Here is a 288,358-nt window from a genome sequence, read left to right as displayed (position 1 = left end):
GTCTCTGTCTATACCAAGCCTTGATATTGTGTTTTTTTTCCCCGGGTTTGACTTTGCTCTCGTTTACTACCTTGTTTTGACTGTTTGCCTGACCTCTGCCTGTTTAAAGTTGTGGATTGTTGCATTACCCTTTGGACTTGTTGTTTTCTTATTAAACTACCTAATCTGCACTTGCTTCTTTCCGCGCCTCCTTTACGTGACAAAATACCTCGCTGTATATGGAAGCAGCAGGTACACCGGAGTGGCAACAAGTCATTGACGCTCACGGATGGCTCATGAATGAACACCGCCAACAGCTCGCCTATCTGACCGAGCAGATCACTCGTCTTTACCAAAGCACGCCGGTCGTCATGCAGACTCACACCCCGTTTCCTCCGATACCAGCACCGGAGAAATACGCAGGTGATCCAGCACGATGCAAGGGTTTTCTCTTGCAATGCCCATTGTTCTTTGCCAGCTATGCAGGCATGCCGGAAGCATGCAAGACCACCTACTTTATCGAAATCTTAACCAGCAAAGCTCTCACCTGGGTGGTGCGGGAGCAAGTCGGTGAGCCCACCGACTCCTATGAGCAGTTTATGGAGCTATTCCGGCCTGTCTTTGATCACACTCCCGACGGCAAGGAAACGGGAGAGAGAGAGATGTGCCGTCGAGAGTTTCGCTGCTTTTACTGCGGACAAGACAACATCTCATCCGGCAGCGCCCTCTCAACCTTTGTTTGGGACAAAGGTGCATTTCAGTTACTCTCTCACCAAGCCTTCGTTCAACCAGTTATGGCCAAATACTCAGGGGTGTCTTCTGTTCTCACAGCACTAATCGTCTCTGGAGCGGCAGGGAACTACCTTGATCAAGACACAGTGAACCAGTTCAACATCCATGTTCATCCTTTACTGCAGCCATGAAAATTCAAGCCATTGATGGAGCTCTAATCTGGGGAGGGATCATCTCGCACTGCACAGAGCCCCTCTCCCTCCAGATCAGCACACGCCATAAGGAATGTCACAGTCTCTGCTAGACATCCCGTCATCCTAGGTCTCCCATGGTTGGAACTACGCAATCTTTGTATTTCATAGACTGACAAACAACTCACACACTAGTATCCTTACTGCCATACACATTGTCTTCAGTCTCCAGTCATCCCAAATCAATAGTCCCAACCAACCTGTTCCAATTCAAGTTCCACCCGAATATCATGACTTCGTAGAGGTAATCAGTAAGGAGAAAGCCAGCAGACTACCACCACACTGCCCGTATGACTGCATGATTGAGCAGCTGGCTGAAACCAGTCCACCTCAGGGATGGGGGTATCCACTCTCACAGACAGAACAGCGAGACATGGAGGCCTATATTCAGGAGGCAGTGCAACAAGGGTACATCCGACCCTCTACATCCCCTGCTTCAGCTGGTTTCTTTTTTTTTGTGGAGAAGAAGCGAGGCAGCCTCAGGCCATGCATAAATTACTGCCAATGTTCTGTCAAGTACTGCTATCCTCTGCCACTGGTGCCTGCATCCCTTGAACAACTCAGAGCAGCAACCATCTTCACAAAACTGGACCTTCGCAGTGCTTACAATCTGGACAATATCCGAGAGGGAGATGAGTGGAAAACGGTCTTCACTACCACCTCGGGCCACTATGAATACTTGATTATGCAATATGGGCTCTCTAGCACCCCTTCAGTGTTCCAGTGTCTCATTAACAATGTCCTAAGGGACCTGCTGGAGAGAAGTGTCATCATCTCCATGGACAGCATCTTGATATACTCCAAATCCCCTGAGGAACCTGCACCTCAAGTATTACAAAGACTCCTTCAGCACCAGCTCTATGTCAAAATAGAGTCCCATCAGCACACCATCTCATTCTTGGGCTACATCATCAGCTCTGAGGGACTCAACATGAATCAAGGCAAGGTGCAGGTGGTGGTGGATTGGCCCACTTCATGAACAGTCAAGGATTTACAGTGTTTTCTGTGCTTTTCCAACTTCAACCTATGTTTTATAAGAGGGTTCAGCTCCATAGCACACCCCTTAACATCCCTGCTATGAGGCAAGCCAAAGCAGCTAACCTAGACCCCAGCTGCCCAAGAAGCACTAAATCACCTCAAGAAAGCATTCACAACCTTTCCCTTCCTAAAGCACCCTGATCCTCCCAAGCCCTTTGTCGTGGAGGTAGATAGCTTGGAGACAGGAGTGGGAGCCATCCTGTCACAGAGGTTCAGAGACAAGCCAAAGCTTCACCCCGTGGCCTTTTTCTCCAATAAATTGTCCCCAGCAGAATGTGGGTAACAGAGAACATGTCGCCCTATGATGCGGGTAACAAAGAACTCTTGGCAGTCAAACTAGCCCAGGAGGAATGGCGACATTGGCTGGAGGGAGCTATGTACCCCTTCATCATTTTCACAGACTATAAGAACCTTGAGTATCTACATACAGCCAAGCGTCTGACAACTCGTCAAGCCTGGTGGTCCCTCTTCTTCTCACGATTCCAGTGCACCTTGTCCTACAGACCCAGTGCCAAGAATACCAAAGCCGATGCTCTCTCCGTTCTACACAGCACAGGAGTTCGAGACACCCACTATGAATACATTCTACCGCCTTCCTGTGTAGTCAGCTCTATAGAATGTGAATTGGATCAAACACTTGCGTGCATACCGAAAGCACAAATCCCAGAGGCATGTCCGCCTGCTGCAAGAGAAGTACTGGTGGCTCAACATACTAAAGGATATGCATCATGTAGTGTCCTCCTGCTCAATGTGTGACCAGTCAAAGGTTCCTCGAACACTGCCTGCGGGCAAGCTCCAGCCTCTACCCATACCAGAACACCCATGGTCCCATCTCTCCATTGATTTTATCACAGTCCCAAGGTAACATAACCATCCTTGTGGCTGCTGATCGATTCTCCAATTCACTGCATCTCATTCCACTGCCAACAATCCCGTCTGCATTCGCAATGGCTGAATTGCTGTTCCAGCACATATTAAGATGCTTGGGGATACCGGAGGAGATCGTCAGTGATCGGGAGCCTAAATTCATGCCGACTAGGGCACGGACCCATCTTCTTGGTGGCAGCTCGTGAAAGGCACAGTGGCATGCTCCTTCCCTCCGTAGTGCTAGGGTCTTCTCCTTGGGCAAGAGAGAATAATCCTTGAGCCCCCCTTACGAGGGTTACAACTTTAAATATTATACCTTTTGCACATGCCTTTTCCATCTAGATTTGCTACTACCATCATTCATCTCTCTGTAAGGATCTAGAGTAAAATAGATCCTCAGTATCCCAATACTATTAGCAAAGAGCGATAAAAGGGGTGACTTGTTTGCTGTAAGTTGTGACCCGTGTCTTTGGAGGAAGAGATCCTGGTGTCTGAGAATTATGGTTTTTGCGACCGCCACTGTTTCAACACCGTACTAGACGGGAGGTTGGAATGACCCACTCCAATCAATCAGCTAGTCAAGACATGCTCTGAGAGTTCTGGGATAGCTTAACAATTAGCTTAACAAACAACTTTACAGAATCCCCAGTAAGCATTGGCTAAGGGCCAATCGAATGGATAGAGCAGGTTATAATCTGCTTTACCTGCTCAAGCATATCATTCTTATAGCCCTGATGCATAATCTGCTGGAATTTATTGGCTCTACTGGAATCTGCGGCACTGTGCATCCCTGTTTTTTTGGACTTCAAGGTGGGTAGGGAATGAGGATGATGAAACAAAAAGCTTAAAATATGGCGCCAAAACACACTTCCAAAAAGCAGTTTCTAGACATGGACACAGACTGCATCTTAGAGAATAAATGTGTACTTATGCCAAATAGTGAAGAGTGGACAACGTTTGTAATCCTTGAGGCAGTATCACCAGATATGCCAATCACTAAACTTTCTCCATTTGCTATACATAAGGGTATCACAGGAATAGCAGGAACAGTGAAAGAAGTGAAAAAATTATGATCTGGACAAATACTAGTGGAATGCTGTAAAAAGGCAAATGCAGAGAACTTACTACGAGTCACACTACTCGCTGGAGTTAAAGACATCACCGTGTCCAACATTAAACTACAGCAAAGGAGTGATCTGCACTAAAGAACTGGATGATGTAGATGAAGGTGAAATTATCTGTGAGATCAAACCCCAAGGAGTAAATGAAAAGGATAATAATCAAGAGAGAGGAACGAGTTATCAAAACTGGTACATACATCCTCAGTTTTAATAAGCCCCTTCCCCCTGAAAGAATCCAAATCGGAAATTTGAGTGTCACAGTGGATTTTTTTGTGCCCAACCCACTGCGATGTTTTAAATGTCAAAAATATGGACATGGGTCAAATAATTGCAAAAATCATCTGTTTCACACGTGGTGAAGTAGACCACAACATCGAGAGCTGCCAAAAACACCCAAATGCTGTAATTGTACAGGAGACCATTCGGCTGCATCAAAGGAATGTCCTACATAGATTAAGGAGAGGGAAATGCAGAGAATCTGATGCACAAAGAAGATCACTTACCCTGAGGCAAGGAGAATGGTAGACATTGTCCCTCCTCCTACACTGAATAAAACATATGCCTCCATTGTCAAGAAATCTATGAAGTCCATGGAATGCCAGACAGACTTCACCTGGATGCACAAAGATAAACCTCAATATGTTAACAACAGTAAATCTCTCCCAGGGACCAAGAATACAGGAACCCAAAGTGAATCTATCACAATCGACTCTCAGCCTAATCCGACCTCAACAGAAAACCAAACTTCAAACAGAAATACAAGAAGATATAGTTGTTCGCAAGCAAAAGACGAAATAGCAAAGACAAAACAAACTAAAGAGGTTGATATGAAAGAAAGGGATAGTCGGAGTAGAAGCTCATCCTCAAAAGGAAAAATCTGGGGAAGTATTCCTATTTTCCCTACATGAGAACTGAAAATATTTTTATCCAAAGAAACTGTCATGGACAAATTTTGCAGAGTTGCAATGCTTAGTTACAGTTCTCAACCCCCTTGGGCTTTGTCTTCAGGAGATAAAACTACCACCAGATTTTACCTTCTCTTTTAAAAGGTTTACAATTTTAAATACTTTTGGTCCTACTAATAGACAGATGTTTGGTGGCACAGCCAATATAATCAGAAACAGTGTGATTCATAGTCGCATCAATATGAACAGTAATTTACAGGTAACAGCAGTGCTTTTAACCCTGCAGAGAACCATTACAGTATGTTCCATATACATCCCACCGAACCTTATTGTTACACACAAGGACCTGGATGGCCTAGAAGCCCAACTTCCTTCTCCATATGTACACATGGGAGACTTTAATAGTCACAATACTTTATGGGGAAATACCCATTGTGACACCAAAGGAAAGAGGATAGAAGAATTCCTAGACAATCCTGCCTTGGATCCAGCACTTAACTACATCCAGGGCATGGAATATACTCGGCAATTGACCTAACAATTTGCAAACCTGAATTATTTTTTAGACCTTTCATGGAAAGTATAGCATGATCTTTGTGGTAGTGACCACTTTACATTAACACTAACTCTAAAAGGAAGAGAAGAAGCTCTACAAATACCAAGATGGCAGTTTAAAAAAGTTAACTGTTATCATTTTCAAACGCTTTGCTACGAAAGGTTTAATGAAGCCAGTGAGGATGATCCAGATGCTATTAATCATTTTACCAAAACACTTATCTCCATAGCAAATTATCCCATTTCAAAAATATATCCAAACACAAAATGCAAATGGATGCCATGGGTTGATAATTGCAAGATGGCCATAAAAGAATGGAAGAAGGCTGAAAGATTTTTCTAGTGTTTTTCTAGTGAAAATCTTGTTAAGGTTAAAATAAGTAGGGCACAAGTTCTGTCGATCACCTCATCAGCCTTGAAAGCTACATACGAGAAGTTTTCATCAGAAAGAACATGCAGTGGCCATCTTTTTCAATTTGGAGAAAGCTTATGACACCACGCGGAAGTTTGGTATTTTAAAGGATTTATATAATTTAGTTTTTAACCCTAGTTTTATTTATTTATTTATTTTTTATCAAAAAGACATTTAAAGTCAGAGTAGGTAATACCCTATCTGACCCACATAAACAAGAACTAGGAGTACCTCAAGGAAGCATTTTATCAGTTACACTTTTTAGTATCAAAACCAACACTGTCGCAAAAGCCATCAGGCCAGATATCCATTGCAGACTTTATATGGATGACATTGGCATTTGCTACAGAGGCAAATACATGAATAACATTAAACATAGAATCCAGCTGACAATTAACAGAATGTAATCCTGGTAAGTATCAAATGGATTTAAATTTTCAAAGACCAAAACTCTTTGTATGCATTTTTTGCCAGTTACGCTCTCTCCATCTCGATCCAGAGATATTCATGGATGGTGAACACAGCAGAGTGGTTAAGGAAACCAAATTCCTTGGAATAACTCTGGATAGTAAACTGAGTTTTAGGCCTCACATAAAGATTTTAAAAGATAAATGTCTTAAAACCATGAACATTTTAAAGGTTTTAGCTAAAACAAAATGGGGTGCAGAAAGTCTTTTAAAACTCTACAGAACACTAATTCGATCATGCCTGGATTATGGATGTATAGTGTATCAGCTAGGAAATCATACCTCCGACTCTTGGACACAGTACATCATCAAGGCATACAACTGGCTTTAGGAGCCTTTAGGACATCACAAACTCAAAGTTTGTATGTAGAACCAAATGAACATTCTCTGGAGAACAGACACCTCAAACTAGCCCTACAATACACAGCAAAGCTGAAGACTAACAAAGAAAACCCAGCGTACCATCCTGTTTTCTCAACCCCTTCTTCAAGCCTATATGAACAAAAACCAAAACATATCCGACCTTTTGGAATACGGATCAAACCCCATTCACAAAATCTCAAAGTAGATCTGAGCATACTGGAACAGATACACTTCTGTATAACACCCCCTGGAACTTTAAAAAAAGACCTAACAAGAAACAAAAACTCCAAAACTCACCCAAATGACTTTCAACAACAACTCCTCTACATTAGAGAAATATATCCATCACATACCCCTATATATAAAGATGGATCAAAATCTGAAGACCATTTATCATCTGCATTCGTGATCAATCACCAAAAAAAAGGAATGTCCATCCCCAACCACAGCTCAATTTTTACAGCAGAGGCAAACGTTATCGTCTTAGTGCTGGACTTCATAAAGACTATGCAACAGAAAAACTTTCTGATAATTACAGATTCAAAATCATGTCTTCAAAGCAATGTCATCCCTAAAACCTGATCACCCAACGCTTGCAAAGATTCTTTGCAAATTGCTGGAGCTAGAGGCCCAAAATTTTAATATCTACTTCTGTTGGGTACCGGGACACTGTGGTATCCCAGGAGCTGAAGAAGCAGACACTGCTGTAAAAGAAGCATTATCAGTGTATTTCAAAAAGTGTTCAATACCTCCCACTGCCCTAAAACCCATAATAAACTCATACATTAACAATAAATGACAAACTGAGTGAGACCAATGCACCATGAACAAACTCCATGAAATCAGCCCTATTGTTGGCAAAAGAAATGTTTCTCTGTTTTCAAATTGCTGGGACCAGATCATCTACACCCACTGTCGAATAGGTCACTCCAGGATGACACACAAGTTTTTAATATTAGGAAAAGACTCACCAACATGTACGTTTTGTCAGAATCCTTTATCCTTGAAACATGTTTTATTAAACTATACTTATCTTAAACCCTTGAGAAACCATTTTTATTCAGTCAACACTCCGGAATAAATTTTTAATAAAGTTAAACCTAATTCAATTTTAGAGTTTTTAAGAAAAATAGATTTTAGAAACCTTATATAAAGTCCCTTAGACATTTCTCACCATGAAATAGCCGTAGAAGCTTGCATGGCATTAAGACACAAAACAAACAAAGAAACAAGCCTCAATTCACATCTAGAGTCTGGTCTAGTTTCATGTAGAAGATGGGTATCACAGTCAATCTAACATAAGGCTACCACCCACAAGCTAATGGTCATGTGGAACAAGCCAGTCAGGAGATAGGAAGGTTTCTCCGAATATTCTGTGTGTCTAACCCAAAGAACTGGTCCAGATTTCTCCCCTGGGCAGAGTATGCTAAGAACTCCCTACATCACTCAGCGACACACCTCACCCCATTCCAGTGTGTATTGGGCTACCAGCCACCTCTTTTCCCATGGAACGCCAACACCAACGACTCCCCGTCCGTCAACCCGTTATTCCGAAGGAGTGAACAAGTTTGGGAGAGCACACCCATCAACGTCTAGTACAAGCTACGCGCACCTACAAGCAAAAGGCTCTGTCATATCACATCCATTTCCCAGAATGCACCACCAATTACAAACAAGATCAGGGTCAAGGTCGAAGATGACTACACTTCCCACACACACACATTCACCTGTTGCCAATCTCACACATACTCTCTCCACACTATATAAGAGACTATTTGAACACTATGTATTTTTGAAGTATACACTCAGTTGACTAGTTTTCTGTCTATACCAAGCCTTGATATTGTGTTTGTTCTCCTGGTTTTGACTTTGCTCTCATTTCCTACCTTGCTTCTCTGCCTAGCCTTGTTTTCACTGTTTGCTTGATCACCTGACCTCTGCCTGTTTAAAGTTGTGGATTTTTGCATTACCCTTTGGACTTCTTGTTTTTGTATTAAACTCCCTAACCTGCACTTGCTTCTCTCCACACCTCATTTATGTGAAAGGTGTCATGTGAGTGTGTCATGTGACAGCTCCAGAGTCTCTGGATAGATTCTGTCTGTGTGGAGTTTCTCATGTTCTTCCTGTGTTTTTTTGGGTTTCATTCCATTTCCTGAAACCATGCTGTTATGTGGATTGGCTATGCTAAATTTCCCCTAGGTGGGAATGATTGTGTGAATGTGTGTCCACAGTGTCTTGCAATGGAGTGGCACTGCATTCAGGATGTAGTCCCACCTTGCACCATGTTACTGGTGTAGGCTTTGGATCCACCCTGGCCTTGACCAGATTAAAGTAGGTACTGAAGATGTATGAATGAACACTTTATCTTAGTTTTTGTGAAAATTAATGAATGGTGCCAGAGGTTCCCAGAATTTACTGCATTAAATAAACAAAATGCAGAGCTGATTGAAATTAAAAGACAATATTTAGGATAGATTTCCTTTCCAGTGTTAATGTCTTATTCAATAAACACCCTGTGCTGTGTATTGATAAGTATAAGCTGGTCTCCAAATGAAATGTCTTACTGCTGAGTAGGTGTTGTGCTCATTTACTCTGATTAATGAGAGTCAAGAGGGTGACTCTGCTATAGGTTCTTCATCTCCTGATCCAAAAGTTATTTCTATGCAAATTATTGGACTTTTAGAAGGTTTGGGATGAATTACCATCAGCCAGTAAGGAAGGCTTGTACATGCCGGTTACACTCTACAAACAAATCTAGACTTGCTTTTGGCACATTTCCTCACCATTTCCATTTTATCATCACTTATCATGCTAGGTGTTCATCTGGTTTCTTCATGTGATTTAAGATAACTGATTGTTGCATTTTAAGTGAAATACTTTTATTGCAATGTTTTCCATTCGACATAAAACAGACTCAGACATAAATGTTAATATCAACAATATAAGAGATACACTCATGGTGCATGTTGAGACCAGCCTGGTACTTCAAGTAAACTATGATTTTATTTATGACTTCAAAAGTAACTGAGAAAACCTATACTGTTGCCTGTGGATGTTTATACATTGAAAACATGCCTGTCATAAAATTACTTTGATCAGCACATTAATGTTAAATTTTCAGATCATCAAATCAGCAGTCTGCCACATAGAATAGATAGATGTTCTTAAACACACTAGCAATGTGTTTGGACAGCCTAATTTTCATAAATAATTGGCAAGTAAAAATCCTGGATTCTGAATATTGGTTGGACAACACAATTATTTTTTAGGCTCTGATAAATAAAAAACATACAACTGAAGTATTTTTTGGTAATTCCTGAACTGACAGGGGGAAAAAAAAAACCAAGCCATTTTTTTTCACGTAAAGATATCAAAGACAATTGTGTTCTCACAAACTCCTGACCACAAATGACTGCTGGGACAAAAACCTCTCACTAAGAAATAGTGCTGTATTTGACCTGAGGTCGCAACTTGTAATTCTCAACCTCCAACCAGGAAAAGCCAAAGAAAACGCCTCCTCAAGTTGAAATTCTTACTCATCAACAAGGGGTGGACTTCTCAACACTGAGTTCCTTCCAGTTTACAGAGTGATGTCAAATCAACATGGCTGCACACTGCATCAGAAGTAAACAAAGCAGTGCTTCTTAACTTTTATTGAGTTATACTGTATATACAAGTATACAAGTATTTGTTTTAGATCAACATACAAACATATTTGCATGCTAAATCTATAACATTGACTAGACAATTCAATGTTTGGGGAGGAAAATATACTTGCATGGAGGTGTCCATGTTTTCTTCCAGTTTGTATGTCAAATGGGTTGAGGTTGAAAATGATGTCACTCCAACGTATGAATTACCACTTATGGGGTAAATTGATTGCAATGTAAGTGTGACTAATCCCAGTGAAAACGCTCAGATGAGAGTCAGAAGAATGTCATTAACAGGATTTTAAGTGACAGATGTATACTTTACTAAACAGTTAAAAGTTTAAATGAATAGTTAAAAGTTTCCATTTGTGTTCTTGTAGGTTATTCAAAGAGCAGGAAAAATACTGAAATATGCAGGACAGAGGGTTCTCCAGGACCTGAGTTGGGGAACTGTGCTCCAAACCTACTTGGAAAATTTTGGTTGTCCCTCTGAGAAAACCCGTGATGAGAGCACCCTTATGAAGAGCAATAGAACAGAGTGTTCCAAGTAGAATCTTTTAGGTAGCTAAGAACCGTTAGTTATCAAATAAACCCTTAAAGAACCATTGAGGAACATTTTTCCATAAATGTACTCATGTACACAGAATGTGGAAGAAGAAGAAGAACCACTGGGTGGTGTCAAGGCAAGTTAAGTCATGTCTAGGGGGGTTTTATTGTCATTCATCTACATAGCTTGTATACATTGAAATAAAATGTAATTTCTCCAGGACCATGGTGCAACACATCATAGTAGGCAACAGTGTCTGTTACAACCCGGTCTAGGTCGGGCCGCAGCATACAATTAAAAAAAGAATAAAAAAGAAAAGGGTTGGCGAGACCAAGATTGCGTTTGTTTTGTTTTTATTCTCCAAACGGAGCACCTTTTATATATACAGTGGTTTACATCTTCAGAAGGTGGCCAGGCCATAAAATAAACAAAAATTCCCTCTAACTTTACCAAAGAAAACTAACTAAACTACAAGAAAATAAAATACAAATACACCGTCTTCCCTCACTCCCTAGCTAACCCAAAAACAGGAGAAAAGAAGAAACACAAATGGCGCCGACTTCCTACAAACCACTCTTAACCATGCACTATTTACAGGGGTGACTATTAGTGTGTTAATTAACAAAGTAATATATACATATATATACACGGGTATCACATGAATTGTAACGGGGCAGAGCATAAACTAAGTCAAAACCGGCATAGGGTCATACACAGGCGAAAAGCACTTCTATCTACACACAATGCAATGGCAATGATAGGCCCTGGGATGGAGACTGACGAGGCTTAAGTACACTTCCAGAAACGTGCAGGCAACCAATCCTGTCGCACAAGGCCATAGCAGGCGTGGACAAGATGTGATCATGGAGTAGTAAGCCGGAACGTATGCATGCAGTGGGCGTGGCCTAGAGAAGGGGGAGGAGACAAAAGAAACCCATCCCACCACCGACATAGACACACAAATGGCACATAGAGCAAACAGAAATATGTTGGATAACGTAACAGTGTCAGACACAACTTGAGACACAACAGTGTCAGACAGTATTTACCTTTCCAGCTTTTCGTATCAACTCATAATGACAGGAGCTTTAATTACGTTCAAGTTCCTGATGTACACTAGGCTCTTATTAGAAGCCTAAACCCAGTAGGGAAGAGTGTGTTTTGGAAGTATAGGGAGTGTAAAAACATTGAGAGTTAAAAGATAGTAGGCTTGCATAGTGAGACTAATCAATGCTGGAGCTATATTAAATTATTGAGCAGTAATATACACTATATATCACACAATACTATATTTTAAGCAGTGGCTTGGGAGCATGGTGGCTTAGTGGTTAGCACATTTGCCCTCTCAACTCTGGGGTTGGGGATTCGAATCGTGCCTCCACCCTGTGTGCACAGAGTTTGCATGTTCTTCCCGTGCCTCTGGGGTTTTCTCTGCATCCTCTGGTTTCCTCCTCCAGTCCAAAAACATATGTTGTAGGCTGATTGGCATCTCTAAATTGTCCGTAGTGTGTGAAACAATGTGCGAGTGTGTGTGCAGTTGAGCCTTCCGATGGCTAACCCTAACCTTAGCCCCAACCCTGACCAAGGTGTCCCCCATCTTGTGCCCCGAGTTCCCTGGGATAGACTCCAGGCTTCTCGAGACCCAATGTAGGATAAGCAGTACAGAAAATGGATGGATGAATGGATGGAAGCAATGGATTCCCTGGTGGACTAGTGGTTAGCATGCGGCATCCTCATTGTAGCTGCCCGCGTTTGATGCCTGGTCAGGAAACCAAGCCCAGCCACTGGACAGTTGCACGAGTCAGTGCACTCTCAGTGCCGATCCCAAGCCTGGAAAATGAGGAGGATTGCGTCAGGAAGGGCATCCAGCGTGAAACCTGAGCCAGAACCAATACAGTGTGTGGACGGGTGATTCGTTGTGGCGACCCCTAAATGGGAGCAGCCAAAAGAGAAAAAAACCCCAGTATATTAAGCAATATGTATCCAACATTGTGGAAAGGTATGAGCAAGACCAGCCTGTACATTCCACCACATAGGTACTGGTGGACAATAATGTGGATGCAAATTTCAGCTAGTACTTGATATAAAAAAAGCCAATTAATGTATGGAAAAAATCTGCCAGTTCAGCAATTCAAGATTTTGTAAAAAAAAACAGCAGATTCTCTATTGTGGCTGATCCTATGCAGTTACTGTATGTAAATAATCTAACTGGAGGAAATTTATTGGACCACATTTAATCAGAAAGAGGAGGGTTCACTGTCATTTGTAGATGTGCTTAATTTTATTTACCCTCACTGGTCTGATTAGCAAACTGACAACGTGGCTTTTTTAAAAAAAAGTTGAGAGTAAAAACTGAATGTTTAAAGATTAATGGACACTGAAGTATGTGCTTATTCTAACAAACTAAAATTCAAAACAGCTCTGTCTACTGAGCCCATGGCAGTAGTCAAAATGTTAACAAGTGCCACTATTACACAAAACATAATCACATGGAATTGTCTTATTTATAGATTTAAACAAATATTAATAGGCAACTGTTTTCACCATTTTGTCAAGTTAGTTGTTTATCCAGAATATTATCTTACTGGACTGTTAGAAATTTTAATTGAATACCCATGCACTAATACAACTGTAACTGTAATGCAACTTAGCTGTAGCTATGTTATTTTACACAAGTGAATGGTTTTTATGTTTTTAAGTTAATTATTTTAAGTTAGCTAGTTGTTGTTTTCTGTCAGACTTGCTGGCTCTATGTTTATTCAGTTATCTAGCTGGCATTTTCTCAAATTCTGTTGAAATGAGCATTTTATTGGTCCACTGAACTGATCAACATACTATATATATTAATTTATATTTTATAACATATACTACTTTCATGTTATTCCAATAGCCTAAATTAAACATAAGTTTAACCTAAAGTAGGCCTATTATTTAAAAATATGAAGTATTTATTTTAATGGTTATTTTTTGCTACTAAGATACTAAGAATGCACAAGCAATTCAATGTTGTAACACCTGACATACTTACACTTTTTTTTATCATGTTAAATTACACACATGAAAATCACGACTTCCTCAAACCTGATGCAGTTTATTGTAGTAGACATAGGTACATGGGTTCTTTTTGCTGAAACTTCACAGCTGTCTAGGCGATTTGGTAAATAACAAAAAGTGTTACAACAGTGCCAGATCTCCCCTCATGACAGAAGTGTGTGCTGTAAGCCTCTAGGAAAATGAGGGGAAATGGGGGCACTGTGTGTTAGATGTGTTAGGAATCTGTTTTTTGTCAGGTTACTTTCCCGTTTTAATGTAGCATTACAATGTCGTGTGAGGTTCACAGTTATTAGTGAAGACAGCATCCCAAACAGTAACTGTATGAATTTAGTATGTGTTAAAGATAAGAAACTTCTTCTAAACCAATTAGCCATGCTACTATAACAACCTAGTCTTAACTAGCACTAGTGTTTCCTTTATAATCCAGAGTAAGTTTACAGAATTGCAGTAGCTACCAGCCTGACAATGTCTTACAGCTTACCTTGGTTTTAAGCAATCTTCTCATTCACAGATCTCCACTAACACAGTCTGCCACATTAAAATGACATAAAAGAGGTTGCCAGCTGTAGCTTTTTCATGTGCAAAGACAAAAATACATGACGGACATTTATTAATTGAAATAATTGTTGTTAAAAAATATAAATGGAAATATAAATGAATTCATTATTCTTTAATCCATTAAACTGCTTTTTGTGGTTAGGGTTAAAAAACTTATATGAATTTTAAAAATAGTTTTCAGCCACATTTAAAAACCAAACACAGTATATTAAAAGTTAAAACACTATGATGCATGTACATTGATCATACCTTCCTTTTTCATATTTTTTTTTACTTTCCTTTAAAAGTAAATGTACTATTTGGACAATACTCTTCTTTTAGTTTTAAAATATAAATATGCTTGCACCTACGAACTATTTAATGACTTTAATAAAATATAAGACATAATGAAACTATGCTTGCACATAGCATAGAGATGTTTTTGGATCCAGACAGGGGGTAAAATTAAGTTGTGGGGTCTATTTTCATGAATTTGCTTAATGCAGACATATGAGCTAACTCTGCACATGTCAAGAAATAAATTCTGCTAATTCAAACAATCAAATATAATTTAAACAGTAATTTGAATGAAGTGCAATGTTAATCTACTGCACTGGAATTCTGTTGGGATAGATAGTGTGCATTAGCATTCAGTAGCATTACTATTCAATAGGCAAGTACCATTATATTGATATTAATCATGCATTGCATTGGTGAATGCAAGTCTTTTGGAATAAATAAATTAATAAAGTATCCACAAAGACACACTGTTGCACACCTCAGTGATACTAGTACTTGCTTCTACTTTTATGTTTTTTTTATCTTCATATTTTCTTCATCATACTCAATTGATTGTCAAAGTATCAAAGTACATTTAATCTTACTTGAGTAAATTCTTAGATGAAAACCTTTGCTTCTGCACAAAACATTCTCTACAAAGCATTATAACAGCATCGCTGTTATACGTCAACGTTTTGGTCAACGTTTTGAATAGTCCCAGAGGAAAATGCTTTTATTTTGCAAAGGGGTCAGAATGCAAACTGTGCTTCCTTCATATTATCATGTTATGACAAATCATTTGTTAAGCAATCTTCACCAGTAGATGTCATGAATTTATCAATGAGCTCTCTGTTAGAAATAATCTTACTGTGGTGAACTAGGTGACTCTGTAAGTGAAGGAGTGGTGTGTGAAAATGGTGTGTTTTTCATGAAAGTTATTTCATAGAAGAGCCCAGTTTTTATTCAAATAACAAAATCAAATAATGAGACCGACCTAATACAGTTATAACATTTAATAATGGAAGTATGATTATATTGAAAACGCATTCATCATGTCTATAGTATGTTGTTGTTTGCATGTACCCATAGGCTCATGATGAGTTGGCTAAGTACGTTCTAAAGCTTCTGTGACATACTTTTCTGCAAGAAGCTGGAAATCATTCAAAAGACTTTAATGAGTTATTCAGAGTGCAGAAGAAGGGAAATCTCTCATTTTGATATATGCAAGAGTGATGTTGAAGACATCAGCCAAAATTTCAGGATGATCTGTTAATCAGTGTTTATGTACTGTCCTGAGCATCCACATTAAACGTTTGAAGTATATGTGTAAGAATCACACACGTTTCACTTTAGTATTAAATATATATAAAATTGTTTCTTGGATTTCTATGGGGAAATGACATGTCTCTTTGTGTGGTTTTTTATTCTAGAATTTACTAGAAGAAAATGAATGACATATTTGAAACATGCTCTCCTTTTCCAAATGGGAGGGCTGGTGTAGCATCAAAGCTGTGTGAGCAGCCATGTGGTGTGTGGGGAGATGGATGAGGTTGCTGCTTCAGCTAGGCGCTCAAGGCAGGTGGGATGAAAGTGAGTGATCATGCTGTGCTAGTGAGAACCAGTGATTAGTCTTTTCAGTAAAGCCTGAAGGAAATGTACTGTGATCATCGAAGCTGCTTGATGTACAGACCTATGCAGTGTTTAACACATATCCTAGTAAGCACTCAAGTGACATTATCAGCTACATGGCCACATTGTAAATGTTTCGTACACTCAGGATCTTCCAGTTTCCTCACACCTCATAAAAACATGCTATTCCTACCTTGCACTCAGTGATACCAGGATAGGTTCTGGGTTTGCTTCAACCCTAACCAGAATAAAATGGTTACCTAAGATGGTTGAATGAATACACATATACATGCACACAAACACAATTCAACAATATTATCATCTGAAATTGTATATAAAATCTATTCATTCCCCCCAAAATTTCTGAAATTCCCACAGAATTCTCAAGTAATTTAGTTTCCAAAATGACCTCATACATCTCATATACCAAAATTATTTACCTAATGAAAACTTAATGAGATTTCCCAAATCTTAGTAGAATATTTCTTATCGTTGCAAAGTTTTTATTTTAAAAAATGTAATAAACAGGTAATGTACTGTCAGCCATTAAAAAAACAAAACATTATTGAATAGTTATTTCATAAATATACAGTGAGAGAAAACTGTTATGAAAAATATTTTACATGTCATCTATTCCTATCTCTTTACAGTTCTATTGCCTGAATGACTGATGAGGATGGCGCTGACTGAGATATTTTAAAGACAAAACTTGTGACTGAGCTCTCGATATATAATTTGATGAAAATGTAAATACTTTCTAGTATAATCTTTTCAAACAACCCCAAGTCTCTCCTAGCTTCACTACAGCCCATCTCCTTCCCTTCCAATGTTCCATGTTCGCTGGATGTCCCTGATGGCCTCACACTTGCAAATTCATAAAAATTTACAGTACTTAATTGGGATGTTATGAAGATTAAGGGTAGAGTTCGGATGTGCTAGCATCTTTTTCTCACTCACTCTCTCATTCACTTTCAATAACAAATTTATCATGGTGGATTTGGGGCCTGTTTCGGGAACACTGGGCTTGAGGTAGGAATACACCCTGGGCAGGATACAATGCACACACCCGTTCACACACACGTTCACACCTGGGGGCAATTTATAGCATCAAATCCACCTACCAACATGTTTTTGGGAGATTGGAGGAAACCAGAGAACCTAGAGGAAACCCACGGAAAGAACATGCACAGAAACTGCACACAGACAGTAACTCAAGCTCAGGATCAAACCAAATATCCTAGAGCTGTGAGGCAGCAAAGCTACCACACAGCACAACCTTGCATCTTTTCCTACATCTTAGATGAAATCCAATGAAATCCAGACAATTCATACAAAATTTGTGATGAGAACAGGTCTATGATGCCTTTCCTCCTGCTGTAAATTTTCAATCCTCTATGCTATTTCAACTAGTTTTTCAACTAGTTTTTACCATCCATCCATTTTCCATTCCGCTTATCCTACACAGGTTTGTGGAGAGGCTGCACCTACGCCTACCTCATTAAAAAAAATAAATCTGAGGTAATTTAAAGGCTGTATGTCACACAGGTAGCTAGCTAGATTGCTACTGATTTTACTTTTCATTTCCAAATGAAATTGCCAATACTGAGCTTGGTAACTAAATCAAATATGTATTTATATAAATTCTGTACATTTCACATCAGTAGCTGTTTATAACATTTGATTTACCAATAGACAGCTGCAGAAAGCACTGGAATGTATAATTGCAACCGAAATAATTATAGCAATTTTTTTTTTTGTAGAATAAACTTGCTATTTTCAGAAAAGGATGCTTGTGTACATTTAGGCAGTTTAAAGGCTTTACACTTGCCTGTAAAAGTATCTGAGTATATTTTTGATACCTAAACCTGACAAACAAAGGAAAACTAAGAACTAAGGTTAGTTCAATTATTCTTTGCTGTTCCGTAATTTATAGATAGCTAGCTATTAACTATGTAGAAAGGACATATTTATCCTACAGAACTACTAGCTACAGTACTTGTTCTTTTATAACAACTACTGATTAATTACTGATCACGTTGTCTTTAATTCCCAACTGGTAAGAATGACATTGCTACTGTGTCTAAAATGTAAATGTCTGTTTATTTTGTTAGAGTCATCTCCGCAGACGAGCGCAGGGTCTGTGTGTTGTTGTTTTTATTTAGCCAGTAAAGGTCTAAAGGGAGAGAATGGACAACAATAACCTACAAAAGTACAAGGTTGTAATGTAGCAATGAGTAATAAATATTCCCCACCTATTAATTATGGATCAGTATTATCAAATGTAACCAAGTTAACAGATAACAAATAAGATAAGATAAGATGAGATAGCACTTTATTGATCCCAAGGGGAAGTTAGAGTGTTTCTGCAGCATTCATAAAAGACAAGGCACAAATAAACATAAGAAATGAAGTAATAATAAACTAAAGATAAAATATGATAAAACAAAATAACTATTGAGAATATTGAAAAATATTTAAAGGTAAAAAGTTCAAGGTAAAAATATGAAAATCTATGCATAGCAGATTAGTATAATCTATTAGTATAGATTAGTATAAACCTATATAGAATGTATTGTATATTGTACATCTATAGCTACGCTAAGTTGCAAGAAATACAGTATATTGTGTTGCAGTTCTATACAGAGTGTCACGTCTGTTACGGATTTCCTCTCCCGAAACCAACAACGCATGCTTATGGGTTTTTCAGTGACAAAGACCTTGTTTACTTTTTGACACGTGTGTTTTGTTTCACAGCTGTTAATGTTTTACCTTTGGTTTTGTTCAACTATATAAACCCCTCGTGTGTCTTTGTTCAGTGCAAAGTATTATGAGTGTTTCTGTGTTTCTTTCCAGACCCATACTAAGCCTTTAGATCCTCAGTTTTTTCATTTATGGTTTTGACCGTGTTTGACTTGTTCTTGTGTCTCGATTCTTGTGCTAGCCCAGTTAATGCCCATTTGCTGATCGCCTGAGTCCACGCTTGTTTTTGACCATGATTTTGCCTATCGATTTAGATTTGTCTGCCTGTCTCTTGAGTAAAGCTATTAACGTCATTAACATAAAACCTGACACATGACACAGTGTAACAGTATTATCCACAGATGATTTTTTATCTACCAATGAGGTAGGTACGGTTGATGTATTGTCCAGTGCAGATAAAGCATGAAAAAAGTAGGTACCCAAAATAAAAGTTAGGTAACTAAAACAGGAACAAACAGTGTATATAGATGACTTGGTTTAATTACATTTTCATTATGGTTTTCATAATGATTTTTACTCATATGATTTTCATGTGGTTCAGAGCCACATCAATAAAATTATATTGTTCCCAAACTGTATGCATGAAAGGAAGTAGGACACCCCCACCTCCTAAATCCTAATTTAACCCCTTGATTAGACTCTCCTTTTTAGGACTCAGAGCCATGACTCAGTATTTTTAGTATATGTGAGCATAGCAAATTAACTCAGACCCCTCTAAAGTGACCACAAGTGAACTGTACTCAGACCGCCTACAGAGGTGGTCTGAGTACAGTTTGATTGTGGTTCATTGTGTGGTCCACTTGATTTGTACAGAGTGAAAACAATGTTTTGCTTTATAGATAAATAACTCGACAGTTGCTGTACATACATAGCTCCAGGATTTGTGTGGGGTCATGTGGCCCACAATAAGGTCAGCAGTGTTAAGTAGCAACATGACTGATTAACTAATAGAGCCACTGTGGCACTAGCAATTATGCTATAGAGATTAAGATGTTAGGCAGAAGTAATAATAGTATTGCATCAGTGACAGAAACAATAGTTACTCTATAATATTATTTGTATACAGTACATGTGTAATATACGCAGTGTATGCATGTATTCAGTGTTACACTGCTGTTACACTCTGGTTATGGTGTGAACAACAAGTGGTCTGAGATTTCATCAATGCTAAAATGTCCAGAAAGAGACCTGAGTCCCCTACTGAGACCACTTGTATTGTGAACAGCAAAAGCACTGAGGCATTTGGCCTTCATGTATGAAAGACAACAAATATAAGTATGCCTGAGAAATTAACCTCGTCAAACTCTTCAAGAGTGGGGGTGTTCACGTTTCCCCAGCTCTCTTCAATTACACAAGTGTTCTCTTAATGCATTGGGAGCTAATGGAATTGTTTGGATGATGATGATGAATGGTGGTACATGAGGAAGGACAGATGGGTATGTAATTACCAGTGTTCTGGGATTCACTCGAAAAAGCGGCTTCAAGAAACCATAGCAACACCATCCGTCACATGGCAGACCGCCAATAGAAATTGGATCCCTTTCCATTCTAATCTCTCATCTGGTGCACTTTCATACTGAAGACATATTTATCTGCAATGTTGCTGCAAAAGGCATATATTAACTCTACTTGACTGATCCAGTTTTATTAATCCACTTACTATGAACTGCAATGCAAAATTTACATCCTGAATATTGCTGTAATCCTTGAACGCTCTTTGTTCAATATAATTTCTTCAGCTAAGGCTGTGGACAGTAATGAATTGGGGAGGTTAGTGAGAAGGTTGACGTTAAGTGGAGAGGACAGCTCATCGTTGCTCTGATCTGTGCAAGTATGCAGATGCTCTCTTCTCTCATTAGTGCTGCTGCAGCCCACAGATGCTACTGCTCACTCACCCAAGAGCTGTACATCAATACAGGAGCTGACCGACAGTGTGACCTAATCCACCAAACCTAATGCCAAACTGCCCAGTTGAATGATAATATTTAAGCAAATCTGACTCCATATTATGAAGCTTGGCAAATCTTTCAAATGGAAAAAAAAAACAAAACCTTGGTTTGTAAGAGTCATCATGTAACAGACATAACATTATCTCACAGTTTAGCCTTACTCACTTTCTCTCACTGTTTTGAGAACAACTCATGGAAAATCTATTAAATGGACAATTCAGTGACCAAAATAATGTTCTAAAGTAATTTTCAAAAAGCCAAATTGACATGATACAACCCAGGATATAGCATGAAACAGGTTAACCATCACCTTTCTTAATAAACATACCATCATTAAGATTAACAAATAATTAGGCTTGTCACAAATTAGTAAACAGTACACAGTAAAGACAATTAATTCATTAATCACAATTATGTTTAACATTTAATCATCAGCCAACATTTAATAAACATGATGTGTCTACAAATAAATCAGCTCCTTAAAGTTCCAATTTATTAGTCAGTTATTTATTTTTAGTTTCGGATTTGAATTATTACAGTAACTATGGTTTAACTAACAAGAAAGATGTGTAGTTACAAAAGTGAGGACCATAAGTCTGGCTTCTTCAAACAGGACCTGGGAGTATAAAGGGTTTAAATGAATAAATTTAAGTCAAATAACTTCCTCCTTTTATCCTATGAATTGAAAGGACTAAGTCTCAAGAATACACTGTTGCATGTCCAGAACAGTGTGTATACATTCTCTCCATTATTCAGGAACATTTTAAGGATAGTAATGTGCTCCTTAATGTCAGCTACCCACCTCACACACACACACACACACACACACACACACACACACACACACACACACACACACACACACACACACACACACACACACACACACACACACACACACACACACACACACACACACTTCTGGAGTACTTGAGTTTTAGGGAAAGAAGTGACAGGATCAGTGCAAACAGTCAGAGAAAACCCAGACATAAAACTCCAGTCTCCGCTCCGCTCTGGAAATAAGGAAAGGAATCTTTTTTCACTCAGACTCTGTGCTCATTGCTACCAGCCATTCATGTTTTACTCCATCTGCCAGAAATCCACAGAATCTGAAGCCTTTCCTGCCTAAAACGCAGCACTGTATTTCAAATATCTTGCGATTAACGTCAGGGAGTCTTTTTGTTTATTACAACTAACACCTTTCATATTTTTGGACAGGGGCAGATTTATGTCAGTTGAGGGTAACAGTTGTTTTTGTAACTACACTAAAACAAAGCTGACATTCAGCATGCAGATAATAGTGGGTAAAGCAGTTTTAATTCACAACCTCAGACTCCGTTTTGAGAGATTTGTGTATGTTTGCATATTTAAGGGATTTGTAGATTTACATATTCATCTTAGTGTAGGTGTGATCTCCGAATCCATTTTAAATACAAACAGATTAAATAAATAAAATAAAAACCTGAAACAAACACCAAAAAATATAAAAATGATAAGCAAATGAAATTAGCTTTTGGCAATATCTTATCTTATTATTTCGACAACATAGCCTTAAGAAAACTTCACATAAAAAGCACAGGTATTCCTGTAAAATGTTTTTAAAAATCGTATTCATTGACATTCTTCTGTATTTATTAAAGTCCCGTTATATATTAATTATGGTGGAGAGATAATCAGGGCAACATGGGGTAAAAGAAATTAAACTTTATTTAAATATTAATATTTGAAGAGAGTAATGTAACATCCATTCATTCATTTATATTGAGCAGGGATATAAACTGGAAAGGATGCTAGTACATTGCAGCTGGATGTGAAGGAAGAAAGGAAGGAAGGAAGTAATTTAAGGAAGAAAGGAAGAAACAAAAAGGAAGAAAGAAAGTAGATCTAAAGGTCAATTTTTAGTGTAACAGACAAGCAAGGGCTGTCTTACCATCATGTATAAATGTTGGTGTCTGATCCACGATCTATCTTTTAGCTCTGCATTCTCTTTCTTAAGTTAAATAATCTCCTTTTCACCTCAGTGTTCTCTTTCTTCAGACATCAGAAAAAAAGACACTGTGGTCTTTTTTTCTGCAGCTCAGCATATTGCCTCTCAAATTAATCCAAAAGTTCCAGTCAGGAGTTCTCCAGCTGTTCCTTTGTGTATAAAGATTTTCACACTTGGACTCTCTGGTTATAGATTGGTATATTTCTGTTTATTCTGTCAATATGGTATTGAAAATTAAAAATTTCAGGATCGCATATCTCCTTCACAGAGCAAAAGTGAACAGTCATGAAATACTAATGATTTATGATACAAATATGTTGTAACAATCTTATAATATTGCAAGAACCTCAAATTATAATTAGAAATGCAGTAGCTGGTACCTGCAAATGTGACTGAGCCCTCAGATACGAGTCAGTCTCTTGCTGGCTCCCTCCAGTTACAGCTGAGAGAAAATGTTTCTGCAGTGTAATTGCTCCCTAACACAAGTCTCACAGAACACGGCAGCGCAAGTGAGACAGAACTTCACAGCTTTCAGCTTCCTGTGAAAGTAGAGGTCACACGTAATCTCATCAGGAGCAGCAGAAGCAGCAAGAACATACAGTGCTGTGCAAAAGTCAGTAAAGATGTCTTCAAAATAATGAAATTAAATGTTTTTAATAAAAAAAATGTAAAGAGCAGTAAACAGTAGTAAATGAAACAAAGTCAATGTTTGGTGTGACAAAATTTTTTTGAATAAAAATAGTAGTCTCAGGTATAATTACTGCAGTTTTATTTTTAATTTAATTTTATTTTTATTTTTAATTTTATTTTTTTTTATAAGGAAATGAGTGGTAAGTTTTATTGAGCATCTTGCAGAACCAGCCACGGTTCTTCTGGAGACTTTGACTGTTGCACTTGCTTCCAATTTTTGCAGCAAAACCCAGCAGCCTTCACCATGTTTTTTTTTTTTGTCTGAAAAGGGGTCTCTTACATAATATGCTCCTTTCTTTAATGACATACAAACATTTTTCTGTAACATTTCATTTTGTGCTGGAAAAATAATGTTTGGAAATCTAACATGTTTTTGTATTGACTTGATAATGTAGAAGTCATTAAAAAATCAATAACAATGTTTGTTCTAAACAATAAATAGGGTGCCTAAAACTTTTGTACAGTACTGTAGCTCTCACACTGCAATTTCTGGATCACCCCTACTAGCACTGAGTTAGTGTTAATCTCTGGATAGTCCGTAAACTACATTCTGCACTGTGGACAGCAGGAGCTTCCACCAGGCTCCACATTTGGTCACTGGCTGGTTATGAAAAACTTCCAAAAACTGTGTCCAAAGGTTATTGTGTCACATCATGCCAAACATACTGGATCTTTAATTTATAGTAATTTATAGCACAAAGTTACTGATCACTCGTGCACCTTATATTTTGTTTACGACACACTGTAGTTTTCCCATAATGACACATGTAGGTGGAATGATGACAGAATAATGAAGAATGTGTGTTCTGGATCATTGTGCTAGCTCTAATAATTTTTATCTTCTTTATCTTTAGTCAAGTTCATTTGTCATTAGCTATCTATTGTAATACCTGAATGTTATTACAATGCTTGCTTGTTATATTATGATATTAAATTCAGTATTAAGTATTTACAAACTTATCACAGAATTATTGACAGAATCAGTTGATTAATTTTACTGTATCAGCAACTCTGTAAAGCAAACCACAAATTTATGTTTATGCACTCATTCTAATTCTTTAGTTTGTTTCTATTGTTACCACTCATTCACAAAGATTTTGCTGTGTATTTAACAAATAATAAACACATAACCACCAATAAGGTGAAGCTTCTCTAAGGAGACTTTAATTTAACACACTGTTAGTGTTGTGATACTTAGAGGTACACCTGTTCCTTTATGTTTTCCACCACAGGAAAGTCTTCAGGAGGGAGGACTTTAGGTTTTGTGGTTTCTTTGAGAAAGAGAGAAAGAGAGAGAGAGAGAGAGAGAGAGAGAGAGAGAGAGAGAGAGAGAGAGAGAGAGAGAGAGAGAGAGAACAGGGGCTGTTGATGGAATGTAAGTGATAATAGATACTTGTTTCTTGGACTTTACACATTATTAAATGTTAAAATATATGACATTCATAATAAAAAATGCAATTGTTGCCAAGCTGTTTCTTATGATTGGAATCAAAAATGGAGTTACTGTACATATGGGTGGTGCTGTTATTGGAAAATAATCCTGCATGAAATGTTACAGCCTCTGTGTGGTTAACTCCTTTAAAATTAAGTCTGCCATACTATTCTAATCCAGAAGCAGGATAGGGTAATGAAACTATCCTGACAGCCTACCTTCATGTTCAGTAATAATGCATTCACCAAATGTGATGGACAGTTGCTGATTTGGAATATTTTTCCACAGCACATGCAATACTTATTGTAATGGCTCAGGTACTGTGCTTTACTCAACATAAATGACCTGAAAGTCAACATGGAAGCAAAGAAGGCAGATCAGAGTTTACTTTCACTTTACTTTCTTTTTTGTTGCAAACAGCACCATGTATCAGTAAGTGGTAGAGTTTTTCCATCAATGGTAATAAGTGTTTAGCAAATTAATTATAACATATATGACATATGTTTGCATATCTCTACTGTGATAAAAATCTTGAAACCTATACATTAATCGTCACTGTCAGAAGTAAAGGAACTGTTCAGGTATGTTTTGTTCACCATGGAATAATGTAAATGTGCCATTTGAATGTTTATTAGGACAAATTTTTAGTTCACTGGATAAAAAACTAAAAACAATAGGTATATTGGGAGGAAATCACCAACATTGCTGATCCAGAATGACATAAAATCAAAAGCAGTATAAACGATGGAATTGCCCAAAAATATAAAACTAACACTTCTTATTGGGCAATGTGCACATTTGGGATCTGTGATTTAACACTGTGGGTGTTAAATCAACGGTGGTGATTTGGCTGTGTACAATAGAAATAGAAACACATTATCTGACTGAAATTAAATCAGACAGACAAATAAAGTACACATACTGTAGATTTAATAAATAAAAAAAAAGAAAAAAGCTCAGTGGCCACACATTAAAACATGCAAATACCTGTCTCTGCATAAATTTAACTTCTTTTCAGTTGGACAGATTGATCCCTGGAGTCAGTTTTTCAGGTGGACAGAAGACTGTGACTTAATGCACAAGCCAACATACGATATAATACTAAATAATAAATACCTGTTTAAGTATGTAATTTTAAAATGTATGTATAGGTCTTGAGAATTCTTTGAAAAGTAATGCTGATACTCTGGGTGTGGGTATGGCATTCTGTGATACTTAATGTTTGTTGCTTGGGAAAGAGCTGTTTTGAGTGGCCTTTGGCCTCAGCAATGCCAGTCAGTTTTAAGAGGGAGATTGCTACAGCAAGGGCTGATGGGATTGTTTGTCCTGCTGTGCTTTGACCCTGAGACTGAGGATAGTAGCTCTGCAGCACTGCTTCATTTATCTCTGCCACTTCTTTCCTGTCTGATCAAGCCTCTGTGCTCATGCTGCTGTCAGGATGGAATCTCTCTCTTCAATCTTTAAACCTACAGTTTCTTTATCCCACATCTTGACTGGGTTAGGCAAATGTTAGCATGTTGTTACTCTATAGCCAGATTTTAAAATGAACAGTAAATTGTGAGGTTCACTTCCAGTTTTTATTAAATTAAATTTTATTTTCTTAGCCTCAAATGTCAAATCAATGAGGAGAAATTAACAACGGACAACTAATGACAAAAATGTTTGTCTCCTAGCTCTGTTATTATGCCATAAAAATAAGCCATAATTTTGTAGCATTATTTATGCTCAGTATTTTCATGAAAAATGTGTTGGTCTAGAAAGAATAAGATTATTAAGTGGTGTGTTTAGGTCTGCCACTGTGGTATTCAATCAAATCAGTACTTCATTTTATTTAAAAATGAATGAGTGTCTTCCATTTCTTACTTCAGGGCAAGTAAGCTTGCTGACATATATTAATAATTGCAGTAGGTGAGTAATGTAATCTTGAGAACAAACACAAAAATGGATTAGTTTTTTTACCACCTCTATTTTGACAGATCCCACCTCCACATTCTTGCAATCAGACCGTCAAAAAATCTTTTACGTCACTGTAGCAATCATAGAAAACCAGTGGACTATGTGAGGCATTGGATATTTCTTCTCCTACTGTATTTCGATATTTGACTCAGTTTTCCAAAGTTTTCTTCAACATGGCTTATTTACTATCCAGTTGACAGACTGCTGCTGAGTACTAGCCAATCATAGTGCAGTATGCAGGTTCCTAGATACAGATAGGCTTTGTCAGGGTATGGGTTTGATAAAAAATACAGTAAGGGCACCTTGCATCTCTTCATCTTCATCAGGGACATGCAGAAGGGGGTCTCTGGGGGTTCGAGCCCCTGCCCCTTTTCTAAATTATTTAAAAGTGCCCCTCTTAGCAGCTTTTATATGCTTAAGGAAGTTTTCAAATTGATTGATAGGGAATGTGTTGTAAGTGTAAGTACTAGCTACTCAAGTTTGTTACATTTCCAGACATGCAAGTAACCTTGTTATAATATATGTATGTTATATAGTCTATAAAGGAACGGTGCCAAACAGACAGAGACGGCAGAAAATTAAAGAAAAACTGAAGGAGGCAGCGAAAGGGACAGCTTCCTTATCAACATGGGTGAAAAAAGGTGAGCTAATATGAAACAAAGTTGCAAAGATATTTGCAAAAAAGGCATCATATGTTTACAAAGAGTGATAGTTGGTGTTACACGGTGTTCTGTTCGGCCATACACCCTTGCCCCCCGTGGCACTGCCCTGTCTGTCGTTTTGCTTTTTAAAAAAAATATAAATAAAAACCATTTCGTTCAGTTGGAGAACGTTCAGCAGATGCTACGAACTGAAATTGCCTGTTCTATTCAGCATGAACTACACAGCACACAATATTAATGAACCCACTTTTCAAGATTGCAAATCTAGTTATACTATATACATATAATAACTTGCCCCTTGTTAACTAATATGGCAAGTTTAGTCTTGTAGCCTAAGTGATATGAAAAAATTGTGATGTAAGATCATTAAAATCTCAATTTATCTTTCTAAAATGAAATTTAGAAGGCAAAAATGACAAGCTTTGAGACTAAAAAGCCAGTTCAACAAGTAGTGCTACAGTTTTGTGGAAATCAAAGTGCTGCTGCCAAATGTAAATTTAATTGTGAAATTAATAGTTTTACTGACTTTTACAGTAAGTGACATACAGTGGGTGTGCCACTACATTTGTGGATGGTAATACTGTAGTTTTTTTTTTTTTCACAATATTTAAATTTTCTTTTAAATATTCGTTGGATTCATCTCTCCACTAAAAGTTCCTGTTTTGTTGTAATTATTTCTATAAATGAAAAAATAAAACACCATTAGGTTATAGTAGTAGTGTCGTTGTCATATTCATTATTGTGACCAGACACATTCTGTTTACAGTGTCAACTAGAGTGATAAGACTATGTAGTTAATTTAAAGTTAGTAAAGTAGTTAAAGTAGTAAAGTAGAAAAATTTGTTCTTTAGTGATACAGCCCTTTTTTAAAATTTTTTTTATTTATTTAAAATTTTTTTTTTTACATTTGAGCCCCTGCCCTTGAGAAAATCTCTGCACATCCCTGATCTCCATGGATACTGATGGATGGTTTTAAACTCATTTTAAAATAGAAGCAGTAATTGCATTGCGTGCATTACACTCCCAAGTTAATTAGTGTAATTCTTAAAACACAAAAGGCTTCAAAGCTATTAAAAGGCTATGCTACTTTTCATAAATTATAAAATAAATAAATCAAATATATTTCCAGAATCCTGTATTCAAAACCACAAAGACTTTCCAAATATAATAAATCGATGCCAAACTAGTATAAAAATAAGCATAAGACAAAATGCTGAGATGTAACCAACCAGTACCATTAGTACATCCTGACTGAAGGTAATCAGCATGTAGAAGTTAAGAGAGATTGAAGGTAATATCCACTGCCCTGCAAAATGATATATTTTTTATATAATCCACCCACTAACAGGGTACAGTGTAGAGCAGGCAAGTCAGGGAGGTAAGAAGAAGTGAAGAAGATTTCCTATATAAAAAAAGTGAAAGTATTTTCTCTTTGACTGTCTTGGAAGGGATTCTTCGGCCAGCTTTGGACCAAACTGTAACAAACATCCTTTGAGAATGATTTACCCACAGAATTGATAGTTTGAAGTCAGGAAACTTGTAATATGCTTAATGACATACAATATGTGTAATATATCTATGACCATACATGTCTGTGGTACCTAGATACTGTATGTGTGTATGAATATTCATGATAATGTACAATATATAAGTGAACATATAACTGGCATACAGGTCATTCTTGCCAGTAACAAAAAGTGGTGGGTTTAAGTGTGGGGCTTGCAGGCTGCACTATGGCTAAACCATTAAAGTGCATCCATCCATCCTGTGTGCTGCAGACTGAGGGGAGGAGTGCTAGATTCAAAGTGGTGTCATCCATCTCCTAACCCACTGCTGGATAAATGCAGTGTGTATGATGAATTAGAAACATGTCCTTGTTGAAAATAAGAGCCAGTACAATGAGAGAATGATGGGAGAGGACATTATGTACCAGAGCTAAAGTGGTAGATCATGAGAAATTGGAATGCCACTGTGGTGTGTAAAATACTGAGCTTGTGTTTTGAAAAGTGTCTGTCAGAATTGATCACAAAAGGGAAGCAATGTATTTTTTATTCTAAAGAGTGATCACTCCTAAGGAGTGGTTGAAGGTAACATTTAACTCTTCACCATTATAAAAAAATGAAGATGAAACACACATCATCTGTTTCGAAACCCATGTTTGTTTACATTAGTGACATTAAGTCATCATTTTTAAAAAGCAAAAAACTCCAGATTCTGTGAGCTTATCTTTGCGTGTGTGGTGGATAGCACAGTTTTGGTTTGTTGTGTTTTATTACATGCTTAGATTGTCAGAGCTTTCAGTGTCTGTCTAAGCTTCTCATATCACTTATCATAGTGACCAGCCAGTGTGATCTTAAGCCCTATATTACTATCACAACATCATGCTAGTGGAAAATTGTGAATCTGTAGCTCAAAGTTGAAGGGCCTTTTTGCTTCAGTGTGTGGAATTGCTTTTTGCTTCTTTTGGTCCAAGTTGTGTTTACCCAAAAACATCAAAGCCCATAAAAGGCAAGCTAATTCATTTGAGGAGAAAAAAAACCTGACATCAAAATGCAGGCAAAGTGAGAGAAAAAAAAAAAAAACTTGGGAGATGACACTAACTGAAAATAGATGAAACGCTTCCTCTATCAAAGTTCTGGCACGTCGTTCAGCCAAGAGCTTAATGAAAATCCATTTGGCATAGAGGCAGAAGACTCTAGCCCCTCAGACCAGAATTAAGGCTCTTTGGACTGCCCTGACTTAAGGCCACACATGCTGATGCCAGAACAACAGATGTGCGGCTTAGACTAAACACATGAAGTGGCTAGGCAATGGATTACCCAATGACTTGTCAATGTGGCATGGCAGGATGGCAGACATCCATTGATTAGTTGAACTGTGCATTTCTGTTTTGGAGCATGTGTTTGTTTCATCATCTCGATGCTCATTAATTCACTAATCAAATGCATGGGCTCCAGTCCTACAATCAGAGATGTGTTTTATCACATTCATTTATTCACTATTAGTCTTGTACTCCTTGGCCTGAGTGAACAACAATGCTGAATGCATAATGAGCAGAACTGAATTAATGCCAATCCAAGAGGTTGAAATGAAAGTTGTTTCAAAATGACGAGCAAGACTCGTCATTAATTTATCTATTTTTTTGCTCTATAATATGCTCCCTTCTAAAAATCTATTTAAAAAACAACAAAGTAATAGCAAATATTACTTGACACATGAGACATCTAATTTAACACAAAAAACACAATAGGATATTTTTAGCACTGTGTGCCTGAACAGTGACTCATGTACATAATCATGAACTATGTATGGACTTGTGAACTTATGAACTATGTACATAATTATTTTTTATTGTTATATTTTTTTCATGACAGAATATGAACAATCAGAACAAACTTGAGGCATGGCACGATTCACACACATTCACATACTCATTCACACCTGAGGCAAATTATGTGCATGGACAGTGTGATGAAACCAGAGACCCTAGAAGAAACCCATTCAAACATGGGGGAAACATTTAAAACTCAGCACAGGCAGTAACTCAAGTTCATTGAACTGGGGACCCCAGAGCTGTGAGGTGGTAATGCTACCCATTGAACCACCATGCTCCCAAACAAACAACTAATCACCTCGGTATTGATCATGTTCAAAATGATCAAATTTCTGCAATAGCAAGTTAATTTCTTCCATTAGTCATATTTAAATGACATTTTAGATATTTTATTAAGGACGGCAGGTCATAATACATCAGTCACTGACAAGACTACAGTGCTGTCCACTAATATTGGCACCCATGGTAAATATGAGCAAAGAAGTCTGTGAAAAACGGCATGGTTATCACAACGATAGAAGGTCAGCAGCTTAATCAATGCAAGAAATGGGTGTCGAGGATTTAGTTGAATCTTACTTCAGGATTGTACAGAAGCCCTAAGCGGCCATGCATTTTTTATTTTTTATTTCTTCTTTTCTCATGACCTTCACTTAATTTTTAACTTGTAGGTTTATCAGTTTATAGTATTTTCCAATTATAGTGTTTAAAAAAAAAAAAAAGATAGAAAGAATCAGAAGCATAGTGGTGGTCACTTTGAAGTCATGTGACCGTCATGTAGTTCGTTTATAGCCTAACATTAGCTTTTTACTTCTGGCGATTGTATTTAGGCTTCAAAATTCATAAAGGTTGTGTTCATTTGTGAAGATATTTTGATGAACAAAAATGTAAGAATCATAAACTTTTGTTGGTCACAGAGCTTATTTTCTGCAATAATCTAAAAACCAATGGAAAAATCCAATTGGATTATTGGGAACCTGGGTGATGCTAACTTCTGAGGTGGCCTACAAAAATACGTCATCATAGGATTGACAACTTCTGCATTAGTGTCTGACACTTGAGAAGGGGACACCCCTATCTCTTAAGTCTCTACAGTGGGCAATTATTACATTTATGATGGCGAAGATGTCCTGAAAACCATGACTCATTGAAGTTCCATGATGGAGAAGAAATTGAACAAGCAGATAACTTCTGCTACCTTGGATCTATTGTGGAGAAAAATGGAACGACCCGACAAGAGGTCAACCACAGGATCCAAGCAGGTTGGGCCAGCTGGAGAAGAGCTACTGGAGTCATGTGCGACAAAAGAGTGCCGGCTAAAATGAAAGGAACCATCTACAACAAAGTGGTTTGACCAGCCGTGCTGTATGGTCTGGAAACAGTGGCAACCACAAAAAGACTTACTGCTGCGCTGGAAGTAGCAGAGATGCGAATGCTCAGATTTTCGTTAGGCCACACTGGGCTAGACAAAATCTAGTCTGACCATAGTCAAAATGAGCAAATCCAAAAATACAAAATACAAAATGAGCAAATCAGGAAAACGGCCCATTTTTCATTACAAAACATTTTTCACTCGAGTTTGTTTTTGGATGAGAGTAGAGGCTTTTTTCTTGAAACCCTTCCAAACGATTTGTGGTGATGTACGTGACTTCAGATTGTAGTTTTGGAGATTTTCTGACCCCAAGACACAACTAACTTCTGCAGTTCTCCAGCTGTGATCCCTGGAGATTCTTTGGCCACTCAAACCATCCTCTTCAGAGTGCGTTGAGACAATATAGACACACGTCCAATTCCAGGTTTATTCATAACATTTCCAGTTGACTGGAACGTCTTAATTATTGCCCTGATGATGGAAATGGGCATTTTCAATGCTTGTGATATTTTCTTATAGCCATTCCCATTTTGTGAAGCTCAACAACCTTTTGCCGCACATCACAGCTGTATTCCTTAGTCTTACACATTGTTATGAATGACTAAGAGAATTTGGCCTATGCGATACCTTATATTTATATCCCTGTGAAACATGAAGTCATGGTTGAGCAATTTCCTGTTCCTAATCACCCAGGTGTACTAAAAAACAAAACAAAAATATCAATGGGAGTATACTTCAAATATATTTTCTCATATGAATTTATAGGGGTGCTAATGATTGTTGCACACTTATATTTAACAAAGATATTTTTTGATAAACCTGTGTTGTGTTTGAAATTGTTTGATATCCATGAGAGCAGGGTATTTTTTGTAAATTCTCTGAACAAAAGATCAAAATGTTAAACAATAAAGACAATTTTTCACAGCCTTTGCTCACATTTACCAAGGGTGCCAATATTAGTAGAGGGCACTGTACTTACTGACTCACTAAACCTTATTTTCAGCAAGACATGGTTGTAACTATAAGGTAATATTATGTCATAGCTAACCTTTTCATGGATATCAGTGTTTGTTTCTGTCCAGCAAACTGGCTAGCATCTGTGAAGAGCATCAAAGGAGTAGCAAGAGAGACAGAATCAATGATAAGTACATTTGATTGAGCTTGATAGCAAAACATCTGTGCACATGCACAAAAAAGGAATTCATACATTATAAAAATGAGGTTTTATGAGATTGATGTGCTGCAGCAGCACTCTTGCTTATCCGAGCATTTTCTTTTTGGCAAATGTCCTGTTCCCAGCTGAATTAGAAGCTTTAATTTGATCTGTTTCTGAGTTCAATTATCTGGGAAGGAAGAATTTTTTTTTCTCTTCGTCAATAATTATTTTGAAAGGCATTGAGCATGATCACTATCTGACAGTGTCAGGGTCTCAATCAGTACTTCTGGCAAAACTGCATCATTGTTTACTTTCATTTAATTTAATGCCTGCATAATATGGAAGGTGGAAGAATGGGGTTTCAATGCAATTTTATAGAGTTAAATTGAGAAAGAGAAAAAACAACAACAAAGCAAATGCAACAGAGCATGTGGGCTTGCACATGTTTAACAAAGTCCCATAGGATGAAATGCTATTTAAAATAAATATGCTGTGTGTAACCCATATCTAAAACACTTCAGAAATATGTCTGGTACTAAATCTCAAATTCTCAGGGATCAAAAGTAATTAATTAAGTAACTAAGTAAGTCCGTCCGTCCGTCTCTTTGATATAAAGATGGACTCTAAATGTCAAAATGCAACAACCAGTTAAGCACCCTACATTGTTAAAAAAAAAAAAAAAGAAGTAGAACAAAAGGTTGAGCAAAGGCAAACCTGTATGACTTAATTTTTACTGTTATTGCAAAGAAGTAGTGTTATGAATGAAAAAATTTTGTCATCATTATAAAACAACAAAAAAGACTGAAATAAATAGCCTTACTTTGAAATTGAGTTTGACACCCTGATATAATCCTAAAGTTCTTACACTGATTGTTACAAATTGCCAGAGGTGCCACTGCACCTCTGCGTCACGGTCACACGACCACCCGCAATTGACTCCCATTCTGTTAATGAGCAGCTGTGTGAATTTAGTCACTGTTTGCACCTCACTCTTGGTCTGGCTTTGTTTGTCTCAGGTTGTTACGTTTTGCTCCCCTGTCTCCTAGGTCTTGATTTATGTTGGTTTTACTTGTTCATGTAAGCTTAGTGTCTTTTTTGGGTTTTATTTGAACTTCCATTAAACTTTATGCATGCGAATCTGCCTCCGCCTCCAGAATCATTACACTGATAAACCAGTAATGTCTGCACAACATGAGAACAAAAGACAATTTTACAGTAACTAGCAAAATGAACACGTATTTATTATTATAAATTGTTTTGATTTTTAGGAAACATACTTGTTGTGCTTTTTCTCGATTGAAAACCATTTATAAATTCATTTGCTGATTACAATGCAGCATCACACCATATTATGAGCTCTCTAATTTCAATTTGTTGCTGTAGCTCAACAGGCATTAAGCAGCATCTGCCGTCTTTAATGTTCAAGAATGAATGCACTTAATCCACCTGTCAACCCCTTGCTGTGTCACCATGGAAACTGACTCTCATCTCAGAGCCTAGCAACTATAGCAGCTTGAGACAGTATGAACCGAAGGACTGAGCTGTGGACTTAAAGGAACAGGAGCGGCAGATCAGAGAACATTGTCCAAATCCATCAGTCTGCCACTGTGAACAAAGTGAATTTAAATGTGACATTAGAATCGGGGACCTCTGGCCACACTCTTTTTTCCAAAGAGTTCAAAGTGACCTGCTTTCGGAAGCGCATGCAATATGGCTTGTAGGATGAAAAGCTCAGAACTTTAAGTGAGTTATACTTGATCAGTTATGCTCAGAGCTGGACAGACTTATGAGCAGTGTAGACTTCATAGCAGAGGTTTCATAACTGCATGTGACATGATAAGCAACATCAACTACCAAGCTGCCAAGGTTAGAAAGAGCAGATTTCAGACAGCTCATACTTTTGGGAAGCTTGGGGTCATGTTTGAAACAAACTTATTTCAAAGAAATGCTCAAGAGTCAGTAATGATGCATTTTTTTTGTATGTTCCTCTGTTCTGTAGCTGAAGGGTTGAGAAAAATGTAATACACAGACAACTGTGTGCCATTAAAAAAGACAAGTAGCACTTTATTTGAAGGTTATCGTGCATAAACAAACAACGTTTTATGAGTATTTCATAACACATGCATAAGCACTTAATAACATTTATATAATAAAGGATATGAATAGTTTCTATCAGTATTCTGAGATGAGATGACATGTTTTATAAAGTAATTGGATCTATATCAATGTAAGAGAAAATAAGCACTTCATAAATCTTGAAAAAATAATGCATTGCTGATTTTCTAACTAATGCCCTCCTTACCTAGTTTCTTTTGGTGGACATATTCCTCTAGACACAGCTGTGGATGCTCTATATTCTTTTCATTTTTAATCATTGATTTAATGGTGCTTCACAGGATGATCAAGGTTTGTGGAATTTTTTATTTTTTTTTGACAGCTCTTTGGTTTTCATGGACTTCCAGGAACAGGTATATTTAGTATACTGAGGACATACTGTAATTGCACAGAGGTGGACAGAAGCTCAAGGGGGTGAGTACTTATTCGGAGCTTGTGGGACACTTCTATGAATACTTCTGGTGTCCTCAAATATGCTATTCAGTGCTAATGAATGTAACATAAAGTATGACCACAATATATTAGTTGCAGTTTGATGTTTTGTGTCTATGTTTGGCTACTCAGGACTTGGGGTTTGGCATTTTGTTCTCCGTTTCTTGATTAGGATTGGGTCAAATGTCAGAGGTTTGCTTCAGTAATTCTGTTTTTATACCTCAATACATCTTATATTTTCATTTAATTTGTTACATGATTTATTTTTTTGTTCATCTCTTTATTGCTCTATAGAGACAATAATAACCCTGCACACAAACACAGACACATCAGTTTCGCCAGCATAAAATAAAACCATTTAGAATGGCTAAAAAGCCTTTAATTAAAATTTGAACTGAAAGTAAAAAAAAAGAAAATTATGTACTGTTGGGGCACAACATTCTTCATCTCTTCAATGTCACGGTTAAGTGTCAGATATCTTGAAACACAATGCCATCCATCATCATTATAGAAAAAGATAGTAATTACTTGAAACACTTACCCTCCATTTATTTGGTTAAAGCGCATGACAGTGTCAGCCATTACGACGTGAGAACAAATCACTGTGAGCAATCAGCCTGCCTGAAAGTTATGGCCTGAAAAGGGTCAAAGTAATAAAGTTTTGAAAATGGAAAAGCTGAAAAAAAATAAATGAGTAGCAATGTGCATTAATTTTGCCTCATTTTTTACACCAGACGTGTTTTTTTGACAAACATCATACAAAGCATAATCAAGTAAGTAATAGAAACTAATTTTGTTTGCACATTATGAATACATCATCTCTCTCCCAAATGTCATGAAGCAATGAAATAGCATTCCTCTGATGGGCAACTGAACATTTTTTGTGTTTTCATATTCATTTAAATTAATTCATGCATATCAGTCCATTCATATTAATTCATTTCATTTTACACAAGATTTCCTCTGCTCCTGCATGTTACAGAACAGCTATTGTTCTCAGACATGAGAAAGAGAAACCTTAATGGTCATCAGAGGACAAACCTGTAACCCAATTTCACAATGATGCCTTGTAGTGCTATATTTATGATAATGATGGGCTTCCCAGTGTTGGATCTCACTGACTGTAGGGATATTGGGTGGCACATTATGATTATATGGAAACTATTCCTTTATTGTCAGAGGCTATTTGTATATCAATTCTGGCTGTGGGACACAAATCTATGCCATATGGGGTGCTTTCCTAGAATTGCATTTGTCATTGCACATCACAATATACCCAGAGAACAAAACAGCCACAGCTTTGCTTCTTTGTTTCTTTGTTGATACTGAAAAGTCATTTGAGTTTTACCTTTCAAGAATTGGCAGTAATCAGTAAACACAGAGCCCTTAGCTTTCTGCTGCCTTTACCAGCTAAGCAAAAGGGAGTTTGCCCTTTTTAATTTGTTTGTGGAGTCAATGTCCTGACTCCTTTCCAGTGAGATTATTGTTACTGTTTCACCAGTTTACACTTCTATTCCCCACATAAACATTAGCTGAAATTGGTCTGTGGGGAAATAAGCTATGAATGTATAAATGGAGGATTACTAGAGAGGTGGGGAAAAAATCAATTATGCTAAATTTTCTCATTAACAATAAGTGTGTGAATTTAGTTAGATTTAAAGATTAAGCTAAAAGCTAAATTCACCAACCACTGCAATATGGCTTATGCTTAAGCATTGATTAGAATGGCTGTTTCTGTTGTGAAATCTGATGAAAAAGACATGTTTTGCTTTTTGTCAGAATGAAAATGAGCTTGGCCATTATGTCTTTGAGGAAAAGCTATTTAAAATGTCTAAATAAAATAGCAGTTCTTTAAACTATAAAAACAGTGTTGCTATAATAATGAAAAAAAAAAGCTGTGAAAGTCACTGTTGATACCAGATTATGACTAATAACACAGCTAATGATCAAAGTCAGGGTGATGTGAGTGAACTACATCAGTTTGTCTGGCCTCTATCTCTTGCTGTCTCTTGTGAGGTATGTAAAGATACAGGATGTCAGCAGTAGCAGCTGGAGCGGCACTGGCAGTTTTCAGCAGGGCAACTACTCAGACCAGCTACATGCAGAAACAGCTGGTGCCGTCCATCGGGTCCAGGTGGTCCTGCCATCTCCGACTGCTCCATCATCCCTGACCTGGCCTCCACCATTAAGCCCATGCCAAGACCACATCACTCCCCAAACCTGAAATAAAATTGGGATATTGGACGTGATGCTTTTTTCCAGGCCTATACCACTGCACTGAATCCTGAGCAGATGCTTTCTAAAGGTTTTGATAAACACACAGGAGCCCAGGGTGTTCATTCAGCTGAGACATTTAGAAATTACCTTAAAGGGCAGACAGATTTTTAGAAGAAGAAAAAAAAAAAAAGTTGTTGACTCTCACTGGCACTATGCTTGAAATTTATTTATAGCTTTATATAAGAGTTTTATGGTTATACATTAGGTTTACTTTATAATAGACAAATGTGTTATTTAATAATTAATCTCATATACAAATTACAAACTAAAACATTTTTGTAACTTGGAGTTAGAAAGTTGCTGATATTGGGGTCTTCTAAAAACCCATCAAAATCTTTCGAAATTTATCTCGTGTTTAAAATGGTACTTTAGATTATTTCTCTACTAAACTGTAACTGTTGCTTACTCACTGCAAAAAAAAACAAAACTTTGGCACCGGCTACATTTTTTTTTTTTTTTTTAATACAAACATCAATTTCCACAACATTCTTTCCACTGATACTGCTATTAACTTTCCCTTCCAGAGCCAACCAGCCTCAGGCCAGATTACTGACCTTGAGATATTCAATTCATTGCTGGTTTAGTTTAGGAAAACAAAACAAACACACAAAAACATTTTAGCACAATCTTGATGTACACACATTATTTCAGCTAGATATTTCTTTAGAGACTAAAGCTACTCATAAGTTGAATGAAAATATTGGATTGTGTTTAAAATAAAGCATATTTCAACTAACCAGATAATAAAGACAGGCTTGTCTGGCATCTGTTTTCCTGAACTAGGAAAACTAGCCTAAAACATCGGCACTATAGCAAGTTGCAAAATAGATTTGCTGCGTAGTTCGTTTTAAAATCTATGCAATGATATAGAAGCGGTATGGCTACTGCTTCTAGTTCTAAATTAGTTCAAAATGTAGGTTAGATATTCATCAGTCAATCATAAGACTATTAGTGAACCCCCCCCAGGGCTTCAGACAAAATGCATTTTTGCTTATTATTATTATTATTATTATTATTATTATTATTATTATTATTATTATTATTATTATTATTATTATTATAGTTGCATTTGCTAGAAAAAAATACAAGGGGGAAAAAAACATAATTAACTGTAAAATTTTCTAGCTTTCAGACACAACACAGCCACAATACAATCGTCAGCAATTCTGTAAAATTACCTCTAATTTTGTACTTTTCACATGGACTAGAGTTTAATGCACTTACTCTGTTCAAATTGCACTTGAATGACTCTCAGTCAGATCACCAGGCCTTAAAAATCTTAAATGGCTAAAAGCAATAAATCTATGGTACAATATCAGGCTACATCTTTTATTTTTTTCTATAACAGAAAATTCTGTATAAATCTTGAATGGGTTCAGTCTACATTTGCTCACCCTTTCTTAGTTGACTATCATTCTTCACAGCAGAAGGGACTGGGTTTACAATTAGGGGCAACTGAGAGATGGGGGAAGAATGTTTGGCTAGAGTTCAGTGAAATAACAGTGATCATTTCTGACAGGATCATAAGTGACCAAGCACCTTTCATTTGTCATTGGCCACCTCACTCTGTTCTGCCTGCCCAAGAGGGACACACTGTCCTCTTTTAAAGATTTCCACCATATTATTAGAAGACAAAAGGCAAAGACAACTTGACAGGGGCCAGTTTCTCAAAAACATAGTGGCTCTACAATTATTTAATGTGCTGTGTGATTTTCTCTCCCTTTTCACTCATAAAAATTATAGGCTGTTTGGAACTGCAATGCTTGACATGAAGACTATAGACCACCAAAAAAAAAAAAAAAAAAAAAAAAAAAAAAATTCAAATGCACACAATATTCCCTTTGGCCAAAACATAAAAGTATGCTGGACAAAACTAACAGTTTGAAGGAGTAGTAGCTGCCAGCTGAATTAGAAATTACAGTCTTTTTACCTATAGACTCAGAATCAGAGCCCTCATCTGTGTTGACATTAGTAACACAACAACAGTACAGCTGCCACTCAGACCTTTAATGCAGAAGTGAATAGGTGTTGGTAATGTAACTGCAACTTAATTTGTATATTTTAAATATTTATTTTTAGACCATCCACGGAGTGTTTCCACCCCATGACCAGTGATCGATCCACCAGATCCACCATGATCCTGACCGGGATAAAATGGTTACTGAAGATGAATGAATGAAAATATTTGTTCTTAATACAGACTTATTCTTCATGTACAAATTGTATTATTTAGTTAAACAACATATTTTGACACAAGTGATTATTAACAGTAGTTTGCCTGATGGCTAACTGGAGGGTATAAACTTTCCTTGTTTATTAGCTCCATTAACATTGTAGCTCCAGTGCAAAATTAATGAAACCAACTTCAGACACCATACATGTCTTGGCTAATTGACTAATTCTGCAGATAAAATGCATTTTTATAGGTTCTCTTTTGTTCTGGGTCATCCTTCTGTTCTCAAACCACGCTAAAAGTTTTAACCAATCTTTCAAACTATCCTCATGTGTAAGAATCCTGACAAATGATACTGAATTTTGGAACCTGGGATCTCAGAATTTCTTTGAGAAAAGGACTTAATGGTGGACGGTAGTTCAGCTAGGCTATTGATCCTTCATTCATGATAAATTCATGAAAAATTCATATAAATATTGAACATGTTCAATACTTATGAATATGAGTAGATTAGAGGGGTTAAGATCGGATTTTACACACAACAGTATTGGAAAATAATACTTTAAAACCAGACTAAAATCTGTTTTCATTTAAATGCTAAATGCTTAAATCTGGCAATATGTGAAAGTATGCAGCTTTTAAAGCAAAATAAATAAATAAATAAATAAATAAATAAATAAATAAATAAAAAGGCTTAATGAAATACAGATATTTTTGTCCAGACATCTTTCAAAGCCCTTCTTTGTTAGAATTGACACAGAAGCATATTGACGTTTAAAATATTTCATGGTGAATGCATCACCCCATTCATTAACACTGTCTCAAAACCATTTCAAACACTTGTTTTGAATCCCTCATACAAGTGAGAGAAAAAAAGCTTCTCTGAGTCTTCTGGCTAAAGTTATGTTAAATGTCAAGGCTTTGAAGATTCAACACTTCAGTGGCATCTCATATCAGTCAGACACTATAGCCACTACTGTGTTGGAGCTTGAGGCAATTCCCAGTGCTCAAGCTTGTAATCTGAAACACACTTTCCATCACACAGAGGCATAACTCATGGAATCAAAGCTGACATGCTCACAGATTCATATATACACACACATGCTCAGATTCAGAGTACCCTCTGTTCATCCTAATTCTTAGCTCAGCCCTTGCATGAGTGAAGTGATTTTAATCAACTACTGTACATGAATGAGATAGCCCTGGGCTACTTACTGCTGGGAGTAGGAATGGAGCAAGCATATAATGAACCTGTAATCATGGTGTCTCTCTGGCGGAATTGAGGACAGAGTCTCAGGGAAGGCTGGCATATCTCACCAGCGATTAGTGCTGTGGAGAGGTGCCTGGGGGGATTAGAGAGGAGCGGTCTGCAGGTACAGCTCTCAGCAGCATGGAAATCGCCTCCCTCAGGCTCCACAGTTAAATACTTATTTATCATTCACAAAAAGCTTGGTGTTTACTGAAAATATTACATTTAATCAAACATCTCAGCAGTACTTGTAAAATCCAACAATATCTTAGAGTTTGCAAGTGAAATTGGCCATAATAGATAAAATGTGGCCACTAGTAACAACAGAATATTTTTCTGTTCTTACTATTAATTTCTCAGACTATGTCTGAGAAAACTAATTTCAGAATTTGAAATGTATTTCTTTAAATGCTACAAAATTATACACAGGGAGCTTCACATAGAGTAAAAGAACAGAGTTTTTTTTTCTCACTGCACCCTTCACAGATCAAGCACAACTTGTTCCTTTACTCCTCCACTATTATCAATGTGCTGGGTGAACATCAATAGTAGTGTGTTTGTTAGAAATCTCAGACAATAGAAAAAGGCTGAAATCTGCACTGTGAAACACATCTAACCTCAGCAAAGGCCTCATTTATTTGATTTATCTACTGCGTGCTATGGAAAATGAAAACGACAGAGTCAGCCAAGCAATTACCAGGCTCAGGAGAGCGCTGCCTCATCGAGTGTCCAGAATATGAGGAACCATCCCAGCACCATGAAACAGCAGGAAACATTTTAAGCTATTGATACTAGCTTGGCCAGAGGACCCATATTACTACTAGAGCCAGAATTTATATGCAACCATGTAAGTTGCATATAAAACTGAACTGGTGGCATGCAAATGGTAGACATATAGAAAGTGCTGTGTCATTTAATATGTGCCTACACTTGACAGTAGATCAAGAAAAGTACATTTTTTTGTACTCAAAAAGTATGCAGTCCTACATTCAGTAATTTGAGGCTAATCAAAAACTGCAATTAGAGTGCTAAACTCTGATGAGTATGCACATTGCAATCTAACTGCTTATTTATTTTTATTTTCCTGCCCAAAGGCTGTGTTTTTCCCTCCCAAATGTTTTGGGTCATTTTACACAATTCTAGATGGTTTTTGTTCAACTCAGCTGCAGGGTTTGTGGCTGGGTCAATCTCAATGACAGTGGACACAATGCAGATATCATCACTTCTCTCACCATCTTTCACTACGACCAGATTAGATACCCAGCGGCTAGGTCACTATAACCCAGCTACTGATTTATCTTCAGTATTGAAGCCTCATTTTTCCAAGAAGTCATCTTCTTTTTTTTTTTTTTTTTTTTTTTTTTACCTACATGCCGTGCAGTGACAAAGGGTGAAATCAAACAAGCCTTCATCAAATAAAGCCTTGTATCTACCAAGTAATTTATTTAGAGACAACAAATCCCAAAATATGGTTTCACAAGCTAAGTTTTTAAAAAAAAGATTTTTCTTCATTAAATGTGTTAAATATATAATATATTTATTTGTGTGTATTATTTTTATTATCAAATGTTAAAATGTAGTTAGGAGAAAATACATTTTAAAAATCTTATTCATTAATACTTAAGCTTGATTAATTAATATAGGTAATGTAATCCTTACTATCATTAGGTAGTGTTTAATCAACACGAACCACACTTTAGTAAGTCTTTTTACTGCATTAATGAATGTTATTAATGTGCCACTCTTAACAGTTAAAATAACAATACTTCATTAATAATACAGGAAATAATATTAACTATCATTAGAATAATAAGTAATAGTTAATTGACACAACAGTTTATTAATGCTTACTAATGTATTAAATAATGACTATGTATGTACCTTTTTCGTAAAGTGTCACCATTATGTTTTATAAAGTACTAATTAATTACACTGCAGAAACTGAATTGGAAACAATGTACTATGATATAAACAGTGTACTAAAATATAGTTTCAAGCAGTTAAATAGCATGTACAATATAACCTACTAACCAATTATTAAATTAATACAATTTACTGCTTGTAGCAATAAAACAGTGATAATTTTCCCCCATTCTGGTGTTTGATGTGAATATTACCTGAAGCTCTTGACCTGTATCTGATTGATTTTTTTGCACTGCACTGCTGCCACATGATTGGCTAATTAGATAACTGCATGAATGTGTGTTTGTTCCTAATAAGGTGGACGGTGAGTGTATATTAATTAGATAACTATATGCTATGTGATTAGAAATAGTTTGTTACCAAACCTTAATTTAAACTTAAATATAAAATGAAATTAAATTTAAAGCATTAACAAATCATCTCTTCATTCTAGTAAATTTGGGTTGAATGTTTAACTTAGCTTCCTAGGTAACTCAAAAAACATATCCTGTTGGTTTATATTAATCCAGTATGTGCTCTTTTCACAAGTTATCCAGCTATGTGATTGAAAACAAGCCAGCCATTTTTAGACTGTGTCTATCACATATCAAAAACTCATTTGAAGCTATTGACAGTACAATTATGCAAGCATATACACACTGTTTATATCTGGCCTACTGATGAAGACAACATGTGTTTCCTAATCACAACATGATCGCAGCTCAGGCAGCCTACATTATTGCTCATTTCCCACAACATCAGTTAGCGTGTGACTGCATGACATAGCTGCAATCAGATCTAATTAACATATGCTGAATCCTTAATTAAAAATAGGCAGCCATTAATGAGCTGTTGTATTCCTGATAACAGCACCCTGGAACATCCGTGAAGTAGGACAACCTCTGAATAACCGGAGCAGTATGGCTCGTGCTAACAGCAAGCATCCATCAGCAGTGGAGCACCCCCCCCCAGCTCCTGCACCACAGCTACTTCTGCACTAAGGTCATTGGTGTGACAGAAAGACTCTCAAGCCAACAAATAGTGTGACTGTTGAAGAAGTTTTAAAAAATCATTTGATTTTCATATATTTCTGTGAAATTAATAAAATCAGCCATAATGCATGTTTGTGGACTTGAAAATCAAGACAGCATATTTTATAATCTAGCAATGAATCAATCTAAACTTAGTGTCAGAAGGAATTTGCCTTAATATTTCCTGTTGTAGAGTGCCAAAAACAAATTTATAGTTGTTCATTTCACCATATGCACACTAGTAAAAGGGCATGGAATTAATCAGTAATAAAAAATAACTGCAGATTAATTATGAAAGCACTGATACACTGATGTCAGTTCCCTGTAGAGATATAAACAGGGGTATATATGTATTTCTTCATGTGATCTGGCACATTTCTGTTTCTCTGTTCATATACCATATATTTTCATAAACACTGATATCTACCATAAGGTTATTATCCATAAATGTCAGCACATAATTAATTTTGCCTGTCTATTGGTTGCTCCCTTTCCTCATTAGCACAGCATGGCTGACGGACTCTATTTATATTCATCCCCAAAATATACAGCCCCATTCCTTCAATGTCAGAGTCTATCCACGTCCTCTACAACTGAAGGGCAAATGTGGGTCTGATCTTTCTACTGGGCGCTCAGTTTTCTTCTTAAGCTGTCCAAATATGCTACTCGGTGGCTTGGGATGCTTTAATATTTGAGTATGTGGTATGTGTAAATTGCCTAATAAAGGCTGTCATAGGTTTCATAGGTTTTCAAGTCCAAAAGCAGTATCTGTGCTGCATCTGAATGACTTGTCGATCAGAAGGTAAATTGGCAGTCTTTAGAAAATTGATTGCCTTAACCCACCCTGGGGCTGCTCCATTAGGACCTGCTTGTGTTGGTCCTTCTCTTTAAACCATGCTAATAAAAAATCCAATCCACAGTTGTGCATGCAGCGTGCAACATTACAAATGCAAGACAAATATACTGTCAACACTTGTATCTAGTGTGGTAAAAGAATGATTGAGAATGCCCTTGTGACATCTATGGAAAATCCATTATAATGCTTCATTGCTGATTCTGATGTTTGGCTGCAACAAATGCAACAGCATTTGATTAGTCCTTATCATTAATGAAATCACATAAAGCAGCTCAAGCTTTCAACTAAAAGGTTATCTCAAGCATACATTACATCAATCCTTGCACTTTCACCTTAACTAAGTCATGGTGTGTGACACAGAGAGAAAATGAGTGTGAAGGACAGTGAAAGAGTGAAGAAAGAAGCATTGAGGTTGTTAGGTACCTAAGCAGTATAAGCAGTAGCTGAACAGAGCTATTTTTCTGTAATTATAACCTATTTACCTGAGTCTGTCTCATAGGCATGCCATATCACAGGTAAAGAGGTGCTCCAAATAGCTCATGGTATCATGGGAGATTCTGAGAGCAGCCAGATTATGGAGGAGGAGAACCTGCTGATAGGCTTACAGCAGGATTTTCCTTGTGTGAGATCTGCAAGAAGCCTGAAGATGCCTCTCTTGGTTTTTCATTTTTATTATTGTATTGGTGTGTGCTGAGGTGTAAATGTATGTAGGTAAAATGTAAAAACATTGTGAGTTCAAGCAGCTGTGAGGTTTGTTATGATTTACTGCTTACTGGTTTGTCCCTTAAAACGCGAACTTTGAAAAACTCATGTGTGCTTTTAAAGGTGTTACTCCATTATCGTATATGGGAGGGACTGAATGGTGGTTGACTTCATAGCAAGATTCGGTCGCTGTGCAGATTACAGCTGAGCGACTTCAACCTACAGGCTTTAAGGCGGATTTGCTCATTGAGCATGGAGTTTAAGTCTAGCATAAAACTTCTGAGAATTCTCTGCCAGCATGTGTATATTTGGTGACTTTTTATTTATTTATTTATTTTACATTTTATGATCTTCCTTATAAAAAAAGCACAAGATCTAACTATTGCTGTTTAATCAAATACATGCCCAAGTAATCATTTGAGGAAATTAATCTCACCATCTACACTGTATAATGCATGACGTTATACATTAGTATGGATGAAAACAAAATGGTTTCACAGATTTGGCAGTCGAGTCATGTGAAAAGTTTAAAAATAAACTACAGCATTTCCATTCACAGCTTTCAACACAGCTGCTGTCAACAACTTCAATCTTTCAATCATTAGCACATTGTGAACAAGTTTGTAAATTTTGCCATTCTACTGCTTCACTTAATTAATTGGCTACACATTCAATTATTTCAGTGCACTTAGGGGATGCTACAACCTATCCCACTGTCATCCTAATGCATCCTTTCCATCATTCTATTCTCTAAGCAGTGCTTCCGTACTTCCAATTGAAAGTTAACAATTTTAATCACCACCTACACAGGTGTGATCATTGCAATTAACTGTTTACACAATCTGCATTTCCTTAATGACGGTAAACAGTTATAAATGCAGCTACACTGTAAACAGTTACAGATATCAGTTAATGCTTGTATAGCTAATTACAGCTAGCAAAGGTTTATTTTAGGCAGATGTAAACACATTTAAACCATATGTAAACTGTGAATGTCACATGATATTTTCTCAGTGCGATCATATTAGACAGCTCCAATAAAGACATCTAATTGAGCTACTTATTAATTCTGATAAGTAGACATTTAGAAAAAAGAATAATGTTTAACTCACTTACAGTGGTTGCTTGAAAGTTTGTGAACCATTTCTACAACCCCAATTCCAAAAAAGTTGGGGCTCTGTGTAAAATGTAAATAAAAACAGAATGCAAGGATTTGCAAATCTCATAAACCCATATGCTATTCACAACACAAAGAACATAGAAAACATATCAAATGTTAAACGGAGGAAATATACCATTTTAAGAAAAAAAGAAAGGTAATTTTGAATTTGATGGCCGCAACACGTCTCAAAAGAGTTGGTACAGGGGCAACAAAAGGCTAGAAAAGTAAGTGCTACTACAGAAAGAAACAGTTGCAGGTTAACTGGCAACAGGTCAGTAACATGATTGGGTATAAAAAGAGTATCTTAGAGAGGCAGAATCTTTCAGAAGTAAAGATGGGCAGAGGTTCACCAATCTGTGAAAAACTGTGTCTACAATTTGTGGAGCTATTTCAGAATAATGTTCCTCAACGTAAAATTGGGAAGACTATGAATATCTCATCATCTACAGTACATAATATCATCAAACGATTCAGAGAATCTGCAGAAATCTCTGTGCGCAATGGCGAAAATCAATATTGCATGCCCATGATCTTCGGGCCCTCAGTTGGCACTGCATTAAAAACAGGCATGATTCTATAAAGGAAATCCCTGCATGGGCTCAGAAACACCTCCAGAACTCACTGTCTGTGAACATAGTTCACCATGCCATCTACAAATGCTGGTTAAAGCTCTATCATGCAAAGAGGAAGCCATATGTGAACATGATCCAGAAACGCTGCTCATTTAAAATGGACTGAGGCAAAGTGGAAAACTGTTCTATGGTCAGATGAATCGTAATTTTAAATTCTCTCTGGAAACCATGGGTGCCGCATTCTCTAAACTAAAGAGAACTAAAGCGGAGAGGGACCATCCGGCTTTTTATCAGCACTCAGTTCAAAGGCCTGCATCTCTGATGGTATGGGGGTGCATTAGTGCCTATGGAATAGGCAGCTTGCACATTTGGAAAGGCACCATCAATGCTGAAAGGTGCTTACTGGGTGCAATGTCCTCTGACAATTATGTTTGACAGATGGCTAAGTATTTGGAACTATTAAATAATCACCTTTATTGGGATTAAATATTAATATCCATCTATCAAATGCAGTTGAGCCTAGTTTCACATTAACATTTTTGGTGAGATTTTTAAGTCCCCATTATAAAACAATGGAGCAGAAATGGATTTAGGATAAATAACATTCAGCCAGTAGTATAGGTAATAAATACATCCTTCTTGGTTTTGCAAATGACAGTAATGTAAGTAATTGCTGGCTATGTTGTTTTATCCTTTGTCTTGTCTTGCAATTAATAATAAATGAACTGAATATAAAGAAAGGCAATTAAATAATAGTACAGTATTTTTACAGTAACAAAAAAAAAGAGAAATATTTTGGTACTTAAGTATGTTTTGGAAATATTACTACTCAAATTAAGTACCCCTGCATTAAGTTTTAAAAAGCTTTAAGAAGCCACACCAGTGCTCAGGCCTTGTCATATTTCTTGCTTGGTGTCTTTTTATCTGGATGCTTTCTTTTCCAATGCACATTAGAGTCAAGACCAAGACCATAACCAATGGAGTCCGAGTAAAGACCGAGTATGACAGAGGGGCAAGACCAAGACAAGACCGACACCACACATGGCTGAGTCTAGGTTAAGACTGAGACTAGATGCTCAGATGTGATGATTTGCTGGTTGCAGTATCTTCCTAACCTGCCATGAAATTTCTCTTCAATTAACTAAAATAATCCATCAACTTTGTGGGGCATGGTGGCTTAGTGTTTAGCACATTTGGCTCACACATCCAGGGTGGGGGTTTGATTACTGCCTCCACTCTGTATGCGCGGAGTTTGCATGTTCTTTGCCCTGTGCTTTGGGGGTTTCCTCTGGGCACTCCGGTTTCCTCCCCCAGTCCAAAAACATGCGTTGCAGGCTGATTGGCATTTCCAAACTGTCCGTGGTATCTGAGTGTGTGTGAGGTTGTGCTCTGTGAGTGTGTGCCTCTTTGTGTGAAAATGTTTGTTGGAATATACAGTGTTAGCTGGTATTGTAAGTTAAAAATGTAAGAGGTTTGAAATGATTAATCTCGATTACTGTTCCCCAAAATAGACCACAAGATTAGTTTCCCTCAACTGGTAAACTCTGACTCTTCATATGCTATGAAAAGGGACACGAAATGGTATTTATCAGACTACTTACATGTTCCCTCTGAGTTTGTTATTTTCCCTTTACTCTCTTTCACCTAGGGCTTGCTTGGACTTTGTCTGTATTTGTGTCCTTTCCATTATGTTCTCCCTCATTCAACCTCCTCTGCTTTGTTTTTTCACTCTCTCAAGCAAACAGACAGACTTTTACTTTCACATTTAAATATAAAGGATTTTTTTTAAGATACAGGATAATGAATTAGTTTAAACTAACTTTTTAAAACATCCACATACTGCATACCAATAATCATTGTATTCTGAAATGTTTATCCTGTTAAACGAGTAGACTATATCTGTCTTCAAGGCAAGTGACTGGATGGTAATAAAGGAATAAAACTATTTTTGGATAAACTCTAATCTCACTAGCTTTAGCTTCCTAGCTAAAGGTAAAGCTAATGGTGAAATGAAAGTAATGAAAATGGTAGCCAAGTCGCATGATGATCTAGATGACCAACATCTGCTTGATGTTTGGGAGATCTGACTTGCTGCAATACTATAGCCTTAGAACACAGTCTCTCAAGCAAACAGACAGACTTTTACTTTCACATTTAAATATAAAGGATTTTTTTTTAAGATACAGGGTAATGAATTAGTTTAAACTAACTTTTAAAAACATCCACATACTGCATACCAATAATCATTGTATTCTGAAATGTTTATCCTGTTAAACGAGTAGACTATATCTGTCTTCAAGGCAAGTGACAGGATGGTAATAAAGGAATAAAACTATTTTTGGATAAACTCTAATCTCATTAGCTTTAGCTTCCTAGCTAAAGGTAAAGCTAATGGTGAAATGAAAGTAATGAAAATGGTAGCCAAGTCGCATGATGATCTAGATGACCAACATTTGCTTGTTGTTTGGGAGATCTGACTTGCTGCAATACTATAGCCTTAGAACACAGTGTTATCCGTCAACAATTATTACTTTAGTGAATGACTATGGTGATGTTTGCTGGTTACCTATTTTAGTAAGACATCCATGTAACTACACTTTACCTGTAATTCTGATTTCTGACAAAGTTCATCTGGCTTACTGTGCAGCATCAAAAGTTCAGTGAAGCTCAAATGAACACAAATGAGTATGGCCAATGCATTACTTTTTAGCCAATCAGATTAGGGCTTGATGAAGAGGAAGACTTTTAATTAGCCATTGCCAAATCTATGTAAATGATATTGAAACAGAGAGCACAGAGGGAAGATAAATCGTGCAGCAGCATGTATGATTCAGTTCGGTTTAACCCAAGCAAGTGCACAATGGAAAAATCCTAAATAGGATCTAGAAGCATTCAGAGAATACTACATTTCTATACACACATTAATTCACTCAGTAAACTATTTTGCTAAATTAAGTTGGAGCTATATCTACTATCACATTTAAATATACTGTAAACAAAAAACAAACAAACAAATAAATGAATGAATAAATAAATAAGGAGAAATTCACACTTTCAGTAAAAAAAAGTTTCAAACGTGTGACTTGTCTCCCCCTCAACATTACATTACATTTATGGCATTTGGCATTCATTACATTTTGTACTGATTATTTCAAATTGTTCAAATAGAAAATATACAAGAAATAACAGAAAATTGCATGAACAATGCTGTTACACAATATGAGAGTTAAGAGATAAGGAGGTCTATGATAAAATTCCTTACCAATGAGAATGATAACACTGTGCTTTAAAAACAAATATTTTAAACCTTTCAAATGTATGCAGTCTATTAAGTATATTTATACCACAACGCTGCTGAATTTTCAAATCTGCAAGAGTGTTGATTAATTTTCTGCATGGAAATACACAGGTATATTGCATTTGTTCTAAGACATTATGGTTTCTATTATAACAAATAATTCATACCACCTTGCATGACAGATGCTCACATCTAACAATAAGTATAATATTTTAAAACATTGTTTTTTAACAAAGAAAATATATAATTGTGCCCTGCAATGGGTTGTCACCCTGTCCAGGGTATCCTCTGCCTCATGCCCCATGTCCCCTGGGATAGGCCCCAGGCTCCCCGCCTAGCATAATCGGTACAGAAAATGGATACTGTAGATGGATGTAAAAATGCTAATATGGTCAGGTTTTCTGTAAGGAGACTTTTATCTAACATTTTTTAAAAAGTAAATTGCTATAGCACTTTGAGGTAAAGCTGTTCCATTAAGTTTTCTACTTGAGAATGTAGTCAAGGTTGAGGGATTTGTGGCTAATTTTTGGAGGGGTCTCACCTCACGAGATGAGTTGCTCAAAAATGAGTGAGCGGAAGTGAGTGAGTGAAGTGCCTCAAACCTAAACATCAGGAACTCCATACAGTCATAACACTCAGTGAAGTGACTGCATCAAGGCTTAGTCATGGCACATTAAGCGCAAACCCACAGAACTAATGACTCGACTGATGTCTGTCCCTTTGACAAACCCTGCTTTGTTTGCTGCTAGTTAAAATAGATTCTTAAGCTCTGTCTAATTCCTTCCTACACAGAGCTAGAATACACCATTAAAGACACCTTTGCCATTAAACAAGCAGTTTACATGCATGCCAAGGCTTTGTGCATGTTTATGATCTGCCTAATATAACTGTACCATGCAGGTGGAGGAGTTTTTGTGCAGGATGTCCTTGAAATGGGTTTATTGAGGATATGAGAATTGTAAAAGATGTCTATGATTGGGAATCAAAACACAAGCTAATCCATAATCAGAAATCCACCAGAGAAAACATGAAAAACTAATTAACACAGAAAAGGACCACAGTCGCTTAAAAAAAAGACATGGAAAAATAAAACTGAAACACAGAGGGTTTATATAAACAAATTATACAGGGGTATAAAGCAACAGGTGGGATTAATTAACTACCATGGCAACAGGAAACAAGAACAGGAAACATTAACCACATAAGGAAAGTAGAACGAAAAAGGGACACACAATATGCTGAAAAGAGACATTATCTGGGCAGAGCTCATTCATCTATTTGCCAAGCAGCTCCTGAGATTAGTCACGAAAACAAAGAGAGAAGAAAAAAACTTGGCCTGAGATATACTACATTAATTGATTTTCATATATAAAAAACCATTAAATTAAATTGTAATAGTTTAACAACAAATTTGTTTAGCATTTTTAACAATAATCACTGTCACAAAACAGCTTTACTTAAATCTGGATTGAGACTAAGATTCCTCATATTAGTCTCCTTAAAGCCAGTACATAAAACATACCATGATAGATTTACCACCAGTGTTTAAAAAACTGCTGTTAGAATTTAAATAATTATGTAGAAACATAGGTGAATTTAGTGTTAATGTAAACCTAAGGAGACTAACACAATTAGTATAATGTAGAATAATGATTCACATCATGTCAGAATTACCACAGCTCTGAATAAGCTTGTAAAAGGTTGTTCACATCTTTATTAGACTTTTTATTAACAGTTGGGAATTTTGCTGTTATTGTCATCACTTCGGGTTTACAGAAATAATATGACAATAAAAGCTTTTGATTAATTTGCCTGATATAACTGAGTCTGAAATGCATAAATAACTGACAAACAGGAAATGAACACTGTTAGCTACTAGCCAGCTAAGGGGTATGTCTAAACCAGCTCCCTAGTTCAGTACCCAGATAGCTTCCAGATGCAGGCCACCTCAGGCAGTGATGTGGCACTGTTGGCCTTCTTTTGGCCCAGGCAGAATGGATATGAGCCTGAAGTGGCCCACATGTAAAATAGCAAATATGGCTCAAATATCCCAAATCACAAGTGGGCCTTTATAGGCAAAGATGCAGTGCTCATGGCAATGTGTAATCTGGATGTGACCCTAAAGTGGCAAATGTGGTAAATAGTGAATATGGCCCAAATATCACAAAACAATTGTGGGCCACCTTTGGCAAAAATGTGGTACAGTTGACGAAGGCTAATCTGGGTGTAAACCAAAAGCGGCCCACATATGTTGCAACAAATGTTTCTCAGTTATCTTAAAACATACTTTGGCCAATTTTGGCAAAGATATGGCACGGTAAGCACTGGCTAATGTGTAATAAAGCCTAAAGTGGCCCACATTTGACATGGCAAATATGGCCCAAATTTTGTTGAACAGTATTAGGCCACTTTAGGTAAAAATGTGGCACAACTGGTACTGGGTAATGTGGGTGTGAGCCTAAATTGGCCCAAATTCAATACAATTCAATTTTATTTGTATAGCACTTTTTACAATGGACATTGTCTCAAAGAAGCTTTACAGAAACATAAACACAGGATACAGATTTTAAATGTGTGAATTTATCCCTAATGAGCAAGCCGGTGGCAACAGTGGCAAGGAAAAACTCTCTAAGATGATATGAGGAAGAAACCTTGAGAGGAACCAGACTCAAAAAGGAGCCCATCCTCATCTGGGTAACAGTGGATAGTGTGAAAGTAAAGGGAAGTTCATTATAGTTTTTATATGAAGTCTGTTTTGTTGAACCAATGTACTGTTCACTAAAGGAGACTTGAGTACAAAATTGTATGTGGTAATTGCAGGCCTAAGGCCATAGCAGCAACCGTAGTTCCAGCACCACAACACAACTGTTCATGTGAAATTGAGGTCCAAAACCATTTCCATGGTACTTCAAGCGGCACCATCCTCAGCAAACTCAGCAATCTCCAGGCTGCACTGCTTGGGGCCATCCTCAGTAGCAGAATGTAGCCTCCAGTTGATGAGAACTCCAACCAGAAGTAGGGCATCGGGATGGATCATTCAGGTCCAGAGAGCAGAAACGGTCAGGATCACAGGCATCTCTGAAATATCATGTTTAGCTTAACAGAAGGAGAGAGGCAGAGGGAGGAAAAGAGAGGGAGAGATTGTTAGGTATGCTTATTATGCGATAATGGACAGGACTGTGTACGTTGCATTAAAAAGTGTATTCATGGTAAGCTTGAGTAAACAACAAATAGGTACCAACAAATAGCCTCCACCTTTTGATCGAAGTAGGCATGGCGGATCGTAAAAGACCAAAATTTCACTCAGGTACTGTGGAACAAGACCATTCAGTGCTTTACAGGTCAATTGTAGTATTTTATAATCAATGCGAAATTTTACTGGGAGCCAATGCAGTGTGGATAAGATAGGGGTGTGTGGTCATATCTTCTGGTTCTGGTAAGGACTCTAGCAGCTGCATTCTGGACTAACTGGAACTTGTTTATGCACCTACTGGAACATCCAGACAGTAAGGCATTACAATAATCCAACCTAGAGATGATGGAAGCTTTAACAAATTTTTCTGCATTGTGTAGTAACATTACATTATTTATCTTAACGATATTTCTGTGATGAAAGAAGGCTATCCTAGTAATATTATCTACATAAGCATCAAATGAAAGACCGGAGTCAGTAATCACACTAAGGTCTTTTACTACAACAAATGATGAAACAGAAAGGCCATTCAGAGTTACTATGTAATCAGAAAGCTTACTTCTAGCTGCACGTGGTCCTAATAGAAGTACTTCTGTCTTGTCAGAATTTAGTACAAGGAAGTTACTAAGCATCCAGTGTCTAATGTCCTTTACACATTCCTCAACTTTATTAAGCTGCTGTCTGCCTTCTGGCTTCGCAGAAACATACAACTTTGTGTCATCAGCATAACAGTGGAAGCTAATTCCATGTTTACAAATAATTTGACCCAGAGGTAGCGTATATAAAGTAAAAAGCAATGGGCCTAAAACAGAACCTTGTGGAACACCAAACTTTATCTTGGTATGCGTGGAGAAGTCTCCATTTACATCTATGCAATTAGTCAAATAAGACCTGAGCCAGGAGAGGGCAGTTCCCTTAATGCCAACAACACTTTCTAGTCTATCAAGGAGAATAGTATGATCAATGGTATCAAAAGCTGCACTAAGGTCAAGTAACACAAGCAAGGAGACACAACCCTGATCAGAGGCCAGTAGTAGGTCATTTACTATTTTAACCAGTGCTGTCTCGGTGCTATGATGAGGCCTAAATCCTGACTGATACATGAATATTATTGAATATAATATATTGAATATTATTCCTATACAGGTACGAGCATAGCTGCTGTGCTACAACCTTTTCCAATATCTTGGAGATAAAGGGCAGATTTGATATAGGTCTATAGCTGGACAACTGGCAGGGGTCGAGGTCAGGTTTTTTAATCAATGGTTTAATAACTGCTAGTTTAAATGATTTAGGTACATAACCAGTGCTAAGGGAAGAATTGATTATTTTTAGAAGAAGTTCAATTACCTCTGGAATGATCTGTTTAAAGAAACATGTAGGTAAGGGATCAAGTATGCAAGTTGATGATATTGATGACTAGATTAATGAAATTAGCTAGAAGTGAAACATTCTAATCGTTGATCTGATATTGCTATATTATAATCTACAAGGTTAATTATAAGACTGCCTGATTTTAAATTAATAGTCTGAATTTCATGTCTAAAATTGTCAATTTTTCTATGAAAAAAATTCATGAAATCATCGCTACTATATAATGATTGTGTGCCTGTTTCTGTGGTAGATTTATTCCTAGTTATCTTTGCTACTTTATTGAATAGATATCTAGGATTGTTTCTTCTATTAGGGTGGAGACATTGACTGATCTAGCGGTACTAAGAGATTCTCTATAGTTCAAGAGACTCTCCTTTCAATTCAATTCAATTCAATTTTATTTGTATAGCACATTTTACAACAGTCATTGTCTCAAAGCAGCTTTACAGAAATATATAAACACAGGATACAGATTTTAAATGTGTGAATTTATCCCAATTGAGCAAGCTGGTGGCGACAGTGGCAAGGAAAAACTCCCTAAGATGTTAAGAGGAAGAAACCTTGAGAGGAACCAGACCCAGAACCTTTCAAGCTGTTTGAAATGCTACCAATTACCGAGCCAAGGCATACCCAAAGTAAAATTAAAGCTGTTCTTGAACCATTTGGAGTACATGCATGGTTTTGATCTCTTTTGAAAGGTGGACTAAATATTTTTAAATAATTGGATTGTTTGGACCTTTGCCATTGTAGGAAGACTGTTTTTGTCAGAACGTTATGAATCAGTGGACTACTATGAGACTTCATATGAGGTGAGTTGTCTCCGTTTCGTGTTTGTTTGTATATCAGTGGTCTGACAAAGACATTGATTGTAGCTGCTCTTGTAACTGTATCTCAAAATGGTTTTATTAATCAAATCTTAGCTTTCCAAAGATATGCGTACCTTTGTACACACAGAAGCTGTGTAGATAGTATAGATTTGCTTATAACGTGGTGCTGGTGGGCGGACTGAATTTTAACAGGCTAAAGTATATGACGGCAAGATGGTTGATATTCTCTAAAATTATTGATATTAGTATATGTTTCATCATAAAATTTTGAGCAATGTCTTCTATATTAGCCTCCTCACTTATGTTCTGCTTGGGTTCAAATTGAAAAGGCTGAAGACATGTTTATATTGCTGTAGGGTCGCTGGAGAATCAAGATCTCTACCCAGTCACTACCCAGAATTCATTGTGATGTAAACAGCAATAGCGGCCTACGAGTGCAAGGATTTTTATTATTTAAAACAAAACTGACATCTAGAGTGTTTTTGTATAATGGATTTATATAGCGGATGTCAGTGTTAATCTAATATGCCATACAAGTTTTCATAGTCGGGGTTCCCTGTAAAGAAACTGTTCATCCATACAGACTTTGCGAAGTATAGGCTCATTTACCATTGTCTCTGTCTAAACCAAACCAGTTTCTGTTTTTGTTTCTCTGGTTTTGATTCTGTTTTGCCCTCGACTTTAATGATCTGCTTAACCTGTTCCTGTCTATTTGCATTTACCTGACCTTTGCGTGTCTTCATTTTTGATCTTTGCCCTGAGTTTTCGATTGTTGTTTTCTCATTAAAGCTGCCATACCTGCAATTGCTTCCGTCTCAGCCTCCATTATATGACAATGCAACACAGCTGGTACATGTGACATATCAGTTGTGGATTGGCCTGGATAAGAATTCTATTCAGGAAAATTCTCGTGCTAAAAGGAGAATTGTTACAATCATTTTTTATTATTATTCTTTTGAGCATTTCTGCTTTAGACAGGCACAGTGGAGAGAAACAGAAGATACTATGTGTTGAATGCTGTTGATGCAGAATTCACTTACTTACAGTGTCATTGATATTCAGTCCATGAGTCACCAAAGTTTTAATGGCACAGCACACACACACACACACACACACACACACACACACACATTATGCACATGCCTCCATGATTTCATATAAGGCTGAGATTACTATATATATATATATATATATATATATATATATATATATATATATATATATATATATATATATACATTTTGTGGCCCAGATAAGGTGCAGTTATGGATTATTTGGTTTGTTCTTGGCTGACATGTGGCCATGCTGCGACCTGCTTGTGGCTCAGATCGGGTAAACATGACCAGACCGTCAAAGTGCTATAATTCCATGTGCCCTGACTACTGAACTAGGGAGCTGGTTGAGACATACCCAGGGTTAGATGTTAGCGTGCTAACTAAACAGCAGCAAATGAAAATTCTCTGATTGCCTTTATCTCACCCAATGTAACCTAGATTTAAATGCTTACTATACAGAAACTCTCTTTCTCTCTCTCTCTCTCTCTCTCTCTCTCTCTCTCTCTCTCTCTCTCTCTCTCTCCATATTGGTTTTTCTTCCTGTCAGGCACAGCATAGTTCTTTCACAGTTCTTTCAACTGGGAAGGGGGTGTATGTGTGTGTGTGTGTGTGTGTGTGTGTGTGTGTGTGTGTGTGTGTGTGTGTGTGTGTGGTGACATTTTTCGTATCTGAGTTGGTGTATGATGTGTATGTACAAAATTCCTGCCAAATCCAACTGACACAAAGCTGACTATAAATTACTTTTTATAGAATTGTCAGTGTGACTCACACAGCAGCTCAAGAACATGATACATATTTTATCTGTCTTTTCTTCCCTGACTCAGGTCCCCCCCCCCCCCCATACACTGTAGTTTTAAGAAAACTTCTAGTTTGGAGGCCTTTCAGCCATAGTATACTATATGTCCAACATTTATTAAAAATAAGGTAAAAATAAATAAAAGCACAAAATAAAATACAGGGTATCCCATACATAGGGGAACTTTTAGCTAAATGTCTTCCAAATTTTTTTATACTTAGTTTATATAGTATATATATATATATTCCTTTGACAAAAGAAGAACGTATTGAAATCATTCTCATGGCTGGATTGGGAAGCGGTCACAAGGTTGTGATGACAAGCACATCACACACGGCACTGTTCCCATACTTATTAACAAATTCATAAAGATTGGAGGTCTTGCAGACCAACTGAGAAGTGGACGTCCACAAACAACCGACTGGTGCTGGCAAACATTGTTCACTATGTATGGAGACTTTTGGGACAGCCTGTAGAATTCCATATATATACTTGCTGTATTCTCCCCTAACCCCTTAATGAAGCTTGGCACAGATGAGTACTGATTAAGCATACTGACGCATATTAAGTTTTGTCAAAATTATAACAATAAAAATCATGCCATTAAAATATTTTGTCCATACTACCCTTTCATATAAATGAATGCATGCTGTATACTAGAAATCGGAGGGTACTGTTAAATTGGTTATATCTCTGATAATAATGATGCCTTTCATATTTTTGATCCTGCTAGCACACTGATTTTCTAATAGTGTTACACCTTCCTTTATCTTTAGTCTATGGATTTTTATATACTCCTTGACCTTTTAAGCTTGACCTCACCAAAGTTTAAATCCTAGTTATCTATGCTGACAAGATCCTTTGTAAATGTTACACTTTGAATCCCCTGCTGTTTATGGACTTAACCTTGAGGTGTGGTGAGAGCTGATAGCTCATAAAGGAGACACATTATTATTTTTTTTAATATCAGGACACTTTTATTTACAGCTGAAAATTACACTGGATTACAAGAGCTCCACAAGTATGGTTGGGTTTATGGATGATCCCACCCCACCCCCCTTCCCCGAGTAGCAGACAAGCTGAAAGTAAACAAACAACTTTTCAGTACTTTTATTTGGGCTGATACTGAGGAGGTTGTAATACTGCAGCACAGGTGTAACTCAGAACACTGTGTGGCCTTCAGAGAACGCATCTGGATGAATGAAACATGACACTGTCTGATTAAGATTCAGCAAAAAGTGATTTCAAAAGGCCTAATAAGAATTTTAACTGGTAGACTGTGACCAGCTTACACATTCCAAACATTTTATGGGTGGAGATATTAACCTAAGATCACTGAGTGGAACTCGGGGCCAGTTGCACCAAGTGAATATAGGTTTGATTAGTAAGTTAGGGTGTAAAATGAGTCCTAAATCATAGGTTGAAAGTAGCATGGGGATGTAGATTTGTTTACTGGATCTGTGAATACCTGGGTATATGATGTTTCTCAGTCCTCATTACTCCTCAGTTACATATTTCAAATGACATATGATGGACATACTGTCATTCTGGACTCTATAGAGCTGCATGTATATTTATCTTTCATGTTTGTTTATTTGTAGACTGTCCCGCCTAATGAGACATGAGTCAGAATCTGGTAAAGCTTGTTTAAGGATTTATGGAGAAACACTGCAAATCATAAGGAACAGATTATGCACATACAGTACAGTAGCCAGCAATGAAGAAAGGACCCAGGGCTGCAGGAAATAATACCTGTCTTTCTGTCAAACTGTCACAGTCAAGCCCTATTATGAAAATATTAACAAGGAATGCCAACAAGCAATGCAGGTGTTATGCAAATAGTTCAAAGACTATGTTACACAAATACATGTCATGAATGGTGCCTTTGTTCCCATCATCTGTAAACGTAATATTATGTATTTACACTGAAATGCATGTGCAGATCATATTTTCATCACCTTCATATGTTCACTAAATCTATACTCTCAAACTGACATACTTTACATACTTAAAGTGTTTGCAATTCATATTCATCCTTTATACTTTCTCTTTTATTTGACATTTTTCACACTGTACCACAACATACTGCCACAAGGTCATTCACTTCCACATACAGTTCTGCTCATGTGTGCGTGCTCACACACACACACACACACACACACACACACACACACACACACACACACACATATATACACATTCAGAAATGACAGGCAATACGAAATAACAAAAATGATACCTCAACAATACAGAAATAGGTGATTTCTATTTTCTGTGCTGGGATCCATTTCACACAGATCGCAGTTTGAAATACTGTCTTTTTCGAATGGAAATGGATAAAGTTTTCATTTCAGTGCAAGAGTATGGACATGGGGAAGTGTGGACAAAGCCAGTGAATGCTATAAAGGGAGTCTCAAGTTCGTGTCTCTCTAATGTCACAGCTGTAACGTTCTAATAAACACTACTGTTCGAGGTTGATGCTGCACAGTGGCCAAAAGGCAAGAACAGAAATACACTAATTACCCAATACCACAACACACATATAAGCCCACACAGAGGTCAGACTGTGACATGATACAATCTATTCCTTTGTGGATGAATAGCGTGTTTGTGCATATGAACTCTCTCTGGAAAACAGAAGTGCTTGTGGTTTCGAGCTTGGGGTGAGAGAAAGAGTAGGGAAAAAAACACATATCAAACCGCTTCCGGTAACAGAGAATCACACGCAAAGCTTCAGCCTTTAAAAGAAAGAACAACAATCACAGATAAACAAAAGCCTTTCTGTAGAGAGGCCTCCTCTGAAAGATGTATCACAAAACAACTGCTGTGTAGCGTTTCCTTTTTTCATATGTACACAGTTTCTTTGTGGATCCCTCTGACAATCAGTCTCTAGCAAGGGACTTGTTCAGCCATGTTCTTGTTTGTTTTCTCATTAGCTTGCTGGGTTTTTGCTGTTTTGGTGTCTGGGTAGCTTGTGCCAATCCCCGAAGTGCTCAGCAGCTGCTCCATTACGCTTTGCTGTCATCCGGCGTCGTGTGTAGGCTGTTGTCACCATGAACTTTAATCTCAATCGTATCCGGTTTAAGGGAATCTTTGCCATTCTCCTCTTTTAGTGGCAGCTTCCTGGAGAGAGAGAACAAAGGTACCGCACATGCCACAGGTCAATTTCAACTAAAACAATAATCCTTAATATGGACATAATCAGACAGATTTGTTATTGTATGTATATTGTACTTGGTTACTGTACTTAACACTGGTTTGTACTTTACCTCAGTTTTTCTTTGGCCTAATACTTTAGACTTACTTAAGTAACATCTAAAGATAAACTTTGCATAAAGGAAAAAGAAAAAAAATTCTAGTTCCTACTCATGACTTTTTCCAGCACTACATCACTACATTTGTCTATAATCATATATTCATAAGATCATAAGGTGGCCTTTCAGCATCAGACAGCTTTAAGGTTGCAATCTAAATTCCTAACAAATCTAAACTTGAACAGATGTGAAAGCAAGAGTCAGATAAAATACGCATTTTTCAAATAACCATTACTGTAATCTATCTTTTGCTTGGTATTTATCAAGGCAACCTTTTAGCATTAATTAGTTTTTACGATCAAGATTCATTATAATGCTAACTAATAAGTATATAACCTAACACATGATTCAGATTGAACAGATAATGCATTTAAAACAAATACAAATACAGATATGAATAGGAAGCACACAATTCCTTTTATTTATTTATTCATTCATTTATTTATCCCCAGAAATCTTCATGTTGAGAAAAGATGTGTGCAATGGAGAAAGGATTCTGAAAGACAAAACTAAAAACTAATGTTTTCCCATGGTCTCAAGTTCTTTGGTGAAAGAGGCATAATTTACCATCCGTAAGTAAAATCAGTGTGTGGTGTGCAGCAAATGTCTTTTTTAATTTTTAAATCTGTCTTGTACTTTTACGATCATACTATGTACTTTTCAGAGTTTATACTTTTCTACTTACACTTGACTGATGAAACATTTAGCAGAGTATTACATTACATGAGTAACTGCACTCTTACTTGATTAAAGAATTTGTGAAATATGTCTGCACATGACACTAAATTGATTTCAGGGTAATTATGTTGAGACGTGGGACATGTAGTGTTTTCGCATTTGTATGCTGTATGGTGATATTCTGAGGAAGTGTGTGGCCTTATGGATTGCAGAGAATGAAGTGCGACAGTTTTATCACATTCTGTTTTTTTTTTTTTCTGTCTGGAAGCCAGCCTTTCTGTTCACAAGGAGCATCTCAGTTCTAACAAGGTTATTAGAGGGAAGCTTTAGGACAGTGAAGAATCAGAAGGGGCCTATCTAGCCATCCCACAGTCTGTGTTAGAGAGTATCAAAGAAGTCTTTTAAAGCCCTGCTACTTGTTATTGGAACTGAAGGCAATCTTGCCCCCTAATCCTTCTGAACTCATAGCCAAGCAAACGTGACAGGATTTGATTCTCAGCTGCTAGAGGACGTCTCACAGACACATTACATGACTGAAGAACAGACACTTCTTCAGCAGCAGACATGAAGAAGTTAGATAAAGCACCTCCACAAAAGGTCAGAGTCTCGCTAGAATGAACATATTTCCTCTGGGCCATCCCATAGATACACAGCTTATGTCATATCATGGAACAAAATGTGACTTGTGTAAGGAAGATCCTGCTGTTTTGTTCCACATTGTTGCTTGCAGTTTATAATAAACATATTACTTGTTTGTGAGGAAGATCCTGCTGTTATGTTCCACATTGTGGCTAGCGGCATGTAATAAATGTTTTACTTACTTTCCATCAGACAGTAGTGCAGAGCATGAAAATGAGAATGAAGTAAATTGAATAGAACAATGGAGACAGTGTAACGTAAAAAAGAAGTTAAGGCAAATAAACACATAAATAATAAATCACCTACTTGAAGAGCTGAAAAAAACACCCCAGCAAGTGAATAGATGAGTGAGCAGAGACAAAGCACAAATCATTCAATACAAAACACAAATCCTTCAGGGACACTCACAGATAGGCAGCCTTGCCTTCCTCCATGTCTTTGCTCTTGCCACTGGTGGCAGTCTTCTTGCTGCACAGCTTACGGGTGATGCACATGAGCAGTCCACACTGGCGCAGGAAGAAACAGCTGATGTCCACCAGCACGAGCAACAGTAGCAGTCCTGCCATGCCCAATCCCACTACTGCACCCAAACCGAGGCTGCTGAACAGGGAGTCTGCTGAGACAGGAGACACACAACACCATCAGCTACACATGCACTCACACCCAACACCACACTGAACAGATCTTAGAGTGAAGCCAGCTTAAAGCTCATAACCAAAGCAATGGACACATTACGGTCATCAGTGCATAAATGAATCAATATGGAATGATTGTGTCCTACCAGTGGTTGGTATTAACTAACAACTGACAAGTACACTCGCCGACCACTTTATTAGGAACACATGTACATCTGCGCATTCATGCAGTTATCTAATCAGCCAATCATGTGGCAGAAACACAATACGAAATAATTTTGCAGATACAGGTCAAGAGCTTCAGTTAATGTTCACATCAAACTTGTTTTTTTTGATGTGACATTGTGTTTTCTTTTTGACTTTGATAATGGGATGGATGTTGGTAGCAGAAGGGCTGGTTTGAATATTTTAGATACTACTGATTCAGATATTGCTGAAGACTAGAAAAAGACCAGGTGATTTTTTTTGTCCAGTTTTGGTGAGGCTATGTCCAGGCCTCAGATTCTTGTTCTTGACTTACAGGAGTGGAACCCAATGTGTTCTTCTACTTTTGTAGCTCATCCACCTCAAGGTTTAATGTTTTGTGCATGCTGAGATGCTTTTATGCTCACCACAGTGATTATTTGCAGGTCCTGGCAGGTCGAACCAATCTGGCCATTTCACTTTGACCTCTCTTATCAACAAGGCATTTCCACCCACAGAACCATTTTGTGTAAACTCTTAAGACCGCTGTGTGTGAAATTCCCAGGAGATCAACAGTTTCTGAAACACTCAAACCAGCCCTTCGGGTACCAACATCCATGCCGCGATGAAAGTCACATAGATCACATTCTTTCTTTATTTTGATGTTTGATGTGAACATTACCCGAAGCTCTTGAAATGTATGTGCATTATATTTTGCACTCAGTCGCTGCCATATGATTGGTTGATTAGATAACTGCATGAATGTGCAGTTGTGCATATGTTCCTAATAAAGTGGACAGTGAGTATATACCAACTATCTTTTGAACTTAACTCTTAGCAGATTCCCATTAAACACACTAAGTATAACCCAGTGCTAGACAATCTCATTATTAATGACGAAAAATAATGCTTGTAATGCTAGCTCTGTTTTTGAAGATAGGGTAATATAGGGCTAGAGGCACTAAGAACAAGAAACAAGGTTTGCCATTGCCCAAAGCCTGCACTTACTGTTTCATCTGTATTAATTACGAAGAAAACAAGAGAAATAATTGAGTAAATAATTAATAATGGAGTAAGTATCAGTGTAGCTGTGCCATGAAGGGATATTTAATAGTGTTGGATCGTGGGAAACCTACACCACTTTATATAAATGCAATGTACATGTTTACATAATTGCTTATGAGACATGCCTAAACTGCATTTATCATTAATTTTAAGCTGCACAATGTTAAAAAATGAACCATGCTACATTATATTGAGTTTGAATATAAAATCTCAAAGTCATGCAGATTGACTGGCATGAAAAGGCTGACAGGTAAAAGGCTGATGCTACATAGGAGCCTCATGGGAATTGAGGTAATGTTTGTAAAGGCATTCAAAGATAGAAATCCATCTCAAAATAACATTTTGAGGCCATTCTCTGGGCCTAAACATATCAATCACCCAGGCTGCTGAGAGCTGTGCTGCCATTAACTTAATATTCCATCCATCTATAGGCAGACATACTATCCAGAAATAATGATGGTGAATTTGATAAAGAGAGAGATTTAGAAGAAGAAAGAGTGTTAGGTGAGTGGAGTGGAGTGCTTCAGAAGAAACCTGGCGTACATCAACACTTAAGGATGCACATGGTCTTGAGGTAAAATGGTATAAAAATGTAAAGAAAATGATAGGCATATCCACAGTTAATCAGTAATAATAATAAAAAAAGTGTTTTTACAGGATGTGTTTTTTGTCTAGTCTAGTTCTTCAGTATGAGCTTAAATGCGGCTACCCAGCACTGCATTGTAAATAATGGGAGTATATTGCATGCCCAGGCTTGGGGAGTAACGGAATACATGTAATGGCATTACGTAATCAGGATACAAAAACTGGTAACTGAAAATCCGTTGCAGTTACCTCAAAAAGCAAAGTAACCAGATTTCAGGAACATTTAGTAAAAAAGGGAACACTATCAGGATGAATTTTTTTCATTTAAAACCAAAGAAATTAATATTTTGACATAACACAGCTGCTTGATTATAGTTCTGGTTCTCACTTGCCAGTCTTGGCTCATGTGAGCAACCTCCTGTTGCATGCATGAATCAATTTTGTGCAAAGGTAATTTGGTAGAAATTAGCACACATTGTTCTCTGAAATGCTTTTTTTAGGGTGACCATACGTCCTCCTTTTCTCGGACCTTAAAAAAGCATCCGGGCCAGGATCTCTAAATTTCAGAAAACATCTGGGATTCAGCTTTAGTTTCATTATGACGTGCTTATGGTCTAATACTGCAACACATGTGCGCATCTTTGCTTTGCTTTAACCCCTCTCTGTAATTCTCACCTTCTCGCACACCAATTGGTCGATTATGAAAGGCTTGCAGCAACTATTGGGCAAATTCTTACTTCTCAACCATTAGCCTATTCTCAATGAACATGCAAAGATGAAGCACTGTTGTGTATGGCATCAAACAGTTGCTTGACAATAGCAGCAAATGAAGCTGTCCTGTGTCGAAACAATGCCCGTGGCCATGTAAGGTCAATTTTAATATCATGTTGTCACATTGCTTCACATTACATGGCCATTCAAATGTATGAATGATGGCAGAAGGTACACCCGTGGCATCTAATATTTTATTTTATTCCATGGACGTTCAAAAGAATGTAGGAATTTATATATATTTATGTGATCCTAATAGTGCTAATAGTGTGTCATTTCCAGTGTGTTAAAATCTACATTCATACTAACAGATTTTGAACACTGTTAAGACATGAAAAAGATTATGGTCACCCTAACTTTTGTGATGTAATGTTACTCACATCAGAGACAGTGATCTTTTATTTATTTATTTATTTATTTATTTATTTATTTATTTAAAACAAATCCAAACTTTGAACATCTTTTTCAGCTCTAAATAAAAATATTTTAGATCATATTGCTTTTCTCTTGACTTTATTTACATATGTGACCTTGAAGTAATCCAAAAATAATCTGATTACATTACCTACATATTGTGATACTTGGATTACGTTACTGACAACATTTTTTATGAAGTAATTTGTAACTGTAATGGAATACATTTTTAAAGTAACCCTTCCAACCCTGTGCACGCACTCGGACACTTCAGATCTTAGACAGGTTTTCATATTTGATGTATGATGTAACCATCTCCTCAGTGCCTTACAGGGCAGTGCATTCATTTTTCTACATCTTTTCCCCTCTGAAGAATGTGTCCCTGTTCTTTAAACTGATTTGTTGTTGATTTATAATGTCATTAGCGGCTCAATATAGCATCTCGTTAATATTACTTATCCTGAAGTTCCACAAATGGGTGTGATTCGTCTGCATCTGGGTTCAACGCACTCAATTAATTAACTCTGAGTGGTAATTGAGTCTTAGCGATGAGCAGCAATAATTCAGGCTCGATTGATCGTGCCTGGCTGGAACCTTCACACTAAGCGGAGGTCTTTGGGTGGGCACGTAGTTTCTGATTGACAGACTAATGATCCATATAATCATGCATAAGGCTTAATGACTGTTACAGTGACACATTACTATGGAGGATGTAAAAAAAAAGAAGTTTGGAGCTTTGGAAACACTGACACTTCTTAATGCTGATAAAAAAAGGTTAGTGATCTCAAGCTGACCTCAATCATAAGTTTACTCTTATATTCTTTGTGATACTAAAATGTCAGTTAATAAACATTTTATTTGTTCGTTCTTTTATTCATTAATTCATCTCCAGTAACAGCTTTATCCTCGTGGATCCTGAGCCAATCCCAGGAACACTGGGTGTGAGGTGGAATTCACCCCGGAGGGGATATCAGTCCATGCACACACGTTTACACACACAGACACCTACAGACAGTTTAGGGTAGCTAATCCATCTACCAGCATGATTTCTGGAAGCAAGTGGAAATGGAAAAGCTGGAGGTAACCCATGCAGATACAGAGAGAACATGCAAAACTCCACGCAGGCAAAAACCTGACCTCAGGATTGAACCAGGGACCCTGGAGCTGTGAGGCAGCCCTGCTATCTACTATGCCAGCACACCACTCTGAGTATATTCATGTGCATATTATTAACTGCCATTTAATTATAGTTAAAAGCTATCTATTTTCTGCCTAATAAGAACAAGGCGGGCATGTCAGAGTGGTATCTCTCTGGCAATGTAAACAACTCAACATTGCTACAAATGAAAGTAGGAACATTTCCACATTTCAACATTTTTGTTGATGTACAGTACATATTTAAAAGGGCATGCCTCTCGCAAACACCAGCAAATAGGGTGTGATTGTGGTCTGTGTGCTGTACTATGCCACTAGTAACTAGTTTAAAAAGCCACACTGATTAGCATAGAAATATATGGCAATAGTGCTGAAGAAGAATGAATTATATTGCACATAGCCAGCTATATGATAGATACAGGGGAAAATATACCCTCCTTCAGTTCTATGTTTTTATTTATCAGGGCCTAAATAACAATTGAGTGGTCCTCACCACCAAACAAAAAATATATACAGTACTCAGCGTAAATGAGTGCACCCCCTTTGAAAATTAAGATTTTTAGCTATTTCTCAGTGAACACCAGCTAAATTTAGCTTAATTTTGACAAAACAGTTTTATTAAACATTTGTTTTTATTAAGAACATAAAAGGTTGGTCACCAACATCATTAGGATAAGAATATCCCACTCCCATTGCAATATTTGCACATTCCTGCATTGACTGTGTTGCATTTATTGCTGCAATTTACTGTATTGCGTTTTTTGCTGCTACCGTACTTTTTTTACTACGTACTTTGGCTCCTATTGTTTGTACTTCCTGTAATATTGGACACTTCCACACTGAAACTGTGTACTGGTCGGCGCTACACTGTCACTTACTGTGCCTATTGTCCTATTTTAGTAGTATTGTACTGTCCTGTGTAGATTGCAAACGTTTGCACATGCACTTTATGTAAAAAAGTGTAGATCTTATTTAGTTCTGTGTTGTCTCATGTAGTTAGTGTGTTGTTTTATGTAGCACCATGGTCTTGGAGGAATGTTGTTTCGTTTCACTGTGTACTCTACCAACTGTATCCATATGGTTGAAATGACAATAAAGCCACTTGAATTTGAACTTGAAAATATTACATTTTATTCATTATTATGAAGTGTAGCAAAAATCAATAAACCCTCTTCTAAATTCTACCAAATCTAATATTTTGTATGGCCTCCATGATTTTTCTTCTGGACATAGAGTGAACAAGTTGGTGACATACTGCCACGTCTATCTTTTTCCATTTTTGGAGAACGAGCTCTTTCAGCACTTGGATGCTGGAGGGAGAATGATGCTCGACCCGTCTTTTCAGAACTCCTCATAGGCATTCTATTGGGTTGAGGTCGGGTGACATACTTGGCCACTGAATCTCTTTCTTCCTCAGAAATGCAGCAGTCTCCTTGAATGTATGTTTAGGGTCATTATCATGTTGAAAAGAGTGCCTGGCGACCCAGGGTGCGGAGAGATGGTTGCATCTTTCAGTATTTCGCACTACATCTGTGAATTCATGATGCCATCAATGAAGTGCAATTCCATGACACATGCAGCACTCATACAACCCCACAGAAGAACACTGCTACCGCCATGCTTTACTGTGGGTTCCATGAATTTTTCATTGTACTCTTCCCTCTTGCGACGCTATACAGTTTGGATGCCATCAGTTCTAAAAAGATTGACCTTTGTCTCATCAGACCAAAGTATGGAGTCCCAGTATTCTTCACCTTTGTCAACATGGGCCCTGGCAAATGATAAAAGGGCTTTTTTGTGCATGGGCTTTTTTGTGCATGGGCTTTAGCAGTGGCTTCCTGGTGGACAACACCCTTGCATGCCACAATACAGCATACGTTGTATCATGTCACACGAAAGAGTCACCCAAGTTTGGCTCTCTACAGCTTTAGCTAACTGTGATGAACTTGCATGGTGATTTTCCTCATCTCAACGTCTTAGCTTCCGTCGATGGCCTGGACATTTCGGAATGCTTGCCACAAGTCCATCCTTTTTGAATTTGTGAATCACTTTCGCTACTGTATTCCAACTGATTAGCAATGCTTTACTAATTTTCTTGTAGCCCTGACCTTTTTTTTGTAAAGAAATTACTTTCTTTCTCAAGACTTGTGACATTTCTCTTACATGTGGTGCCATAATTGTCAGCATTGATGGGAGGATATTTTATGGGTTAAATACCACCCGTGTCAGTTATCTGGCAGCCACCTGTGTGATGACTGATTAGACTCATCTGCTGTTGAATTCCAGTTAACTAACATTTTTCAAGTTTCATTCCTAAAAGCTTCAATAGGATGTACTAATTTGCACCATGGTCTTAAATCACTTTGTTAAAAAAAATTCAATTTAGTTTTGCAACCAATAAACCAGAGTTGCTGGAATATTTTATTGTAAAGGATCCCATAGAAAGTATGATTTTCTGATACATCTGTTGGGGTGTTCTCATTTATGCTGAGCACTGTATATTCTATATAAATAAAATTGAATTGATATGGATTAATTAACCAGAGGCTACACTAGAACTTGCAAACGTCTAGTTCAAAATTTTGTGATTATCTTATCGTAGTCCAGCTACTGTGCCTTTCAACAGGTGAATTACAATGCAAAATGCAGAGTCTGAGTGAGTGAGGAAGAGTTCACATACATTTCTGTAACTGGGATAAAACAGGTAATCTTCAAAAGCATATTACTAAATCTGATTCATACATGTTGCATAATGTTGATATATCTACAAGAAAACAACACATAAAAGAATTCAGAAATCTCTCAACTGAAACCCCCCCCCCCAACAATGCAGATTGAACAAGCACAGAAATTACGCTCTGATTTATAAACAGTTACTGTTAAAAGACAAAGAAAACGTCAGAATCTGTGGCCATAACCTTTACTCTCCCCTGAAGGAAGGTACTGAAGTCAGGCTGCAATTTAGAGATCTGCTCATAATATAAATATGAGTCCTGCTCAAGCACTGTCCATGCTGAGGGAACAAGTGAGGCATAGCTCTGTAACGATCCTTTAAAGACCCAGAAGCCCATTAAGACATTATGCTCACCAAGCAGAGGTGACCCTCCACTCATTACAGGTTTAACAGAGTCATTGCCCCTGGGATGGCCATTATCCAAAGGCAAGATAGCTCTGCTTAAGGGATGGGCTCATGGCTCAGAAACCATTATGTGGATGTAAAGTTGTACCTAAGAATGTGAAAAAATACCCCCTGGAGTCCATGGGGAAAAAAATATTAATTTTCAGCAGACCATTTCTGATGGACAGGTGGTTTCCAAGGCTTTCATGTGCAGAAGTCTGTGCACATGCATGTATTAAAAGCAGAACCAAAGCAGAGCATGGTTTCAATGGAAATGTAAGTTCCTTAGGCAGTTGCAAACAAAGAAAATCTGAAAACACTTCCTTTTCATTCAGCTGTCACAATTTCATCTGATGTAATACACATTTTCTTAATAGATAAAAAAATTGAGAGCTGCTCTTCAAATCAGGCATTACATTTTGAAGCATAGTTTTTTCATCATCATAGCTGATGTGGCACATTTCTTTCAGAATTGCTTCAGAATGCCATTGTGTATAGTGCTTCTAACCCCCCCCCCCCCAAAAAAAAAAAAAAAAAAAAACTTGATGAACATACATTTATCCAAGCGGCTATAGCTTTTTGTAGTTTCATAAAATATTAAAGTCACTCAATGGGAAAATGTCTAAAATGGTTGCTTTGCAAGACCAAAGTCTTTGGAAATCTCTGTTATTCAATATAAGATTGCATATGGCATTTGTACTCTTGAAAATGGTTAATACGCGCAGTGATTTATGACTGAATGCATCAAGCTTTAAGATGAATGACTGCATACAGCCTGTTTGGACTGATTTATTTTATTTCTTTCCCTGAAAAAGAAAAGTTTATTTATGAGTAGTGTGATCAGTTGTAATGGGTAACAATAAAACAACAGACCCATTTCATTTGCTGGAATCAATTCCAGTTGGAACAGTCAACAAAAAGCCATTGCACTCTTGTAGAGAATTAAGTGTCATTCAGACTGGAAGGCTTTTGTCAGTATCATTAAAGTAATGCAATTTTGACGAGTAATGCAAGTTGTGACGCTGCCTAAAAATCTGTGGTTCAAAATGAGATCTCCATTTCTCTGAGCTCTACAAAAAATCATTTTCAGCTTTTAGTATGTTATTGGAAATAAATATCTAGATTGAAAACATTTTTGAGTTCAACTGTACTTTAGCTTAAAATTAGTGATTAAGATAGTTACAGTCCAGAAATATTTCCCAGACCCAATCTAGGCTATTGTAATACGTAGGTGCTTTCTTTTCATAAAAGTTTATCATTCAGTATTGACAAAAATAGTTTGGGTTGTGCCTGTATGTTTTGTCAAGAAAATTATAAGAGGTAAGTGCAGAACCCAATTGCAGTCTTTATTATGACAATAAATAAGGCACATTTTGTTGAGTTTTAGGCCCTATTATTTACCCATCAAACCTAGATACATTTCAGTTTATTTTCACTCTTTCACAGATAAACATATGCACAGTTACACACACTTTCATTTGAGTAAGAAACTATGGTTAGCTTATTCTCTTTTTCCTCACACCATTAAAATGCACTATTCAAAACATTTTCTCATCCATGTAAAACAGGTAGTTTCAATTCATCAGCAAAGAACACTCTCTTCTTCTAATGCTAATGCTATGTGCAGGAAATGAAATGTGATTTGTACATCATTATTGTGGTGTACTGTTGTGGTGTACTGTGATCATTTAAAAGGGACAGATTCTGGTTAATGTAAAACTCGTCAAGGGCCAGTGCATTAATGTTTGATGTGCTTGAAATCCTTTTAGACATTATTTAATGAGTACTGTGTGGTACTGGCGTATGTAAATGTAGTCACTCAAGTGGTAGAATGACCAATATTTTACACAGTAATAAAAATCTATACAAACTAAAGAGCCACAACTTGAACTCAGATGCATATCATGTGTATCTCTATGCGTATGAATAACACATACAGGTGCATCTCAATAAAATTTGAATATCGTGGAGAAGTTAATTTTTTTCCATAATTTTATTCAAAAAGAGGAACTTTAATATAATCTATATTCATTACACAGTGAAATATTGCAGGCCTTTATTTGTTTTAATCTTGATGATTACGGGTTACGGCTCATGGAAATCAAAAATCCAGTATCTCAAAATATTAAAATAAAGAATTTATAATACAGAAATGTGTACCTTCTGAAAAGTATGTTAATTTATGCACTCAATACTTGGTCGGGGCTCCTTTTGCATGAATTACTGCATCAATGCAGCGTGGCATGGAGGCAATCAGCCTGTGGCACTGCTGAGGTGTTATGGAAGCCCAGCTTGCTTTGATAGCAGCCTTCAGCTGGTCTGTATTGTTGGTCTGGTGTCTCTCATAGATTCTCTAAGAGGTTCAGGCCAGGTGAGTTGGCTGGCCAATCAAGCACAGTAATACCACAGTCAGCAATCCAGTTACTAGTAGTTTTGGCACTGTGGGGAGGTGCCAAGTCCTGCTGGAAAAGGAAATCAACATCTCCATAAAGCTTGTCAGCAGATGGAAGCATGAAGTGCTCTAAAATCTCCTGGTAGACACTGCACTGACTCTTGACTTCAGAAAACACAGTGGACCAACACCAGCAGATGACCTGGCAAATCATCACGGACTGTGGAAGCTTCACACTGGACTTCAAGAAACTTGGATTTTGTGCCTCTCCACTCTTCCTCCCGACTCTGGGACCTTAATCTCCAAATACAATGGAAATTTACTTTAATCTTCCCCATGATTGTGGTTGTGTGTACTGAAGCAGACTGAGAGATTAAAGGCTCAGGAAACCTTTGCAGTTGTTTTGAGTTAATTACGTGATTAGAGCTCTTCTCAGGTTGACATTTCTACATTATAAATTCTTTATTCTAATATTTTGAGAGACTCGATTTTTTTCTTTCCATGAGCTGTAAGCCATAATCATCAATATTTCACTTTATGAGTAATGAATCTAGAATATATGAACGTTCCACTTTTTAAATTAAATTACAGAAAAAAATGAACTTTTCCACAATATTAAAATTTTTTGAGATACACCTGTACAATCTCGGAGATTTAATAAAAAATTTAACAATGGGAGTACCACAATTACAGAAAAAGTGCTCAATGTGGTCTGTTTCAGGATAATAGACTACCCTTCTGTTTAAAGAAGGGTCAGTAATGCCGAAGTGGAGACATGGGAATGAAACATTAGCCATCAGCTCAGAGCTGCAGGTGAGTGCTATCACATGCACCAGTGCAATCAGCTGGCATTGCTAAGAATCAGTAATCTCCCCAAGAGGCTAGGCTCATTTGTGGAAAAAGTGGAGGCAAGTCCTTGGCTCAGTCTTCGAATCAGTTCCCAGTGGCAGGGTGAAGATGGAATGACATCAACAGAGACACAAATGCAGAGTGAGTGACAGTGTAGCTCCGATGAGTGCCGCTGCTCCAGCAGAGTGAAGTGTGGGATTTCCATGTCCAGTTGGTGGTAGATGGGCTGCTCAAAAACAGGATTTATTTAAAGCGGGTTTGGCATAAGTGGAAAGGGAAGCATTGCAATCAGGAAGTGTTTTTTATTTATTGTTAAGGAAGGAGTATATATAGGAGTGAAGAGAAGGGATTTTAGTGCCAGTTCGTAGCAAAACAAAGAGCCCAGCGATTTGTGTTGTGGTCCCGAGCACATTGCATTATGCATTAGGTGGGAATAGGAGAGAAGGATTGTTTAGAGGGAACCAGAAAAGAGGCAGCACAATAGAATTATAAATAAGAGCGCATGGAAGCAGGGATGGCGGTAGAATAAGAAAAAAAGGAAAGACGGAGAAAGAGGGAGAAAACATGTCTGATTAACAGTGACATCAACCCTACTGATAACACATACACACAAATATCCATATATAGTTACTGTCACAAATAACAAATCATTATACTGACTGGTATTGGGATTACTATCTGGTAGGTGCCTATATTGAGATGCTCAGGCTGTCTTGTTGGCATATTACAGTACCTGTTTGAGCAGAGTTCAACAACAATAAACTGTTAGTAATGATCCCAACATCTTTCATTAGTGTTGGAAATCAGCAACATTTAACTCATAGAACCTTATTGAGAACTTTAATTCTCCACTTCTCAAAGTGCTGTTTCTTGTTGACACATGTTATAGATTATAGAATAATTTTTAACTGAAGATGGAGAACATGGATATAAAAATCTTGAAAAACAGGAAAGTCTGGCGCCTAAAGATATATAAATATATTCTATAATATAATATTGAGGATACAGGATTAAGGATAAGGAATAAGGAGTTACTGGTTTTGGGTAATGTTTACGTTGTTTTTGATGTTGATGTCTTTTTTTCCAAAAGGAGAAACCAATTCTGTGACAGTAGTTATCTAAAATAAGTACTGTGATCTAAAAAAAGGTATAGAATATTAAATTACTTTTCTGAGAGAAATTTGTGACAAATATAGTCTGATATTTGAAGACTTTGTGGCCCTATATTTCTTTGCAGTTTATCAGTCCCATTTGACACTGAATTACATTCTGCTTAATAATAGTATGGTAGATGGACACCTCTATTGGGGATAATCACTGATCATGCTCTTGTATATCCCTCATACCACTATGCTAATATTAATTTTGAAAATGTCATTCTTATTTTGGCAACAACCATTTTCCAACACTGAAAAGAAAGAACTCTTTTGTCTCTTAAAGAAAACAATGGGTAATTGTTTCACGTTGTATAACAGAGCACTTTGTTGACCTAAAACAGCCAAATAGCCCTTATCCATATCGTCCAATATAACCCTAATTTTTAGGAAGGGTAAAGAAGATGATCCCTCCTGATATTTGCTTATTACCTGATATAGACCCATTTCTTTAAGATGCCCAGATCTTAGCTAAGATTCTGGCCAGCCCAGTCAGACTGTCGAGTATTATCCAACCACACCATACTTTGTGTATTAAAGGTTGGTACATTGCTTATAATATCATCATTGTGATAAGCATTATATATTGCAATCTGAAAACCTAACAAAATGCAGTTATTTGGATCTGTGCTGAAAGGTTTTTTGATTTGGTGGAACAGGGTCACAATTTTTGGCATGGTACTACTGTATTATTTAAAGCTCAAGCACATAGGATTTTTTTTTTTTTTTTTTGTTAAAATGAAACAACTGAGACAGGGGACAAATATATGAGCAGCTATGAGTTCTGACTTGTTGTGAGTTGCCCAGGGAGGCATGTTGAACTTTAGCTAAAGACCTCATTATAGCCAGCTAGTGACTAAGGAGACCCGTTCATGTAATTTTCTGTATTTTCGTATTCCAAACATGGTTGTATTGGGTGAAACTGAGAGTGTATATTTTTCACTGATCTGTTTTTGTTAATCCTCTACTCTGTATTTCAGTTAACATGATAATGCTATGAGGCTTGTTGCTGAAAGTGTTGACAGGCTGGTGAACAAAACAAACCACACACACTGAAAGTGACCAGATGTGATAGCTTGGTGCTCTACGGTGCATTTTAGCAAGATAACTACAGCCAATATAACAGAGTGCTATGAGATTACAGCGGTGTATCTGAGAGGCTTTGCTCTTTTATCTGGTACTCAGTAAATGTCACCGTCACATTAAAAAAAATTTATTCTCATAATGCTACTATTGTGGGGATAGTTGAGAACAGCAGTTACATTCTATTTGTTATTGGTATTTTGACATACTACTAAGTGCATAGTATAGTTTGGGCCTCAGACTTGACTTCTCTCTGAATTTATATTCTCTCTGCACTCACAGCCTTGAGAATAATATGCACAGTGGAGAAGGATGTGTGCAGCACAACCCACATTAGGAAATGTTCTTCTTTAAGTAAAATTCCAAATTTGTATATCCAGAAGCTTTAAGAACCCTAGTACCCATGTTATTAGCAATAGTCAGAACTGATTACAGTGAGCAGAGGTACAAGACAGGGTTTTCTCTTTACCATCATGTTTAGCACTTATATTAAACCTCTTGTTGAGGCCATTAGTGTGAACTCTGGAATTCACTCACTTTAAGGCCCGTTCACAACGGTCAGTTTAACACCCCAATGGCTGTCAATGAGTGTTCACACCCATGTGTAAAATGTGTGGCGTCAAAGCATCACATTTTTTAACGTTCAGGGGTTCGGGTTTTTTTTTGTTCATGTGCCTGGAGCCTCTGAAGTTACATAAAAAGAAGACTTGATGGCGCTCAAATACAAAACTGTCTTGCTGATGACGAAGAAGCTGAAAAAGAAGATGAAGAAGATCCAAGCACCCAGTATTTAGTGAGAGTGCATAAGTGACATACCCGAAATAAAATGCTCGCTGCTAATATATCCTTCTGCCTACAAACATAAACAAGGTATCCTTTGAAAGAACCAGATTCAAAATTACCCACTAAATATAAATATAAATATACTGTATATATAGATGTCTCTGTGTGTGTGTGTGTGTGTGTGTGTGTGTGTGTGTGTGTTTATTATGTTGTGGCTATCTATATTACATTTTTTTGATCACACTGAAATATATTCTAAGTGATCCATTTACTTTTTTCAGTGTTGCTTTCTACACTAAATAGCACTGTTTCTTTCTTTGTCTTTTCCCTGCAAATGATAATACGCTGATTGATAGTCCATTGTAATTATTTTGAACCTGGCATATATATGCATATATGTATTCTTGACCTCTTATTCAAATAGCTAAGTGCCCCATTATTGCATCGTTGCATTATCGTATTGACCACAAAAAAAACCTTCATATTCAACTTGTCATCAGTTTAAAGGAACATTAACATTTTTGGACATAATAGTTGCCTTATACCCACCCACTTCAAAAAAATTAGATAAAAAAAATATGTGAATGCTGTTACTGTGTCTTTAATATAATTCAAATCATTACTTATTAAAACAGAGTATACTGTTTAAAATAAAAACTTTAATGGTTTAGCTTTTAAGAAGTATTTGGTGCAGCCAAATCACCAAATACCTTACATTTTGCAAAAGTGCATACATGCTTTAGCCAGTTCACAAATAGTGTGTGAATGGCTTTTTGCAAAGATGCAAATACTGGCTTCTTCTCAGTGATGAGCAGGTGTCAGAAATGGAAATTTGTGAGGCGCTACATTGTGTACCGGGCTATTTCTGCTTTTCAATAAGCGCCATCTACTGTCAGGGAATGAATACGTGCCATCTACTGTCAGGGAATGAATATGCACTTTCATTCAGCACGTCGCCCGCGTGGGTGTGAACACAAAAAAACGCTACGGAAAACGTCCCGGTGTGAACAGGCCCTTACACTGGTGACATAATTTATTATAAAATGTCACACCACACTGCCCCAATCGATTAAGGTTGATTATATTGTAAAATCAACTACTCCAAATCCCTAATAATGCACCCTAATGCAGGTCAAGATAATCTAATGCCATTATTCCCTTTTGATTGGGACCCTAAAATATTTGATACAGGTATATGGATGTAAGAGTATATCAAGGGTGTCAAACTGATTTTTGTCCAATATCAAGTGGGTGGACAAAAAAGCGGTTTAGTACACCACTAACACATCAACAATTCTTCTTAAATGTGTTAATCTATCAACTATTTCTCTATATCTCTGAAATGTACATTCTGAATGTGTCACGTAATGGAGGGTTGAGAAGGATGCAAGTGCAGATAAGCGCTTTAATGAAGAGAGGCAGGAAGACAAATCCAATACGTGAATCAAACGACTAGTCAAAAACAGGCAAAAGGTCAGTCGATTGGCAAACGGGCATAAACTAGGCTAAACAAGAATCGAACAATGAGGGTAAGAACAAGATCAAAACTATGAAACATGAAACGAGGAACAACGGCTCGGAGTATGGAAAACACATGTAATACTTTGCGTCGAACAATGAGATATGAGGGGTTTAAATGACAAATGTAATCAAGGGTGAACACGAAACAGCTAAGACTAATGATGACACATAAGGGACACAACCAATAACAATACAGTGGCGGAGACAGGACATAAACCATAACAAAACACACGTGCCAAGTAAACAAAGTCAATGTTACTAAAAAACCCGGAAGTGCGCGCTCGCGCACTTTTTTATTATTATTTTTTAAATCCCACTGGTTTCTCCTGATTTATAATTTTGTTAAACATTTACAAAAAGGCCATCAAATTCTGCATTATTCTAAGGTGTACTTGATATAGCAAAAAAAGAAAGAAACCTAAGGGGAAAAAAATATAATCATTTCTGAAGCATCATGGAAAAAGGCCTATATTAATTGTAATTTTGCTGAGAGGACTCAACGCATGTTTGGTTGAACAAAAGCTAATTGAAAGAGACTAACTCATCTATGTGATAGTCATTGTCATGAATAAAGTGGTTATAATTTCGGTGTAATTTTGAGGTGTGAATAAAGACAAGGACCAACTTGTTGATAGCACTCCTGGGTTTTTGCCTTCGATAAGCATGCAAAATGAGAGCGGACAGCCAATCAAACAGCCTCCTTTTTCATCAACCTCACTCTGCTTCTCTACAGCAGTGCTTCCAATACTACTGACATTTTTTGCTTCAATCAACACTACGCTCTTCCACTTCCACTGACAGAACTTACTGAACCGTTTCACATCTATCAAATAGCAGGAGCACAGATATTCAGTCGCTAGCTATTCAGAGCCACTGAATAGTTCATCAGTGCTGCTGATTTCATAACAATGAGCTCTTGAGACTAAATGACTCAAACTTTTAATGCTTTTAAATGTCATTAAGTGTGACCTTATGTGTGTTAAGTGAAAAGTATTGTTTCTGTGGGCTGAAAGTCTGACAGTGATGGTGATGGCTGGCTAAGTATTAGTGGGTAGAATGTAGAACCTTGCATGTAATTATAATCAGAGGATAATTTTTGCATAAGAAAACATTTATGTTTCTATAAGAATATGCCACTAGCTAGAACATACAACTCACAATATTCAACCAACAGTTTTATGTTCCGTATTGGAAATTTTATATTGATGAACAATAGTCATTTAATCCATTTATATGTCTTTAGGTATGACTTATACGGCGTATAAGTAGATAAACTGTAGTTGGATAAATATATACTGTGTGTGTGTCTGTATACATTTGGGGAATTAAGTATTGGACGCGTCAACATTCTTCTCAGTAAATACATTTCCAATGAGGCTGTTCACATGAAATGTTCACCACATATCAGTGTTAACTCAAGAAATCCGCAAATATAAAGAATAACAATAAGATACCGAAGGTCTTGGGAGAGCTGTTTGCTTTTACCCATCATGAGTTGTTTCTTGTGTGACACCTTGGTAACTAAAAGCCTTTTTATAAACCATCAATTTACTATCCCAGCTGATATTAATTTGCACAGATCGGAGGTATAATTAATTAAGGAACTTATGGTTCCTTGCCTTACCTTGCCTTGGAGAATTGCTTTTTCTTAGCATGTTCAATACTTTTTCCCTGTGTCATTCCACTTTATTATTTATTATACATAACTTTATTTATGGACTTTAATGTTGTGAATTCTTTATATTTCCGGATTTCTTGAGTTAATACTGATGTCTGGTGAAAATTACATGTGAATAGCCTCACTGGAAAGATATTTGCTGGAAAAAATGTTGACTCGTACAATACTTATTTCCCCCACTGAACATATCAATACTTTTCACTGCAAGTGAGTAGGTACACTTCCTGTGGAAAATATTGAATTAATGTGCTCTGGAGGTGAATGTACCTGTAATATCCGGTTTCTGTGGCATGGAGAACTTCACAAAGGTGGGCTCAGACAGGCCTTTGACATTGCGGGCAGTGATCTCCACTTCATACCGCATGTTCCATTGGAGAGGCTGCAGCAGCACAAAGTCACTCAAACCAGGAACCACTTTGGTCATCCACTGGTCCTCTTTATCCTAAACACACATCAAACACACACAAACACATGCACTCTGTAAATATGTTAATCCAAGATTTAGTTTTTTATTAAAATTTAAGCTGCAAGTTGGACTCATTGTATGGGTGAGGATGTTGTATTGATGGATGGAGCATTTGCTCCAGAAAACATGTCTAACTTCATCACACACAACAGAGGATGATTAACTGACTTGCAGATTTATGAAGTAAACTCCTCTGGCCATGTACTCTCCTTTAGAGACATTCGCTCCTCGTCTGTATAATCTCACAAAACATTCCCACGCAATCACATGACAAAAATATTCCAAAAAACCTTTCCCGTTTCCATTGTTTATATCTGTGTATATATGTGCATGTGTTTATGGTATTATACTGCCTGCTGTACTGCAATAAAACTCCAGCCTACACTCTACTTCTCAAAATCATCATCCTTTTCATATTTTGACATTTTCAGACTGCCAGATCTCTTTAAAAGCTAAACGGTTGAATATGCATTTCACACGCCTGACAGGCCTCAGGCACTATGTCTCTTCATCTCCATTTCCCATGTTCTTACCTCTGCATACATAAAACGAAGATATCACAGAAAGGATTGTGTGTGTGTGTGTGTGTGTGTGTGTGTGTGTGTGTGTGTGTGTGTGTGTGTGTGTGTGTGTGTGTATGTGAGAGATAGAGAGAGAGAGAGAGAGAGAAAGAGAGAGAGACGATGTGGATGCAGGACCCATGTGGGTCACAGAAGAGGGAAGGATTTGAGATGAGACTGAGTAAATTAGGAGCAACAGCAGAGATATGGAGGGAGAGAGGGACAAAGCAGATGTCCTCTAGGGTTAAATGATCTGTAAACACAGATTCACAGATTTCTCAACAGCAGCTCATAATCCCATAAACAAACCAAACACCAATATCAGGGCAACTTCCTAATGAGCACACACACAAACACAAGTACACTTGCACACACACACACACACACACACACACACACACACACACACCTCTGCTGGTTTAATTAGCATTTCTTAGGGGAACGATGTCCTTATCTTTGTTTGGAAAAAATCAAAGATCTTGTGTGCTGCTGATAAGACTCTAAACGCTGTTGATATGGAAATATACACTTACTATAGTGCTCCCAAGAAATGTGAGATTTAAACATATTTTCATATATTAGTATAATTAAGTGTACATATTTTCATGTTTGATGGACTACTCCATTGCAGAGTTGAGTGATATTGTGGCGGCTGTGTGAGGACATGGGCCTTTTCTGAATCTGATAAATGATGTGGTATATGGGGATGACTGAAAGTGACAGCCACTTCTGCACCACTTTAATGACTGACAGTGAGGAACAGCTCACCTTTTGGGGACTAATTGGTGAGTAATCGAGAGTTGTACGGATGAAGAAGCACATACACACACCCCACCTCAAGCAATTCTACTGCAGACTGAACACTTCTAAAAACAAGTCCCCGATCTGTACTAGCAGCTCAGGCATTTCCTTCTACCTTCAATTGTTTATATATAAAAACACAAGCGCCTCTAAGAATCTATTTTTGCAACCCACTCTTATGTCTGGAAGAAAAAGTCACTGCACTGACAAGGTGCGACTTTAATCAGTCTTATCTAAAGCAGAAACACTTGCACACAGGTTGACTTTTATAGCAACTCTAGCAGACTTAATCATTGGCTAAATGACAATTTTCAGTGCACATCAACTATTAACTAAAAATGGCAACAGCTTAATTGGTTCTACATTTGCTACCAGGGTGACTGAGTAATTAATTAATAAAGTCAAGAATGTATGAAAAGAAAAGCGGTGAAAGATCATCACTCACTGTTTTGTATTTGACAATATACTCCAGGATAGGCATGCCACCATCGTCCTGTTTAACCAGGCCCAGTCTGTAGGCCTTTCCCATGCCTCTCTGACCCTGCACTGATGGGGGACTTGGTTCTCCTGCAGCACAGATGAGAATGCTTAACCCTTGGTGTTTGTTCTCTTGATCTAGTAATAAATAATATAGATGACTGATAGATTCATCTTACAGCATCTATAGTTGAATTCTTGATTCTGATAGGTAAGAAGATGTTGATTAAATTTCTATAATAAAAGTAGTTCTGGCTACATGGTTTCATATTCATGTGCTCATTCTAATATGTTATCATTTCTGTAGGTACTTACTTAGGTATAGGAACTTACACAGGGTCCATACACATTACAATATTAAAAATGCGTGCGAATGTTGATATGGTGAAGCTTTCTGTGAAGATTTTATTTAATACTTTTAGAAGGCTTCAGTGTCAGTGTACCAATCAGAGGTAAAGCTATCATTTAAAGTTTTCTGACACAGTAAAATATTCAGGGTGAAGGGCTTCAAGGTTTCTCTGTAACATGGCGAGCTACATTTTTTTGTCTTATTAACCTGCTGAGAGAACAACTGGTTATACCTGCAGAAATGTAAGCAATAACATGAACTTATTTTGCAGACTTTAAATCTAACTGTAAGTGGACAGAAGGTATGATATGTCATTCTTTAATAAATAAAAATGTCTTAGTACTAGTAAACTGCTGTGGCATAAGAGGAATAAAACACTTTGGGACATGCTGTTATAGGAAAATTATCAACACTGAAGTGGTAACAGCACCACACCACCCCAACCGATTATTTTTCTATAAGTGAAAACCCAGTCGTATTGTATTTATTACTTAATTATCATCAGCATAAAACAATATCTAGTAAAGTTGGATATAAACATTGACATGTTTGGGATCCTCCTGATGGCAGGCATGCGTGTACACATGGAGTGTAAATAAGGGACTGACAGAATGTGACAGTGACTAAACTTGGTATGACACTTGACTTTACCAATTTACATTTTTACTCTCTGGGTAAGTTTAATTGAAAAACAAATCTTGTTTTAAAACATTCTTTCTTGGTGATAAATTACATAAACTTTCATGTTGGATTAACAGTAAAAAGTTAAAATGGGTGTTTTTGGCCTGGCAGAACATAAGAGAAAAAATACCATCACTTCAATACATCAAGATAACATAAAGATTAACTGTGTGTTCTATGCAGCAATTCAGTTTCTTTTAAGCTAAATGAACATATCATGCAATGAGAGGATTTGCATTGTTGAGTGGAATATACTTACGGATGGGCAATGTCTGAAAGCTCTCTGTGCGACTAAACTCTCCTTGGCCTTTACCATTCACAGCTGCCACTCGGACCTCATAAGTAGTGTTGGGCTCAAGGTTAGTCAGCAGCACTATTGCTGAAAAATGTAAGACAGTGAAGGAGTGAGGGCAGGAGAGAAGTGAGACCGAGAGAAGAGAAAAAGCAAGAGAATGAATTTAACTGACACTTGGGATAAATGTAGATTGCAGTCCTATATCAAAATTCCAGTTGCTTTCCTCAGTCATGACCAAAGTTTGCAAGTCCAATTATTCTTTTGCTCAATCATGCCTCTTTGGCACAACTCTTCTCAGCATTATGGATATTAGCTTTGGGCCTTTCAAGTAGTTGAGGTTGCTTATCTGCCTGTCTGATTTGTCCTTTATGTTCCCGTAAGCCCTTCTGAGTCGTGTGCAGGAAAAATCAATTTGCGATCCAGAAACATTGCAATCTTGGCCAACACTGAGGAAGACTCGCTAACTCAGACCCTCTGTATTTGTGTGTTTGTGGAATCAGTTTATTTATCTCCACAAGTGTAACCGACTTTATCAGAATGTTGGAACTTTGGTAGCACAGTGATATAATAAATAAATTAATATTGTAGCACATCACATATTTAAATACTAGTTACACACTGTACCTAGAGATGATTCTGAGATCAAGAGAGTCACTCACTTTGTGTTCCATGTGACTTGACATCTCTCCAGTCATTTGAACTGATGTCTTTGTATCTGACCAGGTAATGGCCAATAGGAACTCCACCATGAGAGTCTGGCTTCATAAACGTCACTGTAGCTGTACGCTGGGCCACAGAGCTAAGATGCACTGAGTATGGGTTAGATGGAACGTCTGAAACAAACAGCAACAAGGAGAACATAAACAGAAAACCTGATCGTAGGCATATAATGGATTGCATAATCATGACTTCTGGTCAAACAAAACAAAAAAACTTGCTTACAAACAAGAAACATCTTGAATTTTCTTAAAATTTTTGGAATGGTCATATGCACATTAGCATGTCAGCACATATTCCAAACAAACACATATACATCTGTCAGAGGGGGACTCCTAGGTTTTAAAATGGTTTAAAATAATTTGTTGCAGTGTACATTGTGAGTTACATAAAGAAGGGTGACTGAGACAAGGAAAAACCAACATAAAGTGTTTTAGTAAGTTGCTGAGCCACTATGAGCTGCAAGAATAGCTTCAATGTACCTCGGCACAGATAGTAGAAATCTCTGGCACTGCATAGGCACAGAATATTTTAGCCCCAACAGTAAAGTGGTTTTGTTTGCTCACTGAAACCTTGGAATAATAATAATAAAAAAAAAACCTTTCTACCACTGTGAAATCTTCACCATTTAGTTTGTATCATATCCTTTCAAAGTAATCACAATTGTAGTAAACTGTCCCACACACAGAGACAGTGAAAGGTTTCATTCAGGTACGTGTGCCAGTCGCAATCGCCTTTAGGATCTCTCCTTTCATTTTTCCTTGCTGAGCATGAGGGGACATCCTGAGCTGAATTACAAGCACCTACCTCTATCAAGGGAGAGAAAGAAAGAGGAAGAGAGAGAGCGCGAGAGAGCGACAGGGACAAATGATGGAGAAGGAGATAAGTAACAGAATGGTAGGAGAGAAAAATTAAATGGGTGTTAGGAAAAGTAAGAGTTAGTTAGTTTGTGTGTTTCTTATTTAGTGAGGTAGAAGTACAGGGAATAGATACATATGCATTTGACTGGGGACTATAGGCCAATTTCACAAGAAGTGTAAATACACCATTGACATGTACTTCCTCTATGGTTATGGTCAACACGATTTCTATGCTGAGGAAAACAGGAAAGATACTTCATTGCGTCTCTCTCCACCCTGCCACAAATCAGATTCGATGATGTTAGCCGAATGTTTGTGAGTGTTTCTGATTTAGTGTCGTAGAAGTGAGGGGGAGAAATATGTATGCATTTGACTGGGGACTATTATTCAAGAATTCTAATGCTCTGGCTTTTCAGATTCTCTGCTTGTGTGTTGTACCACCGGGGAGAATCTCTGAGAGTTTCTGAGAAAATACACACAGTGCCCTCTGCTTGTTTCCCCTGAAATAGTAAATGTGTGCGTGTATGTGTGTGTGTGTTTTAAATTCACGATGTCTATGAAGTGAATGTAATGAATCATTCCTCCTTATATAGCAATAACATATATTTAAAATCAAATGTGCTTTTAAAGAATTACGAATTGCTGTCTATAAGCTAAATCTATTTAGAGGAAAGAAAGTGGTAGTATAACGAGATGGAAAAGGAGACATGTATAGCACATATTTGCATCTTAATAAATGTGAAGTCTGAAATGTGATAAATGTGTGTGCAAGTCTAAGGAACTGAGGACTACGGTGGCACTTTGACTAATGATGATGATTACAATCAATAGGTAAAGATCAAAACATTTCAAGAGGCATTTCCATAATCACATAACAGAAGCTGTAAGTTCTCCTAAGCATCCCTACAATTAAGAATTGACTAACAAATTCCACTCATAAAACAGAGAGATAGGTACCTCTGGGTTTTGGAGAGGGGCGGTTTACTAACCTGCCTGAGCCAAGATAAACTCCTGGAACCGCATGCCAATGTTGTTTCTGGCTGTGCAGTTGTATCGGCCAAAATCACGGTCTGACATGGGAGTGACCTGGATAAATGAGAGTGGAATAAGAAAAACTGGTGACTCAATTTATCAGAGGCCTGAATGAATTGGATCTGAGCTGTACCTTGAAACAAATGTGCTTTGAGCACAGAAGCAGATAAGGCTAACAGTTTAGACAATCAGAGTTACTGGGTATATCAGTTACCTTCAGTAAATGGTTCAATGTGTACAGATGTGGCTGTGTGTAAGTACCTCCAGTAGGGATTTGCCAGGAGCGCCGTGTACTCGCATGTTGGCCGTGCCTTCAGTAGGGATGGTCAGCTTGTCTCGCCGCCACAGCATAGTGGCCACAGGGTTGGACATCACCTCACAGCTGATGTTTACTGGATTTCCCTCCCATGAGAAAAAGATGGTGTGATTGGTTTGGAACTTGGGTGCATCTGGTAACAAAAAAAAAGCCATTACCTAGTTGAAACATTAAAAAGCCTGGCTAGAGATTAGCATGGAAAACAGAACTGAAATTTAATTCTGAGCAGAAATGGAAATATAAGCTAACAGCTCACTGGCACAGGTAGAACCACTGGAAGAGAGTAACAGACTAAGCTCTGTGACTGTCACAGATGTAAGTGAGTCTGTAGATACACATGTGCTAACCAAAAAGTGCATCTGGGAGCATACTTGCAGCTGGGTATACAGGCACGTGATCAATCTGAATATGTGGCACTGCAATTTACTACAACAACCTGCCCAATCTAGACTCACTGCCCATCATTTTCACATTCTCTGTGTTTTTTGCTATCATTATATCTTTCTCTGCCTTTCCTTTTCTCTGTCTCTCTGGCAGGCATGTACACTCTCTCACTGACACACACGCTTTTTCCATAATAGAGATTGATGCTGTCCCTTGTGTCACTATAGGCAGGTGACTGAATAGGTGAGTTAATGAGTGCTACTGTCGGATTGTTCACTCCATTGAGCCCCATTTAGAAGACATTCCCAGTTCCCGTTAAACCACACACCTCCCAGTGATCTCCCCATATACCAATGTCACCCTGCTGGCTAATCTGTTCTGTACTGTGCCCACAGTAGAGAGGAGATAGATATTCAACATTATCTATGGAGATTTTCTGTCACCTGGGTCATTTTTGAATAGCTAGTAGCAATAATTCAGGACGACGAGACTTGTGTTATAATTTTAAAGATTTTTCACTGATCACCCATAAAACTGATGAAGCCCTTCAGAACGGATGAAGCCCCAGTGATTGGGTAAATGTCTTCAATCCTTCAAATGCATTATAGACTCACTAAAAACACTCCAATTTGAAAAGGGTAGCACATGGTACTTTTTACAACAGCATGGGCTGGAGGAGGGATGGGAATATTTCCCAGATTCTCATATCCTGCTGGTGTGATTAAGAGTTGTCATTTGTGTACATGTGTCTGGCATACACATTTGTGGCAGTGTGTGTTTTGTTGTGGGGTTTCTGTGAGTAATATACACTCACACTCGATATCCAAATACATGCTCTTCTGATGTCCTCCAATTCTGCTGAGAGCTTCACAGTCAAAACGGCCCCAGTCAGACAGGCCCACTCCCACAATGGTCAGCATGGACTCACCATGACGCCCACGCACCTCCACACGCTCGTCTGGACTCTGAAACCACAAACACACGGCCCTTTATATTAGATGAATATTTAACTGAGTTTGAACACTGAATATTGAATACAAAATGGTGTGCAGTATCATAAAAATGGAAAGCAGCATTTAGCCACAGCATCTCTAAATACTCAATTTTAACACAAAAAAAGAGGCTGCTACTCAAAAAAGAGAGTACTACTACCATACATTAATTACCCTGACAAAAAAAGGAAGATGTGGTCAGTTAGATCTAAGAAAAACATTATGTGTGGTTTACATAAAAATATTAAGTTTCTCATCAAAATGTGATTTCATTGCCTATGCTAAACTTAATTTAAACAACTTTCTAATTAATTAGATAGAATTATGCAAAGTGAGCATGATCAGTTCACATAGTATTAACATAAATTAATTACATTAAGAAATCTTGTGGTACTAGTGCAGCGGTAATGTCGCAGTTGCAGAATTCCAGTTCCTGTAACACGGGTTCGATCCTCAGGTGAGAGCGCAGAGTTCAGTTTTATTCAGACAATTGAAAATACATGGTCAAATCATGTTGGATATACGAAAACAAATTATTTTAATGTAACTCAGTTCAATCACGTGGAACTGTACGCATTTGAACTCAGTAATGAAGTACTCCTTTATTTCCATCCAGTCACTTGCCTTGCAGACAGATATAGAATACTTGTTTAACAGGATTAACATTTCAGAATACAATGATTTGTATGCAGGCATACAAATTAGTACATTTGCCTCACACCTCCAGGGTTGGGGGTTCGATTCCCGCTACAGCCCTGTGTGTACGGAGTTTGCATGTTCTCCCCGTGCTGCGGTGGTTTCCTCTGTGCACTCCGGTTTCCTCCCCTAGTCCAAAGACATTCATAGTAGGCAGATTGGCATGTCCAAAGTGTCCATCTGTATGAATGGGTGTGTGAATGTGTATGTGATTGTGCCCTGCAATGGACTGGCACCCCGTCTAGGGTGTACCCCGCCTTATGCCCCATGCTCCCTGTGATAGGCTCCAGGTTCCCCACAACCTAGTAGGATAAGCGATATAGAAAATGGATGGATGGTTGGTATGCAGTATGTGGGTATTTTAAAAAAATCTGTTTAATCTAATTTATTATCCTTTATCTTTAAAAAATCTCCTTTACACTTAAATGTGAAGGTAAAAGTATGTCTGTTTGATTGAGATAGTGAAAAAACAGAGCAGAGGAGGTGGAATGAGACAGAACATAATGGAAAGGCCACAAATATAGAGAAAGGCCGAGTAAGCACTAGGTGAGAAAGAGTAAAGGCAAAATAACTGACACTCAGAGGGAACATGTAAGTAGTCTGATAAAATACCATTTCGACTCCCTTTTAATATCATATGAAGAATCAGAGTTTACCAGTTGAGGGAAACTAATCTTGTGGTCTGTTTTGGGGAACACTAATCGAGATTAATCACTTCAAACCCCTTACATTTTTAACTTACAATACCAGCTAACATTTTATATTCAAACGAATATTTTCACACAAACAGGTACATATACACACACACTAGGTACACTTCAAGTTAACATTATTTCGTTCTTACTTCTGTAACACATTTATAATGCATATATCATGCTTATGTCATGTCACTGTAAATCCATGGTAACGGCAAACATAAATAACTTGTCTTTCAGCATTAACTTTTACAACTAACATATCTTACTTCATAATAAATGTATTATCCATTTGGTTAGCGGGCCCAGCTCGGTTTCATCCCAGCAACAGTTTGATTAGCACGTTTTGTGTTCTTTGACTACATTTTGAAATACATGATGAAATAAAATAAAAATGCAATAAATAAATAAATAACATAACATAATAAATAACCTTTTAAATAACATGAAAAAAAAATAAGCATGGTTGACAGAGTAGCAGAGTATGTTTTCGTATTATTTTTTCATTCGAGTACATTGTTCTAATAAGCTTTGAAAATAATAATAACATGAAATCAGTCACTGCTGATTTTTTATTTGACAAAATAACAAAAATAATATATTAATGTTAAACTTTTATTACTATTAATTTATTCTGTTATTTGATCTTCCCCTCATTTTGAAAAACTTTGCGCCACCTGGTGGTGAATTTGCGAATGATTTTCACGTGATAATATTGACAATAAGTCTTTATTGATCACATAACCATTACAGCATAGTGAAATTCTTTTCCAACATGTCAAGAAGGTGGGGTCAGAGCACAGGGTCAGCCATGATACAGCACCCCTGGAGCAGATAGGGTCAAGGGCCTTGCTCAAGGGTCCAACAGTGGCACCTTGGCAGTGCTGGGGCTTGAACCCCCGACATTCCATTCAGTAAACCCTTAACTGCAAAACCACCACTAACTGGTTTGTATTTACCGCCTTGGCCTTTCGGTGGTACACGCAACAGTAATAGACATTCTGGTTGACTGTAGTTTTTACATTTATTTATTGAGCAAAATTATCCTAAATATCTTTGTTGGAAAATGTATGTACACCTCTAGGAGTATGATTTAATTTAAAGGGGTAATTGAAGTCAGGTGTTTCAATCAAGAGAATGGCAATGAGGTGTGAATTTAACAGGTCCTCCCATGTTTCAAGAACATAAACTTGGGACTTCACTATCAAAGGCTGTGTTCACCACACATTATGGAAGTGTGCCATGCCCCAATCAAAGGAGATCCCTGATGACCTCAGAAAAAGAGTTCTTGATGCTCACCAGGCAGGAAAAGGTTACAAAACAATAAGAGTTTTGCCTCTACCAATCCACTGTTAGGCAGATGATATACAAATGGAAGAACTTCAGCACCACAGTTACTCTCCTAAAGAGTGGTCATTCAGCAAAAATTACTCCAAGGGTGCAATGAATGATATTACGGGAAGCCAGAAAGAATCCCAGGTTAACATCTAAGGACCTACAGCTACTCTTGTATTGCCTCAATGCAAGAGTTAATATCAGTGTTCGTGAGTCCACCATCACACAAACACTGAACAAGCAAAAACCAAACACTGCATTCCAACATAAGATCCTCATCCCAACCATGAAGCATGGGGGTGGAAGTATCTTGGTTTGGGGCTGCTTTGCTGCTTTGGGTCCAGGATGGCTTGCCATTATTGATGGACCTATGCATTCTGGATTATACCAGCAAATTCTCCAGGGGAATGTCAGACTATCTGTCCATGCACTGAAGCCTAACCATAAGTGCAGCAAGATCATTTTAGATAGTTTTGTTCAACAAATAAATATAAAAACTACAACGTGTTTGCATCATTTGTTTAATTGGGTTCTCTTTATCTAGTGTTATGACTTAGATGAAGATCTGATCACAACAGGACAAATGTATGCAGAAATACAGAAAATTGTAAAGAGTTCAAACGGCACTATAAGTATACAGCATATTGCTGCTTAATAAGCAGAATTTTGTACTTAGCACATCTAAAAATGAGTTTGCTAAGCTTCAGATGGGTAAGAACACGAACGTATTTAAACATTAATTAAATCTTGAGGTCAAGTCAAAAAGTTTGAGCCAGTGAGGTGATTTAAGTGATTGTGCAGGATGTTCCCTCATTCTTAGGACAGTGGGAATGTTATTCCTAACTCATACATTTGTAATACAGTTCTTTCATAAGTTCTAACAGTATAGTGCAAAAGAGCCCTATAGCAATCCAGGCTACTTTACACAAAAGCATTTGCAAGCTTTTAAATGTCACAGAGATATTACTGTTACTCTACCATTTTTTAGCCATGTATTATGGGTTATATTTGGTGATACAACTTGTACATGGTGGTGTTTTGTTTGATTAGAGAGAATGAGTTATTTTGTTCATTATGAGAGGTTACATAGAGAGAGCAGCTTTCTGTCACTCACACCTTTTAATATATGTTATTTTGTGCTTACATAATGTATTAAAGCTCTCAATCATTTCAGTCACACTTGAGCACCTTTCATATGTGTGTTACAAAAAATGTCAGTTTGCGTCACTACTAAACACTGGTAAAATGAAAGACCATTCACATAAGTGTTTAGGCCTTGAACACCTGAATTAGGAAGAGGGCAGTGCATCATTATAGTAGTTCTCCTCTCCTAACTGGACTATTTCTACACAGTGAATTCTGCTATACTAATACTGAGTAATTGGAGGTACCTTCTTCTTTGCTACACATCCCTCCTTGCTTACTCTTTACCTTTCCCATCAGACAGGACATTTAAATTGCTTGCTGAGCAGTCGTGGCTAGATTAAGCATGGTGGCAATGTCTTTCATAAAGCTCCTGTCAAAGACCCACAGACTGCTTCACCGAAGAGCAACTCCATTTACCTCCATTGTTGCTGCCTAACAACTGTGCTTTTATAGTATTCTAATGCTCTTTGACAGCTCCTCTTCTTTTCATGTTACCGGACTGGGTGTCCCTGTTGAATTAACTATTGTGCAGCAAGCATTTTTATTCAGTACAGGCTCAGAACATGGAGGAAGACACTGAAGTTTATCTCACAGACGCGCCATGTGGCACTGGTGGCTTCATAAAGGCATGCCAGCTTCTGAGCAGCTCTGACCATGGTTGGTGCATTTCAAATACTGAAGCTCACACAGCAGACAATGAGTGGATCAATTAATTGCCATACTTTTTTCATAGAATTGAAAGATACAAAACGTGTCGAACATTGGAGAGCTATATTTAAATATGCACAGACAGTGGGTGGGTACACAGCAAACATATTCTGGTGCAATGAATACATCATGATTACTCATGTTTGTATTTCACATATTTATATCAGGATAGCTTACATCAGTTTTTTGGTGGTCTCGTAGTTCTCATCATAGAAACACATCACATTACAGTGCTTATTCAAAACTAATTACTGCTTACCAAGTGGCAAGTCCAGCTGTACCTGTCTAGAGTTGTACCTTTTGTCCATAAGAGAAGCTCTGTCCATCACTGGCTCTCCTCCAGGAGATCTCGGGCAGGGGTTCACCTTCAGCTTTACAGGAGATCATAGCAGCACTGCCCTCCACAGCTGTCACATTCCTCAGCTTAGTTATGTGTGGCTGAACTGTAAGCAGAGTTATTTACACAAGAATGAGCCGTCAAAATGTTATAAAACATACGTATGATACTACCAAAATATAGACTGTTGGGGTGTCAACTGGAATGCAGGCACACAAGCACACAAGCACAATTACTTATCCTTATTTTATATATTTTGAGATAATTTGCTTTTTTGTTCAGGATTGATAAGCCTTTGAGTAACACCTTCGTGCTCCAGGTGAAATAGTGTAATAAATAAATAAACAAATAAACTGCACTCCTGTGCTTACTTCAATAAATATACATAAGAGTTTTTGTTTCACAGGTCACATATGAATATTATAAACCAACAGATTTAGATCGGTGACCCCTGACAGTGCATCACTGCATACAAACAGTCTTACTGAGCAGTTCTGTGTTTAATATATCTCCTGACATGTTCAAAATGAATTACCCAAACAAAGCAATCCTGCTATTGAGATTGCAAAGGTAAATCACTGAAACTATGTATGTTTGCAATTTAGACTTGGTTCATTAGTGTACAAAACTAGTTACATGATGAGATGCGCTCATTTGATACTTGTATATTTCAGGTTCTGTGAGACTAGATAGATAGAGCATGTCCAGAGAATTGAAACCGAAGACTTTGACATGGACTTTATTGGAATGAAAAATAGGTCTTATTAGTATGGAGAAGTAAGACAGATTTGGTAAGTTAAAACTACATTTCCCATCATCCTTTGCAAACTAACCTCCCATGGAATAACTAGGCATCATTGAAATGAACTCTCTGAAGAATGCCCTTTGCTTGCACAGAAAGGATTCTGATGACTACAGAATAAATCTCCATACATTTACATGAGCTGACAAGGTGCTATCTGAATAATCTGAGTGGATGCTGGCAGCTTTATGAAAATCTAAATTGAAACTCTTGGCCATAAAGAGTGTGTCACACATTTTCTTAAATTATTTTATGAACCTGTTTATGGAAGGAATACTGGAGGGCTGGACGTGGGAGGCTGATGGCAAAAAAGAAGAAAAAAAGTCACATCCCTTTTTTTTAACATCAGAATATTCTCTTCTGTATAAATTCTCTGGACCCATAGAAGTTCATTGCCCACATTATGTTATATACACATATATGCATGTGTTATATTACACATTTAAGTGCACAATCAGATGTACAACCATGTGTACCAGCCAAACATAAGCTCTGCCGGAGCCTAATTTGAATGTAAATTGGCACTATGTTGAGTGTAAAAAACTACCAAAAAAATTATGTGTTGCACCAAGTGAAACAGTTTCAATGTAGCACCAACCCCCTAGTAGGTACAACATACACCGTAAATAAAGCTAGTGATTCTTTTCAAACAATTTAAACAATGCTGCCATGCGCAGAGTAAGAAGCGCAGGGAGGTCTATAAATCCATTTTGTTTTTTGTATTTCCTTCATATAGATAGTTATAGGATATTACACTGGACATAGAAAACTCACAGAAATACAGTTTCTTTAATGGAACCTGTAAACAAAAGGGATTAAGACTATTTTTATTTCAGCCAGTGTAGCGGGCTTTTCCCTCAGGCAGCCAAATGTCATCAAACAGAGATACTGACATAATATTTTAAAGTTGACTATAAATGTAATACTACATTGTTGTTTGTTGTATTCAGATGTGGATTAAGTTTGTATAGTGTATATTAAACTAAAAAAAAGATAGACAGTAATATCATGTATTGATCATGTAGTATTTCCTGTTTAATATTTAATATTTCCTGTCACATTGTTTCTGATTGGCTGGTAGAGGTGAAATATGTCACTCTGTGCGACACAATTTTGATCTATGATCACTATATGTACCAGTAATTATGATGTACCTTAATTGTCAGTGGTGAAATTGAAATCCAGCACCACTGAAACTAACCACTCTCAACAGTTGTTTTTTTACATATCCTGACTTATGATGGTGCTTATGCTCAGCTTGCCCCTGATATGAAAGATCAAACTGACATTTAACTAATGTGATGTTTTTCAACCAAATGTCTTTTTATTCTTTCAAATGTAAATTTATGCAGCTTTATATATATTTACAAATGCTTGAGCGCTTATATTAATCTACTGATAAATGATCTCATTATAAAAAATAAACTCTCTTAGCAGATACATGAGTTACGAATCCTCACCAAATACTTTGAGAAAAATCTCCCGTTGCACATCGCCAGCCTTGTTGGAGGCCTTGCAGGTGTAGGAGCCACCATCGTCCTGCTTAATGTTGCGAATAGTGAGTGTTGTGCCGCGGCCTCGCATTGCATACTGCTCTGACTCCTGGAGTTCAACTCCCTTCCTACCAGACATAACATGACAAACACGTCTCAGCCTGTTACAAACATTACCGCTCAAAATGCAAAAGCACAAACAAAAACATAACTGAAAAGAAATATAAAGCTGCAAGGATACAAAATAAGTAGCGCAAGTAAAAACATAGAAAAACACAGACAAAACAAACTATGTTACAAAATATCACAGTTACATTCAGTCATTTCTCTGCACACTGGAAAAAATAAACATATAACTCAAGCGCTACAAATAAAGGTGTGTAGTGGCAATTAAGAAGTTGAGTAATTCAATATTTTTAGAGGAGATCATGGCAGGAGCTTAGACTGTGATAATGCTTGGTGTGGATTGAGTGGAAATGTAATCTGTTTAAATCAGAGGGGCATATGTGTCAACAGAAAATTAACAAAAAAAAACAAAATACTGTGAAAATACAGAGTCATGCATAATAGACACATTGGTCATGTGTGCTAACAGTGCTGCTATAGGACTGGATGATACTGCATTGTGAGTGGTATGATATATGACTGAACTAGTCTTGATCAGATATAGATAGGCAGTCACATATACTAATTAGTAGTTATATTTCATCCTGTTTTAGAAATTTCAAGAATGACATATATAAGGTCATATCTGAGGGATTATGGTGAAACAGTGCAGTCATGATACTAACATGGCTTGAACAATCAAATCAAACAGCATAACAAAAACAAATTACTCACTCTTTATTCAACTCCCATTTATAAGCAAAAATAAATAAAAAATTGCAACTTGAAATACAATTAAAGTGCAAGTTTTAGCAGGCGTACTTCAATTGGCAGTGTATTCTCAGTGTCTCCTTTAGTGTTTGGTTAGACTCATTCATAAAAGGTCAGCATGGACTCATCTCCTTCTCTTGCCAATCTCAGTAGAGGTAATTACAGTGATTGAAGGCCTGTAATCAACATGTAGGGTCACCTGTCACTCATAGAGTTTGTCACACATTAGAGGTGAAAAGTGTCCACTCAAAATCAAAATGTGTAATTATGGACCTTTTCCTGCGACTCCTCAATTCTTTTCTGAGACTTCCTGTCTGAGAGAAAAATGTTTAAATGCAGAAAACCTTTTGGTGGAAATCCATCTGTTTCATTTTGGACTGGAAAGAAGAGTGAAATGTTCATTTCTTGGTTCGTTTTCACTAGTTACTAGTTCACTAGTTGGTTAGTTGTCTATTTTATAGGCCACAAACCTAAAATCCTGATGAATAAGGTGAATTTGTGAATTTGAACTTGTTTACTGCTAATCGTTACTGTTTGCTGATTGTAATGAATATGATTTACAGGGTGTTGGATGAAATAACTTGGTGTGCGTCATGATGCAGTGTATTATACCTGTGCCAGGTAACATTAGGTTCAGGAGAGCCATAAGCCCTGCATGTGAATGTCACAGATTCACCGTAGTCAGCTGTTGCATTGAAGGATTGCTGTGGTACAGACAAGACTGGTGGAACTGTTGGGGAAAGAATACACTTTGCTGTTATTCCTGAATAACTTACTAACTATTATGATTGTATGATGTTTTGTTGTTGTATTTTTTTTTGTAAATTGTAACTGTACAGTGTCCTTGGATACCATGAAAGGCACTTAGAAATACAATGTTATCGTTGTTATTATTATTTTATTATTATAAAACCTCCTGTGGTTCCTCCGAGTAAAATTATAATTCCTAGCAAGCCACTTTTGAGTTGACACCCAGATACACATGTAAAACAGCTGCTTACTCACAAGTCATCATATTCCCTGCATGCATTACCAGCCTTGACGTGACTGCACTTTGAAATAACACTGACAGAATAAATAAACAAAAGCACTTTCCGGCTTTAAATCAATATTTCCTATCCAGTTCAGTTTATTATATTGTGAAAGGTTAATGAGGAGAACAAAAAGTCAAGTGGTTGGTCAGCCAGATGACCTAAGAGAATCTACATCGACATTCTGATAAATTAGCTACATGTTCATTTATTCACAGTGATCTGTGCATAAGCAATTCTTACAATGACTTTAGATTTCTTTTCTTTTGATCAACATTTACACATCTCAACACTTGCTTAAAATAATGTAACTATTTTTTTTATTCCATGAGATTATTACTTATTAAAGGTACACTATATTGGCAAAATTATGTGGACACCTGACCAATACCCATACTGTATGTGCTGTTGAACATACCATTATAGATTTAGTCCTCCTTTGCTGTTATCAGAGCCTCCACTCTTCTGGGAAGGCTTTCCACTAGATTTTGGAATGTGGCTATGAGAATTTTTGCTTATTCAGCCACAAGAGTGCAAGAGTTTGGGCACTGATGTCAGGCAAGGAGGCCTGGTGTGCAGCAATTCCAATTCATTGGTGTTCAGTGGGGTTGAGGCCAGGGTTTTGTGCAGGCAACTTGAGTTCTTCCACACTCACCTTCGTAAAACCATGTCTTTATGGACCTCGTTTTGTGTGGGAAAAATGTTTAGGCACCTTAGTTTCAGTGAAAGGAAATCTTAATGCTACAGCATACAAAGACACTTTTTGGCAACAGTTTGGGGAAGAACCACACACGGGTGTGATGGTCGGGTGTCCACATACATTTGACCATATAGAGTAATAATATATGGGGGCTTGACATTTGTGCAGAGGAAAAATGCAATGTATAACAACCACATAACTGTAAAAATAGTTTAAATCTGTCCTAACTTGTATTTCAGTAGAACACTTATATTTTCTTAGTAAAGTAAAATTTTCAGCCCATTCATTTATTTGACAATATACATACTTACCTGCTTTGTTTCCTTACTCCAGCTGTTTTGGACTGATCAATGGATGGGACTCTGCCATCTAAAATGGGTGTCATTTTGAATTATGCTCCATTTAAGGCATACAATAATTTAATGGCGTATGAGCTAGGGTAAAAAGATTAAATTAAGGGGATGTTTTATTCATGGTCAGTTTCAGGCTGGCTTGGCAGCATATTAGATCAACTAAAACATCGCTCTCCCTCTCTATTAGACACCATAAATGCACACACTATTTGTTAAACAGAACACACATAATGGGTCATTCTTTAGAAATGTCCAAACTACTGACGGTCTGGTTCCAATTAATTCACCAATCTTCCTGCAGTTATTATGTGATAGAGAATGCAATCAGTTGGTGATGTATGATTGTGGGGGGGAAGTTTCGAAGGAAATTGTGGGAGGTAGGCCACAGGATGATAAGAAGTATTTCTGTGACAGGGCTCTTTGAAAGAGCAGTGATTGCAGATTAGCTGACTGCAATGGAGGCTGTGATGGGGGACGTCACATTATTCCTCTTATAATCAAATCTGTCTTCTCAGGAGAACAAACACTGCACACTGCTTTGGTTCTGTGCTTGTATACTGTTTATGTCACCCCACTTCAATATTAATAGACTACTGCACTAAATGTAAATCAGGCAGTTGATATTCCATTACACACACACGCATGCACACACACACACACACACACACACACACACACACACACACACACACAGATGTTTTAACATAATACAAACTATACAGCGATATAGTTATATATGAACAATACAGCAATATGCCCTTACAGACATGAGGAATTAGTGAAATGTTATGTGCTAGAGGGTCACACTGGTTAGCATCAACAAAAAAATATATCTGAAGACAGAAAACACATCTGGTGTGAAGAAAATGGTCTATTTCTTTTTTACTTGCATAAAATTTTAATTGTAATAACTATAAGAATCTATTCAAATCCACTATATTTTACATCATAATATACATAGCGTGTGTATTCTGTACTTGCAGAGCAATAGTTTTTGTACAATAATAATTCTCAAGTCAATTAGTTATCTGAAACCTTGGCCACACATTCCATTCCCATTTACTCGTTTTTGCCTGTGTGCTACACTGATATTGGTAGCTTTGACTGCCTGCCTCCCCTTTTTAAAAAAATTATTATTCCTTTTATTTTTTTTTTTTGTACAAAATTATGTTTTTTATAATGATGACATTCAAAATACAAACTATCCCATGTTTTTGCATTTGTGATACTACCATAAATATACTGATATTAAAAATCACTATGAGCTACCAAGAGACAGAATACACTTTTGGTGCATCAGTTTTTTATTCCATCAGTAATCTGATTATTATTGCTGTGCCATGAATGTGAAATCTGTAAGTCAACTTTAATTGTATATCATGCTGAAAATGCCATTGCACTGCACACACATTTTTAAAGATAATAAAATAAACAGACTTAATTGGATATCCTTGCAGCATGTCTAAACACAACTGAATACACACCTGTCTTAATTTCGATCCTTAAAAACAGAAACTTTATTGTTATCAGTGTTCATTTGTTGCATTTCAGATCATAGAGAGTGAAGGACCATGGCAACCACAGCCTTTGTTTTGGACCATAAAAATTCAACCATTTAGAAGGTCTAAGGAAAACTAACATGTCTAAGTACTAAAATATTGACTTAGAATTTTTAATAGTTTCTTACTGTATAATGTTATATGTAGCATAGGCACACATAGGCACAGATAGGAAATGCTGAGACATGTAAATAAACACACTATACACTTGGTTTGGTAGTCAAGCATAGAAACAAAGTCTAACCAGATTATCATTGACTTTCTTGCCGATCCATAGCCATTTTCCAAAGGTTATAATCTAATTTAACTTATTTCCAGATTAAGGGACCCAACTGGAACAACACTGCTAATATGAGACATAATTGGGTATAAAGACTTCAAACCAGGCCTATGAAGCATCTGGCTGAAGCTTAAAACCACCCAGCAAGTCTGGACATTTAGCACTGACCAGCATGCCATAAAAACTGGTCATTTTACAGTTCTGTCTTTAGTTTTTTTTTTTTTTAATATAAGGGGAAAAACCCAAACTTTAAATTTATTTGACATATATTGAACAAAGAAACAAAGAGGGAATAGTCTTTGTGTTTTTTGTGAGTATATTTTTTATGTCTCAAACTGATTCAAATTGAAAACCAGACGCTAATATGTTTATACGGAGTTCAGTGGTGGTGTTGTGTGTGTGCTTGCTTCATTTGTTTTAGGTTAGCCTCTGATGTGTGTTGTCATGTCTGCCAGATTATCAGCCACACCTCATTGAGCAACCTTATTAGATCAGTGGGAGAGATTTCAGCAGGGTGCTATAGAGACTCTGGCCTATGTTCACCCTCATCAAATCAGACATAAAATATCATGGTTAATCTCTCCATATCATCGCTGCTCATCTTCAGCCAAAACTTATCATTATCATGATGTCTAATAGCTTGGAGGCTCTATACAGATCTTCTATACAGGGCAATTTTAATAGAGGAAAGAAAAATCAGAACTGAGTAACTGATTTAAGCATTGATTTCAGGGACATTGTGCATTGAATCATTCATCTGAAATTAAAATTATATTTACAATGTTTTTAACCACTTTCAAGAAGGAATTGTACATCTGTCCACTGTACTGTACATAGGGTGCAGGGTATGCCCATTGTTCAAAAAAAGTACTGAATATAGCAAACACCAAGACTGACACTTTAACATGGTCTGAAAGAAAACTACATTTGTTTGCTTTTTGTACTCTAGGCACACCTAAAACTATTACTTTAGCTGATTCTCTTCTGCCAGGCATCACTATGAGCTTTCACTGCACACCCATTATAGCATTTTGTCTATAATGGAAAAACTCACCATTGACAACCAGGATGATATCTCTGAAGTCAATCTCACCCCTGGCCTCCACTCTGGCTTCGCAGCGGAACACACCCTCATCTGCTTTAGTCACTCTCTGAACTTGTAGGTTGTTGTTTGGTAGGAGCTGAAACTCTGAAAAGGAAGGCATGGCAAATTAATTTTAAAAAAATACTAATTAAAAGATCAAAAGAGCTATATTTACAGCTGAGAATGGCATTTGATTACACTATAGTCATGTCAAAGGCACAATTTCTAAAACCACATGATAAAACATTCCATCAATCCCCTTTAATTTTACAATCTAAAAATAGGCTGCTTTGAATTTGGAGTCAGTCCTAATAGCAGAATAATAAAACTTGTCTTGAGTCTTGATTTCTGTCTTTTTTTCTATAATACACTACTTTTTGAACTTTGAAAACTTAATTATTCCACTGCAGAAATTGCTTTCCTCTAAAAAGTTCTTTTTCCCAGCTGCTGTAAAAGGCACTCATGGCAAACCGTTAAACAGCGACTCACTGTCAGTGTCTTCAGTGATCTCCATATTGTTGTAATACCATGCGACCACAGGCACAGGGGAGCTGGTGACATCACACACCACCTCCGCTACATCGCCCTGCCGGAACTCCTGAGGTGATGGTACCTCCCTGAATGTTAGTTTTTCTGGGAGGAAAGGACAGCACAGACCACTATGTCATAGGAATAATATATGACATTCTAACAGAAAAAAATGTGCTCTTTTACTGCAAAGAGTGACAAATGGTTAAATGTGTTGGACTGCTGGGGTGTGTGGGGAGTATCTATGCTACTCCTTTCACACATGTACAGGGTGCTACCCCATCCATATCATATTAACTTTGTCCATATAAAATGAAAGATGATGATTGTTGACATCAGGAGGACATGTGGTGATCACTCTCCACTGCACATCAAAAGCGAAAAGGTAAAGAGAGTAAAAAGCTATACACAAATACCTTGGTGTTCACATAACGGATGACCCAACCTGGACCCTCAATCCATCTGTTTATCTAAAAAGAAGAAAGTCCTAAGCATCCTCACTTTCTGTAAAGGAGCAAAACTCCCTACTTCCATCCTCACCACCTTTTACAGATAGACAATAATAAGCATCCTGACCAGTTGGCTCACTGTTTGGTATGGCAACTTCAGCATATCAGACTACAAGACCCTACAGCAGATTGGACAGCTGAGAAGATTATTATCATCTCTATTCCCACCACTGAGACCTTCTATCACATGTGCTGGATCTGCAAGGCCACGAGGCCACTCACACACCTCTCATGAACTGTTCACCCTGCTGCCATCTGGCATACGGTATGGGCGAATCTGTGCCACCACCACTAGACTCTGCAACAGCTTCGTCCCTGAGGAGATCAGGCACACTTCTGCCCCCCCAACACTCAACTGGATTATTCAAGACCCTTCCCAATACACACCCTTGAATGTTCACACAACCAGTTGATGATCACTGCACTCCTGCACATTACAAGTATACATCTGCACTATATTTGTGTATTTATTGTACATTACTTGTAGTCCTATGTACCATGCTCTTGTATTATTGCGCCATCGTTCCTAAGAAACATTACCATCCAGTGTATACAAGTTACAGTATATAGAGGGTTGACTTGATCTTATTCGAGGAACACTGGATGTCGGGTGGAAATACAGCCTGGATGAGACACCAGTAGGACACCAGCTAAAACATTTCATCTTAATGAGTTCATCAAAAGAAGCATGCTGGGTCTTTCATATCTGAACAATCCCTGACTTTGATCCATATTAATAAATAAATAATAATACAAATATGAGCAGGAGACATGTCTTCTTCTGCTGTTGGAATAGTTCCAGCAAAGATGACTGAGTCTAGTTAGCACTTTGTCTATGATTATTCACAGTTACACAAGTGAGAATTAGTTGAGATATTCCATTAAATCAGTTTTTCACACACTATCAAGTGGAGCACTCAGTTTGCGTGGGAAACCGTAGCACATAGCAGCGTCTCTCCCTCAGAAAAAAGAAATGTTTAAAGAGAATGAAAAACTTCATCAGTCCCACGTCAGAACATCAGCTCTGAGTATTGATCTGTGAATCACGCCTGTTTACACATTTTGGCTGCTCAAAATATATCTTACTGAAAAGCTCTCAGTAACTGCCAAGCCTGCTACAAAATCAAAAACACAGAAATGAAAGAGGAACTTACACATTATTTCTGGAGGTTTCATAGGAACCTATTCATTATATGCAGTAAAGATGAACACAATCACCTAAAATAAAGAATCTTTAACATGATGACTTTATCTTCCCTTCTAAGATCTTCTGTGACTTTCCGTTTAGCATATTTATTTTACAATACCTTTAAATCAATTTTTTTTGTCTCTTGAACTAAAACTTTTCCTATTTTCTTCATATCTTGCACATTTCTTGCATTATCCCTGTTTTTATTTCTCTTTACCTACATTTACCTTGAATTTACCATCAATTTCATACAAATGTAAATGAAAATTGAGCTGGATAACAGTCATCTTGCTTAAAGTATTCTGTAGCCACTGAGAAAATGTCATTCTGCCATGGCTTCCATGTAATGACACCTCATTTCAGTCCCATTTCTTCAGTGTCATTTCTCTCCCCTTCCTTGTCTCTTTTTTCTCTTTGTTTCATTTATCCTTTCTCACTCCCTGCACTTGTCATGTGCCTCAGTTGTCTCATTTCTGGAAGAATTAAATTTAGGTTTACACCAACCGCTTTGTCAAACATCATCATATGAAATGCATTCATATAGGTCTGATTGGGAAGCTGTTTTTTTAATGGCTTTGGATGACAACTATTCATTATGAAAACAGTTCCTTCAAAAGAAAGCTTAAAAGGGTTGCATTTAGTGGAGGAATCATACATAACATACACGCATATTTCTGCCAATTACAACACCTGTACACCTGCACATTTATGCAATTATCAGACAATCATGTGGCAGCAGCACAATGCATAAAATCATCCAGTCAAAAAATCAGCTTGAGGTGAATCAGCTAAAACAACAACAGAAGACCACATAAGGTTCCACTCCTGTCAGCCAAGAACAGGTGTTGTCCAAACCCCTAATATTCAACTGTACAATTTAGGTCAGTGTGTGCCCATGGCATTATGAAAAAAAAATACCTGGTTGCATAAGTTGCATAAGTGTTCATACCCTTTTATAACTGTATTCTTCGCATGTCTGGGCTATGGGGTATTGTGGCTAGATATAAGCACTTCCTCACAAAAAATATCCAAACCCAACTAAATCATCCCAAACCATGGGGCCAAATGTGTTATGGTCTGATGAAACCAATTCCAAAGGTACAAAAAAGGACACCACCAAAAGAACAGCATACCCAAGATGAAGCATTGGTGTCAGTATCATGCTTTAGGTTTGCTTTTCTTCAGCTGGAACTGGGGCTTTAATCAGGGTGGAGGCAATAATGAATAGCTCCAAATACCAGTCAATTTTGACGCAAAACCTTAAGGCTTCTGCTAAAATGCTTAAGATGAAGAGGAATTTCACATTTCAGCATGACAATGACCTGAAGCACACCTCCAAATGAACAAATGAATGGCTTCATCAAAACAAGATCAAGGTTACGGAATGGCCCAGCTAGAGTAAGGATATAAAGCAAATCGAAAATCTGTGGGGTGACATGAAGAGGGCTGTGCACAGGAGATGCCCAGACAGTCTGACAAAGTTAGAATGCTTTTACAAGGAATAATGGCAAAATATTGCTATGTCAAGATGTGCCAAACTTATAGACTCTACCCAAAAAGATTGAATGTCATGATAAAATCTAAAGGTGATTCAACTAAGTATTAGTTTTTGGTGTGCACACTTATTTTTCATATTTTCCCTTAAAGGTTTCTCAATGATTTTCACTTTAATTTATAGGTTGCAATTTCACAATAAAGTTAGAAAAGGTTCTGACATGATTAATCTTGGTTTCATTCTTTTCACAGAGGTATGTAGACTTTTATATCCACTGTGTGTGTGTGTGTGTGTGTGTGTGTGTAGTAGTAGTAGTAGTAGTAGTAATAGAAATTGATAAATTTATATATTATATTTATGTATAAATTTTGTATACATTTATATATCATATACATATCAAGTGTATAAAAATTGTGAAAATTACTACAAAATGTAAATTTTATGTGTTAGTTGCTAGAGTGTATAAAATGTATTAATAGGTACTGTTTCAAAGAGGATCAAATGTTTGCTTGTCCAAATATGTCAAAAAAGCCAACAATTTCCATGGGGGGTACTTATTTTTTCACATGACTATATATATATATATATATATATATATATATATATATATATATATATATATATATATATATATATATATATATATATATATATATATATACACACACACACATATACACATATATGCTCAACTAGACATGTACATGAGTTCATGAGAGTTGTGCCTGCAATCACTGGATATTTTATAAGGTACAATTTTATTTTACCATGTTCCATATATGTGCATTTTGTAAGTATATAATTACTGTAGCTCATATATTTCACTGGTTAATTTGTCAGCCCCTCTGTACCCTATTTATTATGGAAAGACCCACCACTGAGCAAATGGATGGTGGACTATTCTCAGAGTAACAACGACAATGACAATGACAATGGTAGTGGGTGTAATGGTGGTATGAGTGTGTCATTACTGGGTTTAGAATAGACCAACAACCAAAAATATCCAAGAGCCATGATTTGGTCAGAAACTGACAGTGATAAAGGGTTAGAGGATGACACACACACATTGCGCAAACGCTATAGAGCTGTATTTAGAGTTAAGCATGCATAGTGAGGATTCAGTACCAAAATTGTGCACACTGGCATTCAGACCTCAGATGTTACTACAGACTTAGACACTATTCAGACTATTCAGAATACATAAAGTTCTTAAAATACCAGTGAAGTGGAAGCGATGATAACTGAGTTACAAAGTGTACAAAATACAACTATTAACCTATCACAGGTCTGGCCATTTCTCCAGATAAATTGTAACAACGATAAAGAAAAGCCTGTTTTAAAAGACACACACATCTCTTGTCCTTGTTGTAATAACAGGGACAAGGGACAATATGCACATTAGGTTGTATGTGGCAAATGGTAAAAGCCTAGAATTCCAAATGTTAAGAACTTCTGGCAATAAATTTGTGAGAGTAAAGCTGTCATTTATCAGTGGATAGAATGTTTTCAGAGTGGCCTGGAGTCAAACATGATCCATATTCAAGGAGACCAGCAACACCGTCCACTTGTGAAATCGCAGCTAAGATGAAAGATTTTTTTTTTAAAAGTGACTGACAGCTAGGAAATGGCTCACAAACTGGAAGATTCTGAATTCAGTTTGTCATGAGTCTGCAAAATGTGTTCCAACACTGCTAAATCCTCCTAAAAATTCTGTTTTCTGAAACCCTACTCCTAGTTTCATCAGCTTTATTAATACGGGTATTGGGTGTGTGGTTATAATGCTGGAAAAAACTCCAAAATCAGAAACATCATCACTGACAAAGACAATACAAATGTGAAGATAATACTGTTCAAGGTTTAAGGTGATCTTTGAGAAATTTGTAGCTGCTGGCAAGATATTTAATCAGGCCTTATAAAACGTAATTCATATGAAGGAGAAAATAGCATGAGCAGTGCATCATGTGCATCATGCACATACATACAACAGTCCTTTGCACACAACTCCTTCCTGAAAATCAAAATGAAGCTGAAAAAACCCATCTAATGTCACCCACGATAATATAAAGGCGAAACTGAGTTACATCACAGCTGCAGGCATCCCACTTTGCTCCTAAAAGTGTGTATATGCTGGAGGGCATTATTTTGTAAAAGCTACAATAATGATGAATGTACCTTATTAATTAATGTGAAACCTTTTTGATCAGGCCTCATGTGGCTGCCATTAGTGAAGCCACACATCTTCCTTGTAAAACAATACCTAATATATTCAGCATCAGCACAGCCTGGATATTTATGTGTTTTTATTATGTTGTCGCTAAAAGGGAACGTGAGTAAACCGTTTTGAAAGCTTTCTCACTAGGAAGTTTTGTACCTCAGAAGACCACTCTGCATGCAGAGAGTGTGCGTGACAGTATAAAAAACCCCCCTTTTTTCCACAGAAGCCCAGTCTGACATGTCACAGAGTTATACCGAGCTCCTACCCACTGGATTTAACCAGGATTTTGCTCGTATCATTTTAGTTTATAATAGCATGGTAATCATACTCAAAAAAATCCAAAATAGGGCTCGGTCTTTTCTGACCTATCAATTTTTGACAGTAGAGCATGGGCGTAAATTTGGTTTGAACATTAGGGGGTTGGGGGGGTGAGGGGTGGGGGGGTGGATTGAAGTGTGAATGGGTATGCGCCCCGATTTATTTTTAAAAAAATTAAATAAATAAATAAATAAATAAATCAGGAAAAAACCCTTTTTTGTTGTATATGCATTGTCATTGCATAATTTCCCTCTGCTTATTTATTTATTTATTTATTTTATCTATCTACCCCTCCATCTATCTGTCTAATCTGTCGATCTATCATCCACAAGCATTTATGATCAAATGATTGTTTCAATAATATGAATGACACAGGGCATAACAGTCCAAATGAATGCACACTGTAACTGAGTAAAATTTATACATATCGTTTATTGTAAGATTTTAACATACCATTATAGTGCACATTGTGAACGCGACGTCCAGTATGAACAACCTTGTTGATAATAATAGGTACTATAAAAATACAATGTAGCTAACATAACACTATGCTAACTTGTAATGTTGACAGTTATGGCTATATTGCAATGAATTAGCTAGCTAGCTACACTATATGTGGAATGTTGTTAGCTAGATTACACCACATTATCCTACTTCCTTCAGAGTACATGTTTTATTTTTTACTGTCCCTCTCTGTCCAGCAATGCAAAATAGTCTGCTGGGCAGCACTTTTCTTCATCTTCAAATGTGATCTCCCAGTCAGAGTAATGAAGTGTTGTGTTGCGAAGCAATATTTGGGCATTAACAATTTGTGCGACAGAGGGGGGCTCTTAATATTTTTTATCTGATTTACTATTACAAACTTACAATCGATTCGGAACATCAATAAAGGGTATGCATCGGCGTCACTTTCCTGCCAGAACACGCCTCCCTCAGCCGGACTGAGTGGCAAAACATCCAGTAAAATGGCTGGTTTTAATATGGGAAGCTGTGAAAAACGCTAGTATAACTAACGATTATCGGCTTAAATTAAAGGCAGTTGGACTTGACAGTGACCCTTAAAACTTGCCCAAGAACCTGTGGTCCATGGACATTGGCATGTGGCCAGAAATCAGTTTTCCCGACATTTAAATGTACCTGATTTCAATGCCGGGGGAATACAGTAAGCAATACAGTTGGAGAAATTAAAGTGACAAGAACACCAATAAACATTCTGGTTGTATGTGGACAGGTATGTACAAATATTTTTATTTTATGATATCATTTTATCTGGTAAACTGTAAGCTAGCTAGTCCTAGTTTGTTTGTAGCGAACACTGCTTCCACTTACTAACGTTATATATTTTTGAAGGTAAACACAGTCAGAGAATGAACGAGCCCCAGTTATTCTTCAATGGAAATAGGCAGCATTTAGAAAGAAATATGTAGCAAATTATTCATCATTGTACATGAATACTACATGCCAAAAGAACTTATATTTACACTGCTCGACTGAAAAATGACTGAATTTGTGTTTTGGCACTCTGTAAAAATATAGCTCAGAATTTTGTTGAATCTGTTAGCACAGTTGATCGCATAACAGCTTTTTCCCATTTTGGTTGCGTTTTTTTTCTGTGTTTTCGTGGAATTCATGCTGTACACTAATGCTGCCGCTCAGTCTTTTTGCCACTCAGTGTCTTCAGCGAGTTCCGACTACCGTGATGTCACGTGCATACCCTCTATAATGTTAGAAAATATATTGCTTCTACATATATTTCAGTTGATCATGGAATACACGTTATTCGGTCATCTACTGGTCATTTACAATTTGCAAACATTGAAGGATCCACTCCTTCAACCTCTGTTTTTAAGTCAGATCACCAAACATTTAAGATACGAAAATGAAAGTTTCTGAAATTTTATTTCGTTTTCGTTTGTATTGCAGGTGGCCATTATAGTTGCAGTTTAGTTTAAAATTATTTGGAAACTCACATTTTAATTTTTTTTTAGTTAATGGAAATATTTTTTCACTGATTTCACATTTTAGTTTTCGTAAAAATTTTCATTAACGATAATTAATGAAATGTTGGTGTGTGTGTGTGTGTGTGTGTGTGTGTGTGTGTGTGTGTGTGCGTGCATATTTGTCTGAACTCACGGTAAATCTCCAACACCACTGTGGCCTCTCGTGTTTCTCCCTGTGAGTCAGTGGCTTGGCAGCGGTAGATGCCTGCGTCCTCTATGTTGGCGTTGTAGAGGGTGAGTCTGGAGCGCACTCCCTCATTGTGCAGAGCAACGCGCGGGGAGGGCACCATACGCTCACCTTGAGGATTATACCACTCCAGGCTGATAGATTCTCCAATCACTGCATACACATACCCACAGAACCACATACTTAGGAAAATGCTGTCCCATCCAATTGGTCATGTGACTACATATCCTAGTGCTGAAGTGAATGAAAATCCATATATCAAAAATGCAGAAAGTTGGAAACCAATTAATGACCAGTAAGGTTTTTGCACTGCCAGTTTATATCTACAGGAAACAAAAGACACTCGGGAGGTGCATTTTGAACCAAGTTCATAAGTCAGAGGTATCACAAAGTCTGGTAGCAATGAAAAACCAAACCACCCAGTAGATGATGCCCTGCAGGAAATAATGAGGAGAGCCAACATATGGCACCAAGGTGCTCTCTGCTATTAATCTTGCTGTACAGGAAGGTCATAAAAAGCATCAGTGTGGGGCAGCATTTCCAGCTGTGGATATCAATCCAGGCATCCCAGACAGAAAAGAGAGAGGTAGGGGGGAGGCAACCTAAGTACTTACTGGACTCTATGAGCTTATCATGGCTCAGACAGCGAGGACACAGATGTCTATAGATAATTTTTTGTTTCCCAAAATGACAGCTGTATAGTTATACAAACGATATCCGAAAAGTGGTGGAGATCTTTGATGTCTGATAAAAGTCCTAAATTGTATATTGAATCTTTAGAACACAGCACTCTAAGCTTTAAGTTGCTGAGAAATTGGGTTTACAAACTTAAACTGTGAAACTACCACAGCTTTTGTTTGTATTACAATGTTGAATTATTAGCTTAATAAAAAAGCCTGTATTGCATTTTGCCTCTTTTGTCTCAAGATAACAATTTTTGTGCATGTTTTAGTGTGCACAGGACCAGTGAGGAACATTTTATAAAATGAACTTTAAGAAACAGAGATATAAAAACAAGTCTGATAGGATACACATGCTAATATACTGATTTTATTATTTGTTATGCACAAGGCTGATTAAACCTTGCTAAAATAAGCCACCACCATTGTGCCATGGAAACATTAGCCATGTATGAGAGTGTGACAGAAATCAGAGCAAAGAACATATGAAAATATGGTAATATTAGATCTGTGTGTACTGCGTATTGAGCTCTCACGGTATAAGTCACTTGAAATGAATACTATAGCTGCAGAAAACTCAATTTGACAACATGAAACCTCCTCGGCATGCTTTAACAAAGGCATTAACGACCGATTACACTTCACACTCTTAGCCAAGATGTTTCATGAATAAAAGTAAGCACTGGCATACAGGTCACGAGAGTTCATTCAACCTGTATTCCTGATGTCTGTTTTTGCTAAATCTATATTCATTTTTACTGAAAAAGTTATGTAAAAGAGTAATCTATAACTGGAACATTATATATATGTAGAACATTATCTATATTATATATATGTAGCCTGTAAGGGCATCATTGCTTTTCTTTGGGTCCCTCTTAAAGCTTAGAATTTTTTCCACCTCAAGAGGTTGACATGCATGTTTCAAGGGCATGTGGGTAGATACGGTACTGCAGACATCCAACCAGGCGAACTAATGAGTTGTCACATGGAGGATGACCAACATGGGTCTGCATGCCTCACCCTGTTAGGGTAGGCCTGTTAGAGAGCCTGGAGCTCAAAAAACCATGCAGCAGTTCAGCTTAGTGGAAACACACACACACACACACATACACACACACACACACACACACACACACACACATGCACACACACGCACACACTGGGTCTTACCCCAGTTCCCTTCTTCACAAGTGGTCATCCATACTGATTTAACCCTGCGAGTTGTAGACTGAATGCTCCCATAAAGAAGCTAATAAAAAGAACATAACCCTAACATGATCATGATTACTAGCAAAGTACTCAAGATGTTACATACTGTATACCTTCACCACTTTTATTATATACACACAATTTATTATATTCAGTCTTTGTCTAATATTTTAGACTGCATGCTTCATAATTACTGTACAATAACCTTAGATCTTGGCTGCTTGTTAACATTTGCATATTTCTATTAATAAACCGAGGGATTACAGTGGGGGGACTGACCTGTGCATGTGAAAAACTTTGACTCCCCGACGCTCAGTTCTACCTTCTTCAGAGAGATGGAGACCTGGAGAACACCTGACAGAGAGGAAGATAAGAGAAGAGGTCATAAGAAATTCATCACATTCATTTCCTATGAGAAAATCACACCAAGCCACTGGCAGCATGTAAAAATGCTGTATATCAACCTGGAAAGATGAGAAGCAAATGATAAGGAGCAGTACAAAAGATGGAGAACCTGATGAGCAGAAAAGAAAAAGGAAGAGATGACGTGATAAAGCTATAATCTTTAAAAAGGTTTAAAGGGTTAAAGAGAACAACAGAGTGATAATCTGCTCTAGCTGGTATAGCTGAGGGGGGTGGGGGTGGTTGGGTTAAGGAATATGGCATCCTTCATTACAGAGTGTGGGCTGCTCAGGTGCGTTGGTGTATAGGAGAACGTCAAAGTCTGCATATGAAATAGAAGTGTAATCTATGCATTGGCCAAAGTCATGAATGTGTGAGCTGGTGCAATGGAAATTGGAGTCTTTCAGCTCAGTGAAATGAAATGGAGAGAAAATTTCTGCAGTTTCAGGTCAGCTAGCTCCTTCCATCAGAAAATGAATGACTAGTGTTCTTCTAGATCTCCTTTGCACCAGAGCAAAGGTTGAACTGGACAAACATTTCTGCACATCATTCATATGATTACATATACACAAAGATATAAGCACACACACACACACACACACACACACACACACACACACACACACACACACACACACACAAGGACTGCTAGGCTTGTCAATCAATACAGTTGACAAAATGATTAATTACAGCAAAGTCAGGCAAGAGGCAGTCATCTGGTTAGAGACGTGAATGAGGATATCCATGAGCTGCTGCCCATAGCAACCGATTTATGGTTACAATCAGCAATACTGAAATTGTACCCATTCATTGTACACTCGCTGAACATCCCCATAAGCCATCCAAGATAGCCATTCTCAGGCGCGACTGAACATAGGAGCTGTTATTAAGTGATGTTATAACTGTTATTACTACGGTGACAGCTTGAGTTCTCTAAGTACACATACTAGTGTTGTATAGATGCTGTGTTTGTACTGCCTCTAGTTATAATATCATTATGGTGATTTAAAACCAATGCAACCAATTCTGTTGAATCACTTTACAGGAATATATATATATATATATATATATATATATATATATATATATATATATATATATATAGTATCTCACAAAAGTGAGTACACCCCTCACATTTTTGTAAATATTTGATTATATGTTTTCATGTGAGAACTTTGCTACAATGTAAAGTAGTGAGTGTACAGCTTGTGTAACAGTGTAAATTTGCTGTCCCCTCAAAATAACTCAGCACACAGCCATTAATGTCTAAACCACTGGCAGCAAAAGTGAGTATACCCCTAAGTGAAAATGACACATTGGGCCCAAAGTGTCAATATTTTGTGTGGCCACCATTATTTTCCAGAACTGAACATGACACTCCCACCACTATGCTTGACTGTAGGCAAGACACACTTGTCTTTGTACTCCTCACCTGGTTGCCACCACACACGCTTGACACCATCTGAACCAAATAATTTTACCTTGGTCTCATCAGATGAGATATGACCTCTGGATATGACGCTGAGCACGTGCACTCAACTTCTTTGGTCGAGCATGGCGAGGCCTGTTCTGAGTGGAACCTGTCCTGTTAAACCTCTGTATGGTCTTGGCCACCGTGCTGCAGCTCAGTGTCAGGGTCTTGGCAATCTTCTTATATCCTAGGCCATCTTTATGTAGAGCAACAATTCTTTTTTTCAGATCCTCAGAGAGTTCTTTGCCATGAGGTGCCATGTTGAACTTCCAGTAACCAGTATGAGGGAGTGTGAGAGAGATGACACCAAATTTAACACACCTGCTCCCCATTCACACCTGAGACCTTGTAACACTAACAAGTCAAATGACACCGGGGAGGGAAAATGGCTAATTGGGCCCAATTTGAACATTTTCACTTCGGGTGTACTCACTTTTGTTGCCAGAGGTTTAGACATTAATGGTAGTGTGTTGAGTTATTTTGAGGGTACATCAAATTTACACTGTTACACAAGCTGTACACTCACTACTTTACATTGTAGCAAGGTGTCATTTCTTCAGTTTTGTCACATGAAAAGTTATAATCAAATATTTACAAAAATGTGACGGGTGTACTCACTTTTGTGAGATACTGTATATAAAAAAGTTTATGTTATATATTACCAGTTTGATGTTCAATGATGAAGTAGAAATGCTTTTGTTTGTGGTGAGTGAATGTGAGACTAACAGGAGGTTTTTTAGAATTCAGTCAATGTTAATATGAATTAATAACATTCAATAAATTAAGAAATTTTACTTTAATCTTCACAATTTAGTTAATGTGTTAATGTTAATTAGAGCAATGTTTTTTATGTTTATGAGACCAGTTACTGAGAAACAACTTGTTGAAATGGAGATAATAATATCTTTATTTGTATTTCATTCAGAATTGTGGAATTAATTATTATTCATTTAAAAGAAGGCATAAAAGGCAGATCTATCAGTATCGGCCGATATCACTCTGAATAATCGGTTATCAGTATTGGCTGAGAAATTTATTAGTGGTGCATAAGATGAATAGATAAAAAATATTGACTGACAGTATATAATCGGCCCTGATCATCGGATGTTTTAAAACTATAGGCCCATAGCGTGAAAAATTGCCGGTATCATTTATATCTTATATATATATATATATATATATATATATATATATATATATATATATATATATATATATATATATGACATTGCAAGTTATGAACAAACCTACAGTTATACTGCAAATCTTTATGCTGTTTTTGTTTTATTTGTGCATAATTCAAGATCATAAATTAATGAAATGTACACAGATGTTTGTACACACATGAATGAGCGAAAGCTGTTCTATAGCTGGCAGTAGAAAAATGCACTGACATAGAACTATTTCCATTTTTACACCAGTGCTCCCAAAGTAGATTAAATCAAAAATATTTGAAAAATCTGAAACTTGCAAAAGCAACACATTAACCTTTGGTTACATTTAGACATCTTTTCAATTTTCCGGTCCATGCTGCTTTTAAAAAACTTACACAGAATTCACAACCTCGTAACTACCAATTTTGTACAGAAAGCTCTGCTGACAGTCTTGTGAACACACACACACACACACACACACACACACACACACACACACACACACTTATCTTACTGTTTTTGTAAGGACCTTTCATTGAGAAAATTAGAAATGAAGCAAAATAATGCTATGCCTACATTTAAATCTAACCCTAATCTTAACCTCAGTAACTAAAAGGAAACCTGTCACTTTACATTTTTCCCCCCCAAATAAAACCTGTAGCATTTATTTTTTTTAAATGCAGCTTCCTCACTGGGACCAGCCAGAAGTCCCCACTAGGTCAAAACGATCAAATATTCCCATGACATTTTAGGCAGATGAGTCAAAGTACTGTACCACCAGGAGCTTCAACAACTAGCCTCCAGGTATAGTCGGAATAACTTGAAGCTCAGCGCTCTTAAAACCACAGAGATGCACATTGACTTCATGAAACGCACATCTTCCCCTTCTTCGCTCATCCTTAATAACTTAGTGAGAACTGCCACTCTGTTCAGGTTCCTGGGATCTACAATCACACAGGATCTCAAAAGGGAGATGCATACATAATCCATCAACAAGAAAGCTCAGCAAAGGATGTATTTCTTATGATAGTTGGCAAGTTTCATCTACCCCAGGCTATACTGGTGCAATTATATACTGCCACTATAGAAAGCATCCTTACATCTAGTTCGGTGAAGCCTCCTCCAGAGAAAAGAGGAAGCTTCACGGACTATCAAGACAGCTGAAAAAATCATTGGCTGCATTCTGTCACAACTTGAAAACCTTTACATCGCCAGGACAAAGCGATGAACAGGAAAAATCATCAGTGACACCTCCAACCCTGCTAATGACCTATTCCAAAAACTACCATCAGGAAAACGATTCTGATCCCTGATAACAAAAACTGCACGCCATCAGAACAGCTTCTTTCCAATGCCAATTTCTGTTATTAACCAGGCTGTCTAGGCAGAATTCAGTAATCACTACAATGCTGTCCTGCCAATAACAAGCAATCTTGCACTAAAGGTTTTTACGAATTATATATCATTGCTATTATTTATTATACATCACAATTGTTCTGCTCTGTTTAATTCACCCTGAACTGCATCCATCTGCTATTTCGAACTCCACTATAATGTAAATTACAATTGAGCCTACCATTTCAACTTAAGGTGTAATATTTGTATATTAGGTGCAATATTTGTATATTAAGATGGTAAATTGTGTTTCGTTGTCTGAGATGTGTGTGTGTTGATTGTATCTTGTTGTGACCAAACACCAAGAAAATTCCTGGTATATGTATATGGTGAATAAAATGATTCTGATTCTTCTGATTTGTCTCTACCAAGATATAAACATGCACACACAGACCCACAGACACACAGACACACAGACACACACACACACACACACACACACACACACTGTTTCTGGGTCAACATTCCTATGTATCATCAGTGGAACTTATTATTAATAATTACACCAATTAATTGTTCAACATTCACGTGAGATGGCTTTTTAATAGTCTTACATTATTTTACATTATTTTAAGATAGCACCTCATTTCTCTGTCCTTTAGGAGATGATAGAGAAGTCTAAAGCAATAGATATCCCTCTAGTCATTGATGTAGTGAATCTCAAGTTCCAGCTGTTAAACAGATGAGATTTTCTTATTATTTCTTTCTTTTATTTATTTAATACGGGCAAATAATACAACATAACCACATGCACCTCTACACACATCAGACTGGTCTGTTATTATAAGCAGGTATTCTGCTGTTTATGAAGGACATTAAAATTACCGGGGCTCATTAATACTTTCCTTTTTTCTAATATATTTTTTCTTTATTGCACACAAATGCTGCACAGCCAATCATTGTAAGACCTTGATCTATAAAAGTTTTTTATTTATTATTATTTTGTTAATAACATTAACAATATATTTATTGGTTTTTGGCATCGAAAGAACATAGTCATACATGCAATAACATTTATAAACATTTATAAACACTCCCTTACCCCACCCTCAACATTGAACATTCATGGAAAAATAAAAAATTTAAATAATAACATATAATAAGAGGTACAGTATTTTTTTTTATAGGCACTGTCATTTTATTGATCAATTTCATTAATTCATTTCAGCATAATCACTTTCCAGGAATTGCATAAAAGTGGCCTACTTTCTGCCATCTTTCTCTCTCTGTAGGAGGTGGAATGAGTTTCTATGAAGACCTCCCATTCAAGGAAAAAGTTATCTACCCCCTCACTGGATATATTATACAATGAAATGTTTTGCTGAATGCAAATGCTTGCCTTGTTTATTTTGCAATATTGACTAAACTTCTTTCATGGGTTAAATTGAGTAGTTACTTGCACTCATTGATATTCACATGCTTATGTGAATGTCTTAACATAAGATAACATTAGGATGAGTAATTATGACTACAGAAGCAAGAGAAAAATATTAATGTATACATACTGTAAATGTATTCTATTTATTCTATGTCCTATACTATATTATGGGAGCAATCCCCTTTTCCTCCAAAAGTAAACACACACACAAAAAACTGATTAATGCTGTCTCTCCATCACTCCCCCCTCCCCCCCCAAAATACCACTGTATTTTGCAAAAATTCAAATTTTGCAAGAAGTCAACTTAGTAATCAAAGCACATTATGTGTTAATATTTACCAAAAATTGCTGCAAATATAGTCACTGCTGCTGTCCGTCCAGCTTATACACATTCAAACAGGTTGACCGCATGGGATTTGTTTGGAACTATTGAGAGTTACATGAACCATGTGACTGCGTTGTGGTGAGATCAAAGCGTGAAACTCTCTTTTTTCAACGGCACTGCTTCATAGGAATTAGTACTACAGCTGTATTGTATCATGCACTATGACTCTAACATATAGACATGCTCTCTAGGTTGTGTCTTGTTTGTGTCATGGTTAGTAGATTACATTAAAACAAAATCTCTTTAAGACTGCCTCTGCCCCAACTTGCTGCAGTATTTATAAAGGAACTAATATTAAATGCAGACCCATTCTTGCTTTCTTCATTAATTCTTAGTCTCGGTCTGAAATACTGCATAGCTCCTGTCACTATACAAATACAAATGACCTATACAATTGCCAATCAACCTCAACCTAGATTTTTTAAATTCACAGCTTTATACTTTATACAATACCACTGTCCTGCACTTTTCATTTTTAAAACAGAGCCATTCAACCCATTCAGTGCTGCTGAAAAGGATTTACTGTAGGATTCAATCAATTCACTTAGAAGCTGATGGCACGAAACCACAGAAATTACAAATGGTGTTCTCCAGTGTTCTGTACTATAGTTCGCTTTCACATAATACATATTTTATTTATAATATGTTCCAGGTTGTTAGAAGAATTGTGAGGGTCATGTTTTATGTTTATGGCACACGGATTTAGTTTATTAGATTGAAGTGCCTTCAGACCCACCAGATTCTTTCACCTTAAAGTCTTTGACTGGTTCAGATCTTATTTTGGTGGTCATGATTATGTTGCATTGGGTATTTATGATTCCATGCTATACATTGCATCTTGTAGAATCAACAAAGAATTGATTCAAGGTCTGAATTGATTTTTATTTGACATATCTTTTCATCCTCAATGTGGTATAACTAATAAATGCAGACAACACTCAGACAAATGTTCTTGGTAGCAATGACAGGCCTGTCAACTCTGTGCATTACTGCATAAATGACAGTCGTTTGCTGCATAATTTGCTGCAATTAAACAGTGACTGAATTTCTTGTTCTTGGAAATGAAATAGAACAGCAAAAGAAAAATCATTTATAATTTCTAAAGAAATATTTGTAGATATGTTAAGGACAAGAAAAACCAAAAACCTGGGAATCTTTTTTCTTTTTATTCAACAGCATGAATCAGAATACAAATTATTATTATTTTTTGGGGAACACTAGACTGGATAATTGTAACACACTTGTACATGACCTATGCAAGAGTTCTATTACATAAATGTATTGCATGCTCAAAATGCTGAAATGCATAAGATTGAGACAAAATTACACATATATTATTTGTATCTTTAAAACACTGTAAGATTCCTTTTATAAATATTTAAAAGCTATTATGGTCTCTTTCTAGCTTAGTAAAATGTATTTAACATATTCCCCAGTTACATCACTCAGTTTACCAAAAAGAAATATTGTGATCATTTTTAAAACATGGCTAATGACTATGCTCTGCTTTCATAACCAGAAACTCTGAAACACAGTTCTTTGCTCTTTCTTCCAATGCTTAAATCTATACACATGACCATTTCAGAAAGAAAGTAAGCCTTTATTGTCACATATTCATGTACTGTGACATTATTTTCTTTGCATATCCATAACCACATACTGCACTATGTAATATGTAAGTATGCATCTATCTACAATGCATCGCCAGCACCATTAGATGTCTTGGACTAAATAAATCAACAATGAAGGTTGATGTCCCCAAACAAATGATTCAATTGCAATTAATTCAAGTAGTGCAATCTGGCTAAAATACTCTAAACACCATTAAATATCAGAGTGTACTCTGTGGCATGTGTCTGTAAGCAGTAATTAGGTAGACAGGAGTGTAATGCCTAAGTGTAGTCATGTCCTAAAGCATGGAGGGATGCCAGTCTTCCCTAAAGAATGCACAATAACACAAGCATTTCCACAATACACACTCAATGTGGAGGTTGCCACTTTATGCAAATCTTTCCTTAATCAAATCATACACTCCATGATTATAAAGCAACAAAATTAGTTGCTGATTAGAGTTTAACAAGAGCAAAATCTGCTTATAGCCATATACATACAAATTAAATAATCATCACACACTATCTGGCAGTCATACAAAATCATGGACACACACACACACACACACACACACACACACACACACACACACACACACACACACACACACACAGCTTAAGTCTGTACTTGTGAGCTCTGAATACAGCCCTTTGTATTTATTCGCAGTGACTCTTCCCTCTAAGGAGACACGTGGACAGAAACCATACCAGCAAAATGTCCCCACAGCATAGCAGACTCATATTTTTCCTTTCTTACACTTCTATATGTTTAGCATACTCTTAAAGAAGCTAAATGTATAATTCTAATGAGAGAACACGCAAGTGTGCTATGTTGTTTAAACATTTTCTTACAATTAAATATTCAATATACTCCACTGCATTATAGGAGCTGCATAAACAAGCCGATTGTCAAGCATAATCCCTTCATAACCAGACTCTTTATTCCTCATTTAGATTTTCTGGGATATCTAATTCCCAGTTCTCAAACAAAACAATTTTAGTTAGATTTTCTTTTTATCATACACCATGAAGAGTTGTTCATTTCTCTCTTGTTTTGTTTATTCCTTCCTATTTTATGCCTAGTTAATTCATAGCTCTGTAGTTTGTGTACTTCTAGCGTACATTTTATAAAATCAGTAAAAGCACACTAAAAGAACATGCCTGTATGCACTCAGATATCTTTAGACATGAGGGCAGGATCCCATTACATCCAATTACGATTAGCAACCGGATATAACGCCTACTCAACGAATATAACTGTTAGCTCCAATACAAACAGAGCCCTTCAACTTTACATCACAGTATTTCCCTTTCCAGTCTGTCATCTTTAATGCAATAAGCAGCGGAAGAGGTCCAGACTGAAGAGATGTGTCTTTTTGGTCTCTTGTGCTGCTGCTCTTTGCCTTCCAGTTTAATGTGCTTTTTCATAGTGTATATATTTGGTGGAGATATTGAGATCAAAGACTGGACTCCCTGATGGAGAGGGGCCAAGGCCCTGCAGCTCTGAGTCAATAAAGCACTGATGATGAGTTTGTGTTTTTTTGGCAGAGGTCACTCCCAAAGCACGCCAAACGTACAGGGTAATTATGCCCCAAAGATAGCATATTGTATTCCTTTTTTTTATTATTACTTGCTCCCGTGTTGCTGTACTGTACTGTTCCAAGGATGTGTCATGAGTGTTCTATAAAATGATAATAAAGATAAAGATAATAAAAGTTTTCAGCAGAGGAGTTGCAAAGTCATAATTTTCTGCAATCTTGGCTGTAGGCCTTGCATTTTTTATTGATGATCAGACAAAAAAAAAAAAAGATTTCATCACAGAATAGTTAAATAAACATTTTCATTAGTCATCTTGGCAGTACAAGTATTATATCTTCATGAATTAGTTGCATACCATGCTGTTGTGTCCCAAACTGTCTTATGTTTTGCTTTGTATCTCTTTAGCTAGACAGGGTTTTAATCATCATACCCTGACTGGGAATGATGAGGAATAATTCAATTCTAACACACTTTAAAATGTGAGTGTAATGAATTATAGGTAGTAGCAAGATTAGTGGATAGCACAGTGGTGCAGCGAACAAGCAGCATTGCCTCCTCACAGCTCCAGGCTCACTGGTTCGATCTTGAGCTGAGGCTAATGACTGTCCAGAGTTTGGCATGTTTTTTCCATGTGCACATGGGCTCCCTGACATGCCATTAGGTTGATTGGCTATGCTAAACTGCCTAGGTGTGAATGAGTGTGTGAATGTGTGGGCATGGTACCCAGAGATCTTCAGGGTAAATTCTCTACCTCACACCCAGTTTTCCCAGGATTGGTTGTTGATCCACCAGGACCCCAACTAAAATAAAGCAGTTCCTGAAGATGAATGAATGAATGATGAAAGCTTTGTGACTCGTTAGCATACCCCCCTGTACCCCCCACCATCCTTCAGAAAGATTTACCCAAAATAATTACCATAGACTTTCATATTACACTCATGAATCCCAACCACTGATTACAATTCTTGGAGACTCAGGACTTGCAGAATGCGACTTCAGATCAAAGTAAGCATGGTAGTTTACTGTTAGTGGTTATCCGTATTTCATACATTACATCATTATTGCATTCTCACATGAGACAGTGCCCCCACTTCTCTCAAACCCCCTCACACACACACACACACACACACACACAAACATGCTATATTTGAATCATAAGTATTACTCATTTAATATTTATGATTTTAACTCAGAACGACTGTAATGTGAGTAGACTAGAGGGGTGAATGTTGGATATTACACACAATGGGATGATCTGGGAAGACAATCATATCAGAATAGCTCAAATTGGGACCGATTTTGTGACTGTGGGAATGGGCAAATCAGCGTCAAAATCATTCTGATTATCTTCTAGTGTGGCCCAGACTTGAGAGAATCATATTAACTATAAGGTATCAGATTTGTGAGTAGAAAAAATTGCAGTCAGTAACATTAGCTTGCAAGACATTGTTCTGTTAGCTGACTTACTTACTTGCTTGCTTAGTTTCTACCAAATGTTTTGCTTTACTTCCTGCTTTTGTTTCATTCAAGTAAATCCAATACTACTGCCACATTGGGGAATAATAACTTGAGGCAATTTTTTGAGGAAAGTGCGGGTCCGAAGGTAATTCTGATTACCTGACAAAATGATTGACTGTAGTAGCCTGTATTCTGATGACTAACCTCCTGTCTGCGCTAACATCACACTAGAGCAATCAGCAAAGGAACAAACAAACATGCGAAGCTACTTGAGCATACACCACAGGCCCTGCCTTTGGTCCATCCAATCAGTGTCCAGAATGATTGGCAGTGCACCCCTTAAACTCCCATGAGTCTTTGCACCATAAATCACCCTGTGCCAGCATGGAATTCTGTGACTTTGTCATAAATCATAGAGCAAAAGAGGACACATTCAATCAGCATCATTATCTGCCCGTGTTTTGTCAGGAAGATGGCTATTTTGAATGCAGTGATTATGCCATGTCTGGTGACGGAGACCTCCTGAGGCTGATGGAATGCCTCATTAATATTTAGTGACAGTGTCATAGTACAGGGCCCTGAGGACTGTGTGACATGGTGACAAACCAGTGGGGAGTGCCAACATGCTGATTTCCAGTCAATCCAATGATGTACAAATTGTACATCATACAGCAATAATACAAACAGATTTATTTCTTTATTTATTATTAATTGCAGGCCTGACTTGGGAATTTAAGGAACAATTTCTAGACCAAGCGGGAGTCAAAGGATAAGAGGATTATAGGATGTATTGACAAGTTACAGTATTAAGAAAGCTTGAGATGACTGACTGTCAAAGGAGTATAAGAGAGAAGCATGCAAAAGAGACTGGAGATGGATGTACTTGTGTTTGTCACTTAGACAGGATTGGTGAATCTGAAAGAATCGCTCACTGTTGGTTTTGGATGTGAGAGGTTGACAAATAGCATAGTGGTTCTGATGCAGGCGAAATGACACTATCAGCCTCAGTGTAAGACACTGACTGTATGTCTACTGAGCTGACAGCTTAAGCTACTCTATCCGCACTGTGTTTAGAAAAGTGCTTTTCAATAGCACATAGATTTGCACATGCCATATAGAGAGCTTGCTGATAAAAGCAAGTGTGTAGAAGCTTCACGCTTCTGCAGTTTTACATAAACATCAGTGAAATGGTTTTCACAGACACTCCTGATGGTGCAGATGGTTGAGAAAAGAGATGGTTGTTGACTTCAGAAGGGCACAGAGCATCCACTCTCTGCTGAACATCGATGGCTCCTCTGTAGAGATCATCAAGAGAACCAAATTCCTTGGTATTCACCTGGCTGAGAAATTCACCTGGTCCCTCAACACCAGCTCTGTAGCCAAGAAAGCCCAGCAACATCTGAACTTTTGCAAAGGGTGAGAAAAGCCCATCTCTCACCCCCCATCCTAACCACATTATACAGAGGCGCTATGAACAGCATCCTGAGCAGCTGCACCACTGCCTGGTGGAAATTGCACTGTTTAGGGTTTCACAAGACCCCGCAGAGGATAGTGAGTACAGCTGAGAAGATCATCAGGGGATCTCTCTTCCATCCATCACAGACATTTACAGCACATGCTACATCTGCAAAGCCACCAGCATTGAGTATAACCCCATGCACCCCTTACACAAACTCTATCTGACAAAAGGTACAGAAGCATTCGGGCCTACATGGCCAGAATGTGTAACACTTTCTTCCCCCAAGCCATGAGACGTCTCAGTACTCAGAGACTGGACTGACACTAACCCAGACACACATACAGTACTGTGCAAAAGTCTTAGGCACACACAAAGAAATGCTGTAGAGCAAAGATGCCTTCAAAAATAACAAATTTAAATGTTTCTACATTAATAAAAATACTATAAAGAGCAATAAACGGTTATTATGTTTTTTGTCTGAAAAGTGGTTTCTTATGTAATATGCTGCTTTCCTTACTGACATACAAATATTTTTCTGTAACATTTTATTTTGTGCTGGAAATCTAATGTTTTGAAATCTAAAATGTTTTTTTTGGACTGACTCGATAATCTAGAAGTCATAAAATAAAAATATGTAACACACACACACAAACACACTGAACACCATTCCACTACCTCTGCAATTTTTGCAAACTTCTTTCTTAAACTTCTGATAAAACACAGCAAACAAAATACAGTATTGACCACCTGCATTTTTGCTGCTAATTAGCATGTTATGTTAACGTTAGTACTTTAGTGTGCTGTAGTGTCGACACTTCTTTGTAGTCTCATGTACCTCTGTGTTGTTTTATGTAGCACCATAGTCCTGGAGGAACATTATTTTGTTTCACTGTGTACTGTACCAGTTGTATATGGTTGAAATGACAATAAAGCCCCATGAACTTGAAATTGGGATGATGGAGGATCTTTTAATATTTCTGCTGGCTGACATACCAGTCAGTAGGTCAGACAAGAGCAGGCTGGGACTGTTTAAGAAGCAAGACTTGGCCATATTTACTGAGGAGTGCTACGGTCCCTTCTAGTATGTTGTCTTGAAACAAAGTGAGACACGAAGTAACATGAGCAAGTTATTCTATTTAAACTCTTCATGACTCTGTTGTTTTTTTCTTACAGATGCAGACATAATGAAATAATAAGAAAGCTACCGTGTAGAAATACATTTTTTATTGACCTGTTTTCTTTTATCTGTTCTGTTGGACACAGAAAAGCTGTTTTCAGCTCAAGGCATCACTCATGTTGTCTTCCTCATTAATTAACACAGCACGACTCTGACAGCAGTGACAGAAAATAACTACCATCTTCAGCGTGGCCCTTATTACCCGTGTAAACTCATTTGAATTTGAATCCAATGTGACATGAAAACAAGCATTACCTATAAGAGGGATTTCTTTAGAAAACTGTTTACTCTACATGTGACACAGATTGTGAGCACTTTATAATGTAATAATGATAGCTTTCAGCACTGAATACATCTCTTGAGGGAAATGGGAGAAAATTAATATTGTACTAGAAGAAAATCTATGATTTTCTAAAGATGCATATGCATCTGCGTTTACTGTCATTCTGTCTGGTCTGGTTGGTCAGTACCCTTATTACGATATGTGCTGTGCTCAACGCCATTCAATTCAAGTGAGACAGTCTTCTTTGCATTCAGACCTGCTCAGGCTTCAGTATGAAGTGGCTAGATACTTTCCATCTCCCAGGCACTGAGTCGCAGGTGATAAGCCCTATTTCCAAGCCCCATCTGCAGCTCTGCCAGCATTCAGGCCTGTTATTGTCCTCCAGAAGTGTTGGATTCAGCATGTTCATATCTCCTTTATTCAGGCAGGTCAGCCTATGTCGAGTCAATTCCTGTCTGATAATAAATTTGACTCAACAAAGAATTTGATTCAATTTCACCATAATGAATTCTTAACCACCAGCACCCCAGCCTCATAGTTAGTTCCTACAAGAGATGAGCTTTGTAGTCAGTTCTCTTGTATCTATTCATGAGAATTTTTTTTTCACAAATATGACTTTTATTTCCCCTTCCAAATTCCAGTTAAGTGGTCTTAACATGGTTTTAAATAATAATAATATATGTAATATGCACATTAAACATCTAGAATCGGATTCTTAGAGTCACTTTGCAAGGTCATTAGCATCTTATCTTTCTATGTATTGATGATACTATCAGTGGGTGCATTTTACTTCAGGGGATCACAGTTACAAGTACATTTGCTTTAAGAGGGGCTACAGAAAGAGATATCTCAATAGCACTTCTTCCTGTTTCAGGTGAAGGTAATGTATGGAGATAGAAAATGATAGGGGGGAAACAGGGATGGGAGTAAGCCAGAAGTCAGGCACAGCTGTCGCAAGCACTTATTCTAGCCTGTGTGGTAGAATGCTGTGTCTCTGGAGAGAGAGTGCAGGGAGAGAGAGAGAGCGAGAGAGAGAGAGAGAGAGAGAGAGAGAGAGAGAGAGAGAGAAGCCTGGCTCCATTCACTAACAGAGCCAGCTGGAATAGAGTTAACCACTTACAGGTGCAAGGCCTGTGCCCTCAGAAAATCCCTATACACCACACATTCACTCCACTCACTACTGTGTGTGTGTGTGTGTGTGTGTGTGTGTGTGTGTGTGTGTGTGTGTGTGTGTGTGTGTGTGTGTGCGCGTCTGCTCATATGAATGTGTTAGCTGTCACTGTGTATTTCTAAGTTTAGATAATTAGATTTAATTTATGTTTTAGACAGTGTGATGTTCTGTGCATTTCTTCATCAATTAAATATGACTGGCTAATTATAGGCATTCATACTTTCTGTTGTTTACAAGCATCAGTAAAGACAGTGAGACAAGGGTGGCAGAGTACTTTAATCACCACGAAGAGGCCAAACTTGAGTGCAATGATAGACTTGGAAAGAGGGGCAATACAGGAGGAATAGAAACAATGTGATGCAGCATGTCTCCTAAGTCATTATGTTCAACATGACGCACCTGGTCACAAGTACCTACTGAGTGACTTGTCAGTGCAAAACATGCACCTGGTCCTTCAAAAACAACACCATGGGGGCATAAGATACTCACTCTACTGCAGTTTGTTTAACCATAGCGCTAACTCTGGCTTTGGTTTTTCAGTGAAGGATTCGAACTGCGGATGAGCAAAATGTGTTCTATAGGTGGCAAGTTAGAATATTCTATTCATGCATTTGATCTCTCAGAATATCCAACTTGCTAAACGGCAGTTGGTACACAAACGTTTGGAATGCATCCTTTCTTATTATTTTACACTTCTATTGTTAGGTGCACATATACTGATATAATCACAGATCTATAGAGTGTCACAGATTCCTCTGCTTGGTGTGTGGCTCAAAGAGCTGCGAGCAGTAAGGTTTGTCATGACAATTATGTTATCGACGCATAGTACGATATATGGACATGATCATTTCTGCTGACATCGATATTGCCCATTGTGCTTACATGCGTGGTTGTTTACATAAAAATGAATGTCACCAATATTTTAGCCATCTGCGCTGCTTCCACTCGTATGCTCTAGGTCTGTCAAATAAATATTCAAACTTTGAATATATGTCAAAGTTAAGATAAACATGCACCATCAAATGCAAAAACTGTGTGCATTCGAGTGTAAGATGTGTAGCAAGCTATAGCACTGATTTTAATTAAAACATACTATTTTGACACGCACAATATGAACAATGAACTAACAATGTTTTTTGAAGAAGTGAAATGTAGAAAGAATAGTTCTAAATGGTAAATGGTGTGCACTTATATAGTGCTTTTATCCAAAGCGCATTACACTGTGTCTCATTCACCCATTCACACACACACTAACACACCACTGGTAGCGGAGCTGCCATGCAAGGCACTAACTTGCCATCAGGAGCAACTTGGGGTTCAGTGTCTTGCCCAAGGACACTTCGGCATGTGCAGTCATGTGGGCTGGGAATCGTACCGCCAACCCTACGATTAGTGGACAACCTGCTCTACCACTTCAGCCACAGCCGCCCAGTTCTAGTGTTTCAAATAATCCAGTCGTAGTCAGAAATGTCAGGGACCTGCTTAAACTGCGTGATCAACATTAGTAACACCGGTAAAGTGAAGCGCTTTGCTAGCGGTTTAATTAACTCACCCAAACGCATCCTATACACATATGAGTTTAATCAGACATACACAACATAGACCTAATATTACAACTTGCTTCTGCACAAAATGCAGTGAATTTGAACTTAAGTAAGGCGCTAGGTAGAATGGTAAGTCACATTGTGAATACGTTCTTTCCGTAACAATGCATTAAAACACGGACAATGAAAAAGTAAAGCATAAAGAATTCACAATATTGTATTACAGTAGTGTACTCATTGTAATGTTGTTATTTCAAAAGATCAGGTTTCCACAACAAGGGCAGTCTTCACATTACATTTTTAAGTTAATATATAAAATGTGTGAATATTTGGTTTAATTTTTGCATTTTCTTGTCAACTAAAATGCCACTGACTAATATTCGATGCCATTTTAGTCAGAGTAAAATTGACTAAAATTAATAAATATGACATCATGAATATTGGCTAAATTGAAAGGATATTTTAGTCAGAAGACAAAAACTATGACTAAAACAGTGTGAATATTAACAGTGGAAGCTGACAGCCTAGGTTAAATCTTTTGATTTTTATAATTTTGTGCACTTTAGATTAAAAATGTATGCACTTTGTTAACAGCCAGGTTTGTTCTTTGCAACAAACAATACAGTAAACCACAGCACTGTTTATGTTTTTTTTTTTAATTATTATTTATTGCACTCTCTTGTGGACTGTTGATTTTAAAATCTGGTGTCCATTAGTATTTTCCCCTAACTGAAATAATATATTTAGAATTTAAATAGAATTCAAATTTTGGAAATATTTAAGTGAAAAATGATAATTATGATTATACGATTAGCATGAAAAGGTCTTAGAAAGATGATAATTTCATTTATTGCAATTATTTCTATGACAATATATCATCCAACAAAAGTAGTTATTGCGACAGGCCTTGCAGGCACTGTCCACATGATCTCTTGATGTTTCCCTTTTATACACTCATGTGTCTTTGCTTCTGAATCTTATTGTGCTTTTTTGTCTTGTTAGGACAAGACTTCTTCCTGTTTCCTGGATTTGACCTGGCTTGTGTTTTCGTATTATGGTTTATCCTTGTTTGATGCTGTCTTTTCACTGACCTATGCTATGGACATTGGTAATGGATTTTTGATTTTCACTTAATACCTGCACATGCATCCTGCCTTTCACTACTGCATTTTACATAGAGACTCATATTTATGTTTGAATATAACAAATTTATATATAAGCCATGTATGTACATCTGTGTAACCAAGTTTAAATCGAGCAACAGAATATTGTCTTTTGTGTGATACATTAATTGGACAGTTTATTAGCTGCAGCTCTCTTGTATCTACACCAATTGACATTCATAACAGTTACACCTATTGTACATACTGGCACAATTTGTACTGTAATATTAGAGACAGTAGATAATTTCACAGTTCCTCAGTCCCTGATTACCCTTTTCAGCAATGGAAAAGCACCATCATATTTGGGTGATGGATCATGACAATGGCATTTTAGTAATAGTCTGTGTTAGTTCAAATGTATCAAACACATCTTGGTGGGATTTTAACACTGTAGAGTCATATTGGATACATGATACCTTGTTGGTCCAACCTGTAGGTGTACATTTCGTGTCAGTTGCAGACCACATGGCTGCTGTTAGTTGTTTATTTTCAGTTTGTGGGCTGTTTTCAAGTCAGCAGTGACATTGAGGTGCTTAAAATCCAACACTTTGTTTAAAGGTAATATAGGGCTACACGGCATCTGTATACTGTAAGCACTTACTGACATTTACATTTACATTTTGTCATTCAGCAAACTTATCCTGAGAGACAGAAAGCACCAAAGCAATACAATGTACCTAGCACATCAGCAAGTACTCATAACCATTTGTGCAAGTGCTTGAGTGGTCTAGGTGGTTAAAAAAGACTTCAAAAAAAGATTTCAAGCTAAGTTCATAAACAATAATAGAAATAAATTAAACACATAGAAGCAATACAGTAGGTGAATGCAAAGTCAGTGCACAGAATGTAAAGGTTTTATCCTAGGTACTGTCTGAAGGGGAAGGACTTTAGACCTTTTGAAAGGAATAGAAACATGGGGCCATTCTGAGTATAGGTAGAATCTCATTCCACAACTGTAGAGCTAGTGCTTTGAAGCACAAAGATTTTCCTTTACAAGCATGTTGAAATGCTCCAGAATGCTCTGAGGTTGAAGACATGCCAGTGTGTAATTTTGAAGTGTGATGAGGTGTACCTGTGACACCTTGAACACAACAATGATCATTTCAAATTAGATTCTTGTTACTAAAAAAAGCCAGTCGTGTGGCATTTTGAATGCTCTGTAGAAGAGATATTCTGTATGATGGGAGGCAAGCAAGTTGATAGTTGAAGAAGAAGAAATTTGCAGGATATGGTGGTTGATGTGATGATATTGTGAAACTTGAGTCCATCATCTAAAATCAAACCAAGATATTTTCAGCTGTGTGTGCTGGCTGGACTGTGAGGGCATCAAGGCTGATTGACACCTCCAGCAGGGGAGAATTTTTCTCAGGTTAGTGTATCAGTTCAGTTTTGCCAATGTTGAGTTTCAGATGATGGTTCTTCATCCATGAATAGATGTCAGAAAGGCTGTCTGATATGGTCTGAAAGATTCTGTAGGGAAATTGAAAAGAGAAGTAAAGACCTGGTCACTGAGCCAGTGATTTAATAATATACAAAGAGAACAAGAGTTGACCAAGTACTGTCCCCTAAGGGACTCCAGTAGTAAGACTCGTACTGTGTGGTAGGCAGTACGATTGATCCTGTAGGTATGATGAGAATCAGATCAGAGCATAATTCCTGATGCCAAAGTTGGCAAGAGTTGGAAATGAGGATCTGGTGATTCACAGTGTCATAGAAAGGTCAAGGAAGATGAGAAAAGAAGGCATAGAATACCCTCTGGCTTTGTATAAAGCCTCCGTGACTGTAAGGAGAGTTGAATGCACTGTAGAATACATTGCATTGCATTGCAATCAGACCGGTTGGCATCCAGGAGGTCATTTAGTTGAAGGTATGAATGCAGCTATCCAAACACTGCATGTTCCAGGGTCTTGGATAGGGATAGAAGGGGTGAAATAGGTCTGTAGTTAGCAGAATTCGTGTGGTTAAGGTATGGGTTTCTTAAGCAGAGGTTTGTCACAAGCAGACTTGAGGAAACCAGAATACTTGATAAAGATATATTGATCATAGCAGTCACATGAGATTTTTTATGGTGTTGGTTCAAGTGCGAAGGTTATCTGATGATTAGTTGTCATAAGCATCACCACTTCGTCTTCAGTTACTGGCATGAACGAGTGAAAGGTTGGGCCCACATTGTGTGTATGGGTTCGTTCCACCACAGCTGGACAACTGAATGCTGCTCAAATTTCAGTGACATCCTGAACAAAGTTCTGGAGTGCAAAAGAGCAGGAGAGGTATTTCATAATACATAGAGAAGGTAGAGAACAATTTACATGGGTCAGAGATGTGTTGGTATTGATATGAAGTGAGCAAAATAAAGCCATCTTGGTGATAGCAATAGAAGAGGAAAAGAAGACACACACTGCATGCGCTCAACTCTGCAAAGCATTTTATATTTAAAAAAATTCAGAATAGTGAATGTCAGAAAGCCAGGGGATGGAAAGACTTGGTTTAGATGGCTTGGAGGTGTGAGGGCAAAGCAAGTCCAGCGATATGGAGAGGGATGTGCAGAAGGAACAAGAATATGATAATGAAGATTGAGTCAAGGTTTGTTCTGAATGTAACAGTAGGAGCTGGAAGTGGAATTTTGAGGAAGAGAAAATGACACAAATAAATGTTCTGATACATGAAGAGGAGTTACAATGAGGTTTCATGTTGTAGAGTTCTTGGTGAAGATAATGTCAAGGATATAGTCAACTTTGTGGGTTGGTAGAAGAGAGGCCATCCTATGGAAATGCAGAGAGAATGGAATTGAGCTTGTCTATGAAGTTTTCAAGAGGATCTAGAGGATGATAGACCCCAATAATATAAAGTTTCCAAGATGTTTAAACAGTGACAACATGGAATTCAAAAGCAGAGATCCAAACTTCAAAAAGAGAAGAATGACAGTATATTCAGGAAGAAGTGAAAAGCAAACCTGTACCCAGTCCAAACCAGAAGTCCCACTGGTATGGTAGGCAGAGAATGCCATAGAGGGTGCAACAGGTGTGAATGCATTGTGGGATTTTTTTAGGGAACGAACGTTCCAGTGCACTGAAAATATTTTGAGATTGAGACAGCCCTTAAACTTACTTTATCCACCCATCCATTTTCTATATCACTTTTCCTTCAGGGTCATGGGGAACCTGGAGCCTACCCCAGGAGGAATGAGGCATGGGGAACAAGGCAGGGTACACCCTGGACAGGGTGCCAATCCATCACAGGGCACAATCACATACACATTCACACACTCATTTATATACTACGGACACTTTGGACATGCCAATCAGCCTACCATGCATGTCTTTGGACTGGGGGAGTAAACCGGAGTACCCGGAGGAAACCCCCGCAGCACGGGGAGAACATGCAAGCACCAACCCAGACGATGTGAGGTGAACGTGCTAACCACTAAGCCACTGTGTATCCTAAACTTACTTTAATTAAAAGAAAATAACTGTCATGACAGTGACATCAACATCACTATCACATCACTTATGGGTTAGAGAAAATATACATAACCTACATAACAAAACAGGTTTTCATGTCAATATTACAGACAAGTGCCAAGTAAAATGGACACCGCAGAGGATGTTTTGAAATAGCTCACAATTTTTCAGTTTTCCAGTGAACTGCACTTGGCAAGCTCCTGTGTCACATCATCATCACTATGTGACTGATGTACCAGAAGTGCACTTAGCTTCAAGTTAGTTGTCATAGTGGACTAATGTACACCAGCCCAGAAAGTAAACAACAAAACTGTATGTCACTCGTGTTGTCATCCTAACATTAGTTTTGACAACATCTAATGCCAGTCGGACTAAACCTTTATAAATGTTCATGTGGGTTTATGTCAGTTGTCATTAATGACATAGGTGTCATGTAGCTCACTACTGCCATAAATACAGTTTTTACTGTCGACACTCACACTACCACATCATGTCAGTTTCAGTGCTGTGCTGAGAATGGTCCACCATCCAAATAATATCTGGTCAGTTAAGGTCATGTGGTGCTCTGTTTCCAATAATAGACAGAGTAAAGGTGGGTGCTGGGGGTGTGTGTGTGTGTGTGACAAATTATACATAACAACTGATGAGCTACAGCCACTAATTGTGTACTTCATCAAACAGAGCTCTCATGCAGACACACCATCTAGCTCACTGACACAGCTACATTACTGTCACTTGTGCTCTTGATGATCCAGTGTGCTTTAGTTGCTGGCTTATATGATATAAATGCCATGGTAGTAAATTAAAGTATACAATATCTATCATAAACAACAAACTCTCAAGATATCTCCCAAAAGAGGCTTTAGTAGAGTATGAATGGATGCACAGCTTGTAAGGTATGTCTGCTGTTGTGTAAGCATAGAGGAAAAATGGTCAATTTATCAGGTTAATAAAGAGAGATGAGAGAGAGAAATTGAAGCACATGTATCTTTGTAACAGTGATGCACGATAGAGCATGATACATAAGGGCAAGTCCATCTATTTCCCTCCTTGCCAAAAAAAAAAAAGAAAGCTTTCAAACTAATGTTGTGTCATAGAAATTGTAGATATGTGACCCAATGAGTCTATATAAAAACACTAAGTGAATAAGGGCAAAACAGCATGGGCTTTATTAACAGGTAATGCATCATGTACAAGTATCCATCAGAACCTTAAAAGGTAAATTTGTGATAAATCCATACTTTAATGGCCTAAAATTAATTATGTGTACACACAACCCCGTATGTTTCATGAACAGTTTCCTGTTACTAAAAATACATTCAGAAGATCAGAGTCCCCCTGAGGTGTCTAAACATCACAGGACTGAAAAATGAGTATCAAAACTCAGAGAGAGACTGGATCAGACATAACGCCACTATGAAATACTCTGACAGTTTAATTTCTCTGGTTTATTAAGTGTCCCTGCGTCCCTCCTTTATACGGATATTAGCAGTAAACCCATGCATTATCTCCCAACGGTACCATCTCTTTTATTTACCATTCATCAGTCTATACATTCTCAGGAGAAAAGCATAAGGACCTAGAAGCAGAGACACACAAAGACAGACAAAGAGAAGAGCGTTCAAGAAAAGCATAACCATCATTAAGAAATGAATGCATTCATGGTGAAATTGTGGCCTATCAATGAAAAAAATGTACTTTTCAATAGAAATCCAGGTTCAAGTCCCAGTTGTGTTATGTGGCTCTGGTTGGTGGTGTGTGGGGGCACAAGTAGATGTGCTCATTGGGAGAATCGAGTGCTTAGCTGAGCATTCACTTCTGCTTCGTTGAAGAGCTCAGCTCCAGTGAGTGGCTGGCAGTTTAAAAATATGCCATGGCAGGTTTCATACATGAGAGAAGGAATGTGCTCTTGCCTTCACTCTCCCAAACTGGTTGTGCTGTCATGGGATGCAGAGAGACCTATTTTAAAATTGGCAATATCTATACTGGGTCAAAATATGAAAGATAAGTACTTACACCGAAAAAAGCCACATGTTCTCTCTAGTCTTGAAGTAAGTCTTTAAATAATTAAATCTTGGATATATTTATCTGTACTTTCTAAGGTACTATTTGAGAGATATCAATTTGACACAAGTGTGGTATGAATATCTGCCAAACACAGGAGTGCATGCCAAGAAGTAAAACCAGAGCAAGACACCCTCCATGTTCTTCAGCTTCTCTCCTCATCAGGTAGCCTACAACTTGCTGGGGGAAAGCTATTTATATATCTCCCTTAGGAAATCCCAGCATGCTTTCTGTATGCTCTTAGACCAGGTGTCCAATTGTGGTTAAAAGAAGGGAAAGCTGGAAAGTCGGCTGCTGGAAATCTGGCTAGAGCTGGAATTTTCTCTATATAAATTGGACACACCAATTGGACATTTGATATTGACAGTTCTTATTAATGTAAATTGAACTACTAAATTTCTATGGGACCATGGGCTGTTTGGTAGACACATACAAACCTTATTATTAATGGTTTTGTAGCAACATTCTCCAATCTTTTTGGAACATTTAGATAATGCATGCAAATAAGCCAGCTGTGACAGAACATTAATACACAGACCATCCATGGGAGCATAAACCACACGAGACACTTATTTTTATAGGGCCCCATGGTTATGACATAATTACAGTCTACAACATCTCAAGCTAATTATTACAGGCAGTAAAACCAACCATTCTCACCAATATGTAATTAATAACGACAACAAGCACATTCCCAGTGGCAACCCATGTCCCTCTTCAGTGCAATAAATTATTTACTGTGTGCTAAAGGAGGTTGTTTATAAAAACCAAGAATCTATTAACACATAAAATCAAACATTGGAGCAGAGGGACTACACACTAACAGAGACTGGAGAAGATTGTGAATACAAATTGTTGAACTAAACAGAAAATCAAAAAATGGTGCTTTGATGTAAACAATCAAACATACATAAATCCACAAATAAAGACAAATAAGACCAACCATTCAATTAAGTATGCCATTGTCTAAAAAGGGGTACAGGCTGCAATGACTCAGGCAGTGTATAAGTCAGTTCCTTTTTCCACAGCATTTTCTTTTTATGCTGTGATACACTTTATTAGAGCCAGTACTAAGTGACTGATAAGTGACTGATTTAGTATGTCTCAGGCTGCAGTGCCACATGCTCCATAGTGTTCCATCATCAGGCTTCCTGTGACAGCACATGCCCTCCTGCTTTTCCAGCATGGGTTTGGGGAGGGCACATTGGTGCATTCTGGTGGACAGTCACTGAGAGTTGACCGAGAGTTTGCTTTGAATAAAATAAGTCTCCCATTGTGATGTGCTTCTTGTCTATGATCACTTGGGTACAGTATATATTTTTAATCTATTTTCATGTCAAACCATTTTCTTTTCACCTCACCTAATTCACATCTTATCCATCTTTTCTATAATTTTGTTCCAGATTTTTGCTTTTTCAAGGATTTGTTACCCCTTGCTGCCTAGATGTGATCAAAATCGACATACAAACACACGTACGAAGAAAATCAGCATTTTCAAAACATTTTTAAAGCGCCCCTATTATGCTTTTTCATATATTACCTTTCATGTAGTGTGTAATATAACTATTTGTGAATGTAAAAGGTCTGCAATGTTGCAAAGATCAACAAATGGAGTTATTGTTTCCCAAAAGAACCAATTCTGAAGTGCCTGAAACGAGTCTTCAGTAAATCCAGCCTTACTTCCTGCTCGAACCTACGTAGGCTTGTAAAACATTTGCATAATACCCTACTATGGTCTTCATTGGCTGCCTATGAACAATGTCTACTTTGACCCGCCCTTAAACACTATAGTTGTAGCTGAGGCCTGGAAGAGTTTGGTTCGTGTTGTCGCCATGTTGAGAAGACGATGTTTTCTGCTGTGTGAAAGCAAATCCGCTTTGCAAGCACTTCCAAAGGATGAGGATGTGAAGAGTCAGTCTTTAAAATTCATTTTTACAATGATACCACAGCAGTTTAACTCCAACCTTTTGTTGTGTTCCCGTCATTATACTGCTACAGAAGCCTCTGGACCTGAAATTAAGATATGGTAATGGACGTTTAATTTTCCGACACACGCTGTAAGCGATAGACCAATCACAACAGACTAGGCCGTCTGACCAATCAGAGCAGAGTAGGCTCTCGGAAAGGAGGAGCTTAGAGAGACCGGATCCTTGATCGAACTGTTTCAGACATTGTCAGAAAAGAGGAGATGCTGCAATATATATTATGAGAAAATGAAAGTGTTTTTTGACCTTGGATGCATGTAAACCTATTGTAGGAGACCTCCAAAACAAACTTTAAATCTGGTGGAAATATTTTGCTAAGTTCCGCTTACTAAAACATTTACACGCATTTACTTTACTTTACTTTTAGATTGATAAATAAGGCCCAGTGTTTGAAATATTTGTACAGCTGATTATTTGTTTGTTTGTTTGTTTGTTTGTTTTTACTCAAAAAGGAATATGTTATATTGGATGTTGGTGGTAAGAATATCGGCGAGACAAAAATGTATCAGTGGTTTTTATAGAAATCCTTTAGAATACTTGAGATGTGCTCAATTATAGATAAAGTTTCAGACACAAGATCTGCAGTAGGAATTCTCTTATAGAAGTGCTCCCACTTGGCATGAACTACATGGATTTTTAATATAGCCCAAATAAAGGCATCTTCTTGTGACCCTCAACACATCATATTTAATGAACATTCCTTCCTAGGGATATTAGTGGGTCTGGCATCAATTATTCATGCTTACCCTCCATTTCACTGTTCCGATTGAAATCACACTATTCATCACACTCCACTGTTCCATCACTGTCTACACAATTTTCACTGACATAACTCCCACTCTTCAAGAGCTGAAGGTCCACATGATTTATCAATAATCATCTCAAACAGTCAAATATCCAGAGGGTGAATGTTGTATTAATATAATATTAATATAAATATTAATATATAATATGTTTATTCATTTATAAACTATATCTTTGCTTTAACTCATGCAGAGAAATGAATGGAGCAGACTATGTAAAAAAAAATAATAAAAAAATGGTAAAATATGATAAATCATCATTGGCTCTGATCACGCTGAAGAGGGACACAGTAAGATGTTACCATTTATTACGTTATTGTTAATTTTATGCCTATACTCTATATTGATCTTTATGAGGGTGGCAGCTGCTGCCTCTCCATTACTAGGAAACGGAATGCAATAAATGAAGAGAACCTTAATCATAACTGCATCGATATCTGCTTTCATGAAAATGTGCTTTATTGACAGGCACACTCCAGGGCAGGGCTGTACAATAATCTTATACTTCCCATGATTTTAATGGCTAGTATGCTAACATATAGCCACCACGCCAAGTTAGCTATCACAAACTGCTGAGTCACTATGTTGCACTGAGGCATAAAAGTAATACATTGTGCTCCAGTACACATCAATCTTGGGACAGAAGCCTGCTCCTCCCTGTGCAAGCATTCAGGCAAACGACAGACTCCGGCCTTTTGACCCTTGTGCAGTATGTCTGACCTGGTGTGTCACTGCAGTGAGTGAGCACCAGGTCAGCAGCCTTGCATGGATATAATTTATGATATTTCAATGCTGCGAGGTACATAGGCAGTGATCCAGTATGAGTCATGCCCGCAGAGAGGCAGAGGAATCAGAGGCTCGGATACTGACTGCAGCTCAACAGCTGCTCCTGCAAGACAATGGGTGCCCTATGTAAGAAAATAGAAAGTAAACATTCATCCATAATCACCTCCAGCACACACTTCTGTACCTGCTGACTGTTAGTAATATTACAAATATGCATATATGCAACACTGGCATCCTTGCAGAGACTCAATGCATTTTGCTTGAGATTATTTAATCACTTAACCAAAAAGCAGCATGCAGATCATTTTAACTTCACTGTGAAAAGTGATTTGTTGCATTGACATTAAAAAGAACAGTAAGTAGATTATAATAGTCTGTTAAGTAAGGAATAAAATACTTGGAAATGGAAAATAATTAACAATAGGTTTGTGTGATATGGCCCAATGCAAAGCAAAGGTTGATTATTGACTATTTTCCAATAAGAGCACATCCTCAAGTATTTCATTCTTAGTGATTTGCCAATTATTACAATGTACAATTCCTTAATGAATGACATATTACATTTTTAACTGTTTGTAGAGTAGTTATATTTAAACTGGTAGATTATCTAAAAGGAAAGTTAGTTCCTGTTGTCACTTACATTACAGCAGCCAAAAATGTTTCCTTACCAGCCTCTTTTTTCTATCTTGAAGTTAATAACACACAAAATGCAGCTTGTCATGCTACAGGAAACAAAAACAAACAAAACAACAACAGAAAGCTCAAAGTCATGTCCTAAAGACTCCTGTGGCAGAAAACATGGTCTGCACTTATATAGCGCTTTTATCCAAAGCGCTTTACACTGTGTCTCATTCACCCAATCACACACACACACTCACACACCAATGGTGGCAGAGCTGCCATGCAAGTCGCTAACTTGCCATCGGGAGCAACTTGGGGTTCATTGTCGTGAAGGACAGGAATCGAACTGCCAACCCTACGATTAGCAGACAACCCGTTCTACCACCTGAGCCACAGCCACTATACTGACTGTTACAAAATGCTCCTTCAATAAATGTTACACAAAAAGTCTCTTTACAAAAAGCTTTATCATATCACTGATCTGTAAATAACACCATGCCTATTTTAATCCATTTATTATTAGATTATGTTTATTTATTAGATTATTCGGTGCATCCACCATATAAGCCCCTGTGAAAGAGCTGTTACTGTAGAAATGATTATGTAGTAGAACAAGTGCATTAATATAAAACTGTGATTTGATTTACAACTACAACTACTGTCACAGCTGCTGTTATAATAAATTAATCAACACCTTCTGTCCAATCAGATTGATAATTAAACAGCATAGTGTATAACACCGAATTACACAAAATAACACAAAACCCAGATTATTACCTGAAAAAGTAAAAAATAAATTGATATAATATAAAAAAATCCTAAAAAATTCCATTGATATAATATAATATGATATAATATAATATAATATAATATAAAAATTTATATTTCTACAACTAATCATTATAATTCTGTAACTGTAATAGTTAAGCTTAACTGCCTTTCTCACCATCGGTACAGTGACTGCTCTGCAATGTTGAACACTTCACAGACCAGAGCAGTCTTTCTTCAATCATTGTGTGTCATTATGCACATGATGCAAACCTTGCTCGCTCATGACCTTCCTCTCGGTACGCCAGTCAGCTCCTGTGGCTAGGAAAGAACTCCACAGTATTACTGACATCCAATCACTAAGGGTATCAAACTTGCACTAAAGAAATAGCACTGGCAAGTCAGACCCTGAGAGCTTATTATAGGTAGCAACCCTTGGTGCCTCTAAATCTACTCATATAATTTAAAGATTTTCTCTACTGTTGGAATTACAAAAAAGGGATAGAGACTGAACTCAAAAACCCATCCCCTTAACCCATTCCACACATACCTATTTGTACCTATTTCTGAGCCCGTGTAGGAGAAATACTTTATTTTGATTGGAACGTTGCATTCTGGACTTTATATGAGAAGAAATAATAAGTGTAACCTTTGACAACGTACATGTGGGTTTATGTCAGTTGTCATTGATGACACAGACATCATGTAGCTCACTACTGCCAAAAATACACTTTCTACTGTCGCCACTCACACTACCACATCATGTCAGTTTCAGAGCTGTGCTGAGAATGGTCCACCATCCAAATAATATCTGGTCAGTTAAGGTCCTGTGGTGCTCTGTTTTCAATAATAGACAGAGTAAAGGTGGGGGCTGGGGGGGCTGACAAATTATACATAACAACTGATCAGCTACAGCCACTAATTGTGTACAAATTAGTGACAACTTCTAGCACTGTCTCTGACCATTTCTTAACTATCACTATAATGACTTATAATAATTCTATAAATGTAATAATAAAAGTATAAATTCCCAGCAAGCAAAATGGTAAAGTATCAAATGCAATTCCTGGGCTGATCTTAAAAACCTAATCTTAATTAGACCTGTTACACTCCTCTAATCTAATCAGAATTAGATTAATCTGTCCACACACAGACACCTACACAATGACTTAGGTTTTATTTGACCGATTACAGAGCGATAATTGAAGGCTTTTCCTCTGCATTGAAGTAGCACTAATTTTGCTGATGAAAAAATGTTCCTCCACTACCTTTTTTTCCCCATGATTAAAATCAAATGATAACTAAATAATATTTCACCATTCTACTCAAAATATATGATAAAATTTAATAATACCTGACACCTTTCCCCCTCATCTTAGTACACTTACGTTGGGAAGGTGATTAAACAAAGTAATTAATTAAGACACGATGATAGGTTAGGCAAGTGCCTCAGATAGACTCCTGTTTCCTGTGATCCACATATTTGTGCTAACTATGAAGCAAATATGATGATGACATAAACTAACAAGGCAATTTATAAAGGTACATTTTTAATCTACCATTTCCACTTTACCTTTTTTCAATATCAAGGTAAAGGCCTACACTAAGCCAAAAAAAAAAATGATAGGATGCTATGTCAGTTCTGTTCTGTCGATTGAGTAGCAACAGCATTTTCAGAACAAAAAGTCCTTTGTATAATGTCTAGCAGAAGGCATAACATGACAAAGGCGTTAGAGCTTTAATGAGATAAACCTGCTGGACTCTGGATTTCTTGAACACTTGGCTATCAATTTGAAAGCTCCTTTCCAGAAAGAGACTATGCTCCATGTTTGACTGCATGAGTGGCCTCTGTTAGTTAGCTGATAGTGAGGATTGTGTATGTGACTGTGTCAACTTGCTGCATGCTCAGTGTTGTGAGAGCATGTGAGAGGTATATATACTATGCGGGATGTAATAGCAAAGTATGAGACATAAAGTACAAATGCAATAACAACAGGGAAAAGCAAGTTTGCTGCAGATCATGTTAATCCCAAGTTAGTTACACTATAGATCCTTTTTAACCAAGTGTACTTGCAATAATTCACAGTAGACAGATCTTATGTCTATGAGTACTCAAGAGGTTCTGGTTATGGTATGGATATGGAAACACAAGCACTGTGTCACTCATCATAGCCATGCAGGACAGGAATATGCGATCAAGGAATCAAGCCAGACTATATGCCATGCAGCTCGATGACTGATGGATTTGATGGGCAGATAAGAAACCTGTGCATTCTACTTCTCAGACCCGGCAAAATAGAGAGCGGGGCCAGGCAACAGATGGGCCATCTGCATACATACTCAGAACAGACATGCCTGGAGATACTGCCCCCATGCCCAGCTGACAGACTGTGTGTTTACAAGAAAATAAAAGAGAGAAAGAACAACATGAACGGCAGTGTAGTTCTACAGAAAACTAAAACAGAACTTTATAGCCTATAAATGAGAGTTGCTTTTTTTTTCATGCAAATGATATGTACCACTGACGCTAGAGTTGCAGAAAGCACCTGTGGTGTAGATAAAAAAGAGGGACTCGTGATTGAGTTTGTGGATGCAGTGAAGTGTTATATGTATGCAAGCTTAGTGGACTTAACTGGACACATTAGTCATTCGGACAGCTGCTGCACTAATAGAACAATAAGCAGGGGCAAGCATTAGCCTCGCCTCCCATCAAAGGCAATTTCAATACACACAAATAAGCACTTCCTTAGGCTATCATTCTCACTTCCCCTCTCTCTCTCTCTCTCTCTCTCTCTCTCTCTCTCTCCATGTCTCTCCCTGTCACACACACAGTCAGAGGATGTACTCTGGCAAACAAAAGTAAAACTCACACATAGCCCTATATTGTCTCATCAATGCATCTGAGGTAGGACTGCAGAGATTAACAACACTGTACAGACATACACTAACCAGCCACTTTATTGGGGACACTAAATTAATACTTTGTTGGACACACCTTTGCCCTCAACCTCAATCATTCATGCCATGGATTCCACAAGGTGTTTGAAACTTTCCTTGGAGATTCTGGTCGATGTTGTCTTGATTGTATCACAAAATTGCTGCAGATTTGTCGAATGCACATTCATGTATTTGGATGACAGGTGTGGAATTTGACATAGTCTTCTGTTTCACCTGAAGGTTTGAAGTGTCCTGCATTATGAGATGCTTTTCTGCTGATCATGGTCGTAATGAGTGGTTATTTGACTTACCGTAGCCTTCCTGCCATCTCTCATCAACAAGGCTTTTCTGCCCGGAGAACTGTGCTAGGTGTACAGTGTTGTTTTAAGCATCATCCTGTGTAAACTCTAGATACTACTGTGCACCAACAACCCTACCACAAAGTCAGTGAGATGAAATTTTTCCACATTCTGATGTCTGACATGAATATTAAGTGAAGCTCTTGTACTTGTATCTGCATGATGTTATGCATTGTGCTACTACCAAATAATCTGCTGACCTGGATAATTGCATGAATGGGAGGTGTACAGGCATTTGTATTAAACTGGCCAGAGAGTATATATGACATAGCTTTGAACCCACCACAATGTTTTCTCTGGCATTACTCAGACACTCTATTTCATCCCAGATATCTCCCATTATAAAACCACTAATCACCAGCCAAACATCACCACAGACACAGACAAAACCTAGACAGTGACCATGGTAATGCCTTCCTGTGCTGAGAAACCTTTCTTCTGGTCCCAGGGGCTACTATAGTCCCATTAGCTTGTGCAATTGTTTCACTCACGCAGGACTGAGTTAATAAGGCACTTATATTAGTATGCATGTTATTCAGTTTCAACAGCAGATTCAACCACAAATATTACTACAATATCTTTTCCCTTCTTCCCGCATTTGCATCCCTCCAAAAAAAGGTTATTAATATGCGGATAATCTGACTTGCTCAGTGTGAAATAAGCCTGGGTGAGCCGGCGTCAAGTTTACATGCCCCATTGTGCTGCCCCACACTTATGGTGCGTTGTATTTGCATAAAATCCCATTTCCCCGATGCAGGCTTAGTGCCTCCAAATCCATTCGGCTCCGCCATCACAACATCAGAATAGGTCATGAAGACGAGAGAGAAACGGAAATGCCTGAGTATTCTCTCCCCATTTCACACCTCTTCCTCTGCAGCCTGGCCCCTAAAGACAAACACTGATGAGAGGACAAGATGTACTGCATGTCTCTTAATACACCCTGTTATAGCCTGTATATGAAATAGCCAACGTGCATTTGGGAGAAAGAGATATGGGCCATGTGGCTAGAGCTAGCACTTTAAGTAGTAAGCCATCAAGAGAGCAAATGTTATAAGGTATCAGAGCTGGAGGGCATGCTCTATTTTAGTGTAAGCCTGTGTATGTGTGTGTATGTGTGTGTGTGTGTGTGTGTGTGTGTGTGTGTGTGTGTGTGTGTGTGTGTGTGAGAGAGAGAGAGAGAGAGAGAGAGAGAGAGAGAGAGATAGAGAGAGAGAGAGAGAGAGAGCGAGCTCTATCAACCTCTAAAGATATTTTGACATTTGAATTTTGAGTTCTGTTGTTTCAATCATGAGTTGGCAAGTCCTGATAAGCAGCCCACTGTGGATTATGAAATTATATTGTTTTCCTTATATCTTACTCTGCTTTGTGCATGTCTTGTCTCTCTCCCTCTCTCTCTTTAAAAAAAATCAAATTATCTCCAAATTTGGTTATTTTGCCAATTCCCACCCACTAGCTAGTGTTCTCTTATCACATCACAGCTACCAACCAGGGAGGGTGAAGGCTAACTCTGCATCTTTTCAAACTGCTGTTCACACTATGTCTCAGGGCAGCTGAACCCATTCTGAGGAAAGCGCTAACATACATAAACATAAAATAGAGAATAAAAGAAAGAAAAATCCAGATCCTAACTTACTTACATTTGTAAAATGACATGGAAATCTTCCTAACACCTGCAAATATAGTACAAACAGGGTCTATGGAGGAGTGTGCTCAAATGAAAAAAGCAACATTCTCTTTTGTTTGCCCTAATCAATATGCAGTTTGAGATGTTGCCACGTCAACATGTAAAACATAGGAGAGAGCCAATTCATACAGTTTAAATTTAGCACTGGCAGTGTGATTTAATATGCCTGTTAGTTACTTCAGGGACAGAGATCACCTGGGCGAATTAATACAAATCAAAGGGCAGGTATGAAATTAGCAAAATAAATAAATAAATAAATAAATAAATAAATAATCTCCACCATTTTAAGACAAAATTGACCAATTATTTAATATCAGTTTTGTGTAATATCATAATGTGTCAAAATAATGAGAAAGTATCTTGCAACAATGACTTAATTTATTCACAATATAGTTGGATTTGCAGTATATATTCCCTACAAGTTTACACTTCCATTGTTAACAGCATATGAGCTGGTGAAAAGGTATCATACATATGTCTACACATTTTAAAATTCTTTAACAGTTTATCACCATTTAATCAGCATTAAATTTGATGTGCAATTACTAATGTGTTTTACTCTTCTGTAAATCTTTTTGAGATTCAGTCACACCCACAATAAACACACATAAAAACCTTGCCTAAATGTTGCTCCCTCCCCTAATTTGCACATGGTGTTATTTATGCAATTATTCCTTGCAAGACACCGACTGATTGCACAATTCCTATGCACAAGCAAATTAGTCCTCTTTATTTAGAATCTTAGTAAATCAGGCCATCTGAATATAATACGGCTATATCCAAGGTTATTTTGTATATTACCATAGTATATGAGTATAAAGTTTTAAAAATCATTCATCATCACAAATAAAAAAAGAAGCTATCATTAAAGCATATTATATCTGATATATTGTTTTTTACACCTGGTCAATTTTACACACATTTGATAGCAATGGACAAGCATGTGAAAAGATGAATCAATACAGAGGAAGTCTCACATTTGTCCTGCTGACAGTGGCCTCATTGCTTTCTGTCCCTTTGTACCACTTCCTTTGAGCAGCAACAATATTCACTTGAAAAATCACAGCGAATGTACTGTGATTTGCAATTTACAGCTTTTCTGTTATCTTGCTAAACAATTTCTGTCTGAATCCCCCACAGAAATTTCCTGTTCACAAAGTGCAGACATAAAAAGAGGTGCTCCTATTTTTGTATGCCAATCAGGGGTTGTTTCTTGAAAAAACCCAAACAAACCTGATTGATTACAGGTATTTTAAGGCTGTATATCAGAAGGAAATGAGCATGCTTGTCAGCATTTTCCAGTACAATATTGGGCTCCCTAATGGAACCATTGTGTTGTTAACTGTAAGTGCAGCCCAAAGGGGAACTTTTATTTTTAAACGAAGTGTTTGAGACCAGGATAGCCTACTTCCCGGCCCTTATCTGCCCTTATTGTGCTATCAACATCAACAACCCACCACTCAGAGAGAAACAGAAAGGGTCAAGCAGATATAAACAGAGAAATCACATACGAACCAGTGAGAGATAGAGGTGTGCAGATTGCATAAGTGTTAAACAAAATAGAGGCATAACTTTAGCTAGGGAGATGCCTCCCTGCTAATATCCGTAGTGTGCTCCACTCTGGAGCTAATGGGCTCTCAAGTGTAAAGCCACAACACTCTTCCCAACATGTAACTTTAATGAGAGGACAAACCTGTGCAGTTTTTACTCACACTGTTAAACTCTATATCAGCAGCAGAGGATACATAAGTGCCAGGATCAACATTAATGCCCCTCTTAACTCCACCTATTCTCCACTAACTTTAATAGTGCATATCAAGAGACCTTGACCACTACTCTAGCCTGTACTATTGTACATACAAGCTGCACACTCTTTGTACAATGCACTGTATGTTTGATGTTCTGAGCAGCTGTCTTTATAAATGCACATATTTCTCATTGATGTTCATTGCCAATTGCTTCTGTTGGAGAACACACAGTATGGGATGCCACCAGCACACTCAGCTGACAGTATACAGACCCTTAAATAAATCTGATAAATGAGGTATTCTCAATTTTTTTAAAAGCCAGAGACTCTTTAACTGTAAAAATAAATTCCACAGACTCCATTAGTACAGATTTAGTTTATGAACAAAATCCTTTCAAATATTAGGCTTTTTATTCCTTAGAGCTTTATATTTCTGATCTTTCCACCGCCTCCTAAAAATGCTCTATTCTCAAACACTCCTCACATGGGTTAAAGGACTTTCTGATATCTTTGGTACAGTTGTCTTGCCACAAGCTTTAAGATCATGAATCTGACTGGCTCAGCACTGCCATGTGGGATAATAATTAAACAAAAAACAAGATATAGCAAGATATAATCACTGAACTGAAGGAGAAAAAAAAAACCCACTTGATAACTTGATGTTTTTTAAAGTTATGTTTAAAATAATCAGCAGTGAGTAAAAACTGTATCTTCATGTGTTTCCAGACAGGTTACAGGAAAAAAAATCTGTTGTTTATCACTTGCAATGTTAGTCAAATGACCTTTTTCTCCAAAAGTAGGCCACATTATGTAATGAAGACTCCAGACTCTCAAGTCTAGCTTGTGAAATTATCACTGCACCAAATAGTAAAAACTAAAATATGAGTCCAAATGAGTCCAATTCCATCTTTTAACAAATCACCTTTGATCAAAGCTGCTTCTTTTGAGAATTTTGAATTGTTTAAAAAGAATTTGGTGAAGCACTGTTGACCTTCTTTGATTGCAAAACCTCCCGTAAAACATGCTCTGATTAGACCGTACTGATGCCTCTCAACCCTGTTCTCATTAACAAAACTATTTGCTTAATAACCTCTCTATGAGCCCTGCAGTTCTAAGGAGCATATCTCCACCAAGCTCAGGCACTGCATTGATGAGAAACATGACCTTTGTGGTACCACAGACCCATGTAGAGTTAGCAAGGCATGCATGTTTTGAGAATGACAGCCTGCTGTAACTCAGCCAACTCCCTCCAGAGCTCAGGTCACACAGTGCTGCCCTCTGAATGAAATAGCTAAAAGTGTAAGTGGGGCAGCCAACAAAGACTGCTGCAGAATAAGTAGTCAACAAACATCATTCTCACACTCTGTTCCAAAAACTGCTCAGCTCATGTGCAGAGTCATCCAGGTGAACCTCTTTGCAAACATGAATGACAAACTGATCAAGGTATAGCCTAAAGTGCTACTGTGTGGAATTAGATATTTCAAGTAAAACTTTGCATTATGTTGGAAAATGTCTTCAAAAGAGAAAAGCTTAGACGAAAGCAAGTACATATTGTTTATCTCACCTACATCACCTTAACCACTATACATTGTCAAAATATATAGAAAAAGAACAAAGCTGACATCTGTTTTTTTTTTCTGGACTTTTGAACAAACTTCCGCACATTCTACAGAGGTTACTCAAAACAAAAAGGCAGAAAAATGATCTCACTACAGACATACAGTGGCAAGAAAAAGTATGTGAAACTTTTGGAATTTCATGGCTTTCTGCATAAATTTGTTATAAAATGTGATCTGATCTTCATCTAAGTCAAGGGTATTGACAAATATGATGTGCCTAAAATAATAACACAAAATAAATTCTGCTCCCTCATGTCTTTATTGAATACACTCATTCAACATTCAAAATGGCAGTGGAAAAAGTAAGTGAACCCTTAGAATTAATAACTGGTTGACCCCCGCTTGACAGCAATAACTTCAACCAGGCGCTTCCTGTAGCTGTGGATCAGACCTGCACATCGTTCAGGAGGAATTTTAGCCCATTCTTCCTGGCAGAACTGCTTAAGCTCTGTCATGTTCTTTGGACTTCTCATGTGTATGGCTCTTTTCAAGTCATTCCATAGCATCTCTACTGGGTTGAGGTCTGGGCTCTTACTTGGCCACTCCAAAAGGCGGATTTTGTTTTTCTGAAGCCATTCTGTTGTGGACTTGTTCCAGTGTTTTGGGTCGTTCTCCTGTTGCATTACCCAACTTCTACACAGTTTCAGCTGACGTACAGACATTCTCACATTATCCTGAAGAATTATCTGATTATACTTGGGAATTCATCTTCCCCTCAATGATTGCAAGCTGGCCAGGCCCTGATGCAGCAAACCAGGCCCAAATCATGATGTTTCCTCCACCATACTTTACGGTTTTGATGATGTTTTCTTGATTATATTCCGTGCCCTTTCTACGCCAGATGTAGTGCTGTGTGTTTTTTCCAAATAGTTCGATCTTAGTTTCATCAGTCCACAAAACATTTTGCCAATACCGCTGTGGAGTGTCAATGTGCTCTTTTGCAAACTTCAGGCGTGCAGCAATGTTCTTTTTAGTAAGCAGTGGCTTCCTTCGTGGTGTCCTGCCGTACATACCCTGCTTGTTCAATGTTTTACGTATTGTATACTCATGAACAGAGATGTTAGCCAGTTTCAATGATGCCTTCAAATCTTTGGCTGTCATTCGGGGTTGTATCTTTACCTCATTGATGAGTCTTCGATGTGCTCTTGGTGTCATTTTGACGGGGCGCCCATTTCATGGTAGAGTCGTAACAGTCCCAAAGTGTCTCCATTTGTAAAATGTTTGCCTAACTGTAGACTGGTGAATTTGTAAAGTCTTTGAAATCACTTTGTGACCCTTGCCAGCTTTATGTAAATCAACAATTCTTGATTGTAGATCCTCTGAAAGGTCTTTTTGGTGAGGCATGGCTCACGTGAGCGTGTGCTTCTTGTGCAGAGCAAACTCCAAAAGTTTGAGGGGTTTTTATCAGTCAAAGTAGCTGTAGTCCACACCTCCAAACTCATTTTCTTAACGAGACTCCAGGTGTGCAAAAAAAAAGCTTTTTTGAGGTCATTAACTCAAGGGTTCACATACTTTTTCCAGAAGCACTATGAGTTTTTTTGGTTGTTCTCAATAAAGACATGAAAGATCAGAATTTTTTTTTGTGTTATTATTTTAGGCACTTTATATTTGTCAATACCCTTGACTTGAAGTTCAGATCACATTTTATGACAAATTTATGCAGAAAACCATGAAATTCCAAAAGTTTCACATACTTTTTCTTGCCACTGTACTTTTTGCAAACAGACAGCATAAGTATTAAGGGATGTTTGGTACCTATAGTGTATAAAAGATTTTCTAGCAAACATAAAAATCCATGGTCAGACTATTTCCAGTTGACTCATTCTGATTTTCATTATTTCTTAACCCAAAGACTGAGCTTTTGATTTCAGTGGCTTCCCAGTGCCAGTTTCCTCTACAAATATTATACTCATTTTTAAATATAACTTATTGTAGGCTAGACCTCTGCTACTTATCCTCTATGGTAAGTGGAAGGAAGCCAGCTGGCGGCAAAATGAATTTTAAACGTGTCTTACCAAGCAGTATGGAGCATTTGGCTCAAACTGCAATGGGTCATTAAACAAGTGACTGGTTATGGCTGGAACTAATTCAGTTAGCCCACATTTGTGTTTTTGATTTAAATATGAGAATAGATTCATGAAATTAATAGAAACTATAAATATCTACCTCTCCACCTTAAAAGGAAACAAAAACAAACAGGGCACAGTACACATACATATTCACAAACTCTAGAGACAATTAGAGGAGCTAATCCACATCCTGGCATGTTTTTTGAGGTGGGAGGAAACCAGAGACTGAAAGTGAGGGTATAATCCTCAGACTCCCACACAATACAAAAGATTTCAATTCATAAGGAAATCATTCGATATCTGGCAATTCAACTGAATATGTTATGCTACGATATGATACAATATGATATGATTTCATTTATGGAAGAGGCCCCTGATCAACATGTGACCTTTCTTCAGAATAAGCCTATCTTTAGTTCATGAATGATGATGATGCAGACAGGGACAAATCGGCTTGGAACCCTATTAAATGATTTACTCATCAGCTCTAAATTACTTAAAAATATAAATGACTTTTTACACACTAGTTGTTTATTCTTTTTTGGTAGTAATTAATGTATAATCAATTAATTATTTTTTTCATCAATTCATTTCAATCATTACTTTTTAAATTGATGTATTGGTCCAAATCGTTGGATCGTTTCACCCCTAACAGGAACCCATGTGGACATTGGGGAGAGCATGCAAAACTCGTCACAGACAGAAACCTGAGCTCGGGTGTGAACTGGGGATCTTGGAGCTATGAGGCATCCATTCTACCCTCTGTACTGGGACACCCAGCAACTGAAGTAAAGGCTTTTAATGAAAATTGTGAATGAAATGAAAATGAAAATCATATGTCTTAATCTGCATATACAGAAGGTCTGTTTCAGTGAATTTTTTTTAAGTCATCACTATCCATCAACCTATCAGAATTTATTACGGTGTATTCTGTAGGATTTTGTGTGTACTGAAAGCAGACCAACTTGATTTGTGCACTGCGAATCAATATGTAATTTCACTGAAGTTCAGTGGCAGACAGAACACTTTATCTTGTGTATTTCAGAGTGTGAGTCTGTGCAAACATAACTTTAATAAGCTGTGTGTGCATTAGGGAAAGCAGGCGAGTGTAAGGGGAAACTTAAACACCTCGATTCTTAAGTAAAATACATCAAGTTAAAAATATGCCAAAGGAAAGGAGATATTTTAGGTATCAGATTTGCAGAAGGAGATTTGCTTCAAGAATGCAAAACTATAGCATAGCATTAAATGATTCACTGTTGTCATTTGGAATAATTATAAAGTGGCCTAATTCTTTAATGTATCCATCTTATGTCTGGAATGGATGCTCAGAAGAATCCGGAAGAATAACAAAAAAAATGTTAGTTCAAATACATTTTTTAAATAGTTGTAATTGTATTTGCTGGATTAAATTCAGCATTTTATTAATTGAAGTCCTAGAAACCCAAATTTAAACCCTTTCATCAGTACCATATCAGATGAGGTTTTTTTTTTTTTTTTTTAGGAAAGATATTATGAAAAACCTACTCATTGAATTTACTTAATTCAATTGTGTACACTGGTTCTATGCGATTGAACTGAATTAAATTAACACAATTTGTTTTCATGAATCCAACATAATTTGATTATCTAATTACAAAGCCCTGAAAAAATATTGAAGCCTGTATGCTTACCCAAGCTGAGGATCACAGCTAGGTTGCTGGTGTTGAGAGACCCCATCTGTGATATTATACCACACTTGCATTAATTAAGTATTTTATTTTTTCGTCAGCATCAACATCCTTGTGAGATTTCATAACATAATTATATCACGTTAATGTGAATTGATCACATTCTCTCCACATAATTGAAAAAATTAAATAAATTTAGAATAAGCAATTAAATCGCATTTTGAGGAGAAAGTTAATATTATGTAAACTACGTGTAATATGTTATTTTAAATCTGACCAACCGCAGACTTTTTTTTACATTCTGTTCAGAAAATGACTCTTACATTAATTATTTCTTTGAATTAAAAAAATATTTGGCTCTGATTTTATGTTTTATCCTGTAGGTTCAAAGTTGAATGTCACTAAAGACTTTTCATTATTTTAAACACAAAGGAAACTTCTTTTTGACAGTGACTACGTTTACATGTGTATCAATATTCCAATATTAATCAGAATTTGGCAATATTCTAATGAATATTGAGTCATGTAAACCCCGCAATTTTTAAAAAATTGCCTGATTCAGATTAGGACAATATTCGGATTCCCCAAATTCTGATTCCCACTCCTGGTAGATGCCTGTTTTAATCGGAAATTTGTTGCATGTAAGCACCTTATTCAGAAAATCTACTGAAAAAAGATATATGTGCATGCTCAGTCCACAAGGAATTGTGCATGCTAACAGATGCTTAATGTAGGCTAAGTATTTCGGAATGGCAACTTAGGCATACCATGTATACAGGAACTTTCTGATGCGTGTACAAATATAAACACCGTATTCAGAATATGGCTACAACCCAAATACAGACCTTAAATAGAATTTGATGTGCATGTATATTCAATCACTGTCACACAGAGTCAACAAATAGAATGTTCTACTCAAGCAAGAAAGAGTTAAATCCTCTGATTCAAGTCTTAAATGAAGTCTTCTATTTAAAAAATGGAATGAAAACAAAGCTCACACTATCATCAGTGAGTAAAATACAGAGTAAAAATGCCACTTATGTCCTGAATGTACCTATTTTTTATACAGCCCCCTCAATGTAACTTTTGTCCAGCCATCCATTAATTTTCTGTACTGCTTATCATACAGAGAGTCACTGTCCCAGGGAATTCAGGGCACAAGGTGATGGACACCCTGGAGGGGGTGCCAATCCACAGGGCACAATCGCATACATACCAAACAATCTAGAAACACAAATCAGCTTACACCACATGTCTTTGGACTGGAGGATGAAACCAGGGTAGCCAGAGGAAACCCCTGACACACAGGGAGAACATGCAAGCTCCACGCATCTAGGGCGAGGGTGGGAATTGAGCCCCCAACCCTGGAGGTATGAGGCAGACCTGCTAACCACTAAGCCACCATGCCCAAATGTAACTTTTTTCAGCTCTGTGGGGCCCTTGAGCAAGGCCCTTATCATTGTTGTATCATGGTGCTGTATCATTTCTGTCCCCAACTTCGTGAGACGAGAAAAGTATTTAACTGTAATGTATATGTGACAAAGGCTTTCTTTCTTTCTAAAAAACTGTGGAACTGTTTTTATTGTGAAAAAGAAAGACAAAGAACTGAAAAAAGTAAGTGTGTGTGTGTGTGAAAGAGAGAGAGATAAAGAGAGATAGAGAGAGAGTGAGAGAGAGAGAGAACTATAAAAGCTGAAAGGCAGCTGATGGGGATTAGAAGCTGTCTGTCAGCACAGTGTCACACACACTTCGCTGCGTCCTGACAGCTACATGGCCGCTTTTTTATGCACTCTAACGAAACACTGTAATGTCCAGCTGGTCTCTAATTTCCTTCAGGCAATTAACCACTGATGGCTTCAGACTGCCCTGGCAACTTGATTGCACTGTGTCTGTTTCCATGTTCAGGTCTTTCATTCTCAAAGACAGAAAATTGGCCACTTACATGCAAAAGAGCTCATTAAAATTATAAGTATCTCTGTAGGTAAGCATCATATACTGCTAGAATTATCTTTAATGATGAATTGACTATATTTATACCACAGTGATGTTGAATTTTCAAATCTGACTGGTCAGAAATTGTTAATTAATTTCTGTAATAGCATGGCTTTGATGCAGTGGCAAAAACACAAATATATATTAATCCAGTGATTCTAATGTATTAGCATTTCTATAGTAGCAATATATATAGCAGATAATCACATAATTAAAGCCTAACAAAAAGTGCATTTAAAACAACCTGTTATTTAACAATGAAAAACTATAGACTGTGCACTGGTGAGGTTTTCAGTAAGGACATCCATCCATCCATCCATTTTCTATACCACTTATCCTACAAGGTTGCGGCGAACCTGGAGCCTAATAAATCAAGTTTGGGGTGGTAAACTTTTGGGGTTGTAAATCATTGATTATTTTCCTAAAACAGCACAGCCCATCATGTTTTATTCCTTACTAAACCGACTGGGTGTCTGGTGATGCCAGTCATATGCATGAAGGATGAATGATTAATGTCAGGTTCATGTTCATGCTGTGATTTACAGTATGATGCATATGTTAATGATGAATGTACCGACTGGGTTAGTGCTATGTGGTTGTAAGTATGCTGGTGTTGTAATATTGATCTTACAGTTCTGATATACAGTGCTTATCACATTATATCAGAACACAGCTGCTGCTCTTGTCCCTCAGCAGTCCCTCCAGAGTGCCTGCAGGACAGTTAAGAGTTATAGCTGACCAGTCCCAGTCAACTCAGTATCACTCATCTGCTCACCCATTTCTATAAACTCTTCTGTCTCTTTTTATACTCTATATGCTTCCTGATAGAGGTCTGACAGATTAACATATATGTTTCTTTGCAAAACAGATCATTACATCCCACTTCGCAGTCTTATCTAGTTATAGGTACACTATGTAACTTTTTCTGTTCAAAATAAACAAAATTGAAATAACGAGTAAGTACATGATAAATTCATCTTCATAACCGTGTTTTTGTCTTACTCTAATTCACTATGGTAAGCCATAAGTATCTATATTTTACACCCGTCGGGACAAGATATTTTATTGAAATGATAGATACCCATGTAGCGCTCTAACAGAGTTCATTGTAAAGCATTATCTATTGTAAAGGGTGATTTCTGTATGGTGGATTTTATTTTCAAGGACCGTGCAAATTATAAACCTAATGGGTAGGTAAATTAATAACATTTTCAGATGTCTAATTAGTCTAATTCCATCTAAACTGTTTTTTTATCTCGAGCCTAGTAGTGAAGCAGTAGAATAATCTCAATTTTTTTTTTTAGTTATGATAAAGAACAATTCACTTCTATTCCAAGTATAACACATCTACCACCACCTGTACCAGTTTGACCATATCAGACTATCAATCGTTATGTTAACAACTTTTTTAAAGTAATAAATTTAAAAACATCAGAGTTTCCGATTAGCTAAAACCAGGGGCAATAGCTGGACGGTTAATCATCCAGGGCTGAGCCCGGATTCTTCTCCATGCATTTTTCAAGTGCAGGTAGTAGCCTAAGTTTTGTTTTATGGAAGCTGAGGTAACTTAGCTGTCAATGTATGTGTATAAACAAGGTGCATAAACAAGCTCCAGTTAGTCCAGAATGCAGCTGCAAGAGTCCTTACTAGAACTAGGAGATATGACCACATCACCCCTATCTTATCCACACTGCATTGGCCTCTAGTAAAATTTTGCATTGATTATACAATACTGCTATTGACATAAAGTATAAAGCACTGAATGGTCTCATGCCACAGTACCTGAGCGAACTTTTGGTCTACTTCGCCTGCTTCGATCAAAAGGTGCAGGCTATTTGTTGGTACCTTGAACAGTGAAGGCTACAGCAGGGGGAAGAGCTTTCTCTTACAAAGCCCCACAGTTATGGAACAGCCTTCCAATTAGTGTTCGATACTCAGACACAGTCTCAGTGTTTAAGTCCAGGCTGAAAACATTCTGCCACTGAGGACGATCCCAAGCAGTGCAGCCTGAAGATTGCCGAGATTGCTGAGGATGGTGCTGCTGGAAGTACTATTGAAATGGTTTTGGACCTCAATTTCACATGAACAGTTGCGTTGAGGTGCTCGAACTACGGTTTCTGCTATGGCCTTAGGACTGCAATTACCACATACAATTTTGCACTCAAGTCTCCTTTAGTGAACCGTGGATTAGTTCAACAAAACTTCATATAAAAACCATAATGAACTTCCCTTTACTTTCACACTATCCATTGTTATCCACATGAAGACGGGTTCCCTTCTGTGTCTGGTTCCTCTCAAGGTTTCTTCCTCATATCATCTTAGGAAGTTTTTCCTTGCCAATGTCACCACTGGCTTGCTCAATAGGGATAAATTCACACACTTAAAATATGTATCCTGTGTTTATATGTTTCTGTAAAGTTGCTTTGAGAAAATGTCCATTGTTAAAAGTGCTATACAAATAAAATTGAATTGAATTGAATGTATGACGTGATCAGAAAAAGTTGGATTTATCATAAAACCTGCCTCGGGTGTCACTGTTTGTAGGACTACCAGATAGACCAAATTTTCTAACTTTTCTAACTAGGCTAGTTTGGTATCGCTAGCCAAGGGGAGGCACAAGCAAGCTATGGGTTTAGCTGCTACAGTGCCTTTTAAAGTACATTATCTGTCCTTATGCTCTGCTCATATCATGTTCATGTTAACTAAAACTCATATAGACATTTACACACCTTGTTTTCCTGCTCAGCATCAGAGGATGTTAGTGTTTAATTTTCCCTCACACTGACTGGTTCCACGACCCATATTCATCAGCACAGGCACGCAGAGCCGAAGCACAACCAAGCACAGTGTTCTTCCACAAAATTCATGCAGTTTTATTTTTCAATAAAATAGGGCCAAAACTTATATAATGTACCTTTAATGTGCTTCACACTAATTTTGTTAGTGAAAAATCTATTTCAGCCTTAAACCTTAAAAGGGTTACAGTTATAATTTCATGTAGACTGAAAATGTATTGTATCTTTATATGGTTGTGAGATCATTCTTTGAGAGGGCCTAAATATAAAGCATCAAAGAAAGAAAGGCTACATGAGAGAGAAAGCGTAACTCAGAGAGAACTGACCTAATGTGAAATGCAAACACATTAACATAACCCTAACCATTACAGTAATTATTCTGTAAATGAACTGTTTATTTCAATGGAGTGATTACTACAGCCTAAAAAGGGCTGGGTTAAAAACAACCCATATTAACATCAGTTTGGCAGACCAAAAAAACTGTGCTGGGCAATACCCAGAAAAGTAAGCTGGGAAATGTATCTATACAGAAAAAATATATTTGTTTTTGCATAAATTATGCAAACTTATCATAATATTTACAATTATAACATATGCCTGTGCTGAAAATGAATTTAACGAATAGAATATGAAATACTTGTGCAGGGTACCTAATTTAGAAAATCAAATGTATACACTTCATTTTTTAATAAAACTTGATCAATGCAATTCACCAATTATGCTAAAGCACCAATGATGCAGTTTGATAGTCAGTCTAATTGGGCAAAGCAGTAATCCCATAATACTTGAGTAAACACTTCAATGATCCTCATCCTGTATGTCAGTGTAATCCCATTGTCTTTGAGTCACACTAGATAAATTAGATTAATTTAGCTGGTGTGATGCATGTGAGACGTATTGCACTTGGGTAAAGGGCAGTGCCAGCTCTGTAATTGCATCCTTGTGAGAGCAGGAAATGAGGGTGATTATTAACCTCACCTTATATGACTCTGTCACCTGGGTGTGTGTCTGTGTGTGTGTGTGTGTGTGTGTGTGTGTGTGTGACTGTGTGTGTGTGTCTGTGTTGAACTGTCTCCAGGTGGCTGTGCAATCATTTAACGCTGAATAACACAAGGGAAATTCAACATCAGACATTTTTAACTGGTAAGGTCAAAAAGTGGCACACCTTGGAATTTCAATCTGCTAAAAGCTTCTTCACACACACACACACACACACACACACACACACACACACACACACACACGCACACGCACACGCACACACAGTATTCTCATAAATTGGGATCTACGGCAGCCCTAAGTGGCCAAGCATTATACATTTTTTGTTGTTGTTGTTTTCTTGTGATCTCGACTTAATTTTCTTGTGATCTTGTGAATGGGACTGGTGTTTCACGCACGTTGGCATCTTAGCCATCATAAAAGTAATAATTGCCCGCTGTAGAGATGGACTTTATCTCCGCATTAAGAGAGAGTTCCCTTCTCATGTGTCAGACACTAATGTGGAAGTCGTCAATCCTCCAGGGATGGCGTATTTTTGTAGGCCACACTAGAAGTTAGTATTACCCTGGTTCCCTCAACAATAATCCAATAGGATTTTTCCATTGCAAATAAGCTCCGAGACCAACAAAAGTTTAGGATTCTTATATGTTTTGTTCATCACGATAATCTTCACAAATGATCACAACTTTTATGAATTTTGAACCCTAAATACAATCGCCAGAAGTAAAATGCTAATGTTAGACTATAAACAAACTACACCACAGTTACTTGACTTCAACATCACCACGACAACTCTTTCAATCTTTATTTAAAAAACAAAACAAAAAAACACTACAGTTGGAAAATACTACAAACTGATAAATCTGCAAGTTGGATAGTTTGGAATAGTTTGCATGAGCGCGAGTATAAAAACCATGAGGCTGTACTAGATGAGTTTTCCTGTTGTGATGATGTTTTCATTTCCGTGTTTTTCAAGACACATAAAAGCTTAACAAAATCCTGAGTGGAGTATTACTGATGTATTTTATGTCAGAGTATAAAACTTGAACATATCTTGAGATTCTGTTAACCACAGACCTTAATTCAGGAATTTAACCAAAAACCCATTAACTTTGGGACGATGGATGTCAAGTACACAAAAAAATTAAGTCGCGATCACGAGAAAACAACTTTTGTTATGTCGAGATCACAAGAAAATTAATTCAAGATCATGAGAAAACAAGAAAGAAAAAAATCATAATGCCTGGATGCTTAGGGTTTCCATAAGGATCTGAGAAGAGTGATATCGTGAGCTAACTAATGAGGTTTAATCAAAAGAGCTTGTTTGTCACTTAAGTGGAGCTGAAGCAGCACACCGTGTTTAATCCTTCATTTGCACTGGACCAGGTTTTTAATCTGCATCACTAAGACTAAGTGACTAATTCACTAAGACAAATTTTTTTAAACACAAAACATGATTGGCTGCACTGCACAAAGATACACCTCAATAACTTGGCAGAGAAACTTCAGAGAGACAATGACATCCCAGTGACCATAACTCCCTCATTAACCAACAGCAAACTCTCACTCCAATTCCACCACACGCTATTAGACTGTTTTATTAACTTGCTCTCTATCATCCACCTTTCAGGGGCAGCAAAGCATGGTGGGTAAAGGCTTGCTGATCTTACGAACCAGGGACTTGCTGGTCTTATGAACCAGGGGCTTGTTGGTCTTAATCCAAGGGCAGATGCAATGTGCTTTTGATTTGAGACTACAGGGCTGCAGAATGTAATGTCTTTACCTTCCTGTTCCCTGCTGGTACCCTTGAGCAAGAAGCTTAACCCAAAGATGCTGAGTTGGCACAGCAACATTATGGCTGTGCTCCTTCCACCTGTCAGACAGACTGCAGTAGCTTCTTACACCTACATTTACTGCCATCAAAGGTATGCACTCCATGACAAAACAACCTATTTTTTTTCATTCGGGATGTTTTGCTGTACACCCCCTATTTTCTCCATTTGTCACAGTATTGCTCATTTCACCCACGCACAACTACTAACGGAGAACAACTCTGGTGTTCAATCTCATTCTCCATTTACAACAATGCTCATCCTGCTGTGCCAACATGACTTCCACATTAAAACAATGTTCCAGGAGCATGAGAGCAGGACTAGTGTGTAGAGAGGTCTTTCTGAAATACTGGTAATTTTATTCATCATGCTGTTCAGAGGCTATTCAAAAGTAGTTTATCCATTTCATCTGTTGGTAGAAAGCATCAGAGAAAGAGAATCAATACTGGAATGTAGTGCAAGCGTATCCAGTGCAATGGAATAGCAACTCTCAGACACACACACACACACTCACACACACACACACACACACAGACACAGAGGCACCATAATACGTCCACAGACAGAGCCCAGTGGCACAGCTATAGGCTCTTTAACTCAGATAAGTGGAGGTTATTCTTGTATTTTTGTGTTGTGTCCCAGAAAGTTCCTGTTCATGTGGTAAACAAACCACTTGTACTTTCTTACTAATAAGTTTACAAAATTGAATTTGGTCACTGACAAATCAATATTGTCATATCTGTTCATAGGTCTCTCTTCTTTGTTTCTCTCTCTCAACCATACAGTCACCAGCCACTTTAATAGGAACATCTGTGTACCTGCTCATAAAATCGTGCAGATACTGGTCAAGAATTTCAGTTAATGTTCATGTCAAACATCAGAATGGGGCTAAATAAACTGTGATCTTTGTGACTTTAACTGTGGCATGGTTCTTGGTGCCAGAAGAGCTGGTTTGAGTATTTCAGAAACTACTGATTTCCTGGGATTTTCTCACACAATGGTCTCTAGAGTTTACACAGAATGGTGCAATAAACAAAAATCATTGAGTGAGCGACAGTTCTGTGGGTGGAAACGCCTTGTTGATAAGAGAGGTCAGATTGTTTTAAGCTAACAGGTCTATAGTAACTCAATTAAGCATCTAAGCATGCACAAAACATCGAACCTTGAGGTAGATGTTTTCTACAACAGCAGAAGACCACATTGGGTTCCACTCCTGTCAGATGTAATGTCTTTACTCTCCCGTTGCCTACTGGTGCCCTTGAGCAAGAAACTTAACCCAAAGATGCTGGATTGGCCCAGCAACATGATGGCTGTGCGCCTTCCACCTGTCAGTGCAGACTGCAGTGGCATCTTTTACCTACATTTACTGCCACCAAAAGTTACAAAAATATCACAGCCTGGAATATATAAAAATTTAACAGAAGTGGCCAAGGCAATCAGTCCTTTAGCACTTACCTACATTCGGTTTCCAAGGGGAGAGGAGCTTTCAACCATCAAATCCAAGTTTTTCCATGCAAGCGGGATGCCGGGGTAATAGGACTAGTGTATGGCTCACTGTTTCCAATGAAGGCCCCTAACTGGAGAGGATGAGGCGGCATATGTGTGCTGAAAAGGGTACTATGCTCTCAGTGTACAGGCCATAATATGATTATAAAGCATTTGGTGGCAAGGTGGCCTGGGGCAACACATGATGCCTTCATTCGTAATACAAGGTAGGTTAGGGTTAGATTACAGATTTCATTAAATTAATAAATAAATATTTGAGTATATCATTGCAGCCTCATTACATCTTTACAACCTAAACATTTGTTTAATGGCACCTAGCCATTAATTTCCAGCCTATTTTAATGACCAAATAGATAGCTTTTAAAGGCTATTTATACAATTATGATTAATATAAAGCATTATAACCCATTAATAAAATTACTGGAATACAGTTAACATATATTTTTTATTAGTAGTTCCTGACAGTATACTATTATGATCACCTCATAACCTTATGAGTTAACTGTATAGTCCTCACCACACAAGCCTTTATTGCAGTGACATCAATGCCTATCTGGAGGAAAGTAGGTGAAATGGTGGGCTCCTAGGTGATTCAGCATATCCTTTAAAGCCATTCCTGATGACTCTTGTGATCAATTTGCAAACACCAGTAGAAATGCCATATGACATATGGATGTAGATCTTTAATAAGGGGGTATTGGTGTGTACTAAACTACACTGTCATGCATTCTATTATTTTATACCATACTATACTATACAAGCATTAATAAAGTAATGGCAGTGGTGATACTATGTAAGCAATGTGATTGTCTATTATATTTTGTCCTGTTTACAATCAAGATATAACCAGACACATAAAAGGTCCAGGGCCAGACAGGGGTGTCTCTTTGGAGTTTGGAAGAGCAGGTATTCCAAAACAAAAGCATTTAAAATAAACAGACAACTCAAAATGGCTAAAGTGAATAAAACTTATTCGTACATTTTAGATGGAGATGCCATGACTCCAGAGGAGGCCCCCTCCAGTATTCCCCAGAAAAAGGTTGCTCTTTTCATCAAAACCACAGCTGTCTTGCAGAATGGCAATGTGCAGAATGGCAAAACTACCTGACCCAGAAGTGGAAGTAGCAGAGGAGGACGAATCAAGACCTCAACTACAAGGACATAACACAAGACTCCACATGAGGAATCAATTTATTCAAAGATTTTTTGCGAATTAGAAACAGCTATAGAATGCCCCAAAATAATAAATGGCATCAAATGATTTTATTTAGTTAAATATTCATTGCAATGCATAAATAAGAAATGGGTAACTTATCAATCAAGAAGAAAAAGTCATATCAAAAGAATCTGAAACTAATATCTACAAAAAGGTATCTACAATTCCTGCACCTTTTGCACAGCTGTGACCTTTCCAGCTCCAGTCTTTCTCTTTCTAATTGTAACCCTTCCCTCTCAGCGGCTACTCTTTCTCTGATCAACTCAAGTTTCTCCCTCTCTACCTCCAGTAACTGTGCAGCATGGCTTGAAGAGGTGACTTTCTGTCTTTTTGCTGTAAAATACCAACAGCTAAATTACATGCACAGAAATAAACCTATAAACAAGTCGAGAATTAATGCAAAACGACGTCTACTGATGTTCCCTCCACCAGGTCCGACAGCTGAATTGTTGTCAGTTCATGATGCTCCAACTCCAGTCCTACCTCGTAACCACCAGGGATGCCTGTGCCAATAATCATATTATAGCTATATAAAGTTCATATTAGCCCTACCATTTATTAGGTACCTTCACTCCAAATGTTACAAAAATAACCAGCTGTGTTTCATTTAACCTTCATAGTGCACCTTCTCAATGACACCCAACATTTGTGTTTCTGAAGGGGTTAGAGATGGAGCGTGGCTCATTCCCTCTACTGTTTTCTTTATCTCCCTTGCCTGTAGAGTAGCCTAATTTTTGTTTCACTTGCTAGAGTGGTAATTTTTTCTTCACATACTCTGGCGTATGGTAAATGCCAGATACCGCGGACACATTTTTGGTGACTCTTGCCCACTCTCTGTCTTTGTCTTCGTGAGTGAGTGACGGTGAAAACTTACCGAATAAAATAGGCTTTGCCTTTTTCTACTGAGCTTATTAAAACCTCTCTTTCTGTAGCATTGAAGTTAAAAGCATGCCAATTTTGTTTCTCCATTATAATCTAATGTTTCCTTCACAGTAGCAGCTTGTTTGGTAACAGACCTGAGAGTTGATTATTGAACTCGATGGTGCGGTTTAAGATTTCCTAACTAGAGATAAGATTTTGCAAGATAAGATAAGAATCCTAAATTAAGATTTGCTTCTGTAATATGAATTTGTGAAGAATCCTAATTTAACTCATCAGATCTTAAGACTTAAGATAGAACATTTCTGTAATATGCCCCATGGTGTTTTTTAACTGTCCAATTTTGGTGAGTCTGTGCCCATGATAGGCTCAGATTATTGTTCTTGTCTAAAGAACATACTATAGAGGCAATGCAAGCTACTATTAACAATAGCACTGAAGAAATTGTATAACCCTTACCTCTCCAATTTCAAATGGTTCTAGACACTGGACACAATCAGAAGGAGGTGAACATGTGAGCAAAAGAAGAATGAACATCAATAGGATAGGGGAAGCATAGCAAATGAAATCTAACCTTGTCCACTGGGGGTAATGAGAGTGGAAATGAGTGGAGCAAATGGAGAGAAAAGGAGTAGAAGTGTTATAGTTGGCAAGAAAATAAAAAAATTATGTGTCCATGTTCATAACACACTCTTCCAGAGGTTTATATGGGCTTGAAAGTTATTGGGTTTTGAGTTTCTTTATGACTTTACATAGGGGTCCTATATAGGGAGGAGCAGCAGGATGCCAATGTGTAGTGCTACTCTGAGGGACACTGACAGAGGAAGCAGGTTTATGGCACAAAAACAGGTGGAGGATGCCATATTCTTGTCAAGACATTAATCTTTATCTGCCTGTGTAGACGTTTGGATCTATGGCTTATGAACTCTTCTCAGACTGAAGGAAAAAAGCAGGAGTATTATAAGGAGGAAGCAGGTGTGTGTGTGTGTGTGTGTGTGTGTGTGTGTGTGTGTGTGTGTGTGTGTGTGTCCGTCTGTCTGTTTATCTATCTGTGCTGTAATTAACACTCTAGTCATAGGTTCTCAATTCATCAGTATTGCACAGACCCCAGGCCTATAGTCCCATTTGAATTGCATTTCACTGTTAATATTTCAGTGTGTCACTCAGCCCAGGCCCAGAAATTTTCAAACTCCAGATACTTTCACCACATTTCAGGGACACATCAGTGTATGACCCTGGTATATATCACAATGCATTTTAGGAAAGCAAGTGAAAAAACCTACATGATATATGCTTGGAATCATAAGAAAACAAACATAAGCTTGGAATCTGTGTCTTTGATGTTTCTACAGCATAGCAATAAGAAATGCATCATGTGTGGTACCAAAACTCTATAATGATATGATAATCCAGTGGCTTCCTAAACATAATGGAGTGAGAAATTGAGCAGGAAAAAAAGAATGGACTAAATCTTGTAATCCTGTTTAGGGATTAAGGACTGCTGCAAATCTAAATACAAAGATAGAGGGGAGGAGACGGAGCTCTGACGTTTGACCCTATTAATGTTTAAAGAGCATTCCAGAAAGCACTTAATAAAGTATGAAGGTGAGCATAGCCACTAGCATTTACTGAATCTTCTTAAAGAATACTGGAGAGGTTATTCATAATGCACACTGATGCAGAAGATAGATTCACTTAGACATGAAGCTATGTTTTTTTCTCTTCTTGTGGTATTATTGACTATATCCACAGCTTCTGTTTCTTTGTCAACTCAGACAGCTTATGGATGGTAGAATTATTGACAGAGAGCATGGAATATAAACAATGGAGAGATCTCAGTTTGTGAAGTTAACATATCTGTTCTAAAGCTCATTTTATCTGTTTGAAAGTTTCCTCCTACACACACACACACACACACACACACACACACACACACACACACACACATTTACACACCCACAAACAAATCTTTCTCAGCATATTACCAGCAAATATCTGACCCTGAAAATGGAGGGGGGCACTTGAGGGAAGGCAGATTTATGAGCTGGACTTCACCTTTCAGTCCTTGTCATAAATAAATCTTCATACTTTCAGGATCCAAAGGATTTCTAAAAACACAAATGGAAGAACTGCAAGGAATTTGCAAGGTTGTTGTTTTTAAAGGTTCATATTAAAGAGGCAATGCAAGCTCTATTAACATTAGCACCGAAGAACTTGCATAACTCTTACCTCTACAGTTTAATTTCTGTTCTGCATTTCAAACAGTTTCCTCAGCTCTGCTGCACAGGCCTTAAACTGTCAATACATCACCGATCGCTGTTTAAACCTAAAACCAGCAGACATCTTTTCCAGCAGAAAACCGTAAATGGTCTGCATTTACATAGCACCTTTTAACCTTAGCGGTTCTAGAAAGCACTTTACACTGTTTCACATTCACCCATTCACGCATGCAAGATGCTAGCCTGCCATTTGGAGCAACTTGGAGTTCACCGTCTTGCCCGAGGACACTTCCGCATGTGGGCTGGAGATCGAACCACCAACCCTGCGATTAGTACACAACACTTTCTACCACCTGAGCCACAGTCCAGTGGCAAATATGAAGAAGTAACAGAGAATCCAGCTTCTAATTCGGTTTTGGATTACTGCCCAGCCAGAGTCAGGAAGAAAATCCTGATAATCTATATGTTGTCTTTGTTCTAAGACTTGTGTAGTTCAACTGACATTCATGAAAACTAATCTTCATTTTAACATCAGACATAGATCCTTGATCCAGGCCTCTTAATAATTTTGCCAATAATGTTGCCAAGACCATTTGTTCAAGAGCACATTCAGCATTTAGTAGGCTACTAATTAAAATATTGGGAGCAAAAGAAAACTGAAAAAAAGAGCACGTTTTTGTTTTGGTTGATTATACTGTAAGAACCAGTGCCAGTGTTCTGAAGCAGAGGAAGTGCAGAACTCACAAAGGTTACAATAAGAATAACATAAAACATAAATATCCTTTCAAAGCCATATCTATATCATACCTACAAAACTACCAACAGAACCTTTCAATCAATATTATAGCCAGGCAAGCCTCAAAAACATGATCGTGTTACTTTGACATGAGGAAGCAAGTATGCCAACATATAATTCAGGTTTCGTACAGATTCTTCATAATGAAATTCCAGGTCTTTCGAGACTTTTCAAGCACAATTTTTTTTTTGTTTTCAAGGACTATACAAGAGGTGTCCATCCATCCATCCTTCCATTTTCTTTACTACTTTTCTGTATCTACACAGGGAGCTTGGAGCCTATTGCAGGGGACTCAGGGCACGAGGCAGGGTACACCCTGGACAGAGTGCCAACCTATCACAGGGCACAATCACACACACATTCACAAACCCATTCACACTACGGACAATTTAGAGATGCCAATCAGCCTACAATGCATGTCTTTGTATTGGGGGAGGAAACCTGGAGTACCTGGAGGAAACCCCCGAAGCACGGGGAGAACAGGAAACTCTGCACACACAGGGTGGTGGCAGGAATTGAACAGCCAACAATGGAGGTGTGAGGCAAACGTGATAACCACTAAGCCACCTTGCCCCCATAAGAGATGCCATTCAAACATAATCCTTAGTCTTTCTTTTTAAATTCCAAAAAAATCATCAAAATAACACAACACAACCAATTTATATATGGTGCCTTTTCCAGCCATGCTGGACGAAATCTGCGTTTCCCAGGAACTGCTTCGTCTTCACCATAATGTCAGTATATTCCAGGTGAGTGACAGGAGTACTACTACCAACAACTTTCAGTGGAAAGTCATTAAAGGTCACTAGATGATGCCATGCACTAATTAGCATATTCGTTACATCATCGCATTGTATTTGCATTCTGCCTAGTGTCAGCTGTTTACATCTGTTTGCTTCTCTGCTTCTCTCCTACTCTCTGAGCTCACATACTGTAGTTTAATAGAGCAGAATTCCCAATAAAGCTGTTCTCATTTAACTATTAAAGAGATTCATTTGTCAGAAGGAACACGTATGAAATAGTGACTGAAATGCGGCACATTAAGACTACATGTTAACCAGCAGTCACTTCCAGGCTGCTACTCTGCTAAAATCCTGATTTATAACCATGAAGTCATTTGACAAAATCACTTCACACATAAGATAAAGACAATGGGTGTGCTGTAACTTCAGTAGGGATGCACCAATACTAAATTTCTCAGCCGATGTCAATAACCGAGTGATATCGACTGATACCGATAGTTCTGCCTTGTATGCCTTCTTGTAAATTAATAATAATTAATTCCACAATTCTGAAGGAAATGCAAATAAAAACTTTATTCTCTCCATTTCAACAAGTTGTTTCACAGTAGCTGGTCTCATAAACAGAAAATTGGTGTTTACAGATCATTAGTGTCTGAGAACAGAGAACTTTTTGATACCAGTTTCTTGTGCCTTGTGGTGTTATGCACCAACATTTAAATGATGATTCGACTCAGTGGTCAAAGACAATAGGCTTAGGCTGATCAGCTGAATAATTGGTTGTGCCACCTGGTGCAGGCTTAAAATGCATTCTCGGTCAGTGCCACCAATCATGCAGGCGTGAATTAGATGAAGGCGATCAATTGTTTCGCGTTTGGTTTGAAATCACCATTCAGGTACGTTCACACATAAAGTGACTCACAGCAACAAAGCGAATGGAGACCATTAATTTTCAATGAGAGCTGGCGACTTCCAGCGACATGAGCAACAGTGACCATTGGCAACTAGTTGTGGGCGTGTCCAGCGACTTTGAAAGTTGAGAAAAGTTTAACTTCATGCAAATTTGGAGCGACTTGGTGCAGCGACTACCAATGGTCGTGAAGACAGTAGAGCGCAAGTGATCCATAGCTACTCGTGCTCACTAGCAAAAACAGCACCATTGCAGCAGTAGCCACTTAGCTTAGCTTAGCTTAGCTTAGGATCTTAAGCGGGTTTAATGTGATTTTAATCCTGCAAGTCGCCAGTCACTGTACTATGAAGTAGCCAATAGGCGTTCCTACTACTAATTGCCATAGTAACATGGGTGGCACAACTAACATTCCACTTTTGACAACAAACCAGTTTTCTTGCTGCTAAAATAAAACATTCTGGAGGGAGTTCGATCTTACAGAAAATTCACCAGTGTATATATGCATCATATCCTATGAGATGAAGGAGAAGCACTGTGTGCTCTTTGCCATTGCAGCCATCTATCTGTGGCAAAAGCGCAAGCGCCAGTTAGCTTAGCTTAACTCATGGCCTTAGCGCATTTAAAACAAAATAATAATAATGAAACACTCACTTTTTCGTTCAATTGAGCAAAATCCCGGTGTAGTTCCCATTTCAGTAAGTGAGCGTCACCATCAGGGTGTCACTTTTTAAACACCACAAGATAAAAATGGCTATATTCAAAGTTTTCCAGTACTTAAATAATAATAATTTTTAAAAAACTAATTCAAGCACCTTGTACGAACGCTGTAAAAAGGAGTTGGTGCATAAGCTATAATTTAGCATAGTAGTCTGCAGCTGCTAAGTGTAAATTGTATATAAGAAGCACTGCCCACAGCAGTATCAATATTACCCTTCTTATAAACACTGTGAAAAACAGAGTGGATGTAAGAAAAAGAAAATAAAAAGAAAAGTAGTGAATGGGAATAACACTCATCGGAACCTGAATGTAGTTATGATACTGTATGTGCAAACCATACACATGCACTTAAGAGTTCAAACAATATTTATATACTCTGCAGTGTTGCCACTTTGATTTAATGACATACTGAATTACTTACTTCTTACTTCCTTTTACATTTTTATAGGAAGACTGTACTTACTGTCCTGCCAACAGAGACTAGGACCTGCCAACTATTTGTGAATACACAGGTACAACCACACACACATACACACACACACACACACACACACACACACACACACACACACACACACACACACACACACACACACATACAGGACACAAACATGTGAAATGTTGCCCTGCTATATAGATGTTGCTGGGATAGGAGAGAGGGAGAGAGAGAGGGAGAGAGAGAGAGAGAGAGAGAGAGAGAGAGAGAGAGAGAGATGGATCTGATGACAAGGACAAAAAAGGATATCCATTTACCACTCCAATTTATCACTCTAGGAACCTCAGAACCCTGCAGATATTATCCCCCCACCCCCCACCCATACACACACACACACACACACACACACATCACAGCAGGGCAGCTGAGAAAGTTTCTCAAGAACAATTTCTGAAATGTCTTGCACATGGATGTGTAAAACCGAATTTTACCTCAACAACACTCAAAGAGTGTGCAGTCTTCTGAGCAATTGTTAGCTCAAGTAACTGCTTATGAATTTATTTAAAATATGACCCTTATTTAATCTATTAGTCATAAAAGCCTGAACGTAAGAAATCCTAAATAATATTTAAATAAAGATTAAATAAAGATTCAGGATGATTTAGTGAGTCACTCGGGCATATATGCATAAAGAGAGCATATTAATAAGAGGTCACATGGGGCAATGTCTACCTGTAATGTTATATGTAAGTAGGTACTACAGGAAACATGTGTCCTATTCCTTGTCTGTGTAAAATTGAAAAAGTATTATCCGACATCCTCATAAAGCCACATAATTGTCTTGTCTGACATTGTACATACATGTTCGTGCTTACAACAAGAAAGTTGAACTACTTATGTATAAATATGTATATAAAATAAAATAAAAAATGCTTTCAGAAGTGTTATTTCCATCTCATTACACTCACATGCTTCAAGCCCTTAACATCAGAGCACAAAATATATTAAATAAATGACAAAATCTGTATCTCTTTAGTGCTCCTTATATCTGTATCTGTATCTGTAGGACTGAACTAGGCCTTAACTAGAAATGTCAGCTTGGTCTGTAACCATGGGCTTTGAATTCTGGCTGATAGTTCCTGAATCTCAACTGCATCACTCAAGTGCATAATCTGTCTTAGCAAATGTATTCTTCAATGTTAAACAAATTAAAATGATGAATCAATAAATGCTGGACATCTTTCTTTGCATCTTTTGTGCATCATATCTGGCTGCCCAGAAAACTTTCTGCTTTTTTATTGCGTCCCACAAGATCCCAGTCCGGATACAGACCTCCAGTCTCAACAAGATTCTGAGCCAACGTTCCTGGAAAGCTTTAAAAAAAAAAAAATCATATCTGTATCTGGAACATGATATTTGGAACGTCTTATTCACAGAACACACATTAATTTGCATATATATATATATATATATATATATATATATATATATATATATATATATATATATATGCAGTATCTCACAAAAGTGAGTACACCCCCCACATTTTTGTAAATATTTCATTATATCTTTTCATGTGACAACACTGAAGAAATGACACTTTGCTACAATGTAAAGTAGTGAGTGTACAGCTCGTGTAACAGTGTAAATTTGCCGTCCCCTCAAAATAACTCAACACACAGCCATTAATGTCTAAACCGCTGGCAACAAAAGTGAGTACACCCCTAAGTGAAAATGTCCAATTTGGGCCCAAAGTGTCAATAATTTGTGTGGCCACCATTATTTTCCAGCACTGCCTTAACCCTCTTGGGCATGGAGTTCACCAGAGCTTCACAGGTTGCCACTGGAGTCCTCTTCCACTCCTACATGACAACATCACGGAGCTGGTGGATGTTAGAGACCTTGTGCTCCTCCACCTTCCGTTTGAGGATGCCCCACAGATGTTCAATAGGGTTTAGGTCTGGAGACATGCTTGGCCAGTCCATCACCTTCACCCTCAGCTTCTTTAGCAAGGCAGTGGTTGTTATCATGCTGGAGTACTGTCCTGTGGCCCAGTCTCCGAAGGGAGGGGATCACGCTCTGCTTCTGTATGTCACAGTACGTGTTGGCATTCATGGTTCCCTCAATGAACTGTAGCTCCCCAGTGCTGGCAGCACTCATGCAGCCCAGACCATGACACTGCCACCACCATGCTTGACTGTAGGCAAGACACACTTGTCTTTGTACTCCTCACCTGGTTACCACCACAGATGCTTGACACCATCTGAACCAAATAAGTTTATCTTGGTCTCATCATGGTTCCAGTAATCCATGTCCTTAGTCTGCTTGTCTTCAGCAAACTGTTTGCGGGCTTTCTTGTGCATCATCTTTAGAAGAGGCTTCCTTCTGGGACGACAGCCATGCAGACCAATTTGATGCAGTGTGCGGCGTATGGTCTGAGCACTGACAGGCTGACCCCCACCCCTTCAACCTCTGCAGCAATGCTGGCAGCACTCATACATCTATTTCCCAAAGACAACCTCTGGATATGACGCTGAGCATGTGCACTCATCTTCTTTGGTCGACTATGGCGAGGCCTGTTCTGAGTGGAACCTGTCCTGTTAAACTGCTGTATGGTCTTGGCCACTGTGCTGAAACTCAGTGTCAGGGTCTTGGCAATCTTCTTATAGCCTAGGCCATCTTTATGTAGAGCAACAATTCTTTTTTTCAGATCCTCAGAGAGTTCTTTGCCATGAGGTGCCATGTTGAACTTCCAGTGAACAGTATGAGGGAGTGTGAGAGCGATGACACCAAATTTAACACACCTGCTCCCCATTCACAACCGAGACCTAGTAACACTAACAAGTCACATGACACCGGGGAGGGAAAATGACTAATTGGGCCCAATTTGGACATTTTCACTTAGGGGTGCACTCACTTTTGTTGCCAGCGGTTTAGACATTAATGGCTGTGTGTTGAGTTATTTTGAGGGGACAGCAAATTTACACTGTTACACAAGATGTACACTCACTACTTTACATTGTAGCAAAGTGTCATTTCTTCAGTGTTGTCACATGAAAAGATATAATCAAATATTTACAAAAATGTGAGGGGTGTACTCACTTTTGTGAGATACTGCATATATATATATATATATATATATATATATATATATATATATATATACATATATATATGTATATATGTATATATATATATATATATATATATATATATATATATATAAATATATATATATATATATATATATATATATATATATATATATACACACACACACACACATACACACACACACATATATATAAATATAAATATATAAATATATAAATATATATATATATATATATATATATATATATCTATATATATATATATATATATATATATATATATATATATATATATATATATATATATATATAGTGTTTGTGTGTGCAGTTTTTTTAAGGAAATGAGCTGTAAGTTTTATTGAGCATCTTGCTGTACAGGCCACAGTTCTTCTGGAGAATTTTGACTGTTGAACTTGCTTCTTATTTTTGCAGCAAAACCCAGCAGCCTTCATTGTGTTTTTTTGTCTGAAAATTGGTCTCTTACTACTTAATATGCTGCTTTATTTAATGACATACAAACATTTTTCTGTAACATTTAATTTTCTGCTGGAAATCTAATGTTTGGAAATCTCACATGCTTTTGTACTGACTCGATAAAGTAGAAGTCATAAAATAAAAATATGTAACAGAGTTTGCACAAAAAAAGGGTGCCTAAGACTTTGCACAGTGCTGTGTATGTATATATATGTATATATATATGTATATATATATATATATATATATATATATATATATATGTATATATGTGTGTGTGTGTGTGTGTGTGTGTGTGTGTGTGTGTGTGGTGTTTGTTCCATCTGTCTTCCAGCGCATAATAATAACACCCCAAATACACCCACTCACACTCCCACAGCAACCTCTCAAGAACTCACAAAGAGTTATCTTATGGCGCAGTGTTCCAGAAACAAATTAACTAGATATAATGACTGCAGGAAATAAATATATTAGGGCTGAGCAAATTGATGTGGACTCCTGCACTTTTTAATCTTCTCAAATATAGTTTCACAATGGTGAAACACAGTACAACAGTGTAGGTAAAGTGAGCTTTCAAAAAGTATAAAAATGGGATAGAGAAGAGATTGAAGGAATGCAACGAGTTGTGAAAATGTAGAATAATAAGAGGCAGATAATAAGAGGTAAAGACCTTGAGGGTAACAAACTACAGCATGATACACAATAGAGTAAGCGCTGTTTCCCGCTGAACTAAACAAAGTTGTTAATTCACCCTTTCCCTCTCTCTCTCGTTGGCTCTTCTACCTCCCTCCTTTTTCGTCCCAGAAGGTTTCCCCTGTGGCAGAAAACCTGGCAATGGTTGCCCTCCACTCGCCCACACATACAAACCTCCATCAACACTGCCCACTTCTAGGCCATCTCTGTCCAAAAAAGGTCAAAAGCCACGGCTGCTGGTGCTCACATTCTGCCTATTCTTTTGTTGGCGAAGCAAAGCTACTGTACTACTGAACTTAAACACCATCCAAACACTGACACGATGGACCTTCTATTTGCACTGTCTACAGAACAATGATACCAAACCTGACAAAAAAATCTGTCTAGGACTTTTCAAAATCGGCATTGAACTCAGCCACCCACTCCAAGGGCACAGAGGCTACTGCACACTCTCCTGGATGATTATGGCCTTTTGTAATAGCTTCCACCCACAATGAAAGCTAAGCAGTGTGAGGAGTTAAAAGCAGGGCCATTACTCAAACTAGTGGAAATTGTGCTTCACAGCAACTCATCAACCACCCCAAAACTGCTGGTTTTCAAACTAAAGCAATTGCACCTGAATAAACTGAAGCGTTTAGAAATACACCTCCTTTTGGGGTTGCAAGTCATCAATCTGCCCACAGTAACAGAAAAAGTGTCTGGATGCCCGTAGATGCCCACAGGCAGCTCAGTTCATACCGTCAAGCTGAACCCATAGTGACCCTTCTCACAGCCCACCCTGTCTCCACCACTGACCAATTTGCTCCCCATGTAACGAGTCAACCTCTGCACACTGCCTCCCCCTGACACAGACCATTTCTCAGCATGAGCTCTCTCTCCACCTGCCCTGCCTCCACACTTGGGATCAAATTCAATCTCCCACAGGGCAATTACGGTAAGTCAAAAGGTGGAACATTTTAGAGAAACATAGATTTCAATGAGACAGACTGGTGTTGAACAGGCACAAAAAAGGAAAGGCCAGAGGAGGAGGAGACCAAGCAGCCGCTGAGCTCAACATGTTGCTCCTAAAGCCCAGTATAATCCATTTAGCTCTTTATGAGCTGAGTAGAAGAACGACATTGATAGAAGCACATTAATCTGGCTAATATCGTTTCACTGCTCCAGAGTCCCCTCTGATCCAGCTCAAACGGAATGCTGCTATCAAGCGGAAGCGCATCTGCCAGTTAGCCTGCAGCCAAGTCCACAGCACAGGCATACAATTACTGATCCTTCTCAGTTGATCCGCTCCACAGTTCAAACTATTAAACCGAGCATCTATGTGCAGCACCATCACTACAGGCATGAGAGCTGAGCTCTGGTTCCAACATTGACCAAAGCAGCTGAAAGTGCATTGTTGGCCTGAAAGGTTCTTAATTCATTTATTACTAGGGGATATATTGCTAAAAAATGTTACAAGTGAAAGGCCAAAAGCCAATTACAATAGACAAGGTTTTTTTTGTTTTTGTTTAAATTTTACTCTTCACTCTGAGCAAAATTTAATTATACATACAGTACAATGAAATGAATTTGAAACACCAGTTTTCCTATTTCCTAAAACATGACTCCCTCTCAGATCTCACTTTCTCAGTGCATACATTTACACAGAATGGTTTATATCAAAATATACCCATGAATCCTACTTGAGTGCAATCCATGCATCACCTGCACAGAAGACTAAGCACTGCACACTTTCCCTCTGGTGTCAGTCATACTATGTTAATCATTTTAAATGCCATTTTATCACAGCAAATCTAATTCTGTTGCCTTGTAGGAGAATCCCTATCCTTTGTCTTGGTCAAATTAGAGAACAATCAAATCAAGTTCAAATGAATACTTAAGAGAGATTTTTCCTCACCCACTAATGTCTTCATTAGTTTACAATGATCTGCTCTCTCTCTCTCTCCTGAAGTGTGACAAAGGAAAAAACTAGAAGTGTCCTCAGTGAAGTAGGGATTATAACAAGAATACTGTTACTGAAAGCTGAAAATCATCACATCCATATCCTCAGCAAAACTGAGGCACATGAAATTAAACACATGAAACAGCTATAATCACTTACGAGGAAAAGCGTTAGATATCAGCTTCACTTATACCTGAGTCCTAAACTTTTTTTTTTTTTTTTTTTTTTTGGAGATGCTTTATTTTTAACTGAATGAGTATGACCTATGCCTTTAGTGAGTGTTGACAATGCTCATTAAGGCATGTATTTGAAACACTGTCATTTCTCCTAAAAGAGATATTTTTTTCTCTGTGCATGAACTATCAAACAAGACACCCACAAGCAAACTTCAAATGAAAAGAGAATTGCAATCTAACAGTGTTTCAATTCAATGACTTACATTTACCATTTGCCTGAAAGCGCTTTCTTGTTGCCAGGCAAGTGACACATTTGATTTGACCACAAAGTGGGAGATGATGGAACAAAATGCTATGCTCATATTTCTATTTTTGTACTTTCAGCAGATGACATACCACCTGTAGACATGCGTGCATGTACAAGTAAGTAGGACACAATCCTCACCAAGTGTATTCAGACAAATAAAGTATCCAAGGTGAATAAAGCCCAGACAATTTTATGATGATAAACTGCATCCAGCTGAACCCTCTGTTTCAGCAGAGACATACATTCAACAGATGCTTCAGCAAACAAGACTCATTACCAAAACAAATGTGAGATGTACTCCAAAATTTTCTATTTGTTCGTTGCTTGGGCCTTCGCTAAAACAACCCAAGACTGATTTAATGAAGGACTGTGTGGCTTGCCCCTATATCTCAATATTGTAAACTCTGCTCTTGTCAATTTAAAGGCTGAACTTTTCAGGGGAAGTGGAGTCCTATTATGCTGTGCACTCTTCACAACAGAGACACTCTTCCTGCTCTGCTATCAAAATTCCCATTGTTAAAAACTGGAGGTCTGGTGTCCGGAGATCCAATGCCATAGGATTTTATCTAATGAAACCTCATTAACTCATGACCATTTCATGACCTCTCAAAGTGGTGGAGTGGATGTCTGATAATCCCAGTGGCCATGGTGTGGAGGAGAAGGGGTTTGCAAGGTAACTGCACTCATTATTCATTAATCATTATTTCAATGCCATTCCTTTACCATTCTAATATCACGCCGACACTATACTATATAGTAAAATTCCGATATAATTCAGATATCATACTATAATACCATTCAAGTATCATTCCAAACCCATTCTAATACTATACCATATAATACAATTCCAATATCATGCCATTTAATATTCCAATATCATACCATCTAATACATTTACATTCACATTTATTCATTTACCCGAAGCGACTTACAAGTGAGGAAATACAGGCAAAGTGATATATCAAGCGGAGAACAATACAAGTAGTCCTACCACACAAGATTTATAATTGAGTTCTAGAAAAGCAAAGTGTGCAGAGTAGAGGTGTAAGAGCCACAGTAAGTTTTTTATTTTCATATTTTTATTTATTTATGTATGTATTTATTTAATGTATTATTTTTTTAAGGATAATGTGAGGTTGGCATTTTAGGGGTTAGTTACGTGCTCACAGAAGAGGTGGGTCTTTAGCTGTTTTTTGAAGATAGTGACAGATTCTGCTGTCCGGATTGAGGTTGGAAGTTCATTCCACCACTGAGGGACAGTTAGTGTGAAGGTTCTGGAAAAAGATCTTGAGCCACGTTGAGTAGTACTAAGTGTCGGTCGTTAATCGATCGTAGATTGTATGAGGGAATGAAAGCCTTCAGGAGAGTGTTCAGGTAGGGGGGTGCTGTTCCAGACAAGGTCTTGTACGTAAGCAACAAGGCCTTGAATTTGATAAGAGCAGCCACTGGAAGCCAGTGGAGCCATTCCAATACCATTCCAAGATCACCTTTCCAGCACCATTTCCAATTTTGATGATTGATGATCAATTTTGATGATCAACTGTAATTATATATATATATATATATATATATATATATATATATATATATATATATATATATATATATATATATATACACACACACACACACACACATATATATAGATAGGTAGATAGGTAGATAGATAGATAGATAGATAGATAGATAGATAGATAGATTCCATGACATCCATTATACAATAACTTATTGAGACATAATTTATCACAATACCAATACTGTATAGTTATACCGCCCTACATACCTACAGCCCTAAATACCATGCAAAACTATTCCAATACCGTTCTAATACCATACTAAGTAATACTGTTTCAATACCATACCATATAATACCATTTCAATACAAAATTGGGGAAACTGATCAGAGCCATGGCACAAGCATCGGGCATAGCTAATGCAACAATTTGGAATGTCCTGAAAAGAAAGAAATCACTGGTGTATTGAGCAATACACACAGAATGGGTCGGCCAAGCAAAATAACACCCAATGACAGAAATATTGTGAGAGCTGTGAAGAAAAACCCCAAATCAACAGTCAGTGACATCAGCAAGATCTCCACGGTGCATGGGGAAGGTATCACAATCCACCATTCGAAGAAGACTTTGAAAGCAGAAAGATAGAGGCCATGTCACAAGATGCAAACCACTCATCAGCAGTAAGAATGTGATTGGATTATGCATAGAAATACAGAGCTGAGCCAAAAACGTTTTGGAACCAAGATCACCTGCTCACCATTTACACCTGAGACCATGTAACACTAACAAGTCACATGACACCGGGGAAGGAAAATTGTGCCCAATTTGGACATTTTCACTTAGGGGTGTACTCACGTTTGTTGCCAGCGGTTAACCCATTAATGGCTGTGTGTTCAGTTATTTTGAGGGGCCAGCAAATTTACACTGTTATACAAGCTGTACACTCACTACTTTACATTGTAGCAAAGTGTCATTTCTTCAGTGTTGTCACATGAAAAGATATAATCAAATATTTACAAAAATGTGAGGGGTGTACTCACTTTTGTGAGATACTGTATATGTATATATCCATTGAGTGATTTGTAATGAGTTATTAATCAACATTTATCTTTCAAAATATCAAATGATTTGAATGGTTCTTAAAGCTAATGAGATTTACTATTCTTAGTTAAAGCATCTTTTACTTTTCATCTTCAGTCACTAGAGAATAATGATGAATATCGTCTGAACTTCTTACTGAGAGAAATTATATCTAATCCGTTTGTTTTGGGAAAGTTTCCTGGTCAAAGCTAAGCTCGACCCAATCCAACCTTGAAGAAGCTGTGTATCTGTGCGTGCACTCTGTTGTCACAGGACATTCAGAGGTGGACTGACCATCCGACGAAACAAATGAAGCCTAAAAACTCAGATTGATGACCTCAGTGGTTCACGGTGTGCCTAAACCAGACTGTGACTGATGTCCAGATAATCGATGGAGATATTCTTCTGACGGACAGCCATATGTGGAAATTTTCTAAATTTATATATGCCTTAACCAATCAGAATCATTCAAGCTGGTGTAATGACTAGCTTAGTGATAGTGCGAGAGTATAACTGTTGATATAATGAGTGTGTATGCAGAGCAGCCTACAAACTCCTTGCTGAGTGTTGAGGCTGACTTCTGCTGATGAAACTGCAAACTATTCTTCAGTTGATTGCATCTCTTGACTTCTGGTCTTCATTCAACTGTAAATTTAACTGTAAATTCCCCTACAATATGCAGGTATGACTCAGAAAGACAACATTTAATTTAAATTTTAAACAAAATATCCAATAGTTGCATGTCTTTCTGCAAAATATGATCTTATGAAACTTAAATAAGGTTATGTGGCATTTGGTATTTTAATTAAAGAATTTCTTGGCATTTGGTATTTTGCTGTACGAATGTTAATGAAACGCCTAAAACTGTATCCCCTACTACAGAAAATCCCTGGAGATACTGTTGAAAATATACACTGCTGTCTTTTTCGTCATGACAAACACATCATGAGTTTTTCAAATATCTAGGAAAATAAAGTGCTGCTATACCAGAAACTTTATATGTTTTGTAGTATTTTTTAAATTCTGGTTGTCTAGTATCTTCCAGCACATTTAATCATATGTTTTTGCGTTGTCACATTGTCAGTTCATGCAATTAACACAATGTGAAGGGCTTTGAAAACAGAATAGCACACAACACCAGAATGAACTCTTTCATTCTATGTGCCAGTGGCATTATTAGAGTAGGTCTATTGTTAGCTATTAGCCTGGAAAGAGACGAGTACTGCTAGGCCAAGAGCCAATAACATGTGAGATGAGAAAGTAGAGGCACAGCTGCAGTTTGGCAACACTTTTGAATGAAAGGACCATATTTTTTAAAAAAGAAGTGGTGTTATATATAAAACTTTAAAATAAAGTGTACATGTCAACGTATTTTTATTTAGGTACACTTTATACACTTTATACACTTTCTAAAGGCTTTAAGTTTTGCTCTTACGACTGCATTTTCAAATAAGGGTTGAATATGAAATGGCATGCACTACATACACCGATCAGCCATAACATTAAAACCACTGACAGGTGACATGATTATCTCGTTACAGTGGCACCTGTCAAGAGGTGGGATATATTAGGCAGCAAATGAACAGTCAGGCTGCATTGATTTGACCTGATTTGTTGGAAACAGGAAAAATGGGCAAAGTAAGCGACTTTGATGAGGGCCAAATTGTGAGGGCTAGACGACTGGGTCAGAGCTTCTCCAAAATGGCAGATCTTGTGGGGTGTTCACAGTATGCAGTGGTTAGTACCTACCAAATGTGGTCCAAAAAAGGATGACTGGTGAACGGGAGACAGAGTCATGGGCACCCAAGGCTCATTGATGCACATGGGGAGTGAAGGCTAACCCATCTGGTCCGATCCCACAGATGAGTTACTGTAGCACAAATTGCTGGAAAAGTTAATGCTGCCTATGACAGATAGGCATCAGAACAGTGCATTGCAGCTTGTTGTGTATGGTGCAGTGTAGCTGCAGGCCGGTCAGAGTGCCCATGCTGACCCATGTCAACTGCACAAAGGGCCTACAATGGGCACGTGACCTTCAGAACTGGCTCATGGTGCAATGGAAGAAAATGGCCTGGTCTGATGAATCACATTTTCTCTTACATCATGTGGACGGCCTTTCATGGGGTTAGAGATGGCACCAAGATGTACTATAAGAAGTACTATGGGCAATGTTCTGCGGAGAAACCCTGGGTCCTGGCATTCATGAGGATGTTACTTTGATATGAACCACCTGTTTTACAAGTACACCCCTTCATGGCAATGGTATTCACTAATGGTAGTGGCCTCTTTCAGCAGGATAATGCACCCTGCCACACTGCAAAAATTGTTCAGGAATGGTTTGAGGAACATGAGAAAGAGTCCAAGGTGTTGACTTGGCCTCCAAATTCCCTAGATTTCAATCTGATTGAGCTGGACAAACAAGTCAGATCCATCGAGGATCTTACAGGACTTAAAGGATCTGCTGCTAATGTCTAGGTGCCAGATACAACAGATCACCTTCAGAGGTGGAGTCCATGCGTCGACGGGTCAGGGGGGACCCAAACAATATTAGGCTGGTGGTTTTAATGTTATGTATATCAGTGTATATTGCACTAAGTAGGGTATATAACGCTATTCTGTTACATAGCAGATAGCACACATAGTGAATACTAAACTATTTGCTTCACCCTATCTGTGGCTTAAATAAGTAAGTAATATTTTGTAAAAAATATTGTTGGTGATGGTGAATATTGACTTATAGGACTAATATTTGTACAAGTTATAAAATATCAACCCAAAAGATAGGTCTGCCATTTTTGGACAGCATCAAATATTTTGTGCATATTGAAAATCTGTTCTAACAATTGTGCCATATGATAAATGATAACAGGAAAGTGCCATATGATAAATGAACACTAAAATCACAATTTTAATCTTTGAATGGATGTAGTTTATGCAGTGAAGCTGTTAGCCAATGTTTCCTGAGCAACCAAAAATATATGAAAAATATACAGTGCCCTCCATATTGGCACCCTTGGTAAATATGAGCAAAGAAGGCTGTGAAAAATCTGTCTCTATTGTTTAACCTTTTGATCTTTTGTTCAAAAGATTCACAAAAAATATTCTGCTCCCATGGATATCAAACAATTGCAAACAAAATACAGGTCTATCAGAAAATATCTTTGTTAAATATGTGTGCAACAATCATTGCCACCCTTTTAGTCAATACTTTGTGCTACCTCCCTTTACCAAGATAACAGCTCTGAGTCTTATACATAAATGCCTGATGAGGTTGGAGAATACATGGCAAGGGATCAGAGACCATTCGTCCATAAAGAATCTCGCTAGATCCTACAAATTTCGAGGCCCACGCTGGTGGACTCTCCTCTTCAGTTCACCCCACAGGTTTTCTAGGGGTTTCAAGTCAGGGGACTGGGATGGCCATAGCAGGACCTTGATTTTGTGGTCAGTAAACCATTTTTCTGTTGATTTTGATGTATGTTTTGGATCATTGTCCTGCTAGAAGATCCAACCACGGCCCATTTTAAGCTTTCTGGAAGAGGCAGTCAGGTTTTCATTTAATATCTGTTGATATTTGATAGTGTCCATGATGCCATGTATCCTGACATAATGTTCAGGTCCTCTGGCAGAAAAACAGTCCCAAAATATTACAGAGCCACCACCATAATTAACCGTGGGCATGAGGTACTTTTCCATATGGTTACCACCTCTGGTGATTATTGCCAAAAAGCTCTATTTTGGTTTCATATGACCATAAAACCTGATCCCATTTGAAGTTCCAGTAGTGTCTGGCAAAGTGAAGATGCTTGAGTTTGTTTTTGGATGAGAGTAGAGGCTTTTTTCTTGAAACCCTTCCAAACAACTTATGGTGATGTAGGTGACTTCGGATTGTAGTTTTGGAGAATTTCTGACCCCAAGGTGCTACTAACCTCTCCAGCTGTTATCTTTGGAGATTTTTTGGTCACTCAAACCATCCAATTCCTGGTTGATTCATAACATTTCCAGTTGACTGGAATTTCTTAATTATTGCCCAGATGGTGGAAATGGGCATTTTCAATGCATATGCTATTTTCTTATAGCAATTTCCCATTTTGTGAGGCTCAACAACGTTTTGCTGCACATCACAGCTATATTCCTTTCACATTCATGTTATGAATGACTAAGGGAATTTGGCCTATGTGTTACATCATATTTATACCCTGGTGAAACAGGAAGTCATGGTTAAACAATTTCCTGTTCCTAGTCACCCAGGTATACAAAATTATATCAATAAGAATATATTTCTAATATATTTTTCTCATATCAATTCATAGGGGTGGCAATAATTGTTGCACACCTATATTTAACAAAGATATTTTTTGTTGGTAACCTGTGTTGTGTTTGCATTTGTTTGATATCCATGAGAGCAGAGTATTTTGTGAGTCATCTTTGCTCATATTTACCAAGGGTGCCAATATTAGTGGCGGGCACTGTAACTGTAGTGTTTTAGTGTTAATGTATCCTATCTCACTTTGTAACATCAGTTATGGAAAGTGAATATTCCCAGATTTTCAAGATGCACAAAACATTCAACTTCAAAGATGACTGACACATAAATACTTAATCAAAAAATCAATTAGTGAACTTAAAAACTCCTAAATGACAGACTGAAATATTTAGTTTCAACAACAGAAGAAACTAAGGAGAGTATCAACAGTACAGTTTAAAATGTTGATACATTTTTATTTTTTGATACTTTACTGAAATCTTACCCTTAAATACCAGGTAAGCGTGTATAACTGTTTCCATCCTGAGCAAATAAACTTTTTTTTTTCATATGAAATAATCAAACACAGAAAATCAGATTACCAAAATTAATCAAACCAACCAAAATTAATAGTCACATCTGACATGGGTTAGCATGGCTGTGAAATTATATAATAACTTCAAATAATGTGTGATGATCTCTGAAAGCATCTTTGAAAGCTCTTCGTGGTGTGTCTTGCATGGAAATGCACCCAGTACTGAATTAAAGGACTAATGAGCTAATAAAGATTTGCCTCAATTATTCAGATTCAAATTTACAAATTGCATGTTAGGTTTTAGCCATTACCTATATTTTAGTTTTAGGTTCCTGCATGTGCAATTGTGATGATTAAAATTGTTTGCAATTGTCATTGTTATTATGCATTGCTTACCATACTTGCTATTATATATTGTTTTAGATTATTTAGCAGCAAATTATGCATTTAGCATTTTTCAGGTTGTTAAATTGATACATCAAGTTTGTATAGAGTCCATCAGACATGAGATTAATGTACAGGTAAGTCAAAGATGGTACTGATTAATAAGAAACCTGTGGAAGATGCTTTTAAAATCATATTTGTCTGTACAACAGTGAAAAAGGGCCAGTGATTACACTACTGATGATGGCCTCAGCAACATACAACGTGACATTTATCATCAGTCTTTGTACCACACAGAATCCAGCTTCCTTTCATCTCCCATTTATCCTCACCTGTGGTTCAGGTCTCTTCATCTGGCTTTGGCTCCTTATTATTTTTCTCCCTCATTTCATTTGCTTGTACCTTATTCAGCACGCCCTCTAAAAGAATGCATCAGGCCTTGCAACATTTTAATTAGCGCATCCTGTTTAAAGGCCCTAATTAAAAAAGAAAAAAACCCAAATCAAAACAAAACAAACAAACAAACAAAAAACATCTCTGGAGTGGTTTAACTATGTCATGTAATCAGATTTGAGATGGATGGAAGTGCAGTTAAAGCTTTTATTGAAGAGATGCAGGCAGACACATCCAAAACATAAAGCACAAACGTGGTCAAAAACAGGCAAAAGGTCAGGCAAACAGCAAACAGGATAAACGAGGTGAAATAAGAATCAATAACCACGAGGACTAAACAGGATCAAAAACCAGGAATCAACGAACGAGGATCAAAAGCTTGGTATGGTTCTGGAGGTTAAAGACGGACACACAATACTTCGCACGGACCAAAGACACACAGGGGTTTAAATATACAAACTAAACAAAGAGGGAAACGAAAACAGCTGAGAAGGAAGGAACCAGTTACATACAGTAACAGGGGCAGAAAGTAAAACATAAAAGTATACATAGTAATGAAAACCCGGACATGTGCGCTGTCACCCTTTGGGCAGTTCATGCAGGTTGAATGCTCCGGAACTCAGCATGAGGGGAAATCTGTGACAAACTAAAAGAAGCCAATGCATACTGTTTCAGTTTGAAATGAAGGGATTAATATGGAAAAAGTAAATTGATTTTGTCACTCAAAGACTTTAAAGCCTGAAACCTACTGGTCAAGAAGTGAGTGGAAAATGGCAACATTGATGTTTTTTTGGGGAGAAAAGAAATGTCAGGAAGCTGCTCTGTTAGTGCAAAATAAATTCTGTGCATGTCTTTTTCACTCCGTCAGTCAATTTCTGGCAGCCACTGCAGTATGGGCTACATTTTTATTACTGGCATTAGACTGATTTCTGGATCAAAAAGGCAGGCGGTTATGAAGATATAGCATACAAAATAGTCCAGACATCAAAATGCACTGCAGTATGATGGTGGAGCTCTAGAGCTCTAACCTTTATTAGATTAATAGCAATATCAGTGCAGGAAAATTTGATTAGGGCACTTGTTTTGCCCAGAGGCGATTGCCTGTATTATGTTAGACACAAACATTCTGCATTTTGTCCTGATTACATTATTCTTAAAGAAATAATCAAAAGCCCATCAATTTTCATTTACTCGCAGTCATCTTCACAGAGCTCAGGCTCCTCATGCAAGCCATTTTCCAGGACATCTGTTCTCATACTGTATGAGTCATTGCCCTTTATTCAACAAAGTTGCATACAGTAAAAACTGATAGTAAAAACAAGCTTACACAAATATTTGGCTCATCTGAACTCATTTCTGCATGGAATGTATGTAAATTTGAGCATAATACTTAAAAACTAGAAAAATGGTAGACATGCATTTATCATTATTAAGTATAGTAAGAATAGTAAATAAAATGGTATAAGTAATAGAAAATAAAAATAGCAAATAATGCTAATAAAGAACCACAAGCTAAAATAGAGGAAATGGGCTTTGGTTTACTTCTTTTCAGCAACTGGTGCATTTGCATATGAGAAGCACATAGAAGCTTGAGTGTTCAACAAACAAACCACACACTTGGGTTACTTATATTTATAAATAAACATTTAATTAAATGAATCATACTTCACTTAAATCTGACCTATTCAAGTTATAAAATAAAAACATATCTATAAATAGAGCTCACATATGTATGGTTCAACAGCTTTATATTAAGAAAAAAACAAACAAACAAACAAAAAAAATAGTTCACTTCCACAACTGTCATTTTTCCCCGCAACAACCGCAGACGAAAGCATCTCTAACTCACATTCATGCCCCCCCATGTTTACTTCTATTTTCAGACAGCTCAGACAGGTTATTTTTTTATGCTACTGAAGCTGATTTATCATTTGCACTCAAAACATTGCTTGTTGGAGGTGCATGGTGGCTTAGTGGTTAGCATGTTTGCCTCACACCTCCAGGGACGGGGGTTCAATTCCCACCAGGGCCCTGTGTGCAGCATTTGTTCTCGTGTGCTGCAGGGGTTTCCTCTGTAGGTAGGCTGATTGGCATGTTCAAAGTGTCCATAGTGTGTGAATGTGTATGTGAGTGTGCCGTATGATGGATTGGCACAACGTCCAGGGTGTACCCCGCCTAGCACCTGATGTTCCCTGGAATTGGCTCCAGGTTCCCTGTGACCCAATAGGATACGCAGTATAGAAAATGGATGGCTGGATGGATGGACATCTGTGCATTTTCTACACTATAATGAAACCTTTGTAAGTTCTGAGGAACTTACAAGAGGAATTCAGAAAGACAGAGCTGGTGTTATTGACCATTTCTAGCCACAGTCACTGCTACCCTCAACGTGCAGAACAAAGCCAAAGATCATTGTCATAACCCACAAGCCTACCACAAAGAGGCCTGTCATGTTGAAGAATGGGGCAGGATTTAATGTGGGTCTGCACTGGGAGGCAGGTGCCTGGGGACAATCTAGGTGGATAGCGAACAACGTGGTATACCTGTGCCCTGTTGTTCCATGTATATTTATGTGACCTCTCTGTCACTAAGCAGTGAGCTGTGCTTCTATGTGGCAATGAGCTGCCCAGAAGAAGCAGTGAGCTTTATAGTGAAAAGTGACTTAATTTGCTTTTCTTTCACTTTACGTTACTCTGTGTCTACTGGGTCGGGGGGCACAAACAACAATGAAAAAATGCTCATGTACAACCTCACTCTGGGACTCATATTGTGTACGGCATTTGTTCTGTTCACAAAAGAACTTGCCTGTACTTTCTGGGGTGAAGCAGCATAACAGGGGTGTGACATCTGCTGGCACATTGGTACATCCCAACTCACTTTCGACCAAGATTGTGCTCATACATTACCCCATCTCAGGACCTCCTTTTATAACAGCATTTTGAAACTTCAAGAAAGACACAAAAATCTTGTCTCCACTTCTTGCACAGTGATTTTGTGAATGTACGCCATTATTATCAGCCTGCTTCTTTATTTATTATTATGTTAGGTTACTTCAACTGATTACATTATTTTGTGTGAAACCCTTAAAAATATTGTGAAATTAAGAATACTTAAGAAACAGCTCATTTGTGTACACGTAATGTAGATCGGGCAGTGGATGTGTCATTATGCACGGAAAAACATGTAATTAATCGAATCAATAGAACTAATTAACTTTAAACTCACTGAATTAGCCAATGTAAATGTTGTCCTAGAGACTCACACATGACTGAACACTCACAAATACACACCAGAAATAAGTCCAGCCTGTTCTGTCTACCAGAAAAATATGAACATATGAAAATAGGTGAATTTGATTCATACATCATTATGAAAATGTCAGAGCACAGAACCAATGGCTCACACTTAAGTCATACTGCTGATTTTTAATATAGCTGATTGGATATTGCAATAGCACATCTAACCCAATCCATTTTTAGAACTGCACTGCTATTCACCTTATTCACTGGTCACAAAAATAGAAAGAAGCTGTCTGCTGCATCCTGACACACCAATGCTGCAAGCTTGAACATTAGTTGTAGGCTTGCATTGTATTTTGATAAGAGGGCCCACACAATTCACACATAAGTAGAAACAATAAAATATGCTGTGGAGCTGTTTGGCCAACTAAATGTTGCCATTTAAAAAGGGTTTATGATTAAATGCCTACCAAAAATCCTGTTGCTATATATGTTCCTTGATTTACTGCTTCTTATGAGATGCACTGTATGATTCCATCAGAGCTGCTCATGCTGCCGTGACAAGTCTCTAATGATGAGCAGAATGAGTGTGCACAGGTGCCGCCCACGATGAGAGCACCTTTAATTGGAGCAGATCAAATGACAGGACAAAATAAAAGGTTGGTTTAATTAGGCTCTGGATCCAGAGCTCTGTATATCTCCCCAAAGGTTCATTATGGCAAACTGAGGCTGTAAACTGCACTTCAAAAGCAGCCTGACCAGCACATTACATGCAAAAGAGATTTGATTTTTTATATCACTTTTTATCATGCACTCGCTCCTCTACTGATAATAGAAAAAATACAACCTGACAAGCAATTGTGATATGTGAGCTCTCCCATTTACAAAGCAGTACAGCAACAACAAAATTCAGTTACTAAAGCATATCATGCATGTAAGTGACAGTAAGTAAAGCTTTACAAAACCGCTGAGACCTTTCAATAAAAAGGTGCCATGTGTTGCAGCTCTGTGAAATGAAATAAATGTCTGTGATGGTAATGGTTTTAAAGTATGCTTTGGGATTTCTGGACACTTGAGTTTGCTTGATGGTCCATGGCAGACAGAGGTGTAAAGTGGCCATTCATGATAGACCTGCCTGAAGCCTCATTACAGGCAACATAAAACTGGCACAGTCATATGGATAGAACAGTGCTGTAACACTGCATTTGTATTCTCACAGTGGATTGCAAAAGCACATTAGAAAAGGTTTTTTTTTTTTTTTTTTTACCAAAGTCACTCCCATACAGTACAACATATGGACCTCCTCAATTTCAGGCCAGTGTGGGTGACTCACCACAAGGACAAAAAAGCTATGAAATAGTATTAAGCATCAATAGGATGTGGAGTGGTATATGCTTGGAAGCTCCTGTGATGGGCATCCCATCTGTTCAGCTAGTAAAAGATGTGGTGAATTGGCTCCAGTTTAAAATCCTTAAACACCAAAAGCCAATAAGCCATTTTCCTCTCGGAAAATCAGGCTGCAAAACAACAATGGCATGCTGCCTTTTAAGAGCATTGTGAATTTCAAAATGGTGGGTCCAAAATGGCCATTCTAAAATGCACAACCACACATATACTGTTTATGGCATTTGTTCTTTCTTACACACACTGGTATAATAAAATAGAGCAAAATTAACAGGGATAAGCTTGTCTTCATGAATGATCACCTCCTTATCAAACGAGTGGCATAACAGCGCATGGTTAAAGGAAGGCGCCTGTTTATTTATTTATTTTTTATATCACTATCAGGAAAGGGGTATGATTAAAGAGATTACAGCTTTATTTAACAAGAAAATGTTTTCTGATGTGGATTGCATGGGTTTCCTAGGCAGGGCCCTGAACTGCTGTTTACTCTCTTTCTACTCTTAGATAGACTGTAATATTTATGCCTCACTCTGTGGTGCTTAAACTACCAACATTTTGAACTCGGCACACAGATTCCGTGAAAAGCTTCACAACGTGCAAAACACATTCTGTCTAAAGCCGTTGAAATATCTGCTTCCGTAACAGCTGCCTACGGTCCTTTGAAGCGTCTGTTGCTGTAATGCCATCTAGCTGCATTTCCTTGAATCCCTCTATTTTTTCTGAAACATTCCTTATGTCTGCACTACTGTCAGTCAGGCAATTCCATCTGTGCCCTCCTGTCCTGCCTGTCTCAATGTATTCCCTTTAGAGTGCAGGGTGAAAGGAGCATGGCAGGTACCAGCACACCTAGCTCTGGATGCAACCTGTACTTCCCTGTCTGTCTTTGTCTGTCTTTTTTTAGAATCTGCTTGTCAGGTGCTCATGCTTAACGTGCTGCAATGCTGCTTAATGCAGGCTTGATAATCAGATACAGCACTGAAATATTTAGCCTGAAGCATAAGCCTCCAAAATAAACATCACAGCATCACATCACTGACTAAGGCAATTATTTTCTGACATGGGGTGAAAATATTAGGGTTAGTCATACATGGGAATGAGGCGTTAATTATTTTTCTCTCTCCTGTTGACTGCCAGCTTCCTTTTGTCTGTTTGTTTATTATGACAGGGAAACCTGGGAGCTGTGGGATGGACACTAACCACAGGAGCATGATGTAATTCAGTCTGTATGACTGGATCAGCTAGGAGGAGGTGAGGAGACTCATCTTTCTCTTTATCATTACTAACTATGCATGGGTCCACACTCCAAATGTTTTTTGTTTTGTTTTGTTTTTTTAAATAAAGAGCCTCATAAATAACTGAACAATAACACTGGCTGGGAGGATTTTGTTCAATGTTCTGTCTTTTATACTCATTTAACAAAATATCCCCTTCTTCTTAATGTGTTTATTTTTAACATAGTATTCAGTAACTTCAAAAGTCCCAAAAGTCTCCATACATAAGGGATTATGTTTGCCAGCACTACGTTGGTTGTGCCTTCGTCAGTGCATGTTCGTGGACGTGCACTTCTCAGTTGGTGTGCAACACTTCCAGTTTTTTTGAATTTGTTTATAAGTTTGACAGCAATGTCGTGTGTGATGTGCTTGACATGTTTCCTGTTAAAATCCATCGCGACCTTGTGACAACTTCCCGATTGTCACGTTTCCATGTATGGCTCTGGGGGATCCGTGGCTACCCACTGAGGAAGCTTAATAGGGTTGAGTCTCGGTAGGGTGTTCCTTACTACCTTGGCATGATGTCTCCTCTGTCTTCTTGCTGCATCCATGGTTAGGCAATATTCAGTCTTCTCACCTTACCAAGCGTTTGTAACCATTTCCTCGTTTTGTTTTATGTTCACTGATCTTGTTTCTTGTTCCTCGTTGACGATTCTTGCCTTGCCTAGTTCAGGCCTGTTTACAGATCGCTTGACCTATTGCCTGTTTCTTGACTACGCTATTGTCTCATGATTTGGATTTGTCTGCCGGCCTCTCTTTATTAAAAGCTCTTATCTGCACTTGCATCCATCCTAACCTCCATTACGTGGATTACGTGACACTGATCAAGCCATGAGAATGAGTTCAATACGTTCTTCCTTTGCCAAAGGCATTCTTAAAGGCTATCTGAAAAAAAAAAAACTACTTATAAAAATGTTATGAGACATTTTGCTAAAAACTGTTAATTTTCCCCTGTGTATGGAGACTTTTGGGACACCCTGTACTATGAATTTTTCTGTAATTGTAGTAAAAACTATAGGAATGCGATGTAGTTCTGAAATTGAGGATAAAAGGGTTAAACAAAACTGGTTAAAAAGTGACACGTACATTAATATCAGAATCTGTTTTAGAACAATTGTTCTACTGCATTGAGAACATATTTACAGACACTGGCATGTCAAATACGGATTCAAAATATTTAGCAGTGGTCATTTTTAGTAAAGATTAATAACAGTCATATTGCTTCTGAGAAATCTTTTGTTTCATATTTCTAGATAAATCAATATAATGTATGACTAAATTAATAAAAATAACAGTTTTAACATTTACATTCACATTTCTGGCAGATCATTTGGCAGATGCCCTTACCCAGAGCAACTTACAAAAGTGCTTTGAAGTCGCTATCAATAAATATGTCCTGATACCGGTTCATTAGGTCACAGATTAAGAATCCCATCAGTCTAAAAACTCTGTTGGGGAGGTAATGTAGTATGAAAAACACACAGACAGCACAACACATTTTTTTTTTTTTTTTATAACAAAGTGCTAATTTAAGTACTCCATGAAGAGGCAGGTCTTTAGTCATCATTTGAAGACAGTCAGAAGACAGTTAAAAATGAATTGTCATGAGCTGCATTTCTTTTTATGTTATTTATGTTCTGTTTCTTGTCATTGTTAAATGTTCTAAAAACTGTGTACATTCCACTGCAATATACACTCACTGTCCACTAATAGGAACACATGTACCTGCATTGGATATGCAGTTATGCAATCATTCAGTCATGTGGCACAGCACAATACATAAAATCCTGCAGATACAGGACAAGAGCTTCAGTTAATCTTCACATCAAACATCAGAATGGGGAAAGCATGTGATCTCTGTGACTTTAACCATGGCATGGTTGTTGGTACCAGATGGGCTGGTTTTAGTATTTCAGAAACTGCTGATGTCCTGGGATTATCACACACAACAGTGGATGGTGAGTGTGTATTACTATGCATACTTAATGTGATTCATTATCAGTTGTATAATTGGATAGGCATAAAATGTTTAGCTATATAAAATATTCCAAGAATAACCGGGTTTTGCAGCACTGTTTTTTTTTTTAAGATCTCCTATTCTCATTCAACTCAGGCCAGACCCTTTGGCAGTGGTGGCTCAATGCTTAAGACTCTGGGGTACTGTTTAGAAGGTCGGTGTTCAGGCCCCAGCACTGCCAAGCTGCCACAGTTGGACCCTTGAGCAAGGCCCTTAACCCTATCTGCTCCAAGGGCACTGAATCATGGCTGGCCCTGCACAACCTCCTAACAAGCTGGGATATGCGCAAAAAGAATTTCAATGTGCTGTAACATATATGTCACAACTAAAGGCTACTTTTTCTTCCCTCATCGATATACTGTATATAGCGTTTTGATGTCACAGCATCTGAAAATTTTTCCTGCCAAAATTGTTGAAAAAGCAGGTGTTGACCACACAATTTCTGCAAATAATACACGTTGACATTTCTACTTTAAGAAAACAAATATATTCTAACCTTTCCGTGGATTGTCCACCTACAAAGATGATGTTCAGTAAGGAGGCAATTTAACAAACACCTAAAGATGTCTAAAACCTTGCTAAGGAAGTGTGTTTTTCTCATTATTTGATCAAATTTTTGGATGTTACATGCCACAGTGAGATTGACATAAACCTAATCAATTCAGTTTATAATCTTATAGAGGCTGTCAAAATGTCCAAGATGATTCTGCACCATCACATCTTCATCTAATAAAGCACATTAATAACAAGAAATTTAGTCAAAAGAACATAACTGTATCATCCAGCATGGACATTTCCCCTCCTGAGCTCCAGAGGGCACGTCCAGAAATTTAACTTCCATTAATCGCACCCATTTCCTGTTTGAACGCTTGAAAAAAGCAAATGGAATTTTTTATTAGACATAAAGCCTTACTGTGTGCCTTTACCCTCTTAAGCTCTGAGCCGTAGCTTTCTGGATAACCTTTCGCATATGATTTATTGAGTAATTGTGTTTCTTTCCTTTTTTCCTAGCCCTTATTGATGCTGATTTTGATTCTTGCTTGACCTTTTTGACAATTCTCAGCACTGTGTATTTTTGGATTCATCTGACCTGATCATGTTTAGCATTTTCTGCTTTTGACCCTGAACTGTGTTTTGTCTCTGACTTTTGATCAAATAAAACTCTTTGCAAATGGATCCATATTCTGTGCCCGAGACTGCTTTGTTACAAGAACTTACAAAATTACTCAGCAATTATTTTTGATGATTATTTAGCATGATCAGAGATCAATTGAGTGGAAAGACGAGGATTAGGCTTGTATTTAAATGCTGTGAGTGACTTTTATTCAAGTGATTTCCAATTGAGAAATTCTAATTAATTTTAGGCTGTTGTTTTTAGGGTTATAAATATAGAAATAGGCAGCAGTGCATCTTTCAGTGGACTCGAAATTTAATCTGTAAATGTCATTTTCTCCCTTTGAACTTTTTGGGGAAAGCAGATTTTTAATAAATTATAACTTGAGATACTCACAGAAGAGGAACATGTTTCAGTTCAGGAAAGCATGTGAAGAATTTCCCAGGCAGCCACACACACACTATCATGCAAAAAAAAAAAAAAAAAAAAAAAAAATCCTGCTTCCCTGCTCTGAGTTCTGCGCTACACACGGATGTCTCAGTAGTCTACAGTGCATATATTTCTAGTGCCAACTAGAAGTCTCAGTTAAGTACAGCTCCTGTTTGTTTGGCGTGCAATGCATTTCTCCCATGTGTTTTAGAGGGTGAAATGTGCTGTGGGTTTGATGGGGACAGCATTGCTAACTGTTGTAATACCAGGTTCTCTGCAGTCTAACACACTCCACTGAGGTGTGCAGCACAGCTTGACATCCATCTGACCCACAATGCATTTCTGCTCTGCTGCACATGTTCACACATACACAACACATATGCCATGTATTCACACAGTTTTCTTGGGTGAGGTGACAATAAAATGTAATGTCGTAACCACAGTACAGCTGTTTTTGCAGTTTTCCCTGAAGCAGAACGTATAAATGTTTCTAATGCTTCAATCTGCCTGGAAACCTACACAGGAACTTGGCAACTAAGTGCAAGTGTGTGTGTGTGTGTGTGTGTGTGTGTGTGTGTGTGTGTGTGTGTGTGTGTGTGTGTGCGCGTGTGTGCATGCATGCGTTCACTTTCTCTAAGTGTATTTAGTTCTTTGCGCTGAGTTTATTAAATGCATTAATTGGAATGCGGCAACCACAGGCACCTTGATTAGTTTAAGATCTTCTAACTGTGGAGGACATACACTAGAAATCATTTTTGAGTTTGAATCAGAAAACTAATTCAAAACCTCTGAAAGGACTTTTTTTGTAATTACAGTAGACTCATTCTTTCTTTCTTCTCTCTGTGTGTCATCCAGGACCTGGCTCAAAAAACACAGCACTGGTCATATAATGCAATATACTGTATATATCCAAATGAAAATAGACAGTGTGCAGATCATCAGGTAGGTTACTCTTAATTTGCTGGTGAATGATGGATCCACAAAGAGAAATAAAAAATAAATCATAAAATAAACACAAGTGAATTAACAATCCTGTATGTCATGATGTAAGTAATGATGTAAGTAAGGCCCTAATTCAAAAATTTTATTAGAGAGAAAGCGAGAGAGAGACAGGGAGAGCGTGCTCAAGTCTCTGCCTTTCCATCTCCAGATAAATGAAACATGGCACAATGATAACATTTTCATTTAAATGAGAAACAGAGAGGATGGATCATCCCTTCTGTAGTATGTAGGCAAGAACGCAAGAACTGAAGAACAAAAGTGTGTAAGAGAGAAAAAAAATGAGATGGGAGCAGAGAGATAGAGGAGATTGGGCCTGTCAAAGACAGCATAGATGATTTGGAAGGGTTGTCAGCTCCACTGCATCCGAGTGAGTTTTATGCCGAGGTTGCTGAAGGACACACACGTGCGTGCACACTAGTGCACATGCACACGTGAACTCCCACACAGATATCCAGAAAAACTACAACTGAGCGCTCTCTCTCTCTCTCTCTCTCTCTCTCTCTCTCTCTCTCTCTCTCTCTCTCTCTCTCTATATATATATATATATATATATATATATATATATATATATATATATATATATATATATATATATATATATATATATATATATGTGAACTGATTCTGAGACACTTGCACATAATATCACCGCTACCAGATAAAAGAGGGACAGAGAAGGGCATGAGCTAAGAATGAATCATAGGGCGCAGCAAGAAGCTGAGGACAAAGACAGACTGCAATAAAGAGAATCACAAAGAGATTAAATTAGAGAGTTAAGTGGAAAGAGTGGAAAAGAAAAGCTGAGCTGACTTCACTTTGAGTGGAAGACTGCAGCACAGAAAGAGACAATAGGAGAAGGAAAAAAATAAGACTAAAACAGCACAGCATTTCAAAATCCTCTAAAGCCTCTTTCCACGGGACACACTTTGACAATGAATGAGTCTGACAGATTTCTGCAGCCATGGACCACAACTATTCAGACAATGACCTCTAGTTCCACTCTAATAGCATCAAGCCTCACATACTCAACCCTCACTGAACCACACAGGTTTTCGTCTCAGTGCCAAGCACGCCATATTGCTAAAAATCACAGATGCATGAATGATGTTAGCCCTTGGTGGGCTAAAAAAAAAAAAACCTCACTCATCACCTGTTATTGCTTCAAAGAAACCCAATCATTAACAGAGGAATCATAAGGCTAAGAATAAGCCTGCCAGGCAAATCAACTGAGAATACATCATTAGTAAAGAGAACTGTTTTTGCTCTTTGAAGAACCATGTCTTACACACTTTGAGAATGGCTTAAAGAAATTCCTTAGATGTTTCCTTAGAGCAGAGTTTCCCAACCTTTTATGATCTGCAGCCCACGCGACCAACCACCAAAGCTCTTGTGGGCCATAATAGCAGGCAACTGACTGTTTTAAGACTGAAATCACAGGTGTAGCACAATAATCAACATTGGAAATCAGAGACAACTGGCCTACACAAGCTTAGGAAAGGACCCATTGGATCTTCACAAAACACTAGAGTCCATACTGTGATAAAGATTATCAGTGTTTAGACAGCACTCCATTTGAGTGGAAATGCAACACAGCATGTTGCAAATCAGAACCCCTTCATGCCAAGACAATATTTAGGATTAGCATATTCGTGCTCATGTACATTCATTTGTACTGCTTAATCATTTTAAAATGAATGGATTGAGCACTGAATTCATGCTCCTATAAAAAGTACAGTGGTACTTGAAAGTTTGTGAACCATTTAGAATTTTCTGCATATCTACATAAATATGACCTAAAACATCATCAGATTTTTACACAAGTCCTAAAAGAGAACCCAACTAAACAAATGAGACAAAAATATTATAGTTTGTCATTTCTTTATTGAGGAGAATGATCCAATATTACATATCTGTGAGTGGCAAAGTATGTGAACCTCTAGGATTAGCAGTTAATTTGAAGGTGAAACTATAGTCAGGTGTTTTCAATCAATGGGATGACAATTAGTTGTGAGTGAGTGCCAGGGGTGTTAGCTGAACTGTTAATCATAGGGGGCTGATCACAGATTCTTCTCCATGAAAAACCTTTTTAAAACGTACTTCTAAATAGACCATTTCCCTGCATTTTTTTTCATGCATGTGAGGGATAATTGCTTAAGAAATGTGAAAATTGGACAAAAAGTTGGATTTATCATAAAACTTGCCTCGGGTGTTGTCACTGTTTGCAGGACTACCAGACCGATAAAATATAAAAACGTTTTGCCTATCTAACTCGAGACCAGGCTGGTTTGGTTTTGCTAGTCAAGTGGTTTAGCTGCTACAGTGCAAAGCAAAGTATGTTAGCTCATATCATGTTTACGTAAACTGGAACTCATATAGACATTTACACACCTTGTTTTCCTGCATCAGCATGAGAGGATGTTAGTGTTTCTGTTTCAACCACTTTACTGGTTTAAAAAAAGTCAGCCAATAAAACACGAGAGTTTTCACGGATCATCCTGTAAATCCTGTCTGAATGGTCTTGCAAAATACAAAATTACTGATGTTTAGTTACATAGTGACAAACTGCTCCAGGTTAATTTTGATCTTTTATGATCTGCCATGCCTACTTCGATCAAAAGGTGCAGGCTATTTGTTGGTACCTTAAATATTGAAGGCTACATCAGGGGGAAGAGCTTTCTCTTACAAAGCCCCACAGTTATGGAACAGTCTTCCAATTAGTGTTCGGGACTCAGACACAGTCTCAGTGTTTAAGTCCAGGATGAAAACATATTTGTTTAGTCGAGCCTTTTGTGAATAATTTTTTTCTTAGGTAAAGGAGCCGATCTAGAGGGCTCACAGGCATAGAGTGTTGTGGTGAGCTGGGATGTTTAGATGCTGTCACATGCTGGTGGAGTGGCTGGCCTCCTTATGTCCCAGGGAGCCCTCATGTCTGTGTTACTGTCTGGCTCTCCCTTTTAGTTATGCTGTCACAGCTAGTCTTGTCCCTAGTTCCTGCTTGCACTCACACAAATTACATTGTCCTTAACCATTACAGGGCAATAAGCATGCCTAATAAACTCTCCCTTTCTGTTTCTGTCAAGCAACACATGATATTCCTGAAATACCAGTGATCTCCTTCTGCTCTCTGGACCTGCCTGAACCATCTTGATTGCCCTACATATGCTGCTGTTGAGGATGGCTCCACATGGTGCAGCCTAAAGATTATTGAGATTACTGAGGATGGTACCAATTAAAAACCATAAAGATGGCTTTAGACCTCAATTCATATGAACAGTTATGCTATGATGGCAAGGGCTACAATTGCTATGATAGCATTAGGACTGCAATTTCCACAACCAATTTTGCACTCAAGTCTCCATCAGTGAACAGTAGAGAAGTTCAACAAAACAGACTTCATGTAAAAACTGTAATAAATTTTCCTGGTTACACAACTGCACTATACGACCATATAGTGGTAGCACATTTATAGAAGAGAGTTATTTATTTATAATTGCACTATCCAATGACACCCAGATGAGGATGGGTTCCCTTTTGAGTCTGGTTCCTCTCAAGGTTTCTGCCTTATATCGTCTCAGGGAGTTTTTCCCTTTCCTTCCTAGATACAATAAATACACCACCCAAAAGCAAAGATGGCAAGTGAACACTTCATCTAAAATTTCACAATCCGTCATAGCAGATAGAAATGCAAAGATTTAATTGCTAAGATAAAAAACACATATACAACAGTTTCAAATAGCTTAGGACAATATAATGTCATTTCACAGGTTTTAACATATATCCATCAGCAATGCCTTATAAAATATTTGTGCAATACGTATGAGTGTGTTATGGAGGCTCAAAGTAGGAATCCTTTCTTTAACAAAAAAATAAAAAGTGTTATTGAGTTACCATGGTATCCCAAAATGACATATTTCTTTGGTGGCATTGAAGCCGTAGAACAGGTTGTCAGTTTAAGTCAGTTGCTAAGTTGTTAAGAAGCAATGTTGACAAAGTTTATGACCTACATTGCAACCAATTTACCTTTCTGCACTACAATTGAGTTGTATGTTCAAGAAATTATTTACATCATGAGAGCAATCACAGCCACAATTTGTCTTACCATTCACTGATCAGGAATTTAGTTTCACCTTCCTGTTTCAATCCATCTTATGTCTGATCACATATTTAACACAATTCATATGTGCTCTCCACATGCAGTATGGGGAAAACAAATCATCACTGTATTGTGTAAATATTGTTGATTCATATTAAGACATAAAATGGCAAAAAGTAGCACAGAGGCATGCCTTAGCTAATAATGGATTGCCGGGTCAGTTTTTGAGTCATGTGTTGACAGTTTCACCTGAGTCACATGTCTGGGGTCGGCTCTTTTCATGCTCACGTTTTGAGCTTTCTTTCTCCTGCTACAGCCACTGACTCGCTGTGACAATTAGTTGCTGCAGTATTAGGTGTCAGAAATTGTTGTCACTGTAATACATTCTTCATTCTATTGTAGCCTATTATATTTTAACATTGTTTCAATAAAAACTGCCACACTGACAGTTATATAAAAATTACCAAATAACATGGCAGTTTCACTGTATTACAGTTACCGTGGGAGTCCTACTCAACACTTGACATAGTATTTCTGTCTCAGTTATGAATCATTACTTTTGCTATTTCAATTTGGATAATAACAGGGGTGGACAAATAACTTGTCAAATAATATTTTTACGAGGAGAGAACACCACAGCTTATAGCTGAAACAGCTTTTTGTTGAGGTCACAAACACAATGTACTACGTAAAAAAGTTATCAAGAAAGGATAAGATCTAAGGCTCTACACAAATATATATATATATATATATATATATATATATATATATATATATATATATATGTATATGTGTGTGTGTGTGTGTGTGTGTGTGTGTGTGTGTATATATATATATATATATATATATATATATATATATATATATATACACTCATTCCTTTCATTTAGTCTGCATTAATTCACTTAACTAGCTGACTAGCTGCCCATGCATTATTACATTATGTTAGCAACCACTTTCTAGCCTAGCCAGTTAGGTTTCAATTAGAGAGGGGACTGGAGCTTTTATTTTACAATTCTATGTGCAGTACCACCATGGCCAGGACCCTTAGATTTCCCTTTTTATAGGTCATGACTAAGTTGAAAAAGACTTGCACATATTACTCATACTATTGCACAAGAGTTTGATACAGTGAGACTCACTGTATGTTTGGTGGAGTGGAGACATCTTTTCCCATAGTTTTACAACTAAAGAAAAAATATACAAGTGACTTTTTTTTGTTATTTCAGAAACATATAAATGAAGCATGATGTGATTGTCTAGAGACAGACTGGAAGATGCTGTCTTCTAAGTCAAACCTAATTACTGCAGTCACTCACAGTGAACCTACTGTGTATACATACATATACACATACAAGTGGGCGTTCAAACAGCATCATCCTCCTAACCACTCCTATACTTTGAGGAAGGCTTCAGAGCTAGGGGTTTCGATAAGCCATCACAGAATTTGCAGCCTAGATCTGATCACAGTTTCAGTGTGAAATCGAGTGCAGTATAATCTGATTGAATACACAGATGGAAAATTCCTGACTGACAGAGGCACTCGCCACTGTTCAGCTGTCACATATTCAGTTACGGCTGAGTAGTAGTAATGCTCTATAATCTGGTACAAGGAAATATCAAGCATCCATTTGAAACATCCAATCTCTTCCAGTCAAGTGGGTGACCAATTCTGTTGTAGAAACGGGGGCTATGGAGTGAGGCTAAGACCTGTATGACAATGGGAGAAATCTGAATTATTAGCTCAACTGAGTGATTGATCAAACATTTGCTCACAAGCATACAGATAAGAAAAGGGTAACAAAAAACCTTAGCTGTGCTGTTCAACGTTGGTAAGCATTATGATTATTAATATTTATGTATTAATTTTGTGTTACTTATTATTATTATTATTATTATTATTACTATTATTATAGATTTCAAATGTTGCTGCCTCACAGCTCCAGGTTCATTAATTCAATCCTGAACTCATTTCACTTTCTGTGTGGAGTTTCTGTGCATGTTCTCCCCATGTTTGTACAGGTTTCCAGGTTCTAGTAGGCTAGTAGGTAAATTACCTACGTATGAATGAGCGTGCCTGGCATGTCTTGCAATGTATAGATGTCCCATCCAGGGTATGTTCTGCCTCATACCCAGTCTTCCCCAGATCCTCAGCAACCCTTAGCTGGGTTAAAGTGAAGATGAATAATCCATCCATTCATCCATTTTCTATACCGCTTATCCTTCAGGGTCACAGGGAATCTGAAACCTATCCCAGGCAGCGTGGGGCACAAGGCGTGGTACACCCTGGACGGGATGCCAATCCATTGCAGGGCACAATCATATATACATTCACACAATAATTAATACACTACGGACACTTTGGACATGCCAATCAGCCTACCATGCATGTCTTTGGACTGGGAGAGGAAACCAGAGTACCCAGAGGAAACCCTACACAGCACAGAGAGAACATGCAAACGCCGCACACAGAGGGCTACGATGGGAGTCGACCCCCCAACCCTGGAGGTGTGAGGCGAACGTGCTAACCACTAAGCCACCGTTATTATTAACAACAATTTAATTGAGTCTCCATATGAGATGCTACATGAGACCAATTAAATCTAGTTTATTGCTTGTGAACTGAAATGAGACATATGCCCTTCTAAGAGCTGCATGTGAATTCTGTATGTGTTTTTTTCTCACAATATAAAAACATCTGCGGCATCTGAACATGTGGATGCTCTAATTACAGACTTTTCCACAGCAAGAAACATGGCTCTTTAAAATGTACATACATGACAACAGGCTTCACAGCAAAATACAGCACTGAATTGATGATGTTGCTCTAGTATCTACTGTATGTTCCTTATACATTCATCATATAATTACTGGACCACTGCATCTATGATGTTGCTAAAGTATCTACAGTGCCTACCAGTACTTTTGGCACCCTTGGTAAATATGAGCAAAGAAGGCTGTGAAAAATCTTTATTGTTTAACCTTTTGATTTTTTGTTAAAAATAATCACAAAAATACTGTGCTCTCATGGATATCAAACAATTGCAAACCCAACACAGATTTATATATATATATATATAAACTTTATTAAATATAGGCGTGCAACAATTTTTGGCACCAATATGAATTCATATGAGAAAACATATATTTTAAGTATATTCCGATTGATATGTATATATATAAAAAAATGTACGCCTGGGTGATTAGCAACAGGAAATTGTTCAACCATGACTTCCTGTTTCACAGGGGTATAAATATGAGGTAACAGATATGTCAACTCCCTTTAGTCATTCATAACAATGGGTAATACTAAGGAATATAGCTGTGATGTGCGGCATAAGGTTGTTGAGCCTCACAAAATTGAAAGTGGCTAAAATAAAATAGCAAAAGCATTGAAAATGCCTAGTTCCACCATCAGGGCAATAATTCAGAAGTTCCAGTCAACGTTATGAATCAAGCTGAAGCTGAATGTGTGTCTATATTGTCTCAGTACACTGTGAAAAGGATGGTTCGAGTGGCCAAAAAATTTCCAAGTCACCTACATCACCACAATTTGTTTGGAAGCGTTTCAAGAAAAAAGCCTCTACTCTCATCCAAAAAACAAACTCAAGCATCTTCGGTTTGCCAGACACTACTGGTTCTACGGTCAGATGAAACCAAAATAGAGCTTTTTGGCAATAAACACCAGAGGTGGTTTTGGTGCACACAGAGAGGTGGAAAAATACCTCATATCCACGGTTAAATATGGTGGTGGTTCTTTAATGTTTTGGGGCTGTTTTTCTGCCAGAGGACCTGGACATTTTGTTAGGATACATGGCATCATGGACCCTATCAAATATCAACTTGATATGAATTGAAAACCTGACCGCCTCTGCCAGAAAGCTTAAACTTGGCCATGCTTGGATCTTCCAGCAGGACAATGATCCAAAACTTACATCAACTTCAACACAAAAATGGTTTACTGACCAGAAAATCAAGGTCTTGCCATGGCCATCCCAGTCCCCTGACTTGAAACCCATAGAAAACCTGTGGGGTGAATTGAAGAGGAGAGTCCACCAGCGTGGACCTCGAAATTTGTAGGATCTAGCGAGATTCTTTATGGAGGAATGGTCTCAGATCCCTTGCCATGTATTCTCCAACTTCATCAGTGATTATAGGAGAAGACTCAGAGCTGTTATCTTGGCAATGGGAAATAGCTCAAAGTATTGACTAAAAGGGTGCCAATAATTGTTGCACACCTATATTTAACAAAGATTTTTTTTTTGCTAAACTAGTGTTATGTTTGCAATTGTTTGATATCAATGAGAGCAGAGAATTTTTGTGATTTTTAAATAGAAAAGTTCAAAAGGTTAAACAATAAAGACATTTTTTCCCAGCCTTCTTTGCTCATATTTACCAAGGGTGCCAATATTAGTGGAGGGCACTGTGTATGATGAATGTATAAGGAACATATAAACCCCACTGTACCATTTTTGGCTGCAGTAGATCAACTATCCTTTATGTAACTAATATACAGGATGTTTTAGCCCACATATGCTTCATTGCCGTGAATACATGAGCCCATGTAGCCCATATTCCTACCAGAACTGTGTACTTTGTCTTTATTGAGTAAAAGCAGGATACTTGTCTAGGCAATTTAAAAAAGCAATTTGTTCTTTTTCTCACTACTCGCATTTACACGGTTATGGAGTGTGCACAGGCTTAACACTATCGTTACATAAATTACACACGACGCAGATGAAAATGTCAACAAGGCCCTGGCGTGGTGGGGGAGGCAAGTAAGAGGGTGTCCAGATGAGGATAGATGTCGACACACTCTTACACCCTATTTCACCCAGTCAGAAAATGTTTTACACACACACACACACACACACACACACACACACACACACACACACACACACACACACACACACACACACCACACACATGCACACACACATACACATACACACACCCTGCCTTATACCTCATTTCACAGGCCAGGCCTCAACTAACCTGCAGTGGACACACTGTAATTTAAAATAAGAGCTGACACAAGTGGTAAAACAGTAGATGATGTGAATGATCTGTGTCAATGACTGCACTTTATTCACAAACAGATTACATTTTATATACATTGACAAAGCAAGTGCTGATGTTAGCTGTGTTTGCAAATGTAAAGGTTAGAATTTGTGCTGCAGCTGTATCACTAGGGAATTTGGCTTCATCACAGATTCTCCAGCAACTACAAAACTGTGTAAACACCCTATTCCCAGAGCAAGTCTCTTTATTAACACTGACCCCACCATTCTTGGCATAGAGAGCTTGGCTATAGTTTGAAAAATGCTCCCTTAGGAGGCTGAAGAAAGCCATTAGCCAAATAAATGAAGAGAAAGAGAGTAAGTGAGAGAGAGAGAGAGAGAGAGAGAGAGAGAGAGAGAGAGAGAGAGAGAGAGAGAGAGAGAGAGAGAGAGACTGCTTGATAAAATAATAGTACCAGAAAAAAGGGGTGTGTGTGTGTGTGTCACATATTTAATGCAGTAATATTTAACACAGATGTAGTGAAACATTCATATGTGGTCTCCACATGCAATATGGGGAAAACAAATCATAGCTGTATTGTGTAAACATTGTTGATTCAAATCAGGACATAAAATGCTAAAAAGTAGCATAGAGGCATGCTTTAGCCAATGATGGATTGCCGGGTCAGTTCTTCTGTCACACGTTGACAGTTTCATCTGTGTCAAAAGTCTGCGGTTGACTCTGTTCATGCTCATGTTTTGAGCTTTCTTTCTCCTGCTACTGCCATTGATTCGCTGTCACAATTAGTTGCTGCAGTATTAGGTGTCAGAATTTGTTGTCACTGTAATACATTCTTCATTCTATTGTAGCCTATTATATTTTATAGCCGATTATATTAATACACAGTTTCACTGTATTACGGTTACCGTGACAGTTCTACTCAACACTCGACATAGTATTTCTGTCTCAGTTATGAATCATCAATTTTGCTATTTCAATTTGGATAATAACAGGGGTGGAAAAATCACTTGACAAATAATATTTTTATGAGGACAGAACACTACAGCTTATAGTTGAAATAGCTTTTTGCCGAGGTCACAAACACAATGTGCTACGCAAATAAAGTTATCAAGAGAGGATAAGAACTATGCCTAAACATTCATTCATAAACTTAAATCTATAGGTTAGAATTTGTGCTATAGCTGTATCACTAGTGTACTTGGCTACATCACATATTCTCCTACAACTACAAAATTATGTAAACACTCTATTCCCAGAGTCTCTTTATTAACACTGACCCCACTCTTGGCATTGAGATCTTAGCTATAGTGTGAAAAATACTCCCTTAGGTGGTTGAAGGAAGCCATTAGCCAAACAGATGAAGAGAGAGAGAGAGAGAGAGAGAGAGAGAGAGAGAGAGAGAGAGAGAGAGAGAGAGAGCATTATACAATAGTAGTACAAGAAAATAAGGTGTGTGTGTGTGTGTTTGTGTGTAATTCATTGCTGTGCCTGAACGCGCAGCTCAACAAAGACAAGGAAATGACAATCTGCACATCCTGCCCTTGAGCTAGACTGCCTGGAAATGGCAATTAGCCACACGGAGATATGATTAGCATCCAACAGACTCGAGAGATCCAGGCTGAACATTCTGAATCAGCTACGGCTTGAATCATCTTCCTTTTTCTGTAGACTAAAGAAAGACAAATAAGTGACTATAGGAGCCAAATATTGCTGCCACCATTGCAGCTGAAGCATTGATAACACCAATCACCATTTACAAATGAAGGAAATAAGACATGGCATTATAGTTATGGGTGTAGATTCTCAAAAGGGTTCAAACTGGAACATCAATCACGTTTCAATCAGTCTTAAATCCTGGGGAGCTGAATCAAAGAGTACGCTCAAAACATTTCTGACGCTATTATAGTAAGCTCATTAAGTGGGAGTAGGATGATTAGGAATTGTGATTAGTTGGCACATACTTACTTGTTTTTATACAACAGTGCTGTTGAATACTCAAATCTGATTGACCAGAAGGTGTTAAACTCATTTTCTATAATAGCACAGCTTGGATATTTGTGCCACCTGCAATTTATTATTGTGCTTTTCTAATACAGTATTGTTTCGATTCTAACAACTCATTCACAGGGATCTATATGGCAGATGCTCCACATACTCTAATGCTAAAAATAAACAATTTATAATGGTTGATATTTTGAAGCTTTCTGTATGGAGACATCTGCTTAACATAAAAACAATTGTCTGGTTGTTGTTAATAAATTCAAAATTGCACCACACCACACTGTCATTATTGTCATTATTTTCCTTTAACTGTGCACCCTATCATGTTTTATTTCTTAATTAATGTTAAACATTTGCCTCCTAATGTTTAATAACATCTACTGTTTTTAAAAACATACCACTGTTTTTTTTTTTTTTAACCAAATCAGATTTAATAAAAATGCCACAATTTTGCATAAACTATTAAGTAAATGACTCTGATGCTCATATTCATACGTTTTGCATAAACTCATAAGTTCCTGGTTAAACAGTTGTACTTTTTGACTATATAGTTAAACTATATTAATATATAGTTAAAATATATATAGTTAAAGTATACATTTACAGAAGAGAAATAATTTAGAACCCGGTGTTAGATGAGGATGGGTTCCCGTTTGAGTCTGGTTTTAAAAAATTGTATTTTCAAAAATGAATGGAAATTATATTTCTGTAAAGCTGCCTTTGACAATGGCCATTGTATAAAGTGCTATACAGATTAAATTGAATTGAATTTAATAGAACTTAAGTGGGATTTTTCTTGCAGTTTGAGAACCATTTTTGTATAGTAACTCCACAGTTTCAGGACATACATATTGAAGTATGCAGAAAGAAATATCTTGCCCCTTACTTGCACACTGTCAAACCCAGTATGATTTTATAAATAAGCCCTAAGAGTCGTCTAATAATCAGATACAACAGAATCCGCTGTAGTTAGAACCTGACACCAGGTCACCACCAAGCAATTCCTTATAGCCTCCACAATGCCAAGCAGAAGCATGCATATATACATAAGAGTCTGTGTCCCTCATGACATAGGGAACATTTTAATGAGCAGTTGAGTCTGCGTAATTTGAAATAGAGTCATTTGAGTCAAAGGGAGAAAATGGCGTCTGACAAGGATTTGTTTTTGCAAGAATAAACCAAGCAACTGGCAGTGCTTTCCTATGAAATCTACACAAGTGCTTGGCTTCACTGCCTGCCAACTCTCACTCTCTCTTTTTTTTCATTCTCAGCGGATGGCTGAGAATGGCTACAGTGACTTTTCTGATACCCACAGTGGCTGGCACTGAGTATAGCAGCAGCTAGAATAAGGAGCGCAGTGTGTTGTCTTGCTCATGCTGACATGATGTGCATGCTGACAGAACTTTAGTATTGATCTTCCTGACATGCTTGCTGGAATAGTTGGGTAAATGTTACTGATTGACTGATCGATTATTTCATTCATTGTGATTTCATGTAGCATGAAATCACAATCGTGCGATTGTGGGATGACTGGAACATTCCTCTATCTACAATTTCCAAGCTACTTTATATTCTTATGTTTGCACATGCAGGTTGCCCTCTGAAATTCAGACCACATATTTCAGTAGAGTTCAAATCCATAAACAGAGCTGACCATTTCAAAACACTGATTCCAGTGTCGATTTGGGTGTGTTTGTAAGTTTGTATGTGTGTTCTTTAAAGCTCTACGGTTCTTTAAAACTCAGAGGTGACCAAGTTTTGGTGGGAAATATGCTGTTCCTTAGCAAAATTCATGATGCCATCAACCTTTCCATGACCCCATGCATGACCAATCACCAAACAGATCCAAAGCACTACCATATTTTCATTTTGTGGCTTTTTCCTTCCCATTTTCTAGGCCAAACATGCTAATGGTGTGCAAGAAGCTTGTTGTTATGGAGGTACCTTTTAATAGTTGAAGAATCAACTACATATTTTTGATAATCAACTTCTTTTACCTCCTGCAACCTCAGAAGCACTTTTGTCAGAAACATCCTGTTTCTCTTATAAATGTTATGTACTATGTACTATGCTTTATTTTTTCCTGTACCCACTATCTGTTCCTATATATGTACATACACTGAACATCCACTTTATGAGGATCACCTGTACACCTTCTCAGTGATGCATTTATACAATCAGCCAATAATGTGGAGGAAGCGAAATGCATAAATCATGCAGATACACATGATACCAAGAGCTTCAGTTAAAGCTTACGTCAAATAACAGAAAGGGGGAAAATGGGATCTTATTGACTGTGCCATTGCTTTTGGTGCCGGACAGTTTGTTCATACACAGCAGTCTCTAGACTATATATGTGTATATTATTAAAAATAATAATAATAATCCAGTAGGAGCTGGAATGCCTTGGTGATGAGAGAGGTAAGAGGAGACTGGTTTCTGCTGACAGGAAGGCTATAGTAACTCAAATAATCACTCTTTACAACCATGGTGAGCAGAAAAGCATCTCCGAATGCACAGCACACTGAATATTGAGGTGGATGGGCTACAACAGCAGAAGACACATCAGGTGCCACTTCTCACAGCCAACAATCAGAACAAGAATCTGAGGCTACAGTTGGCACAAGCTCAATGAAACTTGATAGCTGAAGACTGAAAAAAATCTCATCTTTTTCCAAACCATTTTCATTCTTTGTAAACTCTAGAGACTGTTTTACTGAATGAAAATCCCATGAGATCAGCAGTTTCTGAAATACCATTGCCATGGTCAAAATCAATGAGATCACGTGTTTTTCTTTGAGAACTTTGTGTACTACATTTTATATTTACTACATCTACTATTGCAACTCCAGCACACTGCAGTTACTTCCATATATTGTATATACAGTACACTTGGTAAACAATACAATAAATACACGACCATGTAGACATTAAGTCTCTTTTCTTTACCTTAAGTTGACATCACAAATCCAGGGTGCTTGCAGTTGCTGCGTTGTTTTATATCCTCACAAAGACGAGACAAAGACATGCTACAAGACAAGATAACTCATCAGATACAGGGAGCTAATAGTGCTGACACAGAGCAAGTGGCAGATGCACCTCTCCCCAAGCCTCTTGCTCAGTCTCAGCAAAGCCCTCTAACTCCTCCAGCCAATTTCGACCAGGGCAACAATGACGAGTTGGCCATAAAAAAGAAACTTAACCTCCGTAATGGGCAATCTTTGGGGCTAAAACGTAACCTCTCTCGCTCCCACTGTGCGGATTCTCACTCAGTGACAGTAAATTCTGCACCACCAATACTTTGGTGCCAATTCCATTATAGGGGGGTGGCCATTCAAACAAAGTATTAAAGTGTCAGGCAGAATGGGGCCATTTTAGTTTATGTAGTGATTAGTGGCCGTCCTTTATGTCCTTAGGGTGTTCGTGCGTCCTGCTAATCGATGTTGGCACATTGTAACATTATAGAAGACTCTTACAATGCAACAGAATCTTTATCAGAGCTTGTACACATGGGCCTCACAATATACTCTTTATCCATCTGCTAAATAGATGATTGAATCAAAAGTCTCTCACTACAGGCTTCAAACATTTTTCTCTGCCAAGTGTCCCAATGACAGTTAATCACTTCAGTGCAGAATATGCTTGAATGTACAGCATGTGATTTCACCAGCTGAGAAAGTAAAACTAAAAGTTTTCACTACTGTAGAAAGCACATAAAAAAATGAAAGGAATAATTAGAGCTGTGCTCAAGGAAAGCTTTCATTTCAGAGCTGCATTAAAGTCTAAAGCTGCATTCATCACAGCAGCCTGCTACAGCTGACCATTTCCACATCATTACTTAACTCTTCATGTGAGATGAAGTGAGCTCACATCTCAACAGCTTTTCAATTAAAGGCACACTAACTGGTGCTTTCTATTTAAAACCTGGCTCCATATTAAGTATGCTAAATAGTGCATAGTATTTTTACACACAAGTGTCAGAATGTCTTTCCAACATTCATTGGGAAGGGGATAAAACTCACTTCCTATTCAAGCAAGTGACTAACAGTTAAAATGTCGGCTTGTAAATCATCAGTCTTTTAATCACATTCAGTTTAATATGACTTTGTTATAATCCATTCATTGTTGAATTCTGACTCTCAAGTGATAAAAGAATAGAAGAGTTATAGTTAAGTGCGATATCTATTTCAAAGGTGCTTTTAAAGCTTTGAATGTGTATGCAGTTCTAATAAAGAAAAGCAACATCTTAGCTGATAAGACTCATGATAAGACTTTGTGTAGGAATGAGATGAAGACCAAAGTAGACACACAATTTAAGTACTGTTATTATAGTCATTCTTCTTACTGTTACAACTTAAATGATGACATTTTCTAATCTGCCACTTTTCCCTTTTTCCCATACAATAACTCTTTTTACCTACCCTGGACAAATGTTCTTTATTGTGGTTAAGCTCATAAATTAAGCACATGTGGTTGCACAGCTGATTAGCAGGGTGCTTTTAGATTGAATTGCTGAGCTAATATTTAAGCTCTTAAAATAAATTGAGGAAAAGAATTTTCTTTATCCTCTTGGGCCTGAGTCCAGAAGGCAGTTTAGGAGCCATTAACAGTGTTTCACCTGAGTGAGGGCCTTACATGAGCACTCATTTAGTTGACTCAGTTGTTCAATTACCTAATTAAATGGCAGCAGGTAAAATCAGCATAACCCTTTTAAGTGATTTTGTGACTGTGTTTCCTTTTATTCTTATTTCATGTTGTCTTTATTTATATTTTGTAAATGGATGTACGCACTAGTAGGGTTGGGCAATAGGATGATACATGTAACTGGATACCTGAAATGACTAGCACATTATCTGTGCTAATTCTTGACAAGAGATGATCGCTCATTTTTGGAAAAGAAAACAGATAGAAAACCACAGACATGCTTTTAAACAGCTAGTGAAACAGGCAAATTTCTCATAATAATATTTTCATTTTACTTAGCAATTTGAAAGCAACTTTCCTAAAACATTTTAAATTATGAATCTAGCAATCTAGATAGCTTTGGTAGCCAGCTCACCAAATCACTGCATATGAGAGCGAAAAACAGCCTGGGACTAGGCTATATTCTAAAAGCATTTAATTATGAGGAATTTATTTATTACACAAAGCAGAACTAAGTTGTTCTAAAATGTAACTAAATTGGTTTTAATTTCAAAGTATTGAAAATAGGCTGAGAATATGACAGAAAAAAAACTATGGCTGTATACTTCCACAAACAGCTGCTTCTTCTTCTCTGCTCTCTGCTCCCACAAATTATGTGGGTAGGGGGATAATATTTTAAACCATATTTAAACCAAAGAAGATTATACACAATGTTCTGTATTTGGGCATAGCTTTTGAAATGTGTGGGGGACGAACATGAGAGTGCATCAGGAAAAACATTGGTAAACTGTGTGATCAAGGAAGAACACCAGATCAGCAGAACACCAGAAGAACCCCAAAACACTAGACTTGTCCATAAATACAGGAGTATTAAAAGTGATTTCCTGCATTAAACATATCCATCCATCTATCCATTTCCCATAACGTTTATCCTACACAGGATTGTGGGGGAGCCTGGAGCCTATCCCATGGAGTTCGGGGCACAAGGCGGAAGATCCATCACAGGCATTAAACATACCACATATTAAACATTTCACTTTAGTCCTTATTAAAGAACATTTATTAAATACATTTCTATACAAACTTGATTGGCTCTACAATCAAAGAAAATACCAAGCTGAAAGGAATGCACTGTGTTACTTTAGTCTGGCTATAGTGTGCATTGGTTGTACACTGGATTTAACCTGAATTATGAGTAATAATATAGTAAATTATCCAGGGAATATAATTTGTCTACTGAGAATTCAGACAACATTATAAAAATGCTGACACTCAAATAGTGCACTACACTCAAAAAATAACTATAATAAAAATAACTCATTGGATGAAAAAAATTGAATGGAGGACAGGATATCCATCCAATAAATATGTATAGCCCCAACTCATAAAAGACTGATTCATTTAATGAGATGTAATTGAGTTGGTCCAATTTAATTTGATCAAATACAGTTTAAATGAAATGGATACATTTATAAAGTGATTTTTTTTTTTATGCTTGTCGAACTCAAACTAAAACATTTAATTGGAATACACACACACACACACACACACACACACACACACACATATATATATATATATATATATATATATATATATATATATATATATATATATATAAATATGGAATTACACTGATAAATGTGTGAAATCTATGGTTGAACTGCCTGTTAAAGGGGTAACTTTACATTTAAAGTTACAAGTCCTTTCTTCTGAAATCTACCTTATGCAGAATCATAAGAAATGTGCATGAAAATCCACAGACCTGTTGCTTCAACTCTAACATTAGCACTTATTAGTTCCTGGCTATGCGAGTAAATATATTTATGAGGATGAAAACCAAAATCATTTCTATTTTTCTCACATAGCCTTTCATTTTCAGCTCATAAACTTTAGTTATGTGTTTGTTTTCACCTTTTTTCACATAAATCTTATCACCCTTATCACACAACTGCACACTCATCCTGGGCTTCCTGTAAAGCGCGTGAAGTGTGAGGAAGTAAATCACGCATCACATGCATTGCCCAGCACCTCAATGCTAATCACAATATTAATCCCTCTTTGGCCTACGTGGGCCCTGAATTTAATCTATGCAGCACCCAAAAAACAGACAATATTTTTGTCTTCATTTGTATATGGTACACTTGATGTAGTTGCACAGCGTAACTCAGAGCGACTCTATCCTCATATTACCCCTATTAACATGAGGGTATGGATTTCATTGCATATAATGGAGTTGTAAACAAAATAACTACATTGTCCTTTGGTTACTAAACCTTGAGTCCTCGAATGTTTTGCCTATAAATTTTGAAGAAAAACAAAGTGTACTTTTAACCCGGCGTTGCATTTTCAGCTTAATAGCTAATTAAACTGAATCACCGCACTTGTTCTGCATAAATGAGTAAATGAGTGCATCTCTAAGATAGCAAACATCATCAGAAACCTTCTACTCAAAAAGAAAGGAAAAAATTCAAAACAGACTTAAACAGGGCAGCATCACATGCACTGTTCAGAGTTATGCTTAGCTATCAGTACCATGCTGGTGAAATAGCTATTTATTGTAATGAGCTATTTTCTCTTTAGCACCTGAAAATGGTTAGTGTTTAAACTCAGAGCCATTACTAATTAGCACCAAAGCAGATTCACTCTGCACTTCAATGGCCTTGAGTGAGCACCTCCAGCTAAGATGGCATAATTGCCTCGTGTGCATTCAATATCAGAACACTTTATGTACAAGAGCTGTCAGTCATTTCTCAACATTGATGGCTGTATTAGCATTTAAAATTACATACCCTACACTGCAAATGCTGCACCTGAAATACAGCTGCATGCTTTAGTGTACACACACACACACACACACACACACACACACACACACACACACACACACACACACACTTTCTCTCTCTCTCTCTCTCTCTCTCTCTCTCTCTCACACACACACACACACACACACACACACACACACACACACACACACACACACACACACACACACAAAATTCCCTTCTTCCATCTCTGTTATGGCCGTCTTTTCTTCTGCTTTGTACCTGAACTGCATCATTGATCAATTTTATTGGATAATTAATCTTCATTAAGCCATATGCTGCTGATCTGATCTAGTACCCTGTGTTAAGGATTAAACGCTAACAGCCCCAACAAGCTCAGCAGGAGCCCTAATCTGCATCTCTGCATGTCTACAAAAGTTGCCAGATGGTCTACAGTAGTGGACATTCTTTTTTTTTTTTGTGGTCAAAATCAATCACTTCAACACTTGAGTTTGTTTACGGAACGGAAAAGAAGGATCCACAAGGGAGGTTCAGTGAAAGTTTAGCACAGACTATCAAAACAGCTAGTCGCACTGTTCGAACTTCTCCTTCCTTTTTTGACAAATAGTGTGAGGTCAGATTCAGTGAAAACACAGATCGCATTCAGTAATACACTGCAAACCTTCTCAGCTGTCATGCAGCATTAGTAAAGCAGCTTACAACCCTCAGGGAAGTTCCACAGAAAGGGCAAACGGTCACACTTTGGGCATGAGAAAATCTGAAATAAGACACTTTTAGAAGCATTGTGCTACTGCCACTGTTTCTCCATCACACTCAAGTCCTTGAACTTGCAGTGCCCAGTCATACAGCAAATATGCCAGCTTGCAGTGGTCCCTGGCAAACAAACACAATTACAGTTAGCTCTATAATTATTTAAACAAAAATTAAAGAAAGTGTCTTAGTCACTATTTTCTTTCTTGAGTTAACCTGAAACCTTCAGGCAATCATCCAAGACTCCCTGTTTCACTGGGCCGGATTCCCTTAGTCATTCATTAAAATGTGTGTTGACCTTCATAAATCAAGTAATGGCCTGAAAATGGCTATATCTGCTGGCAATAAGCTGAATGAACCTGCCTTGAAGAGATTACAAGTATAATTTTCCCCTAAAAACAATTAAATGCAGACAATGAAATGTACCACATGGTGAAAAATTTCTCTAAGGACCACTGTTGGAGATTTTCAAAGGAAGGTAGCATTTTGGGGTCACCAAGTGTCCAAATCTATAATCAGACACCATTTCCAGGACAAATTATTTGGAAGGTGTGTCAGAAGAAAGCATCATCTAACTACACATGCAAGTGCCTTTGGATTGCTAGATCCTACCAGAACTTTGACGGGAGCTTGGTTCTATGGTCCGGAGTGCAGCAAACACTCAAGGTGACTTAGGTTTGATAAGAAATATGGTTATACATATAAGAACCTAATCGCTTTCTGTTAAGTATGGTAGTAAAACTGTGCTGTCATGGGTCTATGATGCCCTGGGAACCTTGGTAGGATAAAAGGCATCATGGGAGGTGGGAGAGTAAAGTAATAGGAGGGTGGGAGAGTGAAGTAATAGGAGGGTGGGAGAGTAAAGTAAAGGGAGGGTGGGAGCATAAAGTAATAGGAGGGTGAGAGCGTAAAGTAAAGGGAGAGTGGGAGAATAACATTATGGGGGTGGGGGGAGAGTAAAGTAAAGGGAGGGTGGGAGCGTAAAGTAATAGGAGGGTGGGAGCGTAAAGTAATAGGAGGGTGGGAGAGTAAAGTAAAGGGAGGGTGGGAGCGTAAAGTAAAGGGAGGGTGGGAGAGTAACATTATGGGGGTGAGTCGGAGAGTAAAGTAATAGGAGGGTGGAAGAGTAAAGTAATAGGAGGGTGGGAGAGTAAAGTAATAGGAGGATGGGAGAATAAAGTAATAGGAGGGTGGGAGAGTAAAATAAAGGGAGGGTAGGAGAGTAAAATAATAGGAGAGTGGGAGAGTAAAGTAATAGGAGGATGGGAGAATAAAGTAATAGGATGGTGGGAGAGAAAAATAAAGGGAGGGTGGGAGAGTAAAGTAATAGAAGGGTGCGAGAGTAAAGTAATAGGAGGATGGGAGAGTAAAGTAATAGGAGGGTGGGAGCGTAAAGTAAAGGGAGGGTGGGAGCGTAAAGTAATAGGATTGTGGGAGAGTAAAATAAAGGGAGGGTAGGAGAGTAAGTAATAGGAAGGTGGGAGAGTAACATTGGGGGGGGGGGGGGGGTAAAGTAATTGTAGGGCAGGAGGGTAATATAAAGAATGTCAAGTAAAATTTAATCCCAGATGCCAAAAGTAAGGACCAACACTGCTGCCAACACAATCTCTAGCCATGAGGAACAGAGTCACCTCTGCAACTGTAAGACCTGTTTGCTGTTATCCTTGTGCTCTGCCAGTTATGATTAAGGGCTTTGCTGAGAATTTTTTCTCTCCTCTTTCCTCACACTCTGCTCAACTATCTGTCACTCCCACCATTGTCCAGTCATGGATGAGTGCTGTTTCGAGCAGCCTGAGAGCTGATGCCCTGTAAATCTGGAGGGACGCAAATGGTTAGGGGCAAGGAAACTAGCATTTTGACTGTCCCTGTGGCTCTGCACTTGTACAGAGAGGTTCATGAATGATGACCTGCTTCCCAGTTTCCTTTCTGTGAAGCCCCAACACCCCAGCAGTCTTACTGTTCTCACTCTCAGACACAGGGTTAATCCATCAGGAGAGAGATATGTGGGCTGCGCACTCCACCAATCAAGAAAACAAGAGCTGGACTACTTCCTGCATCTTTTGAACCAAGTGTGCCGAGTCAGTGCTGTAAATAAGCTAGTTTGGAGTTTTGCCTCAGGAGAAAATCCAGCTTTACATAATGTTCTAATGAAGGTTAAAATCACGCTGAGAAATTAGTTTATCAAGTCATGATTCTGACAGAACTGTAAATCAACTGACAGTAAGACAATTAACATGTCATAAGCAGAACCATGATATGGAGTCTATATGAACTGCATGTACATGCATGGGCCTTCCTGAAAACTCTCTTCAGGATTGACAAATGCTTCGTAAATCTCAGATTTGATAGTTAAATATCTGTACGTTCCAATCTCATTTATAATGTGTCAAATTTGATTTTAAATAAAGTTAATAAAGTAATAAATAAACACATTTAGTCTACATGTCACTATTTTATTAATCAAATAAATTGGGTCCATTTCGAAGTGGTGAAGCAAAGACAATTTACTAACTCCTTTTATTATATAGAAGAGGAAATCCACAAAGTCACATCATGTTGAGCTGAATTTATTGTTCTACCTAAAGATAAAATGGCAACTGTTTCCTCCCATGAGGCCACCGAACCGTCAACAGGCAGACCCTTTCAGCCCACAACATTCCGAGGTTCTACCTCTGTACAAAAGACAAGAAGTGCTGGACAATCAAGACAAAATGTGTGAAGATGTGTTGGCAATAAATTACACATTAAAAGAAATAACTGCAAGCCTAAGAGAAATATGTGATGCAATTAAATGTAAAAAATAAAGTTTAGAGTAAATGTTTTGTGTTTGTATTATGTACTGTTTTAGAAACGTTATAGGCTACTTGTCACAAATCTCGAAACGGTACGTAAGCAGGAGCGGGAGGCGGGTGAAGAGCGTAGGATCGGGAAGTTCAAGAAGCGTAGTCGTAGAGTAGGCAAGGGTCAAGAGATCAGACGAACAATACACACGGGGATATCCAGAAAGCGTAGTCGAGACTGAAAACAAGGGTCGAGGATCACGAGAAACAAACGAACTAGAACGGCTTGGTAACGCAGAGAACTAATGCTACTGAGCGTATACTTCGCGTAGATTCTGGGTGGATGTCTTCCCTAAGTACTAGTGTGTGTGTGTGTGATTGGTGCCAGGTGTGTCTAATCAGAACTCCGGGGATGGTGAGCGCATGCGTGCCTGAGAAGTGAGTATTGCATCTTGGGAATTTGAGTTCTGATCGGACCGAGCTGTGACAGAACCCCCCCCCCAAAGGGCTCACTCCGGGAGCAGAGTTCTTTCTTGGCCTCCCCCGGGGTCGTGGACCTGGGAGATGAGGATGAGTGACGTGAAAGTCCTCGGTAAGCTGTGGATCCAGTATATCCTGCTTGGGAACCCAGCACTGTTCCTCAGGTCCGTAACCTTCCCACTCGACCAAATACTCCAGCTTGCCCCTCCTGCGTCTAGATTTGAGGATGTTCTTGACGCGGTAAGCCGGTTGTCCATCAATTTCCAGAGGGGTCGGAGGAGTTTCAGCTGGTACTTCGGTGGCTAGAGGACCTTTGACAACAGGTTTGAGATGTGATACGTGGAATGAAGAGGAGATGCGGCTGTGTCGTGGCAGTTCCAGACGGTAGGTGACTTCATTGACTCGCTTGAGGATCTTGAACGGTCCAGTGTATCTTGGCGCTAGTTTTTTACAGCCATGAGCTTGTCTCAAGTCCTTTGTGGACAACCATACCCGATCGCCTGGTTGGTAATTAGGGTGTTCTTTGCGGCGGCGATCTGCTTTGTGTTTGTACATGTCTGTGGTCTCTTTCAGGCATCGGTGGGTGTCGTCCCAGACACGCTCACTACGTTTGAACCAGTGGTCAATGGCCGGAGCTGCGGTGGGGGTTGCGTTCCACGGGAACAGTGGAGGTTGGTAACCGAGCACGCACTGGAAAGGTGTGAGATTGGTAGCCGAATGACATAGTGAGTTCTGGGCTTACTCGGCCCATGGCAAGAACTTGCTCCAATCCTCTGGGTTATTGGCACAGAAAGTACGGAGGAATCGCCCCAGTTCCTGATTGACTCGTTCAGCTTGTCCATTGGCTTGTGGGTGATAACCGGAGGTGAGATTCACTGTCACTCCCATCTTGGTCATGAAACTGGACCACACTCTGGAGGTAAACTGCGGGCCCCTGTCACTGACAATCTCCTCCGGAATGCCGTAATACCCGAACACATGCTGGAATAGAAGTTCGGCTGTCCTGAATGCAGTGGGGAGAGCGGGTAAGGGAATGAAACGTACGGATTTGGAGAACCGGTCCACTGTGACGAGAACTGTGGTATCTCCTTGGGATCTAGGCAGGTCTGTTACGAAATCTACAGATATGTGTGACCATGGGCGTTCGGGTATAGGTAAGGGCTTGAGCCTCCCAGTTGGGAGGGTCCGAGGTACTTTACTCTGTGCGCACGATGAACAGGACGTCACCACCTTGTGTATGTCTCCTTCCATATTGGGCCACCAGTATTTCTCTTCTAGGAGATGGTGTGTTGCGTTGTGTTCCTGGATGTCCTGTACCAAGTACCGTGTGTGCCCAGATGATGAGTTCTAGCGCACTGATAACACATGAAGGACGAATGATGTACTCCTCATGCTCGTTGACTCGTTCTGTCTGGTCAAGACGAGACAGAGCATCAGCTTTTGTGTTCTTGGACCCGGGTCTGTAGGATAACGTGAAATGAAATCTGGTGAAGAATAGGGCCCATCGGGCCTGGCGAGGTGTGAGTCGCTTTGCAGTGCGAAGGTACTCCAGGTTCTTATGGTCTGTGAAGACGACAAATGGATGTGTAGCCCCCTCTAACCAGTGTCTCCACTCTTCCAGCGCTAACTTAACTGCCAAAAGTTCACGATTTCCCACATCGTAGTTTCTCTCGGCGGGGAAAGCTTCCGCGAGAAGAAGGCCACCGGATGGAGCTTTGGCTTCTCTCCAAATCGTTGGGACAGAATGGCTCCTACCCCAGTCTCTGACGCATCCACCTCCACTATAAACGGTCTGGATGGGTCCAGATGTTTGATGATGGGAGCAGTAGTGAAGGCTTTCTTGAGCTTGTCGAAGGCGGATTGGGCAGTTGAATTCCATGCCAGGCGTTTGGGTTTCCCCTTTAGCAGGATTGTGAGGGGGTTGGCGATTTCACTGAAATTCCTGATAAACCTCCTGTAGAAGTTCGTAAACCCCAGAAACCTTTGTAGTTCCTTGACCGTCGTGGGTGTGGGCCAGCTTACTACTGCCTGGACCTTGTCTCGGTCCATGGAGATCCCCTCGGGGCTGATGACGTATCCCAGAAACGCAATGGTGGTTCTATGGAATTCGCACTTCTCGGCTTTAACATATAACTGGTGACGGAGCAGTCGTTGTAGAACTTGGCGAACGTGGTGAACATGTTCTTCCCGGGAGTCAGAGTATATCAGAATGTCGTCGATGTAGGCGATCACATGGCATCCCAGCATGTCACGTAACACGTCGTTAATTAAACATTGGACGACCGAGGGAGCGTTAGAAAGCCCATACGGCATGACCAGATACTCATAGTGGCCTGAAGTTGTGCTGAACCCAGTCTTCCATTCATCTCCCTCTCGAATCCGGACCAGGTTGTATGCACTGCGTAAGTCTAGTTTCGTGAAGATGGTGGCCGTGCGTAATTGTTCCAGAGTGGATGGTACTAGAGGGAGTGGGTAGCGGTACTTGACGCAACATTGGTTTAGTCCTCGGTAGTCGATGCAAGGCCGTAAACCTCCTCCCTTTTTCTCCACGAAGAAAAACCCCGCGGATGCTGGAGAAGTGGATGGTCGTATATACCCTTGGTGCAACGCCTCCTGAATGTATTCTTCCATGGCCTTCTGTTCAGTGATCGTTAGCAGATAGACCCTCCCTCGTGGTGGTGTAGTGCCTGGGAGCAAATCGATAGCGCAGTCGTAATCACTGTGGGGAGGTAGACCGCTAGCCTTCTTCTTACTGAATACTTCTATGAGGTCGTGGTAAACACTGGGGATCAGAACGTTGTCTGCCTTGTCCGGGCTTTCAATGGATGTGGATGCTACGGGGATCACAGGGACTTGAAGACAGTGATTCACACAGTGAGCTGACCAGCGAGTGATTTCCCTTTGATTCCACGAAATTTGTGGATTGTGATGTTCGAGCCAAGGGAGACCGAGAACCACTGGGTGCCGGGCAGTCACAATGACATGGAATGTGATCTTCTCCTGATGAAGAGCGTTGGTGCGGAGGTTAATGGGTTCGGTACAGTGGGTGATTAAGCCATCTCCTATGGGGGCCCCATCAATGGCTTGGACGCGGCGGGGGGTGCAGAGAGGACGAACGGGGATGTTATATTGGAGTATGGTCTCTTGGTCAATGAAGTTCCCCGCCGCTCCCGAGTCGATCAGCGCTTCTAAAATACAGTTGAGTAACCCAATATAACAGGCAATACGAAGGCAGACCAAACAGAGTGCTGGGTAATGGGTTCGAAACTCACCCCTGCCTGAGGTGGTCTGGCAGTTTTGGTTTCCCCTCGGGTAGAGCCCTGTTGAGAGGGCATTGTTGCACGAAGTGGCCCCTCTCACCGCAGTAGAAACAACAGTGTTCACGGCTCCGTCGTTCTCTTTCTTGCATGCTCATCCGAGTCTGTCCCAGCTGCATGGGTTCACTAGGGCTCTCAGATGTCGGTGCTTCCGCCTCACCGCGTACGGGGCGGTGGCTACGTAGTAGACGATCCAGGCGGATAGCTACGTTGATGAGTGAGTTGAGGGTCAGCTGATCATCGTGGCACGCCAGCTCCGTTAAGATGTCAGCATTCAATCCTCGGCGAAACATAGCTTTTAGAGCGGGTTGATTCCATCCGCTCCGGGCGGCCACAGTGCGAAATTCGAGGGCATAATCCGCCACACTACGTGATCCCTGCACCAAGGACAATAAGTCCTCCCCAGTCTCCCGGCTGTCTGGAGAGTGATCAAATACAGTGCGGAAGCGCGATGTCAGCTGTTCAAACGTGCTGATACGGTTCCCCTCCTGTTCCCATTCCGCAGTAGCCCAGAGGAGAGCTTTCCCGGTTAAAAGTTCCATGAAGTGGATTATCTTCTGATTCTCCGCCATGTCTGGGTACGTGGAAAAAAACAGGGAGCACTGGAGCAGAAAACCTCGACAGCGTGCGGGATCTCCATCATACTTCTCCGGTGCTGGAGTGGGAGGTAAGCGTGGGGTCGGCGCCGTAGAAGACGGCGCAGCTTGATTTAACCGAGCTACCTGCTCAGTTAGGTGGGCGAGACGGCGATCATGTTCACTAATCATCCGGCCATGTCCCTCGATGGCGTGCGGCCAGCGATCTCCCGCTTCTTCCATTAGCTGGCGAAGTATTCTGTCACAAACCTCGAAACAGTACGTAAGCAGGAGCGGGAGGCGGGTGAAGCGCGTAGGATCGGGAAGTTCAAGAAGCGTAGTCGTAGAGTAGGCAAGGGTCAAGAGATCGGATGAATAATACACACGGGGATATCCAGAAAGCGTAGTCGAGACTGAAAACAAGGGTCGAGGATCACGAGAAACAAACGAACTAGAACGGCTTGGTAACGCAGAGAACTAATGCTACTGAGCGTATACTTCGCGTAGATTCTGGGTGGATGTCTTCCCTAAGTACTAGTGTGTGTGTGTGTGTGTGATTGGTGCCAGGTGTGTCTGATCAGAACTCCGGGGATGGTGAGCGCATGTGTGCCTGAGAAGTGAGTATTGCATCTTGGGAATTTGAGTTCTGATCGGACCAAGCTGTGACACTACTATTAATGTTCAGAATATAGATGATAAATTATATTATTATTATTATTATTATTATTATTATTATTAATTATATAAATAATTTATTTTCACATTTAAATAATTAGTTAATTATTGTCATCAGTTTGCCTGAAAGAGCACAAAGCGGCAGCAGGTGTAAATTTGTTTCATAACAAATAACATTTTGAGAGTACGAACACTTTCATGAACGATTTGCACAAAAAATTGTTCTGCTTGTGTTTCATGAGTGAGGCCCATTGAGTGTTCCCGGGATAGGATCTGGAAATCCAGTCTCATAGAAAAAAATGTTCACATGCAACTTATTTGCAGCACCTTTTTATATGTTGATTATCAACATTCTGCCATAAGTATTGCTCACTTCATGTACTTTATAAAGTTTCTACTTTTCACGGAATATGGTTAGATTTTCTGGGCTCATGAACTGAGCCTAACTTCTCCCTCCTCTTTTCTGAAAACATAAACATGCAAAAATTCACATGGGTATGCAGTAAAGTAATATGGATATTTTCAAAATGTGGAGAGTTTTTACCCTGTAAATTGTTTAGGCTACTGAGAATACAGAGACTTTCTACATTTTGGAAATACTGATGTTACCATACTGCATTACTATGTGACTGCTTGTGTTTCATGAACACGGTATGTCTCGTATGCCATTAAAAGCACAAAACTTATGCATGAAAGCGGTAGTATGTCTGAATTCTAAGTATGCGAGAAACAGTAGGCGATAAATACCTGGATGGCGTACTACTATTGGCGAGATTTTGCAGTATGCAACCGATGCACACTAGGCAAGTCAAAAAATCCCATGATGCAATGGGACTGGTGCAGACGCACTCAGAAAAAAAAAAAAAACATGACAAGACAGCGTCAGTTCTTTATAAGTATTAAACCTTGGTTAAACAGGATTTGTTTAACAATACCCAAATTAACTGTTAACTTGTTTATGATTTTTGTGTTTATGCTGATGTCGAAGGTCACATGACAATGCTAACATGGCGGATGTAGTATTGTCCGGGATTGTAGCCGTAATGCACACACATACTGATTAGTACGTACTTTTTCAACGGGAATGCAGTACGTACTGCCTCAAATGCAGTACCTACTGTCATTGTATATTGGACACAGACAGTGTTTGATACCTTGCTATGCAACATATGCTTGTGCCAGAATGATATTTAGTCTACTTTCGAGTCAAGACCAAGTACTTAACAAATCGAGTCAGAGTCCAAAAGGGGTTGAGTCGGACTCAAGTTCGAGTCCTTAATGGCTGAGGCCAAGTCCAGAAAGTAATTAAATTGAAAAAAGATTTGAAATTGCAATTGTAAACTCAACATTGAGCTGTTAAATTAATATTTTAACTTTTACAAACCAACAGCAACATTAATGTAACAAGAAATACCACCATTACATCTTGCCACTACCATTTAATATTTTTATTTCATGTCATCAAACCTCACCTAGTTTCCTATCAAAAAATGGTTTCAATAAAAAAAGGGATAAAGAGGTATATGTAGAACTTATTAAATTACAAATGTATGAAAATACAAATTAATCTGTTTTGTTATTGTATCACACTATATTGTGCCCTCCAGTTCAAGTTCGAGATATTATGATTTGATGCCTCTCCCCCACAGTTATATAGGCTGAGAGGGAAAGTACAGAGTAGATTTACATTTAGCAGCAGGTCATAACAACCAGCTTCATGCTTTATTACTGCTTTATAATCTGTCTATGAATGGCATCAAACTCATTTCTGAACACAGCTCTGTTCTTGTAACTTTTTTCATTTGAATTCCTAAAATGAAAAAAAAAAAAAAACCCTATCAGCAGGGTTTATAATATTTGCTACATTAAGAAGTACATTTTACATTTTATGTGAAATTCAAGAATGGAATCTTGCATGAATACTCAGCCAGACCTGCGGTTTGACATGATGTACAGTATGTGTATTTATTTGACCGTCCAAGCGTAAAAAGCCGCTAAAGAGATTTGCACGCACGATGAGTCGGCTTTCTGTGCACGTGCTTCAAGTGTGGCAGGGAGACATTCATTAATTTCTTGTTATCTTTATTCTATGCTGACATCCCACCCTGCAAAAACTCATTTCAGGGAGGTAGCTCCACCACCTCTGCAACCCCATCTCACCCACACATATTGACCTGTTGCCAATTAACCTAATTAGTTGCAAAATGTTTCTCCAGCTGTTTCTTTTTAGTAACACTTACTTTTCCAGCCTTTTGTTGTCCCAACTTTTTTTTAGACATGTTGCGGCCATCAAATAAAAATTACCTTATTTTTTCCTTAAAATGGTACATTTACTCAGTTTAAACCTTGTTCTTTTGTAAATAACATATGGGTTTATGAGATTTGCAAATCATTGCATTCTGTTTTTATTTACATTTTACACAGTGTCCCAACTTTTTTGGAATTGGGGTTGTGTATATGTATATACTTATATACACACACACACACACACACACACACACACACACACACACAAACATATTTTTAAGTATTTACTTATTTTTAAGTATTTTAGTATTTTAAGTATTAAGTATATATGCTCTATGTCACTCTCACGCTCTTGTCACTCGCTTTCTGCTCCTATTGGTCTCTCGCTAGCTCTTGGTATTAGCAGCTATAAGTATAGAGGGTATGCGTGTGATGGACACACACATTGAGTGGCAAAAAGACTGAGTGGCAGCATTAGTGTACAGCCTGAATTCCATGAAAACACAGAAAAAACGCATATAAAATGGGAAAAAGCTGTTTCGCGATCGACTATACTAACAGATTAAACAAAATTCTGAGCTATCTTTTCACAGAGTGCCAAAACACCATTCAGTCCTTTTTTACTAATTTGAGCAGTAATAAATATAAGTTCTTTTGGCATGTTGTATTCATGTACAACGATGAATAATTTGCTACATATTTCTTTTTAAATGCTGCCTATATCCTTTGGTGAATAATTGGGGCTCATTCATTCTCTGACTGTGTTTACCTTCACAAATATATAACGTTAGTAAGTGGAAGCAGTGTTCGCTAAAAACAAACTAGGACTAGCTAGCTTACGGTTTACCAGATAAAATGATATCATAAAATAAAAATATTTGTACATACCTGTCCACATACAACCAGAATGTTTATTGGTGTTCTTGTCACTTTAATTTCTCCAACAAATCCCGCTTTGAAGTAGGAACAAGCATCAAGGCTTTTGTATATCTTCAGGCTTTGCTTACTGTATTTCCCCGGCGTCGAAATCAGGTACATTTAAATGTCGGGAAAACCGATTTCTGGCCACATGCCAATGTCCATGGACCACAGGTTCTTGGGAAAGTTGTAAGGGTCACTGTCGAGTCCAACTGCCTTTAATTTAAGCTGATAATCGTTAGTTATACTAGCGTTATAGCAGCTTCACCTATTAAACCGGCCATTTTGTGTTCCGGTGAGAAAGGGATGTCAATGCATACCCTCTAGACGGGTATTTCCAGGAGAGGTGGGATGTTTCCGTTTTTATTTATTTTTTATCTTTCTTTTCATGTTACACATGATGCGGACTCAATTGTACTCTGAAAAATTACAGAGTCCAAAATGTCAGTCTGTGTCAAGTCCGAGTACAAATTGACCCGACTGCGTGACAAGTCCGAGTTCATTCATAATTTGACTCGAGTCTGCTTGAGTCCGAGTCTCGGATCGAGTACTCCAGCTCTACTAATATTTGATTCAATTAAGGTTAGTTCCTGTTCAGACTTTACTGTATCCAAAGTTGGCTTTGTTTTTTTTTTTCTTTGTTTACAGTATCACACCCTCTATTTCAGCTACATTTTATCTACTTAAATATGAATTGCACAAACTTCAATTTACGTCTTTCTTGTTCGTGTATGGTCTAACCTATCATATGTAATTCATCTGCTTCACCCAATAAAACCTTATATGCATGCTGAGCTAATACGCTGAGATTCTTGTGACCTGGTAAAATCATATCAACATTCACAAGAGGCTGATAAGAAGCTCAAGACTGTACTGTAACACAAGCACTTAGTATGTGTAGTATGTAACTGTTAACAGCTTGTTTTCCAATAAAGATTTCTTTTTAAATGTTTTAAAAGAAGCTCAAGAGACACAAATTAAGGGTGATTGAACAATTATTATTATTATTATTATTATTATTATTTATTTATTTTTTTTTTTTTTACAGAAACACCAGTATAATTTCAACACTAAAGAGAAACACTGTTAATGCAGAAGTTGTTACTGAAATCTGCTTATTTTGCCACACACATGCTTGAGTGAGTACAAGAGTCATAAAAACTTTAACGAGCCTGGTCAAGTTCAACAAATTACAAACTAACAATGGCCTACTACCATATATAAAGCGTTCACAAATTGCACTCCACATGAAACAACAAGTTGCTTTAATGAAATTACTGAAACGTTTAGCTTGTATTTAGGTAGCAACCATTCAGATTCATTTAAAGGCCAGGTTTCTTGTGGCCTATTAAGAACCCAATACACAATAATGCAGCAAGAAAATCATTTTCACAAACCACTGTAATTAATGAAAAGGTACTAGATAGTATTCTATTAAATATTTGATCCTAACTGAATGCATTTCACAGCTGGAAGAGGCAGCAAATTGTTGGTGTTTTTCTTAAAGATGAAAGACTCAGCAGGAACTTTAAGATACACAAGCAGAAATTGGCCGTCATCAGCAAAAAAAACTCATACAATTTCACCACACAATGGGGATCAAGCCAAAAAAAAGATTCAACAACTGTTTGAGCCAGAAAGGCCTTCACACAGGTAGGTCTTGATTGTTGACTAGGCACCTGGTGTTTGCATGGCAAAATGTGGATGTGTGATTCACTGGGCAAGGCTTTATGCCAGCAGTGAACTCACTGATGCTGTAAGGTTATGACTGCGCAACAAATTTCAAGCCTGAGCTTTGGAGATAGAGCCAATAAAGCACAATATAAAGTATCTTCTTTATGTGTTTTGATATTGATATTTATTAATAATTATTACACGTATTTAATGATGTCCAATCATTTTCTGGTGCAAAAAAAGATTTTAAAAAGTTTTAATAGTTTTAAAAATGAAAAACGATTATTATTATTATTATTATTATTATTATTATTATTATTATTATTATTGTTGACCTCATCTGGTCCTCTCTTCCCAGCACTCTATAGCTTCTTCAGTTTGCTTACCAGTCAAATGGATTCATGGATGACGCCATCTCCCATGTCCTACACACCACCCTAACCCATCTCATCATGGGGAGTGGGGAACTATGTAAGACTGCTGTTCTTTGATTACAGTCCAGCCTTCAATACCACAGTCTCCCTCATGCTGTTCGGTAAGCAGAGGGAGCTGGGCCTGTGCTCCTCACTTTGCTGCTGGGTACTGGACTTTTCTTTTTTTTTTACTGGATGGCTGTAGGTGGTGAAAATAGGTGACTTCACCAAAAACACTATCACTCTCAACACTGAAGCTCCCCAAGGCTGTGTTCTGAGCCTTCTGCTGTATTCCCTATACACACATACAGACACACACACATGACTGTGTAATACACAACACCACTGTGAAGTTTGCAGACACTGTGGTGGTAGACCTGATAAACAAGAATGATGGGAAAGCCTTTGTGGACAATGTGGAGAGGCTGTTCCTGTGGTGCCAGGTTAAAAACCTCTTCCTAAATGTCATGTAAGACAAAGGGACAGGTTGTGGATGAAGAAGAAGGGAACAACAGAAGACATACACATTTTTTATGATCAACAGGAAACTGATGGAGAGAGTGAGGAGCTTCAGCAAGGACTTGTTCTGATCACTTTAACACTGCATCCACAATACATCATCATACAGTAGTTCGACATCTCCTTGGCTATCCAGATGTCCATTTATATGACATCATAGAGAGCATCCTCATTGGTACGATAACTGCAGTGCTGAGGACAAGTCATGCAGATGGTGGTGAGGTGTGCTGAACAGATCACCAGATCAGCACTGCAGTACATTTACACTAGGCAGTGCAGGACCAGTATAGATCTCCAAGGACCCCATACACCCCAACAAAAGACTTTTCCAATGGCTGCGTCTGGTAAGCTACTGCACACTCATACAGCCAGGACTGACATACTAAGGAGGAGCTTCTTCCCCCAGGCCATCAGAACCCTGAACTGCTGAAAATTATTCTAGTTCCCCTGCATGCGCCAAGTAATGTGCACACACAGTACCATAAACGAATGTCACACATGATATATAAGCACAGGTCATTTTTGTGTATATACATACATAGATATAAACATGCATATGTATATACACACACATACATTTTCATATGTGTATTTTTTGTAGACAGTGTTCTTTTGTTATTCTGAATGCTGAATGCTGAATGCTTGTCTTGCTGATTATTGTCTTGTACTCCTCCTTACCTAATATGCTTTGCTATATTGTCTGTATTGTCTATTTATTTTGTTGTTACACACCGTCTCTGGAGCTGCCATATCTCATTTCACTGCATCTCTGTACCTGTTACATACTGTATGCGCACGTGACAAATAAACTCTTGAATCTCTTTAATATTAAAGGATAGAAGAGCAAGCTCATTTTATTAAGAATAACTAAATGTTAGTTAGATATATAAAAAAAATATTTGATTATCATTAAAATTAAAGGAAGGGATACACCAAAATTTCTGCCAGTGAAAAAAGCCGAAAGAAAAGTAATAAAAAGAATATTTCTTTTCTCTTTTAATATAACTTTTTTCAGTTTGCGTGACAACGTGTCCTGAATTTTGTCTTCGAGTTTAAATTTAAATTTTATTTCAGTGCATCCCTAATTATAGGTCAATTACATTGGAGAGAATAACACATACTTTAGCAAGGTGATAATGAACACAACATGAGTTCATATTAATAAGAAACTACTGAGAGAGACTGAAGAACTCATTAGCTTTACAGCTATGCTAGATCTACTACAGTTGGGGAAATAAGTATTGAACATGTCAACATTTTTTTCAGTAAATATATTTCCAATGAGGCTATTCACATTAAATTTTCACCAGACATCAGTATTAACTCAAGAAATTCAGACATATAAAAATTTACAGCATTAAAGTCCATACATAAAGTTATGTGTAATAAAGAGGAATGACACAGTGTCACGATTTCCGCTATAGCAGCGCTCTGCGGAGCATGTGAGAGCGCGTGCACGAGCATGTGCACGAGTACCTGCTTTTCCCTTGTTGACAATCGTGACATTTTGACACGTGCATTTGTTGATGTTTCTTTTATGTCTCCTCCCCGTTCTGTCATTGGTTGTTGTTTCACGTGTGTCCGGATTGCCCTTGGCCGTCAGCTATTACGACGCTCATTATGCCTCCCAGCACACGGCGCGGAATATTAGAATAGATAAGAAACTTAGATAGATATAGTATATTAGATTAGATTAGAACCTTAGTATTGATTCTTTACCACAGTTAGTCATAGTCTTAGTCATAGTTCTTGTCCATGTCATGTTTCATGTTTAGATTCGTCTGTTTAGTTCACGCTGGTTTCTCCACTCCCAGTTCATAGTCATAGCTTATGTTTCATGTTTTGTATCTTGACCCCGTTTTCCGTGACCACGACATAGTTTCCTGCCTTGCCCCGTTTATGCCTGTTTGCCAATCGCCTGACCTCTTGCATGTTTTGGATTACATTTTTGGATCACGTTTTGGATTTACCTGCCTGTGTCTCTCTTATTTAATAAAACTGTTTAACTGCATTTGCATCCGTCCTATCTTCCTTACGTCACGATCCGTGACACAGAGGAACAAAGTATTGAACAAGCTAGGAACAAGCAGTTCTCCAAAGCAAGGTAAGACAAGGAACCAGCTGAAATCCATTAGTAATTATACACCCTATCTGTGCAAATTAACATCAGCTGGGCTGGTAAATTGATGGTCTATAAAAAGGCTTTTCGTTACCAAGGTGTCACACAAGAAACATCTCATGATGGGTAAAAGTAAAGAGCTCTCCCAACTTTATTGTTGCAAAACAAATTGATGGAATCGGATACAGATGCATTTCAAAACTTCTGAATCCTCCAGTAAGCACCATTGGGTCCATTATGCGCAAGTGGAAGCAACATCACTCCGTCATCAACTGGCCACGCACAGGAGCTCCTCGCAAGATTTCTGACAAGGGAGTCAGAAGGATAGTCAGTAGAGTAGCCCAAGAGCCAAGGACTACTCGGAAAGAGCTCCAGAAACACCTGGAGGCAGCAGGTGCCATCGTCAAAGAGAAAACAATAGACAGTGCACTCCACCACCATGGCCTCTATGCACGCTCACCCCACAAGACTCCATTACTCTAGAAAAGACATGTTTAAGCTCATTTAAAGTTTGCTTCAACTCATTTGGACAAAGCTATGAAATACTGGGAGAGTGTATTCTGCCCAGACGAGAGCAAAATTTAACTTTTTGGCTGTCATACTACACACCATGTTTGGAGAATAAATGGCACTGCACATCACCCTAAAAACACTATACCAACAGTGAAGTTTGGAGGTGGAATCATCATGGTGTGGTGCTGTTTTTCATCACATGGTACTTAAAGACTTCATAGAATTGAAGAAACGATGAATGGAGCCCTTTACCGGGAGATTCTTGAGAAGAATCTGCTGCCATCCACCAGGATGATGAAGATGAGACATGGGTGGACCTTCCAGCAGGACAACGATCCAAAGCATACAGCAAAGGAAACTCTCAATTGGTTTCAGAGAAAAAATAATCAAGGTGTTAGAATGGCCCAGTCAATCACCTGACTTGAATCCAATTGAACAAGATTTAAAGACAGTATGTTTAGAAGAATGGGCCAACATCACATCTGAATACTGCGGCCGATTAATTTCATCAAACGGGAAGCGTCTTGAAGCTGTCATTACAAGCAAAGGCTTCTCCACTAAGTACTAAATAAATTTCAGTTAGCATGTTACTTTTTTCCTGTGTCATTCCTCTTTATTACACATAACTTCATTTATGGACGTTAATGTTTGGATTTCTTTATATGTGTGAATTTCTTGAGTTAATACCAAAGTCTGGTGAAAATTTCATGTGAATAGCCTCATTGGAAATATATTTACTGAAAAAAATGTTGGCGTGTTCAATACATATTTCCCCCCACTGTATGTTTTTCAATAAATGTTTGATATATGAACCACTTGTTAATAAAACCACAAATAGTACATGGCATCTTCCAAATTTAGGACTGGCATTTCCTGTTAAGTTAAGATAGCTTTCACACCTTTCAAACAACAAATTTAGACTGCCACTTTTCTATAGAGCTGCAGTGACGGCCACAGTCCCTTAGGTACGCATGAACAGGATAATCTCGGTCAAATATAAAGAGAACTAGAAAAAGATAATATGTCACAGACCAATGAATGTAGGGTTAAGACAGCAAATAACACCAACAGCCCTTTAAAAGCCAAGGGGGAAGTTATCAGGACAAAACAGAGAGAGAAGAATGAGTCATGCCTGACATTCTTCATCACTCTGCCTGTGATTGTGGATAATTGTGGATTATGGCTGGCAGGTCAAGTCTTTCATGGAAAAGCTGTCAACCAGCAGACAGACGATAGCAGGAGCTCAAAAACAATGAGCGCCATTCATGGCCATTAGCACTGGAGCAATGGCCCTTCAAAAGGCCACTGTACTGCTCTGGCCTGCTAACACAGAACCACAGACAATGCTAATGCATGGGCTCAGGATGCTGAAGCTCAACATGGAGAAATTGCTGAGGTTAATCTTTACTAACCATTACAAATAGAGGACAGTTGCAACCGTGTAATAGATCTGAAACACTCTGAGTCTCTCATCAAACAATGCAATGAAGAGCAAACAGGACTTTTTCTCATTCCTGACTACAAGTAACTCTTTCTCGACCCCCCCCCCCCCCTCCCCCCACACTCACACATACACACACACACAATGCTGCTTGGTTGCTGTGAGCTCCTCTGAACACAGGAGCACTGACTGACCCAGCACACGTGCTTTTCCTTGACAACTGACCATTTGTGTTATTATTGCTCCGGGCTTAGAATTAAACTGACCACACACACACAAACACACACAAACACACATACACACACACATTTACACCATTGCTTTGTCCCTACTAATGAAGTACCCTTTAGGACCTGCACATCTTTCAGGTGTTCACACAAGCTGACCTGTCTGAGCCTAAATCAAAAGAATTTTGTTCAGATACAGTGCATTTACTGATGTAATGTAATATTTTCAGTATTGTCTACTTCAAAACGACAGGCCTATTTCTAAAGTAGGACTGTTATGTTTATGGTTATTTGCTATTTATGCTACCACTTGTAGCATTTTTGTAACTTTATCATACATGACGGTTATCAAATCAAAAGTACAACATGGCATTGCTGGCCATTACTAGAAAATAACAACTGGTTATTTTGGGCTAAATAGCGCTACACAATTAATTTTTTTTTTTCACTGTGCAGCTTTTTCTCACACACACACTTTCTTTCAGCTTACAATGACAGTACTGTGGGATGTAGCAATTTTGCAATCGCAGAAATTACCACAAAATCAAGCAAACTCCACAGTATTCAGAGGAACTTGCAAATGTTCACAATTACCCCCAGATTTTCCACAGATTTGGGCCACGATGTGTCATGCGACATCATCACAATGCTCATTCAACCAAAGCCCTCTTTGATTCACGTGTTGAACATGAACACAGCTAAAAGGTCTCACTGCAGTTCAAATTTCACCAATTCAACTATTTTTCTACAAAAAAAAGCACAAAAAATTCTGCAAGTTGTATCGTAAATAAAAAAAAAAAAGAAAAGAAAGAAAAGAAAGCAGCAGCAAAATCAAGCATTTTTGGCCACAGCAATTATAAAAAAAAAAATCCTGTACAGACTGAAATGACATGATAAATAATGACAGTGTAAAATATTTTACATTGTCAGTATTTTTCATGTCATTATAATATCGTTCAAAGAAAAAAACACAGTTTTTGGATTTGATCTATTTCTTGCCTTTTGTTTTTTGCTACTTATACATAAGGATGTGCCAAGAGATTGTATACTATAATTTCAGAATATTTTATTTTTTTATATATATATTTTTTAACGCAGGCTTTTTAAAATTGTCAGTTAAAACTGTGGAACCATAGTATGTTTTAGACACAATTTTATATTTAAATACAACACTACTAATCTTAAATTTGTTAAAATTAAAAACTTGCACTAAATATCCTCTGTAAATAAGGCGTGTAATCATAGCACCCTCTCATAGCACACTGAGAGATATTCAAGTGGGAGAATTCTGATTATCTTTTTGCATATGCGGGTTTTATAGTCACATTCTGGAGAATAGGCTGTTCCTCCTTCATATCTTTTCCTATCTCTGGCTTGCAGCTTGACCTATCTCATGATTACACATATAAACAAAATCCAATCAGTCCTGTCTAGATTATGTAGGAATAAAAATATGTGTTTTGATTGTTCGATTGTTTGCAGAAATGTATTTTTGTCTGTCAAGCACTTAATTGGTTGGCCCCGATTGCTGTTTCATCACAGCATATAATCAGGCTCTAAACAGGCGAATGTTTGGAGGGCATGAAACACCTCTCCAAACAGTAGATAAATGCAACGCTGAATCACAGTGGAAAGAGATGTGTAGATGAGTGGGACTGTGTTACATTCATAACATGAACCCAGTATCATAGAGTGGCTATTATTTAGCATTACTCGCTGGCTTGTCGTGAAGCCATCATCACAACTAAATTAGACCCTGCTAACCTAGCTTGCAAAACACACACTGACATCTGGTACCAATGCATTGATCACCATTCTACCAATGAATGTTGAAGGTAGGCATGCAAGAAAGCTTAAGACCAACATAAAATCAAGTCACAAGCCTTCAGAAAGCTTTCTCTTGATGTTCTTCTTCATACAATAGGGTACAGTCATAATTACGTGGCATAAATCATGATGCATTTGATGTATGAATCAGTGGCCTGGTGCACTTAACTTTTATCTGCCCTTTGCCCAATTGCTTCAGTATTAACCTGTCAAGTGGCACTGTGTTCCAGAATGACAGCAATGCATATGCTCTACAACAACACACATTCTCACCAAGAATTATTATCAAAGCTTTTCATCCCTCATTTTTACCAGTCAGAAAAAGTCTGCATTTAATTTCAGTGCAGTGAAATAAGGGCCTGGTTCACATTGAGTGAGTTCAAGGAGCATTAGGTTCTTTATAACACACAACCGCTGTAATGAAAAATAAAAGGAGGGTCTGTTGTAAAATATGAATTGAAATCCTGCTGGTGTTTATTAGCCTACATCTGTATAATTCTCCGATGGCAGTAAAACTCATCCCTTCCTCAGTGCTGAGTGAATTTGTGGAGCAGGACTTAAATTAACACAGTCTGGCTCTTAGAATCACTGAGCCCAATAATTAAACAGCCCAGCACTTCCCTTAGTGCTAATGAGAAATGCCTTATTGGAGAGGGTTTGGGGAATTCAACATTTAAAATCACTTTCTCAGACATTGCCATACATATTCTGCACTAGCAATGCCTCTCCAGTCGAGTAGGGAATACCAATCATTTTACATTATTGGTAGGCATAAGTATATTGGAACGCAGTACCCAAAGTTCCATCTTGTGAATTGAGTTGTGTAAAACAGACTCTGTGTTTGCCTAGACTCTACAAACCTGCAAAGAAAAAGCATGACACAAATAATAACATAAACGTTATTACTAAAATACACACATAGGTTGCTGAATTATAAACAATGTTTTCTATATCAGAAACTGTAAATGAATAATGTACTGTGTCAAAACCAGACCATGTCCTTGTCACCCACAAGCTTTGCCAGGGGCTAAGTTACAACTGCACAAAATATTGCTGGATTACATGACAAATTATAGGTATAAATAGTTCATATGGCAAATACCTTGACGGCAGAGATATTGACATTGAATCGATAAACCTTGTGTTTTCTGACATGCTTGACTGACTATATACTATATGTTTATATTTAAACACTATTATGTGATAATATTAACAGATCTATGCATTAATGTAGATGAATTTTATTCTAGATTAGGAATTAAAAGACGTATATTTTAATTAATATGTTCACAAGTTGCATGTGTATTATTACACTACTGTTATGCATATATTATTCCACAGGAATGTGCTTGAATCAGAAGGCGTGGATTACAGCACAGCCATGACAGTAGCTCCAGTTGTAATTTAAATGACAGGATTATACTGATGCACTCATTCTAACGTTATCTATGAACAGCTAATACACAGGGATTTTTATGGAGGACACTCCACATAATCTAAGACTAATAGTAAACAGATTAAAAAGGTGTTTTTATTTAAGAAAGAAAAATATTTTTTAAAAATATGATTATTTAACATTTATGTAAAGAGCTTCAGGTGTCTTTGCTTTGTCTTCAGGATGGAGTAGGTTGTACATTCTGCTTTGTCAGTAACATGACAAGCTGTGTGCTTTTTTTTTGTCTTATTAGGTTCAAGAGAGAAAAAAGCTTAGTGTGGGAATAATTCTTTAAAGCTGCTACAATGTAAGTGATAATAGGAACCAACTTGTCTCCTGCACATTCCGTGGCATTAATGGCACCAATTGTGGTGAGCAGAAAAACATCTCAGAATGCACAACACATCGAACCTTGAGGCAGATGGATTACAACAACAGAAGACCACATCAGGTTCCACTCCTTTCAGCCCAGAACAGAAAGCTGAGTGTGCAGTGAGCATAGACTGACCAAAACTGGATAGTTAAAGACTGAAAAAATGTAGCCTGGTCTGATGAATGGATGGAAGGGTCAGAATTTGGCACCAACAGCATGAATCCATGGACCAAATCTGCAGTGTGTCAACAGTCCAGGCTGCAGGAGGTGGTGTAATGGTGTGGGGAATGTTCTCTTGGCATGATGAGGTAGAACAGGAGATTCATTGATTTTTGAAGTGAAAGTTCACTTGAAAAATCTACAGGAACTGCATGATGCAATTATGTCAACATGGACCAGACTCTCAAAGGAATGTTTCCAACATCTCGTGGAACCCATACCATGAAGAATTTGAAGAACTGAGACGGTTCTGGGAAGGGAGGCCCTGCCCAGTATTGGTATAGTGTTCCTAATAAAGTGTTCAGTGTGTGTGTGTGTGTGTATATATATATATATATATATATATATATATATATATATATATATATATATATATTCTATTTCTCATGTGCTACCTAATCGGTCTTTGTTTCTGAGCCCTCCACGTTGTCTCACACATCCCCCCATCCCATAATCCCTCTGCCTTCCTTTGATTTCCCTTTCTCTCTTATCCTTGACGTGTTTTTTCTCGCTCTTTCCTCTTTGGTACTGTGCTCTAAATCAGGTTTGTAAAGAGTGTTAGAAGACCTGCTGTGACAGACACCAAGAGAGAGAGAGAGCAAGAGAGAGAGAGAGAGAGAGAGAGAGAGAGAGAGAGAGAGACATCCTATATTATTAATCTTGTTTGTTTATGTGCCTTTTCCACTCATTAAATAGCCAGGCTGAGGATGAGAGCTGGAACCCTCAAGCCATTGTGTATTTTTCTCCCTACCTCCCTCCATATCATTCTCCATCTGTCTCTCTGTCTGTCTCCTTCTCTCTATCTCTCTCTCTCTGTCCCCAATTAGGCTGCAGAGTGGAGGCCAGCAGACAGCACCTGCCTGTGAGAGCAAGCCGAGCAGATGAGAGGAAGAGCTTATGACTAAACCTAATACCCAGATGGAGGGGTGGGAGAGAGGATGAGGTGAACACAGACAGAACATCTGCGAATTTGCGGCATTAGGGTGTACATGTGCATCTGTGTATGGGTGCGCTTGAAAACGAAGGCATGCATAATAAATGCCAAAATAAATTATAAGTGACTTCCAAGTAAAGAAGATTTGTAATCAAGGGGGTAGGGGTTACGGGACAACGTTACAACACTGCTACCTTTCTAAATGTGCCTCGACAATGTTATGAGACTATAAATTGAGGTGTGTAATAAATCACAAAACATGACAATGATTCAGTTCACTGAATGATTCACAATGATTTACGTCTTTATTTGGAAGAGGGAACCATATGATGCACTTATTTTCTTCAAGACATTGTTTAATGTAGTGTTAAAACTGGATATGTGTAGTTGAGTGCAAAAGATTGCATACCCTTAGGACAAGAGAAAATGAAGAAATCTATTTTATACCAAAAAACATTTAGTATGGTAGGCTTCACAAATATTCATTCATTATCTAAGGAACAAATACAGCCAAACAGTATATGTAAAGATATTAATAATACATCTGATGGAATGTGATACAAATATACTCTAATGATATTTACACCCAGCCTTTACCTTTGTAACGGCCTCCAACAGATTTAGGATCCTCTCATTTATAATATTCTCTCCCACTTTCCTGACAAATCTTCCCCCATTTTCTGGTCTAATTTTCAGATTGGTTGGTTAATCTTTGCTCAATCTCCTTGACATTCTGTTATAGCTCAGCCAGATGCTACTGCCTTCTGCAATCAGGTATAATCAGACAGAATAATGGGCCAACATTTGCTTCTTCAAATTATTTTTGGTGTTGATTTTGAGCAATGTTTTGGATTTCTGTCTTGCTACAGATTACATTTCATACTTCACCTCTTGAAATGTTTGAAAAGATGTATATTTTTATTCAGAAACCATGGAGGATACAAACGTTTACATTCAACTATATGAGTCACCACATTTTTGATGTTGTGATTACAGAATTCAGTGTGAAATAAATTACTCCCTACTAAGTTTCCAACAGCATATCTTGCCAATCACTATAATGCAAGTATTTTATTACATGGAAATTTTCCCAGCCACAATAAAAAAATGAAACGTATTGCAAAAAAAGGTCTATATTATAGAAACATCTCTCAACAAACTCCCATTTTACAGATGCAGATATCCAAACCAGGCACGGACTGGCCATCGGGAGAATTCCCAGTGACCTGACGACTGATTTGGCCAGCTGCCCTGCTGTTTTTTTTGTTTGTTTGTTTTTAATTAAATAATGAATTACATCTTTATTATTTTATTTATATTAGCTATTGCATGTCTGATGTACTCAATTGATCCTTTCCGAATTCGGGATTTGATAATAAATTTAGAATAAATCATGAATCTGTTAGTCTTGACTTGCAACGCTACCATTGGCCTCAGAGCAAGGATGGAGAGGAAGCGGTCAGATAGAGCAGAGAGGGAAAGGGCATGTGAAATGTAGCAAAATTACTGACCTGTTCAGGGCTTCAAGGGCAGGTCAATCTCACCTGTAAATACTGTAGCTTTGTGTTCCATAACTTAGCTAATCAAGTATTAACCACAGATTCACTACTAACAACATTAGCACTATTATTATCGGCACTCAAAATATGCTAAAGGACAACGTTATCTACTGTATAGTTATAATACTAAGTCATTTAGCCGACACATATCCAAATTTACGTACAGTACATTTAGGGGGCCGTCCATGTTGTTATTTTAAACGTTGAAGTTACAAATACAGCTTGGGCAAACAACAGCAACAATAAAACACTTTTCCAAGCTATTAGTCATAAAAGGCAACATCATGTTCAATATTAGGATTTTTCTAAATAGATATTGTCGTGATGTAGTTATTATTGTACTAACAGATATTTATGCAATTTAGAAAATAATGTTTGCCCAAATGTGAGGTTAAAATAAACTTTTTTCTCCTATTTTTCACAACAAGGTGGAGAGAGTTGTCACGATTCCCCCTTGAAGCAGTGTGCTCTAAGCGCAAATGCGCGAGCACCTGCTTTTCCGCTGTCGACCGTAGTGACATTGGGACACGTGTGTTTTGTTTCTGTTTGTCATGTCTCCTCCCTGTTCCGTCATTGGCTGGGAATTCACGTGGGTCTGTATTGCTCCCAGCTGATAGCAATTTACACGCTAATCATGTCCGCATATATACCACGCGCGTCCCAGCACACAACGCGGAAGATTAAGAAGACGTAAATAGTGAGTGAGTGAGTGAGTGAGTGAGTGAGTGAGTGAGTGAGTGAGTGAGTGAGTTAGTTAGTTAGTTAGTTAGTTTAGTTCAGTTCGCGCCATAGCCGAGTTCGTGCTGGATTATCCGCTTCCAGTCCCTAGCCTTAGTTCGTGTCTTGTTTTGTTTAACGACCTAGATTCCTGCCTTGCCCCGTGTATGCCTGTTTGCCAATCGCCTGACCTCTTGCATGTTTATGGATTACGTTTTGGATCACGTTTAGGATTTGTCTGCCTGTCTCTTTAAATAAACAACTGTTATCCTGCACTTGCATCCGCCTTATCTCTGCTCCGTCACGATTCGTGACAAGAGTCAACCTGACACTAGCTCTGTTCAGTGTTCACACTTCAGGGTCAACCTGTGATGACCGGTAGAGGTAAAATAAGATAAATTAAATATGCTTTAATATATTTGTTAAATAAATAAATAAATAAATACATAAATAAATAAATAAATAAAAATAGAGTATGGTTAAATCTCAAGTATTTTAAGTATTTTTAAGTCTCAAAAAACATTGCTGTAATGTGATGCTTTAATTTTAACTAAAAGAAATTTAGATTCTGTGCTTAGTTGTCATTTTCCAACAATGTGGAGACAATTCTGTTCATAGTATTAGACCAGGTAAAGAAGTGACAGGTACATGAAAAATGACACAAAAAAGTGTCTTCTGTTTAAATTTCTTCTGCATTTAATGTACTTTGTGAGTGAAATGTAGAGAGTTACTGCAAGCTTTGCACTTCTGGTGTTTGTTAAATGCTTGGCACACCCATGTAAGCTGATATAAATTAGGACTGCTTCACTACCTCTGGGTTGCTTGTTTATGTTTTTATGGGATGGACATACTTTGTGTAATATGTTGAATTTAGAAAAGAAGAAATATGGTTGCCAGTCATTTCAGAATTTGTTGCGGGTATATAAGGTGGCCTGTTCTGAGACTCCTGGCCTGAAATTATGTCCCAGTCCGGCCCTGATCCCAACCTGCAAAAACTACAAATTAATTTTGCAAGACACCAGATTCATAAGAGTTTTGTGAGACAGCTGACTTCTGAATTCCGTTTTAATGTGATGCACAGTGCTGAATGCCCTTTCCATATCACAATTAGAATTTGGCAGCACCAAAAGCAGTTTCATCAACTGGCAGAGCTCTTTAAATCTCGACTGCCCTGTGCTCACAGAACTTTGGACAGCTTCCCCAGAAATCATCAGTTTGCAAACTTTTGTAGTCCCTCAAGGTTAGTTGAGACATAATCCAGGACTTCCAAGTGGAGCTGTTAACTGGAATCTGCCTTGATCACATTTGGAAATCTCTCTGCCAAAATCAAAATCTGCTCTGGATTCACCTCATCTTCTTTCTCCATATTGACCACTGACAGATTCTTCAAGATTTGGTCTCATTGGAAACTTCTCCAAGATTTTAATAAAGCTCCTGACCTAGAATGCTCTGGCATCTTTAAAGAACTGCTTTGTAAGGGGTCATCTCTTGTCCTTACTCACTTAGCAACTGCCTCCATGCCAGGTACCCAATAAAAAGCTCTTCATCTGGGAGCTGAATTTCAGTGTTGCTTACATCTATCTCCTGAATGTTGTGTTCTCTCAATATCTTTGGCTTTATAAATCTGCTTGCCATGTCATGCAGGAGCTCTTGTACGCTCTGATCCAACTTGAAGAGGACAGGTGCCTTGTTTTGAAAAATTCCAATTGAATCCGTCAAACCATTGTGTGACATTATGGAGAAAGCATCCACATAGTTTCATTTGGGGGTCTTTGAGCCTTTTCTGAATATGAGATGACTTCTGATTCTCACTCTTTTACTCAAAATATGAAAGAAAAGCTGCCCATTGGTACAGCAGATGGTCCAAACCTTTTCCTTAAGAGAGCCAGCATGGACAATTCTTTTATACTCTCTGCTGGGCAACAATGCAGAACTCTTGAAACTGTCTTAGGCCTTCTCTTCATTTGGAACTTTTCTCAAAGTAGTAGTAAATGTCAGTGAACAGTTTTTCAGGTGACATTGAGAGATCATTAGCAGCAGTTTTGGCACAAATGTTGACCAGGTGACTTGGACAGCCAACACTGTAAGAATGAGGGGCCTTTGCTTTCACTCTTGACAATACAGTAATTTTGACAATCATCGCATTACAGTTGTCACTGCTAAATCCTACACTGTTAGACCATTCAAGGCCTTTGTCATGCATGGATGATGAAATGCAGTTGAATATGTTTTCAGCTTTGGCATCATTGCACACTGGCAAGTCTACACATCCAACTGTTACCTTACCCTGTGTTTCATTATAGTACCTGGCTAAAATGGCACATTCCTTCTCACAAATGATAAATACTGTATGGCCACTTTCCTGAATAGCTTGCCTGTGCGCTTACACACCTGGAATGGCAGGTTATGCTCAACAATGAAATATGTACACATCAGCTCTACTGACCTTCTCTTTCAGACTTTGGTTTTCTGCTGAAAAGAACTGTGAAATACAGTTGCAATCAAAATTATTCAACTTCTGGGAGAGTTGTGATGTCTGCAGATGAAATAATATGAATATGTAGAATCTTTCACAGCCAGTTACACATGACCCATGATTCCCACAGACAACTAGACTGTACAGTGAAAGTCTTCATGGTCAAACTTAAATAAAGGATTACAGAGAATGTTTTAAGTATTCTGTAACAGGAAATTACAAACCGAGGTGGACAAATGATAAATTCATAGCTAGCCAACTGGCCATGTAAAAGCTCCAGTGTGCTGCCCAGTTTTGTTTGCCCAGAAACTGACTAGAGTAAAAAGTAATAACATTTGTTGATCTACTTAGCTAGCTAAGTGCACTGATAAAAAAAAACACAGCTCAAAACAGCTGCTGAAGAGTCAAGCACTACATAACACTACCACCTTGGGGTCAATTGACACCTTCCTCAGGACATGATTCAAACATCCATTTTCCATACTGCTTATCCTATAGTATACAGGATCACTGGGAGCCTGAAACCTCTACCAGGGGACACTGGGCACGAGATGGGGGACACCCTGGACGGGTGCCAACCCATCACAGTTCACAATCGCACACACAGTACAAACAATTTAGAGATGCCAATCAGCCTACAACACATGTCTTTTGACTGGGGGAGGAAACCAGACTGCCCGGAGTTCTCCCAGAAGCACGAGGAGAACATGCAAACTCTGTGCACACAGGCCAAGAGATTTGAGATTAATCATTAATATAGGAGCTTAAGTGTTAAAGTTAACTGTTAAGCTGTACAGTTTTGGTATGACTGGACTTCTGTTAATGCTTATTATTTTAAAGTGCAGTTAAAACAATATTTAGTGTCTGTACATATGATTCATATGTTTTATGTCTTTTAGGTTTCAACACACTATATTGTTACAACCCACAATATGTTGATGTGGGAAGTCTTGTTTTGTGTGTATTGTGCCATGTATTGTGTGCAGGTCCAAATCCCTTTCAGAGTTTCCAGTCTGCCCTAGCCTGCTTTGCTCCAGCCTCCCACGATGACATCACTCAGAGGCTACCATATTTAAAGAGGAAAAGGAGATAAGAGATGGGGGGATGGTGGAAGTGGTTTTCGTGTGGTTGTGTGTTAGGCGACTGTGTTTTGGTTCTTGTTTGTTTACCCTTGTGGTTAATAGTATTCTTTGTTTTGACTACTGTTTTAGTTCTAACTTGTGCCTGTTTTTTTTGACATTGAGCTTGCTTTTTTCCCTGCAACTTGGCCATTGTGCATATATCTATCACTGTATATATTGTATCACTTAGTTCACTGGCAATAGGGGTATGGCTGCCATTTCTTTTGGGAGTGGGGTCCTTTTGGTCTCTGTTTTTGCATTAGGGAAGTGCTTTTCTATTTTTGTTGTTTTTCTTTTAGGATAAGGAAGCTTTAAAACTAAGAACTCTTTTGTTTATTATTTTGGTCTTGGCTCACCCTGAAATCATGCCCGGGTTGTTTTCCATGTACAGTTATATATACACTTGCCTATTTTACAATATACCACAACTTTTGTTGAAACCTGTTGGTGTCTGTCATTCCTGGCTTCCCTTATTTAGAGATCATTTGAATCGCGAGTTGGTTATTCTGCGCGGCCTAACCTAGACTGGGTCGTAACAGATTTGGGGGCTCGTCCGAGACCTCTTTATATTTGGTGAGTCAGGTTGTTTTGGGGTATTGTGTTTGTGGAAACTATGGCGTTTCACTTAGCTGCGTTTATGCTGTCCTACACTAGAGGATATTGATTCTGTGTACAGCTAGCAAAAAGGTAGTCAAAGCAGTGTTGTATGAGGCACTTGTGGCTCATTAGGTACTACCTGAGCGTGAAGCACTTCCGGGAGTCGCCGAACAGCCTACCCAGCCTACCCAGCCTCTCCAGGTTCCTGGCGGGGCAGAGGCCATGACGGAACCAGAGGATAAGGTTGACAAAGGTCTTGACAAACAGCCTCGGCCCGGTGCAGTAGACCTCGGTTGGCAACTCGCGCTAAAAGAACTTGAATTGGAAATTCGGTGTCAAGAGTAACAGGTGCAGCTATTGCGAGTTCGGGAGTGGGAGTTGGACGATGAAGGGAGAAGGCTCGATGTGGAAGTTTAGTGGCGGAAGCCGGTACTGCTGCCATGGAAGTTTAGGTCACTGACAGCAACCTCCCAGTTTCCCACTGACGCCGAGGGCTGGTTAAGGTAGCTTGTGTTCAGCGCTACCAGTTGCAAGGGTTTCAGCCATCCTAGGGGATGACATGACTGGAAATAGCATTTTCTCCTTACCTGAAGTAGTTTTGGAACCTGTGGGTGTTTTTTCTCAGCCTGGTGATCAGCATTCCCGTGTTCCCTGTTTGTGTGTTAACGCGTGCCCAACAAAAGAAATTGTCTGACATAGTTGATCATCCTTTCTATCTCAAGTGGGGCCCTGTAAGGAGCTTAATAGTAACTTTGAGATGCCACATGAAGTAGATGTCCATCCTAGCCCAGAGGTAAATTTGCCTATGTCTCGTGACCAGTTAGTGGCTGCTCAGCAAACAGACCCTTCAGTATCAGTGTTTTGAGTCTGTAACAGGTCCATCTGAATTAGAGCATCATTAGTCATTGTATTTAATTGAAGATGGGGTACTGATGAGGAAATGGTCCCCTCTCAGCTCTGAGGATTGCTAGTTGGAAGCATTTGACGTGATGGTTCCCAGCTCACTGAGAAGTCATGTTCTGAACTTAGCTCATGATCATCCTTGTTCTGGATATGCAGGGGTCCATAAGACTTATCAGCATGCCTTGCGTTATTTTTATTGGCCTGGTGTAAAGAGTGATGTCGCAAGATACTGCAGTATTTGTCACACTTGTCACTTAGTGGGGAAACCTAATCAGGTTGTTCCACCTGCTCCTCTAAAACCTATTGTAGTAAGTACAGATCTGTTTGAAATGATTATTGTTGATTGTGTCAGACCATTGCCTAAAACCAGCTCCGGGAATTGTTACCTGTTAACTATTATGTGTGCTGCCACCCAGTCCCCTGAAGCAATTCCCGAACGAACACTTAAATCGAAAGTAGTAGTCGCAGCCCTTATTAAATTTTGCACTACATTTGGACTCCCCAGGTGTATACAAACTGATTGTGGGAAAACTTCAGGTCATGTTTTTTTTTTTGCAAGTAATGCGTGAGTTGAGAATTTCCAACCAAGTTTCCAGTGCCTATCATGTGGAGTCACAAGCTGCCTTGGAGCACTTTCATCAAACTTTTAAAACTATGCTGAGTATGTTCTGTGTGGAAATGGGGAGAAATGGGGATGAGGGGGTGCCCCTTTCATTATTTACCGTATGTGATGCTGTGCAAGAATCTCTTGGCTTTAACCCCTCAGAGATGGTGTTTGGTCATACTGTGAGAGGCCCCTTAAAGGCCCTACAAGAATAGTGGTTGGCAAAGTCTTCTTATCCTACGGAAAAGACTATTTTAAAAGAGGTTCAAGTTCTTTGTGAACAGTTGGGTTTAGCGAGAGAAATGGCAGGTATTGCACTGCGCTCCTCCCAAGAGGCTATGAAAGAGTTATTTTTGGTTTGGACACCTAGTGTTGGCATTATTGCCTGAGCCAGGCTCTTCTCTCCAGACCCGGTTTGCCGGACCTTATGAGGTTAAACAAAAGTTGAGTCCTACTAACTACGTTCTCAGTACGCATGGTCATAGACATAAAAACCATGTGTGACACATCAATTTATTGAAAGTATTATGGTCACCCTTCACCATCTGAGTCCAAACCTGTTCCTGCTGTGATGCCAGTGATTACTCTTCCTGTGGAGGGTCAAGTTTCTCCTTCTGAATATTCACCTGAGGTTGATTTTTCCCTTATTCATTTTTCTCTTATTCCCTTCACTTAGCTAATTCTGAAGCTTTACAGTAGTTGCCAGAGAAATTGGAAAGTTTGTCTCTATTGTTTCAGGAAGATATTAAAGTTATTAATAAGATTCCTAATCTATTTGCTGATGTTCCATCCCATACTACCATTATTGAACATGACATTGACATAGGTGATCATGTGCCGATTAGACAACACTCATATAGAGTAAATCTTACTAAATGGGCAATTATAAAACAAGCCCATGGTGCTCCCCTTGTCTTTTAGTGCCAAAAGCTGTTGGTTCTTTTCATTTTTGTACAGGTTACAGAAGAGTGAATGCAGTGACAAAGCCTGATTCGTTCCCTCTTCCAAGAATGGAGGATTGTGTGGATTCTGTTGGTGCGGCTAAGTTCACTAGAAAGTTGGACCTTCTTAAGGGGTATTGGTAAGTTACCCCATGAGCGGCTGCGATCTCTGCCTTCGCTACACCCAACAATTTCCTCCAGTATACAGTCATGGCATTTGGCCTTCATAACGTGGCTTCCAGCAGCTTATGAATCAAGTACTGGGGGATGTTCTGAATTGTGCCGCATACCTAGATGATGTTGTAGTCTATTCAGATACCTGGAAGCAACACCTTGAACTACTAGAACTTGTTTTTAATCTTCTCTTGAATGCTTCCTTAGTTTTAAACTTGGATAAATGTGAGTTTGGAAGAGGAGTTGTCTCTTATTTGGGTAAACAGGTAGGACAAGGAGTGGTTAAACCATTAAGTGCCAAAATTCAGGCAATATGCATGTTCCCAGCTCCTAAGATGAGGCGTGAACTTTGTCAGTTTTTAGGGATGGCCAGCTACTACCGGTGTTTTTGTAGGAATTTCTCCAGTGTGGTTCTCACTCTAACTAACCTATTATGTAAAAATGTAGTGTTCAGGTGGTCCCCAGAGTGTCAGTCCATCTTTGAGTCAGTTAAACTCCTCCTGACTACCTCTCCAATTTTGTCTGCTCTGGACCTTTGCAGACCGTTTAACCCTCTGGATCCTGAGGATTTTTTTGGGCCCTGGAGAAGTTTTGACATTCCTTGACATTTGTTTTTTTCAGTTGCTTATAAACATAATATAATGGCTAATTACATTGTATTCAGCACAAACAGGGCTACAATAATATGTGAGCAGCATGTATGTACATGTTTGTATTTTTGAGAAAATAAAGTTTATGCATGTTTTTTGAAAAAAAAAATCTAATTTAAGTCACTGAAATAATATAACACATACTAAACATTTGTTCACAAAACTGGATCTTGTGGCCTAGAGTTTTTGCTACATAATGATGTGAAAACCATCCTGATCACTCATTCATACAAAGCAATATAGTCATTTAACTTTTGTAAGACACTTTTAGTGTCGGTAAGGCTGCATGCGAGGTGGCGTGAATCATCATGAATATTGATGTAATTCACACCTGAGGAGACAAAGACCCCTCCTCTGGGCCTATCAATGAGGAATGCGAATGTGGGAACTAGGAGAATGAATATGAGGAGACTTAATGATTGAATGTATTGTTTGTAGCTTATTTTAAGTTAAAAGTAATCTGACTATACATTTTCTTTAGATAAAGACTTTACTTAAAAACTTTAGACCTACACTATCATTCAAAAGTGTTAGATCTGTAAGGTTTTTAAAATGTTTTTAAAATAAGTCTCTTCTGCTCACCAAGGCTGCATTTATTGTATCCAAAATACAGCAAAAATTGATATTGTGAAATATTTTTTACAATTTAAAATAACAATTTTCTATTTGAATAAATTGTAAAATGCAATTTATTCCTGTGATACAACCCACGATATATTGCAGTGGGAAGCCTTGTTTTGTGTGTATTGTGCCATGTTTTGTGTACAGGTCCAAATCCCTTCCATAGTTTCCAGTCTGCCCTAGCCTGCTTAGCTCCTGCCTCCCAGGACATCACTGAAAGGAGACCATATTTAAATAGGAAGAGGAGAAGGGGGAGGGGGATTGGTGGAAGGAAGTGGTTTTCACATGGTTCTGTGTTAGGAGACAGTGTTTTGGTTCTTGTTTGTTTACTCTTGTGGCTAATAGTATTATTTGTTTTCACTGCTGTTCTGGTTCTGACTCGTGCCTGTTTTCATATATATATATATATATATATATATATATATATATATATATATATATATATATATATATATATATGAAATATTTCATATATATATATATATATATATATATATATATATATATATATATATATATATATATATATATATGAAAACAGGCACGAGTCATTATATATATATATATATATATATAATTTTTTAAAATTAACTTTGAGCTTGTTTTTTCCCCCCTGCAACTTGGCCACTGTGTATATATCTATCAATGTATATATTATTGTATATCTTAGTTCACAGGCAGAAGGAGTGTGGCTGCCATTTCTTTCGGGAATGGGGTCCTTTTGGTCTCTGTTTTTGCATTAGGGAAGTACATTTGTATTTTTGTTGTTTTTCTTTTAGGATATGGAAACTCTAAAACTAAGAATTCTTTGGTTTATTACTTTGGCCTTGGACCACCCTGAACTCATGCCTGGGTTGTTTTACCATGTACAGTTATATATACACTTGTCTATTTTACAATATACCACAACATTTGTTGAAATCTGTTGGTGTCTGTCATTCTTGGCTTCCCTTATTTAGAGATCATTTCCTTTGAATCGCGAGCTGGTTACTTTGCGCAGCCTAACCTAGACTGGGTCATAACATTATATTTGTAAATTTAGTAAAAATGAACAAAAAAATTGACCTAAAAAAAAAATAATTTATCATCTGAGCCAAATTTGGTGAAGCTTGAACAAATATTGTGGGCTAATCAACTTAGGTTTTTCAAAAGCATAATTTAATCTAATAAAAATCTAACATGGCCAAAAACGGGATCATAGGGTACACTTGGAAAACTATTTTGTTCAAAAGTTACAAGCAAAAATGTATCTTGAACTATGACCTAATGGTGGCGCTAGAGGCATTGAGAGGGGGAGCCCAAAACTGGTAAAATGACTATTGGCACTTTGCCCAATCAGTGAGCCAAACCTAACATCTTTTTATCATAAACTTGTTCCAGGGGCTGCCATAGATGTCCAGCATAGAGTAATAAAAAGATGAAGGAAAAACAATAGGGTTCCAGCACCTTTTGTGATTGACCCCTAAAAAATACAAAACAAAAACAAAATAAAACAAAAAAAAAAACACAAGTAGATGATCGTTGACAATTTTCATTCATGAGCTGTGCTGTTCTCTACTCACATCAAATGTAAAATATATTATTTGACTCTGGCTAGCATCTTTATTGTCTTTGTAAATGTTTATGCGCAAGGTTTTTTTTTTAACCTTGCTGGGCAAAAAACAAAGTAATAGGCCAGGCACAAAATCTGCTTATCCCTCTTGCTTGGGTTACTGAAATTTCCACCACTGATAAAAAAACTGATTGGTTAAAGCCACCGTGATTCCAAAACTCACTTTAATATTTTGAGGGAATTATGCACGTCATATAGGCTCCTCAACTTCTAATTGTGAAATTGTGTAGATACTAGGGCTGGGTGATCTGTATTTAAACGGTATCTGTATTTGTCAACAGTAAACCTTTATTGGTAATAATATAAAAAATGACCGGTAAAATGTAAACAGACATGAAGTTTGATTGCATGAACAACCCTCAAGTGTGCATCGTCTCTAGATCATAAACAGCCTATTATATGCCTTGATAAATGAGTGTGCTACGAGAGACAAGCAAACAGCCAATAACAAGTTGCGTATCTGTAGGGTTCGGTTGCGTCATCGCCATGTGACATCAAAACACACACGAAAATGAGTTCAGAGCCTGCTGAGGAGACTGTGAATAAAAAAGGACATGTCAGCTCATGAGTGTGGCAGTTTTTTTGGTTTCTTTTCGTTTGTCCAACATCAGAACACCATTGTGTGTGAGCTATGCAAAAAAAAACCCGTTCTGGCCAAGCACAGAGAAACAAGCTGCGAGAGACTTGTAGAGCACATGCGCAGTGCTCCGCACGCGTACAGTGTGTGTGAACAGCAGGCAAGGAAGAAATGTGACATTTTGCCGTTTTTTGTGTTTTCTGTTAAAATGTCAGCTCTGTGGAGGACAGTGAATGTCCTCAGAGCAGGAGCTTGACTTGTCAGACGTGGACCTCAGCACAGTGTTATCCGTAAGTGTTAAAGTGGATGTTTTATACAAGGCTCAAGAGTTTCTTTAGCACTTATTTATTTAATCTTCATATAAAATATAACAGAAGATATTTGTTTAAATTCTATTTGGTTTTTGACTGTTAAAACAGTTTTTTCTACTTGTCTTTGTTTAAAAAAGATTCCAATTTATCAATAATTATCGATACCAAATGATATGAAACATTATATCGTGATACATTTTTTAGCTGTACCGTCCAGCCCTAGTAGATACATCTATTATGTCTATGACTGGGTCTGGGCTTAGTCCAGGTCAGGTATGACTTTTTGGGTCAGTGCAGACCTCAACAGCTCATGTAATTGATTCCCCAAACCTGAAATGAGTTCAGAGAAAAAACCCTGATTAACATGCTTTTGGCCAGAAGGTGATGCCAACAAGCAGCTTTAGCTCAGGCTCATAACATGTACTACACAAGAAGGAAAGAGTTTAGTGTGTGTGGGATGATAAAATGAGAATGTCATTAAACAAGAGTTTAATGCATATCAGTATTTATTTCATTCTGGTCTTGAGTCACCCACCGCCGAAATGAGGAAAAAATCAAGACTTTAAAGCTGATTAGATCTGATGAGATTATCATGGATCTATGCTAAGGTTGCATGTTGATAATAATCACTCTGACATGTGTGTGCTGTGTGCATTGGCAGAAAAATTTAATTTCACACTTTTCAAGCTCATCAAACAGACAACGCCTGTATCCTGACTTTGATGTCGCAGACATAGATAACACTTGTTACATAAGGTTTGCTGTACTAAATGTGCTTTACAAATGAGAGAAACGCATGTAAACCAATGCTGAATTAAAATGAGAGAAAAATCCTGCAACAAAATCTGGCCCTCATATAGTGTTAGCCCAGTCTGCCTCTCAAACAGCACCCCACTGTTGAAGCTGCAATGAAACTGTGTGACACTGTGAGAAAATAGCATAAATACTCAGTCCCAATATCCACACTACCAGGAGGGCTGCATAAATATGTAGGACGCCTCTGGGCAGCTCTAACTTATCCATTATTGATCACATTCCATAACCAGCACAAATGTGTGTCCTTCTCTAACTACCTAAGTGGAATGTAATCAAACGTGAGGAGCTAGCAGCGGCCAAATGACAATTACACTGTGTTTGAGAGAGAGAAAGAGAGAGAGTTTAAATATATAAAATCTAAACTAAGAGAGAAAGTAAAACACAAAAAAGAGACTTGTTTAGACCTGAGCCCTGCTGTGGACTAGGCAATAAATACAGAGGAGAATAGCAGGGTTTTCAAAACGAATCAGTGCAGGCTCAATTCTAAGCCTTTGGCATTAATACACATACTGAGGAAGAAAGCATGCATTATAGGAAAGGGTGAAAAAGGTACAAAACCATTAACAAAGTCCATTAAAACTTTTTTATTTTTATTTTCACTGTCTCTATTCTCATGACCTAATACAGACAAACAGGCTCTTACCTCAATATCCCATGGTCAATCTGCATGCCAGGGAGTTTATCAAACTGTTGAGGTATGCAGCTGAGACAATGATCCTAACTGCAAATTACACTCAATCTAGCAAAGCATTAGAAATGAAATGACATTTATATGTGGGTTTTAAACTTTATTCAGGATACTTTATCAACAGAATTTGTAACTAGTTATGGCTCATTTTTATTTGGCAACACAGAATGAACTATCCTATGAAAGAACATTTTTGAATATATAATGTAGCCATGATTTTTTAAGGTCAAAGTTCACTAGTACATCAAAAAGACATATTCATATGCTAATCATAATATAATGTCAAAAATATCATAGCCTCCACAGCATATATATGACAAATGTACCGAATGATATGATAGCTATAACTTGCAAACGCAGAAGCAGTAATTTAGGTTTGCCCGGCATGTGTAGATGTCTCCACTGCACAACAGTCTTATCATGGGTTCATCCTGTGAATGCTTATTTGCCACATGCTGTTAGAAACTGTCACTGCCTCAAAGCAGCTCGGATCTGCATAGCATAAAGTTTTATGGCGATGCATTTGCCCTTGATGCATGTATTGAGTCAGTTAAAAATATTGAGCGCATATATGAGGAAACGGAAGCCAGCAGCAAGTTACCATCTGTGCTAAATTGTTTTGCGTAAAATAAAGATTCACATACTACTAAAAATCTATCAAAGCCTTGCAGTCTTATTTTATTGTGGTATAATTGAGTGAAAACCAGTGTATTAAGCAATATAAATTAGATAAAATCTGACAAGCCATGAGCCATCAATCTGAAATCATATGCGATGCTGGTATTTTATTTTTTGTGCCTGAGTTTCATTAGGTCAGTGTGTGCTGTTATTTTATGTGTAGAGACATGCATGACTATATCCCTACCACTGCATGGGTAGGCATATGATGTCTGGTGTTTGCTGAAGGGTGTCATTTTGATGTTAGGATGGAATCCCACTGCTTCACACACCAGAGCTGAGCTATGATGGGGAAAATAAGGACAGGTGTGTGTTTATTGTATAAGTAATGCATTCCAGATGGCAAATAAGTTAAGGGTTTAAGATATAACAGCTAAATGTTTTCATGTGTAGATGAAATTAAATAAAATGTTAAATTGGTTTGCACTCACACTTAGAGGAGTGACTACTTCATAAATGATCTGTCATGGGTAAGCAGAGCTCTATGTCTGAAAATTAGTTAAGCGTGTATTATGATCTATAAGATACTCATATGTTTATTGAATGATTACGAACATGACGACATTATTCTATGAATTATTAAAGTATCGGCCTGAAAATGTGAATCAAGACCTGAAAAGAAAAAGGGGACTGATGAAATATGTAATATCCAGATAATCTAGAAAGACACTGAAAGTTTGTCTAACAACTTGTTGTCCACAACAACAAGAGAAGGCTGTGGAAAAACTAATACAACTGATCTTTGAAACGAATCCTAAAAAAGAATTTAAAAAGCATAAAAGAATACTTTACACCTGTCTTATGCAAGACGCCTTTTATGAAGCTCTTTGGTATCCACTAAAGTGCCGTTAAACAAGCATAAATCTTTCAGCATTTCAGTTTTAACAAACAAGCTCTGAATTCTCATTTAGGTGATAATTAATTGCATTAAGCTTTAATTAATGAACAGAAATCTCAGTTGGAGGGCAGAGCCCTGAGATTTGAACGAATGCTTTAATCAGAGGCAAAGTGGATCATGGGGAGAGGGAAAGAGAGAGTGATGTTTACTAATGGAGAAGGGAGAACTGCCGTTCCACATCAGCTGCGGTGCTCCTTCCTCAGTCTTGAATATTGAGATGCATCTAGTGCACTGCTGGAAAAATGAACAGTGACATAAAAGGACTCCAAAAAGGAATTTAAAGGACACATACTCAAATACTCCTACTACATAATCGCTAGGGTGAAGTAGACAATACAAAGTATACACAAATTAGTTAAATGCCATTGTATTTGTTTATACTGCTATGCTAGAAAAAATATGCTAGAGCACAGTACCAGATTTGTTGGTTTAATGAATATGTAATGAATTATGGCTATGATTCTTGGTATTCTGATCTATAGGACCCAAATTATTAAAGTTGTAAGAACATCTGTACACATAAATGTTGCCCATCAATGATGCAGAACAATGAGTTTATGCTTTTACCCACTAAATTAGATTACTGTAATGTGTAACATACTGTAACTTTACATTGGCTACCTGTTAAGTTTGATATTACTTTTGATACACAGTCCCGGTTGGTTTCTCAATGCAATTCGGTTAAAGAACACCTATGATTCTCAAGAATTTGCATTTGAGCAAACAGTGCACAAAACATAATGATACTATTCCCTTATTGGTTGTGACCAACGACCATGTGACCTCACACACACACACACACACACACACACACACACACACACACACACACTTGAAGTGAGCTGTGATTCTGACAGATGTAAAAAGCTGTTGGTGGATTTTAAAATCAGCCAAACAATGTTGTCTGGTCCAGCTTAACAAATATTGAATATTATCTACTCAGTGTTACAGTTCCGACTGCTAAACAACCAAATAAATTAATGAAATGTATGAATGGAGCTCATTGCTGTATAAGCTGTCTCACAGTGCACATTGAATGGCACATTTATCAAGATACATTTTCACCTAGAGTGGTTTATGTGCTGCTATTTGCAGAAAAACAGAAAACTGCCATAGCTAATTATATAACCAGGTATTAATACTCCAGTGGCGAGGTTTTGCTTTTTACCTGTGGGATAAAGTATTGCTCATAGCCTCCTCATATCATTTAAGTATAATAATAATGGCAGTTGTTTGGCACAAGATATATTCTTTTGCACTAAGAGTGTCAGTAAATCAGTAACTCAGTCATGAACTGTGCAGCTCTACCACTCTTTGTATCTTTACACATTCATATTCTTATCGCAGACCATTAATTCATTTGCCATATAATCTACAATTCCTAGAGTATTTGATATAAAAATGACTTGAGGCTAGGGGATGATCTTGGTCTTGGTTTCTCTCAGGGTTTTGATTTTGGTACAGTTTACAATGTAAGAAGTGCTAAAAAAAAATTCTATTCTATTCTATTCTATTTTTTTTTTTTTATATATATATATTTAAGAAATATCACACTAGCAAGAGTGTTGTTGTAGTGAATATTGACTTACTACTGTGAGTACAACAGTTGTATACAACAGTTCTGTAAACAGGAAATTAATATAGAGTAACTGACATTTCAGACACAATATAGCCAAATATTTTGTTTATTGTTTCTCTGGCAACAAAAATAATTTCCAAAGAAGCCACAGCTTTATGGAGCATTGCATGTTTCTGTGGTATGGACAGACTGACTGAGAACCTGTAGTAAGTGTAGTAATGGTTTCAATGTAAGGAACTATTACTAGAACTGGAATTTTATATAGCAAATACAGACAAGTGGAGTGATACAAACAGTGAAATGTCACAGTGCTGTTATACTAAATATCGGCACTCATGAAATGCTGTTTGTCCAGTCAAATTACTGAAGCAGAACTAACCTTTGTTATATCTTTCTTTTCTAAGCCAAAGTTGTAAATAGCTTTACACCTTTACAAATTTACAAGCTTTATGAATTTGGGGGCATGATCAGATTTTGGTTAGACTTTACTGCTGTCTCTTTGTAAAGAAGACACAATATGCCAAAACATGCATAAACCATAAGAGCAATAAAGATGATGAAGATGGTGTACTTTTTAATAAAGGACTGTGTAGCAAATGGGGTTGTGATATTGCATGGTTTATCCAAAGCCAAGCAGAAAGTATCAACCGAACCAAAACGCTACAATATTATACGATTATACAAGCCTCAACACAATTAGATTATAAAAGTAACATGAATACAGAGGTCTTAGCTATAGGAGTTAATATTTAATAGTGTTTCCCTAGAACTGTCAATGCAAAGGTTAGCAAAATGGAGCTGTCCAAAAGCACAGGCACAAAGCCCAGAGAAAATCAAATTACACTGTTATCTGAATTTTATAAAGCTTTCAAACATTGCCAAAAGGGCATGTCATTGTCATTATCTTATTGTTATTGTTGTCTTCATTATTGTGTCTGTCATTACATCTTATCATTTTCATTAATTGGATATTTCTCAGCATAATTGATTTGAAAGATAACCAAATCAAAATATGTATGGCTGCCGTCCACTTCGTCATTACTAACAATGCTGAGCATCTGCCTCAGGAACCACCTGTGGCATCACTTGCTTTCTAATGTGCATTATATTATAGATTATAGAATAGCATCTCACTGCAGTATGGAAATTTTTGGGCTGCACTTGTACAAATTTCCATAGTGCAGTGAGATGCTAGTCTCTGAATGGAAGGCAGCTCATTAGAGCTCTCTCATTAATCTCTGCTGCATGATTAATACAGGGCCCATTTGAACTAGAGGCAGGCAGGAGCGCACCGAATCACAAACTAATGAAGACGATTCACCACCCCCTCCCAACACTACTTGCACAAATATTGTTCTAAATGAGTAAAATTCTTATCCCCAGGCTAGATCGCTCAAACAAGTGTGACCACCTGTGCTACTTCCTTATTTTCTCTCATTCTCCCTCATTTAAATTCACAACCCTTTAATAAAATTGAAAATATATTTATTGCGATCCTAATATAATTAATGCCACTGAAAATTAAAACAGATTAGATGTACTGTGGCTCCTGCTCATTATTACAGAATTACGCAGTGTCTCAAAGTTTACCAGTTAATTTGAACATTTGCATAATCTCTCTCTCTATCTCACACACACACACACACACACACACACACATGTCCTTGTAACAGTCTCAACCCTTGCTAATCATTCTGCATGTTCACTGTCACTGTCCAACCCAATACTCATCTCAAACACTCACCTCTTTATCTTTCTCCTCCTCCCCATGACAACCCCTCAATTTCTGCTGCCTCTCACACACTTTCAATGTCTGCTAAACTCATTTCATGCCACGTCAGCTACCTAACCTCTCTCACCCGTTTTCACACCCTGCATGCCTGGTGCCTCTATCACCTCTCACCTGTCCATCTCTCGAACATGCTCATTCTGGCTCACTAACAACAGTCCTTCTCACTCTATCATCCTCCAGCGATCCTCCAACTATGCCATACTGCTCATTTTCTCTGACTGCTTAAATGCTTTACGCTGTATTGCTATCATAATTGATGTTAATGACATTGAACTACTACTGTAATGTGCAATTTTGAGAAAGCCATTTTTATGTTTCAGCTGCATTACCATTTTCCCTTATATAAAATGCAACTAGAAAATGGTCTTTTCATCTTTGGATCCACTTTGTATTTTCAAATTCACCCTTTACATTCATACTGTGACACACCCACTGACCTTATCATAGTGACCTTCACCACGCCATGGACTCTCAATCTATCCCCACCTTCCTTACTAATCACCACCCTCATCACTGCCCTCACTCCCATGGTTACGCCTTCCTCATTCCCCACAGCTCTGTGACCTCTCTGTCGCTCTGTACCGGCCAGTGCAGCTCACTAACAGGTGCCCTAACCAGATAATTAACTGTGTGCATCCCCGAGTGGCATTGAGACGGCTCATTTGCACACTGCAGGAGCCTGTCTAATTGCATTTTCAGCAGGCTGATTAAAGCCAAGCCATAAATCACTCGTGCTGCTGACTTTGAATTGAGCCATCAGGCCCGGCATGGCGTCTACTACAGCTATACATGCAGGCCCACATACCACATGCTTATATTTCAATAAAGCTTCAAAAGACCAAAATTGTGTCTTGTTTACACACATAATTATACGAACATTTCCCTGCTGCCACTAGTACAGACAGAAAAGGTTTGTGAATGCTTAGAAGTTTGACAGGATTGGCCCCTAATGTGATCTAAAGTCCATCTAAGGTCAAGCATAAACATGATTTAATGAACGCTTTTTTCTCAGGTTTACCCTTTCATATGAATTTTCAGGTTGGGAGCTCTGTTATTGTGAAAGGGTAAACAAGTCAGTCTTAAGCATCCATTATGATCTGGGATTTGAATAATTCCAAACATGTTATATTTAATATATACAAGTGTCTTGCACTGTGAGATGATCGGTGATGTAACTAGATGACTGATAGAGACAATAGACAATGACAGAACCAGCAAGGGAGGGGGGGGGGGGTCACAAAGAGATGTACAAGCATTCTGCATGAGCAGTGGACCATAGAGATGAAAGACAAGCTTATGGACTGCTTTTATAATGTATCAGGGTTCCAACAAGTCTTACAAGATGCAGTATCTTCAGCTCCATCTTTGTAGCACATGTTAACAGTGTTGAGGTTTTTTTTGTTGTTGCTGTTGTTTTCATTGTCACTATGCCACACTAATAAAGACTTAAAGTCTTTTGCTGAATAAGAAATTAAGTCCCTGTGCTGGTACCAAATCCTACAAAATGTATGACCAGAGGAAACCAGTGCAGAGAACATGCACAGAAACTCCACACAGAGAGAAATAGTTTTTCAGAATGGTCTGCAAATGGAATAAATTTCCATATAAGGAGCTTTTTTGTGTGTGCAAAAAGTCTGATAATTGCAAAGGGTATGTGTTTCAAGGGAAAGTGTTTGGTTTCTCAGCTTGGAAACTATAGAGAAACTAACTTTAAGGGAAACTGGAGAGTGAAAAGAAATAAAAAAGAAGAATGTGACAAAGCCTACAGACAGTTATTTCTCTTTTCTTGCCCTATGTAATGTGTCTACCCTGGATCCAGAGTTAATGAGGAGTAGCCTCGTCTCCATTCCCTACCTCTCGGCCCATTTAAGAAAGTAATCACACACACACACTCACACACTCTCTCACACACACACACACACACACACACACACACACACACACACACACACACACACACACACACACTCAAAGAATGTCTATGAGTCCAAGATTAACATCATTATACCAGTACTGTGAACCAAATGAGACAACTTAGGTATTGACAGATAATCTGATTATTATGGATGTTTCATGGCACAATGTTGTATAGAGTGGTGGAGGATAGCAAAAGTTGAATGTGTGAAGTTGAGGAATTGTGTGGAGTCAATGACAGAGAAAAGGGGATGAGCAGAAGTAGTGCACTTCATGGTGTTAATTCTCTTAGTCTGCTTACATACACATTAGACAGCAACAGTTTGAGTCAACACTCTGGAGAACCAGCAGTAGTTGAACAAAACGAGCAGGAGAACAGCAGGATACAAGCAGAACATGAACACACACAGACAACCACACACACACACAAACACAAAAACACCAATAAAAAAAAAAAAAAAAACAGACCACATTTAACTGAATGACAAGCACCACACACCCAGAGATGCACAGTGATTCACTGCAACATTAATCATGAAATCACCAACCGTCACATGATATGATCTGTCTGGGTGTTACACAGTGATTTTTTTCACGTACTGTTTCCACTACATGGGAAAGAAGCAAGACACTAAAGCTTTCATTACCATGATGGAACACTATCAAATTCACTATGCCAGCAAGGTCAAGCTGGCTTTTAATCATTCATTTACAGCTTCCTGCCGATACATATCATATTCATTACATTAAAGCTCAATTGATGTTTGTCTCAAATGTCATTTCTCTGGCTCCACATTGCAGGCTAGATATAAGTTTGGGGGTCACTTTGCAATGGCAAACAGTGTTCCTGTAGATGGAGCCGACAGATCTGACTCTGGCTATAATTACAACGAGACTGTAGGGAGCACAGCAGGGTCAAACTCACGCACAATCTTTTGACATGGTGCTCATAGTATTGAATACAGCTGTGTGTACACTGTCACACATGCAACAAGATTATACCCCCCATTATTTATGAGAATTAGCAACTTAACCATATCATACCATAATGGTAATTTATGGCAACACCATAATGGTAAGGATGCAAACTGGTTCACATTGAATGAGATTTCCTTTTAACAGTTCAATATTTTCAGTAAGGACTTGTGGTGTCTGCGACTGTAAACTTGGCTGCTATTTGCTTCCCTTAGAGCCTTAATTTATTTAATTTTTTGACACTAATGAAGATAATGGCCCTCACATGCATGTTTGAACTTTTCAATTCAGGAATCCCCATTAGTAGCTAATTCATTAAACATTTGTTTAAACACAAAATGAGTACAGGACCTAGCTTTAATGTGTGAAATTTATGGTGACAACCACCATATTTTTCAGAAGTTTACCAAGGGCCTGTCGAGGAACCAGGCTTTTAATCATAGATGCATTAATTCTACAGCTGTTAAACAAAACTGAAAGATGTTTATATATATATATATATATACGTATATATATATATATATATATATATATATATATATATATATATATATATATATATATATATAAAAACAGGGCCTTGTAAAAATAAAAAGAGGGTGGGCACAAAGTGCATATCCTGGTCTCTAATTCTGCACCAACACATGACGGGAAAATCATAGGGGCAGAAGAGAATGTGCTCTCTAAATTGCACTACTACATGATAGGAGGAAAAGGGGGAACAGAAGATTTATTCATGTATGCTTCATAATAACTGGGACTGGAAGGCTAAAATGCCAGCCTTGTGATTTCATTTTAGACATTATGAAAATGGCCTCACATCCCTCTGGCTTTCTTTCAGGCATTGTGTGTGTGTGTGTGAGAGAGAATGAGAGAGAGAGAGAGAGAGCAAGAGAGACTAGACTGAAAGAGACAGAGAGAGAGCATGAGATTGCACAATAACTCATACCACTAGATATATCTTTCTTTACCTTGTGGATCACCTCAGTGAAGCAGGTCCCTGCTATGTCCATTAAAGTAATGATACGAAAGGACACTGGCTGTGCCTGAGAATATGCAAGAATAGTTACTAATGCGGGGGACGACGACATGAAGCTCCTAAATCCCACTGGGAATGTTTCAGCATGTTCTCTATTCTGCACTGTCTTTATTCGCTTCCATTTTGCACAAATTTCTCAGTCTTCTCTCACATTGAACATTGGCCTCTTTTCACCAACATCAATCCTCTTAGCTTGTCAGTCTCTGTCTGCTGGCAGCAGTGAGGTGTGGAAGAAAGAGGGCTGCTCACTAGCATGAAGCCTTAGAGAGAAGCTGACTACCAGTAATCAATAGTTCTGGCTTACTGCTCTGCATTGAGCTTCACATCTTTACTTGTAGATGTGAACTGTTTGAGCTTGAAATATGCTGAGCATAATATTTATTTATTTATTTATTTATTTATTTATTTATAAACAGACTTAGTAGTTTAATTAAAAAGTATATATACACCTGCCTAAAATTTAGTAGAACCCCCCCGTGCCACCAAAACAGCTCTGACCCATCAAGACCTCTGAAGGTGTGCTGTAGTATGTGGTACCAAGACGTTAGCAGCAGATACCTTAAGTCCTGTAAGTTGCAAGGTGGGGTCTCTATGGATTGGACTTGTTTGTCCAGCACATCCCACAGATGCTCAATCACATTGAGATCTAGGGAATTTGGAGGCCAAGTCAACACCTTGATCTCTTTGTCATGTTCCTTTTATTCTGCTGAAAGAGGCCACAGCCATTATGGAACACTGTTGCCATGAAGGTTGTACTTGGTCTACAACAATGTTTAGGTAGGTGATAAATATTTATTACCAAATCAATATCCACATGAATACCAGAACCCAAAGTTTCCCAGCAGAACATTGCCCAGTACATAACACTTCCTCCACCGGTTTCCCATAGTGCATCCCTGGTGCCATCTCTTTCCCAGGTAAGCGACCCACATGCTTATCAGAGGAATTTGGTTGCGGTTATTGCTGCTAAAGTTGGCAGAACCAGATTTTAAGTTTAAGGGAGCAATTAGTTTTTCACAGTGGTGATAGGTGTTGGATACCTTTTTTTGCTTCAATTAAAAAAACAACTAAAATCTGTATTGTGTGTTTACTCAGGTTGCCTTTGTTTCATGTTGTATTTCTTTTTTTTTTCTTTAAAAAAAAGATCTGAAACAGAAGAAATACTTTTTCACAGCAATTAAAAAGTATTTGTACTAAAAAGTGTGTATATATATATATATATATATATATATATATATATATATATATATATATATATATATACACACACACACACACATGTATATGTAGTATGTTCTGTATGTACATGTTATGTACAACACTTGTTTCTTACACACCATAAATCACTTCGTGGGATCATGGAAATAAGCTCTGAAAAAAACCAAAATGAATTAATCTTGTGCCTAATTTCAAGCAAATCGAGCTTATACCAAATTCCCTCAGGGTAATCATGTATCGGTAGAAATAAATTGCTATTCAGCTTGGCAATGACGTATCCTGTTTGCTAAAGTTCAATTACATAGTTATTGTACCTTCAAGCAACCATGGAAAGAGATGTGTATTAGAAAATAATCAATGAAATGCCACATTGTTGATAAAAAAACAGTAATTCTTAAGGTGCATGAATTAAGTACATACAGGTTATGAATAATTGTTTGGCAGGACTACTTGGGGGTGCTGTATTCCTGCTAGTGGCTATGAATAAAGAAAGGTCTCATTAAAATTAACATAGTTTCTCCACCAACATACAACACACAGATATACCTCATCAAATTGATTTTCATAGGAAGTCCCGCAGGGGGGAACTGCATTTTTGCACAAGCTTTGTGGCACTCCATTCACTCAATTAACCACATAATACAATCGATTTATGCCCATAAAGAAGTCATACACCAGCAATTTCCCATGAACCTCTTGACATGTCTTTTATAGGACAACCTATAAAAGTTAAATTACATGGCATCTAAAAATACAGGAGGAGAGCAGGTCAAGTAGAAACATTTTCAATATCTTACATATATAACAGCAGGAGGGCACAGTACTGGAACACTTACAGTCCTTCATGGAGCTCCTGATACTTGAAAGCACAAGATGCTGTGCTATAGTCTTTTTTCCAAGAAAATGAAGACTGCAGAAAATATTAAATTGGCCTAACAGCAGGCATATTTTCAGAATATATTATTTTCTATTGCATTGCTGATAGACTGTAATAGGTGTGTGAGGGTATAAGGAGTGAGTTGAAGGACACAAGAGAGAAAACACACGTATTTAAATTACTGTGGTTCTCCGTTCAGTGAAGTAGTGACAGAATTCACATCTATATTTCAGATCAATCATGCCATTATTCAGTGCTTGCCTAAATAAATGTGTGGCTAAGCCACTCATTTTCAACCTAGCACATATGTCAACCTGCTCTAATGTTAAGCTGCCAGAACTGTTGGCACACACATATCAACAGGTGCTAGTGATGCACCTAGCGTCTGCTGTCCAAGCAGCTCAGCATGGGAGACTGTCAATGAAAAAGTAAGGGAAAAAAAGGGTTTCATTCCAAAGAATGAACATCAATACAAATCATTGTAGTCACCATAGCACATGCATTCTGGTCTTTTCTTTTAACCCAGCGTACATAATGAAAATCAATGAAAGGCTTATTATTTTTACTGCTCTGCAGCTGTGATTACAGTTGAGTTGTGTGCTTCGCATTCACTGACATTGGACTACTGAACTGGATGCACAGCAGGAGTGTACCACTCAGGGTAGCCTACTGCAGTCAAAACTGAGAACTACTATCACTACAGTACAGCATCCCAGCTTCAAAAAGATTTAAAAACGCTTGTATTGTATTGACTGCTACATTGTTTCTCTGGCAACAGCAGACATAACATATACAACAGCAATGTTTTTGGACCACGCTAATAAAACATAGATCCTAATCGCATCTTACTAAAATCTCATATAGATATTGTAGTTCCTTCAGTAATTTTAGCATATGTCAATGTATTCAAGTTCAAAATCAAGTTCAAGTGGCTTTATTGTCATTTCTACCATATACAGCTGGTATAGCTCACAGTGAAATGAAACAAGGATCAGATGCTACATAAAACAACACACTAACTGCATGAGACTAAATAAGATCACATTCTACACAAAGTGCACGTGGAAATGTGTGGTAACAACACAGGAAAATACAATACTACTAAAGCAGGACAATAGGCACAGTAAGTGGCAGTGTAGCGACCAGTACACAGTTTTAGTGTAGAAGTGTCTGATATAGCAGGTAGTGCAAAAGATAGGTGCCAAGGAGTAACAATATAATTTTAAAAATGGTATCAATGTGAGCTTTGACTTAGTCTTCAGCAGATTAGCTTATACCAAATATGGACATAGCAGTTATTGTGGTAGCAGCCAGGTAAAGTGTATAATAGTGACAATAAATGAAATGCTATATTTTTATAATACAGTAGCATCAAAAATGCAATAGCGTCAATGCTGGATTGTGTGCAAATATTGCATTGGGAGTGGGATGGTGTTCAGCTCAGTGTGTGTGTGTGTGTGTGTATGTGTGTGTGCACATGTGTGTCAGTCCAGTTTCTGAGTATTGAGGAGTCTGATGGTTTTGGGGAAGAAGCTGTTGCACAGTCTGACCGTGAGGGCCCGAATGCTTCGGTACCTTTTTCCAGATGGCAGGAGGGTGAAGAGTGTATGTGAGGGGTGTGTGGGGTCATCCACAATGCTCGTGGCTTTGTGGATGCAGCATGTGGCGTAAATGTCTATGATGGAGGGAAGAGAGACCCCAATAATCTTCTCAGCTGTCCTCACTATCATTGCAGGGTCTTGCGATCTGATGAGGTGCAATTTCCAAACCAGACAGTGATGCAGCTGCTCAGGATGCTCTCAATAGTTCCTCTATAGAACGTGGTGAGGATGGAAGGTGGGAGATGGGCTTTCTTCAGCCTTCGCAGAAAGTAGAGACACTGCTGGGCTTTCTTGGTTATGGAGCTAGTGTTGAAGGACCAGGTAGGGTTCTCCGTCAGGTGAACACCAAGGAATTTGGTGCTCTTGACGATCTCCATGGAGGAGCCATTGATGTTCAGTGGAGAGTGGTCGCTCCATGCTCTCCTGTGGTCAACAACCATCACTTTTGTTTTGTCCACATTCAGAGACAGGTTGTTGGCTCTGCACCAGTCTGTTAATCGCTGCACCTCCATTCTGTATGCTGACTCATTGTTCTTGTTGATGAGACCCACCAAGGTCGTGTCATCAGCGAACTTGATGATGTGACTGTAGCCGTGGATTGCTGCATGAGTCAGCAGAATCAACAGTAATGGACTGAGCACAAAGCCCTGAAATGGCCCCCGTGCCCAGTGTGGTGGTGCTGAAGATGCTGTTCCCAATGCGGACTGATTGAGGTCTCCCAGTCAGGAAGTCCAGGATCCAGTTGCAGATGAATGTGTTTAGGCCCAGTAGGTTCAGCTTTCCAATCAGCTGTTCAGGAATTAATGTGTTGAATGCTGAACTGAAGTCTATGAACGGCATTCGAATGTGGGTGTCCTTCTTGTCCGGTGGGTGAGGGCCAGATGTAGGATGGTGGCAATTGCATCATCTGTTGAGTGGCTGGGGCGATACACGAACTGCAGCGAGTCCAGTGAAGGGGGCAGCAGGGTCTTGATGTGCCTCATGACGAGCCTCTCAAAGCACTTCATGATGATGGACAGTAGTCATTGAGGCAGAACATTGAAGACTTCTTCAGCACGGGGACAATGGTAGCCTTGCAGCACATTGGAATGATGGCGCTGATCAGGGAGATGTTGAAGATGTCAGTGATGGCTGATGGCTGGCCAGGTTTTCACCTGCTTTTAAACCAGTTTGGAATGTCTGACGAGCGGTCTGTATGCTGGGATTAGCATAACAGAGATGTGGTCTGAGTAGCCGATGTGGGGGCGGGACTCTGCCCTGTATGCGCTGGGGATGGAGATCCAGCATGTTCGCCGCTCTCATTGCAAAGTCCACATGTTGGTGAAATTTAGGGAGCACTGACTTGAGATTCGCATGATTGAAATCTCCAGCGATGATAAACAGTCCATCGGGGTGTGTGTTCTGCAGTTCGCTAATAGCCCCATTCAGTTCACAGAGCGCCTCCTTAACATTAGTGCTAGGGGGAATGTATACTCCGATTATCAGAACAGTGGTGAATTCCCTTGGTAAACAAAATGGTCTGCATCTAACGGTCACAAACTCCACCAGCGATGAGCAGTAACTAGAAACTAGCACAGAGTTCTTGCACCATTCCATGTTGATGTAAACACACAAGTCACTACCACGAGCCTTACCGCACAGAGCTGCATTTCTGTTGGCACGAAATGAGGCAAGCCCATCTAGCTGAATGGCGACATCCAAAACTCGGTCGCTGAACCACAACTCCGTGAAAACAAAGATGCAGCAGTCTCTAATCTCATGTCGCATTGCCTGCTGGAGTCGGATGTAGTCCAGTTTATTGTCCAGAGAGCAGACATTGGAGAGCAGGATGGACGGACGAGCCGGCCATCTAGTGTTTGCTTTAAGCCTACCATGGACCCCCACCCTATTTCCACGCTCCCACTTCCTCGCACACCGCTTTGGCGTCCTCTCCCCCGGCCACTATCATCAGGCAACGCAGAGAACTGGAGGCCTGGTCTTCACAGCAAGCTGAGATTACATAGCTTCTCCAACAGATCATCATGCAGGTTGGTTGTTGCATGATTTCTGTATTTTAACAGTGTCTGGCGATGGTAAACATGAACACCGGTTTCTCTGATGTCTATGTAGTGTAAAAAAAAAAACAGGCTATAAGACAAAAATAGCACCATTTTAGATCTGGGGAGGCTGCTGTGTGCTGCTGCTGTGCCGCCATCTTCCTGTAATGTACAAACTGAAATGACATGATCAGATGTATGTATGATATGACATATTCAGAAAAAGTTGGATTTATCATAAAACTTGCCTCAGGTGTTGTCACTGTTTGCATAACTACCAGACTGATAAAATATCAAACTTTTTGCCTATCTAATATTAGATTAAGCTAGTTTGGTGTCGCTAGCCAAGAGGAGGCACAACTAAGCTATCATTGTATGGGTTCAGCTGCTACAGTGCCATGCAAAGTACATTATCTTTCCTTATGCTCTGATCATATCATGTTCACATAACTGGAACTCATATTGTATAGAAATTTACACACCTTGTTTTCCTGCTCAGCATGAGAGGATGTTAGTGTTTCAGTTTCAACCCATTTGCTGGTTTAAAAAAAAAACAATTGGCATATATATATATTTTTCCTCACACTGACTGTGTGAGCTAGTGTTTGGCAGAACTGAGATTGTCAGCCAAAAAGACACTAGTGTTTCCACATATTTTCCTGTAAACCCTGTCTGATTGGTCTCGTCTTTAGTCACTGAAGACATAAAATTACAACACCGTCCTCTTCTTTTACTGACATTCAGTTACGTAGTGACAAACCGCTCCAAACCGCTACAGCCCCGAATGCTCAGGCCAGGTTACACCCTTGGCAGCCGCGCAAAACATCTGATCCATCGTGCCGAAAAGTTTTGTTTCATCGCTCCACAGAACAGAATCCCAAAAATTCTGTGGATTATTTATGTAGTTGTGAGTCGCATTTTCTTGTGCTTTTGGGTCAGTAGTGGTGTACGTCTTGGAGGTCTGGCATGGAAACCTTCTGCATTTAGTACCCGCCCTACTGTGCTCACTGAAAACTCAGTGCCTGCTGCCACCAGTCTTGCTGCAGGTCTTTTGCAGTCACTCAAGGATTTTTCACAACCTGCCTTCTCAGAAATCTGGTTGCAGCCACTGATAGCTTCCTTTTTTCTGCCCCGCCCAGGTACTCCATAAATTTTCTGCCCCTAGTCAGTTCAGGTATTTTATGTTTTCCAGCTCAAGCACACCTGGTGCAACTAATGAGGCCCTTGAATAGTTGCATCAGGTGTGCTTGAGACAACACCAGTTTTGCATTCTATTCATTGGGTTGAATAATTTTGAAACAGGACAAATCATTATCAGTTGCATTTTCAGTTGAATTTGGGGAAACCACTTGAAACATTCGTTGTGTTGAACTATTTTGATTACTTTTGTTTGATTTGTTTATTGCAAACAGCTGAAAGTCTGTAAATTTTGACAATAAACCTGATTTGCAATGGGGGTTGAATAATTTTTATCGCAACTGTAGCTGGTGTGTGGTGGGTGTTCTGGTGCACTACGACTGCCGTCGCATCATCCAGGTGGATACTACACACTAGTGGTGTTTGAGGAGACCCCCCACCCCCCACCCCATACTATGTAAAGCACTTTTAGTGAAAAGTACTAGAAAAGTAGTAAGTCATCTCTTGCCAGCCAGTGTTTGCCTTTAAATAGAATTAAGTAGTACATTTTCTGAGTGGCAAAACAAGAACAAAAAAAAAAAAAATAGGCTGAAAGAAACAAGAGTACTTATCATTACTTAGCTTTATTTAGCTAACTTGGCTAGGCTATGCCACTATGTACCTGCTTTCTCAACACTGCTCTCTACATCTTCACAATTACCAGAAGCTTCTGGCATGTTCTCTCTATCATTGTCTAGTTTACATGCATCCACACACAAAGGAAATGGATAACTGAAGCAATCAGAACCAAACATCCTGATGGCCAGTCCATCCCTGCCTATTAGTGTAGATGACCTATGATAACAAGATTTACACACTAATACAAACGGTATTACTTCTTACAGTATACTGACAGACTGTGTAGGAATTTGGAAGCTAAATCCAGAAACGCTGCTGAATCTGTGTAAATAAGTAAGTAAGTAAAAAATGCATCATCATCATCATCATCATCATCATAAAGTCTGCAAGTGTTTCTGTACTGATTCTGAAATATTAGAATCAATTTAAATAGATTATAATAATGTTCAATAAAGTACAAATTTACACTCTGGTCTATATTGCACCGCTATGTAAATATTGTCTATTATATTCATTTGATGTGGAGTCTGAACACTAGCTAACTAATAAATACTATACTTTAGGTGCTAGCTGCTGAATCCAAACATGTTCACATATGAACTTAATAATAGTTACCTTTCTCTTCTAAAAGTCACAAAATTGTTAACTTACTGCTGATATTTCCTTGCCAAAAACATCTGTTTCTGTGTTTGGTTGTTGTGTGTTTGCCCTGATTCTCTAATCTCCGGCAGCAACAGAGCTGCTGTTCACACAGTAAAAAACTGCAATTTCCTTGACAGAGATTAATCCCCTGTTTAATCAAATCTCATCAGGTTTGACATATTACCGGATCTACTAGGTTAAGGAATTTATTTCACCAGCAACTGTTCTCATCTACTTTTACACACTCTCTTTTTGCTCTCTGTGCATCAAAGCGCCAGTCAGGCTTGATAGTCCTTTGCCTAGTTTCTCTTCTTTTTTTGTTGTTGTTTTTTTAAGCAATTTGAATATCCCTTTATTATGTATTTTTTTTGTCCGAATTGAAAACAGGCACATTTGTTTTTAAACTTTTCAATAAGGAAATGTTTCAGTCTGTGCTGTCAGATACGTAGCCTAAACTGTAAGTAGGACTGAGATTCATTTTTGATTTACTGCACAATGATCCATTATCCAGGAAACTAATTAACACACACAGCAGTGTGTTTTATGGCGCAAGTGGGTGTCACACTGGGGTTCCTGCTGACATCCTAGGAAAATGCTATTTGAAGAGTGGCAGTATTTTAAGCATTGCTGCTTGCAAACATTGTCAAGAGACATTTCAATATCCAGGTAACACTACCATGTCATGATATCATTTGAGAAGATGACACCCTGGGAGAGAGTCATTTCATAAATTAGCCCCAGGCTAATAATCACTTTACACTAAGTAAGAATTCATATATTACAGAAAAAATGATAAAAAGGTTTAGTGTCTCTTGGAACAACTTTGGTTACTGAGTAAAGATGGTATGTTCTGATAACAGATTTGTATGTGTGGTGAAATGAATCATTCTTTTTAAGTGAACAGGTCTGAGTGCATTTTAATTATCGCACTGTTAAGAATATTTCTTGTAGTTGAAAATTTAGTCATTGCATTTAGGTTTTGCTGCTCCCTCTGGAAATGGAAATTGTCCGAGACATAATGTCTTTCAACCGTAAAGCACATCTGGTTTTAAATTTATTTATTTTTTTATCATTTATTTTGTTTAGATGTACTTTATTAATGCACTTGCCTATGATGGTGCATAATTATTCTGTTCTTTAAAAAAAAAAAAAAAAAAAAATGTGTGCACATTTTTGACTGCCATGGCCATTTTCTTATTAAACCATTTTTTGGGGGATGAATGTTCTGGATGTGGCATTAAATATTCATGAGCTCACTTGGCATAACTCTGAACTGTGCAACATATCAGACTGTTACCAAAATAAACGCAGCTTGCTAAATGACAGATAATTAGCCAGTTGGGACCACTGACGCTAAAACGTTAGTCACACGACAGGCCTAAATTAAAAAATAATGCCCTCAAACCAGGAGAACTGATCACATTTCAGACAATTATGCACATCAAGTAGCCCATTGATAGGTGTGCTCGATTGGTACATGACAGCCTTGCAGTTCATTTAGTCATTTTTTCATTAAAAATTAATTTCACAAGAGACAAACTCTGAGATTCATTATAGTGAGATGTGTTAGTGGTTCAAACAAGCACTGACTCATTTGTGATTTTTAGTGGTGTTCGAACATAAATGTGCACTTTTAATTAGCATTAAATGTGACTTGTTAGAAATAACCATTTAAAAGGTTGAGAAGTAATGGCAGAGGCATTACAGAAGCACACTATTAACACACAGTGCGCTATGAGTTCAGCTAAGCAAACATACAAGTGTGTGTTTAGAATCTGTGTAAAGGTCATGTGAAAAGAATAACACAATTTTAATAAACCCGTTTGGGGACCAAACAAAGTTCTAAAGAGCAGTGGTCACACTTTCATTCTCATTACTGTCAGGTGACACCGTTTTCACACAGGAACATTGCTTCTGGGCATTTATTACTGCTCCTGCTACTGCCTTTTGAGCATGAGATTTAGAGCAATACTGTCATTACGGCACTCAACAACACGATGGACTGTCTCCCCTGAGACTAGTACAGCACATATTCATCACAGTGATCTCCAATTAAACTAAATTGACAGAGCTCCTCGACAACATACATTAACTACGACCTGAGAGTCAAGTGGTCCAACCTGAATGTCTCTCTCAAAGAAGTTCACCACAGAGATTGTGTGAGAGAGACAAGATCAAATACATTTCAGTTATTTCAGCACACTCCATGTATATATGGCCTACTTTTTTCTCGTTTCTTTTTTTTTTTTTTACATTTCACAAATAGCTGCTTTACCAAACAAGGACAAACAGAAGCAAAAGGATATAAACTTGTAGGTTCTATTCCACAGGGGACTCAAGAGCGGCAACAATTTACTCCAGAAGTTCTCAAACTCTGCACTCAGGGACCACTTTAACTGTAAGATTAATTCCATGCACCACTCCTTACATATTTATTCATGAACATAAATTCAAATATTAGGGTCATTAATTAAAATGTGTACAATAATATTTTGGATATGTCTTGGAGCCAGAGAGCTTTTTATTCCTAAACTCAAAGAAGTGAAACAAAAGTTTTTGGACACCTGACCATCACACCCACATGTCTTTTTGGACATCCTATTCCAGATTTAGAACCCCTTTGCTGTTATAATAACCTCCACTCTTCTGGAAAGGCTTTCTACCAGATACTGAAGTGTGGCTGTGGGAATTTGCTCAATCAGCCACAAGAGCATTAATGAGGTCAGGCACTGCTGTCGTGTGAGCAAGCCTGTGGTGCTGTCTACATTTCAGTTCATCCCAAGTGTTCAGTGGGGTTGAAGTCCGGGTTATGTGCAGGCCACTCAAGTTCTTCCATGCTAATCTCAGCAAACCATGTCTTCATGGATCTCGCTTTGTGTACAGGGGCATTGTCATGCTGGAACAAGTTTTGGCACCTTAGTTCCAGTGGCAGGAAATTGTAAAGCTACAGCACAGAAAGACATTCTTGACAATCGTATACATCCAACTTTGTGGGTACGGTCTAGGGAAGATCCATATATGTATGATGTGTGATGGTCAGATGTCCACATACTTTTGGCCATATAGTGTATCTTGTGAAGCTCTTTAGGTTAAGCACTACTAGATATTTTAAAATGTTCTCAATTATCGGGAACATTCATCAACAAAACAGCACAGAGCTCTTGTGCTAATAAACCCATTCATAACATCTGTAACATTGTTTGCCACGGGGACAGAACAGTTTAAGGAAAATACCACCCTGAACAACTTGCATATTAACCTTTATGATATCATGTGATCTAAAATGGTGTCCAAGATTTATATAGTAATGAATTTCTGAGATGACATTTTAGTTTAAACTTCTTTCATCAAAATTTTGGTCTATTTTCATTTTGGTTAATGGTTTCCTACATTACCCACAATGCTTTTGAACTACCTGCTGATAATGGTGCCAGTGGGAATTAGACCTTGCTTCATATCTACATCAAGAGACTGGTGCAGTGTTTAATCTATTTCAAATAGATCCCGAAGCTTCAACTTTCATACTTATAATTTCAACATTCACCTTCATGCTTGTCATCTCACAGATCGCAAACTAAGTGAGCTGAGTCAGTCTACCATAACTCACTGCAACAGCACCATACCACTGCATTGCAATCTGGAACATGAGGTCCAATGTTTGTTGTCTCCACTACTTCTATATTGGGCTTCTCATAAATATGACATAAATGCCTTTTGTTTTTTATTAGCTAACAGTGAAATCTGACCATTATCCCTTATGTTTGGAATTGCTGAAATGTTTTCTCCTATAAAATACCACTGTAACTGTGCTAGCAATGTCCCCTTGTAATGTCAATGTGGCAGACAACCACTGACTTTTCCTTTAAAGTTATACCTCTTACACATTTAGCATGCAACCTTGATCTGGGAAGGCAAGTATTGTATTTTTTAAAATTAAATTATGGTAACTGTGGAACATAACAGGTTCTTAATGACAAAAGTTGTACCTTAATTAGTTTTAAAGATACACTACATTCACTTCCACAGATAAGATATACAGTACATGCTTAAATGTATAAATGTAAAGGTAACATAAATGATCCCTTTAACACCTCCAACCACCCTAACAGAACCATGGTGAAATTAAGGGAACAATGATACATCATTTGTACCGCTAATATGTATCTTTCACTTGGAAACATGGGTATAGTATACCTTTATGACTATTATGCATTTTTTAATCTTCAGGAAAACTCTATCCTTGCCAGATGGATCCAGAGCCTAATTCCATGAACAGTGGATGCAAGATGGGAACAAACCCTGAAAGGGCTGCCAGTGCACTGCAGGGTACACGTACCTAGGACAATTTAGCATATCCAATCCATCTAGTGGAATGTTTTTGGGAGATGAGAAGAAACAGGACAACTCGGAAGAAACCCATGTGGACACAAAAATAACATGCACAGAAACTGCACACAGACAGTAACCGAAATTAGGATCGAACCAGGGACCCTATGTGTCCTCCATGTTACCCCATTTATAATTTAAAGCAATGCCCATTATTCGTCTTCCTTGAGATCTACCTTCCTGCAGGTTTCATCTCCAACCAAAATCTAACACACCTGTTTCAGCTGATCAAGAACTTCTTAAGGCAATAATTAGATGGTCAGGTGGGCACCATTATGGTTAGAGCTAAAGTCTTCAGGAAGGTAGATCTCCAGGAAAAGGGTTGGTGACCACTGATTCAAGGTATATAAAAATAAGCTTGAACTAGTTTTCAGAGTAAAGTTTCATGCTCGTTGTAGGGTACCATCCTAGTGACCAGGAAAGGTATAGTTTAGTGCCCTTTTTCTGAGCGTGAGAGTACTAGCTTCTCTGGTACTCTAGTATTCCTTTTTATTTATGAAATTCTCTATAGTCTATAGGTCCAATCTTCATAATAAACCCAAAAAGAGGTGCTAGTAATAGCGCCAGTGTAATTTTTGCTGAGTTTAAGTTTATGATAGCTTGCGGTTCTCTATATATATTCACCCTACTGTACTTATTACAGCAGTAAGCAGTTTTTGCTAAATCTAATCGTTCTACTTTCATGTAGACTTACTATTTAGTGCGGTACGAGACACTGCCTCCTTAGCGAGTATGCGTACTGGTCAGTATAAAGTGCTCTATCTCCACCTGCTGTCCTGTGGAAAGAACCGAAGTGTGTCCCAGCAGGCAACACACACCCGTGTGCACGCGGACTCGGTCAGCACAGCGCGAGAGCACCATGTCATGCTCACTCAGCGCTCAGACTCGGACCAAGAAGTGTACAAGTTAATAACAGCAGAAGAGTGAACTGAGATCAGTGATGGATACTGCCTCGTGAGAGTAGCGGCGACGGACGGGTTAACACACTCTGCTGTCCAAATGCTCGCCCTGCATCAAACCACTCCACATTTAAGATACATTTAAGATCTTTGCAAAAAAAAAAAAATAATAAAAAAAAATAAAAACAACGTGAGACTCATCGCGAGCTGATCTCCCATTTCTATCACCCCAGCAATATTCAGAGCACTTTTCCGTTTTCCGCTGCAAATACCGACATCGAGCCAGAGGCATTTAAATGTATCCTCTTAAGAGTGTAATCATGCACAACGTGTTCATGCACTGTAAAGCCAGTGCGAAGACCAAGGCATTTACTCTCTAAACAAGCCCGGGTTAAGCTGTCAAAAGAAACGTTTTCTCCAACAGGACGTGCCAGAACTGCAAAACGCCACCAAACAAAATTAAGCCCCGGTGCTGTGGCGTCTCCTTTCTTCCACACAGCCTTTCAGCTCTCACTCACACTCTGTGCACACTCAGACTAGCCCAAACGCTCCCACGCGCGCCAGTCACCTCAGCATCACTTCACCGTACCTTCACTGCCGCTGACGAGCAAGCTGTACACGAAGAGCAGCTTCGCAATCATTGTTTCAGAGGGATACGTGCTGACCGACGACCGCTGCCGTTGCTCGAAGTGAGTTGGATGTGCGTGCGGCGACTGAATGGCGGGGGAAATACACACCACCGTTCTTCGATTCGCCCGCTTCTCTGCTGTCTCGCGCGCGTCCGTTACTGACGCGCGCGCGCACTCGTTAAGATCCGCCACTGGAGAGAAGCAGCGCGAGCTCTGTGTCAGCGGCCACCGATTCGAGTCGTTCGCACTAACCATTCAACTGAATCGAACTGTGCAAGATTTGATTCGTTTGATTCCTTACTCAGTGCGGCATGGTTTGGTAGATATGGCTTTACTGTCTGGTCTTTGAAAAACCTGACAAGTAATCTGGTCAACTGGAACTTGGAGTGATAGTCCTCTACCCCTTAACCACGCCCACTCAATGAACCTTGACATGCCATCCAAAACAGAAGAACCATAGAACGGCCCAGACAAAGTGCTCAATAGATACCACATAATCCCGATTCACACATGCATGGTTGCATGTGAATTAATGAATGTGAATACAAATCAGGGTTTAAATTATATAGCGTTCTATCAAGACAAGACGTTGCACATACGTTAAGGAAAGTCTCATCGAGGGAGCTACAAACCCAATTCCAAAAAAGTTAGGACAATTTGTGAAATGTAAATAAATGTAAATAAAAACAGCATGCAATGATTTGCAAATCTCATAAATCCACGTTATTCACAATATAACATAGAAAACGTCAATTTTTTTCTATGTATCGTTTTGAATTTGATGGCTGCAATTCATCTCAAAAAAGTTGCGACAGGGGCAACAAAAGGCTGGAAAAGTAAGTGCTACTAAAAAGAAACAGCTGGAGGTTAATTGGCAACATGTCAGTAACATGATTGGATATAAAAAAGAGTATCTTAGAGAGGCAGAGTTTCTCAGAAGTAAAGATGGACAGAGGTTCACCGATCTGTGAAAAACTGTATCTACAATTTGTGGAACTATTTCAGAATAATGTTCCTCAATGTAAAATTGCGAAGACTATGAATATCTCAACATTTACAGTACATAATATCATCAAACGATTCTGAGAATCTGGAGAAATCTCTGTGTGCAAGGGACAAGGGCATAAATCAATATTGCATGCCCGTGATCTTCAGGCCCTCAGGTGGCACTCCATTAAAATATTGAAAATTGAAATTCTTTCTCGAAACCATGGACGCTGCGTCCTCTAAACTAAAGAGGACTAAAGAGGAGAGGGACCATCTAGCTTTTTATCAGCGCTCAGTTCAAAAGCCTGCATCTTTGATGGTATGGGGGTGCATTAGTGCTTATGGAATGGGCAGCTTGCACATCTGGAAAGGCAACATCAATGCTGAAAGGTATATAGAGGTTTAAGAACAACATATGCTTCCATGCAGATTCCATCCCATCTTCATTTCTGAGAGACTCTGCCTCACTAAGATACTCTTTTTATACCCAGTCATGTTACTGACCTGTTGTCAGTTAACCTCCAGCTGTTTCTTTTAAGTAGCAATTACTTTTCCAACCCTTTGTTGCCCTACTCTACGAATGTAGAATTGTGGTATTGAGAAGATATGTTATAAAGTAACTGTATGAAATGCCACATCCTGTGTACCTTTTTTGGTACCTTTCAAGCTTTTCATGGTAAATGTGAAAACCTGCATGCTGGTAAGCCACCATTTAAAGGCTGCAAGTTAGAATGGAGCAAAGCTAGCTTGCTTTCGATGCATTGTTACATAAATTGCGTCCTGCTGTTCTCCCGCTTTTGTGATTCATATTCCTATAGAATAATTTCTGATCAAGTGTGATTATGATTGTGTAGAGATGTTGGTATGAAGAAAGTTCCTGTGTGAGTTAATTACCCTTATACCACAGCGCTGTTAAATTGGTGACTCTGAATGGCCCAAAGGTTTTTATTCATTTTCTATAACAGCATGGTTCGGACAATAGTGCTGGCTGCCAGTTGAAGTTCCTGCTTATTATTCAGTTATTCCTCTTACGGTATATTATTCAGTTACTGCTATTAATTATTCAGTAACTACATTGAAACTAATAGTACAGGCATGTAGTGAGGAGAGTGAGGAAAGTCTAGACCTGCTGATGGATCCTGGAATGTTACCTTCTATTATTTGTGTCTATTTAGATTTTTTTGTTTGTTTAATAAATTTCTTGTATTTTAATATGTATTTTATGTATGTATTTCATTTACCTTTGTATTTAGCAAATATATTAAAATATATATATATTTTTTTACTATAGATCAACTCCATTTGGGCTATGTTCAACATTAAGTTACACATGTGTAATGAGAAGTTAATAATGAAATTGTGCGCATCAATATTCAGACCTCAGTCATAACTATGGGCTTTCATGTTACTTGGACAGTTGCAGGGTTGGAGTTTGCCAAAAGCAGAGAAATGTCTCAGCTACACTGAATTCTGACCTTGAACGTAATCATGTAAGTTATCATGAAGATAATTAATCACATCATCCCAGTAAGTTCCACAGAAAGGATTTTTTACTGGCTGCAACTCTCAATGGTACAGCAGTTTTTCACCATTGCCTAAGCTGAATGCTTTCTACCACTGTACTTACTTCTAGCTCACCATGCAAAATAATAAAATGTGCTGGATCAAGTGCTTTTATAAGCTGCTGAATAATGAGGAAGGAAGCCATATTGTTAAATTAAACCACATTTGCAGTTAATAATATGATAATTACAACTAGGAATATTCATGCACCAGTATACACTATATGACCAAAACTTTATGGACAAGTGACCATCACAACAATATGCGGGTCTTCCCCAAGCTGTTGTCACAAAGTTGGAAGCACAGAACTGTATAGGATGTCCTTGGTCTAGCATTTCAATTTCCCTTCACTGGAACTAAAGGGCCCAAACCTGTTCCAGCATGACAATACCCCTGTGCACAAAGTGATATCCATGAAGACATGGTTTGCTGAGTTTGGAGTTGAAGATCTTGAGTGGCCTGCATGGAACCCTGACCTCAAACCCAATGTACACCTTTGGGATGAACTGAAATGCAGACCGCGTCCCAGGCCAACTCATGTTCTCATTGGGGTGTTCAAAAAGCACATATAGGTGTGATGGTCATGTATCTAAAACTTTGGGCCATATAATGTATTGGCAATATATTAGGCTTCTCCTAGATGTGTATTTGAATGCTTGCCATAATCTCATTTATACAGTCAAAAAATAAAAAGGAAGTACACCCTCCTTCAATTCTATGTTTTTAGTTATCAGGGCCTACAAAACAATAATGTGGTCCTCAAAAACTTCTACAAGAAAACAAATAACCTCAGGTGACTAAAGAAAAAGATTTCAATATGAAGAAATCCCCCCACTCCTTCAAAAAAAAAAAATAGTAGACCAACATTCAGAACCTGGGTGGGAAAAAATAAGTACATCCTATAATTAATTAGCATGTAGACATTTAGCAACAATAACTTGAAGTAAACATTCTGTAGGAGTTCTTTTGGTATGAAGTGGAGTCCATGGTTGTATCATTGGCTGCGAGTTTCCCAGGTCCTGTGGCTGCAAAACAATCCCAAATCATTACCCCTCTACCACCATGCTTAACAGTTGGTTTGAGGTGTTTGTGGTGATGCACTGTTTGATTTTTGCCAAACATGGTGCTGTGCATGATGACCAACCATCTCCACCTAGGTCTCATCAGTCCAAAGGATGTTGTTCACCAAAGGACATTGGTGAATGTCAAGTTCTCTGGAGATGGTCTTATATCCCATCCTAGATAGATGAGTAGCAACAATTGCTTCTCTGAGGTCATGGCTGATGTCCTTTCTTCTTGGCATGATGTAGACACCAGACTGCCAAATGTTTTCCTTTTATAGAGGTAGTCACACTTCTTGATGATTAACTACTCTTGTGCATTTCATTAGTTACACCTAATTACTGCCAATTACTCTCTTAATGATTGTGGAAGTATAAAGGGTATACTTATTTTTTCCAACCTGATATCTGAAAGTTGGTTTACTTTTGGGGAAGAAATTAGTACATATTGAAAACTGTCACCTGAGATTATTTGTTTGTTTAGTAAGAGTGTGTACTTTCTTTTTTTTCCATGACTGTACATAATCATTTTAGTATTTATTTTGATTTGCTGATTTATTTCAATTATCACTGCTTTTATAATTACATTGTATTGCAGTTGAGAACAAAAAAAGAAAACACATTCTGCATCTTCGGTACCCCTTGAGTTTTTATTTTTATTTTTATTTTTTTATTTATTTATTTTTGCCTAAAGCCAAGTGCTTGTGTTTAAAGTCTGTGGTCTAGGCATTATTGAAAAACCCTGCCTTGGATGCTTCTACTCTGGGAAACTCTGAGGCAAACCATTACCAGTAAACTACACTCAGGTCATTTTTATCATCTTAATTGGTTGCCCAGAAAGTTCATTTATCCTCCCACATAAACTGACTCTGAATATGCATGAATATTTATGGAGCTTTTGAACTTAAGTCACTAAATCTGAATACATGTTTTTGTGAATGTCACTAAAAAAAAAATATTTTCAAATTCTCCATACCTGCTCAATAAATAAATGTGCTGCTCCAGTTGTGTGTTGTAGTGCTGCTGTCAGACTGATGCATAAACTCAAAAATACCTACAGTATCTGATGAAAATCAAGTTAATTCACAGTCTGATGTAGTTACTATGGTGTCAGAAAGACTAAACTGGTTGTGATGACCATATAAAGTAAAAGCTAAATAAAATAAAAATGACTCATGTTTATGCAAAATTACAAGTATGTGGCAAGATAAAAAGACCACTTGCTGAACCATCCTGTTAGGTCTTAGATTTCTGCAAAATGGTTCTCTATGTTTACAATCATTTTTAAAGATTTAATCATTGAGTCATTTCCCCAAGCCCATTAAGTTCTTTAACTTCAATTTATCAGGACAAATGGTCTGAACGTTTATTATCAGAGGGTAACATAACCCACTGTAAAGCCCCCAACCAGCAGAGCTTTAAACTTTAAGTGCCCTCATGAACTTCTACCATAAACTCTGGGGGACAGGAGTGTATATTGCTTACTGAGATTCAATAACAGTTTTTTTAACGTGGGTGAAGACAGACTTAAATGTGTTTAAAAGGTGTTTCAATAAGGCTAGAAATTAATTAAGAATTACAGGGTGTGGATGAAATAAAATGCCTTCAATAAATAGTACTATACGTTTGGAAAATACTCACCCCTGGCTGTTTTTATGTATATATACTAAGAGCATTTCACTGTAGGTTGAACAGAGCACACAGTTAATGTACCTTGTGTACAGTGCATCTTAAATGATACACTATGTAAAATCTTGATTGAAGTATCAAGTTCACTACTACATAACCACTAGTATAGACAGAAAAGTACACATATCTGTATGAACAGAATATTTTCAGGATGTAAATGAAATGTTGTATGTTTTGTTTTTTTTTTTTGTTTTTTTTCCGGTAAATGGACCATTCACTGAACATTTTAGATTTTAGTTAAAATCCATAATGCGTCCTGTAGTACTCACTAGCCGCAACATTTTATGCTTTACAGAACAACTCATGCGCATAGTAAGGAACATGCCAGGAAATTAATGGTTGCCACCCCCACCCACACACCACCGCTGACCTTGCATATCTTAAAAATCTGTTAGTCCAGATATATAGTGACCCATGGCTTTGTATTTGTCTGTACAGTGCTAGGACAAATGGTGTGTTTGTTTATCCAAAGGGATGTCGCACTCATTGTCAGGAAAACAAACAAACAAACAAACAAACAAATTAAAAAAACCCACCACCACCAAGGAAAAAGGTGCCAAATCAGTGAAGCATGTTATATAGGTCTGAAGGCCATAATTGGAAAGAAAGTGCTTGAAAAAGAAAAAAAGAAGAAAAAAAACCCCAGCAGAACATTATATTGGTTTATGGGAAAGCTTTTAAATTCAGTTTCACACTCTTCTATGGTAGAGTATTATCTAAAATGTGATAGAGGAGTGTGTGTAATGACTGCATGGGTGCATTTTGGATTACAGCCTTTATCAATATTGGCTTATCACATGTTTGACAGACACTGAAAGGAGAGAATTTCCCAATTGCACCTTCATGCATCATGACATACCAGCGTTAAGTTTTTTTTTTCACCTCTCAGGTCTGAATCATTATAGCAGTTATCTTCTGAGACATTCTGAAAAAGAAAGTGCATGAATGTGTAGTATAGATAGTATAATGTCACTTGTTCAACACTCATGTTTGAACAAAATATCTGTAAATAAATATAAGTACAGTCATGTGAAAAAATAAGTACACGCCATGGAACTTGTTGGCTTTTAAGACACATTTGGATAACATTTGATCACCTTTGAAACAGTGCCTATTAATAAAGTTGAACAAAACCACAAGGAAAATTGCTTTTTCAATCATTTATTAAACAGAAATATCAATAGATGGGATATTCTTCAGTGGGAAAAGTAAGTACACCCTTGGCCTCAGAAGTTAGTATTGCCCCCTTTAGCAGAAATAAATTCTTGTAGGTGTTTTTCATAATTGTCCACCGTTCTCTGACATTATCTTGATGGAATCTTGACCACTTTTCCATTCAATAGTCTTTCAGTTGCAAGATGTTTGAGGGTTTTCTTACATGTACTGCCTGTTTCAAATCCCCCCACAACATTTCAATGGGATTCAAATCCGGGCTTTGACTAGGCCATTCCATAACCCTCCATTTCTTCTTTTTGCTCCATTCCTTGGTGGATTTGCTAGTGTGCATAGGATCATTATCCTTTTGAAAGATCCACTTTAGTTTCAACTTCAACTTTTGGACAGATGGCATCAGATTATCTTTAAGCACTCTTTGATATGATGCAAAATTCATAGTTGAATCAATGAATATGCAAGCTGTCCAGTCCCTGAGGCAGCGAAGCAACCCCAAACCATATTATTTCCACCACCGTGCTTCATAGTTAGTATGAGGTGTTTCTCCTGAAAAGCTGTCTTTGGTCAGCGCCAAACATGTCTGCAGTTACTGTGACCAAACAACTCTATCTTTGATTCATCTGTCCAGAGCACATTATTCCAAAAGGCTTGGACTTTGCCTATATGCTCTTTGGCAAACTGTAGTCTTGCTCTAATGTTCTTTTTAGACAGCAAAGGCTTTTTCATGGCATGCCTCCCATGCATGTCAAATTTGTACCATCCCTTTCTGATTGTAGAAGCTGGAACTTTAATGCCAACAGTTGCAAGACTTACTAGCAGATCCTGTGATGAAATTTTGGGGTTGTTCGTGACTTCTTTTTGTATCAGTTGGTTTGCTCTTGGGCTCAATTTGCTCTGATGGCTAGTCCTGGACAAATTGGCGTTTGAAATCTGTGCTACTTGTAGCTTATTTTCCTTATAGTGGAATGATGTATTTCAAATAATTTGGAGATCTTTTTAAATTCCTTGCCAGATTCATAGGCATCCACAATTTTTTTTCTGAAGGCCTTACTGAACGTTTTAGATCTTGGCACCACACACCTTAATAGCAAAGGGAACACCAGACACTATATATGAGACAGGTATAAATAAGACTGGTTCCACCTGCACTCCCTAAGCAGGTTCTGATCACTGGCACCCAATCTTGAACACCTGATTCTAATTTTATGGATTTGATAAATAGGTATGATAAATAGGGATGTACTTACTTTTTCCACGCGACTGATCTAGTTTTTGTTCATTCAAATTGTGAAAATTACTACAAAATGTCAATTTTATGTCATATGATAGAGTGTATTAACTTTATTAAGAGGCACTGTTTCAAAGATGATCAAATGCATGTCCAAATATGTCAAAAAAAGTCAACAATTTCCATGGGGTGTTTAATCATTAGTTTAATCATTGAACAAGAAGCCACTTTCACATCATCCATAAGACAATTTACTTACATTCCATAAAATACTACATAGTATCCCAGATAACATCCTTAGTAATAAGAGTAATGCATAATTAGACACAGACAAGTGCTCAGCATACAAGTCACATAAAAAGATGCTTTAAAATGAGACTCCCACATGCATAGAGAATAGTACCTTGATTAATGACTCTGAGAGAGTGGGAAAAAATGAGATGATTGGAGTTGTTTTCGCTTTACAGCCTGCCTCGCAGCTTAAGTTGGGCCCAGATGTAGCACGAGCAAAGGACCATAAAACAAAACACAGACCATCACACCTGCCTGCACACCAAGGCAGACAAGGGTTGAAACACAGAAAAGAAGCATAGTCAAGAATATTGATTAAAGATCTAATTCCTTTAAAGATGAGTTTGGTCACTATTTTAAAGGAAAAAAAAATAAATAAATAGCAGCTTTCTTAATGGTTTGTAGTAGTATTATTAATAATATACCTAATAAAAACTGATGTAATTATCATAGAGTATGCATTCATTCAGGAATAGAAATATATAAAAATAAAAATTCATCAGTACACAACAGATGTCAAGCTTCCTCCACCTGTTCAAATGGATCGTGAGAATCAAAAGTTGTTCACCAAGAGAATATAAAGATTGTGTCTAAATCTATACACCATGGTCTGTATGAGCTTGAAACCTGAGGTGCAGAATCTGTGAAAATTAAACTTAACTAGCTCCTCTTTCCCCATGTCTTCGTGGCCCAGCCAGTCGTCAAAAGTATTCGTCAGCTGTCAGCCGTTCTGTACGCTTTGTGTCTTAAAGGGCTCTGCTCGTTCAAACAGAGCCTGAGAGCTGAAACTAAAAGGGAGACACATTCATCAATAAGCCATTAGCGGCCCTACACCAGACGCCTCCTATTTCTGAAAGCTGCTTCCTATAGCCTTACTAACAGTCTATTCAGTGCTCCTAGCATGGTCCACTCATGCAAAGACACGGTCAGCTTGTCACTAAGCTCAGAGTTCTTTTGTAGATGCTAGTGATGTGTAGAATCTAGATGAAGAACCAAATGCATTGTGTCACTCTGCTCTCTCTTAGTTTTATTGGGTCAGTGCTCAAAGTGTAGTGAATATGCTTTAGGCAGCTCTGAGGTTGCATAACTATATCATTAATATATTACACATGACCAGATGAAGTGTGTCTTAATTAAAGAGTTACTATGAGAATATTGTGTACATAATCATATTTGTGCCCAAGATAGACACACAGACACATATGAAGACACACACATAAATGGACCGGCATAAAATTGATTATTCACATTTAATTTATGACTTGTTGCATGCAATTTGTCTGGGGCATTTTGACTGAAATGAAGGTTGACATCAGAGCTTAATATGTTTTAAAAGTTTCATTTTACCAAGTGCAATTATAGCCAATTAACTATGATGAGCAAATGAAAAGGAAGGTGTTGGCAGACTCGTGCACCAATTACAAGGACATTTTCCTTCACAGAGATAACGCTTATAATTATCATGCTTCTGCCTGCACTCTTCAGGTGCAGATCCATGGAAATAGAAGGTAATTTTTTTTATCACTTTTCCTGTATCAAACGGTATGTCTATTGAGCTTTTCAGATGTCTAATCATGGCTGTCATTCAACAATCCCTTCCACAATTTTTGAAGTGCTATAGGTGGGAAAATGCCTTAAGATTTTTTTTTTTTTTTATCCTGCAGAGCAAATAGTGTAATCATTTTAAAATCTCCGCTGTGTCAAATCCTACGGCTGCTACAGCCTGCCATCACTGAGCCATCAGAACCTAGATCACAGCTAAATCATATCCAAGATAAATGACAGCAACTGTATCATCATTTTGGAACAGGCACTAGGCAAAGTCTACATCTGCTATTATTTAAAGAGAGATATGAATCTTCTTTTCAAAATTAAACTGATTCCAGTATTTACAGACTTTTGTGTTCCAGCCTAGCTGCATTAATGAAGAGACTATTATGATAAAGCAACTGTATGAAGTCTGACAAGCAACACCGATAATAATAATACCGATAGTAATAATGTCAACAACAGAAAAAGGTTCAATGTTCATCTGTTTGGGTTTTAAGACCTTATATTATAAGGACTTCTATTCATCTGCATATATAGAGAGATTTTCTTGCTTAATCTCTATATTATATTTTGAATAGTGACATTCATCATTCGGCTCATATTTAGCATGATGAATGTCTGACAAACTGGCTTTCTTTATCGCAAGTCTACAAAGCCAAACAGGAATATGTTTAGGTTGAGAGAAGGAGAGAAGGATTTCATCTGTCTGTTTCCTTTATCTTAGTGTACAAAATAGATTTCAAAAACACAAAGAGATGCACACACACACACACACACACACACACACACACACACACACACACACACACACACACACACACAGACACACACACACACACACACACACACAGGTTACATTTTCTCAAAGGCTGACTTTAGACTCTATTGAAGGTCAGTTTTTTTCAGTGTTGCAAGAGCTACCCTTTGTTTTGATGTTGATTCTTTTGAGGTTGAGAATGACATATAGAAATGTCATATAAAATCAGACATTGTCTACCTGCATCTGCTATCATACACTTCTTTTATATTCTTTTAAATTTTCATTGATGCAATAAAGAATGCCTGCCATAATATACCTTGTTGTTCCTCGCGAAGCTCAACTGAATAAGGTTCAAGAGATTCAGCATCATATAACCATTCATAATTGTGTGTATATTTCCTCTGCTATTCATTCTCCTACTGCAAACTGCACACGTTTCACTTTGACAGGAGAATACCCATATAGTGACTCACACCATTATACAATTCCATCATTACACAATAACATACATACAATCCATCACCAGGGTAAAGCTCATCATACCTTGCACAAATGTCTCTTAACAGACCAAAACTATTCAGCATTTAGTTTAAAATTTTTAGCCTACAGAAGCAGGAGTAATTCTGCAGTTAACCCTTAAACTATGTACAGCAAAACACCCAGAGTGTTGAATTTAAACCCTACAATGTTTATATGGAGACAAATGAACACTCTGGATGTTAATTCAACACTAGGGATTTTACTGTGTAGATCATTTCCCAATAAGAGTGTAGTGTGGGTTTAACAGTGTACCTTAAATTTTATTCTGGATGGTCCCACATGGATTGCACTTCCCACAAATAATATATACCCAATACTCTGTTTCTCAATGCATCATATCACCTGGATACTTTAGACTTATAGCTATGAATTTTTTTTTATACTCTGCATTCAACACATCCAGTGATATATGACATTATAATAGACAGTTGTGGAAGTGTAATGATAGACCTACTATTAAGTGTCGCCCAGAAGACGTTCCCTTTTGAGTCTGGTTCCTCTCAAGGTTTCTTCCTCATTGTCTCAGGAAGTTTTTATGGCTTGCTTGGTAGGGATCTAAATATACATCCAGATTTCCGTAAAGCTGCTTTGTGAGAATACCCATTGTTATGCAAATAAAATTTCATTAAATTGAAACACAATATAATATAAATATAATATATAATATATATAATATAATATAAATATTTATCTTTCCATAAGGAAATACACTATGGTTGCTTGTATGGTTGGTTAAAATCAATTACTGTTCTGCAAAGAAAAGAAAAAAAAGTGAAATTTCTCTCTAACTGGCACATTACACTAAGTTTTCTTATGTAATGAAAAGAAGGTCAAATAAGCTGTTACACTAAACACAGTAAGTTTCTGGTGCTAATACTATTAGAAATTCTGTGATTTTACTCTCTCTCTCTCTCTCTCTCTCTCTCTCTCTCTCTCTCTCTCTCTCTCTCTCTGCATTTTTGGCCCCTCACTTCACCTCCTCTCTCCTCTGCTCTGTATTTGCCCTATCACAGACAAACAGAGATTTTTAGTTTTCTTATTACAATGAGAAGGAACAAAGAATGACCTGGATGAAATTGACTTCATTTCTTTTATTGGACTTTCAGTGTTCCATTGTCCTTTGGAATATTTTTTTCTATCCATGTCTTCATATGTTGTTTCTCTGCCTTGCCATCTCTCTGTCCTCATGCAATGCAGGGTGCAATAAATGTCAAATTTTCAACACCCACACATAACATAACTGCATACCAATTTTGAAAAGTTGAGTTATTATTAGTTAAACTAGTGGACTATATCTTAGATTTAAATTTATTCTCATATAGATAGATAATTTATTGGTCCTCAAAGAGGAATTATCATTGTTTATGCAGGGCTAAAAGTTAAGTTGCAGAGCTCCAACTGTTAAGGACACAGAGATGAGGGGACCCAAATGCAGAACACAGACACTGGGATCCAAGGTGAAAATGGGTTTTATTAAGGAACGTGAGGGAGTGAGGGTGTGTGAGAGAGGTGGGTTGAATTAGAGGGATCGAAGTCGGGATTTGAGCTTGACTCTGCAGCATGAGGATCGCATGCTCAGGCGATGCGCCGTGGGGGAGGGAGAGCTGGGCCAAGTGTGAGCAGGCTTGAGTGTTGTTGAGGCCGGGGCTTTAACTCAGCCTGATTGCTAAGTGCAGAGCTGGTGAGCCACAATGGAGGAGAGGTGGGGCTGGGTGTAGCAGGAAGTGAGCTGTGAGTGAGCAGACAGGCAGACTGAGTAGCGGACCTGGAACACAAGGAGAGAAAACATACGATGGGCACAGAATAATGCAACGAGGAAAACATTTACAACAATGGAATGCAAAACCTGAGTAGGGCCGGATGTGTACTGCAGTGGAAACCGGAACAATCTGGCGATGAGTGCCTGAAGGACCGGGGTTTATATATGCTGTTGATGAGGTGAATAGATGGGAAGCAGGTGAGTCTGATGGGGCACGGGAGGTGGAGCGTCATGCCCAAGGACACACACACATATACACACAAACAGGAACAAGAGGGAGTGAAAACACTAGAGCTCTGGGAATGGAAAAACAGGGAAACAGCCTGGACCATGACTCCAACAACAAAGCAGTCAGGTAAAATATGAATAAAGATAGAAGTAAAGACAAAATAAAGCACAAAAATATTTTCAGTATGTTGTGTAACATAATATAAAGTTAATACATAATAGTACTGTATAAGTATGATATGTAAAACCCCATTTACAAAAAAAAGTTTGTGTTGGTAAATGAAATGCAGATAAAAACAGAAAGTAGTAAATTGCGATTTTACTTTGACTTGAATTCAAACAAAAACAGTATAAAGATAAGGTATTTCATGTTTTACCTAATCAGCTTCATTGTTTTTAATAGATACATTTATTCTGAAATGGATGCCTGCAACATATTCCAAAAACAGGCCTAGTCCTTCAAAAGCAAGGATGAGTCGTGGCTCACCAATTTGCCAACAGATACAGAAAGCAAATAATCCAGCACTTTGAGAACAGCATTCCCAAAGACAAATCTCTACAGTGCACAATATAATTAAACGTTTCAATGAATCCGTTTCATAAAGGGCAAGGTCAAAAACCTCTTCTGAGTGCCCATGATCTCCGATCCATCAGACATCACTGTCTTAAAAACTGACATGCACCTGTAATAGGTATTATGACATGGGCTCAGAAATACTTTGGTAAACTTTTCTCAGTCAACACCACTTGCTGCTGCATCCACAGATGCAAGTTAAGGCTTTACTATGCAGAGCAGAAGCCATGCATCAACACTGTCCAGAGGTACTACTGACTTCTCTGGGCTAAGTGTCATCTGAGGTGGACAGTAGCACAGTGCAAGCGTGCCTTTTTGTCAGATGAGTCAAAAATTCAAAGAGTATTTCGGCCAAAACAATCGTCATGTTTTTCGGACCAAAGAGGAAAAGGACCATCCAAGCTGTTATCAGTGTCAGGTCCAAAAGCCAGCGTCTGTCATGGTATAGGGGTGTGTCAGTGCCCATGGTATGGGTAACTTGCACATCTGTGAGGGCAGCATTAATGCAGAAAGATACAGTATGTAAAAACTTTGGAGCAACATACAATATGCTGCCATCTAGATGCATCCCTGCATTTTCCAGCAGGACAATGCTAAACCATTCTGTCCAGATTTCAAGTGCATGGCTGCATAAGCAGAGTGTGTGGATGCTAGACTAGCCTGCCTGCAGTCTTGACCTGTGTCCAGTTGAGAATGTATGGCACATTACTAGTGGAAAGTAAATGTCTCTGAGTCTGTTTGTGTGTCTGCGTGTGTCCTAATACTGAAGTACTCTCTGCCCAAAGGCAGTAGTGCAAAAAAAGCTGTGGTTTGGGTGGCTGGGGACTTTGATAATCCTCCCTGCCCTCCTCAGGCACTGTCTTGTGTAGCCTAAATGCCCTGGTTTGATTGAAGCTCACCTTCAATGATGCACTGGAAGGTAAGTGACAGGATGGTAATAAGGAGTAAAACTATTTTAGGTTGAACTTAAGTCAGTGTGGACAGCACAGATGCTATATTTCTACACACAGATACTATATTTGTCTGCCTGTTCCTTTTCTCATCTGGCTAAAACAACACACATTTAGCTTGCTTGCTAAAGTTAA

The 288,358-nt window shown here is 38.1% G+C and overlaps 1 protein-coding gene across 3 annotated transcripts; it reads right to left on the bottom strand.

Moving 5' to 3' along the window:
• Positions 1–59,688: 59,688 nt before the first annotated feature.
• ncam2 (neural cell adhesion molecule 2) lies at positions 59,689–274,139 on the bottom strand. 3 transcript variants are annotated; one of them, XM_017469130.3, is made up of 17 exons: positions 273,830–274,139; positions 112,347–112,421; positions 110,125–110,331; positions 102,227–102,370; positions 101,708–101,842; positions 97,343–97,460; positions 95,822–95,982; positions 93,520–93,665; positions 88,465–88,615; positions 87,212–87,399; positions 86,908–87,004; positions 85,001–85,174; positions 84,306–84,425; positions 82,985–83,106; positions 80,980–81,154; positions 63,735–63,942; positions 59,689–61,818 (listed from the first exon to the last, which is right to left on the bottom strand). In XM_017469130.3, exons 1-17 carry the CDS (start codon positions 274,122–274,124, stop codon positions 61,704–61,706), a joined length of 2,631 nt encoding a protein of 876 aa, XP_017324619.1. In that variant the 5' UTR covers positions 274,125–274,139; the 3' UTR covers positions 59,689–61,703. The 3 variants fall into 3 exon arrangements, with proteins under 3 accessions (XP_017324619.1, XP_017324620.1, XP_017324622.1); XM_017469131.3 differs by having other exon boundaries at positions 63,735–63,939; XM_017469133.3 differs by lacking the exons at positions 59,689–61,818; positions 63,735–63,942 and adding an exon at positions 73,581–74,719.
• Between the last annotated feature and the right edge of the window lie 14,219 nt (positions 274,140–288,358).

Source organism: Ictalurus punctatus, chromosome 6 (assembly GCF_001660625.3).
Source record: "Ictalurus punctatus breed USDA103 chromosome 6, Coco_2.0, whole genome shotgun sequence".
Lineage (NCBI taxonomy): Eukaryota > Metazoa > Chordata > Actinopteri > Siluriformes > Ictaluridae > Ictalurus > Ictalurus punctatus.
The sequence above is the reverse complement of the archived record's forward strand: the minus strand, read 5'-3'. Positions and strand labels throughout refer to the sequence as shown.

What these genes read in the sequence shown, in the direction of transcription:
- ncam2 (XM_017469130.3), bottom strand. Translation starts at nt 274,124, where the DNA reads ATGGTTAGTGCGAACGACTCGAATCGGTGGCCGCTGACACAGAGCTCG. An exon ending in CATGTATTTGGATATCGAGT is followed by an intron (nt 87,400 to 88,464) that starts GTGAGTGTATAT and finishes TTTTGTTACCAG; the next exon opens with ATGCACCCAAGTTCCAAACC. An exon ending in ATATTGTCAAATACAAAACA is followed by an intron (nt 81,155 to 82,984) that starts GTGAGTGATGAT and finishes ATGTGTGTTTAG; the next exon opens with GATAAAGAGGACCAGTGGAT.